The 285,585-nt window shown below is 45.0% G+C and overlaps 1 protein-coding gene and 1 non-coding gene across 2 annotated transcripts; one reads left to right on the top strand and one right to left on the bottom strand.

The window, feature by feature from the left end:
- The first annotated feature begins 44,994 nt into the window (after positions 1-44,994).
- Positions 44,995-253,624, top strand: LOC122932703 (complement decay-accelerating factor-like). Its single transcript, XM_044287278.1, has 11 exons — positions 44,995-45,062; positions 89,167-89,253; positions 103,396-103,581; positions 148,990-149,181; positions 166,561-166,660; positions 173,574-173,653; positions 178,024-178,203; positions 182,898-183,074; positions 214,918-215,014; positions 216,088-216,167; positions 253,205-253,624. The coding sequence occupies exons 2-11, from the start codon at positions 89,175-89,177 to the stop codon at positions 253,402-253,404; spliced, it is 1,371 nt and encodes a 456-aa protein (XP_044143213.1). The 5' UTR covers positions 44,995-45,062; positions 89,167-89,174; the 3' UTR covers positions 253,405-253,624.
- Positions 220,120-220,192, bottom strand: TRNAK-CUU. Its single transcript has one exon. It is a non-coding gene; the product is annotated as a tRNA-Lys (tRNA).
- Positions 253,625-285,585: the final 31,961 nt, after the last annotated feature.

The raw sequence follows: 285,585 nt of genomic DNA, 5'->3' as shown, positions 1-285,585 counted from the left end.
ACCATTTATTTCATAGGTTCCGCAAAAAAAGTTATGTACTTCCTTGTGCATTCCGTTTCCGTATTTCCGTATATCCGTTCCGCTAAAAGATAACTTGTCCTATTATTATCCGCATTCGGCCTCTTGCACATAACCGTATGTATTTTACGGTCTGCCAAAAATATGGATGACGTACGCGTGCATTCCATATTTAGCGGAACGGAACAGCTGGCCCCTAATAGAACAGTACTATCCTTGTCCGTAATGCGGACCATATTAGAACATGTTCTATTTTTTTGCAGAACGGAAATACAGAAATGGAATGCACACGGAGTACCTACTGTTTTTTTTTGCGGACCATATACGGAACCATTCATTTTAATGGGTCCGCAAAAAAAAACTGTAGGTACTCCGTGTGCATTCCGTTTCTGTATTCCTGTTTTTTTTTCATGATAATGCAAACGGATCCGCTTTGACTTACACTGAAAGTCAATGGCAGGCGGATCCGTTTTCAATTGCACCATATTGTGTCAGTGAAAACGGATCAGTCCCCATTGACTTACATTGTAAGTCAGGACGGATCTGTTTGGCTCCGCATAGTCAGACGGTCACCAAAACGCTGCAAACAGCGTTTTTGTGTCCGCCTTCAGAGCGGAATGGAGGCTGAACGGAGGCAAACTGATGCATTCTGAATGGATCCTTATCTATTCAGAATGCATTGGGGCTAAACTGATCCGTTTTGGGCCGCTTGTGAGAGCTCTGAAACGGATCTCACAAGCGGACCCAGAAACGCCAGTGTGAAAGTAGCCTAAGACCTGTCCTAGGTTGCTAATATAGCTTATATGTTTTTACAGCTAGACCTGCCAATAACCTTGATACAGTTTCTATGTTTATGTGTTAAAGACAAAAACAAAGTTATTTACTGTGACTTCATGTTTTGGATGTCATATAACAGTTATATATTGTGTTCACAGAAAATTCATTATATAAATGTGAGGTAAGCTCAATGACACAGCAGAAACAACAGAAAGCATAGAGTTAAACTTTTGTTGCTGGGCAGGAGGCTTGACCAATCACAGCCAGCCTCACACACAGAGCCTGTGAAGGAAATTACCCTAGCAGGAGCTGCTAGAATCATTACACCAGAGGAGAGGAGCTGAACAGACATTCACTCCACTAAGAGCTGTGTTTTATGGAAGCAGAGAGGCCTAAATAGGTATTTATAACAGTTATATAATGTTCCTATTATTAGTATTGTTATTAGAACTGTATACTGAACCAGTTATATGTATGTTTACTTACAGTTCCACCAAACCATACAAATTGCGACCAAATTCCATACAAATTGCATACAAACTGCAAACTGCTCATACCAGATCATAAGCAATTGTATAGAGCAAACTGCAAACCAAGTTGAGCAAGTAGAACTATTAGTTAGACCTCAGATATACCTCTCAAAGAGATCATAAAGTGCTTAAATAACTTAAAGTGAGAGTACAGATACTGAAGAGAGAAATATATCCCCCATTTTGTGTTGAATGACAAAATTGAACAGTTGAACCACAATCCTATGATACTTTATTCAACACGTGTTATGTACATGGACTATCTGCTGCGGAGGCGGCAGTGTTATATATGAAGAAAAGTTGAAGTTAATAAAGAAGTTATTTCAAGCATTTGGTGTGCTCTTTAAATCTACTGTTTCCATAGAACGGCGCTAGAGGAATTACAGAGTAATAGACAGTCTGGTTAGACTAAAAAGTCAGAGATATCAAAATTCTATTAATGCCACAGCACAAAAGGCACTTTATAGTGCTGCGCCTGCCACAGTGGAACTATTGCCCTCAGAGGGCGAAGTGATAGCGCTTCTCAACTTGCCCAGAGGGGATCGCATTGGAGCAGCGGAGCGCCAGCATATTCTGCAGCGCAGCAACTTTTCCCTGAGTGAGCAAGCAAAGACACCTGAGCAGAGCTACCATAGAGGCCATAGAACGTGTGCATTAGGCAAACTGCAGCTGACACTTAAAGGCAGAATGGCAAAGGCAAACTAGTCAGAGAAAGAGCGCCAACCCTCCTGCGATCCCTAGAGAGAGAAAGAGACGCATGGTGGAGGCCAAAGTCCAAAGCTAGAGTGTCCGCACCGCAATCCACGAAGAGGCCACGTACTGCAGCCAGCTAGTTTCCCGCCACTAGGCCTAAAGCCTGCAGCTGCGCATCTAAGCCAGAGCATTGCAAGTCTGCGCAGAGCATCGCAAGTCATCACAAAGAATTGCAAGTAATCGCAGAGCATCGCATCATAGCAAGAAAAGACACATCTCCTTTAAGACTGACATTTGTTCCTGCTCTTCAGAATATTGTCAGAGCTTTTCTTTTATTTCTTATCATTGCACATAGGTTTTGGTATAAAGAGACATTTTAGTGTTCAGGAATAAAAGACAAAGTAGTACACGGACTCTAAAGTATTTAAAGTAAAAGTCATTTATTGCTTGCATTTATCACTGTTACATTTAAAGTGAAAGTCATTTATTTCTGCATTTGTCAATATTGCATTTAAAGTGAAAGGCATCTTATTATTCGTAGAGTAGATAGAGTAGAAGTTGAAGAGCAAGGGAACCTGTCTGAGGTAGAAGAGTCTGATGTAGTATTAGTCTTGCCTCAAACAAATATAGCCCAAACAGAAATGTTTTATTTTTTTATTTTTTCTTACAAATTCTCATATTCCACTAACTTGTGACAAAAAATAAAATCTCACATGAACTCACCATACCCCTCACGGAATCCAAATGCGTAAACATTTTTAGACATTTATATTCCAGACTTCTTCTCACGCTTTAGGGCCCCTAAAATGCCAGGGCAGTATAAATACCCCATGAGTGACCCCATTTTGGAAAGAAGACACCCCAAGGTATTCCGTGAGGGGCATGGTGAGTTCCTAGAATATATTTTTTTTGGCACAAGTTAGCGGAAAATGTTTTTTTTTTCCTCTTACAAAATCATTTTCCCCTAACTTGTGCCCAAAAAAAAAAAACTTCTATGAACTCGCCATGCCCCTCACGGAATACCTTGGGGTGTTTTCTTTCCAAAATGGGGTCACATGTGGGGCATTTATACTGCCCTGGCATTTTAGTGGCCCTAAAGCGTGAGAATAAGTCTGGAATCCAAATGCCTAAAAATGCCCTCCTAAAAGGTACTCATTGGAGTTTGGGCCCTTTTGTGAACCTAGGCTGCAAAAAAGTGTCACACATGTGGTATCGCCGTACTCAGGAGAAGTAGGGCAATGTGTTTTGGGGTGTATTTTTACATATACCCATGCTGGGTGATATAAATATCTCTGTAAAAGACAACTTTTCCCATTTTTCTTGACAAAGTTGTCATTTTACAGAGATATTTCTCTCACCCAGCATGGGTATATGTAAAAATACACCCCAAAACACATTGCCCTACTTCTTCTGAGTATGGCGATACCACATGTGTGACACTTTTTTGCAGCCTAGGTGCGCAAAGGGGCCCAAATTCTAAAGAGCACCTTTAGGATTTCACAGGGCATTTTTTACGCATTTGGATTCCAAACTTCTCACGCTTTAGGTCCCCTAAAATGCCAGGGCAGTATAAATACCCCAAAAGTGACAACATTTGGAAAGAAGGGGTATGGTGAGTTCATGTAAAATTACATTTTTTTGTCACAAGTTAGTGGAATATGAGACTTTGTAAGAAAAAAAAATAAGTCTTAAAAATTCATTAACTTGTGACAAAAAAATAAAAACTTCCATGGACTCACTATGCCCATCAGCGAATACCCTAGGGTGTCCACTTTCCGAAATGGGGTCATTTGTGGGGTGTTTCTATTCTCTGGGCATTGTAGAACCTTAGGAAACATGACAGGTGCTCAGAAAGTCAAAGTGCGCAAATTCACATTTTTGCACCATAGTTTGTAAACGCTATAACTTTTACCCAAACCAATAAATATACACTTATTGCATTTTTTTTATCAAAGACATGTAGAACAATACATTTAGAGAAAATTTTATATAGAAATGTAGTTTTAATTGAAAAATTTTACAACAGAAAGTGAAAAATTTCGTTTTTTTGCAAAAATTTCGGTCAATTTTGATTAATATCAAAAAAAGTCAAAATGTCAGCAGCAATGAAATACCACCAAATGAAAGCTCTATTAGTGAGAAGAAAAGGAGGTAAAATTCATTTGGGTGATAAGTTGTATGACCGAGCAATAAATCGTGAAAGTAGTGTAGTGCAGAATTGTAAAAAGTGGTCTGGTGATTAAGGGGGTTTAAGATAGGGGAGCTGAGGTGGTTAAAGACATTCGTAGAAAGCTAAAGCAAGAAAGTATAAAAAGGATATTGAGTGATATGGTAGAGACGGTAGAAGAATCTGAATCAGAGCTTATTGCAGCATATGTTAACCTCCAGTCGTTAACTACACCTTCCCAGGATATTGTAAGGAACATGGACACATGTACTGCGGTCACTAAAGATTTGGTAAAGCTCATGAGAGAACTATCATCTGCGGAAAACTATGATGAAGTTAAAGCGGTTCTGCAGTTTGTTTTAACTGAGGATCTATCCTCTGGATAGATCATCAGCATCTGACCGGCAGGGGTCCGACACCTGGGACCCCCGCCGATCAGCTGTTTGAGAAGGCAGCGACGCTCCAGCAGCGCCGCGGCCTTCTCATTGTTTACCGCTGCCCCAGTGACATCACGACTAGTATCAACTGGCCTGGGCGGGACTAAACTTTGTTCACTTAAATGGAGGTTAGCCCCGCCCAGGCCAGTTGATACTAGTTGTGACGTCACTGGGCCAGCGGTAAACAGTGAGAAGGCCATGGCGCTGCTGGAGTGCTGCTGCCTTCTCAAACAGCTGATCGGTGGGGGTCCCGGGTGTCGGACCCCCGCCATTCAGATGCCGATGATCTATCCAGAGGATAGATCATCAGTTAAAACAAACTGCAGAACCCCTTTAAAGCAAGAAGTAGAATTAATTAGTTTTTTTATGAGAGACTATGCTAGGTCCTTAGGTGGTACCACAATCTCAAGTGTGACTTCCTTCGCTAGCAGAAATGCCACCCACATATTAGAGTCCTCAAATACTTCAGCCAAAAGAAAGGAATTAGCTGAACAACTTGCTGTCAAGAGAGCAGAAATTGAGATGGAAGCTGACATCGAGGCGCTGCGCCAACTGATGGCTGAAAAATATGCACAATGCCATCAGATGGAAGCTGAAAAGAAGGCACAGCGCCATAAAATGGAAGCACAGCGCCAACAGATGAAAAGTCTGGAAAGGCAGAAAAAAGTTAAGATCATAGAAGCCAGACTCAGAGTACACGAGGAAGATATGAGTCAGAGTAGTCATAGGTTCACATCTGTACTAAGAGAAGAAAAAGACTCCTATTTTCCTTCATACGCTCAAGAGAATTAAAGGAAATCTCGAGCACTTAGTGAGGAAATAAGTCATTATCTTTCCATCCCTGCAGAGAAAGATAAAGAGAGGCCTAATCCAGTGTTAGGAAAAAGGTGTTTGAATTTACCCTCTATCTCTACCAAAAAAGATAAAGAAAAGAACTCACCTAATTCAGAACTAAGTGAGAAAATAGACCCGGATGATTCTATTCCTAGATGTCACGGCAATGCTCAGGAGAGTGTTACAACCATTGTCCCAGCAAGAGAACAGAGAACAGTCCTAGCTAGACTTCCCGTTACAGACAAGTTCATAGAGTGGAAAGCAAGTTTTGAAATGAGCATTGAGTATCATTGCTTCAATCCAGTTGACAAGTTATTCTACCTTCAGAGATATGTTGGTGGAGAAGCCAAGGAAGTTCTTGAAGGTAACTTCTATAGAAAAGATGAACAAGCCTACAAGCAAGCTTGGGAAAAATTGAATGCAACATATGGTCGTCCTTTCTTAGTACAAAAAGCCTTTAGAGAGAAACTGAATAACTGGACTAAAATAGATCCTAAAGAACACTTCAGACTCCAAAAGTATGGTGACTTTTAGCAAGCATGCAGCAATGCCATCCCACATGTTCAAGGACTGGAAGTACTGAACGACTATCTAGAAAACCACAGGATGCTAACTAAGCTACCTGAAGAAGTGGCTTTCAGATGGAATCGCTATGTGACTGAACAGTTAGATCTAGGCAAGAACTTCCCACGTTTTAAAGAATTTTCTGTGTTCGTCAATAAGGAATCACGGATAGCATGTAATCCAGTAACATCATCTTACGTCTTAAAATCCTTAGAAAAAAGGCCTGCAAGAGAGATAAGACTTGCAACAGCAACTAGCTTTGCAATCAACACAGCAGCTAAAAGTCCAGATACCTACGAGAACAAGTTCAAAGTTACTACTGGGATCAGTAGAGAGACAGAACCGACAAATCTTCAGATTACCTTCAAATGTATGTTCTGTGGAGAAAACCACTCCATAGACAAGTGCCAACAATTGAAGGAGAAGTCCCCAGATAAAAAGAAAAAATTTGCACTTGATAACTGTGTTTTGGATGTCTAAGAAAAGGCCATGTTACTAAGGAGTTTAAGAAAAAGGTCACATGCAGTGTTTGCAAAGGACGCCTTCCTACACCACTACATGAAGAATGTCCAATAAAAGATAAATCCTCAATACCTAAAGATACAGAGGAAGAAAATAAAGTATCGGTATACTCTTGCAGAGTAAGGGAAGGAGAAAGCAATGGCACATCAATGGTTGTACCAGTGTGCATTTGAAATCCTAAAAGGAGGAACAAGAAGGTATACGCCTATGCGCTACTGGATGCCCAGAGTGACGTCACCTTTATTGATCAAGAAATCTGCAAGAAATTACAAGTGGCTACTGAACCAGTGAAGCTCAAACTTACCACAATGACGGGAAGAGACACATTAGTGAACAGTCAAAGGGTCAAAAGACTGAGAGTTAGAGGACTTCATTCAAACTTCACATTAGATCTACCTCCAGCTTATACAAAAGACGATATACCTCTAGATCAAGATCGCATACCTACCTGTGAAACAGTCAATAAATGGGAGCACCTATCTCTCATATCTCATGAAATGTCCCCGCTGAAGGAGTTTGGTGTTGGACTGTTGATAGGTTACAATTGTCCCGAAGCCTTGGTACCACAAAAGGTAATCACAGGAGGAAAGGGTGAACCCTACGCTGTTCAAACTGATCTAGGATGGGTTGTTGTTAGAGGAAAACAGCAGATTGCAAACTCAAGACAGGTGACAAGATTGTGTCATCGAATATCTGTCCAAGAGTTACCATCTGTAAGTCCAGCAAAAGTAATCAAGATCCTTGAATCCGACTTTGCAGACATAAGTTCTAAAGAAAAAAGAGTGTATCCCAAGAAGACATAAAATTTGTACACACTATAGAAGAAAGTATTACGCAGAATGAACAAGGTCATCTTGAAATGACCTTACCCTTTAGAGAACGACCTCATCTACCAAATAACTGAAATCTTGCCCTAGCAAGATTGAAATGTTTGAAGAAAAGGGTGGGAAGAGATCCCAAACTCAAGAATGATTATTTGAAATTCAGGGAAGAAATCCTCAAAGAAAGACATGCAGAGAAAGTTAATAATCAACCTAAAGAAGTGTGGTGCATCCCACATCAAGGTGTTTACCACTCAAAGAAACCAGATAAGATTAGAGTGGTGTTGTATTGCTCAGCAAAGTATAATGGTGTTGCATTGAACGATCATCTACTAAAAGGACCAGATCTTACAAACACTCTGCCTGGAGTACTCTGTAGATTCAGAAAGTATCCGTGCAGTCATGTGTGACCTTGAAAAGATGTTCCACCCGTTTAATGTGAAGAATGAAGATAGAGACTTCCTGAGGTTCCTATGGTGGGAGGACGGAGATACAGATTCAGAGCCAGCAGAATATAGAATGAAAGTACACTTGTTTGGAGAAGCATCATTTCCAGGTTGCGTCAATTATGGTATGAAGTACCTGGCCAATCAGAATGAAAGAATTGCCTATCTGCAGCAAATTTTCTGAAGAAAAACTTTTATGAAGATGATGGTCTTATAAGTCTAGAGTCCACAGAATCTGCTATCAAACTAGTGAAAGAAAGCCAAGAGTTATGCGCAAGAGGAAACTTGCGCCTTCAGGAAACTTGCGAAAATTTGAGGCCATGGTGGGAGAGTTGGATAAGAGACCTGCAAAACTTGAGAGAAGTTCGGATACCCAGATGTTTTGTACCTCATGATTTCGGAAAGTACAAGAAAATAGAACTTCATCATTTTTCAGATGCCAGTAGATATGATTATGGTCAGTGCTCCTACATCAAAGTAATAGGAGAAGAAAATATACACTGTGCCCTTGTTATGGGGAAGGCCAGAGTTGCACCTACCAGTATTCAGACAATACCAAGACTTGAACTGACAGCAGCCATAGTTTCAGCATCAGTAAGCAAGTTTCAGAAAAAAGAATTGGAATTAAAAATAGATGAAGAATATTTTTAGGACAGACTCACAAGTTGTCCTAGGATACATAAACAACAAAGCTCGAAGATTCCATATCTTTGCCGCCAACAGAGTTGAGAAAATTCGGAAAATAACAAATCCAGAATGTTGCCATCACATTGACACAAAGCATAACCCAGCAGATCATGCTTCAAGAGGCCTGAAAATAACAGAATTGAAAAATTCTAATTGGTTCACAGGCCCAGAGTTCCTTTGGGGAAAAGGAAATCATGCCCAGTAAAGGTTACACAGAATTGTCTATGGGTGATCCAGAAGTAAAAGTTGTACAAACATTGAGCACTGCTGCCAAGTGTCAAAATGAAAGATTAGCAAGATGTTGAAAATGGAATACGGTCATAAACGTAGTAGCTCGAATTCAACATTTGGCAAAAGGAATCAGAAAGAAGGAATCGTTGAATGCAGAAGAAAGAATGAAAGCTGAAGAAATCAGTCATAAGACTCATTCAACAGAGATTCTACAGTGAAGAGTTGAAGAGACTTAGTCAAGAACCTAAAAGGCTTCCAAACAACCACCCATTGTACAAGATTAATCTTGTTCTGCAGGATGGTATACTGAAGGTGGGAGGGAGACTGGAAAATGCATCATTACCTAGCAGAGTGAAGCATCCAGCAATTCTACCCAAAAACTGTACCTTTACAAGATTGATTATTGATCACTACGACAACAAATCCTTGCATCAAGGTAGAAGCTTTACCCAAAGCTGTTTGAGAGAAGGTGGTTACTGGATTGTGAAATGAAGCAAAGTTATAGCAACGTATATAAGTAAATGCGTAGTCTGCAGAATAGCACGTAGACTTACCGAAGAGCAAAGAATGGCAGATTTACCGGCAGATCGTGTAAACTCATCACCACCATTTCTTTATAGCGGAATGGATTGTTTTGGCCCATTCATCACCAAACAGAACCGCAAGGAGTACAAGAGATATTGACTAATATTTACATGTCTGAGCTCCAGAGCAATTCACCTGGAAATATTAGATATGTCAACTGACGCAATCATCAATGCCTTGAGATGTTTCATAGCCATTAGAGGTACTGTCAGAGAGCTTAGATCTGACCAAGGATCTAATTTTGTCGGAGCAAAGAATGAATTGAAGAAAGCTCTAAAAGAAATCGATAAAGAAAAAGTAACTGAGTATTTGTTAAAGAAACAGTGTGATTTTCGCATGAATGCTCCACATGCAAGCCATACAGGAGGAGTTTGGGAAAGACAAATCAGAACTGTAAGAAATGTTTTAAGTTCAGTGTTGAAAAAGAACGCCGGAAGAATGGATGATGCTTCACTTAGGACCCTACTCTATGAAGTAATGTCTATTGTTAACAGTCGTCCACTTACAGTTGATAACATCAATGACCCAACAAGTTTGGACCCTTTAACTCCCAACCATCTACTTCACCTTAAGATTGATTACATACAGCCACCACCTGGCAAGTTCACCAAAGAGGTTTTATATGCCAAAAGGAGATGGCGAAGAGTTCAATATCTATCAGAACAGTTTTGGAATAGATGGAGGAAAGAGTACTTAGCCAATCTGATGTTGCGAAGTAAATGGCAAACACCCAGAAGAAATGTCCAAGTTGGTGACATAGTGTTAGTGAAAGAAGAAGACTTACTTAGAAGTCAATGGAAATTGGCCTAAGTTCTAGAAGTTCAAAAGGATGAAGACAGACTAGTAAGAAGAGTGTTGTTACAAATAGGAGACTCAAAACTTGACAAAAAAGGAAAACGTCTCACTACTCCACTCAAGTTGGAATGTCCTATACAGAAGTTAGTTGTTCTACTTGAGATTGATAAAAGACACTTGGAAGTTGAGAACCTGATGGAAAATGCCTCAAATTCATGTTTAAGTCCTACCACTAAGAACATAGAATTATAGGTAATTTTGGTGGGAGTATAGCTGGCCAGCTAAGACGTGTCCGAGTTTGCTAACATAGCTTATATGTTTATACAGCTAAACCTGCCAATAACCTTAATACAGTCCCTATGTGTGTTAAAGACAAAAGCAGAGTTGTTTACAGTGACTTCATGTTTGGATGTCATAAAACTGTTATATATCATGTTCACAGAAGTAGAAAAGATAATATGCCTTTAAGATTCATTATATAATGTAAGGTAAGCTCAATGACACAGCAGACACAACAGAAAGTATAGAGTTAAACTGTTGTTGCTAATCATGAGTCTTTACCAATCCTAGCTAGCTTCACACACCCCAGGAGTTTTGACTAATTACAGCCAGCCTCACACACAGCTTGTGTGGGAAATTCCCCTAGCAGGAGCTGCTGGAATCATTATTCACCAGAGATAGGAGCTGAACAGACACACACTCCACTAAGAGCTATGTTGTATGGAAGCAAAAGGCCAAAATAGGTATTTAGGACAGTTATATAATGTCCCTACTGTTAATATAGTGATTAGAACTGTATAGTGAACTAGTTATATATGTGTTTACTTACAGTTCCATCAATTGCATACAAACGAACTACTGAGCCATTCAATCATACAATCCAAACAAAGTGCATGCAAATGCGAACTCACATGCGGACCGCCCCAGGAAAGGAAGACCAAGAGTCACCTCTGCTGCGGAGGATAAGTTCATCCGAGTCACCAGCCTCAGAAATCGCAGGTTAACAGCAGCTCAGATTAGAGACCAGGTCAATGCCACACAGAGTTCTAGCAGCAGACACATCTCTAGAACAACTGTTAAGAGGAGACTGTGTGAATCAGGCCTTCATGGTAGAATATCTGCTAGGAAACCACTGCTAAGAACAGGCAACAAGCAGAAGAGACTTGTTTGGGCTAAAGAACACAAGGAATGGACATTAGACCAGTGGAAATCTGTGCTTTGGTCTGATGAGTCCAAATTTGAGATCTTAGGTTCCAACCACCGTGTCTTTGTGCGACACAGAAAAGGTGAACGGATGGACTCTACATGCCTGATTCCCACCGTGAAGCATGGAGGAGGAGGTGTGATGGTGTGGGGGTGCTTTGCTGGTGACACTGTTGGGGATTTATTCAAAATTGAATGCATACCATCATTTGTGATACTTTATTCAACATGTGTTTTGTACATGGACTATCTGCAGCGGAGGTGGCAGTGTTATATATATAAAGAAAAGTTGAAGTTAATAAAGAAGTTATTTCAAGCATTTGGTGTGCTCTTTAAACCTACTGTTTCCTCAGAACGTTGCTAGAGGAATTACAGTATAACAGACAATCTGATTAGACTAAAAGTCAGAGATATCAGAATTTTTCTAATGCCACAGCGCAAAAGGCACTTCATTGTGCTGCGCCTACCACAAAAGACACCTCTCCACCCCACAGTCAGTCAGATACCAACTAGTACCATGGCAAGACCAAAGAGCTGTCAAAATACACCAGAGACAAAATTGTGGACCTCCACAAGGCTGGAAAGGGCTACGGGGCAATTGCCAAGCAGCTTGGTGAAAATAGATCAACTGTTGGAGCAATTGTTAAAAAATGGAAGAGGCTAAAGAGGACTGTCAGTCTCCCTCGGACTGGGCTCCATGCAAGATCTCACCTCGTGGGGTATCACCGATGATAAGAAAGGTGAGAAATCAGCCCAGAAATACAAGGGAGGAGCTGGTCAATGACATGAAGAGAGCTGGGACCACAGTTTCAAAGGTCACTGTCGGTAGTACACTACGCCGTCATGGTTTCAAATCATGCATTGCACGGGAGGTTCCCCTGCTCAAGTCATCACATGTCCAGGCCAGTTTGAAGTTTGCCAATGACCATCTGAATGATCCAGAGGAGGCATGGGAGAAAGTCATGTGGTCAGAAGAGACCAAAGTAGAACTTTTTGGTCTAAACTTCACTCATCGTGTTTGGAGGAAAAAGAAGGATGAGTTGCATCCCAAGAACACCATCCCTACTGTGAAGCATGGGGGTGGTAACATCATGCTTTGGGGGTGCTTTTCTGCAAAGGGGACAGGACGACTGCACTGTATTAAGGAGAGGATTAATGGGGCCATTTATTGTGACATTTTGAGCAACAACCTCCTTCCCTCAGTCAGAGCATTGAAGATGGGTCGTGGCTGGGTCTTCCAACATGACAACGACCCGAAGCATACAGCCAGGATAACCAAGGAGTTGCTCCGTAAGAAGCATATCAAGGTTCTGGAGTGGCCTAGCCAGTCTCCAGACCTAAATCCAATAGAACATCCTTGGAGGGAGCTGAAACTCCATGTTGCTCAGTGACAGCCCTGAAACCTGACAGATCTAGAGGAGTTGCAATGTGTGCAAACCTGGTCATGAGCTACAGGAAACGTTTGACCTCTGTAATTGCAAACAAAGGCTTCTGTAACAAATATTAACACAGATTTTCTCATGTGTTCATATACTTATGTTCAGCAGTGCAAGACAAATAAGGCTACTTTCACACTTGCGTTCGGGGTTCTGCTTGTGAGTTCCGTTTGAAGGCTCTCACAAGCGGCCCCGAACAGATCCGTACAGCCCAAATGCAATCCGAGTGGATGCGGATCCGCTCAGAATGCATCAGTATGGCTCAGTATCGCACCTGGGCGTGCGGACCCAAACGGATCAGTCCTGTCTTACAATGCAAGTCAATGGGGACGGATCAGTTTGACGTTGACACAATATGGTGCAATTGCAAACTGATCCGTCCCCCATTGACTTTCAATGTAAAGTCAGGAGATCTGAGTTTTCTCCAATCCGATGGTATATTTTAACTCACCATGGGAACGCCTCTATGTTAGAATATACCATCGGATTTGAGTTAGATCGTGAAAACTCAGATCCGACAGTATATTCTAACACAGAGGCGTTCCCATAGTGATGGGGACGCTTCAAGTTAGAATATACTAAGAACTGGGTACATGACTTCCCCCTGCTGCCTGGCACCACCCAATCTCTTACGGGGGGCTGTGATCAGCACAATTAACCCCTCAGGTGCCGCACCTGAGGGGTTAATTGTGCGTATCATGGCCCCCTGTGAGAGATCAGGTGCTGCCAGGCAGCAGGGCCCAGACCCCCCTCCCTCCCCAGTATTAAATTCATTGGTGGCCAGTGCGGCCCCCTTCCCTCCCTCCCCAGTATTAAATTCATTGGTAGCCAGTGCGGCCCCCCCTCCCTCCCCAGTATTAAATTCATTGGTGGCCAGTGTGGCCCCATAGCACCTGCTATGCGCCGCACAGACCTGTCACTTACCAGTAGGAGGAGCGCCCGGCCGGCCACAGACAGCGCAGGCAGGTAAGTATAATGCTTCTAAAATTGCTAAGTAACCATGGCAGCCAGAACTGCAGTAGTGTCCTGGCTGCCATGGTAACCGATCGGAGCCCCAGCGATTGACCTGCTCACGACCGCCGTACGCAGGATTGCGTCTTCTCGGCGGTCGTGCTCTTCTGGGTGGACGCGCCGGTGCGCCCTCTCGCGAGACGCAAGATTTCCGGGGAAGCCGGCCCGCGCATGCGCATCGCGGGCCGGCAAAATTCAAAGGACAAGTTCGTCATCAACCTGCCAGCCACGATCATTGGCTGGCATGTTGATGATTTTCAAAAAAACGAATCAGCAGCCAGATACCACATCATATTAGTAAATATGATGTGGTTATATGGCTGCTGTGCTCCTCTGCTCCTTCTTTTGGTCGGTTGGTTCCAGCAGAGGAGCAGAGGAGCACACATCACTGTGAGTACCCACCAACACCACACTTAGCCCCCAGATCACCTCCCAGCACCCAATTAACCCTTTGATCACCCCTTCTTGCCCCTGTCAATCACTAGTGAAAAGGAAAAAAGTGATCAGTGCAAACTGTCACTTTTTTTTTTTCACTGGTATTGACCGTTAGGTTTTAGGTATAGTTTAGGCCCCTTGGTTAGGTAGTTTAGCGATCAGTTAGCGCCCAGCCCACCGCACCGCAGTCCCTTATTCGCTGATTAGCGTATCGCTAATCAGCATTTGTACTTTTATAGTATCTGAAAGTGATCAAAACTGATCACGGTCAGATCTATAATTGTATTAGTGTCACTTTAGTTTGCCCTCCACCCAAAACGCAGTGTTTGCCCGATCAGGCCTGATCGGTCGCCCACACGTGCGTTCGCCCACGCCCGCCCCACCGCAGTGACAAAAAATATATTTTTTTGATCACTGCACATTCACTTTATACGCACTGCGGCGATAAAAAAAATCAGTTTTGATATTTTTTATCAACTGCAGCGGCCTCCGGTACTTCGCTAGCCTCCCCCTTGTAAGACAGGCTTGCTTTTTTTCCTTGGGTAGTCTCAGGAAATACCCCTAAATTTAGTTGCCCAAATGTCTAACAGGGGGTATTCTTCTGAAGAGGCCTACAGGCTTCAGACCCAGTCGGATGAGGAATGGGAACCCTCATCTGACGAATCTAGCGGGTCAGAATACGAACCTGTAGAAAGCAGTGGCTCTCTGACCCAAAGTTCGGACGAGGAGGCTGAGGTCCCTGATAGCACCAGGCGTACCCGGCCCCGTGTCGCTAGACCGCAGGTTGCGCAGGATCCACTTCAAGAGCAGCAGAGTGGGGCTGGTGCTGTCGGATTACGTGGTGAGGCATACACCAGCAGCCCAGCCCTTCCTGGACCTAGTACCAGCACTGCCGTACAACCTGGTGAAGTGGCGAGCACCAGAAGGGCAGTTGAAGCTGGTACGGTGGCACGAGCAGTAGTGACCCCGTCGCAGCCACCGCAAAGTCGTGCCCGTAGAGCCCCTAGAATCCCTGAGGTGCTGGCAAACCCTGATTGGCAGTCCCCAACTTCAGCTGCACCTGTAGTTTTCCCTTTCACTGCCCAGTCTGGAGTTCGGGTTGAGACAGCTCAGATCGGTTCGGCCCTGGGATTTTTTGAGCTGTTCTTGACTGCGGAGCTCTTGGACTTAGTCGTGGCCGAAACAAATCGGTATGCCACACAATTTATATCCACCAACCCGGGAAGCTCTTATGCCCAGTCTTTCCGGTGGAAACCAGTCCAAGTTTCCGAAATTAAAACTTTTCTGGGCCTCCTCCTCAACATGGATCTAACTAAAAAGCATGAATTGCGGTCATATTGGTCCACGAAACCAATTCATCACATGCCCATGTTCTCTGCTGCTATGTCCAGGACACGATTTGAGACCATCCTGCGTTTCCTGCACTTAAGTGATAACAGCACCTCCCGTCCCAGAGGCCACCCTGCTTTTGACCGGCTCCACAAAATTCGGCCTCTCATAGACCATTTCAACCTGAAATTTGCAGATTTGTATACCCCTGAGCAAAACATCTGCGTAGACTAGTCCCTGATACATTTTACCGGGCGCCTTGGCTTCAAACAATACATCCCAAGCAAGCGCGCCCGGTATGGGGTCAAATTGTATAAGCTCTGTGAAAGGGCCACAGGCTATACCCACAAATTTCGGATCTATGAGGGAAAAGATCAGACCCTGGAGCCGGTCGGTTGCCCTGACTACCTGGGGAGCAGTGGGAAGACAGTTTGGGACTTGGTGTCACCCTTATTCGGCAAGGGGTACCATCTTTATGTGGACAATTTTTACACAAGTGTGGCCCTCTTTAGGCATTTGTTTCTAGAACGGATTGGCGCCTGTGGCACCGCGCAAACTAGTCGCGCGGGCTTCCCCCAACGGCTCGTTACCACCCGTCTTGCAAGGGGGCAGAGGGCCGCACTGTGTAACGAAGAACTGCTCGCGGTGAAAAGGAGAGACAAGCGTGACGTTTACATGCTCTCCTCCATTCACGCAGACACGACAATCCAAATTGAGCGAGCAACCCGTGTCATTGAAAAGCCCCTCTCAGTCCACGACTATAACCTTCACATGGGAGGGGTGGACTTCAATGACCAGATGTTGGCTCCGTATTTAGTGTCCCGCAGAACCAGACGCTGGTATAAGAAGGTGTCTGTATATTTAATTTAATTGGCTCTGTATAATAGTTTTGTTCTCTACAGTAAGGCTGGGAGAACTGGATCCTTCCTCAAATTTCAGGAAGAGATCATCGCGAACCTCCTGTACCCAGGAGGTTCCGTGGCCCCATCCACCAGTGTAGTTAGCCGTCTACACAAGCGACATTTCCCCAGTGTCGTTCCTGGTACCTCAAACCGACCGCCACCCCGAAAAAAATGTTGTGTCTGTAGCAGGAGTGGAATAAGGCGTGACACCCGCTATTTCTGTCCTGACTGTCCTGACCACCCTGCCCTATGCTTTGGAGAGTGTTTCCGGAAGTACCACTCACAGGTACACTATTAGCATAGGGATCATCTCACCAGGACAGGCACACAGGGCTATTAGGGCCCATTCACTCACACAGCTGCTGCAAACGTCTCCTTTCACCTGGGACAAAGTCCATAACGCACTTCGCCACATCTTTGGGCGATTTGCGCTTTGCACATTGACCCATGGGGAAGGAGAGGTTTGTTCTATAAAGGTAAAAAAAAAACAACAAAAAAAAAAACCACCAGTAAGCAAAAAGGTTAATGTTTAGTTCCAAAAGTTAAAGTTTATGTATTCTGTTCCAAAGTTAATAAAATTATTGCGTTGTGGCCTGGTTTTTTCTTTTTTTTTTTTTTTACCTTCCAGGTGGACCAACCGATCTACTAGCTGCAGCACTGATGTGCATTCTGACAGAAGCATTGCGCTGCTGTCAGATTACACGCAAGTCGGTGTGTGCGGCGCTGCAAGACGAGATTTCTCCTCTGCAGTAACAGATACGTTTGAGGAGGCATACGAGCTGAGGAGGAGGCGGCGTTCCTATGCTTTGGCAAACACTTTGTATATAAAAAAATAAAATAAAAATCCCGGCAATGATTTATTCATCCACATCGATTGATGTGAATGGAGAAATCTGGTTTGCCAGGGCATACGAGCTAAGTGGGTATGGATGTTGGGCGGAGCTCCTATGTCCTGGCAGACGCCTTTCCCCTCCTTTTTTTTTTTTGGGCAGAGATTTTTTCATCCACATTGATCGATGCGAATGAAGAAATCTGTGCCATTCATTTTTTTTTTTTTCAGCCCAGGGGCTGAACGGAAAAAAAAATCTCATTACCTGTATGCTCAATATAAGGAGAATAGCAGAAACTCCTAATGCTGGCCATACATGTAATGATTGTGGAGACCCTCAAATGCCAGGGCAGTACAAACACCCCACAACTGACCCCATTTTGGAAAGAAGACACCCCAAGATATTCGCTGAGGGGCATATTGAGTCCATGAAAGATTTAAATTTTTGTCCTAAGTTAGCAGAAAGTGAGACTTTGTGAGAGAAAAAAAAAAAATAATCAATTTCCGCTAACTTATGCCAAAAAAATACATTTCTATGAACTCGCTATGCCCCTCATTGAATACCTTGGGGTGTCTTCTTTCCAAAGTGGGGTCACATGTGGGGTATTTATACTGCCCTGGCTTTTTAGGGGCCCTAAAGCGTGAGAAGAAGTCTGGGATCCAAATGTCTAAAAATGCCCTCCTAAAAGGAATTTGGGCACTTTTGCAGCCTAGATGCGCAAAAGTGTCACACATCTGGTATCGCCGTACTCAGGAGAAGCTGGGGAATGTGTTTTGGGGTGTCATTTTACATATACCCATGCTGGGTGAGATAAATATCTTGGTCAAATGCCAACTTTGTATAAAAAAAATGGAAAAGTTGTCTTTTGCCAAGATATTTCTCTCACCCAGCATGGTTATATGTGAAATGACACCCCAAAACACATTGCCCAACTTCTCCTGAGTACGGCGATACCAGATGTGTGACACTTTTTTGCAGCCTAGGTGGGCAAAGGGACCCACATTCCAAAGTGCACCTTTCGGATTTCGCTGGTCATTTTTTACACATTTTGATTGCAAAGTACTTCTCACACATATGGGCCCCTAAATTGCCAGGGCAGTATAACTACGCCACAAGTGACCCCATTTTGGAAAGAAGACACCCCAAGGTATTCCGTGAGGGGCATGGAGAGTTCCTAGAATTTTTAATTTGTTGTCGCAAGTTAGTGGAATATGAGACTTTGTAAGCAAAAAAAAATAAATCATCATTTTCCGCTAACTTGTGACAAAAAATTAAAAGTTCTATGAACTCACTATGCCCATCAGCGAATACCTTAGGGTTTCTACTTTCCGAAATGGGGTCATTTGTGGGGGTTTTCTACTGTTTGGGCATTGTAGAACCTCAGGAATCATGACAGGTGCTCGGAAAGTCTGTTTCAAAAAGCGGAAATTCACATTTTTGTACCATAGTGTGTAAACGCTATAACTTTTACCCAAACCATTTTTTTTTTTTGCCCAAACATTTTTTTTTTATCAAAGACATGTAGAACAATAAATTTGGTGAAAAATGTATATATGGATGTCGTTTTTTTTGCTAAATTTTACAGCTGAAAGTGAAAAATGTCATTTTTTTGCAAAGAAATCGTTACATTTTGATTAATAACAAAAAAAGTTTATATGTCAGCAGCAATAAAATACCACCAAATGAAAGCTCTATTAGTGAGAAGAAAAGGAGGTAAAATTCATTTGGGTGGTAAGTTGCATGACCGAGCGATAAACGGTGAAAGTAGTGTAGTGCAGAAGTGTAAAAAGTGGCCTGGTCATGAAGGGGGTTTCAGCTAGCGGGGTTGAAGTGGTTAACTGGGACTCCGATTGGAACTCTCCGCTGCCACCAATGATGGGGGAGGGGGGTGATTTTAATTAGGGGGGGAGAGGGGAGGCCGCACTGGCCACCAATGAATTTAATACTGAGGAGAGGGGGAGGGATGGAGGGGGGGGCCGCACTGGCCACCAATGAATTTAATACAGGGGAGGGAGGGAGGGGGGCCGTACTGGCCACCAATGAATTTAATACAGGGGAGGGAGGAGGGGCGCACTGGCCACCAATGAATTTAATACTGGGGAGGGAGGGAGGGGGGGCCGCACTGGCCACCAATGAATTTAATACAGGGGAGGGAGGGGGGCCGCACTGAGGGGTTAATTGTGCTGATCACAGCCCCCTGTAAGAGATCGGGTGCTGCCAGGCAGCAGGGGGCAGTCATGTACACAGTTCTTAGTATATTCTAACTTGAAATTTTTTAAATCTGTCTTTCAGAGTGGGAATGCACCTACAATGTGAGTTTCAGCCAAAATCGCAGGGTGTTCAAATACTTCTGTTCCTCACTGTATGTGTATATATATATCCAATGCGCATGTTCCAGCCTGTCAGCGTCATCGGTGGAGGCCGCATCCAAGCGCCACGTCGCCGCTCACTGATGACATCAGCCGCACCTTAATGACGCCCACCGATGTCAGCAGCAGGCCGCGCCTGCGCTCTGCTCACACCACCCTATGTCCACCATATTGGTTAAGGGAATCCTGTCCAGGAAGGATCTTGATTGCAAATCGTAGTGATAAAAAGCATTCTATAATATCAGTTGCTGTGGTCACTTGCCACAATACAGCAGGTGGTATGCGTCATCGTCTTTGTCCAAAACGATGAACGCACATCCTAAGATCCCACACCGGTCCCCGGCACGTCAGTGTCGTTGGCCCCATGGGATCAAACCCGGCTTCCTTAAGCAACTAAGAGGGTGCTCCTCATTATATCAGAGCGCTGTCCACATAAGGATAATCTATACAGAACTAGATCCATTCCCCTATTAATGCATATTACACCTGGATGGAACAAACGTTTGGACTGCACAAGAAAATATAAAATCGTATAAATCAAACTAGATTAGCAGATCAAAAAATAAATAATTTATTCTGGGGCTTGTCATCCACTGTCAGGTTCATCCATCTTCCACAGTACCTTCGGCATCACATTTGTCATAATAAATTTAAAAAAAAATAAAACCAATGTTTCTGTACTATACACAGGATTTTACACAAAGTTCATACAGGTTACATCAGGGCAAACTGCTATCCTTACGTAATCCCTCCATATCTGTAATCAATGTTTAAGCCTACAGGGTGAAGGCTTTTTAATGTTTGGATCCACTGCATTTCTTTTTTCTTTAGTAACGCTATACGGTCCCCACCTCTCCGTGGCATTGGAACATGGTCTATGACCCAACACTTAAGGTCTTTCTCCTTATGTTTAAATAGCCCAAAATGTCTTGGGACTGGTAGGTCCTTACGGCCTTTCCTGATTGAATGACGATGGTTATTTAGTCTAGTTTTCAAATCTGTGGATGTTTCTCCTACATATAGTATATCACATGGACAAGATAACACATAAATAACGAATGAGGTATCGCAGGTAAGATGGAATTTAATGGGAAATACTTGTCCTGTCTTAGGGTGTACAAATGCCCTAGATCTCTGGATCAACCCACAGTTGACACAATGGAGACACGGGTAACACCCCGTGCCCAATGGTGCCAATGTGGTCTGTATCGTCCTGGTTTTTTTACCCAAATCGGCCCTCACTAGTTGGTAAGCGCACATGGAAGAAGTTAGGAACTCGGGTATCTTTTGGAGACAACTTCCCAATATGGGCCAATGTCTCTTTATGATTTTACTGATGGAGTCACTATGCTCTGTGTACGTGGAGACAAACGTAATTCTCTCTGGTCTATCTTTGTTGGCCTTGCCTCGCATTACAGTGTCACGGTCCATAGCCAGCACTCTCTGTTTTTGCTCAATAAGTAATTTGTTGGGATAACCCCGTTGTTTGAATTTAGAGACCATGTTGTCTACCGTCTGCTCTAAAGTATCATTATTGTCTACAATGCGTTTAGCTCTTAAAAATTGTGAGTGGGGGAGATGTTTCACCATACTGCGTGGGTGGCAGCTTTTAATCTTAGTATCATGTTCCTATCAGTGGGTTTCGTATATAATGATGTGGTAAGCTTGCCTTTAGAAATCTCCACATTGGTGTCAAGGAACTGGACTGAGATGTTGGAATGTGTCAAAGTAAATTGTAGTTCACCATCAATCCCATTAAGGTAATGGTGAAAGTCAAACAATTGTTCCTCAGTACCGGTCCAGATGAGGAAGATGTCGTCTATGTATCGCCACCAGCCCAGAAGATACTGGGCATGGTGGGACCCATAGAAGACATCTCCCTCATAATGGCGCATGAATATGTTGGCGTACGTTGGGGCCACATTGGACCCCATCGCCACGCCGCGTTTTTGGATGTAAAATGTATCCTGAAAAAGAAAATAATTATACTCCAATACTATCCTCAAGAGTGATATGATAAATGAGCTCGCCTCAGGCGTCATGGATGACATATCCAACATGTTTTGTACCGCCATGATGCCCTTGTAATGGTTGATGGAGGTGTATAATGACACCACATCAAATGATGCCAGAATGATCTCATTAGTCATATCAAGTTTCACAGAGTTAAGCTTATTCAAAAAATCGGATGTGTCCCTAATATAGGATCGTCCCCCTGTAGAAAAGTTACGTAATACTCTGTCTAGAAAGATGGATATGGGACAGAATACTTAATCAGTGCCTGAAACAATGGGGCGCCCGGGTGGGTCCACCATTGTTTTATGCACTTTCGGCAGGACATAGATCACCGGAGTGATGGGGTGGGAGACCGTAAGGTATTCCCTCAGACCCTCATCTATAATGCCCGCTTGTGTTGCATCTGCCAAACATTCATCAATTAAACGCATGACATTAAACTTGGGATCACAAGATATCTCACAGTATACATTCGCATCACTGAGTTGTCTTAAAATCTCCTTGGTATATTTGGAGGTATCAAGTACTACAACGGCACCGCCTTTGTCGGCCGGTTTTATAGTGAGCTCAGTATCACTCTTCAATTCAGTCAATGCATGTATCTCAGCCGCAGTGAGATTGGGAAACCTGAAGCTCTCATTGGACAGAAGAGCTCTCAGGGCACCAACCTCATTTTTTACCGCCGAGATATATGCATCAACAGCTGGTTCATTTACAATTGGATTAAAAAAGCTTTTCTTTGACAGATTAAACATCCTGCATGTGAATTCACTGGACCTTGTTGTCTGCTCACCACCCTTCCCCTGAAACCATACTTTGAGCTTAATAGAGCGAAAGAAATTACATAGATCAGACTCAACATCTAACCAATTGATCTTTGCATTGGGACAAAAAGATAAACCTTTTGATAAAACAGAAACCTGTGCAGGTGTCAACAATTTAGAAGAGAGGTTAATTACCGCTATTTCTTCTTTTTCTGTATTTGTGTCCTGGTTTTCATATTGCGGCTTTTGTTGGTCTCCTCTGTGACGGCGACCGCCTCTTCTAATTCGCTTCCTCTTGTGGTAGTGGAATCCGTTCTGTTCCCTAAAAAAACTTCTGGCTCCCCTTTATGTGTCTGGATATTTTTTCTCACTTTTTTGTTGTCCCTCATGTTACCAAACGGAGGATTGACAGGTTGCCAGCTGTAGATATCACCCTTCTTGTAGTCTTCAATATTGCGTGCCCATTTACTCCTTTTTCCATCTTCAAGCTCAATCTGTAGTTGTTGAAGTTGTCCCTTTAGATTTTCTTTGAGTTCAACAACTGCATCATGTGTGCACAGAGTTGCTGTGTGCCATATCTATGGTCAATGCTGCGACTTCCTCTTGTAAAAATTCAATATTTAATAGTATAAAATCCATGGAATATTTATTGGACAGAGTTTCAAAGCGTTTGCAGTAAGGATCACTATGTGAGAATAGATTAGGACGGAGATGAGACCGCATACCTCTCGGAATGCGTTGTTCTTTATAATAGTGTCCAAGAGTCGTCATGTGCAGCTTTAACGATAGTATCCTTCTTGACTGATTTTCGTATTTTCTCTTGAGTTCCTTTAACGATGGGGTGGTGAGGAAAGCAGCATCTCCCTTGATGCCACCAATAATGCGCTCTGCGTCCTCCTGTGTATAGACATAGCCACTGGGTGCATCAGGTTGTGTCATGTTGGTAGATCAAATCCAACCAAAAAACAGTCTTTTCTCTTGGAAATAATTGTAAATGGTGTGCTCAGCCAGTAACACTTGAAAATGAAAAAAGAAAAAAACACAGGCGGCACCACCCTCCGTATATGGGTGCAAAATCCAAGCATGGCAGCAGATGCTTACTCCAAGTTGTAGATACAAAAATTGGACTGCACTCCCAGCAATTCGTGAAGAAAATCTTAGTTTATTCACCCATCTATGGCAAAGCGACGTTTCGGCTCCAACTGAGCCTTTCTCAAGCATTGGTGAACAGTACATAGCAAACATATATAGGTGTATCACATATACAATCAATATAATCACATAATTGGTACTTTACAAATAGTATCTATGCATGATACATGCAGGTACAAAAACACACTTCATTAATATGATATCAAGTGACATAGAATGACAGAAAATCAAAAATGTGCAGTAATTAAAAGAAATACCAAAGAATACATAATTATTTGCACCTGTAGCTAATTATCATATCATTAATACATCAGCTGAAACGGTAGCCAAGTGCAACAATATAGAGGATTGATGAATTTTAACCTGATAGACGGATGGAGCCCACATATACTGTAGCGCCGATCGGCGCGTCCTGTGCAGTCCAATGCGCATGTTCCAGCCTGTCAGCGTCATCGGTGGAGGCCGCATCCAAGCGCCACGTCGCCGCTCACTGATGACATCAGCCGCACCTTAATGACGCCCACCGATGTCAGCAGCAGGCCGCGCCTGCGCTCTGCTCACACCACCCTATGTCCACCATATTGGTTAAGGGAATCCTGTCCAGGAAGGATCTTGATTGCAAATCGTAGTGATAAAAAGCATTCTATAATATCAGTTGCTGTGGTCACTTGCCACAATACAGCAGGTGGTATGCGTCATCGTCTTTGTCCAAAACGATGAACGCACATCCTAAGATCCCACACCGGTCCCCGACACGTCAGTGTCGTTGGCCCCATGGGATCAAACCCGGCTTCCTTAAGCAACTAAGAGGGTGCTGGGAGTGCAGTCCAATTTTTGTATCTACAACTTGGGGTAAGCACCTGCTGCCGTGCTTGGATTTTGCACCCATATACGGAGGGTGGTGCCGCCTGTGTTTTTTTATTTTTTCATTTTCAAGTGTTACCGGCTGAGCACACCATTTACAATTATTTCCAAGAGAAAAGACTGTTTTTTGGTTGGATTTGATCTACCAACATGACACAACCTGATGCACCCAGTGGCTATGTCTATACACAGGAGGACGCAGAGCATATTATTGGTGGCATCGAGGGAGATGCTGCTTTCCTCACCACCCCATCGTTAAAGGAACTCAAGAGAAAATACGAAAATCAGTCAAGAAGGATACTATCGTTAAAGCTGCACATGACGACTCTTGGACACTATTATAAAGAACAACGCATTCCGAGAGGTATGCGGTCTCATCTCCGTCCTAATCTATTCTCACATAGTGATCCTTACTGCAAACGCTTTGAAACTCTGTCCAATAAATATTCCATGGATTTTATACTATTAAATATTGAATTTTTACAAGAGGAAGTCGCAGCATTGACCATAGATATGGCACACATTGAACAGCAACTCTGTGCACACATGACAGATGATGCAGTTGTTGAACTCAAAGAAAATCTAAAGGGACAACTTCAACAACTACAGATTGAGCTTGAAGATGGAAAAAGGAGTAAATGGGCACGCGATATTGAAGACTACAAAAAGGGTGATATCTACAGCTGGCAACCTGTCAATCCTCCGTTTGGTAACATGAGGGACAACAAAAAAGTGAGAAAAAATATCCAGACACATAAAGGGGAGCCAGAAGTTTTTTTAGGGAACAGAACGGATTCCACTACCACAAGAGGAAGCGAATTAGAAGAGGCGGTCGCCGTCACAGAGGAGACCAACAAAAGCCGCAATATGAAAACCAGGACACAAATACAGAAAAAGAAGAAATAGCGGTAATTAACCTCTCTTCTAAATTGTTGACACCTGCACAGGTTTCTGTTTTATCAAAAGGTTTATCTTTTTGTCCCAATGCAAAGATCAATTGGTTAGATGTTGAGTCTGATCTATGTAATTTCTTTCGCTCTATTAAGCTCAAAGTATGGTTTCAGGGGAAGGGTGGTGAGCAGACAACAAGGTCCAGTGAATTCACATGCAGGATGTTTAATCTGTCAAAGAAAAGCTTTTTTAATCCAATTGTAAATGAACCAGCTGTTGATGCATATATCTCGGCGGTAAAAAATGAGGTTGGTGCCCTGAGAGCTCTTCTGTCCAATGAGAGCTTCAGGTTTCCCAATCTCACTGCGGCTGAGATACATGCATTGACTGAATTGAAGAGTGATACTGAGCTCACTATAAAACCGGCCGACAAAGGCGGTGCCGTTGTAGTACTTGATACCTCCAAATATACCAAGGAGATTTTAAGACAACTCAGTGATGCGAATGTATACTGTGAGATATCTTGTGATCCCAAGTTTAATATCATGCGTTTAATTGATGAATGTTTGGCAGATGCAACACAAGCGGGCATTATAGATGAGGGTCTGAGGGAATACCTTACGGTCTCCCACCCCATCACTCCGGTGATCTATGTCCTGCCGAAAGTGCATAAAACAATGGTGGACCCACCCGGGCGCCCCATTGTTTCAGGCACTGATTCAGTATTCTGTCCCATATCCATCTTTCTAGACAGAGTATTACGTAACTTTTCTACAGGGGGACGATCCTATATTAGGGACACATCCGATTTTTTGAATAAGCTTAACTCTGTGAAACTTGATATGACTAATGAGATCATTCTGGCATCATTTGATGTGGTGTCATTATACACCTCCATCAACCATTACAAGGGCATCATGGCGGTACAAAACATGTTGGATATGTCATCCATGACGCCTGAGGCGAGCTCATTTATCATATCACTCTTGAGGATAGTATTGGAGTATAATTATTTTCTTTTTCAGGATACATTTTACATCCAAAAACGCGGCGTGGCGATGGGGTCCAATGTGGCCCCAACGTACGCCAACATATTCATGCGCCATTATGAGGGAGATGTCGTCTATGGGTCCCACCATGCCCAGTATCTTCTGGGCTGGTGGCGATACATAGACGACATCTTCCTCATCTGGACCGGTACTGAGGAACAATTGTTTGACTTTCACCATTACCTTAATGGGATTGATGGTGAACTACAATTTACTTTGACACATTCCAACATCTCAGTCCAGTTCCTTGACACCAATGTGGAGATTTCTAAAGGCAAGCTTACCACATCATTATATACGAAACCCACTGATAGGAACATGATACTAAGATATGAAAGCTGCCACCCACGCAGTATGGTGAAACATCTCCCCCACTCACAATTTTTAAGAGCTAAACGCATTGTAGACAATAATGATACTTTAGAGCAGACGGTAGACAACATGGTCTCTAAATTCAAACAACGGGGTTATCCCAACAAATTACTTATTGAGCAAAAACAGAGAGTGCTGGCTATGGACCGTGACACTGTAATGCGAGGCAAGGCCAACAAAGATAGACCAGAGAGAATTACGTTTGTCTCCACGTACACAGAGCATAGTGACTCCATCAGTAAAATCATAAAGAGACATTGGCCCATATTGGGAAGTTGTCTCCAAAAGATACCCGAGTTCCTAACTTCTCCCATGTGCGCTTACCGTCGACCTCGCAACATTAGAGACCAACTAGTGAGGGCCGATTTGGGTCCAAAAACTAGGACGATACAGACCACATTGGCACCATTGGGCACGGGGTGTTACCCGTGTCTCCATTGTGTCAACTGTGGGTTGATCCAGAGATCTAGGGCATTTGTACACCCTAAGACAGGACAAGTATTTCCCATTAAATTCCATCTTACCTGTGATACCTCATTCGTTATTTATGTGTTATCTTGTCCATGTGATATACTATATGTAGGAGAAACATCCACAGATTTGAAAACTAGACTAAATAACCATCGTCATTCAATCAGGAAAGGCCGTAAGGACCTACCAGTCCCAAGACATTTTGGGCTATTTAAACATAAGGAGAAAGACCTTAAGTGTTGGGTCATAGACCATGTTCCAATGCCACGGAGAGGTGGGGACCGTATAGCGTTACTAAAGAAAAAAGAAATGCAGTGGATCCAAACATTAAAAAGCCTTCACCCTGTAGGCTTAAACATTGATTACAGATATGGAGGGATTACGTAAGGATAGCAGTTTGCCCTGATGTAACCTGTATGAACTTTGTGTAAAATCCTGTGTATAGTACAGAAACATTGGTTTTATTTTTTAAAAAATGTATTAACACGATCCATTTCACATTGTCACTTACACATTTCTTATTGTCTTTCTAGACAAATGTGATGCCGAAGGTACTGTGGAAGATGGATGAACCTGACAGTGGATGACAAGCCCCAGAATAAATTATTTATTTTTTGATCTGCTAATCTAGTTTGATTTATTCGATTTTATATTTTCTTGTGCAGTCCAAACGTTTGTTCCATCCAGGTGTAATATGCATTAATAGGGGAATGGATCTAGTTCTGTATAGATTATCCTTATGTGGACAGCGCTCTGATATAATGAGGAGCACCCTCTTAGTTGCTTAAGGAAGCCGGGTTTGATCCCATGGGGCCAACGACACTGACGTGCCGGGGACCGGTGTGGGATCTTAGGATGTGCTTTCATCGTTTTGGACAAAGACGATGACGCAGACCACCTGCTGTATTGTGGCAAGTGACCACAGCAACTGATATTATAGAATGCTTTTTATCACTACGATTTGCAATCAAGATCCTTCCTGGACAGGTTTCCCTTAACCAATATGGTGGACATAGGGTGGTGTGAGCAGAGCGCAGGCGCGGCCTGCTGCTGGCATCGGTGGGCGTCATTAAGGTGCGGCTGATGTCATCAGTGAGCGGCGACGTGGCGCTTGGATGCGGCCTCCACCGATGACGCTGACAGGCTGGAACATGCGCATTGGACTGCACAGGACGCGCCGATCGGCGCTACAGTATATGTGGGCTCCATCCGTCTATCAGGTTAAAATTCATCAATCCTCTATATTGTTGCACTTGGCTACCGTTTCAGCTGATGTATTAATGATATGATAATTAGCTACAGGTGCAAATAATTATGTATTCTTTGGTATTTCTTTTAATTACTGCACATTTTTGATTTTCTGTCATTCTATTTAGCACATGTCACTTGATATCATATTAATGAAGTGTGTTTTTGTACCTGCATGTATCATGCATAGATACTATTTGTAAACTACCAATTATGTGATTATATTGATTGTATATGTGATACACCTATATATGTTTGCTATGTACTGTTCACCAATGCTTGAGAAAGGCTCAGTTGGAGCCGAAACGTCGCTTTGCCATAGATGGGTGAATAAACTAAGATTTTCTTCACGAATTGCTGGGAGTGCAGTCCAATTTTTGTATCTACAACTTGGGGTAAGCACCTGCTGCCGTGCTTGGATTTTGCACCCATATACGGAGGGTGGTGCCGCCTGTGTTTTTTTCTTTATATATATATATATATATATATATATATATATCCCTATACAATTATTATGAATGACATACGTATGCCATCCGTTTTTTTTTTTTTTTTGCGGATCCATTTTAACAATGCCTAAAACGGACAAGAATAGGACATGTTCTATTTTTTTGCGGAGCTACGGACATGCTAATGCGGACAGCACACGGTGAGCTGTCTGCATTTTTTGCAGACCGATTGAAATGAATGAATGGGTCCGTATCCTATCCGCAAAAAAAACGGAATAGACACGGAAACAAACAACGTTTGTGTGCATGTAGCCTAAATCAATTTCTGAAGTTATTATGAGAAGTCTCGCGAGACTTCGAAGTAATAACTTCGGCTCATTGGAGCCAATACATTCTAAGGCCTTCTGCACACGACCGTAGTTATGGTCCGCATCCGAGCCGCAGTATGGAAGCAAAGTTTTATGTGAATAGACTTCGGATGTTTCATCCGAAGTCGATTCGCTCGTCCCTAACTACAATTATCCTGTACTATGTGCACTACTTTACTTACCCTATATACACAATATATATAGATTAGTTAGCCTATACACACCTCACTAGACTACACTTACTTTATGCCCAAACTTAGACTACACTTACCCGATACATTTACTATCTAGACTACAAGTACCCTATACAAACACTATATATAGACTACACATACCCTATACAACCACTATATAGACTACGCTAACCACATACCAACATTATACAGACCACATACAGTATAATGTACATGTTGCTAATGCCCTTCTGTTGTGCACACGTCCCTCATCCCTTGATTGACAGGGCTAGACATCAGATATAGTGAGGGCGGAATCATGCCCACGAACGTAAGGACTCTGTGCCCATGATGTGGACCGCAAACTGCGGTCAGCGATCCATGGCCACAGGCCGCGGGGCATCCGCAGTGGATCACGAACCCATTCACTTGAATAAAATAATGTGCAAACAAAGCCAAAAAGTGCAACGTTTCGACTATCAAGTAGTCTTTATCATGCTTGATAAAGACTACTTGATAGTCTAAATGTTGCACCTTTTGGCTTTGTTTGCACATTTTTTTATAGACCCACTGTGAATAAAACCCAGTCCTCAAAATTGACCCCTTAGTCCACCAAACCCCAGACCAGACCCCCAAGGTAAAACTGTTGTGACATGAGAGTGGCAGACATGCATACACCAGGAGGACATGGGAATGAATACACACAGGCTGCAGCTGGTGGTAAACACAGGAAGATAGCTGATATGATCCCTGTCCACTCCACCAGGGGGCAGCCATTGCTTCATGGCTAGGACCCTCATGGTAATCTCTGGACGCTGACATCCAGCTCCACAGTGTCCTATGTTGTTCAGAGACAATATAACAGACCCCCAGCCCCTCATAGTATATAATGTAACTCCCCAACCAGGGGCATAAATATAAGTCATTGGGTCCCATAGCAATAATCTGAATTGGGCCAATGCCCCATTCATAACCTCTCCCATTACCTATTCCTGGCCTCTCCCTTTAATCACTTCCAGACCGGGCCATTTCCCCCTTCCTGACAGCCTAATTTTGCAAATCTGACATGTGTCACTTTATGTGGTAATAACTTTGGAACGCTTTAACTTATCCAAGCCATTCAGAGATTGTTTTTCATGTTAATAGTAAATTTGAGTCAATATGTTTTAACTTTATTTATAAAAAAATCCAAAAGTTAACAAAAATTTGAAACAATTCAAAATTTCACTTTTTTGGGCAGATTTTCCATTTTAATCCATTTTTTTTCTTTAACACATCGAGAGTTAACAGCCAAACAAAACTTATATTAGCCAAACAAAAATATATATAATATTTATTACCCTGATTCTGTGGTTGACATAAACACCCCACATGTGTTCGTAAACTGATGTAAGGGCACATGGCTGGGCGCAGAAGAAAAGGAGCGCCATATGGTTTTTGGAAGGCAGATTTTGCTGAACTGGTTTTTAGAGGGATGTCCCACTTGAAGCCCCCCTGATGCACCCTTCAATAGAAACTCCCTAAAAGTGACCACCGTTTGGAAACTAGGGGATAAGGTACCAGTTTTATTGGTACTATTTTGGGGTACATATGATTTTTAATTGCTCTATATAACTTTTTTGTGAGGTAAGGTAACCAAAAAATGGCACTGTTTTTGGCACTGTTTTTATTGTTTATAACATTCATCTGACTGGGTAGATCATGAGCTATTTTTATTGAGCAGGTTGTTACGGACGCAATGATATCAAATATGTCTACTTTGTTTGTTTGTTTCAGTTTTACATAATAAAGCATTTTTGAAAAAAAATTATGTTTTTGTGTCTCCATTTTCTGAACGCCATATTTTTTTTATTTTTCTGCCGATCGTCTTGTGCAGGGGCTCGGTTTTTGCAAGAAGAGTTGACGTTTTTATTGGTACCATTTTAGGGTACATTGTCACGAGGGTGTCAAGAGCCACGCCTGACTCCGTTGTACCCGGGGTCAGGAGGTCGCAGCGGTTGGCTGCACGCTCTATGTAAGATAGGGATGTTTCCTTATTGTAGCTTTCTGGGTTTGCTTTGATATAGAGCTTCCTGCCTGGACATCTATTCTGACCCACTGGAGCTGTGTTGCTGCGTTTTCTGATGGTTGCTTTAGAACGCTACCCTCCGGATCCCTGTTGGACCTTTGTGGACAGTTGTTGTCGTCCACCTGGGTGTTTGTGTTTGTCTGTGTTTGTCTGTCCTCTCCCTGGTGTTTCCCTCTTAGTGCAGTGGTGAGGACTAGCGATCCCACCGGCCCGTTCATTATCTAGGGTTCATTTCAGGGAAAGCCAGGGTTTAGGCACGTGATCGCCGCACGGGTGAGGAACCCGTCTAGGGACGTCAGGGCAGTCAGGTGCCAGCCGCAAGGAGAGTTAGGGGTCACCACCTTTCCCTCTCCCTTGGGCAGGACTTTCCCTTTGTCCTCCCTGTGCGTGTTGCCGGTCATTACATTTTTTGATCATTCATTATTACACTTTATGGGGCAAGTTGACCCAAAAATTGGTTGTTTTATTTATTTTTACAGTGTTCATCTGAGGAGTTAGGTCATGTGATATTTTTATAGTGCAGATCATTACAGATGTGGCAATACCTAATATGTATACTTTTTCTTATTTTTTTAAGTTTTACACAATAATAGCATTTTTTAAACCAAACAAATTATGTCTTAGTGTCTCCATTATCTGAGAGTCATAGTTTATTTATTTTTTTGACCGATTGTCTTAGGTAGGATCTCATTTTTTGCGTGATGAGGTGACGGCTTGATTGGTACTTTTTGATCACTTGGTGTTGCAATTTTTGTGATGTAGGTTGACAAAAAAAATAGCTTTTTTGCCACTGTTTTTATTTTTTTATTTTTTTAATGTTCACCTGAGGGGTTAGGTAATGTGATATTTTTATAGAGCTGGTTGTTACGGATGCGGCGATACCTAATATGTATACTTTATTTATTTCACTTTAACACAATAATAGCATTTTTGAAACAAAAAAATATATCTTTTAATGTCTTCATGTTCTGAGAGCTATAGTTTTTCGTTTTTTTTAGTGATTTTCTTATGTAGGGGCTCATTTTTTGCAGGATGAGTTGACAGTTTTATTGTTACCATTTTGTGGGACATACGCCTTTTTGATCACTTGGTGTTGCACTTTTTGTGATGTAAGGTGACAAAAATTGCTTTTTTTTTAAACCATTTTTATTTTTTATGGTGTTTATTGGACTATGTGATATGGACACAGCAATACCAAAAGGTATTACTATGGTGTTTATTGGATTATGTGATATGGACGCAGCAATACCAAATATGTCTATTTTATTTATTTTTTTCCACTTTTTACATATTTTAAAATTACTTTACACTTTGTGTCCCCCATAAGGTCATACAAAACCTCTGGAGGACATTTAACTTTTTTTTTCCCACTATTGATTTCTCCTGTAACTCCAGTTACAGGGGAAATACAGCCCCCAGAGATGCTGTACGGCATAATACAGCTCTGTACAGCATCAGTGCAGGGCTGATCGAGGTCTTTGGAAGACCCGACAGCTCCTGCACTCTCCCGGCCACGGCGGCAGTAGCGTGCCTATTGTGTTTGGCACCCGGGGCGGGTCATTTCTCTGGCACCCCCAATACTTAAAAAAAAGTACCCCCTCACAGTAGTATTGCCCTCATTGTACAACCTTCACAGTAGTTTTGTACAGATGTGTGCCCCCTTACAGTAGTTATGCCCACATTGTGCCCTCTCACAGTAGTTATGCTCTCCCTGTGCCCCTTTCACAGTTGTAATGCCCTATTTGTGCCCCCTTCACAGTAATAATCCCCACTGTGCCCCCTTCACAGTAATAATCCCCATTGTGTCCCCCTCATAGTAATAATCCCCATTGTGCCCCCTTTATAGTAATAATGCCCACTGTGCAACCTTCATAGCAATAATTCCCATTTTGCCCCTTCACAGTAATAATGCCCATTATGCCTTCTTAATAGTAGTAATGCCCACTGTGCTAGTAATGCTCTCTGTGCCCCCTCCATAGTAGAAGTCTCCATTGTGCCCCCTTCACAGTAATAATGCCCACTGTGCCCCCTTCACAGTAATAATACCCACTGTGCCCCATTCATTGTAGAAATTCCCTCTAGCTCTGTGCCCCCTCCATAGTAGAAATGCTTATTGTGCCCCTTCACATTAGTAATGCCCTCTGTGCCTCCTCCACAGTAGTAATGCCCTCCGTGCCCCCAGCTGTTTGAAGAGAGGGCAGTGCTCATATGAGAGCAGCTTTCTCTGTTCTGTTCACCTGCTCGCCTTAGCATTTGCAGTGATGAGCAGGTAAACAGAGCAAAAAGCGGACAACCCCTTTAACCCCTTAACCCCTTAAGGACTCAGCCCTATTTCACCTTAAGGACTTGGCCATTTTTTGCAAATCTGACCAGTGTCACTTTAAGTGCTGATAACTTTAAAACGCTTTGACTTATCCAGGCCGTTCTGAGATTGTTTTTTCGTCACATATTGTACTTCATGACACTGCAAAAATTGGGTCAAAAAAGTTAATTTTTTTGGATAAAAAATACCATATTTACCAAAAATTTTGAAAAATTAGCAAATTTCAAAGTTTCAGTTTCTCTACTTCTGTAATACATAGCAATACCCCCAAAAATGTTGATGACTTTACATTCCCCATATGTCTACTTCATGTTTGCAGCATTTTGGGAATGATATTTTATTTTTTGGGGATGTTACAAGGCTTAGAAGTTTAGAAGCAAATCTTGAAATTTTTCAGAAATTTACAAAAACCCAATTTTTAGGGACCACTACAGGTCTGAAGTCACTTTGCGAGGCTTACATAATAGAAACTGCCCAAAAATGACCCCATTCTATAAACTACACCCCTCAAGGTATTCAAAACTGATTTTACAAACTTCGTTAACCCTTTAGGTGTTGCACAAGAGTTATTGGCAAATGGGGATGAAATTTGAGAATTTCATTTTTTTGCCTAATTTTCCATTTTAACCCATTTTTTCTACTAACAAAGCAAGGGTTAACAGTCAAACAAGACTTTATCTTTATTGCCCTGACTCTGCCGTTTACAGAAACACCCCATATGTGGCCGTAAACTACTGTACGGGCACACAGTAGGGCGTAGAGGGAAAGGTGCGCCATATGGTTTTTGGAAGGCAGATTTTGCTGGACTGGTTTTTTGACACCATGTCCCATTTGAAGCCCCCCTGATGCACCTCTAGAGTAGAAACTCCATAAAAGTGACCCCATCTAAGAAACTACACCCCTCAAGGTATTCAAAACTGATTTTACAAACTTTGTTAACCCTTTAGGTGTTGCACAAGATTTAATGGAAAATAGAGATACAATTTCAAAATTTCACTTTTTGGGCAGATTTTCCATTTTAATATTTTTTTCCCAGTTACAAAGCAAGGGTTAACAGCCAAAAAAACTCATTATTTATGGCCCTGATTCTGTAGTTTACAGAAACACCCCATATGTGGTCGTAAACCGCTGTACGGGCACACGGCAGGGCGCAGAAGGAAAGGAAAGCCATACGGTTTTTGGAAGGCAGATTTTGCTGGACTGGTTTTTTGACACCATGTCCCATTTGAAGCCCCCCTGATGCACCCCTAGAGCAGAAACTACAAAAAAGTGACCCCATCTAAGAAACTACACCCCTCAAGGTATTCAAAACTGATTTTACAAACTTTGTTAACCCTTTAGGTGTTGCACAAGATTTAATGGAAAATAGAGATACAATTTCAAAATTTCACTTTTTTGGCAGATTTTCCATTTTAATATTTTTTTTCCAGTTACAAAGCAAGGGTTAACAGCCAAAAAAAACTCATTATTTATGGCCCTGATTCTGTAGTTTACAGAAACACCCCATATGTGGTCGTAAACCGCTGTACGGGCACACGGCAGGGCGCAGAAGGAAAGGAATGCCATACGGTTTTTGGAAGGCAGATTTTGCTGGACTGGTTTTTTGACACCATGTCCCATTTGAAGCCCCCCTGATGCACCCCTAGAGTAGAAACTCCATAAAAGTGACCCCATTTTAGAAACTACGGGATAGGGTGGCAGTTTTGTTGGTACTAGTTTAGGGTACATATGATTTTTGGTTGCTCTATATTACACTTTTTTGTGCGGCAAGGTAACAAGAAATAGATTTTTTGGCACCTTTTTATTTTTTGTTATTTACAAAATTCATCTGACAGGTTAGATCATGTGGTATTTTTATAGAGCAGGTTGTCACGGACGTGGCGATACCTAATATGTATACAATTTTTTTTATTTATGTAAGTTTTACACAATGATTTCATTTTTAAAACAAAAAAAATGTTTTAGTGTCTCCATAGTCTAAGAGCCATAGTTTTTTCAGTTTTTGGGCAATTATCTTAAATAGGGTCTCATTTTTTGCGGGATGAGATGACGGTTTGATTGACACTATTTTGGGGTGCATATGACTTTTTGATCGCTTGCTATTACACTTTTTGTGATGTAAGATGGCAAAAAATTGCTTTTTTTACACCGTTTTTATTTTTATTTTTTTACGGTGGTCATCTGAGGGGTTAGTTCATGTGATATTTTTATAGAGCTGGTCGATACGGACGCGTCGATACCTAATATGTATACTTTTTTTTTTTTATTTAAGTTTTACACAATGATTTCATTTTTGAAACAAAAAAAATCATGTTTTAGTGTTTCCATAGTCTAAGAGTCATAGTTTTTTCAGTTTTTGGGCGATTATCTTGGGTAGGGTATGATTTTTGCGGGATGAGATGACGGTTTGATTGGTACTATTTTGGCGTAAATGCGACTTTTTTGATCACTTTTATTACCTTTTTTGGGAAGTAAGGTGGGCAAAATTTCAATTTTCTCATAGTTTTTTTTTTTTTTTTTATGGCGTTCACCGTGCGGGGAAAGTAACATGACCGTTTTATAGATCAGGTCGTTACGGACGCGGCGATACCTAATATGTGTAGTGTATTTATTTATTTTTTTTTTTATTCAGTGATAAATGTTTTTTTTTTATCTTAACTTTTTTCACTTTTTTTTTACATTTTTTTTGACCCAGACCCACTTGGTTCTTGAAGATCCAGTGGGTCTGATGTCTGTATAATACAGTACTGTACAATATATATTGTACTGTACTGTATTTTACTTACCACTTTGTCTGAACAGATCTCTGCTTTCAGCACAGATCTGTTCAGCACCATGGACAGCAGGATGCCTGAGAAGGCGTCCTGTTGCCATGGGAACCTTCCCCGTCTGCTCAGTAGTGTTCAGAACTTCGCAGACGGGGAAGGGTAAGGACGGGTCTGTCGGGGGGCTGCCTGGGAGCTCTCTCCCTCTCCCATCGGGGGGCTGCAAAGGCACAGCAGCCCCCGATGGGAGAGGGAGGGAGCTCCCTGACCTGTTAACCTTTTCCATACAGCGGTCCGTACGGACCGCTGTATGGAAAGGGTTAAACGGCTGACATCGCATCACCGATGTCAGCCGTTTATACCAGGGTGCCAGCAATGTGCTGGCACCCTGGTATACCCACTAGAAGCCAACGATTATTCAAGGGGAGGCGGGGGATCGTGATCCCGCCTCCCGCACCGCCCGCCTCCCGCACCTCCCGCACCGCCTGCGACACCCCCCCTGCACCACCCGCCCACATAATATCATTCAGGGGTGCAGGGGGGGTTAATAAAAACTTAATTTCTGGCATTTTAACGTTTGATCCCCGCGGTCAGAGACCGCGGGGATCAGAATCGGCTAAAAGCGCAGCAAACCGCAGGTCTGAATTGACCTGCGGTTTGCTGCGATCGCCGATACGGGGGGGTCACATGACCCCCCTCGGCGTTGTGACAGGATGCCGGCTGAATGATTTCAGCCGAAATCCCGTTCGGATTAACCCCCGGGGCGCCGCAATCTTATTTTAAACTCATGACGTACCGGTACGTCATGGGTCCTTAAGGACTCGGGAACCATGCCGTACCGATATGTCCTAAGTCCTTAAGGGGTTAAGGACTCAGCCCTATTTCACCTTAAAGGGGTTCTGCACTTTCAATTAACTGATGATCTATCCTCTGGATAGATCATCAGCTTCTGATCGGCGGGGGTCCGACACCCGGGACCCCCGCCGATCAGCTGTTTGAGAAGGCAGCGGCGCTCCAGCAGCGCCGCGGCCTTCTCACTGTTTACCGCCGGGCCGCCCGCCCACTGACGTCGCGACTTGTATCAACTAGAGTGGGCGCGGCTAAGCTCCATTCAAGTGAACAGATCTTAGCCGCGCCCACTCTAGTTGATACAAGTCGTGACGTCAGTGGGCGGGCGGCCCGGCGGTAAACAGTGAGAAGGCCGCGGCGCTGCTGGAGCGCCGCTGCCTTCTCAAACAGCTGATCGGCGGGGGTCCCGGGTGTCGGACCCCCGCCGATCAGAAGCTGATGATCTATCCAGAGGATAGATCATCAGTTAATTGAAAGTGCAGAACCCCTTTAAGGACTTGGCCATTTTTTGCAAATCTGACCAGTGTCAATTTAAGTGCTGATAACTTTAAAACGCTTTGACTTACCCAGGCCATTCTGAGATAGTTTTTTCATCACATGTTGTACTTCATGACACTGCTAAAATTGGATCCAAAAAGTTAATTTTTTTGCATAAAAAAATACCATATTTACCAAAAATTTGGAAAAATTTGCAAATTTCAAAGTTTCAGTTTCTCTACTTCTGTAATACATAGTAATACCCCAAAAAATTGTGATGACTTTACATTCCCCATATGTCTACTTCATGTTTATAGCATTTTGGGAATTATATTTTATTTTTTGGGGGTGTTACAAGGCTTAGACGTTTAGAACAAATTTTGCAACTTTTCAGAAATCTTCAAAATCACACTTTTTATGGACCAGTTCAGGTTTGAAGTCACTTTGTGAGGCTTACATAATAGAAACCACCCAAAAATGACCCCATCTAGGAAACTACGGGATAAGGTGGTTGTTGTTTTCGGACTATTTTAGGGGTAAATATGATTTTTGGTTGCTCTATATTACTCTTTGAGGCAAGGTAACAAAAAAAAAATTACAATTCTAAAATTGTTTCTACATTTGTTATTTAGTTTTGTGGAACACCTAAAGGGTTAACATAGTTTGTAAAGTAACTTTTGAATACCTTCAGGGGTGTAGTTTCTTAGATGGGGTCACTTTTTTGGAGTTTCTAGTCTAGGCTACATCAGGGGGGGTTTCTAATGGGACATGGTGTAAAAAAAAAAAAAACAGTCCATCAAAATCTGCCTTCCAGAAACCGTTAGGAGTTCCCTTCGTTCTATGCCCTGCCGTGCGGCTATATAGCCATTTACGACCACATATGGGGTGTTTCTGCAAACTACAGAATCAGGGCAATAAATATTTAGTTTTGTTTGGCTGTTAACCCTTGCTTTATTACCGGAAAAAAAGGATTCAAATTTTGCCCAAAAATTGGTGTTTTGGCACCGAGGGGTTTGGTCGAATGTTATTTTTAATAGCGACGACTTTTACGCACGCGACGATGCCCAATATGTATGGCTCTCAGACTTTGGAGACACTAAGCAGGCATCCTAAAACTGCGGCCCTCCAGATGTTGTAAAACTCCAATTCCCACCATGCCCTGCTGATGGCTGTAGGTTGTCTGGGCATGCTGGGAGTTATAGTTTTACAACATCTGGAGGGCCGTAGTTTAAGGATGCCTGCACTAAAACTAATATTTATTTGGGGGGAAAAAATTGTTTCCATGTCTCCAAAGTCTGAGAGCCATAGTTTTTTATGTTCTCTAGTGGACTGTTGGGGATTATAAAAATGCAGTACTCCATGGAAGTGTGATACTCCCTGAAGCAATCGATAACGCAGAGGCCCGGATGATCGGGGCACGTGTCGCACTGAGTGGTGGTGTCCTTCCGTATCCCTCTCCTGCGACTCACTCTGCACTTTTTTGGGGTTCGTCCCTTCTTTCCAGTATGGGGGACCACACCTGGAAAGTGTTGGCCAGGGACGATCCGGGCGCCTCCAGTTCCCGAGGTACTCCGGCCTGCTCTTTCCCGGTCCAAAAATATCAGGGCCTTGAGGACTGCCTCATAGAACTGGAGGAATGTCCCTGTGCTGCCAGCGCTTCGGGATAGTACAAAAGAGTTGTACATGGCAACCTGTACCAAGTAGACCGCAACTTTTTTGTACCATGCCCGGGTTTTGCGCATGGCGTTATATGGCTTGAGGACTTGATCAGAGAGATCAACTCCTCCCATATACCGATTATAGTCGACGACACAATCGGGCTTGAGGACCGTTGCCGCGGTACCTCGCACAGAGACGGGGGTGGTGCTGTTACCGTGGATTGTGGACAGCATAAGGACATCCCTCTTGTCCTTATACCTGACCAGCAACAGGCTTCCACTGGTAAGTGCACGGGTCTCACCCCTGGGGATAGGTACCTGGAGGGGGTAGGCAGGAAGGCCGCGTTGATTTTTCCGCACGGTCCCACAAGCGAACGTGGATCTGACGGCAAGGGACCTGAACAAGGGAATGCTGGTATAAAAGTTATCCACGTACAAGTGGTAACCGCTATCCAGCGGTGGGTTCATAAGGTCCCACACGAGTTTCCCACTAACACCCAGAGTGGGGGGACATTCTGGGGGTTGAATACGGGAATCTCGCCCCTCGTACACACGAAATTTGTAAGTGTACCCTGAGGTACTCTCACAAATTTTGTATAGCTTCACACCATACCTCGCCTGCTTTGTGGGAATATATTGGCGGAAACTGAGTCTCCCCTTGAACGCAACGAGAGACTCATCAACCGCGACCTCCCTTCCAGGTACATAGGCTTCCATGAATTTGGCCCCAAAGTGATCGATGACCAGCCGTATCTTATACAGACGGTGATAGGCAGGATCACCTCGGGGGGGGACATGCTGCATTATCGGAATAATGCAGACATTTCCGGATGGCCTCAAACCGGGGACGTGTCATGACCATACTGTACAGTGGGGTCTGGTATAGGACGTCCCCACTCCAGTATTGCCTGACACTGGGTTTTTGGACTAGACCCATATGCAGCACGAGGCCCCAAAATGTCCTCATCTCGGCTGCACTGACCGGCGTCCAGCCACTGGGTCTAGCCAAAAATGAGCCCGGGTTTTGAGCGACGAACTGTTGGGCGTACAGATTCGTCTGCTCCACCATCAGATTCACCAGTGGGTTACTGAAAAAAAAACTAAAAGTGACCCCGTCTAGGGTCTGAAAGATGGAACACAGAAAGTTTTAGATAAAAGTTATTATTTTATGATTTCAGCCGGCATCCCGTTCTGATTAACCCCTGTGGCGCCGGAATCCCGATTTAAAGTTAGGACGTACCGGTACGCCCTGAGTCCTTAAGGACTCGGGAAATAGGGTGTACCGGTACGCCCTACGTCCTTAAGGGGTTAAAGACATACTTGGAAAACATTACATACAGCGCTACAGAACATACAGGATCATACAGTGCCACATATGTACCTCTTACATCCAGTGACTTCTCTTCTCTGATGTAGATATTCTCTTTCCTCTTCTTCTCCTGTCAGACCAAACCGCCATGGTGACTTCTTTCAGCCGCGCCTCGTCTCTGCAGAGTTTAGCAAACAGACATCCTACTTTCCTACTTTTCCATCATCCTCCCACCTTCTCAACACCCCATCCTGCCACCCCCAATACTGTGTCCACTGTGCTCCCCAATACTTTCCTGCAGAAACAGTCCCCCAGAAAATACTGGTACCACGCAGATAGTGCGTCAGTACAAAAACACCACTTTATATTGTTCGCTAGTCCCCAAAAATTCCCCTTCCTTTCAGATCAGACCCCAATATAAAACCCTAAATTAGATCCCCCATCTCAAACCAAACCCCCTTTTGACCTCTATGTCAGACCCCATATAAGACCCCAGTTTTAAACCTCAGATCAGACCCCCCATTAGACCTCCATGTAAGACCCCGACCCAATATCAGACCTCAGATAAGACCCCCATATAAGACCCCGATTAGACCTCCAGACCCCCATATCAGTCCTCCAGACCCACATATCAGACCTCAGACCAGACCCTATATCAGACCTCAGACCAGACCCCCATATCAGACCTTAGACCAGACCCCCATATCAGACCTTCAGACTCCCACTAGGCCTCCAGACCCCCATATCTGACCCCCCATAAGACCTCCAGACCGCCCAGTCAGACCTCCAGACCCCCGATCAGACCCTGATTAGACCTCCAGACCCCCAAGTCAGACCTCCAGACCCCCAATCAGAACCCTATTGGACCTCCAGACCCCCAATCAGACCCCTATTAGACCTCCAGACCACCATTAGACCTCCAGACCCCCAATCAGAATAATAAATTAACTTACCTCTCCTGTCACCACTCTCCCTGTCCTGGCTGTCTTCTCGTCTCAGGGCCCGCGCTGCAGTCACCTGACCTCCTGCAGCATCAGGTCAGAGAGCGGTCTGTACGTCTTGACGCTGCAGGCAGCCAGGACACAGCAACGTAGGACCTGAGAAGAACAAGCAGGAGCAGGGGTAAGTACTGTACAGCACTCACAGCACTTTTTTCCCCCCTTCTCCTGCAGAAGCGCTCACTAGTATTCCCTTTATAAGATGAACTGCAACTTTTAAAGGGAAAAGCAATGAGCGCTTCCATCTGTATTGATGGAAGCGCTCATTGCTTCTTTTCTGGCACCCTCCTGAGAGCCCGTGTTCTGCCAAATTCCTATACTTGGGCAGAACGCTATACCGGAAGTGACGCGGCAGCACCGGAAGTGACGCGGCCGCACAGGAATCAGCTGGAGGAGGGTGTGTGCAGCGCTGCACAAGCGCACATCCACTGGATTAGCAAAAAATCATTGCAGTGCCGCGGGAGAAGGACTTCATGCGCATGCGCGAAACCGTACACCGCGCGTGCGCACTTAGGGGTAGATAGATTTTCCAGCGCAAAATGTTCCATCAGATCTCCCTACCCCTGAGTGCGCACGTGCCCACAAATCATCAGGAGCAGTTCATCCTTACCGCAGAGCTGAGTGCAGAATATCAAGGTCACCACATAGCAGAGCTGAGTGTGGGATATTGGGGGACACCGCTTATTTGGTGACCCCAATATTGAGCGCACTCAGCTCTGCTATGTGGTGACCCCAATATCCAGCACTCAGTTCTGCTATGTGGTGACCCCCAATATCCAGCACTCAGCTCTGCGGTGTCCCCCAGCTCTGTGGTATAGCGTTCTGCCAAGGTATAGGAATCTGGCAGAACACCGGCACCCGGGGAGAACCGCCATCCCTTGGGCACACCACTGCCTCGCATAGCACTTCCTGATCTGTATACACAGATCTCGCTGAGCACTGTGTATACAGCGAACTAGAAGGCAGGGACACCTGGGCACTGTCCCTGCCTTCTCTCTGGGGTGCCCTGCTGTCACTGACAGCGGGCCCCCCGCTTGGCAGCTGCACGATTAGCGTGCAGCTGCCATCTCTGAATGGACATTCCAAAATGTCCATTCAGAGATAAACGACCGCGGTCATGAAGTGGTTAAACACCCCAGGCCCCTCCCCTTGCTCTATAAACTGTGCTTGCTGCAGCATGTCATATAGTGTGCCGGGGGGGGGGGGGGGCAGACTGGGATTACAGAACAGCCCACATATGATATTGCATAAAAATAATGATGTGCAAAGCACACTGTGGAGGTGCCATCAATACAAGAAAAGAAATAAAAGTGGAACACAAAATGTGTAATCAGGTGGTCAGGAACACACGTTACCATCCCCAACAGCAACACACACCATGATAAAGCTCAAAACACCTCCAGCAGCGTCTGATACCAGTGTGCAGCCCAAAATACCGCCCCTAGTTTTTCCATATAACTAAAACATTGCAGCTCAAAATATCTCCCCACCAGAGCCAAATAAATACAGTGTATTATAGTCAGAACTGGCACGATGCGCCAAAGTTATGGAGAGGACTGCAAATCAGTCACCAGCTATGGGGCTTTATTAAGACCGGCGTCTGAAACGCCAGTCTTATTACATGTGCCCCTTACTGTTTACTTCCTGTGAAGGGGGCAGATATCCTGGCCTAACTTCTGTGAGGGGGCACATATCTGGGGATAACTATTGTGAGGGGGCACATATCTAGGCATAACTATTGTGAGGGGTCACATATCTAGGCATAACTATTGTGAGGGGGCACATATCTAGGCATAACTATTATCAGGGGGCACAACTGGGCATAACTACTGTGAAGCGGGAACATATCTTGGCCTAACTTTTGTAAGGGGACACAAATATGGGCATAAGTATTGTGAGGGGGCACATATCTTGGCCTAACTTCTGTAAGGGGGCACATATCTGGGCATAACTATTGTGAAGGGGAACATATCTAGGCATATTTATTGTGAGGGGGCACAACTGGTAAAAACTTCTGTGAGATGAAACATCTGGGCATAACTACTGTGAAGGGGGCACATATCTTGGCCAATCTTCTGTGAGGGGGTATATATCTTGTCCTAACTTCTGTTAGGGGGCACGTATCTAGACATAACTATTGTGAGGGGGCACATATCTTGGCCTAACTTCTGAGAGGGGGCACATATCTGGGCATAACTTCTGAGAGGGGGCACATATCTGGGCATAACTATTGTGAGGGGGCATATATCTTGGCCTAACTTCTGTGAGGGGGCACATATCTGGGCATAACTATTGTGAGGGGGCACATATCCGGGCATAAGTATTGTGAGGGTGCACATATCCAGGCATAAGTATTGTGAAGGGGCACAACTACTATGAGGTGGTACAACTGGGCATAACTACTGTGAAGCGGGCACAAATCTTGGCCTAACTTCTGTGAGGGGCACATTTCTGGGCATAACTATTGTGAGGGGGGCACAACTGGGAAAAACTTCTGAGGTGACACATCTGAGCATAACTACTGTGAAGGGGGCAGATATCTTGGCCTAACTTCTGTGAGGGGGCACATATCTTGGCCTAACTTCTGTGAGGGGGCACATATCTGGGCATAACTACTGTGAAGGGTACACATATCTTGGCCTAACTTCTGTGAGGGGGCACATATCTGGGCATAACTACTGTGAAGGGTACACATATCTTGGCCCAACTTCTGTGAGGGGGCACATATCTGGGCATAACTAAAGTGAGGGGGCACATATCCAGGCATAACTATTGTGAGGGGGCGCATAAGTATTGTGAAGGGGCACAACTGGGCATAACTACTATGAGGTGGTACAACTGGGCATAACTACTGTGAAGGGGGCACATTGTGGGCATTACTATGTGTGCTGGCAAGAATGGGGAATAATTACTATGTAGGGGGGGGGGGGCATTAACCCCTTCACGCATTTGGAAGTAACTGTATGTATGTCCAAACGGCATGTAACTTAGTGCATTTGGACGTACAGTACTCACGTCCAATCTGCATACCTGGGCTGTGACACTATAAAGTGTTATATCCCCGAAGTCTCAGAAGTGGGCGGGGCCAGTGTTGTGTGAGTGAGGCGGTGACCGGTCTGCTCAGCACGGTCTCGGACACAGCGGACGCCAGGCACGGAGCAGCGGGTGTCATCCAGGTACAGGGCGCGGAGCTCTCCCGGAGACGGCGGGAATTACTGTCTGTAGAGAGGCTTTCGTAGCCGGTGGGGTAGGGCGCCATAAATGTTGCTGCGCCCTCGGGCACACCCTTGCATGTTCTGTATTGCCTCACTATACCCTTGGTAGATACGGCTTGACTGAAGGCTATGTCAGTGTGTATGGCAGTGGATTGTGCTCTGTCAGGGCGCTGCTTCTAATCTAGACACTTACCTGCTGTGGAAAGTAACGGGCACGATAACAGGATGCAGATGTGGATTAGACCTGAATTTAGTGTTTAGCAGCTGTCATCTGCTGGGTCCCCCCTCTGTAGCTCACAGGGGTGGTGCACCTGTTATGGGCTCTGATGGGAGTGGTGGTGCTGGGTTACCCCTCTGTAGCTCACAGGGGTGGTGCACCTGTTATGGGCTCTGATGGGAGTGGTGGTGCTGGGTTACCCCTCTATAGCTCACATGGGTGGTGCACCTGTTATGGGCTCTGATGGGAGTGGTGGTGCTGGGTTACCCCTCTGTAGCTCACAGGGGTGGTGTACCTTTTATGGGCTCTGATGGGAGTGGTGGTGCTGGGTTATGCCTCTGTAGCTCACAGGGGTGGTGCACCTGTTATGGGCTCTGATGGGAGTGGTGGTTCTGGGGCACCCTAGTTGTGAAAGGCTGTATCCTTGTTTCCATATTCTCTTTACGTCCTATCGCTCCCAGCGTCAGGACATCTGCAGTCATTTTGGGGAGCATATTTATTTAGTGGTTTGGTCTGAGGCTTGAATTACATTTGGACTTTGCAGGCCCCCCTGCCCCACCCTTCATCCTGTATTGCAGTCTGCAAACCACGGACCCTTTCCGCGTGCAGTCCGCATATTTCTCACTCCCATGACTAGAAATGACTATTCTTGTCCGCAATATGGTCAGGAATTATATAGTTTGTGAGATGAGCGCACAGTTGTCGTTTCTTTTTGGTGGACCCGTAGAAATGAATGGGTCCTCTTCAGGGCTGGGTCCCATGTCTTTCCTCCTGGCCGCTGAGATGGGAGGCAGTAGCAGGTGGGCATGCCAGTCAGCCCCCGCACAGTTCAGTTTATGTGCCATTCCTGAAGATATTTCTCAGAACTGGGGGAGGACGGCACAGGCTTGGTAGGTACATTCTTCTATTACGCAGGTTGCTTTTTTGTTGAGTCTGAGCCAAGTGATTTACCGATCACTGACAGATGAGCCATGTCCGATGTTGTCTACATTCTGCCTTTCATACTAAATGTTCAGTCTGAACTTACACCAAGTTCTGGCTTAAAAAGAAATTGCAAACTCACTACCGTAGTGCTGTCCGGAACCGCTCTTATGTTCTGGGTATTGCAGTCCTCTGTCAGTTCAGATGCCTCCCCAGTGGTATCCAGCCCCCCTCAGAAGTATGTGCACCCCACCCTCTGTTCCCTTTCATCATATACAAGATCAAGGCAACCCCTTTAAGGTTTCTCTGTTACCAGCGCTTACATTAAAGTGGCTATCCAACAGTCTATTACAGGGATCAGCACCCCAGCTGCTGTGAAATTACAACTCCCAGCATGTAACATCCTTGGCTGTTCTTCTTATTCCTATAGAAGTGAATGGGGCATTATAGGAGTTGTAGTTTCAGAACAGCTGGAGCGGTGGGGGTTGCTGTTTCCTGGTCTATAAAATTCTGAAGCGAGCAGACAGAAAAAAAAATCCTCAACGTATCCCAGGGCAGAAACTTCTGTAGTTTCTGACGTAAGTTTTTGTGCAGAACCGCTCTTGGTTCCATTGAATGAAACTAAATCGCAAGCGGGCTCCCACTACGGCTTTGCAAGGGGTCCACCTGGTATGCAGATTTATTTCAGTGGGGCCTCAAAAAACATGCAGACAGCACACCGCGCGCCGTCCGCATCCATATGTCCGCTCTGCAGCCCTGCAAAAAAGACGGAACATGTCCTATTCTTGTCCATTTTGCGGCCAAGAATAGGTGCGGTTACAATGTGACATCATCCGTATTTTTTGCTAAGGGGGCAGATATCTTGCCCTAACTTCTGTGAGGGGGCACATATCTGGGCATAACTATTGTGAGGGGGCACATATCCGGGCATAACTATTGTGAGGGGGCACATATCCGGGCATAACTATTGTGAGGGGGCACATATCCGGGCATAACTATTGTGAGGGGGCACATATCTTGGCATAACTATTGTGAGGGGGCACATATCTTGGCCTAACTTCTGAGAGGGGGCACATATCTTGGCCTAACTTCTGAGAGGGGGCACATATCTTGGCCTAACTTCTGAGAGGGGGCACATATGTTGGCCTAACTTCTGAGAGGGGGCACATATCTTGGCCTAACTTCTGAGAGGGGGCACATATCTTGGCCTAACTTCTGAGAGGGGGCACATATCTTGGCCTAACTTCTGAGAGGGGGCACATATCTTGGCCTAACTTCTGAGAGGGGGCACATATTCAGGCAAAAGTATTGTGAAGGGGCACAACTGGGCATAACTACTATGAGGTGGTACAACTGGGCATAACTACTGTGAAGGGGCACATTGTGGGCATTACTATGTGTGCTGGCACAAATGGGGAATAATTAGTATGTAGGGGGGGGCATTAACCTCTTCACGCATTTGGAAGTAACTGTATGTCCAAATCGCATGTAACTTAGTGCATTTGGACGTACAGTCACGTCCAATCTGCTTACCTGGTTTGTGACACTATAAAGTGTTATATCCCCGAAGTCTCAGAAGTGGGCGGGGCCAGTGTTGTGTGAGTGAGGCGGTGACCGGTCTGCTCAGCACGGTCTCGGACACAGCGGACGCCAGGGACGGAGCAGCGGGTGTCATCCAGGTACAGGGTGCGGAGCTGTCCCGGAGATGGCGGGAATTACTGTCTGTAGAGAGGCTTTCGTAGCCGGTGGGGTAGGGCGCCATAAATGTTGCTGCGCCCTCGGGCACACCCTTGCATGTTCTGTATTGCCTCACTATACCCTTGGTAGATACGGCTTGACTGAAGGCTATGTCAGTGTATGGCAGTGGATTGTGCTCTGTCAGGGCGCTGCTTCTAGACACTTACCTGCTGTGGTAAGTAACGGGAACGATAACAGGATGCAGATGTGGATTAGACCTGAATTTAGTGTTTAGCAGCTGTCATCTGCTGGGTCACCCCTCTGTAGCTCACAGGGGTGGTGCTGGGTCACCCCTCTGTAGCTCACAGGGGTGGTGCTGGGTCACCCCTCTGTAGCTCACAGGGGTGGTGCACCTGTTATGGGCTCTGATGAGAGTGGTGGTGCTGGGTCACCCCTCTGTAGCTCACAGGGGTGGTGCACCTGTTATGGGCTCTGATGAGAGTGGTGGTGCTGGGTTACCCCTCTGTAGCTCACAGGGGTGGTGCACCTGTTATGGGCTCTGATGGGAGTGGTGGTGTTGGGTTACCCCTCTGTAGCTCACAGGGGTGGTGCACCTGTTATGGGCTCTGATGAGAGTGGTGGTGCTGGGTTACCCCTCTGTAGCGCACAGGGGGTAGTGCTGGGTTACCCCCTCTGTAGCTCACAGGGGGGGGTGCTGGGTTACCCCCTCTGTAGCTCACGGGGGGGGGGGGGTGCTGGGTTACCCCCTCTGTAGCTCACAGGGGGGGGGTGCTGGGTTACCCCCTCTGTAGCTCACAGGGGGGGGGTGCGGGGTTACCCCCTCTGTAGCTCACAGGGGGGGGGTGCTGGGTTACCCCCTCTGTAGCTCACAGGGGGGGGTGCTGGTTTACCCCCTCTGTAGCTCACAGGGGGGGGTGCTGGGTTACCCCCTCTGTAGCTCACAGGGGGGGGTGCTGGGTTACCCCCTCTGTAGCTCACAGGGGGGGGTGCTGGGTTACCCCCTCTGTAGCTCACAGGGGGGGGTGCTGGGTTACCCCCTCTGTAGCTCACAGGGGGGGGTGCTGGGTTACCCCCTCTGTAGCTCACAGGGGGGGGTGCTGGGTTACCCCCTCTGTAGCTCACAGGGGGGGGTGCTGGGTTACCCCCTCTGTAGCTCACAGGGGGGGGTGCTGGGTTACCCCCTCTGTAGCTCACAGGGGGGGGTGCTGGGTTACCCCCTCTGTAGCTCACAGGGGTGGTGCACTTGTTATGGGCTCTGATGGGAGTGGTGGTGCTGGGGCACCCTAGTTGTGAAAGGCTGTATCCTTGTTTCGATATTCTCTTTATGTCCGATCGCTCCCAGCGTCAGGACATCTGTAGTCATTTTGGGGAGCATATTTATTTAGTGGTTTGGTCTGAGGCTTTAATTGCATTTGGACTTTGCAGGCCCCCCTGCCCCACCCTTCATCCTGTATTGCAGTCTGCAAACCACGGAACCTTTCCGCGTGCAGTCCGCATATTTCTCACTCCCATGACTAGAAATGACTATTCTTGTCCGCAATACGGTCAGGAATTATATAGTTTGTGGGATGAGCGCACAGTTGTCTTTTCTTTTTGGTGGACCCGTAGAATTGAATGGGTCCTCTTCAGGGCTGGGTCCCATGTCTTTCCTCCTGGCCGGTCAGCCCCCGCACAGTTCAGTTTATGTGTGCCATTCCTGAAGATATTTCTCAGAACTGGGGGAGGACGGCACAAGCTTGGTAGGTACATTCTTCTATTACGCAGGTTGCTTTTTTGTTGAGTCTGAGCCAAGTGATGACAGATGAGCCATGTCCGATGTTGGCTACATTCTGCCTTTCATACTAACTTTCTGAACTTACACCAAGTTCTGGCTTAAAAGAAATTGCAAACTCACTACCATAGTGCTGTCCGGAACCGCTCTTATATTCTGGGTATTGCAGTCCTCTGTCAGTTCAGATGCCTCGGCAGTGGTATCCAGCCCCCCTCAGAAGTATGTGCACCCCACCCTCTGTTCCCTTTCATCATATACAAGATCAAGGCAACCCCTTTAAGGTTTCTCTGTTACCAGCGCTTACATTAAAGTGGCTATCCAACAGTCTATTACAGGGATCAGCACCCCAGCTGCTGTGAAATTACAACTCCCAGCATGTAACATGCTTGGCTGTTCTTCTTATTCCTATAGAAGTGAATGGGGCAATTTTGGGAGTTGTAGTTTCAGAACAGCTGGAGCGGCGGAGGTTGCTGTTTCCTGGTCTATAAAATTCTGAAGTGAGCAGACAGAAAAAAAAAATCCTCAACGTATCCCAGGGCAGAAACTTCTGCATCCATATGTCCGTTCTGCATCCCTGCAAAAAAGACGGAACATGTCCTATTCTTGTCCATTTTGCGGACAAGAATAGGTGCGGTTACAATGTGACATCATCCGTATTTTTTGCGGATTTGCACCTTGCAGACCGCAGAATACATATGGTCGTGTGACCCTAAATTATGTCTTTCCCTTTCTTAGGGCTCATGCACACGGCCTTAAGTGTTTTGCAGTCCCCAAAACACGGATACCTGCTGAGTGCATGCTGCCATTTTTTTTTTTTTTTTACTCCTGCAGATACGTCCTGTCTTTGCACACAAAACGGACAAGATTAGGACATGTTCTATTCTTTATGGGGTCTCACAACGGGTTAGGGGGTGTGCCTTCCGCATAATTTACAGCACCATTGCGATAAATGGGCTTGCATCCGATCCACAAAATACGCGGATTGAATGTGGACCAAAACCTGGGCCGTGTGCACGAGCCCTTAGGCCTCTTTCACACGGGTGTCGAGTGTGAAGGCCGGATAGGATGCGGGTGTGTTGCGGGAAAATGCAAAGCGTTTTATTGCATTTTTTGCACGCGCGTGAGAAGAATCGGCATGTTTGGTACCCAGACCCGAACCCGGACTTCTTCACAGAAGTTTTGGTTAGTTGTTGTTTAGATTTTATTATTTTCCCTTATAACATGGTTAAAAAAAAATGTATTCACCTTATCCACTTGTTCGCGCAGCTCGGCTTTAAAGGTCCTTTTCCTCCCAGGTCCTCAAAGAAGAAGAAAGAAGACAAGCCGGGCTGCGCACATTTTTAATTTTTTAAAACTCGCCCGTGTGCACGAGCCCCTAGTGTTTGTGTTACTTCTGAGTGATTGAGTCCATGGGGCTGGTTTGTGTCTCAGAGCGTCTAGGGGGCTTTCCCACATGGTAGGTTTGCTGGAGGAAAAGCTGCACCATCCTTCAGTACCAGCCAAGTGTGAATTGACACGTGGGGTAGATTTTGAAGGGAGTGTGTCACCAGGAAATTCACGAGCACAAAGCCTAGCTCTACTGAATGTCATGAGCACTTTTCACTTGGCGATCTGTTGCTTCATTATGCAGTAATAGCACTTTAATCAACTGAGCAGTTAAGTGCACCGAGGGCGTGACCAAGTCACTCTCTGCACCCTTGCTCCTCCGCTTTTCTCTGTCAGGGCCAGGTTCTTGCCATGGTCATCTCGCCTGGCCCTGTCAATAAGGAGGCTGACAGAGAAGCAGTGGTGCACAGTGGTTTAGGCCCGCCCTCGGTGCACTTATCTGCTCATTTGCATATGGGTTAAAAGTAGTATTTTTGTAGAATGATGCAACAAATTGCTAAGTGAAAGGTATCATTCCGTTCAGCAGGGCTGCACAAGGCAATGGCCCGGATTCACTAATTCTATAGATCAGGGATCAGCAACCTTCGGCTCTCCAGGTGATCTGAAACTACAACTCCCAGAATCCTCCTTTCACTACTATGGGAGCCAAGTAAGTGTGCATGTTGGGAGTTGTAATTTCACAGCAGCTGGAGTGCTGAAGGTTGCTGATCCAGCTATAGATGGTATAAGCTTCGAGGGGCTGCCCAGACCTGCCCGTTATATCAGCGGCGCTCAGGCTGACTCTATACTAACTATTGCTTGGCCTACTTTGCGACAGATGTCTATGCCAGAATTACTTTAACACCTTAAGGACCCAGGATGAGAATGCTCGTCCTAAATTGCCGATACTTTGCACCCCAGGACGTCATGTGGTCCTTCCTCCCCCTCATGAGCGGTCCGGCAATTAGCAGCACGGATTCGGCTGTTACTGACACCCAGATCCCTGCTGCATCCACCAGCATCGGTGATAACTCCGATGCCAGTGGATTAACTCCTCCTAATGCCCCAGTCAGCGCTGACCAGGGTATATGGGAGGTTTGCGCTCCCTCTCCTTAGCCATCGGGTCTCCGCACTGCGGTGGCAGGGACCTGATGGTTGCCATGGCAGTCCCAATCTATTCCAAGGCCTTGGGGCCTGGCATGTACTGAGGCCTATGAGGCCCAGTCCCCAGGCTGGATCTCATAGGCAAACTATCAGTGTAAGGCCTCATGCGCACTGCTGTGCCGTGTTTTGCGGTCCGCAAACCGCAGATCCGTGAAAAACAGCAGCCGCTCGCGTTGCCCTCCGCAATTTGTGGAACGGGCGCCAGCAAAGCGTTGACAAGATTAGGACATGTTATATTTTTTTAGCGGAGCCACGGATTAAAAAAAAAATAAAAAAAATTTCATTTAAAAATAAAAAAAGCCCCTTTCCCATAAAAAGAGACATATAAAATTGTAAAAGATATAAAAAAAAGAAATTAAAAAAACTGACATATTACAGGTGCAGTGTCCCAGGGGGTCAGTAGTGTATGCTGGGCTTTGTAGTGCAGATTGACTCACTAACCTGGGATCCACTGTCGTCTTCAATTCTGGTCAGATACTGGAACAGGCAGGTGATTAAAAGTTTGTGACGCCAGTGTCAATTAAACGGTGACACGCCGTGTATGGTATTGTAGAAGAATGAAGCAAGCATAGGATAGCCAACAAAAACTGGAACTTTACTGAATATCAGTGAGTATAATACATGGACGCATTTGGAAGCGCAGTTCCATGAAAGACAGTTGGTTACTCTTGGCATACAGCTGGTTCTTGGAAGTACAGAATGGCCGGTCTTAGCAATGTATTATACAGAGTGTTGATTACAGGAGATGCAGTACAGGCGGCTTGCACACTATTCCTGACTGGTCCTGAAACATGTGACTTTCTCTCCAAGGTCTAATGCCCTTTATCTGGCGTACCCTTGAAGCTGTCCTTATCTAGTACCTCCTCTGTTATCTTGAGTACCTCTTGCTTTATCTGATCGGCCTCTGTGGTATTCTGTGTCTTGGCTGGTGGCTTGCTTATGCTGTTTCAGCTAAACGGATGATGACTCAGGAGGGGAACCTTTTCCTTGGATCCGGAACCCGGTTACAGGGCCTTTACTACCCTCTCCTAGTCGGCAGGCTTCAGGCCTGCTCTGCTCTCACAGGCCCATAGCCTGGCCTTCACTCAGACACAGGATCATTTCTGACCTCTGCTCCCACTGTCTGTACCCACTACTACTTCCTGACTGGGCCTTATATAACCTAGGGTTCCCTAGCTCCCTCTAGTGACTCAGAGCTGGAATGACACCCGGCCTGCACATGCACCTTTCACAGTAACAGGAAGTACATAGCATTACAGTTAACAAGATGTTTCATACCAACCTCCCCATAAATACAGGGGGAACGACAATACCCAAGTGACCCTTCTGTAGTGACGAGGTATTACTCTCCCGTACACTACATACCCCGCTGCTTTAAGCTGAGTACGACCTCGTACTCCATCAGGGCCCGCCCAACTGGAATCATGACCTGAAATAGAGAAAGACACATGCATGCATACATATGTCATTTACACTCTTATCAGACCCAATTGGCAAAGGTGAAGTGTGGTGACAAGGGGCGTCGTTCTCTTCTTCTCAGGATAGTGAGTGGAACGGGGGCGCTGACCTGGCACAGCGGATGTTTAACCACTTAAGGACCACAGGTTTATACCCCCCTAGTGACCAGGCCCTTTTTTACAAATCGGCACTCCACAACTTTAGCGGTTTATTGCTTGGTCATGCAACTTACCACCCAAATGAATTTTACCTCCTTTTCTTCTCACTAATAGAGCTTTCATTTGGTGGTATTTCATTGCCGCTGACATTTTTACTTTTTTTGTTATTAATCGAAATTTAACGATTTTTTTGCAAAAAAATGACATTTTTCACTTTCAGCTGTAAAATTTTGCAAAAAAAACGACATCCATATATACATTTTTCGCCAAATGTATTGTTCTACATGTCTTTGATAAAAAAAAAGTTTGGTCAAAAAAAAATGGTTTGGGTAAAAGTTATAGCATTTACAAACTATGGTACAAAAATGTGAATTTCCGCTTTTTGAAACAGCTCTGACTTTCTGAGCACCTGTCATGATTCCTGAGGTTCTACAATGCCCAAACAGTAGAAAAACCCCACAAATGACCCCATTTCGGAAAGTAGACACCCTAAGGTATTCACTGATGGGCATAGTGAGTTCATAGAACTTTTTATTTTTTGTCACAAGTTAGCGGAAAATGATGATGATTTTATTTTTTTTATTTTTTCTTACAAAGTCTCATATTCCACTAACTTGCGACAAAAAATAAAAAATTCTAAAAACTTGCCATGCCCCTCACGGAATACCTTGGGGTGTCTTCTTTCCAAAATGGGGTCACTTGTGGGGTAGTTATACTGCCCTGGCAATTTAGGGGCCCAAATGTGTGAGAAGAACTTTGCAATCAAAATGTGTAAAAAATGACCGGTGAAATCCAAAAGGTGCACTTTGGAATATGTGCCCCTTTGCCCACCTTGGCTGCAAAAAAGTGTCACACATCTGGTATCGCCGTACTCAGGAGAAGTTGGGCAATGTGTTTTGGGGTGTCATTTTACATATACCCATGCTGGGTGAGAGAAATATCTTGGCAAAAGACAACTTTTCCAATTTTTTTTATACAAAGTTGGCATTTGACCAAGATATTTTTCTCACCCAGCATGGGTATATGTAAAATGACACCCCAAAACACATTCCCCAACTTCTCCTGAGTACGGCGATACCACATGTGTGACACTTTTTTGCAGCCTAGATGCGCAAAGGGGCCCAAATTCCTTTTAGGAGGGCATTTTTAGACATTTGGATCCCAGACTTCTTCTCACACTTTCGGGCCCCTAAAAAGCCAGGGCAGTATAAATACCCCACATGTGACCCCACTTTGGAAAGAAGACACCCCAAGGTATTCAATGAGGGGCATGGCGAGTTCCTAGAATTTTTTATTTTTTTGCATAAGTTAGCGGATATTGATTTTTTTTTTAGTTTTTTCTCACAAAGTCTCACTTTCCGCTAACTTAGGACAAAAATTTCAATCTTTCATGGACTCAATATGCCCCTCACGGAATACCTTGGGGTGTCTTCTTTCCGAAATGGGGTCACATGTGGGGTATTTATACTGCCCTAGCTTTTTAGGGGCCCTAAAGCGTGAGAAGAAGTCTGGAATATAAATGTCTAAAAATGTTTACGCATTTGGATTCCGTGAGGGGTATGGTGCGTCCATGTGAGATTTTATTTTTTGACACAAGTTAGTGGAATATGAGACTTAGTAAGAAAAAACAAAAACAAAAGCAAACAAAAAATTTCCGCTAACTTGTGCCAAAAAAAATGTCTGAATGGAGCCTTACCAGGGGGGGGGGGTGATCAATGACAGGGGGGTGATCAATGACAGGGGGGTGATCACCCATATAGACTCCCTGATCACCCCCCTGTCATTGATCACCCCCCCTGTAAGGCTCCATTCAGACATCCGCATGATTTTTTACGGATCCATGGATACATGTATCGGATCCACAGAACGCATGTGGACGTCTGAATGGAGCCTTACAGGGGGGTTAGCAATGACAGGGGGTGATCAGGGTAATCAGGGTGATCACCCCCCTGTCACTGATCACCCCCCCTGTAAGGCTCCATTCAGACATCCGCATGATTTTTTACGGATCCATGGATACATGTATCGGATCCACAAAACGCATGCGGACGTCTGAATGGAGCCTTACAGGGGGGTTATCAATGACAGGGGGTGATCAGGGTGATCACCCCCCTGTCACTGATCACCCCCCCCTGTAAGGCTCCATTCAGACATCCGCATGATTTTTTACGGATCCATGGATACATGGATTGGATCCACAAAACGCATGCGGACGTCTGAATGGAGCCTTACAGGGGGGTTATCAATGACAGGGGGTGATCAGGGTAATCAGGGTGATCACCCCCCTGTCACTGATCACCCCCCCCTGTAAGGCTCCATTCAGACATCCACATGATTTTTTACGGATCCATGGATCGGATCCACAAAACGCATGCGGACGTCTGAATGGAGCCTTACAGGGGGGTTATCAATGACAGGGGGTAATCAGGGTGATCACCCCCCTGTCACTGATCACCCCCCCTGTAAGGCTCCATTCAGACATCCGCATGATTTTTTACGGATCCATGGATACATGGATCGGATCCACAAAACGCATGCGGACGTCTGAATGGAGCCTTACAGGGGGGGTTATCAATGACAGGGGTGATCAGGGTAATCAGGGTGATCACCCCCCTGTCACTGATCACCCCCCCTGTAAGGCTCCATTCAGACATCCGCATGATTTTTTACGGATCCATGGATACATGGATCGGATCCACAAAACGCATGCGGACGTCTGAATGGAGCCTTACAGGGGGGTTATCAATGACAGGGGGTGATCAGGGTAATCACCCCCCTGTCACTGATCACCCCCCCTGTAAGGCTCCATTCAGACATCCGCATGATTTTTTACGGATCCATGGATCGGATCCACAAAACGCATGCTGACGTCTGAATGGAGCCTTACAGGGGGGTTATCAATGACAGGGGGTGATCAGGGTAATCAGGGTGATCACCCCCCTGTCACTGATCACCCCCCCTGTAAGGCTCCATTCAGACATCCGCATGATTTTTTACGGATCCATGGATACATGGATCGGATCCACAAAACGCATGCGGACGTCTGAATGGAGCCTTACAGGGGGGTTATCAATGACAGGGGGGTGATCAGGGAGTGTATATGGGTGATCACCCGCCTGTCATTGATCACCCCCTGTAAGGCTCCATTCAGACGTCCGCATGTGTTTTGCGGATCCGATCCATGTATCCATGGATCCGTAAAAATCATGCGGACGTCTGAATGGAGCCTTACAGGGGAGTGATCAATGACAGGGGGGTGATCAATGACAGGGGGTGATCAGGGAGTGTATATGGGTGATCACCCGCCTGTCATTGATCACCCCCCTGTAAAGCTCCATTCAGACGTCCGTATGCTTTTTGCGGATCCGATCCATGTATCCGTGGATCCGTAAAAATCTTACGGACGTCTGAACGGAGCCGGACCGGGGTGTGATCACTGACAGGGGGGTGATCAATGACAGGGCGGTGATCAATGACAGGGGGGTGATCAGGGAGTTTATATGGGGTGATCATGGGTGATCAGGGGTTTATAAGGGGTTAATAAGTGACGGGGGGGGGGGGTGTAGTGTAGTGTAGTGTTTGGTGCGACTGTACTGACCTACCTGAGTCCTCTGGTGGTCGATCCTAACAAAAGGGACCACCAGAGGACCAGGTAGGAGGTATATTAGACGCTGTTATGAAAACAGCGTCTAATATACCTGTTAGGGGTTAAAAAATTCGGATCTCCAGCCTGCCATCGAGCGATCGCCGCTGGCATGCTGGAGATCCACTCGCTTACCTTCTGTTCCTGTGAGCGCGCGCGCCTGTGTGCGCGCGTTCACAGGAAATCTCGCGTCTCGCGAGATGACGCCTATTGGCGTTAGTGTGACCTTGGAGAGCCGCCGCGATGACGCCTTTCGGCGTTAGCGTGGCGGCAAGCGGTTAAAGAACCAGGATAGTCCATGACAATAAATAAGTCCATAATAAAATTAACCTCTCAGAGGCTTGCACATAGGAAGTCCATCTCTGGGCACATAGACGTGAATAAAAAACCGGTTACTAAATACTGTCAGCAGCACATATATAAAATGACAATACAGGACTCTGACAATACCAGGGCCATGTTATCCTGGCAAGTCCTGCTTACCCTTTAAAATAGTGCGGACATAAAAATGTCTTTTCAACCTGAAATGGGGGTAAAAAGGGAAAAACAGTGCAAACTAAGGCACAACTGGGATAATAGCAGCAAACCGGATGTCCCAAACACAACAAGGGCAGCTGGAAGCAGTGGTCTACAGTGGCACCATTATTCAGTTAGAATGCCACCGGCCGTGTGTAACTGGCAGCGAGCTTCACCAGCTCTGCCAACTGGAGGGACAAAACGGCCATTAGGGAGATGGACATGAGGAAAGGCGTACTCACAGCCGAGTGTCATATTCTTCCTCTGATGAAGAGTCGATGAACGGAACTTGCAGCAACTGTTCTGGCAAGGCCGGCCACATCTGGAAACCATCTCCTCTGACAATCTTTAGAGGGGGAGGCTTGTCCTTCATTGCCTCCATTTCGGCATCCGTCCTAGGAAACGGGAACCACCGCACGCCTCCTGCGCACCCGAGGTCCGCCACCCAATACACTCTCTTGCGTAGGGCCTCTAGGTCATCCTTGGTGCAGGTCGTCGGGGCTACCGGAGGTCCGGTGACAGTGGCCTCTGGGGTAACGGTGGCAGCTGCTGCTTGACGTCGGGCCTCTGCACATTCTTCCGCCCGCTGGCAGCTGTCCAGCCGCTCTTTCTCCTCTTCTCGCCTCACCGCATCAGGAGGGGGGTATCGTTCCTCTGGCGCCTGCAAGACGATGGGCTCCCAAATCTCTTCTCTCACTGGGTGCAGCGTCGACACTGGCTCCTCCCACACACTGGGCCGGTCTACCTCCATCTCAAGTCCGCCTCCTGGGCGTAACTCTCCAGGGAAATCAGCCACAACATGCCTCACCAAGGTGGGTGGCGCTCCAGGGCAATCTCCTCCTCCTTCTTGGATGGTTTTGGCGCCAAATATTCGCGCCTCTGTGCATCGTGATGGCGCAGTAAAAAGCCTCATGGCGTCGGCGGCCATTTTAGATGTCCTGATGCTGCAATTCAATGACAGCAAGCAGGATGATGAAAAGTCCAATAAAACACAGTCCACAAATGCGATTTTCTCTCTGGGGGTAGCGCAACACAGTACAGCGTCTCTGATTCCTCCCAGGCACAATTGTAATCCACAGGTTTAGAAATAAAGGTTACAGTCTTTGCAATACGGTGGTGGAATAGTTAAAGCACACAGTTCACACTTCTCTGCACTTCAGAAGTATGCGGATCCTGTTCGTGACGCCAAAAAGAGCGATGCAGTGTCCCAGGGGGTCAGTAGTGTATGCTGGGCTTTGTAGTGCAGATTGACTCACTAACCTGGGATCCACTGTCGTCTTCAATTCTGGTCAGATACTGGAACAGGCAGGTGATTAAAAGTTTGTGACGCCAGTGTCAATTAAACGGTGACACGCCGTGTATGGTATTGTAGAAGAATGAAGCAAGCATAGGATAGCCAACAAAAACTGGAACTTTACTGAATATCAGTGAGTATAATACATGGACGCAGTTGGAAGCGCAGTTCCATGAAAGACAGTTGGTTACTATTGGAATACAGCTGGTTCTTGGAAGTACAGAATGGCCGGTCTTAGCAATGTATTATACAGAGTGTTGATTACAGGAGATGCAGTACAGGCGGCTTGCACACTATTCCTGACTGGTCCTGAAACATGTGACTTTCTCTCCAAGGTCTAATGCCCTTTATCTGGCGTACCCTTGAAGCTGTCCTTATCTAGTACCTCCTCTGTTATCTTGAGTACCTCTTGCTTTATCTGATCGGCCTCTGTGGTATTCTGTGTCTTGGCTGGTGGCTTGCTTATGCTGTTTCAGCTAAACGGATGATGACTCAGGAGGGGAACCTTTTCCTTGGATCCGGAACCCGGTTACAGGGCCTTTACTACCCTCTCCTAGTCGGCAGGCTTCAGGCCTGCTCTGCTCTCACAGGCCCATAGCCTGGCCTTCACTCAGACACAGGATCATTTCTGACCTCTGCTCCCACTGTCTGTACCCACTACTACTTCCTGACTGGGCCTTATATAACCTAGGGTTCCCTAGCTCCCTCTAGTGACTCAGAGCTGGAATGACACCCTAGCCGGCCTGCACATGCAACTTTCACAGTAACAGGAAGTACATAGCATTACAGTTAACAAGATGTTTCATACCAACCTCCCCATAAATACAGGGGGAACGACAATACCCAAGTGACCCTTCTGTAGTGACGGGGTATTACTCTCCCGTACACTACACAGGGCTCAAGATGGCGACCAAAATGGTCGCCAATGCGACTTAGAATTTACAAATGGCGATAAGACTTTTTAGTCTTGTCGCCATTTGCGACTGGACCCGCCGCTGCAGCTCTGCAGTTGAATACAGCGGCGGGGCACAGGAGATGATAGTTCTCTTCCCTGCCGCCGATGTTCTTCTCAGCAGCGCAGTGGAGGAGTCTCTCCCTCCCCCCTGTATTCTATATTAACCCCTTAAAGACTCAGCCCTATTTCACCTTAAAGAGGACCTTTCACTAGTTTAAAAACTAACTATATCAGTGGGCAGAGCGGCGCCCAGGGGTCCCCCTGCACTTACTAGTATGTCTGGGCGCCGCTCCGTTCGCCCGGTATAGGCTCCGGTGTCTGAAGCTCCCTCTGTTGTACTTGGCGGAGTTTTTGTATTAGGCGTGTCCCTTGCTGCCGCACTGGCCAATCGCAGCGCACAGCTCATAGCCTAGTGGAAGGGGTGGATTTGTCCCTCTCGGCCCTTCATATCAGAGGTGTGGACAATTGGAAGGCCGATTTTCTAAGCCGTCGATCTCTGGATCAGAGGGAATGGTCTCTGAACCCTTCTGTTTTCAGCAAGATTGTCAAGTTATGGGGGATGCCTCAAATAGATCTTTTTGCCACCAGGAAGAACAGGAAAGTAAAAAGATTCTACTCCCTGTCTCCTAGGGATCGACCAGATGCGATAGACGCTCTGGTTCAGCCTTGTAGCCAGGGTCTATTAAATGCCTTCCCTCCACTTCAGTTGATACCGAGGGTTCTCAAGAAGGTCAGGGAAGACAAAGCCAGAATTATCATGATTGCTCCCTTCTGGCCACGTCGAGCGTGGTTCTACTGGCTGAGAGTGATGTCAGTAGCAGATCCTTGGGTCCTTCTGGAGATCCCAGATTATCTTTTTCAGGGTCCTATTGTCCACTTCCCTGTGAAAAGGCTTTATTTGACGGCGTGGCTTTTGAACGGCGCCTTTTACAAGATAGAGGTCTTTCTGAATCGGTGGTTGCTACCATGCTGTTAAGTAGGAAGCCGGTGACTACTAATATCTATGCTAGAACTTGGATTACCTTTTTAAAGTTTCTAGGAGTCCCTCCTTACACATCCTACCCTCTTCAGTTAAGTAAAATCTTGGATTTTCTTCAGAGAGGTGTGGAGAAAGACCTAGTACTATAAAGGTCCAGGTGGCCGCTCTCAGTGTTTAAGGGCCCTTTAACACCTGCGTTATAGTCTTCCGGCATAGAGTTCCGTCGTCGGGGCTCTATGCCGGAAGAATACTGATCAGGATTTTCCTAATGCATTCTGAATGGACAGTCCGTCCTTCAGGATGCATCAGGATGTCTTCAGTACCGGAACGGAACGTTTTTTGGCCGCAGCAAATAGCGCAGCATGCCGCGCTTTTTGCTCCGGCCAAAAATCCGGAACACTTGCCGCAAGGCCGGATCCGGAATGAATGCCCATTGAAAGGCATTGATCCGGATCCGGCCTTAAGCTAAACGTCGTTTCGGCGCATTGCCGGATGCGACGTTTAGCTTTTTCTCAATGGTTACCATGGCTGCCGGGACGCTAAAGTCCTGGCAGCCATGGTAAACTGTAGTGGGGAGCGGGGAGCAGCATACTTACCATCCGTGCGGCTCCCGGGGCGCTCCAGAGTGACGTCAGGGCGCCCCAGGCGCATGGATGACGTGATCGCATGGATCGGCAAGTGGAGTACACGCCGGATCCGGACAACGCAAGTGTGAAAGAGGCCTTATTTGATTACACCATGGCGTGTCATCCTTGGATTATAAGGTTTTGTAAATCAATATCTAGGAGTCTCCCTGCCAGGAATTTCAAAGCTCCACCTTGGGATCTTAATCTGGTGTTAAGGGCCTTGGTTAAGGCTACCTTTAGTCCTGTAGACTCTCTGCCAATTAAGTTCCTGACCTTGAAATGTATTTTTTTTGGTAGCTATTACATCAGCCAGGAGAATTAGTGAGGTTCAGGCTCTTTCCATTAGTCCTCCATATATACGATTTTCTAAGATGATTGTGTCCGTCTTAGGCCAGACCCAGCATTTTTACCCAAAGTACTTTCGGAATTCCATAGAAGTCAGGAAGTGATTCTTCCTTCCTTCCTTCCTACCTTCAATGAGGAACGAGGAAGAGGCAGATTTCCATTCTTTGGATGTTAGAGAATGTGTCCTACGATAACTAGAGGCTACAAAAGGTTGGAGGAAGTCCTCTTCATTGTTTGTCTTATTTTCAGGCCTGAATAAGGGAAAATCAAGGGTTAACAACCAGACAAAAGTTTATATTTATTGCCCTGATACTGCAGTTTACAGAAATGCCACATTTGTGGTCGTAAACTGCTGTATCACTAAAAGGGAGGCCGCAAAAGGAAAGGACCGACATGGTTTCTGGAAGGCCGATTTTGATGGCCTTTTTTATTGACACCATGTTCCTTTTGAAGCCCCCCTAGAGTAAAAACTCCCTAAAAGTGACCCCATCTAAGAAACTACACCCCTCAAGGTATTCAAAACTGATTATACAAACTTTATTAACCCTTTAGGTGTTCCTCAACAGTTAATGGCAAATGGAGATGAAATTTCAGAATTTCAATTTTTGGTAACCTTGCCTCACAAAAATGTAATATGGAGCAACCAAAAATCATATTTACCCTAAAAATAGTCCCCAAAAAAATGCCACCTTATCCCGTAGTTTCCAAAATGGGGTCACTTTTAGGGAGTTTCTACTCCAGGGGTGCATCAGGGGGGTTGAAACAGGACACGGTGTAAATAAACCGGTCCATAAAAAAAATCAGCCCTCCAAAAACCAAACGGCGCACCTTTCACTCTACGCCCCGCTGTGTGGCCGTACAGTAGTGTACGGCCACATATTGGGTGTTTCTGTAAATGGCAGAGTCAGGGCAATAAAGATACAGTCTTGTTTAGCTGTTAACCCTTGCTTTGTTAGTGGAAAAAATGGGTTAAAATGGAAAATTAGACAAAAAAATTAAATTCTAAAATTTCATCCCCATTTGCAAATAACTCTTGTGCAACACCTAAAGGGTTAACAACGTATGTAAAATCAGTTTTGAATACCTTGAGGGGTGTAGTTTGTTAGATGGGGTCATTTTTGGGTGGTTTCTATTATGTAAGCCTCGCAAAGTGACTTCAGACCTGAACTGGTCCCTAAAAATGATTTTTTTGTAAAATTCTGAAAAATGGCAAGATTTGCTTCTAAACTTCTAAGCCTTGTAACATCCCCAAAAAATAAAATATCATTCCCAAAATAATTCAAACATGAAGTAGACATATGGGGAATGTAAAGTAATAACTATTTTTGGGGGTGTATTACAGAAGTATTGAAACTGAAACTTTGAAATTTGCTAATTTTTCAAATTTTTGGGTAAATTAGGTATTATTTTGTGCAAAAAATAAATAATTTTTTTTTACTTCATTTTACCAGTGTCATGAAGTACAATATGTGACGAAAAAACAATCTCAGAACGGCCTGGATAAGTCAAAGCGTTTTAAAGTTATCAGCACTTAAAGTGACAGTGGTCAGATTTGCAAAAAATGGCCTGGTCCTTAACCACCTCCGGACCGCCTAACGCAGATGTGCGGTCCGGAGGTGGCAGCCCTGCGCTCAACGACGCATATACACGTCATCTCGCGAGGGCCGGGATTTCCTGTGAACACGCGCACACAGGCGCGCGCACTCACAGGAACGGAAGGTAAGCGAGTGGATCTCCAGCCTGCCAGCGGTGATCGCTCGCTGGCAGGCTGGAGATCCGAATTTTTTAACCCCTAACAGGTATATTAGATGCTGTTTTCATAACAGCGTCTAATATACCTCCTACCTGGTCCTCTGGTGGTCCCTTTTGTTAGGATCGACCACCAGAGGACTCAGGTAGGTCAGTACAGTCGCACCAAACACCACACTACACTACACTACACTACACTACACCCCCCCCCCCCCCGTCACTTATTAACCCCTTATAAACCCCTGATCACCCATGATCACCCCATATAAACTCCCTGATCACCCCCCTGTCATTGATCACCGCCCTGTCATTGATCACCCCCCTGTCAGGCTCCGTTCAGACATCCGTATGATTTTTACGGATCCACGGATACATGGATCGGATCCGCAAAAAGCATACGGACGTCTGAATGGAGCCTTACAGGGGGGTGATCAATGACAGGGGGGTGATCAATGACAGGGGGGTGATCAATGACAGGCGGGTGATCACCCATATACCCCCCTGTCATTGATCACCCCCCTGTCATTGATCACCCCCCTGTCATTGATCACTCCCCTGTAAGGCTCCATTCAGACGTCCGCATGATTTTTACGGATCCATGGATACATGGATCGGATCCGCAAAACACATGCGGACGTCTGAATGGAGCCTTACAGGGGGTGATCAATGACAGGCGGGTGATCACCCATATACACTGCCTGATCACCCCCCTGTCATTGATAACCCCCCTGTAAGGCTCCATTCAGACGTCCGCATGCGTTCTGTGGATCCGATCCATGTATCCATGGATCCGTAAAAAATCATGCGGATGTCTGAATGGAGCCTTACAGGGGGGGTGATCAGTGACAGGGGGGTGATCACCCTGATTACCCTGATCACCCCCTGTCATTGATAACCCCCCTGTAAGGCTCCATTCAGACGTCCGCATGCGTTTTGTGGATCCGATCCATGGATCCGTAAAAAATCATGCAGATGTCTGAATGGAGCCTTACAGGGGGGGTGATCAGTGACAGGGGGGTGATCACCCTGATTACCCTGATCACCCCCTGTCATTGATAACCCCCCTGTAAGGCTCCATTCAGACGTCCGCATGCGTTCTGTGGATCCGATCCATGTATCCATGGATCCGTAAAAAAATCATGCGGATGTCTGAATGGAGCCTTACAGGGGGGGTGATCAGTGACAGGGGGGTGATTACCCTGATCACCCCCTGTCATTTATAACCCCCCTGTAAGGCTCCATTCAGACGTCCGCATGCGTTCTGTGGATCCGATCCATGTATCCATGGATCCGTAAAAAATCATGCGGATGTCTGAATGGAGCCTTACAGGGGGGGTGATCAATGACAGGGGGGTGATCAGGGAGTCTATATGGGTGATCACCCCCCTGTCATTGATCACCCCCCTGTCATTGATCACCCCCCCCCCCCCCCCTGTAAGGCTCCATTCAGACATTTTTTTTGGCACAAGTTAGCGGAAATTTTTTGTTTGTTTTTGTTTTTTCTTACTAAGTCTCATATTCCACTAACTTGTGTCAAAAAATAAAATCTCCCATGAACTCACCATACCCCTCACGGAATCCAAATGCGTAAACATTTTTAGACATTTATATTCCAGACTTCTTCTCACGCTTTAGGGCCCCTAAAAAGCCAGGGCAGTATAAATACCCCACATGTGACCCCATTTCGGAAAGAAGACACCCCAAGGTATTCCGTGAGGGGCATATTGAGTCCATGAAAGATTGAAATTTTTGTCCTAAGTTAGCGGAAAGTGAGACTTTGTGAGAAAAAAACTAAAAAAAAATCAATATCCGCTAACTTATGCAAAAAAAAAAAAATTCTATGAACTCGCCATGCCCCTCATTGAATACCTTGGGGTGTCTTCTTTCCAAAGTGGGGTCACATGTGGGGTATTTATACTGCCCTGGCTTTTTAGGGGCCCGAAAGTGTGAGAAGAAGTCTGGGATCCAAATGTCTAAAAATGCCCTCCTAAAAGGAATTTGGGCCCCTTTGCGCATCTAGGCTGCAAAAAAGTGTCACACATGTGGTATCGCCGTACTCAGGAGAAGTTGGGGAATGTGTTTTGGGGTGTCATTTTACATATACCCATGCTGGGTGAGAAAAATATCTTGGTCAAATGCCAACTTTGTATAAAAAATGGGAAAAGTTGTCTTTTGCCAAGATATTTCTCTCACCCAGCATGGGTATATGTAAAATGGCACCCCAAAACACATTGCCCAACTTCTCCTGAGTACGGCGATACCACATGTGTGACACTTTTTTGCAGCCAAGGTGGGCAAAGGGGCACATATTCCAAAGAGCACCTTTCGGATTTCACAGGCCATTTTTTACACATTTTGATTGCAAGGTACTTCTTACACATTTGGCCCCCTAAATTGCCAGGGCAGTATAACTACGCCACAAGTGACCCCGTTTTGGAAAGAAGACACCCCAAGGTATTCCGTGAGGGGCACGGCGAGTTCCTAGAATTTTTTATTTTTTGTCACAAGTTAGCGGAAAATGATTATTTTTCTTTTTTTTTTCTTTTTTCCTTACAAAGTCTCATATTCCACTAACTTGCGACAAAAAATAAAAAATTCTAGGAACTCGCCATGCCCCTCACGGAATACCTTGGGGTGTCTTCTTTCCAAAATGGGGTCACTTGTGGCGTAGTTATACTGCCCTGGCAATTTAGGGGCCCAAATGTGTGAGAAGAACTTTGCAATCAAAATGTGTAAAAAATGCCCTGCAAAATCCGAAAGGTGCACTTTGGAATATGTGCCCCTTTGCCCACCTTGGCAGCAAAAAAGTGTGACACATCTGGTATCGCCGTACTCAGGAGAAGTTGGGCAATGTGTTTTGGGGTGTCATTTTACATATACCCATGCTGGGTGAGAAAAATATCTTGGTCAAATGCCAACTTTGTATAAAAAAAATGGGAAAAGTTGTCTTTTGCCAAGATATTTCTCTCACCCAGCATGGGTATATGTAAAATGACACCCCAAAACACATTCCCCAACTTCTCCTGAGTACGGCGATACCAGATGTGTCACACTTTTTTGCTGCCAAGGTGGGCAAAGGGGCACATATTCCAAAGTGCACCTTTTGGATTTCACCGGTCATTTTTTACACATTTTGATTGCAAAGTTCTTCTCACACATTTGGGCCCCTAAATTGCCAGGGCAGTATAACTACCCCACAAGTGACCCCATTTTGGAAAGAAGACACCCCAAGGTATTCCGTGAGGGGCATGGCAAGTTTTTAGAATTTTTTTATTTTTTGTCGCAAGTTAGTGGAATATGAGACTTTGTAAGAAAAAATAAAAAAAATAAAATCATCATCATTTTCCGCTAACTTGTGACAAAAAATAAAAAGTTCTATGAACTCACTATGCCCATCAGTGAATACCTTAGGGTGTCTACTTTCCGAAATGGGGTCATTTGTGGGGTTTTTCTACTGTTTGGGCATTGTAGAACCTCAGGAATCATGACAGGTGCTCAGAAAGTCAGAGCTGTTTCAAAAAGCGGAAATTCACATTTTTGTACCATAGTTTGTAAATGCTATAACTTTTACCCAAACCATTTTTTTTTTTTTGCCCAAACATTTTTTTTTTATCAAAGACATGTAGAACAATAAATTTGGTGAAAAATGTATATCTGGATGTCGTTTTTTTTGCAAAATTTTACAGCTGAAAGTGAAAAATGTCATTTTTTTGCAAAGAAATCGTTACATTTTGATTAATAACAAAAAAAGTTTATATGTCAGCAGCAATAAAATACCACCAAATGAAAGCTCTATTAGTGAGAAGAAAAGGAGGTAAAATTCATTTGGATGGTAAGTTGCATGACCGAGCGATAAACCGTGAAAGTAGTGTAGTGCAGAAGTGTAAAAAGTGGCCTGGTCATGAAGGGGGTTTCAGCTAGCGGGGTTGAAGTGGTTAACTGGGACTCCGATTGGAACTCTCCGCTGCCACCAATGATGGGGGAGGGGGGTGATTTTAATTAGGGGGGGAGAGGGGAGGCCGCACTGGCCACCAATTAATTTAATACTGAGGAGAGGGGGAGGGATGGAGGGGGGGGCCGCACTGGCCACCAATGAATTTAATACAGGGGAGGGAGGGAGGGGGGCCGTACTGGCCACCAATGAATTTAATACAGGGGAGGGAGGAGGGGCGCACTGGCCACCAATGAATTTAATACTGGGGAGGGAGGGAGGGGGGGCCGCACTGGCCACCAATGAATTTAATACAGGGGAGGGAGGGGGGCCGCACTGAGGGGTTAATTGTGCTGATCACAGCCCCCTGTAAGAGATCGGGTGCTGCCAGGCAGCAGGGGGCAGTCATGTACACAGTTCTTAGTATATTCTAACTTGAAATCATGTTTTAGTGTCTTTATAGTCTGAGAGGCATATATATATATATATATATATATATATATATATAATTTTTTTTTTTATATTATTTTTTTGGGGCGATTGTTTTAGGTAGGGGCTCATTTTTTGCAGGATGAGGTGACTGTTAGATTGGTACTATTTTGGTGGTGTAGGAAGGCGCAAGGGTCCGTCATTGAAGGTATGTGTCACCGATATTCCTGGCCTCGGTGAGATAAGAGCCGGTAATTTTATGTGTCAGCGGCAGCTAGTGCTGGCTGACATGGTTTTGCTATTTAGTATGGCTGTAAAGCCGATCCGGGCCGGCTGTTACTGGGAGCAGCCAAAGTGCAGGGTGGGTGGTTTTCCCCACGTTCCAGGCCGGGTCTTGGTTTGGGCTATAAAACACAGGCAGCACTGTCAGATGGTAGGAATTTTACTCCTCTCTGACACTGAAGCTCTGTCAGTCTCTGTGTTGGGACCTGGGAGTTTGGGCCTGGGTAAAGACCTGCTATCTTGTTGCCGTGAGATCAGGTGGTTTCTGCTATGTCCAAGGACTTCTGCATTGCTGCATGGTTTGAACAAACGCCAGACTCAATGTTTTCCTTGAAACTGACTCTTTGTTTTGCTTATCCTTATGTGTGAATAAACACTGAACTGTTTAAGTTAAAGACGTTGTCGTTGCCTGTCTACCAGAGCAAATCCCCACAATTGGTGTCGGATGCTGGCAAATGCAGTGAGGCAGGCCTGAAGGCCGAAAATTTTTAGTTTTTCCCTGGCACAAGTGCATGTTGTACATTAAGCCGGCAAGGTTACGAACCGTGTTCCCTGACAAAATGGAGGCGGTCGTGAAGGCCCTCGAGGAGGCTAAGGGTACTTTCAAAAAAGTATGGTAGGCATAGCTCACTCCTGTGCAAAAAAGGAAGCCAGGTGCTCTAGACCAGAAAAACTGTATCACCCATACAGATAAAGATAAAATAGTGTAAATGAATTGGACTGGCACTCTGTATGTGTAGGAAAATAGGACTAAAATACCATAAAAGTGATCACACAATTTAATTAATAAAATACACATAAATAAATATAGTAAAACACAAAAAATTATTAATGGCAACACTCATATAAGTTATTCCATTTGATATTCATATATAAAAAAGAATGTCCTCAAATATCAGTACCCCAATGATGTTAGATTCTGATACATTCAAAAATATTTTGGAGTGTTTCTGCGTAGAATTCCGTGAATATAAAACCAAAATGCAGAATATTATCCTTTCTTTCAGAAGTGTCTGTATAATAGGGGTAAAAAACACTTGGTTCTATGACTGTATATTCTATCTCCGGTTTCAAAGAGTTTCAGTCACAGTTTCTTTCAAATAAAGTGCTGTGTGCTTCGAGGTAAGAAAAAATATGTCTTACCTTAGCTCAAATGGTAGTTTGGAATAAAAATAACTCACATATGTTTAGCTCCGATTGTAAACGCGGTCTCGCGTGTGGTGAAGTTGGACGCCAAGGTAGTGCGGTCTATGGCGTGCTGCTGACTTGGTGTGTATCAGATTGCCTGCTTACAGAAAGCGTCGCGTCTCACGTGGTATACGGCGTAGCTCTAGTCCGAGATTGCCGTGGAGTATCGCAGGAGCTGGCAAGCTTCTAATCAGTAGTAGATGACAAACAGTCGCGAGATCTGTATTCAGACGATACTTTCACTGGAGCGCTCCAGATTTTTAGGACAGATTGTTTACAAGATATGTATCATCTGTGTCGTCTGTAATAAGCCTTGATCAAGATGAGAGTATATCAGCTGGTTACGCCAGACGCGTTTCGGGGACCTCTTACCCCTTCCTCAGTGGCAGCCTTTCACACTAGCGTTTTTCTTTTCCGGCATAGAGTTTCGTCCTAGGGGCTCTATACCGGAAAAGAACTAAGCAGCCATATCCCCATGCATTCTGAATGGAGAGTAATCCGTTCAGGATGTCTTCAGTTCAATCATTTTGACTGATCAGGCAAAAGATAAAACCGCAGCATGCTACGGTTTTATCTCCGGCGAAAAAAAAACTGAAGACCGGATCCGGCATTTTTCCCCATAGTAATGTATTAGTGCCAGATCCGGCATTCAAAATACCGGAATGCCGGATCCGTCCTTCCTGTCTGCGCATGCGCAGACTGGTAAAAATGTAATATAAGATGCAAGACGGATCCGTCTGTCCGCATGACAAGCGGAGAGACGGATCCGTTCTTGCAATGCATTTGTGAGATGGAGCCACATCCGGATGCGTCTCACAAATGCTTTCAGTCACATCCAGATCGGCGGATCCGGCGGGCAATTCCGACTATGGAACTGCTTGCCGGATGACACTGCTGCAAGTGTGAAAGTAGCCTAATTTGCATCAGCGGGAGGCTAACAAGCAGCAGCAGGAAACTAACCAGCTGCTATTGCAACAAGTGATGGCATTGCAAGCGACAGGAGCATCCCTGAACGTCTATGATGCCCGGAAAGCTGTCCGTGCAGCAATCCCTAAGATGACCCCCCTCGGATGACGTCGAGACCTATCTAGCGGTGTTCGAAAAGGTGGCCGTGAGTGAAGTATCTGGCGGTGTTCGAAAAGGTGGCCGTGAGTGAAAAGTTACCCTGAGACCAGTGGGCTGAGGTCGTCGCTCTGTTCCTGGCGTCTGGACCCCAGCACGTTTTTTTCGATCTCCCTGATGATCAAACGGCCGACTATCTGACCGTAAAAGGTGAGATCCTGGCGAAACTGGGGGTGAATGTGTTGGTTCGGGCCCATTAAGTGCATCAGTGGGAATTTAACCCGGTTGAACCCGCCAGACTGCAGTTTTATGACCTGTTACACCTTTTGCAAAAATGGCTGCAGCCTAACGTACTGACCCCCACTGTTATGCTGGACCGTCTCTTGGCGGATGTGTTCTGGAGGGCTTTGCCGTACCCCCTCCAGTATTGGATCGGCCAGGTGTCTCCGGGTAATGCATTGGAGATGGTCGACCTGGTGGAGCGCCACAAGGCCACCAGAAATCTACACGGAGGTTCTTTTAGGAGGGGGGCCAGTCAAACCCAAGAAATCTCCACACCAGACTGAGCGGCCTGTGCCAGACAAACCCGCCCCTGTAGACCCAGCGCCGGTGGTCAGCTGGTGATGTCAGGAGCCTGGACACATAAGGGCCGACTGAACCCATGGACACCAACTATGGCTACCGCCACTCATTAATGCCAGGAAGTTGTGTGCCACAGGAACCTTGGAGACTATAGACAATAGCCACCTGTGCCAGGTGGAAGTGGGGGACACTGGCGGTGGCTCTGCTGGATTCATGGAGCCTGGTGTCCCTGGTAAGAGCTGCTCTGGTACGGCCTGCCGAGTATATTGGCCGAAAGGTCGGCGTAGTGTGTATTCATGGAGACTTAAAGGACTATCCCACCGCCCTGGTCTCTCTATCAACGTTGGCCGGCAGGTGGACTCATGAGGTGGCTGTCGCCACAAAATTACATTATGAACTCATAATTGGGAGAGACTTCCCCCGGTTTCAACTATGGCCGGATACGAAAGTTACAGATACCCGGGAGACAGACGTAATCCTAGCAGAGTGGCCTGGCTCAGGGGGGAGACAAGAACCCTGGGAACCTAAATCCGAAGGGCCAGCGGTAGGGGTGACCCCCTACTTCGGTGGAAGAATGGGAGACAACCCCACTAAGTGTGATGGGAGACGTGGAGGACTTGCCGCTGGGTCCGGAGTTGGCAAACCTCAACGTCTCCGGAGATAATTTTGATAGAGCACAGCACCAGGACCCGAGTCTATCCCGACATGTTCTTGGGGGACACCTGGGCCAGCAGAAAATGAAGGACCGGATTAGAGTTGTTGCGATACCAAATTTTGGATTCGGTTTCGATACCACGCGGAAAAATAAACCAAAAAAGCCACAAGCATTCCGCATTTTAAAAAATGGCGAATCGCTTTATTTTTTTATTTTTTTTTTCCTGTTTCGGCGTTCACCGCATAGATTTTTTTAAATATTTTAATAGTTTGGACTTTTCTGACGCCGCTATATGTGATATGTTTATTGTTTTATACATTTTATATGTGAAATTGGGAAAGGGGGTGATTCATACTTAATATTTTGCTGTTTTTTTTTTTTTTTTTACTTTTTATTAACTATTTCCCCCCTTAGGGGCTAGAACCTGGGATCTTTCATCCCTTGTCCTATTCACCCTAATAGGTTCCGCACCTGAGGGGTTAACTGCCGCTGATCGCAGCTCCCTGTCAGGGGCAGGGTGCCGGCAATGCAATTCTGCTGCCAGCACCCACCTCCTGTATTATGTGTTAAAGTCTGGACCCATATAAAGTAGTCTTTACGTATGAGGCTACTAGGGCTGCAACGATTAATCGATGTAATCGATTATATTCGATAACTGGATTCGTTGTCGACGAATCCAGTTATCGAATAATCGCCGATTCGTTGCTATGCGGGCGGGCGGTCGCTGCATCTTTATTTTACCTTTTTACAATGACGCTCCTGTAACAGCCAGGCAGAGCGGACGGCGGCGTAACGTCACTCACTCACGTGACACGCCTGCTCCGCCTCCTTCATTCATGAAGTGGGCGGAGCAGGTGCGTCACGTGAGTGATGTTACGCCGCCGTCCGCTCTGCCTGGCTGTTACAGGAGCGTCATTGTAAAAAGGTAAAATAAAGATGCAGTGATTAGTCAGACTTATAAGCATTGGGGCCGGGGCTGTTATGGGGAGGGGGGAGGATCTGTCTATGGCACTGCTATGGGGAGGGGGGTCTGTGTATAGCACTGCTATGGGGAGGGGGGAGGATCTGTGTATGGCACTGCTATGGGGAGGGGGGTCTGTGTATAGCACTGCTATGGGAAGGGGGATCTGTGCACGGTTATGAGGAAAGGGATCTGTGCACTGTTATGCCCATAACAGTGCACATATCCCCCTCTCCATAACAGCGCCACCCACAGTTCCCCCTCTCCATAACAGCGCCACCCACAGATCTCCCTCTCCATAACTGCGCCGCCCACAGATCCCCCCTCTCCATAACTGCGCCACCCACAGATCCCCCCTCTCCATAACTGCGCCACCCACAGATCCCCCTCTCCATAACTGCGCCGTCCACAGATCCCCCTCTCCATAACTGCGCCGTCCACAGATCCCCCTCTCCATAACTGCGCCGTCCACAGATCCCACTCTCCATAACTGCGCCGTCCACAGATCCCACTCTTCATAACTGCGCCGTCCACAGATCCCCCTCTCCATAACTACGCCGTCCACAGATCCCCCTCTCCATAACTACGCCGTCCACAGATCCCCCCTCTCCATAACTACGCCGTCCACAGATCCCCCTCTCCATAACTACGCCGTCCACAGATCCCCCTCTTCATAACTACGCCGTCCACAGATCCCCCTCTCCATAACTACACCGTCCACAGATCCCCCTCTCCATAACTACGCCGTCCACAGATCCCCCTCTCCATAACTACGCCGTCCACAGATCCCCCCTCTCCATAACTACGCCGTCCACAGATCCCCCATAATAGTGTCGTCCACAGATCCCCCATAATAGTGTCGTCCACAGATCCCCCATAATAGTGTCGTCCACAATTTGTTTTAATATGGCCTTTGAACATCATTTTTCAAGTAAGATAATATAAACCTCTCTGTTTTGTAATTTTGTCGTTTTTCCCGATTAATCGATTAATCGTAGAAATTAATCGGCAACTAATCGATTATTCAAATAATCGTTAGCTGCAGCCCTAGAGGCTACACAGAGCGGTGCCCAGAGCTTACTATTATTCCTGGGCACTGCTCCGTTCGCCCGCTGTGCCCCAGTTACCGTCTCCTGCTCCATATGCTAATTACTATCGGGGCAATGGGTAGGAGACATCAGCTTCTCTAGTGAGCGTTCCTTCTCCCTAGCTGTAGCGCTGGCCAATCGCAGCGCAGGGAGAAGGAACGCCCACTAGAGAAGCTGATGTCCCCTCCCCATTGCTCCGATAGTAATTGGCATATGGAGCAGGAGAGGAGACGGTAATGGGGCACAGCGGGCGAACGGAGCGGCGCACAGGAATAATAGTAAGTGCTGGGACACCTCTGGGCGCCGCTCTGTGTAGGAAAAGTCCTATCATTGGTGGCGCAGTGCGCCCGCCGCTCTCTCCGTCAATTGCTGGCAGCGGCAGCAGCACAGGGGTAAGGGAGAGACTGCTTCCTTCTCCCCTGTGCTGCTGAGGGAACATGAGCAAGCTGACAGCAGCACTCTCATGTTCAGAGATACTAGACAGCGCAGCCCAGTATTGAAAAAATGGAAATCCCGGTATCGTATTGATACAGGGACAAAAGTATTGATTGGGTATCGAAATTTCGATACCTGCAACAACCCTAGACCGGATTCTACAGCGGTTCTACTGGCCCAGTGTGTTCAGAGAGGTGGGAGAGTATTGCAAGTCTTGCCCAACTTGCCAGATAACCAGCCCCCAGCCACATTTCCGTAGTCCTCTAGTCCCTCCCCAGATTATTGAGGTTCCATTCGAGCGGATTGCTATGGATCTCATAGGCCCAGTACCAAAGTCTGCTACAGGGCACCAACACATCTTGCTCATCTTCGACTACGCCACTCGGAACCCAGAGGCGGTGCCACTGCGTCATACATCAGCCAAACTCATAGCTAAGGAATTAAAGGGGTTCTGCACTTTGTTTAAACTGATGATCTATCCTCTGGATAGATCATCAGCCTCTGATCGGCGGGGGTCCGGCACCCGGGACCCCCGCCGATCAGCTGTTTGAGAAGGCAGCGGCGTTCCAGCAGCACCGCGGCCTTCTCACTGTTTACCGCAGGCTCAGTGACGTCATGACTAGTATCAACTTGCCTGGGCGAAGCTAAGCTCTGTTCACTTGAATGGAGCTTAGCCCCGCCCAGGCAAGTTGATACTAGTCGTGACCTCACTGGGCCGGCGGTAAACAGTGAGAAGGCCGCACCGCTGCTGGAGCGCCGCTGCCTCCTCAAACAGCTGGTCGGCGGGGGTCCCGGGTGTCGGACCCCCGCCGATCAGATGCTGATGATCTATCCAGAGGATAGATCATCAGTTTAAACAAAGTGCAGAACCCCTTTAATGTAAATGTTTTCTCGAGTGGGTCTGCCTAAGGAGGTTCTGACTGACCAAGGGACCTCGTTTATGTCCAAGGTCATAAGGGAACTATGTAAGTTGTTCCACATAAAACAGTTACGGACGTCCGTGTATCATCTGCAAATGGATGGCCTGGTAGAGAGGTTTAATCAAACATAAAAAAATATGTTAAAAAGAGCGGTGTGTAAGGATGGGAGGGACTGGGACCTTCTTCTGCCCTATTTCATGTTCACAGTACGAAAAGTGCCCCAGGGCTCTACTGGGTTGTCGACCTCCGAACTGCTATATGGCAGACACCCTCGCGGTCTGTTGGGCGTCGCCAAAGAGGCGTGGGAACACCAACCCACACCGCACAAAAGTGTTGTTGAGTACATCACCCAGATGCAAGGACGGATGGAAACAGTGTTACCTTTGGTTAGGGAGCATATTGAGGCAGCACAGCGAGCCCAGAGTAGGGTCTATAATCGGCAGGCTCGGGTCCGGAACTTTAACTCGGGTGTTAGTTCTGGTACCTGTAGACAGAAGACTGTAGACAGTAAGTTCCTAGCTAGGTGCCAGGGGCCCTACGAGGTACTTAAAACATTTGGAGGGGTAGATTACAAGGTACACCAGCCAGGGAGGCGAAAGCCAGAGCAGGTGTACCATGTGAATCTGCTCAAACCATGGAAAGATAGGGAAACCTGAATGGAAGACAGCCCACAACCAGGGTTCTTAGGGGAAGTGGTTTCGGCCCCTCTGTCTGTAGCAAGGGAAGCTGGTGAAGTGAAAATTGCTGACAGCCTCTCCTCTAAACAGACTCAGGAAGCCAGGGAGTTCATTAGTCGGAACACGGATGTGTTCTCGGACCTCCCTGGATGCACATCCATAATCCGGCATGACATTATCACTGAGCCTCAGGCAAAAGTCCGGTTAAAACCGTACCGGGTACCCGAGGCTTGGCGACAAGCCATTGTGGAGGAAGTGCAGCTAATGCTCCAGCTAGGTGTCATCGAGGAGTCAAAAAGTGAATGGGCCAGTCTGATAGTCTTAATACCAAAGCCGGATGGGACATTGCGGTTCTGTAACGACTTCTGCAAACTGAATGAGGTGTCTAAGTTTGACGCATATCCCATGCCCCGAGTATGAGCTTATTGAGAAGTAAGGCCAAGCCCGGTATTTTTCTGTGTTGGACCTCACAAAAGAGTACTGGCAGGTACCCTGGGCCTTGACGGAGGCTGCCAAGGAAAAAACATATTTCTCATTACACCAGAGGGGCTGTATCAGTACAAGGTATTAACCTTTGGTCTACATGGCGCTCCTGCCACGTTTCAAAGGCTGATGGACGTTGTACTACGTCCACATCGTCAGTATGCTTCGGCGTACCTGGACGATATCGTTATCCATAGCACCGACTGGGAAAGTCACCTATCTAAAGTACAGGCTGTAGTGGACTCCCTTAGGAAGGCTGGCTTAACCGCTAACCCAAAAAAAGTGCACAATAGGGTTAGACGAGGCCAAGTACCTGGAGTATGTAATTGGGTGCGGAATGATCAAACCTCAGGTGAACAAAATTGAGGCAATTAGGAATTGGCCCCGACCTGTCATTACTCGGCAAGTAAAGTTGTTCCTGGGTATGGTAGGGTACTTTGAGGTTTTCCCCAATATTGCTACAGTCGCCGCACCATTGACATGCCTTTTGAAGGGACACAAGTCAGTGACGGTTCAGTGGAATGAACAGGTGGAAAAGGCTTTCTCCGCTTTGAAGTCTGCCCTGTGTGGGTCCCCGGTATTGGTGACACCTGACTCCAAGAGCGAATTTGTGGTACAGACCGATGCCTCTGAAGTAGGCCTCGGAGCTGTACTCTCTCAGGACATCAATGGGGAGGAACATCCTGTTGTTTTCCTGAGCTGAAAGCTTACCCCAGCCAAGACTAGATACAGTATAGTGGAGAGAGAGTGCCTGGCCATTAAATGGGCACTTGAGTCTCTACGCTATTATCTGTTGGGGAGAAAGTTCAGTCTGGTGACCGACCACTCCCCTCTCAAGCGGATGAGCCAAGCCAAAGAGAGGAATGTTCGGGTCACCAGATGGTTCTTGTCATTACAGAACTTCTAGTCCTCAGTGGAACACAGGGCAGGCCGCTTACAGGGAAAAGTGGATGCCCTGTCCCGGGTACACTGTTGTCAGGGCTGGAGTAGTGGGCCAGGTGTGGAATCCCTTGGCAGGGACGAAATAAGTCTAGAAATAGCTTAGTACAAAAGGATAATCCAATCGGGTAGTCGGGTCCAGTTCCTGGTCATGGGGGGTAGCAGGAATCGTAGTCGAAGGGTCAAGCAAAGGGTCGGTAGCCGGGAAGTCAGATTAAACAACAGGTTCACAGGAGGGAGCAATGAGTCAAGGCTCTGACCAGCTTTAAATACACAGGGAACCCAGGACCGCCCCCTGGCTGCCAGGGCAACCAGGAAGCTTCCCTAGTCAGAGGCCAGTCATAAGGCTGAGGGCAAGTGGTGAAGGCTGAAGTCCTCCCCCAGTCTGAGTAGCACCTGTGGCTTGGAATGGCGCCATGGGATGCCCAGGATAACTGGAAACAGGGGAGAAGGTACGATGTCCCATACGATCTCTTCGCAGTGGTGGCGACCAATGGAAAGGGCAAGGGGGTGTGATTCCATGGAGACAGGTCCGGTTTTTAATGTACTGCCGCCCCCTGCTGTGGTGGAGAAGGTCCACCCAGTCGTCCTGCAGGTATGACGAATAGCAGCGGAGGAACTGCTCCAAAGTCTGGTTCGTCCTCTCAGTCTGGCCATTGGACTGGGGATGATAAGCAGAGGACAGGTTGCGGGTGATGTGGAAGCAGCGGCAAAATTGGCTCCAAAAACGGGAGGTGAACTGCGAACCTCGATCAGACATAATAGAGGAGGGGAGCCCATGTAGGCGGAACACATGCTGGAAGAATAACTTTGAGGTGCGTTGGGCCGTTGGAAGGCCGGTAGTCGGGATAAAGTGGGCCATCTTGGTGCATCTATCTACTACGACCAAGATCGTAGTGTGGCCCTGTAAAGGAGGTAAGTCCACCACGAAGTCCATGGCGAGGTCCCTCCAGGGCACCGTTGCCACGGGTAGAGGTTGTAGCAGGTCGACTGGCCGGGTGTGGGGTCTTTTGTGCATGGCGCAGACAGTACACGAGCCCACAAAGGACCGTACGTCCGCCGCTAGGGAAGGCCACCAGAACTGCCTATGCACGCACTCCAAAGTGTTGCATACCCCCCGGTGACCTGCTGTTGGGTGGTCGTGATGATGCTGCTGCAGGACCAGTACCCGATGGGAGGTAGGCACGTAGATCTTTCCCTGATGGTAACTTAAGCCCTGCCTTTGTGGCAGGTGTGCTGCTTCCGACGGTACGGTCATGCTGGCTTGTCGGATCTCTTCGAGTAACGAGTGTTGTGTAGCCAGAAAATAGGTACTTGGAAGGATGGTTTCTGGAGGCGTAAGGACTGCATCGGAGTCGTGAAGATGGGAAAGGGCAACGGCCTTCCCGTTGTTTGATCCAGGACGATACGTTATCTGGAGGGTGAAACTGGAAAAGAAGAGGGCCCACCTGGCTTGCTAGGACCGTAACCTCTTAGCAGTACAAAGGTATTCCAGGTTACGGTGATCAGTATACACGGTTACCGGGTGCTTGGCTCCTTCCAGCAGATGCCGCCATTCCTCCAGCGCGTTCCTAATGGCTAGTAGTTCCCTTTCGCCCACATCGTAGTTGCGTTCTGCCTTGGTTAACTTGCGGGAGTAAAACGCCACTGGGTGTAGGAGTTGCTTCTCCCCTTGTCTTTGGGAGAGAACTGCCCTGGCGGCTTTTTCTGATGCATCCGTCTCCAGGTAGAAAGGGAGAGCAGCCTCAGGTTGTGCCAGCACCAGAGCTTGTGTGAAGAGTCTTTGGAGGTTTTGGAAGGCCTTGTGAGCGGCAGGGGTCCATGCAAATGTAACTTTTTGTTTCCGGTTACGACCGTAATAGGGGCGCATATGGACGAGAAATTCCGGATGAAGCGACGGTAGAAATTCGCAAAACCGATGAACTGTTGGACCATTCGTCGATTTCGTGGGATAGGCCATTCCAGGATGGCCTGAACCTTCTTGGGGTCATCTCCACCTTTCTAGGGGACAGTATGTACCCGAAGAATTCGATAGAGGGGACCTCAAAGATGCTCTTCTCCAGCTTCCCATACAGCCGATGCGTCCGAAGGCGCTGAAAGACTACTTTCACATGTCATCCAGATACACCACCACGTATGTGTCCAGAAGATCGCGGAAGACATCATTGATAAAGCTTTGGAATGCAGCTGGGGCGTTGCAAAGCCCGAAGGGCATCACAGATACTCATAATGGCCAAATCTGGAACGAAAAGCCGTCTTCCATTCGTCGCCCTCACCGATCCGCACAAGATTGTAGGTCCCCCAGAGGTCGATCTTGGAGAACACTCTGGCATCCTTCACTCGGTCCAGGAGATCAGGGATGAGAGGGAGAGGGTATTTATTCTTCCTGGTGATGTTGTTAAGGCCTCGGTAGTCCACACAGGGCCGAAGACCCCCGTCTTTCTTCCCCACAAAAAAGATACCTGCACCGACTGGGGAGGTGGACGGGCGGATGAAGCCCTTCGCCAGACTCTCCTCTATATAATCCCTCAGCGCCCGGGTCTCAGGCTCAGACAAGTTGCCGTCCGTGCGGCAGCGGGGCCCCGGGGAGTAGATCAATGGGGCAGTCATAGGGTCTGTGGGGAGGTAAGGTGTCTGCCCCCGCCTTCTCAAAGACATCCGTATATTCCTCATACTTGGCAGGCAATGCCCGAGAAGATGAGGCCAGGGCCAGGAGCAGAGGAGATGCAGTGGGAGACACAGTAGGAGGACTGAAATATGACACGTCCCGTGGCCCAGTCTATTTGGGGGTTGTGCTTTCGAAGCCATGGGATGCCCAGGATAACTGGAAACAGGGGAGAAGGTACGATGTCCCATACGATCTCTTCGCAGTGGTGGCGACCAATGGAAAGGGCAAGGGGGTGTGATTCCATGGAGACAGGTCCGGTTTTTAATGTACTGCCGTCCACCATGTGGAGTCGGGACGGGTGTTCCTTGGGGCGCAGGGGTAGTCCCAGCTGCGTGGCAAGTTCCCGGAAACGGCGGTCCAGTCGCTGGCAGGCTGGTGATTTTTCAAAAAATCTAATCACAAGCCAGTTAACACATATTTATAAATATAATGTGTCTTGTGTACTTACAGTGATCTGTGCTCCTCTGATGGGACCAACAGACGAAAAGAACCAGCAGAGGAGCACAGAAGCCATTTAACGCAACACATCTAGCCCCAGATCAACCCAATTAACCCCTTGATCACCCCTGTCAATCACTAGTGAAAGGGAAAAAAGTGATCAGTGTAAACTGTCACTTTATTTTTTTTCACCAGTATTGACTGTTAGGTTTTAGGTTAGTTTAGGCCCCTTTGGTAGGTAGTTAGCGTCAGTTAGCGCCCAGCCCACTGCACTGCAGTCACTGATTCGCTGATTAGCGTATCGCTAATCAGCATTGGTACTTTTATAGTATCTGTAAGTGATCAGAACTGATCACAGTCAGATCTTTAATAGTATTAGTGTCACCCACGCCCGCCCCGCCGCAGTGACAAAATTTTATTTATTTTTTTAATCACTGCACAATCACTTCACAAGCGCTGCGGCGTTAAAAAAAAAAAAATCAGTTTTGATATTTTTTATCAATCGCAATGGCTTCCTGTACTTTGCTAGCCTCCCATTTGTAAGACAGGCTTGCTTTTTTTCTTGGGTAGTCTCGGGGAATACCCCCTAAATTTTGTTGACCAAATGGCAAGTAAGGGGTATTCTTCTGAAGAGGCCTGCAGGCTTCTGACCCAGTCGGATGAGGAATGGGAACCCTCATCTGACGAATCCAGCGGGTCAAAATACGAACCTGTAGAAAGCAGTGGCAGTCTGACTCAAAGTTCGGACGATGAGGTTGAGGTCCCTGATACCACCAGGCGTACCCGGCCCTGTGTTGCTAGACCACAGGTTGCGCAAGATCCGCTTCAAGGGCAGCAGAGTGGGGCTGGCGCTGTCGGATTACGTGGTGAGGCATACACTAGCAGCGCAGCCCATCCTGGACCTAGTACCAGCACTGCCGTAGAACATGGTGAAGTGGCGAGCACCAGAAGGGCAGTTGAAGCTGGTACGGTGGCACGTGCATTAGTTCCCCCGTCGCACAGACAGGCCCGTAGAGCCCCTAGAGTCCCTGAGGTGCTGGCAAACCCTGATTGGCAGCCCCCGACTTCAACCGCACCAGTATTTCCCCCTTTCACCGCCCAGTCTGGCGTTCGGGTTGAGACAGCTCAGATCGGATCTGCACTGTTTTTTTTTTTGACGAGTCCCTGATACATTTTACCGGGCGCCTTGGCTTCAAACAATACATTCCAAGCAAGCCCGCCCGGTATGGGGTCAAATTGTATAAGCTCTGTGAAAGGGCCACAGGCTATACGCACAAATTTCGAGTCTGAGGGTAAAGATCAGACCCTGGAGTCAGTCGGTTGCCCCGACTACCTGGGGAGCAGTGGGAAGACAGTCTGGGACTTGGTGTCACCCTTATTTGGCAATGGGTACCATCTTTATGTGGTCAATTTCTACACAAGTGTGCCCCTCTTCAGGCATTTGTTTATAGAACAGATTGGCTGCTGTGGCACCGCGCGACCTAGTCGCCGGGGCTTCCCCAATGGCTCGTTACCACCCGTCTTGCAAGGGGGGAGAGGGCTGCCTTATGTAATGAAGAACTGCTTGAGGTGAAATGGAGAGACAAGCGTGACGTTTACATGCTCTCCTTCATTCACGCAGACACGACAATCCAAATAGAACGAGCAACCAGTGTCATTGAAAAGCCCCTCTCGGTCCACGACTATAATTTGCTCATGGGAGGGGTGGACTTCAATGACCAGATGTTGGCTCCTTATTTAGTGTTCCGCCGCACCAGATGCTGGTTTAAGAAGGTGTCTATATTTAATTCAATTGGCTATGTACAATAGTTTTGTTCTCTACAGTAAGACTGGGAGAACAGGATCCTTCCTTAAATTTCAGGAAGAGATCATCGAGAGCCTCCTGTATCCAGGAGGTTCCGTGGCCCCCAACCACCAGTGTAGTGAGCCGTCTACACGACCGACATTTCCCCAATGTCGTTGCTGGTACCTCAACCCAAGCGCCACCCCGAAAAAGATGTCTGTAGCAGGAGTGGACTAAGGCGTGACACCTGCTATTTCTGTCCTGACTGCCCTAACCACCCTGCCCTATGCTTAGGGGAGTGTTTCCGGAAGTACCACACACAGGTACACTATTGGCATAGGGATTGCGTGACACAGGACAGGCACACAGGGCTCTTAGGGCCATTTCACTCACAGCTGCTGCAAACCTCTCCTTTCACCTGGGACAAAGTGCATAATGTACTTCAAAAAATAGTAGTGGGTTGTAGTGGCTCACTCCTTAGTAGTTACACGGTGGTGCTGCAAGCTCATATAGAGGGAATCACCCCACCCTCTGTTAAAAAGTGAATGTAACAATGGAAAAATGAGCGGGCACTCATACACTTGGCAACCAAATTGACATATTCTGAAAATATTTATTATTAAATCCCCATAAAATTCAAGTAATAAAACAGTGTATTATAGCAATGACATACAAAAACTACAATCACATAAACTATGGTAGATATTGATAATATATTCGATATTGTGTTGAATGATAAAATAATCGATAATAAAATGTTCAATACTATTCAATAATTTATAGTCGATAAATTCACTGATATAAATCACACACCAAAAACTTAAAGTATTGTCCAGGTGACGTATTTCCTCTGTGACTCTATCTCAGATTGGAAAAATGAGTGTCACTTTAAATATTCTTTAAATATTCGCAAAGGGGCCCAAATTCTAAAGAACACCTTTAGGATTTCACAGGGCATTTTTTACACATGTGGATTTCAAACTACTTCTCACGCATTAGGGCCCCTATAAATACCCCACAAGTGACCCCATTTTGGAAAGAAGACACCCCAAGGTATTTTGTGAAGGGCATGGCGAGTTCATGTAAAATTTTATTTTTTGTCACAAGTTAGTGGAATGTGAGACTTTGTAAGAAGGAAAAAAAAAAAACATTTTCTGCTAACTTGTGCCAAAAAAAAAAATTCTAGGAACTCGCCATGCCCCTCACGGAATACCTTGGTGTGTCTTCTTTCCAAAATGGGGTCACTTGTGGAGTATTTATACTACCCTGGCATTTTAGGGGCCCTAATGCGTGAGAAGTAGTTTGAAATCCAAATGTGTAAAAAATGCCCTGTGAAATCCTAAAGGTGCTCTTTAGAATTTGGGCCCCTTTGCCAACCTAGGCTGCAAAAAAGTGTCACACATGTGGTATCGCCGTACTCAGGAGAAGTTGGGCAATGTGTTTTGGGGTGTCTTTTTACATATACCCATGCTGGGTGAGAGAAATATCTCTGTCAAATGACAACTTTGTATAAAAAATTGGGAAAAGTTGTCTTTTCGATTAATAACAAAAAATGTCAGCAGCAATGAAATACCACCAAATGAAAGCTCTATTAGTGAGAAGAAAAGGAGGTAAAATTAATTTGTGTGGTAAGTTGTATGACCAAGCAATAAACCGTGAAAGTAGTGTAGTGCAGAATTGTAAAAAGTGGTCTGGTCATTAAGGGGGTTTAAGCTAGGGGAGCTGAGGTGGTTAAAACTTTTAATTTTTTTTGTTAAACTGTCGCAGCAGTGCGGGGACTCGATGGCCACCCCACACATGTCTGAATCCCACACGTGCCGTGCATGGGTTAATACGCCGGCATCAGTGATTTCACCGATGCCGGCGCATACAGCAGGAGTTCGGCTATCAGTGACTGCTGGACCCCTGCCGCGGATCGGGAGGGCGCATCTCCTGCACCCTCCCGATTGCTGGGCGCTAAGTCACATCTGGTTTCACCGTACATGTATGGTGCAGGTCGTTAAGGGGTTAAACAATATGAAAACATTTTATATAAACAAAGAAATACCAAGGAAAATTTTTCTAGGTGTAGGAAGGCGCAAGGGTCAGTCATTGACGGAAGGTACGTGTCACCGAGGTTCCTGAACCCGGTGAGATAAGAACTGGTTATTTTATGTGTCAGCCGCAGCTAGTGCTCGCTGACACTGTTTTACTTAGTGTGGCTGTAAAGCCGATCCGAGTCGGTTCTTATTGGGAGCAGCCAAAGAGCAGGGTGGGTGGCTGTTCCCCACGTCCAGGCCAGGTTTTTGGCTGGGTTTAAAAACCCAGCCAGCAGCTCAGCTGGGTGTGGAATGATCCTCCAAGTGATAGTGGAGGCGCTGTGGTTTTGGGAGCTGAGGAGATCCGCCATACTGCAAGGCTGAGAGCTGCCTGCTGTGAGTCAGGCGCCCTAAAGCCTGCTGTGATCTGCCAGGTGATTTATGTTATTTTTAGCACTCTTGCTGTGTGAACTAACACTAGGACCCTGTAAAGCATTGGTTTTATTTTCTGCCTTCTCTGTGTGAATAAACACTGGACTGTTGTTTTTTCAACCGTGGTCTTGCCTCTGTATTGCGTCCGCTTACTCTGCCTACCAGAGCAAATCCCTACATAGGATATGGGGAGATTGGAAGTTCTAAGTTTTCCTGCCTCTACCTCCTCATTATCTCCTTTTCATCTTGGTGATGGAGGGGTTGGGAGATGTACTGCAAGGGGAGGGTGGTAGGGGGTTATTAGCGGGGTAAGGGTTAAAAGGGAAAAATATAAATAATATTGTCGATGTTTTATTTTGTTTGGTAAATTAATGTTCTGTTTTCTAATAAAATATTTTGGGGGGAAAAAAGGAAAAAACTTGCGAACGGTGCCTCAGATCATCAAAATAAAAAATGCGTTTTAATCAGGTGAACCGCAGCTATGTGTACATGCAAAACAGTTGGATAGGGAGGTCACTGGTGACAGATTCCCTTTAAGACGCGCCCTATGACTGGACAATATGGGCTAAAAACTATTTTAACCTTGTGAACGAGTCTTGATTTTAATCTTTTATTTATTTATTTTTGCTTAAGTCTGGCGTCCACTTGTCCAGTGTGTTCTTTAATTGCTCCTATTAGCCAAATGGCAGAATCTTTTTTGGCCCATTTTAGCTAACAGGAGAGCAGACATATCTCTATGTAATGCTGCTCTTACATAGGGCAGCATAGTCTTTAAATCATGAAATGGGCTTCCAGCAGCACTTCAAGTCCCAGCATGCACTGGAATTGACAAAGACTCAGGGAGCGATTTATCAAAACTGGTGCAAACAGAAACAGGTGTAGGTGCCCAAAGCAACCAATCAGATTCCACCTTTTATTTTTTAGCCCTCCTTTGTAAAATGAAAGGATCAATCTGATTGGTTGCTAGGGGCAATTAAAGTTGTTGTGCAGCGATTTATATTGATGACCTATCCTCAGTTTTAGTGATGTTTGGTGTTCAGGTTTTCTGGCAATACCGTTATGGATTCCATTACAACAGGCCATAACGGAATTCTATGATGGAATACACCACAGAAGCCTTCAAGAGGCATTCCGTCATAATATAAGTCAATAGGCCGCAATAACGGATCTTTTCCTCTCCTGCAAAATGGAAACCAGATGGTCCTTGAAACAAATAATTTGTCACATAGGTTAATATTGGACCAACTGCATATTTATTTAAGTTATCGTATCCTGAATGAGGGATTAGAAGATGGGAAGTTTGGGCAGCCGCCTATTGCCCAAGACTCTTGGGGGACCTATGGCTGCCAAAAATCACTCGCCCTAAAATCACTTTCCCTAAAAACAGAAAAATTGTAATGTTGCCCCAGCAGCATGTAATACAAACGCACACAGAAACTAAAGTCCCAATACATATCTGTAACACCCCAGAGATGTGTTACTACACGCCTCTACCCCGCAACTATCTTCTAAGAGCCTTTATACTGTCATCTGATATAATTTACATTATGTCCTCCAGAAATTTGCATAAAACTATGTTAAATGTAATGGTTCATGTAATTAGCCTGGTATACCAGCAGGTGGTAGCAACTCATTGGCAGTTAGTTTAGTGTATCTGAGCTGGAATGGTTTATTCCAGCTTAGCTCCCCCTCTGTGGAGGGGTGGGCTGGACCCACATCCTGCAGTATGGGTGGAGAAGAAAGTTAGAGTCAGTGTGCCAGCCACCCCTTGCTAGGGGAAGGCTGTGTGATAGTGTTCAGGAGAACCACTTCTTAGGGAAGATAGCAAGGACATAGTCTCGGCTGACACATGGCCATATACCCAGTCTGAGCACCTTCAGCTCTGCTGGATAAAGAGAGCAGAAACTACAGTCAAACTCCAGAGTTCCAGGAATAAAGCATGTGTGAGAGAAGTCCAGTTCCTAGGAGAAGCCAATTCCTCCTCAGCTAGTCTAAGCGCAGAAGCTAATCCTGCCACAGTTACAGAGCTATCAAGCAGACGTTTATCCTGCAAGTTCCACATTTAAAGCAGAAGTACTCATTCCTGAAGTATTCAAAACCTGCTGGGACCAAGAGACCAAAGCTGTATGCTGTTTGGATGCAAGTTATTTAAAGTAAAGCAACATTTGAACTTCATCTAAAGGTCTGGACATCATTCATTCTGCAAAGTTCCTCTATTACTTCTACTATTAACACACTCAAACTTATTGCAAGTGAGTCAGGAGCCCGACGTCCGACCGTACCCTGGTAGGAGACACCGTGACACAACTACCACAACACTACAGAGATATTATAGGCCATTACCTCACTATTGCATCCCCAATCTGGGACTTGCGTTAGAACACCTTGGAAGGGTCCTGGGATAGTACCCTGAGCACACTGCAATTGGCGTAAAGACAAATACAGAATATTATCCACCCATACCTGGCCACTGCATTTCCACTATACAAAGAAGCAAACAAAAATGATTTACAATGGTAAATATATATATTATTATAATTCTAATACCCCAGCAACACTACATCAACAACTGCCCTCATATATACCTCCTCTAAAGATACCTCTCACATCTGCGGCAAGGAACTGACTGTTCCGTTAAAGGGCAGTCTGCTAGAGTTCTCTGCCTCCTGCATTGCTGGACTATAATGGTTTCTCGCAGAGATCCGACTGATTCCCGGCACTGTCTGCCGGACAGAATCCCCGGCTTCAGCTGTGAAAGTGGCTTAAACCTGGTCTATTGAGATTCCAGGAGTGAGTATAAAGGGTGATATTGATTCAAAAACTTTCTCAATCTTTGGCAGCAGACTACCCACAATATTAGAATGAAAGGATTTGGGAGCCTGTACAATCAAAGAAGGCTCTTGTTCCTTGTTGGGCCACCTCTGGCCTGGAGAAAAGGTGAGATACGTTTGGGCAGGGAGGCATGCAGGTTCCATATGGTATCCTGTGGGACATTTACTCACTGATGTTGCAGCTCGGCCTGTAGATCCTGCACACTGGTAGGTTGCCGAAGCTGGCGTCCAAGCTGGTTGCATAAATGCTCCGCTGCGCGATAAATCTGGGTACCATGCAGGCCAAGGAAGTGTTACAATCTGGCTGACATATGCCTGGGAAACCCTTCTGTTTGTGGACGAGCATTATCCTGCTGAAAAAATGCTATAGGCAGCCCTGCCATGAGAGGCTACACATGTGGCCGCAGGATGTCCTGTACATATATCTGAGCTGTTAGTGTCCCTCACATCACTACTAGAGGAGACTGAGTGTCATATGTGATGGCTCCTCAGATCGTCACACCAGTAGTTGGGACCTTTGTGTGTCGATCTACAGCAAAAGCAGGATTGAAGCACTCGTCTCCAGGCCTCCATACTCAAAACTGACCATTGTGGGATCCCAAACAGAACCTGGATTAGTCGCTAAAGACCGTACAGTTCCAGGCAATAGCAATCCAGGTTTCTTATTCAAATCACTGTTTTGTTTTTTGTCTGATTGTATATTTTAGTCCCAGACCCAGTAGACTTGACTACGTGGTCACTGCAGTCCTTCCTCTTACAGTTTTAGTCAAGCGTTGTCCTATTGTAATTGAATGTGTACTACAAGCTTTCAGTGTTTTTATGTTCAATCAAATGAAGACTATCAGTCTTGGAGATTGTTAGGAAATGCTGATCGACTGCCAATTTGTGGTATTTTTATTTTGTGTATGGTGCATTCTGAATGGCTTGATAAAACAGAAAAGAAATATAGAGCTAGTTGAAGTCTAATCAGTGGTGGTCCAATCGCTCTGACCACCAACTCTATGGGACTGCTGGAGATAGCTGAGTGCAGCACCATGAAGGTGCGTAGTTGGCACATATTTAGGTCTACTTCACACATCAGTCGTTGTAGGTCAATGTTTGGTCAGTGATTTCCATCAGTGATTGTTAGCCAAAACCAGATGCATTTCAAAAATACAAACCGGATCAAATCTTTACGTTATATCTTCTCTCTGTGTCGTCTTCACTCTTGGGTTTGGCTAATCATTACTAATGCAGCACTAACCAAAACAGGGATGTTTGAATTAGGCCTTAATTTCCAGTGCTGTCCATTCACCGGTTATTGGCGCTGAAAGAGCTGATTTGCAGCCTGTGAACAGGAAGTAAAATGCATTGAGCCTGAAAAAACATGCAATCTATTTTAGCTTGTGTTTTTTTTCCTTCCAGGTCTCAATATGTTACCTGTGCCGTATATATTTAGAAGAACCTGGGCAATTTTCCTGATTTTCCATTCACAACTGATCTGTATTAGGGGTAAGTTATGTGTTCTTAAAGGGGTAGTCCCAAATAAAAGTTCTACAGTTTTCAAACCAGCACCTCGATCTGAATACTTTTGTAATTGCATGTAATTAAAAATTTTGTATAGCCACTGAGTTATTCAATGAAACATATCTGTATAGTGCCACTTATAGTCTTTGACCGACTTATTAAGAAGGTTGCACATGCTGAGTTTCATCTTGTTGCAGGCGGTGCGGGAGGCGGGCGGTGCGGCAGGCAGGATTGCGATCCCCCACCCGCCTCCCCTTGAATAATCGATGGTGGCCAGTGGGTATACCAGGGTGTCAGCACATTGCTGACACCCTGGTATAAACGGCTGACATCTGTGATGCAATGTCAGCCGTTTAACCCTTTCCATACCGCGGTCCATACAGACCGCTGTATGGAAAAGGTTAACAGCTCAGGGAGCTCCCTCCCTCTCCCATCGGAGGGCTGCTGTGCCTTTGCAGCCCCCCGATGGGGAGGGAGAGAGCCCCCAGACAGCCCCCCTCCTTACCCTTCCCCGTCTGCGAAGTTGTGGCCACAACTGAGCAGACGGAGAAGGTTCCCATGGCAACAGGACGCCTTCTCAGGCATCCTGCTGTCCATGGTGCTGAACAGATCTGTGCTAAAGGCATAGATCTGTTCAGTCAAAGTGTAAGTAAAATACAGTACAGTACCCTATATAGTGTACTGTACTGTATTATACAGAGATCAGACCAACTGGATCTTCAAGAACCAAGTGGGTCTGGGTCAAAAAAAATGTAAAAAAAGTGAAAAAAGTTAAGATAAAAAAACACTTATCACTGAATAAAAATTAAAAAAATACACTACACATATTAGGTATCGCCGCGTCCGTAATGACCTGATCTATAAAAGGGTCATGTTACTTTCCCAGCACGGTGAACGCCATAAAAATAAAAAAATAAAAACTATGAGGAAATTTAAATTTTGCCCACCTTACTTCCCAAAAAAGGTAATAAAAGTGATAAAAAAAGTCGCATGTACGCCAAAATAGTACCAATCAAACCGTCATCTTATTCCACCAAAATCATACCCTACCCAAGATAATCGCCCAAAAACTGGAAAAACTATGGCTCTTAGACTATGGAAACACTTAAACATGATTTTTTGGTTTTGTTCAAAAATGAAATCATTGTGTAAAACTTAAATAAAAAAAAAGTATACATATCAGGTATCGCCGTGTCCATATCAACCGGCTCTATAAAAACATTACATGACCTAACCCCTCAGATGACCACCGTAAAAAAAAAAAAGTGTAAAAAAAGCCATTTTTTGTCACAAAAAGTGTAATAGCAAGCGATCAAAAAGTCATATCCACCCCAAAATAGTGCCAATCAAACCGTCATCTCATCCCGCAAAAAAATGAGACCCTACTTAAGAGAATTGCCCCAAAACTGAAAAAAACTAGACTATGGAGACACAAACATTTTTTTTGTTTTAAAAATGAAATCATTGTGTAAAACTTGCATAAATAAAAGAAATTGTATACATATTAGGTATCGCCGCATCCGTGACAACCTGCTCTATAAAATTACCACATGATCTAACCTGTCAGATGAATGTTGTAAATAACAAAAAAAAAAAGTGCCAAAAAAGCTATTTGTTACTTTGCCTCACAAAAAGTGTAATATAGAGCAACCAAAAATTATATGTACCCTAAACTAGTACCAACAAATCTGCCACCCTATCCCGTAGTTTCTAAAATGGGGTCACTTTTTTGGAGTTTCTACTTTAGAGGTGCATCAGGGGGTCTTCAAATGGGACATGGTGTCAAAAAAACCAGTCCAGCAAAATCTGCCTTCCAAAAACCGTATGGCATTCCTTTCCTTCTGCGCCCTGCCGTGTGCCCGTACAGCAGTTACGACCACATATGGGGTAATTCTGTAAACTACAGAATCAGGGCCATAAATAATGAGTTTTGTTTGGCTGTTAACCCTTGCTTTGTAACTGGAAAAAAAATATTAAAATGGAAAATCTGCCAAAAAAGTGAAATTTTGAAATTGTATCTCTATTTTCCATTAAATCTTGGCCAACACCTAAAGGGTTAACAAAGTTTGTAAAATCTGTTTTGAATACCTTGAGGGGTTTAGTTTCTTAGATGGGGACACTTTTTTGGAGTTTCTACTCTAGGGGTGCATCAGGGGGCTTCAAATGGGACATGGTGCAAATAAACCAGTCCAGCAAAATCTGCCTTCCAAAAACCAAACGGCGCACCTTTCACTCTACGCCCCGCTGTGTGGCCGTACAGTTTACGGCCACATATGGGGTGTTTCTGTAAACGGCAGAGTCAGGGCAATAAAGATACAGTCTTGTTTGGCTGTTAACCTTTGCTTTGTTAGTGGAAAAAATGGGTTAAAATGGAAAATTAGGCAAAAAAATTAAATTCTTAAACTTCATCCCCATTTGCCAATAACTCTTGTGCAACACCTAAAGGGTTAACAAAGTTTGTAAAATCAGTTTTGAATACCTTGAGGGGTGTAGTTTATAGAATGGGGTCATTTATGGGCGGTTTCTATTATGTAAGCCTCGCAAAGTGACTTCAGACCTGTAGTGGTCCCTAAAAATTGGGTTTCAGATATTGTTCTTGGTTGGATTCAAACCTAGGACTCCAGAGCTGCAAGACACCAGTGGTAACCCCTGACATTTTCATTGCCGTGCCTGGCCCCTAAATGCCTGTGCTATTAAAATATAGACATATTTATCAAAAAAAAAATCTAAATGGCCGATTTGCCATTTTTTTTCGGTAACTTCACCTCCCAAAAAGTAATTCACACCCCAAATTAGTTTCAATAAAAACTTCTTATTGTCTTGCAAAAAATGAGCCCTCAAACAGCTCTGTAGATAAAAAAATTGCAGGGGGCAGAATATGGCGATGCAAAGAAAATTTTCGCCAAAAGTTTTTATTTATTATTTTAGTATTAACCCCTTCCTGAACTCCCCACGTAAATTTACGACGGCAGTCAGGCATTTAAAAATGGCACTAGCTCGCAAGCAGACGCCAGGTGCCTCCTGTAACTGTAAGCACCTAGAACTAATGTATCCATCGCCTGCATTTAATCCCTCAGATGCCGTGGTCAAATGTCCACGGCATCTGGGAGGTTAAAGACCGGAAGCGTGCGCTCCCGGCTTGTACCGGCTCCCCCCCCCGGCGAGGATCGGGGGAGCCGGATGTACAGATTCAGCCGAGCTAAACTTGTTAACGCATTGAGTAAAGAATGGCGAGAAAAAGATAACTAACTTTTCAATGGAATTCACAGGTTTTTTTCACAAGATAATCAAGATAAGGTCATAGTCTCACAACTGCTAATGCATTGGAGTCTATGAGAAAAGCATGATTGCCTAAAGTGTAAAAATAAATAATAATTTAAAAATATAAAAAATATATAAAAATTCAAATCATTCCCCTTTTCCCAAAATCAAAACAAAAATACATAAATAATAAAAAAAATAACATCATGGCCATTGCTGCGTGCAAAAACGACTCTACTATTAAAACATAAAATTATTTATCCTAAATGACGAAACAGAAAAAAAGTCAAAATGGCTGATTCACTATCTTTTGGTTGCTTTCACCAGGTTGCTATCAATGAAAAGTACAGATCGACCTGCAAAAAGTGAGCCCGTACACATAAAAATAAAAGTTATGGGATTAAGAATATGGCAATGCAAAGAATTTTTTTTTGCTTTTTCCAAAGTTTACAGTTTCACTATTCAAAATGCTATTTAAACTATACATACAGTATGTGGTATTATCATAATCGTACTGACCTGCAGAATAAAAGTAATGGGTCAGTTTTAAGACTGGCAAAATGTTTTGTTTTTTTTTATCCACCCCATTTGGATTTTTTTTTTCTGCTTCCTACCACATTGTATATAACTGTAAATGGTTCAGTTAGAAAGTGCATCTTGTCCCTCAAAAAACCAATGTGGATGAAAAAATAGAAAAGTTATGGCGTTTGGGGGGCTGGGAGTAAAAAATGAAAACCCCAAAAATGGGGAATCACCCGGTCCTGAAAAACTATATAAATGTAGTATCGCTGTAATCATACTGACCTGGAGAATAAAGTTAACGTGTCAGTTTTACTGCATTGGGAATTCTGTAAAAATGAAACTCATAAAACTATGGCGCAATTGTGTTTTTTTCCAATTCCACCCCATTTTTTTATTTTTTTTTTTTCAGCTTCTCACTGCATCATATACAATGCTAAATGGTGGCATTAGAAAGTGCAACTTGTCCCACAAATAAAACAAGCCCTCATACGTCTGTGTGAACGGAAAATTAAAAAAAGCTATGGGTCTGGGAAAGCAGGAATTAAAAAAAATAAAAAATAAATCGCCATGTTCTCAAGTAAACCAGTCCATTACAAAATGTAACCTAGTCTGTAGGCAGCATGCCAGCGTAGTGCAGGAGTAGTTGAGCAGATGCCTATATAATTGCACACTATATGGATATAAGTATTGGGGCACACCTCTTAATCACTGAATGCAGGTGTTTCATCCAGCCCCTTCGCCACAGGAGTATAAAATCCAGCTTCTAGCCATGAAGTCTGCCTTTACAGACATTTGTGAAAGAATGGGTTGTTCTAAAGAGATCACTGACTTCTAGTGTAGCGCTGTAATAAGATGCCTCCATTGCAACAAGTCAGTTTGTGAAATTTCTTCCTTATAGATATTCTATGCTGAAATTTAAAGGGAACCTGTCACCAGGATTTTGAGCATAGAGCTGAGGACATGGGCTGCTAGATGGCCACTAGCACATCTGCAATACCCAGTCCCCATAGCTCTCTGCTCTTTTATTGTGTTAAAAACCAGTTTTGATCCATATGCAAAAAACCTGATATGAGTCCTGTATCCGGAGAAGAGTCAAGCAAAAAGGAGCCCAGCACCGCCCCGCGTCCTCAGAATCTCCTCCTTGCTGGCTGACGTCACAGAGCTGGAGCGCCGAAATCTGGCGATGCAAGAGCTAGCGCATGCGTAGTTCGTTCCCTGTGCTGATGCCAGTACAGGGAGTGAACATGATGCCGACACTGCGCATGCGCTAGCTCGCGCATTGCGAGATTTCGGCGCTCCAGCTCTGTGACGTCAGCCAGCAAGGAGGAGATTCGGAGGACGCGGGGCGGTGCTGGGCTCCTTTCCGCTTGACTCTTCTCCGGATACAGGACATTTGCATATGGATCAAAACAGTTTTTTAACACAATAAAAGAGCAGAGAGCTATGGAGACTGGGTATTGCAGATGTGCTAGTGGCTATCTAGCAGCCCATGTCCCCAGCTCTATGCGCAAAATCCTGGTGACAGGTTTCCTTTAAGTGGTATTATTGTCAAGTGGAGACATTTAGGAACCTCAGCAACTGAGCCACAAAGTGACAGACCACATAAAGTTACAGAGCCAGGTCACAAAGTGCATAAGTCGACTCAATAGCTGCTGCGTTCTATACCTCCCATGGCATTAATACTACGTGTCGGGAGCTTCGTGGCATGGCAAGACTCAGCAGCAGCCAGGCTCCCTGAAGTATCACTGGCACTGCCAGTTCTTCTTTTAATAGGAGTACCATCAGTCCCAAGAGAAGACTATTCAGTCGGTGTACAGGGAGTGCTACCTATCAGTGGGGGGGCAGTATAGATACATGTGTTGTACCCTTTAGGAAATAGCAGGTGGATATGGTAGGGGTACCTCTACCAGCTTATAGTGTAACCGCCATTCATTTTATTTATTTTTTCTTAAAGGGCTTCTGTCACCCCACTAAACTGATTTTTTCTTTTCTTTTGTCTACTTATAATCCCTGCGATATTGCTATACCTTATTAATAATTTTTGTTCAGTAGATTTTGCAAAAAAAGTACTTTTATGATGCGCTACTTGCTGGTAGAAAGGTAATTAGCATGTCTACTTGCTGGTAGCAGCCGCAGAAAACCGCCCCCTCCTCCTGTTGATTGACAGGGCCAGCAGCGATCTCCTCCTCCCGGCTGGCCCTGTCAGCATTTCAAAAATCATGCGCCTGTGTTGATTCGGCGCAGGCGCTCTGAGATAAGGAGGCTCGCCTCCTCAGCACTCCCTCAGTGCGCCTGCGCCGATGACGTCACCGAAAGAGAAGACGTCATCGGCGCAGGCGCACTGAGGGAGTGCTGAGGAGGCGAGCCTCCTTATCCCAGAGCGCCTGCGCCGAATCAACACAGGCGCGCGATTTTTGAAATGCTGACAGGGCAGGCCGGAGGAGGAGATCGCGGCTGGCCCTGTCAATCAACAGGAGGAGGGGGCGGTTTTCTGCGGCTGCTACCAGCAAGTACTTGCTGGTAGAAAGGTAATTAGCATATCATAAAAGTAAGTTTTTTGCAAAATCTACTGAATGAAAATTATTAATAACATAAGGTATAGCAATATCGCAGGATAGGGATTATAAGTAGACCAAAAAAAATAATCTGTTTAGTGGGGTGATAGAAGCCCTTTCTTGCGGATCCGCAAAAAAAACAAAAAAAAAACCCCACTGATGACGTTCCGTATGGCATCCGTTTTTTTGGCGGATCCATTGTAATAATGCCTATCCTTGTCTGCAAACTAGAAAAAAATAGGACATGCACTATTTTTTTTACGGAGCAATGGAACGGACATACTGATGCGGACAGCACACTGAAATTAATGGGTCCGCATCCTATCCGCAAAAAAACGGAACGGACACGGAAACAAACAACGTTCGTGTGCATATAGCCTAATACAATAGATCTTAAGACTATTACACTGACAGCATTATGTCAATGTAATTTAATAGATTCCAGGACTCAGGGTCACACTGCATTATAAATCAGAAAACAGAAGAAAAGAGCTTAGAGTACCAATAATTAGAAAAATATATACGCTTTTATTAAATTCATGATAAAAAACACACATATAGTGAATGCCAAGGACAGGGTAAGGGAGCAGGGGAAGAGAAAACTAGCGCCACCCTGGACGGACACTGGTCACAACGTATAATAGTCTATCAATAGAGTTACTGCAGATATGGGAAAAGAACTGATAATGTATGGTACAATGACCGACCCATGGGTGCAGACCTGATGAATAATTTACTGTAGAGGGTGAGTGGAGATCAAAAAGTGGTCAAGCCGCCATGGCTGTAGTGCATAATATATGGTACAAAAGACTGGGTCATACGAGGTGTAGACAGTGTACCAATAAATAAACAATGATGGACCAAGTGAAATAGCTCAACATTGGCAGCACATAGCCATGGCTGGGAACCTGTGATCAGACACTCACCAATATGGGACCAGATGTGAACGGAAAACCAGGATGGCGCTACCCCAACGCGCGTTTCGGCATGCCTTCATCAGGGGGTAGCGCCATCACTGCGGACCAGGTATTTATGTCTCCTTCAACCAATGAAAAAAGCAGCACTTACTCATCTCCTGGTGTGTTGGTGGAGTGGCGCGCGCAATCCGCACACAGTCACTTCCGGCAATCCCACGGCCGGCGTCCCGTCGACACGCCCACACCACATGACACAGTCACATGATCGGGCAGCGTGACGTCCGGACGCTCGGGCGTCAGATGCCGCAGGCGGTGACGAACGACGCGCGCACGCAACACAGAAGGGGAGGAGGGACGGGACGTCTGTGCCTCAAAAGAAATGTAACATACAGGATTTAAGGACAACATATATGCTGGCATATCGAATTTTGCAATTTTATGGACAGCCCAGCATTCGCTCATCATAGGCATGCACATACTGTATAAAAGTGACAACATATGTTTTTACAAGTAAATAGCATAATGTAGATCTCATAATGACGTATAAATAGATATATAATATAAACAATGGATATATTATATACATAATAAGCACATATATATACAATTTCATCATGATGTAACATAACATAGACATATAAATATGTAAATGTACACTTCATTAACATGATAAACATAATTGAGGTGTGAACAACAAAGGACATGCCTCAATTAGAATGATACCAACAATGATTAAATAGAAGGTAATCCAAAATACATAAATGAAGTATAGAGTGGATTCCGGCAAATACTATGTGTAATGGATCAACCATGATTAGAAATAAGCAATAGAATTAAAAATGATAACCATATTAGTACCCAACCAGTGATAAATAAGATGCATGATGATGAGAATGAGTAGATATACAAATATGAATATTAAATATGCAATGAAAATCTATATACATGATAAAACAGGGTGCATGACCCAATGGACCAATCAAAGGATTCAATAAACGGGGGTAATGAGGTGACAAAAAAGTTTACATGCCATTTAAAAATTCATAAATGGCCTTAAATATAACAGTGCATTTAAAGTGCTGGTGCATAAATGTGGGGAGGTAAGGATGGTGAAAAAAGTGCTAGAAAAAATAATAAATGGTGTGAAAGAAAAAAGTAAAAAGTAATAAGGTACTAGAAGAAAATGATTATCAAATAGATAGTCAATCCGAGATCCATAAACACGTGGTAATGCTCAATTAACATCCATAATCAAAATATCATGTCAAATAGGTTAGTCGACAATGGCGTAGCTAGGCTTCTGAAAGAATGGGCAGCCACAACAGCGAAATCCAATATTACTTCGAACAGAAGAATGATAGAGCAGACGTCCCTACAAAGCGATGTAGAAGTGCTGTGAAGGAAGACAAAAGAATAGACAAAGGGATGAGAAAATCAATAAAATTTGTAAGTGAATAACACACATGTTGTTAAGAGAAATGATCGGGTCCACAGTCGTGGGCCCAGCGGTTACAGAAAAGCAGAGAATCCCAGATTTTCATTTAGGCCCTCGGGACGTAGTGTCCCCAGGGTCCAAATCCAGCGGCTTTCACACTGAGCCAGCCTTTTAGATACACATCCCGCACGGAGGTCCACCTGAATACAGTCAATCCCCTTTATTTTAAGGAGTTTCGAGTTACAAGAGTGGAATTCCCTGAAATGCCTTGCAATCGGTTTAAGAACCTCACCATCCTTTTGTTCTTGTGCATTCAGGATATCCCTCACATGCTCCCTCACACGGACGCGAAGTTCTCGTGTCGTGAGGCCTACATAGATCTTGGGACAGGGACAATAGGCGTAATACACTACTCGTGTGCTGGAGCATGTAAGAGTATGGTTAATCCTGAATGTTTTGGTGCCCGAGGAGTCTGTGAAGTCAAAAGACCGCTCCATATTGGGGCACGCAGAACATTTGCCACACGGTCTGAAGCCAGTCTTGGGACTGCCCTGTCCGAAGAAAGTTGGTTGAAGGTAACCTCTGACCAAATTATCACGCAAGGTGTTAGCCCTGCGAGCTGTGACCAAGGGTCGTGGAGGTAGAAGTCTTTCCAAGACCGGGTCAGTCAATAGGATCGGCCAATGTGAGGCTAAGCAATTCCTCATTTCGTCCCAGTGGGAGTGGTATTTGCTTATAAAACGGATCCTATTGTCAGGTATCTTATCTCCCTTTGTTTGGAGAAGTTGGGCCTGTCCCTGCAGCTTAGCCCGCCGATATGCCTTTTTAATAGAGCGATGACTATAGCCTCTCCTGAGGAAACGATCCTTCAGCTCACAGGCTCGCCTCTCAAAAGTTGCATCGTCGGAGCATATCCGGCGGATGCGTAAAAATTGGCCGATGGGAATGGCGGAGATGGTATTCCTAGGGTGTAGAGAGGTTGCGTGCAGGTAGGAATTAACGGCTGTCTCCTTACGGAAGACATCAGTTCCGATCTGTCCATCATGGTCTCTAAAGACGGACACATCCAGAAAATCCACCCTATATTTGTGGTGTGTATATGTTAATTTGATATTCCTGGAGTTCGTATTAAGGAGCCTGAAAAAGTCGTGGAGTTGTTCTTCCGTACCCTGCCAGATCATGAAGACGTCGTTGTGTTGCGTGCGCGCGTCGTTCGTCACCGCCGGATCTGACGCCCGAGCGTCCGGACGTCACGCCGCCCGATCATGTGACTGTGTCATGTGGTGTGGGCGTGTCGACGGGACGCCGGCCGTGGGATTGCCGGAAGTGACTGTGTGCGGATTGCGCGCGCCACTCCACCAACACACCAGGAGATGAGTAAGTGCTGCTTTTTTCATTGGTTGAAGGAGACATAAATACCTGGTCCGCAGTGATGGCGCTACCCCCTGACGGAGGCACGCCGAAACGCGCGTTGGGGTAGCGCCATCCTGGTTTTCCGTTCACATCTGGTCCCATATTGGTGAGTGTCTGATCACAGGTTCCCAGCCATGGCTATGTGCTGCCAATGTTGAATGTTTTGATCTCCACTCACCCTCTACAGTAAATTATTCATCAGGTCTGCACCCATGGGTCGGTCATTGTACCATACATTATCAGTTCTTTTCCCATATCTGCAGTAACTCTATTGATAGACTATTATACGTTGTGACCAGTGTGTCCGTCCAGGGTGGCGCTCGTTTTCTCTTCCCCTGCTCCCTTACCCTGTCCTTGGCATTCACTATATGTGTGTTTTTTATCATGAATTTAATAAAAGCGTATATATTTTTCTAATTATTGGTACTCTAAGCTCTTTTCTTCTGTTTTCTGCCGTTATGCTCGGAGCTTGTACCGAGTTATTTTCTTTCGGGGGTCCCCCTATATTTATTTATTATACGGGCATTGCCCTTGCTATATATGCTGGGGGACTTCTGGGGTCGTTTTCTTCTCTTTCTGCATTATAAATCAGTATAGTGCTGTGCAACCAGTGGATATAATGCATAGCAACTAGTGTTAGTACACCCCTTATTTTTGATAATGCTCTTGAAAAATGAAAGCAGCACTGATGGTTGCTATAGGCATCAAAGTCTCTCTTTTTTTTTTTCATAAATCTTCCCTATGCTGCTTATTGAAAAAAAACTCATAAGTCAAAATAACAGAAATGGGGGAAAACAGCGATTCCATGTGTATAAGGCTACATGCACACGACTGTTCCGGAAGCCTTCCGCAATTTACGGAACGGGCGGCCCATTGTAGAAATGCCTATTCTTGTCCGCAAAACGGACCATGTGATGAGCGCAGTGACGTCATCAATGGTTCTTTACCCAGGTCCTGAAGAAAGAAGAGGAAATCCGCTACGAGACCAAGTGGATGAGGGGAGTTAAATTTGTTTATTATTTTTAACCCCTCAATGGACATTTTACTTAGCATTCTGTATTAAGAATGCTATTACCGTATTTTTCGCCGTATAAGACGCACTTTTTCTCCCCCCAAAATGGGGGGAAAATGCCCCTGCGTCTTATACAGCGAATGCAGTCAGTTTTTACATCGCAAGCTGCGATGTAAAGCGAGCGGGGACTCGGGGAGGTGCAGTCACTGTACTATAGCCCCGCCGCTCCGGTATACTAATATAATATGTCTTATTTAATTAATAGTTATTAAATATGCCCCTTTATTCCTAATACTACCTTAAATCCTAAGCGCTTCAGTAGAATGCCGGCAGGCCGGGCGGGCGGCAGCGTAACTCCCTGATGTCACGTGCCTGCGCCGCCTACTTTATGAATGAAGCAGGCGGCGCAGGCAAGTGACGTCAGTGAGTGACGCGCCGGCCGCCCGGCCTGCCTGCCTCCATTGTACTGAAGAGGTTAGGATGTAAGGTACTATTAGGAGTTGGGGGGCATGTTTAATAACTATTAATTGAATAAGACATCTTTTATTTGTATACTGGAGCGGCGGGGGATCTGTGGATGGCACAGTTATGGGCTGGGAGGGTCTGTGGATGACACATATATAACAGTGCCATCCACAGATCCCTCCTGTAACAGTGCCATCCACAGATCCCCCCTGTAACAGTGCCAGCCACAGATCCCCCCCCCATAACAGTGTCCATCACAGATCCCCCCCCATAACAGTGTCCATCACAGATCCCCCCCCATAACAGTGTCCGTCATCCACAGATCCCCCCCATAAGTGTCCGTCATCCACAGATCCCCCCCATAACAGTGTCCGTCATCCACAGATCCCCCCCATAACAGTGTCCGTCATCCACAGATCCCCCCCCCATAACAGTGTCCGTCATCCACAGATCCCCCCATAACAGTGTCCATCATCCACAGATCCCCCCCATAACAGTGTCAGTCATCCACAGATCCCCCCCATAACAGTGTCAGTCATCCACAGATCCCCCCCCATAACAGTGTCAGTCATCCACAGATCCCCCCCATAACAGTGTCAGTCATCCACAGATCCCCCCCCATAACAGTGTCAGTCATCCACAGATCCCCCCATAACAGTGTCAGTCATCCACAGATCCCCCCCATAACAGTGTCAGTCATCCACAGATCCCCCCCATAACAGTGTCCGTCATCCACAGATCCCCAGTAATAGTGCCATCCACAGACCACCATTAGTACCAAACACACAGCACACCTTTTGGTTAAATATATTTTTTTTTCTTATTTTCCTCCCCAAAAACCTTATACGGCGAAAAATACGGTATTTTCCCTTATAACCATTGTGGGGGTTTAGCTCTATCTCTAGGGTCTCAGTCACAGAATTCTCGCTGACAACCATGTTGATTGTCCAAAAAGTGCATTTATTTTTGACACGAGCACCAACAAACACTGTACAGAATGAAAACCTGCCCGTCTGGGGTCAATTTTAATTGACCAGTAACAAGAACTTAAGAAAAACTGAACGAGAAAAAGGAACTTAAAACACGGGTATATACTGTGTGTGAAAGCTGCCTAAAAGGACTCAATCCATCCTGTGCTTGGCACAAAAAACTAAAAAGGGAGAATGACTGACACAATATTCCATGTGACTGAGCCATCAGTAGCTGATTAGGGTCTGGTGACAGTAGGCATACTGGATGTGTGTGCTAGTTGGTTCTGTCCTGTATGACATGTCCTCAGCATGTCCTTCACCTTACTGCCGGGGCTGACACTTCAGAGCACTGCTTCTGTGTCTGCTCTCCCCTCCACTTCTCTTAATATTAGAGATGGGGGGTGCCTGGAAATCTGGGTGAAAAATCCACAGCAATGCTATTAGGGTTATCCCTCTAATAACAGGGTATGCACTACATCACTGATCTCTAGTGCAGCAGTCCCCATGTTCCCCTTTCTCCCCACCAGCAAGTCTTATGGAGCACATGTGCCTCCAATCTATACAACTCTACTAGAATTACAGAAATAATAGAGTGAGAGGTATCTAACAGGTAGTACCAATGCTGGGGGTAGGTGATGAGTGTTATTTGGAAATCCCCTCCCTCTGTCAACATTGACCTTGTCATCACAGCCATGCCAGCCAGAGCTTTCTCAGATACTATTACCTTGGGAACGTAACTAAGTCACAGCGACATTACTTGTAAAAAACTACAGGCATCGGGTGCAGCAGTGCCTGCTGGCATGTTTCATCATACAGGTACGTCCATGTGTGCCAAGTTGATTAACTCTAGACTGTCTGCAGGTTGAATATATAGACTCGCATTATGAGGTCTACCTGGTGGCAGTACATCTGGTGTAATAGGGTTGATCATGCTGACAGAGCCTCTTTAAGTAGCGGAGATCAGATACTGCTCTGATCTCTGCCCATCAAAGTTGCCCTCCTGTTTCTATTTGTTCCTGTGCCCACTCTGTCTTAGGCCTCATGCACACAACAGTTGTGTGTTTTGCGGTCCGCAAATCACAGATCCACAAAACACGGATGGCGTCCGTGTGCGTTCCACAATTTGAGGAGCGGCACGGACAGCCTTTAATATAACTGCCTATTCTTGTCTGCAAAGCGTGGACAAGAATAGGACAGGTTATATTTTTTTTGCGGGGCCACAGATGGGAGCAATGGATGTGGAGAGCACACGGAGTGCAGTCCGCATCTTTTGCAGCAGCATTGAAGTGAATAGGTCCGCATCCGAGCCGCCAAAACTGCGGCTCGGATGCGGACCAAAACAACGGCCGTGTGCATGAGGCCTTAGTCACTGCATAGGGCTAAACTTCCGCTGATTTCTCTCTTTTACATGGCAGTGAGTTTAGCATCGCTCCCAATTTTAATTGACCAGTAACAAGAACTAAGCTTAGTTTTCAGTTACCTTACTGATTGCTGGAATGTATCCAGCCCTGTTCTTTGACATAGTTGTATCATGCCCGAGCTGTAAAAATGTTTATATATGTGGTATTTTTTGCAGGAGATTGTGGGCCGCCTCCAGTTATTGAGCACACACAGCCAGTTGCAGAGACATCCGGAGTCCCAGGTGCCACTGTTGCTTATAAGTGTGACCGTAGCACTGGGTATTACGAGATTCCTAATGAGACTAGAACCATTACCTGTCAAGATGATGGCACGTGGTCATTAGTGTCTACGTTCTGTACAAGTGAGTGTCATTTTGCTTATTTATGTTTATTATGAAGCTATTTCCCCTGAAATTTATGTGGAGATCTGGATTTATTACTGGGCGTTGCACTACCAAGGCCTGAACGACTCTTTGGCGCAGCATTCGGGGGAACCATTCATTCATCATAGTAGCCTTGTTCCCTCTGAAGGATCCAAGGCTGTCACAGCTATAGTTTCTATGGAGCCCTTCTTTGTAGTCTATGGGACAAGTAATCTAAGGCCCCTTTCACATGAGCGTTGCGGATTGGGGCCGGATGCGTTCAGGGTGCGTTCAGTGAAACTCGCACCATTTTGCAAGTAAGTTCAGTCAGTTTTGTCGGCGATTGCGTTCAGTTGTTCCGTTTTTTTCTGCGCGGGTGCAATCCGTTTTGATGCGTTTTTCACGCATGTGATAAAAAACTGAAGGTTTACATACAACATCTCTTGGCAACCATCAGTGAAAAACGCATGGCATCCGCACTTGCTTGCGGATGCAATGCATTTTTCACGCAGCCCCATTCACTTCTATGGGGCCAGGGCTGCGTAAAGAATATAGAACATGCTGCGATTTTTACACAACGCAGAACTGATGCGTGAAAAACAATGCTCATGTACACAGACCCATTGAAATTAATGGGTCAGGATTCAGTGCGGGTGCTATGTGTTCATGTCACGCATTGCACGCGCGCGGAAATCACGCTCGTGTGAAAGGGACCTAAGACTGCAAGTTCAAGTCTCCTTCAAAAGTAAATTTAAAAAAGGGTATTTACAAAAAAATAAAAATGAAAAGAGAACGTGATCAAAAAGCCATACTTATTTTGTCGTCCCCCCCCCCTTCTGTTTAGGGTCTGTTTATGACGTATGTACCATTGTGTATTTCGGGGGGGGGGGGGGGGGATGCTGTCAATTACACATCGGACAGGAATTATTTATTTAGGATCCATTCACACGTCCGCAATTTCCGTCCGCATTTTGCGGAACGGAATTGCGGACCCATTCACTTCCGGGTCCGCACTTTCATTCCGCAAAAAAATAGAACATGTCCTATTTTTGTCCGCAATTGCACAAGAACAGGCATATTCTATTAGTGTCGGCAATGTACGGTCCGCAAAATGCGGAACACACATTGCCGCTGTCCTTGTTTTGCGGATCCGCAAAAAAACTGAAGATTTGCCTAATTGCCGGATCCAGCATTTTTTCCCATAGGACAATGTTAGTGCCAGATCTGGCATTCAAAATACCGGAATGCACCCGCACTAAATCCGGACCCATTCACTTCTATGGGGCTGTGCACATGAGTGGTGATTTTCACACATCACTTGTGCTTTGCGTGAAAATCGCAGCATGGTCTATGTTGTGCGTTTTTCACTCAAAGCGGGCCCCATAGAAGTGAATGGGGCTGCGTGAAAATCGCAAGCATCCGCAAGCAAGTGCGGATGCGGTGCGATTTTCACGCATGGTTGCTAGGTGACAGTCTATTCACTGTATTATTTTCCCTTATAACATGGTTATAAGAAAAAATAATAGCATTCTTTAATACAGAATGCTTAGTAGAAGGTCAATATAATAAACATTGGGGGCGCAGTGCGCCCCCCCAACACCCCAGTATAATAAACATTGGTGGCGCAGTGTGCCCCCCCAATATAATAAACATTGGTGGCGCAGTGTGCCCCCCCCCCCAATATAATAAACATTGGTGGCGCAGCGCGCCCCCCCTCAATATAATAAACATTGGTGGCGCAGTGCGCCCCCCCAATATAAAAAATTGGTGGCGCAGTGCCCCCCCCAACACCCCAGTATAATAAACATTGGTGGCGCAGTGGGCAGTGCCAATGAGGGTTAAAAAATAATTAACTCACCTCCTCCAATTGATCGTCTCCTGTTCTTTCTTCAGGACCTGTCAAAGGACCTATGGTGACATCACTGTGCTCATCACATGATACATCACCATGGTAATGGACCATGTGATGAGCTCAGTGACGTCACCACAGGTCCTGAAGAAAGCACAGGAGACCGGCAGCTACGTGATCAACTGGAGGAGGCATGTTCATTTTTTTTATTATTTTTTAACCCTTATTGGCACTTCCCACTGAGCCACCAATGTTTCTTATACTGGGGTGTTGGGGGGGCGCACTGTCCCACCAATGTTTCTTATACAAATACAGGAGGCGGGTGCCGGAATCAAATAGCCGGCACCTGACCTTTGTAACAGGGAGCTGCGATCAGCGGCAGTTAACCCCTCAGGGACCACACCTGAAGGGTTAACTCAACTGCAGCTGATCGCAGCTCCCTGTTACAAAGGCTGGGTGCCGGCTATTTGATTCTGGCACCCGCCTCCTGTATTTGTATTACAGGTCAGTTTTCTTCATTGGTGGCGCAGTGGCCACAGCCCCTCCCCTCCTCCTCCTGTCTCTTCTTAGCACAACGGGGGGGGAGGAAGACTCCTCCACTGCGCTGCTGAGAAGAACATCGGCGGCGGGGCAGAGAACTATCATCTCCGGTGCCCCGCCGATGTATTCAATGGCAGAGCTGCGGCGGCGGGTCTAGTCGCAAATGGCAACAAGACTAAAAAGTCTTGTCGCCATTTGTAAATTCTAAGTCGCATTGGCGACCATTTTGGTCGCCATCTGGAGCCCTGCTTGTATTTAAATTTCTATACATTATTAATGCCATTTGCTGAAGTGAGACAACCCTTTAACCCCTTCAGGACCCTGCCATTTTTCAACTTAAGGACTAGTCCTTTTTTTTTTGCAAATCTGACATGTGTCACTTTATGTGGTGATAACTTTAAAACGCTTTTACTTATCCAGGCAATTCTGAGATTGTTTTCTTGTCACACATTGTACGTCATGACACTGGTAAATTTGAGTCAAAATATTTAGTTTTTATTATAAAAAAAATACCAAATTTACCAAAGATTTGGAAAAATTAGCAATTTTCTAAATTTCTATTTCTCTGCTTTTAAAACAGACTGTGATAACTCCTAAAATAGTTATTTCTTTACATTTCCCATATCTCTACTTTATGTTTGGATCATTTTGTAAATGACACTTTTTAGGGACATTAGAAGGCTTAGAAGTTTCCAAAAACCCATTTTTAACCTCTTAGGCCTCGTTCACACTTCAGTGTTTAGTCAGTGATTTCCATCAGTGATTTGTGAGCCAAAACCAGGTGCGGCTCTAAACACAGAACAGGAGCAGATCTTTCCCTTCTACCTCATGTCTGTGGAGGCTCCACTTCTGGTTTTGGCTCACAAATCACTGATGGAAATCACTGACCAAACACTGAAGTGTGAACGAGGCCTTACAGACACAGGGCCTGATGTCCTGGTACTTAAGGACACAGGGCATACAGGTACGCCCTGTGTAGTTCCGATCACCGCCGTGCCTGCTCAAATCATTGAAAAGGCACATTGGTACAATTCCCAGGGGGTGCCTGTGACCCCCCCGTGTCAGCGATCGCAGCAAACTGCAGGTCAATTCAGACCTGCAGTTTGCTGCGTTTCTGGGTTATTCTGGTCTCTGGTGACCCGATAACCCGGAATAGGACGGTGATCGGTGGTGTGATAATACACCACCAATCACCGTCCTGCAATCCCTCTCAGGATCGCTTCTCATTGGCTGGCTCATACACGTCCGTGGAGCGGGGAGAGAGAGGAGCTCCGGCTTTAGTGTAAGCCATCAGGCACAAATTGGCATATTTGGGTGAGGTAGGGAGAGGTAGATTAGGCAGGAATAGTGAGGGAGAGTTAGGGAAAAAGTGTTTTTTTATTGTGATGTAGCACCCGGACTGGGTGTCTGGGGTCCACAGCACTCAGCTGTGTGACCCTAGACCCCCCCATCCGGCCACTGTTAGTGCATCGCCCCCCCCCCCCCAGCTTCGTACCGCTGATCAATGCGTTTGAATCTTTTTATTTGTAAAAAATTTTTACACGTTTTGTGAATTTTCCATTTTTTTTGTTATTTTTTTATTTTATTTTTTCTCTTAGGTGTAGGGCAAACTACGCAAACACCCGTTCCCCACACACATGCACACTGAATAAAGTTTTCCACGCACACACACACGCACACTCCCCTATGGCCCGCCGGACGTTCTCAGCCGAGGAGGCATACGCCCTGCTTGCCTCCAAATCCGAGAGCCGCAGTGAGGATGACCCCACTTTCCTCTTGTCCTCCTCATCATCTTCCAATGATGATGAGCCCCCAGGCGGAGCAAGGGAGCCGCCATGCCAGGGACCCTGTGGCCCACACTAGTACGAGCAGCTCTGGGGCTCGTACTAGTTTTCCGGCCCACCAGATAAGTCCACCTGAGCACCCTACTGGTGAACTTGCATGGTGTACCCCAGAGGATTTTGAGCTTGTGATTCCTGATTTTGTTGGCCAAGCAGGAATCCAAATACCCTCAGTGGGCTTCACTGAATATGACTATATTAGTCCTTTTTTCAGTGACCACTTTGTGAATCTGATGGTGGAGCAAACAAACTTGTACACCCAACAGTTCATTGCTCAACACCTGGGCTCCTTTTTGGCTAGGTCTGATGGCTGGACTCCAGTCAGTGCAGCCGAGATGACTATGTTTGGGTCTTGTGCTGCACACGGGCCTAATAAAAAAAAAACATTGTCAGGCATTACTGGAGTGGGGAATTCCTCTACCAGACCCCACTTTACAGTACGGCCATGACACGTACCCGATTTGAGGCCAAGATCAGACCGGTCATCGATCACTTCGGGGCCAAATTTTTGGAGGCCTATGTACCTGGAAGGGAGGTCGCGATTGAGTCTCTCATTGCTTTCAAGGGGAGACTCCTTTTCCACCAGTATGTTCCCTCTAAGCGGGCGAGGTATGGCGTGAAGCTGTACAAACTTTGTGAGAGTACCTCAGGGTACACTTACAAGTTTCGTGTGTACGAGGGGTGAGATTCCCGTATTCAACCCCCAGAATGTCCCCCCACTCTGGGTGTTAGCGGGAAACTTGTTTGGGACCTTATGCATCCACTGCTAGATAAAGGTTACCACCTGTACATGGAAAACTTTTATACTAGTATCCCCTTGTTCCAGTCCCTCGCCGCCAGATCCACGTCCGCTTGTGGGAACGTGCAGAAAAATCAACGCAGCCTCCCTACCCACCCCCTCCAGGTACCTATCCCCACGGGTGAGACCCGTGCCCTTACCAGTGGAAACCAGTTGCTGGTCAGATATAAGGACAAGAGGGATGTCCTTGTACTGTCCACAATTCACGGTAACTGCATCACCGCTGTCCCTGTGCAAGGCACAGCGGTAACGGTCCTCAAGCCCGATTGTATCGTCGACTATAATCGGTATATGGGAGGAGTTGATCTCTCTGGTCAAGTTCTCAAGCCATATAACGCCATGCGCAAAACCCGGGCATGGTACAAAAAAGTTGCAGTCTACTTGGTACAGGTTGCCTTGTACAACTCTTTTGTGCTGCCCCGGAGCGCTGGCAACACAGGGAAATTCCTCCAGTTCTATGAGGCAATCCTCAAGGCCCTGATCTTTTCTGACCGGGAAAAAGCAGGCCGGAGTACCTCGGGAACTGGAGTCGCCCAGATCGTCCCTGGCCAACACTTTCCAGGTGTGGTCCCCCATACTGGAAAGAAGGGACGGTCTCAAAAAAGAGTGTGTCACAGGAGGGGTATACGGAAGGACACCACTACTCAGTGTGACACGTGCCCCGATCATCCGGGCCACTGCATTGACGGTTGCTTCAGGGAGTACCACACTTCCATGGAGTACAAAATTTATAATCTCCTTCCCCAATTTAAATTCCATTTAGCCACTGACAATCGAAACAAAAAAACTATGTTTCTCAGACTTGAGACACTAAAACTAAAATATTATTTTATTAAAAACTAAAATAAAAAAAAGTTGGCATATTAGGTATCGCCACGTCTAAGAATCTTCTCTATAAAAATACCCCATGAACTAACTTCTCAAATGAACACAGCCAAAAATAAAAACGGTGCACAAAAAGGTATTTTTTTTGTCACCTTACATCACAAAAAGTGTAATAGCTTGCGATCAAAAAGTCATATGCCCCCCAAAATAGTGCCAATAAAACCGTACTCTCATCCCGCAAAAAATGAGCCCCTACCTAAGATAATCGTCTAAAAACAAAAAAAACTGACTCTTAGACTATTGAGATACTAAAATGTTTTTTTCTTGTTTAACCACTTCAACCTCCCTAGCTAAAACCCCCTTAATGACCAGGCCACTTTTTACACTTCTGCACTACACTACTTTCACCGTTTATTGCTCGGTCATGCAACTTACCACCCAAATGAATTTTACCTCCTTTTCTTCTCACTAATAGAGCTTTCATTTGGTGGTATTTCATTGCTGCTGACATTTTTACTTTTTTTGTTATTAATCGAAATTTAACGATTTTTCTGCAAAAAAAATGACATTTTTCACTTTCAGTTGTAAAATTTTGCCCAAAAAACGACATCCATATATAAATTTTTCACCAAATTTATTGTTCTACATGTCTTTGATTAAAAAAAATGTTTGGGCAAAAAAAAATAAAAAATGGTTTGGGTAAAAGTTATAGCGTTTACAAACTATGGTACAAAAATAGGAATTTCTGCTTTTTGAAGCAGCTCTGACTTTCTGAGCACCTGTCATGTTTACTGAGGTTCTACAATGCCCAGACAGTAGAAAACCCCCACAAATGACCCAATTTCGGAAAGTAGACACCCTAAGGTATTCGCTGATGGGCATAGTGAGTTCATAGAACTTTTTATTTTTTGTCACAAGTTAGCGGAAAATGATGATTTATTTTTTCTTACAAAGTTTCATATTCCACTAACTTGTGACAAAAAAATAAAAACTTCCATGAACTCACTATGCCCATCAAAAAATACCTTGGGGTGTCTTCTTTCCAAAATGGGGTCACTTGTGGGGTAGTTATACTGCCCTGGCATTTTAGGGGCCCATATGCGTGAGAAGTAGTTTGCAATCAAAATCTGTAAAAAAAAATGACCGGTGAAATCCGAAAGGTGCTCTTTGGAATGTGTGCCCCTTTGCCCACCTAGGCTGCAATAAAGTGTCACACATCTGGTATCGCCGTACTCAGGAGAAGTTGGGGAATGTGGTTTGGGGTGTCATTTTACATGTACCCATGCTGGCTGAGAGAAATATCTTGGCAAAAGACAACTTTTCCCATTTTTTTTTATACAAAGTTGGCATTTGACCAAGATATTTATCTCACCCAGCATGGGTATATGTAAAATGACACCCCAAAACACATTCCCCAACTTCTCCTGGGTACGGCGATACCACATGTGTGACACTTTTTTGCAGCCAAGGTGGGCAAAGGGGCACATATTCCGAAGAGCACCTTTCGGATTTCACAGGCCATTTTTTACACATTTTGATTGCAAACTACTTCTCACGCATATGGGCCCCTAAAATGCCAGGGCAGTATAAGTACCCCACAAGTGACCCCATTTTAGAAAGAAGACACCCCAAGGTATTCCGTGAGGGGCATGGCGAGTTCCTAGAATTTTTTATTTTTTGTCGCAAGTTAGTGGAATATGAGACTTTGTAAGGAAAAAAAAAATATACAAAAATCATAATTTTCCGCTAACTTGTGACAAAAAATAAAAAATTCTAGGAACTTGGCATGCCCCTCACGGAATACCTTGGGGTGGTCTTCTTTCCAAAATGGGGTCACTTGTGGCGTAGTTATACTGCCCTGGCATTTTAGGGGCCCATATGCGTGAGAAGTAGTTTGCAATCAAAATCTGTAAAAAAAAATGACCGGTGAAATCCGAAAGGTGCTCTTTGGAATGTGTGCCCCTTTGCCCACCTAGGCTGCAATAAAGTGTCACACATCTGGTATCGCCGTACTCAGGAGAAGTTGGGGAATGTGTTTTGGGGTGTCATTTTACATATACCCATGCTGGGTGAGAGAAATATCTTGGCAAAAGACAACTTTTCCCATTTTTATATACAAAGTTGTCATTTGACCAAGATATTTCTCTCACCCAGCATGGGTATATGTAAAATGACACCCCAAAACACATTCCCCAACTTCTCCTGAGTACGGCGATACCACATGTGTGACACTTTTTTGCAGCCTAGATGCGCAAAGATGCCCAAATTCCTTTTAGGAGGGCATTTTTAGACATTTGGATCCCAGACTTCTTCATACGCTTTAGGGCCCCTAAAAAGCCAGGGCAGTATAAATACCCCACATGTGACCCCACTTTGGAAAGAAGACACCCCAAGGTATTCAATGAGGGGCCTGGCGAGTTCATCGAATTTTTATTTTTTTGCATAAGTCAGCGGAAATAATTTTTATTTTTTTTCTCACAAAGTCTCACTTTCCGCTAACTTGGGACAAAAATTATAATCTTTCATGGACTCAATATGCCCCTAAGCGAATACCTTGGGGTGTCTTCTTTCCAAAATGGGGTCATTTGTGGGGTGTTTGTACTGCCCTGGCATTTGAGGGTCTCCGCAATCATTACATGTTTGGCCAGCATTAGGAGTTTCTGCTATTCTCCTTATATTGAGCATACAGGTAATGAGATTTTTTTTTTTCCGTTCAGCAGCGCAATGCTTCTGTCAGAATGCACATCAGTGCTGCAGCTAGTCGATCGGTTGGTCCACCTGGAAGGTAAAAAAAAAAAAAAACAGGCCGCAACGCAATAATTTTATTAACTTTTGAACAGAACATATAAACTTTTACTTTTTGAACTGAACATTAACTTTTTTGCTTACTGGTGATTTTTTATTTTTTTACCTTTTTATAGGACAAACCTCTCCTTCTCCATGGGACAATGTGCAAAGCGCAAATCGCCCACAGATGTGGCAAAGTGCGTTATGCACTTTGTCCCAGGTGAAAGGAGAGGTTTGCAGCAGCTCTGTGTGAATGGGCCCTAATAGCCCTGTGTGCCTGTCCTGGTGAGATGTGATCCCTATGCTAGGTGTACCTGTGTGTTGTACTTCCGGAAACACTCCCCTAAGCATAGGGCAGGGTGGTCAGGGCAGTCAGGACAGAAATAGCGGGTGTCACGCCTTATTCCACTCCTGCTACAGACACGACATCTTTTTCGGGGTGACGGTTGGGTTGAGGTACCGGCAACGACATTGGGGAAATGTCGCTCGTGTAGACGGCTAACTACACTGGTGGATGGGGCCACGGAACCTCCTGGATACGGGGGGTTCTCGATGATCTCGTACTGAAATTTGAGGAAGGATCCTGTTCTCCCAGCCTTACTGTAGAGAACAAAACTTTTATACAGAGCCAATTGAATTAAATATACAGACACCTTCTTATACCAGCGTCTGGTTCTGCGGGAAACTAAATACGGAGACAACATCTGGTCATTGAAGTCCACCCCTCCCATGTGAAGGTTATAGTCGTGGACTGAGAGGGGCTTTTCAATGACAAGGGTTGCTCGCTCAATTTGGATTGTCGTGTCTGCGTGAATGGAGGAGAGCATGTAAACGTCATGCTTGTCTCTCCATTTCACCGCGAGCAGTTCTTCGTTACACAAGGCAGCCCTCTCCCCCCTTGCAAGACGGGTGGTAGCGAGCCGTTGGGGGAAGCCCGCGCGACTAGTTCGCGCGGTGCCACAGCAGCCAATCTGTTCTAGGAACAAATGCCTGAAGAGGGCCACACTTGTGTAGAAATTGTCCACATAAAGATGGTACCCCTTGCCAAATAAGGGTGACACCAAGTCCCAGACTGTCTTCCCACTGCTCCCCAGGTAGTCAGGGCAACCGACCGGCTCCAGGGTCTGATCTTTTCCCTCATAGATCTGAAATTTGTGGGTATAGCCTGTGGCCCTTTCACAGAGCTTATACAATTTGACCCCATACCGGGCACGCTTGCTTGGGATGTATTGTTTGAAGCCAAGGCGCCCGGTAAAATGTATTAGGGACTTGTCTACGCAGATGTTTTGCTCTGGGGTATACAAATCTGCAAATTTCAGGTTGAAGTGGTCTATGAGAGGCCGAATTTTGTGGAGCCGGTCAAAAGCAGGGTGGCCTCTGGGACGGGAGGTGGTGTTGTCGCTAAAGTGCAGGAAACGCAGGATGGCCTCAAATTGTGCCCTGGACATGGCAGCAGAGAACATGGGCATATGATGAATTGGGTTTGTGGACCAATGTGACCGCAATTCATGCTTTTTGGTTAGACCCATGTTGAGGAGAAGGCCCAGAAAAGTTTTAATTTCGGAAACTTAGACTGGTTTCCACCGGAAAGGCTGGGCATAATAGCTTCCCGGGTTGGCGGTTATAAATTGTGTGGCATACCGGTTTGTTTCTGCCACGACTATGTCCAAGAGCTCCGCAGTCAAGAACAGCTCAAAAAATCCCAGGGCCGAACCAATCTGAGCTGTCTTAACCCGAACTCCAGACTGGGCGGTGAAAGGGGGAACTACAGGTGCGGCTGAAGCTGGGGACTGCCAATCAGGATTTGCCAGCACCTCAGGGATTCTAGGGGGTCTACTGGCCTGTCTGTGCGGTGGCTGTGACGGAGTAACTACTGCACGTGCCACCGTACCAGCTTCAGCTGCCCTTCTGGTGCTCGCCACTTAACCATGTTGCACCGCAGTGCTGGTACTAGGTCCAGGGAGGGCTGCGCTGCTGGTGTATGCCTCACCATGTAATCCGACAGCGCCAGCCCCACTCTGCTGCCCTTGAAGCGGATCCTGCGCAACCTGTGGTCTAGCGACACGGGGCCGGGTACGCCTGGTGCTATCAGGGACCTCAACCTCCTCGTCTGAACTTTGAGTCAGACTGCCACTGCTTTCTACAGGTTCATATTCTGACCCGCTGGATTCGTCAGATGAGGGTTCCCATTCCTCATCCGACTGGGTCAGAAGCCTGTAGGCCTCTTCAGAAGAATACCCCTTGTTTGACATTTGTGCAACTAAATTTAGGGGTATTCCCTCCCTGTCTTACAAATGACTTTTTTTATCGCCGCAGCGAGTGTAAAGTCAATGTGCAGTGATAAAAAAAATATATATTTTTTGTCACTGCGGCGGGGCGGGCGTGGGTGAACGCACGTGTGGGTGACCGATCAGGCCTGATCGGGCAAACACTGCGTTTTGGGTGGAGGGCGAACTAAGGTGACACTTATACTATTATAGATCTGACTGATCAGTTTTGATCACTTACAGATACTATAAAATATACGCTAATCAGCGACTGCGGTGCGGTGGGCTGGGTGCTAACCGATCGCTAAACTACCTAACCAAGGGGCCTAAACTATCCTAAAACCTAACGGTCAATACCAGTGAAAAAAAAAATGTGACAGTTTACACTGATCACTTTTTTCCTTTCACTAGGTCATTGACAGGCGCGATCAAGGGGTGATCAAAGGGTTAATTGGGGTGCAGGGGGGTGATCTGGGGCTAAAGTGTGTGGTGTTTGGTGTACTCACTGTGAAGCCTGCTCCTCTGCTGGAACCAACCGACCAAAAGGACCAGCAGAGGAGCAGGGAAGCCATTTAACACATCATATTTACTAATATGATGTGTTAACTGGCTTTTGATTGGATTTTTTAAAAATCATCAGCTTGCCAGCCACGATCATTGGCTGGCAAGCTGATGACGTGACCCCCCTGGAAGAAATGCCGGCCCGCGATGCGCATGTGCGGGCCAGCTAAGATGACGCGATAATGCGTCACTCTGCCTGCAGCTGCCGCCTCCGGACCGCGATCCTGCGTTAGGCGGTCCGGAGGCGGTTAAAAAAGGATAATATAGTGTAAAACCTAAATAAATTTTAAAACGTAGACATATAAGGTATCGCCACGTCCATAAGAATCTGCTCTATAAAAATACCCCATGACCTAACCCCTCAGGTTAACACGTTAAAAAAAAAAATTCCATTTCAAATTTTCCATTTCAATCAGTTTTTTTCCGGTAACAAAGCAAGGGTTAACAGCCAAACAAAACTTAATATTTATTACCCTGATTCTGCAGTTTACAGAAACACCCCATGTGGTCGTAAACTGCTGTATGACCAAACGGCAGGGCGGAGAAGGAAAGGAACGCCATATGATTTCTGGAAGGCAGATTTTGATGGGCTTTTTTTTTTTTTTTTTTTTTTGGCACCATGTCCCATTAGAATAACCCCTGATGCACCCCTAGATAGAAACTCCATAAAAGTGACCCCATCTAAAAAAAACACACTACAAGGTATTCAAAACTGATTTACAAACTTTATTAACCCTTTAGGTGTTCCTCAACAGTTTATGGCAAATGGAGATGAAATTTCAGAATTTCTATTTTTTGGTAACCTTGCCTCACAAAAATTTAATATAGAGCAACCAAAAATCATATGTACCCTAAAGATAGTCCCAACAAAACTGCCCCGTAGTTTCCAAAATGGAGTAACTTTTATGGAGTTTCTACTCTAGGGGTGAATCAGGGGGGCTTCAAACAGGACATGGTGTAAATAAACCAGTCCAGCTAAATCTGCCTTCCAAAAACCACACGGCGCTCCTTTCCCTCCATTTTACCAGTGTCATGAAGTACAATTTCAGAATGGCTTGGATAAGTAAAAGCATTTTAAAGTTATTCACACATAAAATGACACTGGTCAAATTTGCAAAAAATGGCAGGTCTGAAGTCACTTTGTGGGGCTCACATAATAGAAACCACCCATAAATGGCCTCATTTTGGAAACTAAACCCCTCAAGGTTTTTAAAGCAAATTCTTCAAACTTAGTTAACCCTTTAGGTGTTTCACAAGAACTAAAAGAAAATGGAGATGAAATTTCTGAATTTCACTTTTTGGCAGATTTTCCATTTTAACCCCTTCCCGACTGGCATACGGCTATACACATCCTATCTTACGTCCTATCTGCACATACCCTGTGCAGCTAGCACGTGTATAGACGTCCTGGCAGCTCTTTCACCGAATATGACCATTACAGACCACTCAGATCAGGTTCTCCATTACTTTCCCCAGATTACAATGGTACCTTTCATATTGCAGTCCATCGCCGATTTGCTCCAAAAAATACTTTTATACCATATGGTAAATAGGTTCTGAAGGTGCCCAGGGGCGGCGTTCATGCGGCCGGTGCCCAGGCCCCTCGGCGCTTTGCTTACCAAACCCCTCTTCTTTCACCCCTCTGGCCCGCCCTTGTTTCATCTGATTACCTCCTCCTCTCTGTCTGAAATCCCGCGTCCTAGCCGCTCCACACATTTCCGGCACGTGCGCACTGCATTGCCCATTATGGGCAGAGGAACAGGGACTTTCAATGCGCATGCACCAGCCTGCGCAACCCGATCCAGCCGGCGGAGGCACTGGATTTCAGACTGAGAGGAGGAGGTAATCAGAATAAACAAGGGCAGGCCAGAGGGGTGAAAGAGGAGGAGTTTGGTAAGCAAAGCGCCGAGGGGCCTGGGCACCGGCCGCATGAAGGCCGCCCCTGGGCACCTTCAGAACCTAATTACCATATAGTATAAAAGTGTTTTTTGGAACAGATCGGCGATGGATTGCAATATGAAAGGTACCATAGTAATCTGGGGAAAGTAATGGAGAACCTGATCTGAGTGGTCTGTAATGGTCATATTCGGTGAATATTTTTTGGTTTAAAAATGCTATTATTGTGTAAAACTTAAATAAATAAGAAAAAGTATACGTATTAGGTATTGCCATGTCTGTAACGATCTGCTCTATAAAACTGTCACATGAACTAACCCCTCAGATGAACGCTGTAAAAATAAATAAAAACTGTTTCAAAACAACCAATTTTTTGTGGTCACCATGCCCCATAAAGTGTAATAATGATCCATAAATCCTATGTAACCAAAAATAGTACCAATAAAAATCTCAACTCTGTCTGCAAAAAACGAGCCCCTGCACAAGACGATAGGCAGAAAAATAAAAAATAAAATGGCGTTCAGAAAGTAGACACACAAAAACACGATTTCTTTTAAAAAAAATGCTTTGCGGTATGTAAAACTGAAACAAACAAGCAAACAAAGTAGACATATTTAATATCATTGCATCCGTAACAACCTGCTCTATAAAAATAGCACATGATCTACCCTGTCATATGAACCTTGTAAAAATAAATAAATTTAAAAACTGTGTCAAAACAGCCATTTTTGGGTTAACCTTGCCTCATAAAAAAAGTAATATAGAGCAATTAAAAATCATATGTATCCCAAAATATTACCAATAAAACTGCTACCTTATCCCCTAGTTTCCAAAATGGGTTCACTTTTTGGGAGTGTCTACTGTAAGGATGCTTCAGGGGGGCTTCAATTGGGACATGGCATCTAAAAACCAGTCCAGCAAAATCTGCCTTCCAAAAACCATATGGCGCTCCTTTCCTTCTGCTCCCTACCGTTTACCTTTACATCAGTTTACGACCTTATGTGGGGTGTTTATGTAAACCGCAGAATGAGGGTAATAAATAGAGTTTTGTTTGGCTGTTAACCCTCAATGTGTTAAACAAAAAAATGTATTATAATGGAATGGTTGTTTGTTTTAGTTTTACATAATAAAGTATTTAAAAAAAACATTTTTTTTGTGTCTCCATATTCAGAAAGCCATCGTTTTATTTTTTGGGCGACTTTCTTATGTAGGGGCTCATTTTTTTCGATATGATGTAAAATGACAAAAAATTGCTTTTTTTTTTTACACACTTTTTATTTTTTTACAGTGTTTACCTGAGAGGTTAGGTCATGTGATATTTTTATACAGCAGGTTTTTACGGACGTGGCAATATCTAATATGTCAACTTATTTTAATTTAGTTAAGTTTTACACAATATCGTTTTTGAAACAACAACAAAAATAATCATGTTTTAGTGTCTCCATAGTCTGAGAGCCATATTTATTTTTAATTTTTTGGGCAATTGTCTTAGATAGGGTATAATTTTTTGCGTGATGAGATGACTGTTTGGCACTTTTTTGGGGTTACTTTTTGTGAAGTTAGGGGTTAGGTCATGTGGTATTTTTATAGAGCAGGTTTTTATGGACACGGTGATACCTACCTAATATGTCTACTTTTTTTAAAATCTTTTTACATTTAACACAATAATAGCATTTTTGAAAAAAAAATCATGTTTTAGTGTCTCCATAATCTGAGAGCCATAGTTTTTTATTTTTTGGGTGATTGTCTTAGGTAGGGGCTCATTTTTTACGGGATGAGGTAACTGTTAGATTGGTATTATTTTGGAGAGAATACACCTTTTTGATCGCTTGGTGTTGCTCTTTTAGTGATGTAATGCGACCCCAAAAATTTTTTTGCACAGTTATTTTTTTTTTTTTTGTGTGTGTTCACCTGAGGGATTAGATCATGTGATATTTTTATAGAGCCAGTCTATACAGACGCAGCGATACCTAATGTTTTCTCTTCTTTTTCCTATTTAAAAAAATATATATTTTACTTTAATTTTGAAAAAGGACCCTTTTTTTACATTAATTTTTTGTCACACTCTGGGACTTCAACTTTTGGGGGTTTGAGCCACTTTACAATGCATTACAATACTTCTGTATTGTAATGTATTGGCTGTAAGTGTATTACACAGTGTAATACACTTACAGCTTCCTGCCTGGGAGATCCAGGGGGCTGGATCTCACAGACTCTCCCGGGAAGGCAGCCTTCCCTGCCATCGGGTCCCTGTCACAGCAGTGCGGGGACCCGATGGCCACCCCGCAACCGGCAGGATACCGCATGTGCCGCCGTCAGTGCAAGGGTTAATGCGCCGGCATCGCTGTTTTCACCAATGCCGGCGCATACAGCAGGGGTCCGGCTATCGGTGACTGCCGGACCCCTGCAGCTGATTGGGCAGACGCAGCTCCTCCACCCGCCCAATTAGCATGCGGTACATGTACGTCATTGGTCCTTAAAGGGGTTCCACAGTTTGTTTTTACTGATGATCTATCCTCTGGATAGATTATCAGCATCTGACTGGCGGAGGTCTGACACCCGGGACCCCCGCTGATCAGCTGTTGGAGAAGGCAGCGGCGCTCCAGCAGCACCGCGGCCTTCTCACTGTTTACCGCTGGCCCAGTGACGTCAGGACTAGTATCAACTGGCCTGGGCGGGGCTAAACTCTGTTCACATGAATGGAGCTTAGCCCCGAACACAGTAAGGCCCCTTGCAGACGAGTGTGTCCGGATTAGGTCCAGACACGTTGTGTCTGCGATCAGGAAAAGTTGTGCAAGTAAGTACGCAATTGCAGTCAGTTTTGACTGTGATTACGTTCCAATGTTCTGTTTTTATCGCAGTCAGTCTTGACTGCGATTGCATTCCGATGTTCAGTTTTTATCACGCGGGTGCAATGTGTTTTGCACACGCATAGGGCTGCACGATATGGGAATTTTGTGCGATTGCGATTAGGGCCCTAAAAATTGCGATAACAGTATGCGATGTGATATTTTATGGGAATTGTGCCAGAGGTCTATTTGCTTGGATTTTCAAGGCAAAGGCACACACAAATTACTGATAATGCTGAAATGTAGTTATGCTTAACTCAAGAACTGAAATGCAGTGTTTTTCAAAAGAAAACATCTTTTACTAAATGAAAGGTGTTATCCCATCTTAGACAATGGGGGCATATCGCTAGGATATGCCCCCATTGTCTGATAGGTGCGGGTCCCAGCGGTGGACCAAGGAGAACGGAGCAGAGAAAGTGGAGGAGGGCGCACTGCGCATGCGCAGCCGCCCTCCTATCATTTCTATGGAGCCGCCGAAAATAGCCGAGTGCTGGCTCGGCTATTTCCGTCGGCCCCATAGAAATGAATGGGAGCGTTAGCCGTGCATGTGCGGTGCGCTCCCATTCACTTCAATGGGAGAGGCGGGGAGCTGTGCCTGGTGGTGGATGGACCCAGGGAAACCTGGGTCCTCCAGCCACAACTCTCCCCGGCTCCGTTCTCGTTGTAAGTGCGGGTCCCAGAGGTGGGACCCGCACCTATCAGACAATGGGGGCATATCCTAGCGATATGCCCCCATTGTCTAAGATGGTATAACCCCTTTAAATAACATATTTGCATTACTGCAAAAGTACAAAATACAAAACTTGCCATTTTCTTAATAGCACTGCACAGAACAGATAAATAAAATAGAATAAATAAAAGAACATTTGTTCATTAAAATAACGACTTGCCTCCAGCCCCTCCTCCCTCCCCATACTGTAACCGATGTATCGCCGGCCGCGCTGTGCAGCATAGCGGCCGGCGATACATCCGTGTCAACCACTTAAAAAGTCAACCATCGCTTTATAAGGCGCACTGCCATTTCCCCCCCACTTTTGGGGGGGAAAAAGTTTGTCTTATAAAGCGAAAAATATAGTAATATAATTTCAGCATTTTTGGGTCGGCCAATTGGCGATTGCGATATGGCGATTAATTGCGATTGCTTTGGCAATATATTGTGCAGGCCTACACGCGCATAATAAAACTGACTGTTGCACCCAGACTCGAACCCGGACTTCTTCGGCAATGCGTTTTGCACATGCGTGATAAAAAACTGACTGGTACCCGGACTTCTTCATGAAGATAGAAGGTTCTTCTATCTTCATTCAGCAGAACCTGCGCTGTCGTCACCGCGCTCACCACGTAGTGAGCGCAATGACGTCACCAAAGGTCATTTTCCAGCCAGGTCCTGCAAGAAGAAGAAGAAGAAGAAAAAAGATGAGCCCGGCTATGCGATCAAGTGGATGAGATGAGTTACATTTATTTTTATTTTTAACCCCACAATGGACCTTTTACTTAGCATTCTGAATTAAAGGATGCTATTATTTTCCATTATAACCATGTTATAATGGAAAATAATAAAATATACAGAATACCGATCCCAAACCCGAACTTTAGTGAAGAAGTCTGGGTTCGAGTCTGGGTGCAACAGTCAGTTTTTTATTACGTGCGTACAAAACACATTGCACCCGCGTGATAAAAACTGAACATCAGAATGCAATCGCAGTCAAGACTGACTGCAATTGCGTACTTACTCGCACAATTTTCCCTAATCGCAGACGCAACACATCCGGACCTAATTCGGACACGCTCATCTGCAAGGGGCCTAAGGGTAACAAGAGCTGACCAAAACTATTCCCGACTTACGCTACACCCTAAAGTTACTGACCTTGAACCCTCCACTTCTGTAAACCACATTCCCTTCAAAGAGAACCCAGAAAAGTCTGGTGCGTCTTATAAATTGAAAAAAAATATATTTATTTAGTTTAAATAGTTTTTTTAGACCGTATAACTCCGATTCAGTTATTGATAAAAAACGCAATAATTATGAAATGGTAATATAGGTATAATTTTCATCTACAATTTTCACTTGTATGCCATTTCTTTTTATGATTTATATAACTTGTTCTACAAATTTGATTTTATGCAGAGTGTTTCATAAAAATTATCTGCGATCACAAACTATGGATCCGTTTTTGACTGTTACCTGATTTCTTATCGACACCTCCCCTTAATGGAGGAATGCCCTATATAACGGGCTAATAGATCAGTTACTGCTAGCCACTGAAGAAGGAGCAATTGGCTCCGAAACACGTTTGATAAAAAACAATCAGCAATGATACATTAGTGACTCTATATGATAATGAACATTTGCCTTTCCCCGTACCGCTGTATGCACAGGAGCTGTACAGTCCTCATCTTTACCTCCTGCGTTGAACATTGTCCCTATGCCTGAATAGTACTCGGCACAAGTCTCCGCACTTCTCATCGGCACAAGTCTCAGCGCTGCTCACCGGCATATGTGTTACGGCCTGGGACCACGTGGGACGCCACGTGACTAACCGACTCAGAGAAGCTACAAACACGCAGTGAGTTTGGCAACATAGTTGCCAATACAGACTAGTGTTGAGCGCGAATATTCGAATATCAATTTTTTTTCGCGAATATCGGCACTTCGCTAATTCGCGAATATTTCGAATATAGTGATATAAATTCGATATTTTGAATATTCGTTTTTCTTTTTTTTTTTTGTTATATTTTTTTTCTTTCCCACTTCCCTAAAGTTGTTCTTACCTGTCCTTTAAATTCCTGGCTTCCTGGCTGCTCCAGTCAGTGCCCGTTGCCGCTTCTGCCGACTTCCGTGCTCATGGAGCATCCCCATCACCATGGGAACGTCTCCATATACTAGAATGTACTGTTGGATTTGAGAATTACGTTGAAATCGCAATTCGATTTTTTTCAAGTTATAATAATCGAATTTCGATTTTAACTTAAAGGCTACTCTCCTATTGAAATAGCAATGCGATTAATTCAAGTTATAATAATCGAATTTCGATTTTAACTTAGCACTGCTATATTCCATATTCGTTAATTCTAGCCTAATATGGAATATAGCAGTGCTAAGTTAAAATCGAAATTCGATTATTATAACTTGAATTAATCGAATTGCGATTTCAACTTGGACCCGGTTTACTATGGTTGGCCTGGTAGAATTAGCGAATATGACAAATGTATTCGTCATATTCCACAAAACGAATATAACGAATGTATTCGTCATATTCCACAAAACGAAGATAACAAAGTATTCTGCATCTTCGTTTATATTCATCAACTTCGCTAATTCTAGCAATCATATAGGAAAGTTTACTATAGAGACAGCTAAGTTTAATTTGCTATGCGATTATATTACTTTTTTTTTTATAAATAGAATAATTATAATAATTATCAGGTATTATAATTATTCTCTTTTTTTTTTTTTTTTTAAAGCAGTCATATAATCGCATAGCGAATTAAACTTAGCTGTCTCTATAGTAAACTTTCCTATATGATTGCTAGAATTAGCGAAGTTGACGAATAGGTAGCTAAAACGAAGATGCAGAATACTTCGTTATCTTCGTTTTGTGGAATATAACGAATATATTTGTAATATTCGCTAATTCTGCCAAGCCAACCATAGTAAACTAGGTCCAAGTTGAAATCGCAATTCGATTATTTCATATTAGAATAATCGAATTTCGATTTTAACTTAAAGGCTACTCTCCTATTGAAATAGCAATGCGATTAATTCAAGTTATAATAATCGAATTTCGATTTTAACTTAGCACTGCTATATTCCATATTAGGCTAGAATTAACGAATATGGAATATAGCAGTGCTAAGTTAAAATAGAAATTCGATTATTATAACTTGAATTAATCGCATTGCTAATTCAATAGGAGAGTAGCCTTTAAGTTAAAATTGAAATTCGATTATTTAAATCGCATATTAATCGCGATAACAAGAATAATGACGAATATTCGATTTCGACGAATATTCTATTGAATATTCGCGAATTTCGTCGAAATCGAATATGGCACCTGCCGCTCATCACTAATACAGACATAATCAGCCATCTACAGGATCGGAAGAATTTATGACAGGTAATTATTACCATACAATTAAAGTAATATGAATCATCCTATGTAGGCATTATATTGAGGATTTGTTACATGATATCTTATCTATGCACAAGATAAAAAGGAACACTGACTAAGGTACATTACTACATGGATTTTGCTTTTCTTACTGCCTATCATTTTTATACTGCAAATCTTGCTGGACATATAACTAATGATTGCAGCAAGTGTTACTACAGCGATCCAAGAACCACAACGCTTGGGGCGTGGCCTGACTGAGGATGTGAGCGGATGTGTGGCTCTGAGCTCCCGGCTGAATATCCTGCAAATACCCCTTCTGTCCGCTTGCCGGAGGTCTATAAACCTTGCCTTGGTGTCCCTTTTGAGCTCTGATCCATAGCGGCTGCATTATGGTGAGACAGAAACTGAAGGAGAGGGAAGGAAAGGACGGTGATAGCGCCACTCAGCTGAAACAAGATGGCGCTGCACATGTGGTGAGGCGGGCTGATGTAGCGGTGCGCTTGGAGAAATTTGCGCACATACCAGCATCTGTGCCACCTGATCCTGTTTCAGGGTCCTCTCCTCACGACTGGCTGTCGGATCAAGCTGTGGAGGAGCCCTCTGATGCCCCAGCTGCTGCCTCCCAGGTCAGTGGTAGCACAGCAAAGATGACGGAGATGATGCCAGAACCCACTATAAGTGATGTCTTTGTGGCAGTGGCACAATGTAACTCTGAATTGACTGCATTAACCACATCAGTAGGCAGTCTGAAGGAGGACATAGGCCTCATTGGTCAAGACATGCGACAGGTTAAAGAGCGGATGGGGGAGATGGAGAGTCGCATCAGTGTGTTGGAAGATCAAATGCCGCCAGTCCAGAGAGATGTGCAAAGAGTGATTCACAATGTCACCATGCTTATTGCAAAAACTGATGATATGGAAAATCGGTTACGCCGAAACAACATCCGCATGATTGGGGTGCCAGAACGAGCTGAAGGCGCTGACCCTGTTGCGTTTGTTGAAAAATGGCTGCTGGATAAGGTTGGCAGAGACAAACTGTCACCATTATTTGCCGTGGAGAGGGCACACCGGGTGCCGTTCCGCCCGCCACCACCTGTGGCGCCACCGCGTCCATTGCTACTGAGAGTGCTTCATTTCCGTGATCAGGATACCATCCTGAGGAGTGCCAGAGACTGCACCAATTTAACCATCAATGGGAGTAGTGTTTCTCTATATCCAGACTTCTCGGCCGAAGTTCAGAAGAAGGGAACAAAGTTTTTTTATGTCAAGAGACGATTGCGACAATTACAGCTACCTTATTCAATGATCTACCCTGCAAGGTTGCGGGTAGTAGACAAGGACAAGTCACATATGTTAGAAGATCCTGCGGCAGCGTGTCAATGGCTAGACACTATAGAGCAGAACATCCGCAATACCTCCTGAATCGCCGTATGTTTTTGCTAGTATGAGTGGTATTTGTCACACTGTATCACCCCTGTGTGATTTTCCCCCCACTATTTTGACATCTATTGCTATGGGGTACATGTGTAAAATGTAGCTAGCTGTTTGATGCCATGTGCAGTGTACATTACCTCTGATATTAGGACCATTTCTCCTGTTAACTTACTTCCGGTTACAGGGTCATCTTGGGTAGCTTTAATATCTGCTAGGCAGCCGGGATTGCAAGAGCGGAGCTACACCACAAGGTTATTGTGTTCTTGACGCAAAGCGTCTGCTTGCTCAGGAATTTATTTTTCCCTAGTTGTTCGCTAGTGTGTGAGATGGTTCCATTTGTTCTTCCATGGGTGGGACGGGAGTGTCAGGTTTATTGGGATGATGAGCTTATGGATATTGGAGACCTTAGGAGACATACTGATGTGCAATTTGGAGGCAGTGGCAGACCCTGTAATTTATGGATCAAATGTATTTATCGGTACTCTTAGAATTATTGCTTGGAATGTGAGAGGTTTGGGCCAGGCTGCCAAGCGTTATGCCTTCTTCTACGCACTGCAATCGCATCTTCCGGCCATATTATGTCTGTCCGAAACTCACCTTATCTCAGAGGAAAAAAAAAGTCTCTATAAGGCTTGGGTTTCACATCATTTCCACTCCACTTACTCTGCACAGTTGAGAGGGGTGAGTGTATTGGTACACAGGAGCCTCTCTTTCCAGTCTAGGGAGGTGTCAGTGGATGGTGAGGGCCGTTTTGTGTGCATTGACTGTACCATATTCCATTTCCGCCTGTTGTTAATTGCAATATACATACCTCCTCCTTACTCCTGTGAGATTCTTCAATCTGTACTGACTTTTATTTCCAGGTTTCCTGGGGTGCCGGCCCTCCTGGTGGGTGACTTTAATATGTATCAGGAGATGTTGTCTCCTCCAATTTGACAGAATTTTTCAACATCAATGATGGCTCAGCCAGCCCCACTACCGTTTGGGAAACCATGAAGGCTTACATTAGGGGTATTTACATTAAGTTGATTAGCGCCCACAAAACTAATAGCAGGTAATTTTATATTGAGCTCTCTAATAGAGTCCAAGCTACAGAGGCCGTATATATAGCTAATCCAACGGAGGCCAATGCTGCGAGTTGGTTAGAAGCGCAGGAATTATTAAAAGTACACCAAACTAATAGGGCGGGAGAGAAATGGTTCTTTACGCAGCAGAAGTATTACGCGGAGGGAGAAAGGGTTGGTCACTAGAGTTGAGCGAACACCTGGATGTTCGGGTTCGAGAAGTTCGGCCGAACATCCCGGAAATGTTCGGGTTCGGGATCCGAACCCGATCCGAACTTCGTCCCGAACCCGAACCCCATTGAAGTCAATGGGGACCCGAACTTTTCGGCACTAAAAAGGCTGTAAAACCGCCCAGGAAAGAGCTAGAGGGCTGCAAAAGGCAGCAACATGTAGGTAAATCCCCTGCAAACAAATGTGGATAGGGAAATGAATTAAAATAAAAATTAAATAAATAAAAATTAACCAAAATCAATTGGAGAGAGGTTCCATAGCAGAGAATCTGGCTTCCCGTCACCCACCACTGGAACAGTCCATTCTCAGATATTTAGGCCCCGGCACCCAGGCAGAGGAGAGAGGTCCCGTAACAGAGAATCTGTCTTCATGTCAGCAGAGAATTAGTCTGCATGTCATAGCAGAGAATGAGGCTTCACGTCACCCACCACTGCAACAGTCCATTGGCATATATTTAGGCCCAGCACCCAGGCAGAGGAGGGAGGTCCCGTAACAGAGAATCTGTCTTCATGTCAGCAGAGAATTAGTCTGCATGTCATAGCAGAGAATGAGGCTTCACGTCAGCCACCACTGCAACAGTCCATTGGCATATATTTAGGCCCAGCACCCAGGCAGAGGAGGGAGGTCCCGTAACAGAGAATCTGTCTTCATGTCAGCAGAGAATTAGTCTGCATGTCATAGCAGAGAATGAGGCTTCACGTCAGCCACCACTGCAACAGTCCATTGGCATATATTTAGGCCCAGCACACACACAGGCAGAGGAGAGAGGTCCCGTAACAGACAATCTGGCTTCATGTCAGCAGAGAATTAGTCTGCATGTCATAGCAGAGAATGAGGCTTCACGTCAGCCACCACTGCAACAGTCCATTGGCATATATTTAGGCCCAGCACACACACAGGCAGAGGAGAGAGGTCCCGTAACAGAGAATCTGTCTTCATGTCAGCAGAGAATTAGTCTGCATGTCATAGCAGAGAATGAGGCTTCACGTCAGCCACCACTGCAACAGTCCATTGGCATATATTTAGGCCCAGCACACACACAGGCAGAGGAGAGAGGTCCCGTAACAGACAATCTGGCTTCATGTCAGCAGAGAATTAGTCTGCATGTCATAGCAGAGAATGAGGCTTCACGTCAGCCACCACTGCAACAGTCCATTGGCATATATTTAGGCCCAGCACACACACAGGCAGAGGAGAGAGGTCCCGTAACAGAGAATCTGTCTTCATGTCAGCAGAGAATTAGTCTGCATGTCATAGCAGAGAATCAGGCTTCACGTCACCCACCACTGCAACAGTCCATTGGCATATATTTAGGCCCAGCACCCAGGCAGAGGAGGGAGGTCCCGTAACAGAGAATCTGTCTTCATGTCAGCAGAGAATTAGTCTGCATGTCATAGCAGAGAATGAGGCTTCACGTCACCCACCACTGCAACAGTCCATTGGCATATATTTAGGCCTAGCACACAGGCAGAGGAGAGGTTCATTCAACTTTGGGTAGCCTCGCAATATAATGGTAAAATGAAAATAAAAATAGGATTGAATGAGGAAGTGCCCTGGAGTCCAATAATATATGGTTATGGGGAGGTAGTTAATGTCTAATCTGGACAAGGGACGGACAGGTCCTGTGGGATCCATGCCTGGTTCATTTTTATGAACGTCAGCTTGTCCACATTGGCTGTAGACAGGCGGCTGCGTTTGTCTGTAATGACGCCCCCTGCCGTGCTGAATACACGTTCAGACAAAACGCTGGCTGCCGGGCAGGCCAGCACCTCCAAGGCATAAAAGGCTAGCTCTGGCCACGTGGACAATTTAGAGACCCAGAAGTTGAATGGGGCCGAACCATCAGTCAGTACGTGGAGGGGTGTGCACACGTACTGTTCCACCATGTTAGTGAAATGTTGCCTCCTGCTAACACGTTGCGTATCAGGTGGTGGTGCAGTTAGCTGTGGCGTGTTGACAAAAGTTTTCCACATCTCTGCCATGCTAACCCTGCCCTCAGAGGAGCTGGCCGTGACACAGCTGCCTTGGCGACCTCTTGCTCCTCCTCTGCCTTGGCCTTGGGCTTCCACTTGTTCCCCTGTGACATTTGGGAATGCTCTCAGTAGCGCGTCTACCAACGTGCGCTTGTACTCGCGCATCTTCCTATCACGCTCCAGTGCAGGAAGTAAGGTGGGCACATTGTCTTTGTAGCGTGGATCCAGCAGGGTGGCAACCCAGTAGTCCGCACAGGTTAAAATGTGGGCAACTCTGCTGTCGTTGCGCAGGCACTGCAGCATGTAGTCGCTCATGTGTGCCAGGCTGCCCAGGGGTAAGGACAAGCTGTCCTCTGTGGGAGGCGTATCGTCATCGTCCTGCCTTTCCCCCCAGCCACGCACCAGTGATGGACCCGAGCTGCGTTGGGTGCCACCCCGCTGTGACCATGCTTCATCCTCATCCTCCTCCACCTCCTCCTCATCCTCCTCGTCCTCCAGTAGTGGGCCCTGGCTGGCCACATTTGTACCTGGCCTCTGCTGTTGCCAAAAACCTCCCTCTGAGTCACTTCGAAGAGACTGGCCTGAAAGTGCTAAAAATGACCCCTCTTCCTCCTCCTCCTCCTCCTCCTGGGCCTCCTCCTCTTCCATCATCGCCCTAAGTGTTTTCTCAAGGAGACATAGAAGTGGTATTGTATAACGCTGATAACGGTGTCATCGCCACTGGCCATGTTGGTGGAGTACTCGAAACAGCGCAACAGGGCACACAGGTCTCGCATGGAGGCCCAGTCATTGGTGGTGAAGTGGTGCTGTTCTGTAGTGCGACTGACCCGTGCGTGCTGCAGCTGAAACTCCACTATGGCCTGCTGCTGCTCGCACAGTCTGTCCAGCATGTGCAAGGTGGAGTTCCACCTGGTGGGCACGTCGCATATGAGGCGGTGAGCGGGAAGGCCGAAGTTACGCTGTAGCGCAGACAGGCGAGCAGCAGCAGGATGTGAACGCCGGAAGCGCGAACAGACGGCCCGCACTTTATGCAGCAGCTCTGACATGTCGGGGTAGTTGTGAATGAACTTCTGCACCACCAAATTCAGCACATGCGCCAAGCAAGGGATGTGCGTCAAATTGGCTAGTCCCAGAGCTGCAACGAGATTTCGCCCATTATCACACACCACCAGGCCGGGCTTGAGGCTCACCGGCAGCAACCACTCGTCGGTCTGTTGTTCTATACCCCGCCACAACTCCTGTGCGGTGTGGGGCCTGTCCCCCAAACATATGAGTTTCAGAATGGCCTGCTGACGTTTACCCCGGGCTGTGCTGAAGTTGGTGGTGAAGGTGTGTGGCTGACTGGATGAGCAGGTGGAAGAAGAGGAGGAGGAAGCCGAGAAGGAGGAGGTGGCAACAGGAGGCAAAGAATGTTGCCCTGCGATCCTTGGCGGCGGAAGGACGTGCGCCAAACAGCTCTCCGCCTGGGGCCCAGCTGCCACTACATTTACCCAGTGTGCAGTTAGGGAGATATAGCGTCCCTGGCCGTGCTTACTGGTCCACGTATCTGTGGTTAGGTGGACCTTGCCACAGATGGCGTTGCGCAGTGCACACTTGATTTTATCGGATACTTGGTTGTGCAGGGAAGGCACGGCTCTCTTGGAGAAGTAGTGCCGGCTGGGAACAACATACTGTGGGACAGCAAGCGACATGAGCTGTTTGAAGCTGTCTGTGTCCACCAGCCTAAATGACAGCATTTCATAGGCCAGTAGTTTAGAAATGCTGGCATTCAGGGCCAGGGATCGAGGGTGGCTAGGTGGGAATTTACGCTTTCTATCAAATGTTTGTGAGATGGAGAGCTGAACGCTGGCGTGTGACATGGTTGAGACGCTTGGTGACGGAGGTGGTGGTGGTGGTGTTGGTGGTACATCCCCTGTTTGCTGGGCGGCAGGTGCCAACGTTCCTCCAGAGGCGGAGGAAGAGGCCGAGGCGGCAGCAGCAGAATAGGCCGAGGCGGCAGCAGCAGAAGAGGTAGCAGGGGGAGCCTGAGTGACTTCCTTGGTTTTAAGGTGTTTACTCCACTGCAGTTCATGCTTTGCATGCAGGTGCCTGGTCATGCAGGTTGTGCTCAGGTTCAGAACGTTAATGCCTCGCTTCAGGCTCTGATGGCACAGCGTGCAAACCACTCGGGTCTTGTCGTCAGCACATTGTTTGAAGAAGTGCCATGCCAGGGAACTCCTTGAAGCTGCCTTTGGGGTGCTCGGTCCCAGATGGCGGCGGTCAGTAGCAGGCGGAGTCTCTTGGCGGCGGGTGTTCTGCTTTTGCCCACTGCTCCCTCTTTTGCTACGCTGTTGGCTCGGTCTCACCACTGCCTCTTCCTCCGAACTGTGAAAGTCAGTGGCACGACCTTCATTCCATGTGGGGTCTAGGACCTCATCGTCCCCTGCATCGTCTTCCACCCAGTCTTGATCCCTGACCTCCTGTTCAGTCTGCACACTGCAGAAAGACGCAGCAGTTGGCACCTGTGTTTCGTCATCATCAGAGACATGCTGAGGTGGTATTCCCATGTCCTCATCATCAGGAAACATAAGTGGTTGTGCGTCAGTGCATTCTATGTCTTTCACCGCTGGGGAAGGGCTAGGTGGATGCCCTTGGGAAACCCTGCCAGCGGAGTCTTCAAACAGCATAAGAGACTGCTGCATAACTTGAGGCTGAGACAGTTTCCCTGGTATGCATGGGGGTGATGTGACAGACTGATGGGGTTGGTTTTCAGGCGCCATCTGTGCGCTTTCTGCAGAAGACTGGGTGGGAGATAATGTGAACGTGCTGGATCCACTGTCGGCCACCCAATTGACTAATGCCTGTACCTGCTCAGGCCTTACCATCCTTAGAACGGCATTGGGCCCCACCATATATCGCTGTAAATTCTGGCGGCTACTGGGACCTGAGGTAGTTGGTACACTAGGACGTGTGGATGTGGCAGAACGGCCACGTCCTCTCCCAGCACCAGAGGGTCCACTAACACCACCACGACCATGTCCACGTCCGCGTCCCTTACTAGATGTTTTTCTCATTGTTATGGTTCACCACAACAACAAATATATTATTTGGCCCAATGTATTGTATTCAAATTCAGCGGGATATAAATTTGAGGCCTAGTATTTAGGCGCTGGGTGACCGGTATGGATTTAGTGACAGAATTAGACTTGGAAATGCACAGAAGCGTGTGTGTGAAGTTATTCTGAATGACCCTATGTGCACCTTCAATATGATCTACCCTTTTAGGGATAGATTTCAAATAGCTCTGATATAGCAGAAACGACTAAATTATGAAATTGCTAAATTGGGAATTGTATTTCAACCCAGAACAAAAAATGTGCTTTGACGGACACTAAATAACTTTCCCAGCCACAACAGGACAGCGGTAACGAGAGATTTAGCGGGATATAAATTTGAGGCCTAGTATTTAGGCGCTGGGTGACAGGTATGGGTTTAGTGCCAGAATTAGACTTGGAAATACACAGTAGCGGGTGTGTGTGAAGTTATTCTGAATGACCCAATGTGCACCTTGAATATTATATACCCTTTTAGGGATAGATTTCAAATAGCTCTGATATAGCAGAAACCACTAAATTATGAAATTGCTAAATTGGGAATTGTATTTCAACCCAGAACAAGAAATGTGCTTGAACGGACACTAAATAACTCGCCCAGCTACAGCACTAGGGACAGATTTAGCGGGATATAAATTTGAGGCCTAGTATTTAGGCGCTGGGTGACAGGTATGGGTTTAGTGCCAGAATTAGACTTGGAAATACACAGTAGCGGGTGTGTGTGAAGTTATTCTGAATGACCCAATGTGCACCTTGAATATTATATACCCTTTTAGGGATAGATTTCAAATAGCTCTGATATAGCAGAAACCACTAAATTATGAAATTGCTAAATTGGGAATTGTATTTCAACCCAGAACAAGAAATGTGCTTGAACGGACACTAAATAACTCGCCCAGCTACAGCACTAGGGACAGATTTAGCGGGATATAAATTTGAGGCCTAGTATTTAGGCGCTGGGTGACAGGTATGGGTTTAGTGCCAGAATTAGACTTGGAAATACACAGTAGCGGGTGTGTGTGAAGTTATTCTGAATGACCCAATGTGCACCTTGAATATTATATACCCTTTTAGGGATAGATTTCAAATAGCTCTGATATAGCAGAAACCACTAAATTATGAAATTGCTAAATTGGGAATTGTATTTCAACCCAGAACAAGAAATGTGCTTGAACGGACACTAAATAACTCGCCCAGCTACAGCACTAAGGACAGATTTAGCGGGATATAAATTTGAGGCCTAGTATTTAGGCGCTGGGTGACAGGTATGGGTTTAGTGCCAGAATTAGACTTGGAAATACACAGTAGCGGGTGTGTGTGAAGTTATTCTGAATGACCCAATGTGCACCTTGAATATTATATACCCTTTTAGGGATAGATTTCAAATAGCTCTGATATAGCAGAAACCACTAAATTATGAAATTGCTAAATTGGGAATTGTATTTCAACCCAGAACAAGAAATGTGCTTGAACGGACACTAAATAACTCGCCCAGCTACAGCACTAGGGACAGATTTAGCGGGATATAAATTTGAGGCCTAGTATTTAGGCGCTGGGTGACAGGTATGGGTTTAGTGCCAGAATTAGACTTGGAAATACACAGTAGCGGGTGTGTGTGAAGTTATTCTGAATGACCCAATGTGCACCTTGAATATTATATACCCTTTTAGGGATAGATTTCAAATAGCTCTGATATAGCAGAAACCACTAAATTATGAAATTGCTAAATTGGGAATTGTATTTCAACCCAGAACAAGAAATGTGCTTGAACGGACACTAAATAACTCGCCCAGCTACAGCACTAGGGACAGATTTAGCGGGATATAAATTTGAGGCCTAGTATTTAGGCGCTGGGTGACAGGTATGGGTTTAGTGCCAGAATTAGACTTGGAAATACACAGTAGCGGGTGTGTGTGAAGTTATTCTGAATGACCCAATGTGCACCTTGAATATTATATACCCTTTTAGGGATAGATTTCAAATAGCTCTGATATAGCAGAAACCACTAAATTATGAAATTGCTAAATTGGGAATTGTATTTCAACCCAGAACAAGAAATGTGCTTGAACGGACACTAAATAACTCGCCCAGCTACAGCACTAAGGACAGATTTAGCGGGATATAAATTTGAGGCCTAGTATTTAAGCGCTGGGTGACCGGTATGGATTTAGTGACAGAATTAGACTGGGATATGGCCAAAAAATAAACAGACTATTGCTGGTTAAATGCACTTGGTGTGACAGCTTCACCCTGATGTAGGCTTTAGCCAAAAAACAACCACACCATTGAGGGTTAAATGCACTTGGTGACAGGCGCAGCTTGCCCCTGATTTAGTATATGGCCAAAAAATGAACAGACTATTGCTGGTTAAATGCACTTGGTGTGACAGCTTCACCCTGATGTAGGCTTTAGCCAAAAAACAACCACACCATTGAGGGTTAAATGCACTTGGTGACAGGCGCAGCTTGCCCCTGATTTTGTATATGGCCAAAAAATGAACAGACTATTGCTGGTTAAATGCACTTGGTGTGACAGCTTCACCCTGATGTAGGCTTTAGCCAAAAAACAACCACACCATTGAGGGTTAAATGCACTTGGTCGCAGCTTGTGCTGGCGCACCACAAGACACAAAATGGCCGCCGATCACCCCAGAAAAATGTGACTGACAAACGGTCTGGGCAGCCTAAAAACAGTGAGCAATTGAGGATCAGCAGCTCAATGATCCACAGCTGCAGATCGATCAGTTAATCAAGTCCTTTGGAGGAGTTAATCTGCCTAATCTCGCCCTACTGTCGCAGCCGCAACCTCTCCCTACGCTAATCAGAGCAGAGTGACGGGCGGCGCTATGCGACTCCAGCTTAAATAGAGGCTGGGTCACATGGTGCTCTGGCCAATCACAGCCATGCCAATAGTAGGCATGGCTGTGATGGCCTCTTGGGGCAAGTAGTATGACGCTTGTTGATTGGCTGCTTTGCAGCCTTTCAAAAAGCGCCAAGAAAGCGTCACAAAAGCGCGAAGAAAGCGACGAACACCGAACCCGAACCCGGACTTTTACGAAAATGTCCGGGTTCGGGTCCGTGTCACGGACACCCCAAAATTCGGTACGAACCCGAACTATACAGTTCGAGTTCGCTCATCCCTATTGGTCACCCCTTGGCCACAGTTATTAAGGCACAGGAGGGCCCCTCATGTAGTCCTACTATCATGGATACTCAGGGGACTATGGTGGGAGGTGATGAGAGGGTGCTGGGAGTGTTTCATGCCCACTTTGCTGAGGTATATAGGTCTAGGCTCCAGGTTGTGGCGGGGGGGAGGGATCGCTATTTACAGGCCATTCAAATGCCGTATCTGACAGATGATCACAGAGGAATGTTAGATGGTGACCTTCAGCTTGAGGAACTGGAGCTGGCGGTGAGATCCATTCCTAATGATAAGTCTCCAGGGTAGATGGGTTGCCAGGGGAGTTTTATAAGAAACATCAGGAGGTCCTTCTCCCTCACCTTCTATCTGTGTTTAAAGACTCTTATGAATGGAGTGTTGCCGAGCTCCATGAGAGAGGCAGTAGTTGTGATTCTTCCAAAGCCCGGTAAAGATCCTACCAAGGTAGATTCGTACAGGCCCATTTCGCTTCTAACAGTGGATGTCAAAATATTGGCCAAGGTACTGGCCAATAGATTGTTAACAGTCACATAATCCATGATGACCAGTGTGGCTTTATGCCAGGAAAGGATACTTCCTTTAATTTGCACCGGCTGTTCCTCAATCTACAACTGCAGACATTGTAAATGGGGGAGTGTCCGGCGGTTATTTTGCTTGACGCTGCCAAAGCTTTTGACAGCGTAGAGTTGGATTACCTGTGGATGGTCATGTCAAAATCGGGGTTTGGTCCGGTGTATATAAAATGGGTAAAATTGCTGTATGGTCAGCCAAGGGCCTGTCTCAGGGTTAATGGCCGGCTATCACAGTTGATGGCATTGGAGAGGGGCACTAGGCAGAGTTGTCCTCTGTTGTCCCTCCTTTTCGCCATTGCGATCGAGCCATTGGCTTGTATAATGCGTTCCACTCCCTTGATTAGAGGGGGGGAGGTGGAGGAAAGAATTTCGCTATACGCGGATGACATGCTTCTGTATGTTGGAGATCTAGTTTCATCAATAGATCCAATTGTTTCCTTAATATCGGACTTTGGCAGACAGTCGGGTCTATATATTAATTGGAATAAATCTGTCATCCTTCCGCTATCCCCTCTACCTCGGTCCCTATGTTTGGATCACATCAACCTTAAAGTGGTTTCGTCTTTTAAATACCTAGGTGTTGGAGTCTCTACCAGCCCCCAGGCATATTGTGGATAACCTGATACCGTTATTGGCTAAATTTAAAATGAAAACAGCTGTTTGGAATAAGCTTTCTCTCTCGGTGATAGGTTGGGGAAATCTTATCAAAATGATTTTTATGCAACAATTGCTGTACAGTCGTGGCCAAAAGTTTTGAGAATTACATAAATATTGGAAATTGGAAAAGTTGCTGCTTAAGTTTTTATAATAGCAATTTGCATATACGCCAGAATGTTATGAAGAGTGATCAGATGAATTGCAAAGTCCTTCTTTGCCATGAAAATTAACTTAATCCCCAAAAAACCTTTCCACTGCATTTCATTGCTGTCATTAAAGGACCTCATTTCAGTAATCGTCTTGTTAACTCAGGTGAGAATGTTGACGAGCACAAGGCTGGAGATCATTATGTCAGGCTGATTGGGTTAAAATGGCAGACTTGACCTGTTAAAAGGAGGGTGATGCTTGAAATCATTGTTCTTCCATTGTTAACCATGGTGACCTGCAAAGAAACGCGTGCATCCATCAATCTGTTGCATAAAAATGGCTTCACAGGCAAGGATATTGTGGCTACTAAGATTACACCTCGATCAACAATTTATAGGATCATCAAGAACTTCAAGGAAAGAGGTTCAATTCTTGTTAAGAAGGCTTCAGGGCGTCCAAGAAAGTCCAGCAAGCACCAGGATCGTCTCCTAAAGAGGATTTAGCTGCGGGATCGGAGTGCTACCAGTGCAGAGCTTGCTCAGGAATGGCAGCAGGCAGGTGTGAGTGCATCTGCACGCACAGTGAGGCGAAGACTTTTGGAAGATGGCCTGGTGTCAAGAAGGGCAGCAAAGAAGCCACTTCTCTCCAAAAAAAACCATCAGGGACAGATTGATCTTCTGCAGAAAATATGGTGAATGGACTACTGAGGACTGGGGCAAAGTCATATTCACCGATGAAGCCTCTTTCTGATTGTTTGGGGCATCTGGAAAAAGGCTTGTCCAGAGAAGAAAAGGCGAGCGCTACCATCAGTCCTGTGTCATGCCAACAGTAAAGCATCCTGAGACCATTCATGTATGGGGTTGCTTCTCATCCAAGGAAGTGGGCTCACTCACAAGTTTGCCCAAAAACACAGCCATGAATAAAGAATGGTACCAAAACACCCTCCAACAGCAACTTCTTCCAACAATCCAACAACATTTTGGGGAAGAACAATGCATTTCGCAGCACGATGGAGCACCATGCCATAAGGCAAAAGTGATAACTAAGTGGCTCGGGGACCAAAATGTTGACATTTTGGGTCCATGGCCTGGAAACTCCCCTGATCTTAATCCCATTGAGAACTTGTGGTCAATCCTCAAGAGGCGGGTGGACAAACAAAAATCCACTAATTCTGACAAACTCCAAGAAGTGATTATGAAAGAATGGGTTGCTATCAGTCAGGAATTGGCCCAGAAGTTGATTGAGAGCACGCCCAGTCGAATTGCAGAGGTCCTGAAAAAAAAGGACCAACACAGCAAATACTAACCCTTTGCATAAATGTCATGTAATTGTCGATAAAAGCCTTTGAAACGTATGAAGTGCATGTAATTATATTTCACTACATCACAGAAACAACTGAAACAAAGATCTAAAAGCAGTTTAGCAGCAAACTTTGTGAAAACTAATATTTGTGTAATTCTCAAAACTTTTGTCCAGTACTGTATATCCTTCATAATTCACCAGTTTGGGTGGCCCAGCACCACTTTTTCAAGATACAGCAGATTTTTCGCTCTCTGGTGTGGAAGGCCAATTATAATAGGATCCATTACAAAACCTTGCAGAGAGGAAAGGGCTGGCTCTGCCAAACCCCTTTCTAAACTTTCTGGCAGCTCAATTACAGCATTTTAAAGGTTGGGGTGGGATAGGAAGGGCCTGGAAAAGCGGGGAATTGGTTACGTGGGCCACTGGTTGTAACCCCCTTATAGCGGTTTTGGAAAAAAACGTGGTGGAGCCATTGAAGTCTCTTCCAATTTTAAAATGAATGCGTACAGTGTGGGCTAAATCTAGGGAGGTTTTAAACGTGGTGGGTTTGCTCAACCTGTCACCGATATGGAACAATCCCAAACTAGAGGAGCTCTCTCGGTTGTCAGGCTTCCAAGGCTGGGAGCGCAAAGGGCTGTGGAACGTGGGTCAATTATATTCTCAGGGAGTCATAAAACAATTATGTACAGAATTCGGGTTGGAATCCAGGCAATTCTACAAATATGTACTTAGGCATGCCATAAGCTCACAAATAAAAGTAGGGCTGATAGTTTTCGCCTCCTATCAGGTGCTATCCATGCTAATGGAGGCGGGATCCTCCAGAGGGGCGATCTCTAGGGCATATTGGGCGTTGCAGAAGGAGAATTAGGAAAAATATCCATTACTAGTTAGGGCCCACATCATTTTCCCGTTTTCTCCTATCTCGGACGCTCAATGGGAGGAGATATTGGCATTGACCCCAGCTCTGTCACTAAGTGAGGCGGCTAGATTATCCCAGATTTTTCTTCTGCATAGAGTATACAGGTCGCCACTTTTTCTGCAGATGATAGGGTGTCGCCCAGATTCCTCATGTCCAAAATGTAGGACATATGACGCTGGGTTGTTTCACATGATTTGGAAATGCAACACTCTACATAGATATCGGTCGAAGATAATGACCCTGATTAATAAAATATATAGTGCTACATATAGACTTGATGCGAAAATGTGCATACTTGGGTGGTTTGACTCTGATTCATTGCAGCCTCCTATTAAAATAGTGTGGGGATTCACTCTGGTAGGCAGTAGTAGCGAGTTCAGTATAGAGGCAACACAGACCGGACCTGGTGTAAAACACGATGCTTTGTTTATTCACACGGTGCATACAAGTGAAACACGGTGCAGTTCATAGGGAGGGTGGTCACACAACAGAAAAATACTTGAGGCCTGTTTCCATCACACAAAGCAAAGTCTATTTAAAGCCAGGAGTAATGTCACCTTTTTCTCCTTGGTGAAGTAAGTCCCTGGGTCCGGCTTCCAGCCACGAAACACGGATCCCTTCTGGCTTCAGCTGCGGGTTCCCACACACTCCTTTACAGGCGTCACCAGACAGCCCAGCTCACCTCCACTTCTCACTTTCACAGCCAGAGAACACAGAAGCTCCACATTGAGCACCACACCCTTGTTGCTGGTCGGGTTTTAACCCTTCCCTGCAAAACCTGGCCTGGACCGTGGGGAGACAGGCACCGGCCCACATATCTGCCTGCTCCCAATAAGAGCCGGCCCGGATCCGCTGTGTTAACAGCCTAACCGCTACAAAATACACTTTTCCGGCTCTTACTCCACCGGGGCCAGGACCCCCGGTGGCACGTACCTCCCATCTACCACCAGCCCAGGTACTCTCCTGCAATAGGCATCAACAGAATCTTGTATCGGGCTCAAAAAACCATTGCTGCTAAATGCATTCAGCCATCTCCTCCGAGTTTCGATGAATTTGTGGCCAGGATGAACGTGGTTATACGGCTGGAGAGGGGAACGTACTTGAAGCGAAACTGCTTATCGAAATTTGATTCCATATGGGGACCTTGGATAGATGGATCTGGGGTGTGTAGTCAGTGGCTGTCCTTGCACTCTTGTAGCTGGATTATTGCAGGTCGGCCTTAGTACAGTTGTGGCGCGTGTGCGCTCACAACTAAAATATGTGATTATTAGCCAATGGAGTATGTATTGGGGGTATGCCACAGTCTCCTTCTCCTTCGCTGCTGGGGTTATATTTACCTTTTTTTGCTTGTCAACCAATGGAGTTTGTATTGCGGGTCTGCCGCTGTCTCCTATATCTCCACTGCTGAGATCACTATTGTAATCTTTGTATTGCACATATTCTAATGTATCTGGATGATATGTCATATTTGCTGCTCATCTCAATTAATGTTATGGGGGATTTTGTTATTGTATCTAATGAAAAAATGTGTTTTTATTTTTCAATAAAAATTATCTGATAAAAAAAAAAAGAACCACAACGTTATTTGGAATACCACTTTTACAGTGTTATTTTTGTCTGCATATTTTTTTTACTATTTCGTCATTTTTATCCTTTATTATTATTTTAGGTATGTTTTAGTTGGCCACCTATATTGTGTTTGCTTGATATTATCTATATGTATGGTAAATGTTTGGTCTATATTGACCAGAATTACATTTACGTATTGTGCTTGTCCTAAGTGTGTGGTGGATGTTTAGTTGGTCCTAGTCCATCATAGGATGGCCAGTTCAACATCTACGGATCACATTTTTGTACAATTACATACAGGTCATTCTCAAAAAATTAGCATATTGTGATAAAGTTCATTATTTTCTGTAATGTACTGATAAACATTAGACTTTCATATATTTTAGATTCATTACACACCAACTGAAGTAGTTCAAGTCTTTTATTGTTTTAATATTGATGATTTTGGCATGCAGCTCATGAAAACCCAAAATTCCTATCTCAAAAAATTAGCATATCATGAAAAGGTTCTCTAAACGAGCTATTAACCTAATCATCTGAATCAACTAATTAACTCTAAACACCTGCAAAAGATTCCTGAGGCTTTTAAAAACTCCCAGCCTGGTTCATTACTCAAAACCGCAATCATGGGTAAGACTGCCGACCTGACTGCTGTCCAGAAGGCCATCATTGACACCCTCAAGCAAGAGGGTAAGACACAGAAAGAAATTTCTGAACGAACAGGCTGTTCCCAGAGTGCTGTATCAAGGCACCTCAGTGGGAAGTCTGTGGGAAGGAAAAAGTGGCAGAAAACGCTGCACAACGAGAAGAGGTGACCGGACCCTGAGGAAGATTGTGGAGAAGGACCGATTCCAGACCTCGGGGGACCTGCGGAAGCAGTGGACTGAGTCTGGAGTAGAAACATCCAGAGCCACCGTGTACAGGAAATGGGCTACAGGTGCCGCATTCCCCAGGTCAAGCCACTTTTGAACAAGAAACAGCGGCAGAAGCGCCTGACCTGGGCTACAGAGAAGCAGCACTGGACTGTTGCATGTCATTAGGAAATCAAGGTGCCAGAGTCTGGAGGAAAACTGGGGAGAGGGAAATGCCCAAATGCCTGAAGTCCAGTGTCAAGTACCCACAGTCAGTGATGGTCTGGGGTGCCATGTCAGCTGCTGGTGTTGGTCCACTGTGTTTTATCAAGGGCAGGGTCTATGCAGCTAGCTATCAGGAGATTTTGGAGCACTTCATGCTTCCATCTGCTGAAAAGCTTTATGGAGATGAAGATTTCATTTTTCAGCACGACCTGGCACCTGCTCACAGTGCCAAAACCACTGGTAAATGGTTTACTGACCATGGTATTACTGTGCTCAATTGGCCTGCCAACTCTCCTGACCTGAACCCCATGGAGAATCTGTGGGATATTGGGAAGAGAAAGTTGAGACGCAAGACCCAACACTCTGGATGAGCTTAAGGCCGCTATCGAAGCATCCTGGGCCTCCATAACACCTCAGCAGTGCCACAGGCTGATTGCCTCCATGCCACGCCGCATTGAAGCAGTCATTTCTGCAAAAGGATTCCCGACCAAGTATTGAGTGCATAACTGAACATAATTATTTGAAGGTTGACTTTTTTTGTATTAAAAACACTTTTCTTTTATTGGTCGGATGAAATATGCTAATTTTTTTAGATAGGAAATTTGGGTTTTCATGAGCTGTATGCCAAAATCATTAATATTAAAACAATAAAAGGCTTGAACTACTTCAGTTGGTGTGTAATGAATCTAAAATATATGAAAGTCTAATGTTTATCAGTACATTACAGAAAATAATGAACTTTATCACAATATGCAATTTTTTTTAGAAGGACCTGTATTACAATTAAATAATCTTATTTTTATATCCACTGACTGATGTAATTCCATACAGCGCTAAATAGCTGAGTTCCTCCCAAAATACATATATACAAGTTCCTAATCTCACATCGACATTGGGTGGGTTGAGGGTAGTGCACCGTACGATTAACTCCCAGAGAGCCTGGTGGCGTCGCCAGCACTGATGGTCGGGCTTTAGCATTGTAAAATTGCTAGGGCAGTGCTAAAGCCGGCCCATCAGATCCGGTGACCTCACTGAACACACTGGGCAGTGCACCTCCGCCTAGCAGTGCGCCTAGGTCAGTGGTCGGCAAAGTGCGGCTCGCGAGCCACAAGCGGCTCTTTAGATACTTCTATGCGGCTCTTTGGTGCACAATAATCGAATTGCGAATAATCGAATCGCGAATAATCGATGAATGCGATTTTGCGGAGCCAGAAATTATATATGAAGGGGCACATAACTGGCTTTGTGTGTGAAGTTTTTTTACTACTGTCTGAACTCTGAAACAAGCTCTCTCCTATTGATAATATGGCAGCCTCTGTACTCACTGTCACTATGAATGCACTGCAGTGAGCGGCTTCCTGTGCAGCTACATAATTTCTGGGTATAGACTTTTGTCCGGGTATGGAAAAGTGGCAGAACACCGGCCCGCTCGCTGCAGTGCATTCATAGTGAAAGTGAGTACAGAGGCTGGTCATTTTATCAATAGGAGAGAGCTTGTTTCAGAGTTCAGACAGTAGTAAAAAACTTTACACACAAAGCCAGTTATGTGCGCAGTTTAGGACACATAGGGCCATGAGGGGGACCAGCATAAGATGCTATATGTGTGTCTTATGCTGGCCCCCCTCATAGCCCTATGTGTCATAGCACACATCCCCTGCCTATAACAGTGCCATCCACAGATCCACCCCATAACAGCATCATCCACAGATCCCCCATAACAGCGTCCTCCACAGATCCCCCATAACAGCGTCCTCCACAGATCCCCCATAACAGCGTCCTCCACAGATCCCCCATAACAGCGTCCTCCACAGATCCCCCATAACAGCGTCCTCCACAGATCCCCCATAACAGCGTCCTCCACAGATCCCTCACATAACAGCGTCCTCCACAGATCCTTCACATAACAGCGTCCTCCACAGATCCCTCACATAACAGCGTCCTCCACAGATCCCTCACATAACAGCGTCCTCCACAGATCCTTCACATAACAGCGTCCTCCACAGATCCTTCACATAACAGCGTCCTCCACAGATCCTTCACATAACAGCGTCCTCCACAGATCCTTCACATAACAGCGTCCTCCACAGATCCTTCACATAACAGCGTCCTCCACAGATCCTTCACATAACAGCGTCCTCCACAGATGCTTAACATAACAGCGTCCTCCACAGATGCTTAACAGTGGGTCATCCACAGATGCTTAACAGTGGGTCATCCACAGATGCTTAACAGTGCGTCATCCACAGATGCTTAACAGTGCGTCATCCACAGATGCTTAACAGTGCGTCATCCACAGATGCTTAACAGTGCGTCATCCACAGATGCTTAACAGTGCGTCATCCACAGATGCTTAACAGTGCGTCATCCACAGATGCTTAACAGTGCGTCATCCACAGATGCTTAACAGTGGGTCATCCACAGATGCTTAACAGTGGGTCATCCACAGATGCTTAACAGTGGGTCATCCACAGATGCTTAACAGTGGGTCATCCACAGATGCTTAACAGTGGGTCATCCACAGATGCTTAACAGTGGGTCATCCACAGATGCTTAACAGTGGGTCATCCACAGATGCTTAACAGCGCATGCACTACTTTTTTGCGTTGCGGAGGCACAGCCAGAAGCACCACAGAAGCACTCTGTAGCACTCATATGCAGTGTCCCAGGGGGTCAGTAGTGTATGCTGGGCTTTGTAGTGCAGATTGACTCACTAACCTGGGATCCACTGTCTTCAATTGGGGCGAATACTGGAACAGGCAGGTATTTAAAAGTTCGTGACGCCAGTGTCAATTAAACGGTGACACGCCGTGTATGGTATTGTAGAAGGATGAAGCAAGCATAGGATAGCCAACAAAAACTGGAACTTTTACTGAATATCAGTGAGTATAATACATGGACGCAGTTGGAAGCGCAGTTCCATGAAAGACAGTTGGTTCCTCTTGGAATACAGCTGGTTCTTGGAAGTACAGAATGGCCGGTCTTAGCAATGTTTTATACAGAGTGTTGATTACAGGAGATGCAGTACAGGCGGCTTGCACACTATTCCTGACTGGTCCTGAAACATGTGACTTTCTCTCCAAGGTCTAATGCCCTTTATCTGGCGTACCCTTGAAACTGTCCTTATCTAGTACCTCCTCTGTTATCTTGAGTACCTCTTGCTTTATCTGATCGGCCTCTGTGGTATTCTGTGTCTTGGCTGGTGGCTTGCTTATGCTGTTTCAGCTAAACGGATGATGACTCAGGAGGGGAACCTTTTCCTTGGATCCGGAACCCGGTTACAGGGCCTTTACTACCCTCTCCTAGTCGGCAGGCTTCAGGCCTGCTCTGCTCTCACAGGCCCATAGCCTGGCCTTCACCCAGACACAGGATCATTTCTGACCTCTGCTCCCACTGTCTGACTCCTGCTACTACTTCCTGACTGGGCCTTATATAAACTAGGGTTCCCTAGCTCCCTCTAGTGACTCAGAGCTGGAATGACACCCTAGCCGGCCTGCACATGCACCTTTCACAGTAACAGGAAGTACATAGCATTACATTTAACAAGATATTCTATACCAACCTCCCCATAAACACAGGGGGAACGACAATACCCAAGTGACCCTTCTGTAGTGACGGGGTATTACTCTCCCGTACACTACATACCCCGCTGCTTTAAGCTGAGTACGACCTCGTACTCCATCAGGGCCCGCCCAACTGGAATCATTACCTGAAATAGAGAAAGACACATGCATACGTACATATACAGTATGTCAATTACACTCATATCAGACCCAATTGGCAAAGGTGAAGTCTGGTGACAAGGGGCGTCGTTCTCCTCTTCACAGGATAGTGAGTGGAACGGGGGCGCTGACCTGGCACAGCGGATGTTTAAAGAACCAGGATAGTCCATGACAATAAATAAGTCCATAATAAAATTAACCTCTCAGAGGCTTGCACATAGGAAGTCCATCTCTGGGCACATAGACGTGAATAAAAAACCGGTTACTAAATACTGTCAGCAGCACATATATAAAATGACAATACAGGACTCTGACAATACCAGGGCCACGTTATCCTGGCAAGTCCTGCTTACCCTTTAAAATAGTGCTGACATAAAAATGTCTTTTCAACCTGAAATGGGGGTAAAAAGGGAAAATTTGTGCAAAAACTTTAAAGCACAACTGGGATAATAGCAGCAAACCGGATGTCCCAAACATAACGAGGGCAGCTGGAAGCAGTGGTATACAATGGCACTATTATTTGGTTAGAATGCCACCGGCCGTGTGTAACTGGCAGCAAGCTTGACCAGCTCTGCCAACCGGAGGGACAAAACGGCCATTAGGGAGACGGACATGAGGAAAGGCTTACTCACAGGCGAGTGTCATATTCTTCCTCTGATGAAGAGTCAATGTACGGAACTTGCAGCAACTGTTCTGGCAAGGCCGGCCACATCTGGAAACCATCTCCTCTGACAATCTTTAGAGGGGGAGGCTTGTCCTTCATTGCCTCCATTTCGGCATCCGTCCTAGGAAACGGGAACCACCGCACGCCTCCTGCGCACCCGAGGTCCGCCACCCAATACACTCTCTTGCGTAGGGCCTCTAGGTCAGCCTTGGTGCAGGTCGTCGGAACTACCGGAGGTCCGGTGACAGTGGCCTCTGGGGTAACGGTGGCAGCTGCTGCTTGACGTCGGGCCTCTGCACATTCTTCCGCCCGCCGGCAGCTGTCCTGTCGCTCTTTCTCCTCTTCTCGCCTCACCGCATCAGGAGGGGGATATCGTTCCTCCAGCCCCTGCAGCACGATGGGCTCCCAGAAGACATCGGGACTTAAGTACACCTGGCTATGCCGGTGGGTGGTTCGGGCCGATTCACCTTTCACTCCCTCTGTCTCACCCGGATCTGTCCCCTCTTTCTCTGGGTCCCAGGTCTCAGCCGGCGCCTTCGGGCGAGTGACTGCGGTAGCGTAGGGGCCCCGTAAACTCTCGGCGGGGGTATACTCCACGATCTCTCCCATGGTCAAATTATGGAGATGCTCCGGGAGGTAGTGCCGCTTCACCGACCGCCGGTTCACATAAAAGTCCCGGCCAGTTCCCAGCTCCTGCATGAACCCGTATCCTTTTTCTTTGTCAAAGGACACCACGATCCCGCGGCGCCTTTCTAGCTGGGGCTTACCCGGAAAGGAGTCTCCTTGGATGGACTTGGCCATTTCTTCGAACCGCTTTTTCCGGCTGGTGTTCTTCTTAGCCACCGCGGCTCTCAATTCGGCCATGATAGTCGGCCATTCCGCGTGCCGGCGACGGATCGGTGGGGACTGAGGACGGGTGATACTCAAGTCCATGGCCTGGGCCCAGGGGGTGGCCGTCCAGGCTAGAGGGTCCCATGGCCCCAACTCGGGAAAGTCCGGTGGAGTGGCGCCCCACTCACACGTGGTCTCGACTTCCAGCTCCTCAGCACACGCCATCTCACTTCTCACTGGGTGCAGAGTCGACACTGACTCCTCCCACACACTGGGCCGGTCTACCGCCATCTGAGGCCCGCCTCCCAGGCGTAACTCACCAAGGAACTCAGCCACGTCATCACTCCTCAAGGTGGGTGGCGCTCCAGGGCAATCCTCTTTCTTCTCGGAAGGTTTGAGCGCCAAATATTCGCGCCTCTGCACATCCTGATGGCGCAGTAAAAAGCCTCATGGCGTCGGCGGCCATTTTAGATGTCCTGATGCTGCAATTCACTGACAGCAAGCAGGATGATGAAAAGTCCAATAAAACACAGTCCACAAATGCGATTTTCACTCTGGGGGTAGCGCAACACAGTACAGCGTCTCTGATTCCTCCCAGGCACAATTGTAATCCACAGATTTAGAAATAAAGGTTACAGTCTTTGCAATACGGTGGTGGAATAGTTAAAGCACACAGTTCACACTTCTCTGCACTGTAGAAGTATGCGGATCCTGTTCGTGACGCCAAAAAGAGCGATGCAGTGTCCCAGGGGGTCAGTAGTGTATGCTGGGCTTTGTAGTGCAGATTGACTCACTAACCTGGGATCCACTGTCGTCTTCAATTGGGGCGAATACTGGAACAGGCAGGTATTTAAAAGTTCGTGACGCCAGTGTCAATTAAACGGTGACACGCCGTGTATGGTATTGTAGAAGAATGAAGCAAGCATAGGATAGCCAACAAAAACTGGAACTTTACTGAATATCAGTGAGTATAATACATGGACGCAGTTGGAAGCGCAGTTCCATGAAAGACAGTTGGTTACTATTGGAATACAGCTGGTTCTTGGAAGTACAGAATGGCCGGTCTTAGCAATGTATTATACAGAGTGTTGATTACAGGAGATGCAGTACAGGCGGCTTGCACACTATTCCTGACTGGTCCTGAAACATGTGACTTTCTCTCCAAGGTCTAATGCCCTTTATCTGGCGTACCCTTGAAGCTGTCCTTATCTAGTACCTCCTCTGTTATCTTGAGTACCTCTTGCTTTATCTGATCGGCCTCTGTGGTATTCTGTGTCTTGGCTGGTGGCTTGCTTATGCTGTTTCAGCTAAACGGATGATGACTCAGGAGGGGAACCTTTTCCTTGGATCCGGAACCCGGTTACAGGGCCTTTACTACCCTCTCCTAGTCGGCAGGCTTCAGGCCTGCTCTGCTCTCACAGGCCCATAGCCTGGCCTTCACTCAGACACAGGATCATTTCTGACCTCTGCTCCCACTGTCTGAACCCTACTACTACTTCCTGACTGGGCCTTATATAACCTAGGGTTCCCTAGCTCCCTCTAGTGACTCAGAGCTGGAATGACACCCTAGCCGGCCTGCACATGCACCTTTCACAGTAACAGGAAGTACATAGCATTACATTTAACAAGATATTCTATACCAACCTCCCCATAAACACAGGGGGAACGACAATACCCAAGTGACCCTTCTGTAGTGACGGGGTATTACTCTCCCGTACACTACACATATCCCGGACCCATTGAAGTGAATGGGTCCATGTGCAGCCCGCATCATGGACCCATTCACTTCAGCATGCGCAACTTTTTTGCGGTGCGGAGGCTCAGCCAGAAGCACCACGGAAGCACTCTGTAGCAGTCATATCACGGATCCTGGACCCATTGAAGTGAATGGGTCCATGACGCAGGCTGTACACGGCCGTGTGCAGCCCGCATCATGGACCCATTCACTTCAGCATGCGCTTCCTTCCTATATATTTTAGGACTTGTCACTTAAAAAATGTGGCTCTCAAAAGAAATTTCAATCGTGGTTTTGGCGATATTTGGCTCAGTTGACAAAAAAAGTTTCCCCACCGCTGGCCTAGGTAAACAGACGAGCCCTGCACTGGATCGCGCAGGGCAAGGGAGAGCATGGGAGCATGAAATGCTCATCTTAGTGGGGCTGTCTTGGTGAAAAGATGGGTATGTCCGGACAACCCCTTTAAGGGGTTAATAACTTTCATGCTTTCTAGTGCAGTCACATTCCAAGAATAGGTTCATAAATAATACCATAATACCAGTGGCTAGTATAGCATAGTTTAAAGGGATTGTCCAGAATAATTAGAAAAACATGGTTGTCAGCTGATTCCCCCCCCCCCCCTCCTCTTTCGTACCTGCAAAGAGCTGATGACACTTCAGCTTAACATTTTATTAACCTCTAATTGAACTCTGGTTCAGATAGATATAGGATATACAAGATGGATTTCTATCTTTCACAGCTGCTTTCTTCAAATAAAAAAAAAGTGCTGCATCTGTCCAGGAATTGTATCTGGTATGGCAACTTAGCTCCAGTGAAGTGAATTTCAGTTTTTGGAGGAAGGCAGCCATGTTTTTCCAGTGTTTACAACTCCTTTTTAGTATTTTTTTTGTTTATGTTTGACTTACTGTATTAATTTGTACTTTCTCTTTTTACTAGGAGCCTGTGGTGTTCCTAACAGACTCCAGTATGCAGTGCCAAGGGACAGCGATCTTGAAAAAGATATCTTTTCTCCTGGTACAATCGTGAGATATGATTGTAGAGATGGTTATAGGCGTGTTTCTCAGACAATCAATTCTGTTACCTGCCTTGCTAACTATACATGGTCTGAGCCAAGTGTATTCTGCGAGCGTAAGTAAATGATCTTTTTATTTCTTGGTCTTATTACATTGCAGAAATTTAGAAGTGAAACACTTGTCACTGAATTCCTTGGTTCTTGCGGAACCTAGATATTGGGAATAAATCGTAGTTAGAATATGTATTGCACATGCCCGCCAACATATTACTGCTTTGGCCAGACCACCAGTATATAGGCCAAACACTGAATGGGGAAGAACTTCTGAGAAAATGTGGAATGATTTTTTGCTCCAGATATGGAGGTCTAAGTAAGCTTATCTCTTGGGATTTTAAGCAAAAGTAATAATAAATTAGTAAAAATAATTTATAGATGACAGTAGTCAGCTTAATGCAGTATTTTGCTGCAGAGTCAGTCGAGCAGAGCAGCGGCGTGTGTTTGACTTCGTCTCCCCAACAGACCTGGGCGCTGTTGTCCAGCAGAAGATTTGTTCCTATGAAACTAGCTGATCTGTTGCATGTGCGCTTGGCAGCTGAAGGCATCTGTGTTGGTCTTGTGTTCATATGATGTTTAAAAGGGGTTTTCTGGAATTTTAATATTGATGAACTCAATATTCATATTGATGATCCTCAGGGTAGGTCATTAATATCAGATCGACGGTGGTCCTACACCTGGCACCCCCGCCGCTTAGCTATTTGAAGCGCAGACTTCCCTTCAATGTTTAACCTGCCCGCCGTCAAGATTCGTATACAAGTGTATAGCACGTAGCCTTCTCTTCAAACAGCTGGTCAGCAGGGGTGTCGGACCCCCATCAATCTGATATTGATGGCCTATCCTGAGTACATTAGCATGGTCATGTTCAAACCTAGGACCCCAGCGCTGGAAGACACCAGTGCTAACCACTGAGCCACCATGCTGACCACTTCTGTATTGCAAGCCTTTCCATTACTGTACCTGAGCCTCTGTTGTGCAGTTAAAGTGAATGTGTCATCAGAAAATAACGTAAAGTTTAAATCATATTTTATGTTAAATATATATATTTTTTAGATTTTTTTTTTTTTCCATGTCACTATCTATAATGAAAAAATTTAGAGTTTATAGTCCTGCAATTTTTGCACTGGCCACTAGGCCTAAAATATGTTAAAGAGTAATCCCATTGCAATGGGGGCATATCGCTAGGAGGTGGGACCCACAGCTACAATGAGAACTGAGCAGGGAAATAAACTGAGGGTGCACTGCGCATGCGCAGCTACCCTCCTTTCATTTCTATGGTGCCGCCGAAAATAGCCGAGTGCTGGCTCAGCTATTTCCGTGTGCCCCATAGAAATGAATGGGAGAAGGGGCCGCGCGTGCGCTCCCATTTACTTCTATAGGAGCAGCGAGAGCAGTGCTCGGTGGTGAACGGACCCCGGGAAATCCGGGGTCCTACAGCCACAGTTCTCCCCGTTCTGATCTCTGGACCCGCATCTATCAGTATATAGGGGCATGTCGTAGCGATATGCCCCCATTGTCTGTGATGGGAATACCCCTTTAAGACTTCTTGTCCTTTGAGAGCAGCTACATGGGCTGTAGTCACAATGGACAGGAGATGACCCTAGTTTTCATGTAAATTGTACAACACTATGAACAATTCGCAATAACAAATATGCCGCTACACATGGCATTTGAGAGAATCAGTCAAAACATTACACATTTACAGAATGAAGTTACAATGCCGTGTCAAAAATCAGTTTCTCACATTTGTGAAATACCAAGGAGCAAGGCATAGCTGCATTTCAGTAGACTAGGAACCTTCATAACCGGGGAAAGGGGTGGGGGGGGAAGGAATAGGGGGAGGGGGGAAAGAAGGGGATAAGGAAGGAAAGTGGATTATAAAATTAATTGGAACCCCTAAGGTATCATGAATTATCTTGCTGGAATGTGAAGATATTGCTTAAATGTAGCCCTGCACTTAAAAGGATTATGTGGTATAATGAAGGCGAAGGAGGCACCAGGGCTCCACCCAAGACCCCATCTTTATATTGGGAGCTAATCTCCCTTTCGCTATTCCTATTAATTAATTTAGGTATCTGAGAAGTTTCTATACTTTTTCCAGGGCCCCCAAACCTTCTCAAATTGATGAGATGCACGGGAGTCCCAGTAGGCTATTTGCTCAAGGCGGTACAGTTGATCGCATTTCTGAGTCCAATGTGGCAATCCTGGAGAGTCTGTAGACTTCCAACACACTGCAATCAGTAATCTAGCTGCAGCTAACAAGACATTGCAAAGCGTACGGGTAGATTTAGAGCAATTAAGATCACCATATATCCCAAAAAGGCATAGTTTAGGTGATATCGAGATAGGAACCCTGCATACTTCTGAGATAGTTTTACACACTTTATTTTAGGGCAAGTCCACCAAATATGACTGTGAGTACCCAACTCCCCATTGAATCTCCAACATTTGGGGTCGCATTCTGGAAACATGCGATCGAGGCGGTGCGGAGTATAGTACCATTGTGTTAATATCTTATAGCGATTTTCCTCAAGCTTGGCACACCTGGACACCCTGGATGGGTTCAATAAAGCACATTTTAAGTAATTTGGGGAGAAGTTAATGTTCAAATCTCTTTCCCATCGTGAAATATATATGGGTGGGTATCAGAGTATGTTAGAGACAATAGTAGGTTGCATAATTTAGATATTTTGCCCTTTGGCTCTCTGGTCTGAAGAGCTAACTTTTTTGAAAAGGAGTGATCTTGGGGGTTGGAAGGTAAAATAATTTGTTATATTTTGTTAATAAAGTGTGCCAAGTGGAAGTTGGATAAACTGACCATTGAGGGGTGGACCCGCAAGGCCGCCAATGTTGGGGCATCGTTTTCCGGGCATAAGTGTAGGGCCAGGGAAGATATAGATTTCGCTCTCTGGTAAAGAGTCCTGAAAATATATAGAAGAATTGAAAAGCACATCTCTTACTTGTAGCGGTACAAGGTAATTCGGAGCTAGTTGACTTAACCAGTTAGAGTCAATCCATAAACGTAGCGTATATCCGGTAATGGAATTGAGAGATCGTATTACTTTATTCGAGTGGGAGCGACCTATGAAGAGCAGAGAACGGATTGGGAGAGGTGATATACTATTTTCAACCTCTACGGTTCCCAAACAGTCTCGACCAATCCAGGCATCTGGAGCACACTATATCGCCTTGTATGTATAGAGATCTGGGACTCCAAGGCCCCCTGTTGCGGGTCGTTGTATTATTTGTGTATAAGGTAACCTAGCTTTCCTACCTCCCCATAAGAATCTAAAGATAATTTTTTGTAATCTTGCAAAATAATATTTGGGAATTGATATCGGTAGAGCTTGGAGATAATAAAGGATAGTGGGCATAAGGATGGACTTAATTAGCGTTCTCCGTCCGAACCATGTAATGAAAGGTATATCCCATGAGCCTAATAAGTTTTCTAACCTTTCAGGTAGCGGGAGGAAATTCTCTCTGAACAGATGTGAAAAATCAGGTGTGAGACCCTAGTTTTCTAGGCATGCTCGGTGACCTGTGCAGAGGTCAGGAGGGAGCTGATAAGCTGTGATATCACCTATTGTGAATGGTGGATCCTGTGTTGCCTATATAAAGGTGTTACTTGCCTTTGTAATTCTTCCTGTGCTGATAATGAGAACAGTTATTGAAAAGATTACCGTACAGAACAGGAAATCATGGCCTATTATTAGACCTAGTGGCCAGTGCGAAAATTTCAGAATCTATATAAAAAGGACGTATATATGTATTCCACGATCACTCAAAAACGCAACCATCGATTTCAATAAAACTTGGTATACACATCCCTTGCTACCTGGAAAGACATCTTGTGGGGCTCACAGCTCTCTAGCACGTACCGTTCCTAAGATATTCCCCAAAAATGCAAATATAGCACATCACATGACCTACATTAGCCAATAGAAGCCTGCAGGTCTTTCTCATCATATCCCAACTGCTATACACACGGTCACATGTCCTTTATCAGCCAATAGAAGCCTGCAGGTTCCCAGTCTCCACATACACACAGTTTTACACCAGGTTTCTATAACAACCCAGCCATTTTTCTTCACTGCAGGTCAGCTTTAAAGGGGCAGTGCACTGTGGATGACACTGTTAATGGAGCAGTGTGCTGTGGACACTCAAAAGACAGACTTAAAAACCCCACCCCCAGGTCCCACTAAGCCACAGACAGGGATTGAAAAAATAAAGTTAAAAATCAACTTCTGTCAGATGTAGGGGATTGAGGGAGGGTGACTTTCTCTCTGCAGCTCATGGTCAGACAGCACAGTGCTGCTGTCTGAGAGTGAGCTATTCAAAAGAACATCCAGGCCCTGTGCTGGACGGAGGACAAGTAGTCTGAAAGCCGGACTGTCTGGTCTAAAACCGGACCTCTGGCCACCTTAGGGGCAGGCTGCTGTGGAGGTCACAGTTAAGGGTACGGGGTGTTGTGCATATCACTGTTAAGGAGATGCGGTACTGTGGATGTCACTAATGAATGGACGGCCGCTGTGGAGGTCACTGTTAAGGGGGCGGGATGCTGTCCAGGTCACTGTTAAAGGGGCAGAATGCTGTGGAGGTTACTGTCAAATGGGCGGGCACTGTGGAGGTCTCTGTTAAGGGGACGGAACTGTGGAGGTCACAGTTAAGGAGACGGTCTGCTATGGAGGTCAGTGTTAAGGGGCAGGGTGCTGTAGAGGTCACTGTTAAGGGGGATACTGTCGATATCGTTTAATGACATACACAAACATTAAAAGTTCGCAATGTTGAAACCATGCTGCTCTCCAACAACTCCACTCAGACCACCTTAGCATGTGCTGATATTCATCAATACGCCAATCACTTTTTTCATGCCACACATCTGTTCGCCTCTCCTATATTTGTAACCCAGATAGGCAAAGATAGTGAAGCACCGCATTAGGTTTTATTCAAAAACCAGCTTTTTATTATACTCACATACTTGAGGGGAATACAGGCATATCAAGCAATTTGGTTGGTTTCTCGTTTGTCACCCAAAACCAGCCAAATTGCTTTATATGCCTGTATTTCTCTCAAGTGTGTATAATAAAAGTATAATAAAAGCTGGTTTTAGAATAAAACCTATTGCGGTGCTTCACTATCTTTGCCTATCTGGTTTTGACAAATATAGGAGAGGCGAATAGTTTGGCATGAAAACAGTGATTGGCGTATTGATGAATATCAGCACATGCTAAGGTGGTCTGAGAGGAGTTGGAGAGCAGCGCGGTTTCAATATTGTGAAGAGTGGAACTAGCTGTGAACAGGACCCACCACACCCGTAACCTGCAGCGCACAAAGTAGGATTGACAATTCGGAATTGACGTTTTGTTTTTACCAACATTTAATGAAATAGATGAAATATACCCATGCAAAGCCGGGTCCTTCTGCTAGTCTATATATATAAATAAAGAAGGACGTGTGTGTATATATACTGTATATATATTTAAAATATAGTGACCTGCATAATAAAAAAATAAAATATGTTTAACCTAATGTGATTTAAACAAGAGGTCTTTTTCTGATGACACATTACCTTTAAAAAGGGTGGTCCAGGATTAGGCCTCATGCACACGACCGTTGTGTGCATCGGTGGCCGTTGTGCCGTTTTCCGTTTTTTTTCGAGGACCCATTGACTTTCAATGGGTCCGTGGAAAAATCGGAAAATGCACCGTTTTGCAGCCGAGACTGTGATCCGTGTATCCTGTCCGTCAAAAAAAATAGGACCTGTCCTATTTTTTTGGACGGACAACGGTTCACGGACCCATTCAAGTCAATGGGTCTGTGAAAGAACACGGATGCACACAAGATTGGCGTCCGTGATCCGTGGCCGTAGGTTACTTTCATACAGACGGATCCGAAGATCCGTCTGCATAAAAGCTTTTTCAGAGCTGAGTTTTCACTTCGGCTTTTTCAGAGCTGAGTTTTCACTTCGTGAAAACTGAGATCCGACAGTATATTCTAACACAGAGGCGTTCCCATGATGATGGGGACGCTTCTAGTTAGAATATACAATGAACTGTGTACATGACTGCCCCCTGCTGCCTGGCAGCACCCGATCTCTTACAGGGGGCTGTGATCCGTACAATTAACCCTTCAGGTGCTGCACCTGAAGGGGTTAATTGTGCGTATCATAGCCCCCTGTAAGAGATCCGGGGCTGCCAGGCAGCAGGGGGCAGACCCCCCTCCCCCCAGTTTAAATTTCATTGGTGGCCAGTGCGGCCCCCCCCCCCCCCCGATCATTGGTGGCAGCAGAGTTCCGATCGGAGTCCCAGTTTAATCGCTGGGGCTCCAACCGGTAACCATGGCAACCAGGGCGCTACTGCAGTCCTGGTTGCCATTGGCTACTCATACTTACCTGCTGGCTGCTGCGATGTCTGTGTCCGGCCGGGAGCTCCTCCTACTGGTAAGTGACAGCAATGCGCCGCACAGACCTGTCACTTACCAGTAGGAGGAGCTCCCGGCCGGACACAGACATCGCAACAGCCAGCAGGTAAGTATGAGGCTTCTACTGTTGCTAAGTAACCATGGCAACCAGGACTGCAGTAGCGTCCTGGTTGCCATGGTTACCGATCGGAGCCCAAGCGATTAAACTGGGACTCCGATCGGAACTCCGCTGCCACCAATGATCGGGGGGGGGGGGGGGGGGGAAGGCCGCACACTGCCACCAATGTTATTAATGCAATAGAGGGAGGGAGGGGGGGCCGGGGGAGGCCGCACACTGCCACCAATGTTATTAATGCAATAGAGGGAGGGAGGGGGGCTGAGGGAGGCCGCACACTGGCCACCAATGATTTTCAAACTGGGGAGGGGGGGTCTGCCCCCTGCTGCCTGGCAGCCCCTGATCTCTTACAGGGGGCTATGATACGCACAATTAACTCCTTCAGGTGCGGCACCTGAGGGGATAATTGTGCTGATCACGGCCCCCTGTAAGAGATCGGGTGCTGCCAGGCAGCAGGGGGCAGTCATGTACACAGTTTGTAGTATATTCTAACTAGAAGCGTCCCCATCACCATGGGAACGCCTCTGTGTTAGAATATACTGTCGGATATGAGTTTTCACGATGTAACTCCTATCCGACAGTATATTCTAACATAGAGGCGTTCCCATGGTGATGGGGACACTTCAAGGTAAAATATACCATCGGATTGGAGAAAACTCTGATTCGATGGTATAAAAGAGACTCCAGACTTTACATTGAATGTCAATGGGGACGGATCCGTTTGCAATTGCATCATATTGTGTCAACATCAAACGGATCCGTCCCCATTGACTTGCATTGTAATTCAGGACGGATCCGTTTGGCTCCGCACGGCCAGGCGGACACCAAAACGACTTTTTTTTTTCATGTCCGTGGATCCTCCGAAAATCAAGGAAGACCCACGGACTAAAAAATGATCACGGACCTACGGACCCCGTTTTTGAGGACCGTAAAAAAAAACGGTTGTGTGCATGAGGCCTTAGAAAAATGAAGGCCCCTTACCTCCCCTAACATCACCAGCCCTGTTCCCTGGTTGTGTGCACTGTTGAAGCTCAACTACATTTACTTCACTGGAGCTGAAGTGTAATACCAGGGCCATCCCATGGACAGATGTGGTGCTGCTTCTGGTTTTAAAGGGATTGTTCCATCATGGCATTTCACGGTCAAACTGGGAATAACCCACTGTATGTGCCAGCCCAGGAAGGCAGGGTTACAAAAACAGCCAATAGCTGATGCTTTGCTGTTTCCATAACTCCTATAGTAGTGTAATGAATCTCTGCAAACAGTTCCCAAATTACAGAAACACTGCTATGAAAGTTATGGAAACAGCAGAGTGCCAGCCCCTCAAATGTTTCCGTAATTCTGATCCACAGATGGTCGATATTGGACATCCGCTTTAACCTCTTCCGGACACATGGCGTACAGGTACGCCCTTATGTCCTGTACAAATCATTGAGCAGGCACCTGGGGCAAATGTGCCGGGGGGTTCTGTGACCCCCCCCCCCCCCCCCCCCATGTAGGCGATCGCAGCAAACCGCAGGTCAATTCAGACCTGCGGTTTGCTGCGTTTCCGGGTTATTTGGGTCTCTGAGGACCCGATAATCCGGAACAGGATGGTTAACGGTGGTGTGATGTTTACCCCACCAATCACCATCCTGCGATCCTGAGTCACCATCACCTCTCAGAATCGCCTCTGATTGGTAGGAGGGCGGGCCAGCGGGAGATTCAAATGATAGCAGCGCTCCTCTCCTCCTCCTTTTGTGTCCGGAGCCCAAGGAGAGAGGAGCGCTGCCTGCACGTGTCGGATCTGAGCCAGCATCTGTGCCCCAGCACCCATCCTTGCCCCAGGACCCGATCTGTGCCCCAGCACTCCCCATCTTATCTGCAGGTAATTAGGGAAAGTCTAGGGAAAGGTTGGGCTAGGCAGGGAAAATAAAGGGAAAGTTAGTGGTAAAAAAAAGTTTTCTTGCATCACCCTAAGTAGGGTGTCTGGGGTCCACTGGACAGCTGTGTGATCCTAGACCCCCCCAGGGGTGCTGCTGCTTGCCCCCCTGCCCCCCCCTTTTTTTGTGCATACGCTGACTGTGGCCGACACTCTTAGCGTCCGGCCACTGTTAGCGCATTGCACACCCCACCGCTGATCAACTTCGGACGGTTGATCAGCAGTTTTGAATTTTGTAACTTTTTTTTTAGTTTGTCTTTTTTTTAGGGATAAAGTACGCAAACACCCATGCCCCCACACACACGCACACCAAATAAAGATTTACACACACGCACATACACACGCAGACACACACTCACCTATGGCCCGCCAGACATTCTCGGCCGAGGAGGCATACGCCCAGCTTGCCTCCGACTCCGAGAATCCCAGTGAGGACAAGGATGACCCCACTTTCCTGTTGTCATCCACGTCCTCCTCCTCATCTAGCAATGATGATGAGCCCCCAAGGCGGCGGAGACGCCGCCAGGCGGAGCAAGGGGACCGCCATGCTAGGGACCCTGTGGCCCACCCTAGTACGAGCAGCTCTGGGGCTCGTACTAGTTTTCCGGCCCACCAGTTAAATCCACCGGGGCACCCTGCCGTTGAACTTGTCTGGTGTACCCCAGAGCGATATGAGCCCGTAAATTTATATCCCAATTTAGCCACTGACTATCGGATAAAAAAACTGGTTCTCAGACTTGAGACACCCCAAAAAAATTGTAAAAATTAAAATAATTTACAATAAGTATACAAATGAGGTATCGCTGCGTCTGTAATAATCTCCTCTATAAAAATACCCCATGACCTAACCCCCCAGATTAAGGGTACTTTCACACTTGCGGCAGGACGGATACGACAGGCTGTTCACCCTGTCGGATCCGTCCTTCCACTGTTTCGCCGTACCGGCGCAGTACGGTAGTGCATGGTGAAAGGCCGCCGGACTAAAACTCCTGCATGTCCGGCCTCTGACCGCGAACTGCCGTACTTGGACGGAGCGGCGGTCCGGCAAAACAGTGGAAGGACGGATCCGACAGGGTGAACAGCCTGTCGGATCCGTCCTGCCGCAAGTGTGAAAGTACCCTAACATGGTCCCAAAAAAAAAAAAGTTGCAAAAAAAAAGAACTTTTAATAGCAAGCGATCAAAAAGTCATATAGCCCCCAAAATAGGGCCAATAAAACCGTACTCTCATCCCGCAAAAAATGAGCCCCTACATAAGATAATCGGCTAAAAATTACTCTTAGACTTAAGAGATGCCCCAAAAATGTTGGGGTATCAAAAAGGATAATATAGTCTAAAACCTATAAAATTGTAAAAAAGTAGACTTATTAGGTATCGCCGGGTCCATAAGAAAAATACCCCATAACCTAACCCTCCAGATGAACATGGTCAAGAAAAAAAAAAACGGTGCCAAAACAGCTATTTTTGGCACTTTTTCCATTTCAATCCGTTTTTTCCGGTAACAAAGCAAGGGTTAACCAAACAAAACTTATTTATTAGGCCTCATGCACACGACAGTTTTTTTTCACGGTCCGCAAAAACGGGGTCCGTGGGTCCGTGATCCGTGACCGTTTTTTCGTCCGTGGGTCTTCCTTGATTTTTGGAGGATCCACGGACATGAAAAAAATGTCGTTTTGGTGTCCGCCTGGCCGTGCGGAGCCAAACGGATCCGTCCTGAATTACAATGCAAGTCAATGGGGACGGATCCGTTTGTTGACACAATATGGTGCCATTTCAAACGGATCCGTCCCCATTGACTTTCAATGTAAAGTGTGGAGTTCTTTTATACCATCGGATTGGAGTTTTCTCCAATCCGATGGTATATTTTAACTTGAAGCGTCCCCATCACCATGGGAACGCCTCTATGTTAGAATATACTGTCGGATATGAGCTACTTCGTGAACCTCAGATCCGACAGTATATTCTAACACAGAGGCGTTCCCATGGTGATGGGGACGCTTCAGGTTAGAATACACTACAAACTTTGTACAAGACTGCCCCCTGCTGCCTGGCAGCACTCGATCTCTTACAGGGGGATATGATAGCACAATTAACCCCTTCAGGTGCGGCATCTAAAGGGGTTAATTGTACTATCATATTCCCCTGTAAGAGATCAGGGCTGCCAGGCAGCAGGGGGCAGCCCCCCCCCCCTCCCCAGTTTGAATATCGTTGGTGGCACAGTGTGCGCCCACCATCGCCCCCCCTCCCTCCCTCTATTGTAATAAATTGTTGGTGGCACAGTGTCCGCCCACCATCGCCCCCCCTCCCTCCCTCTATTGTATTAAATCGTTGGTGGCACAGTGTGCCAATCACCATCGCCCCCCCCACCTCTATAGCAGCAACATTGGTGGCAGTGTGCGGTCTCCCATTTCCCCCCCCCCCCCCCCATCATTGGTGGCAGCGGAGTTCCGATCGGAGTCCCAGTTTAATCGCTGGGGCTCCGATCGGTAACCATGGCAACCAGGACGCTACTGCAGCCCTGGTTGCCATGGTTACTTAGCAATAGTACAATTGTAGAAGATTCATAGTTACCTGCTTGCTGCTGCGATGTCTGTGAACGGCCGGGAGCTCCTCCTACTGGTAAGTGAAAGGTCTGTGCGGCGCATTGCTAAAGAACTGTCACTTACCAGTAGGAGGAGCTCCCGGCCGTTCACAGACATCGCAGCAGCAAGCAGGTAAGTATGAATCTTCTACTGTTGTACTATTGCTAAGTAACCATGGCAACCAGGGCTGCAGTAGCTTCCTGGTTGCCATGGTTACCGATCGGAGCCCAAGCGATTAAACTAGGACTCGGATCGGAACTCCGCTGCCACCAATGATGGGGGGGGGAAATGGGAGACCGCACACTGCCACCAATGTTACTGCTATAGAGGGAAGGGGGCGATGGTGGTTGGCACACTGTGCCACCAACGATTTATTACAATAGAGGGAGGGAGGGGGGGGGGCGATGGTGGGCGCACACTGTGCCACCAACGATATTCAAACTGGGGAGGGGAGGGGGGGGGGCTGCCCCCTGCTGCCTGGCAGCCCTGATCTCTTACAGGGGAATATGATAGTACAATTAACCCCTTTAGGTGCCGCACCTGAAGGGGTTAATTGTGCTATCATATCCCCCTGTAAGAGATCGGGTGCTGCCAGGCAGCAGGGGGCAGTCTTGTACAAAGTTTGCAGTGTATTCTAACTAGAAGCGTCCCCATCACCATGGGAACGCTTCTGTGTTAGAATATACTGTCGGAAATGAGTTTTCACGACGGATCTTCGGATCCGTCTGTATGAAAGCAACCTACGGCCACAGATCACGGACACGGATGCCAATCTTGTGTGCATCCGTGTTCTTTCACGGACCCATTGACTTGAATGGGTCCGTGAACCGTTGTCCGTCAAAAAATAGGACAGGTCATATTTTTTTGACGGACAGGATACACGGATCACGGCCTCGGCTGCAAAACGGTGCATTTTCCGATTTTTCCACGGACCCATTGAAAGTCAATGGGTCCGCGAAAAAAAAAGGAAAACGGCACAACGGCCACGGATGCATACGGTCGTGTGCATGAGGCCTTACCCTGATACTGCAGTTTACAGAAACGCCACATTTCTGGTCGTAAACTGCTGTATCACTAAAAGGCAGGGCGCAAAAGGAAAGGACCGACATGGTTTCTGGAAGGCCGTTTTTGATGGCCTTTTTTATTGACACCATGTCCCTTTTGAAGCCCCCCTGATGCCCCCTAGAGTAGAAACTCCCTAAAAGTGACCCCCATCTAAGAAACTACACCCCTCAAGGTATTCAAAACAGATTTTACAAACGTTATTAACCCTTTAGGTGTTCCTCAACAGTTAATGGCAAATGGATATAATATTTCAGAATTTCAATTTTTGGTAACCTTACCTCACAAAAATCTAATATAGAGCAACCAAAAATCATATGTACCCTAAAAATAGTTCCAACAAAACCGCCACCTTATCCTGTAGTTTCCAAAATGGGGTCACTTTTAGGGACTTTCTACTCTAGGAGTGCATCAGGGGGGCTTCAAATGGGACATGGTGTAAATAAACCAGTCCAGCAAAATCTGCCTTCCAAAAACCAAATGGCGCACCTTTCCCTCTACGCCCTACTGTGTGCCCGTACAGTAGTTTACGGCCACATCTGGGGCGTTTCTGTAAACAGCAGAGTTAGGGCAATAAAGATACAGTCTTGTTTGGCTGTTAACCTTTGCTTTGTTAGTAGAAAAAATGGGTTATAATGGAAAATGTGGCAAAAAAATGCAATTTTCAAATTTCATCCCCATTTGCCAATAACTCTTGTGCAACACCTAAAGGGTTAACAAAGTTTGTAAAAATCAGTTTTGAATACCTTGAGGGGTGCAGTTTCTAGATTGGGGTAATTTTGGGGTGGTTTCTATTATATAAGCTTTACAAAGTGACTTCAGACCTGAACTGGTCCCTAAAAATTGGGTTTTTGAAAATTTCAGAAAAATTTCAAGATTTGCTTCCAAACTTCTAAGCCTTGTAACATCCCCAAAATATAAAATATCATTCCCAAAATGATCCAAACATGAAGTAGACATATGGGGAATGTAAAGTAATAACTATTTTTGTAGGTATAAGGCCTCATGCACGGTCCGCAAAACGGGGTTCCGTTGGTCCGTGATCCGTGACCGTTTTTCCGTCCGTGGGTCTTCCTTGATTTTTGGAGGATCCACGGACATGAAAAAAAAGTCATTTTGGTGTCCGCCTGGCCCTGCGGAGCCAAACGGATCCGTCCTGAATTACAATGCAAGTCAATGGGGACAGATCCGTTTGATGTTGACACAATATGGTGCCATTTCAAACGGATCCGTCCCCATTGACTTTCAATGTAAAGTCTGGAGTTCTGTTATACCATCGGATTGGAGTTTTCTCCAATCCGATGGTATATTTTAACTTGTAGCGTCCCCATCACCATGGGAACGCCTCTATGTTAGAATATACTGTCGGATATGAGCTACATCGTGAAACTCATTTCCGACAGTATATTCTAACACAGAGGCGTTCCCATGGTGATGGAGACGCTTCAGGTTAGAATATACAAAAAAACTGTGTACATGACTGCCCCCTGCTGCCTGGCAGGTGCTGCCAGGCAGCAGGGGGCAGACCCCCCCCCCCTGTTTTTAACTCATTGGTGGCCAGTGGGCCCCCCCTCCCCTGTTGTTAACTCGTTGGTGGCCAGTGTGCGCACCCCCCTCCCTCCCTCCCTCTATTGTTTTAATACATTGGGGCCAGTGTGCGCGCGCCCCCCAACCCCCCCCCCTCCCTCCCTCTCTTGTTTTAATACATTGGGGCCAGTGTGCGCGCGCCCCCCCAACCCCCCCTCCCTCCCTCTATTGTTTTAATACATTGGGGCCAGTGTGCGCGCGCCCCCCCAACCCCCCCTCCCTCCCTCTATTGTTTTAATACATTGGGGCCAGTGTGCGCGCGCCCCCCCCCACCCCCCTCCCTCCCCCCATTGTAATCATCATCGGTGGCAGCGGAGTAGAAGATTTTCATACTTACCTGGCTGCTGGCTGCTGCGATGTCTGCGTCCGGCCGGGAGCTCCTCCTACTGGTAAGTGACAGCAATGCGCCGCACAGACCTGTCACTTACCAGTAGGAGGAGCTCCCGGCCGGACGCAGACATCGCAGCAGCAGCCAGGTAAGTATGAAAATCTTCTACTCCGCTGCCACCGATGATGATTACAATAGAGGGAGGGAGGGGGGGGGGGGGGGGGGGTTCGGGGGGGTGCGCACACTGGCCCCAATGTATTAAAACAATAGAGGGAGGGAGGGGGGGTTGGGGGGGCGCGCGCACACTGGCCCCAATGTATTAAAACAATAGAGGGAGGGAGGGGGGGTTGGGGGGCGCGCGCACACTGGCCCCAATGTATTAAAACAATAGAGGGAGGGAGGGAGGGGGGTGCGCACACTGTGCCACCAACAGTTAACAACAGGGGAGGGGGGGGCCGCACAATGATATTCAAACTGGGGAGGGGGGGGGGTCTGCCCCCTGCTGCCTGGCAGCCCTGATCTCTTACAGGGGGATATGATGGGGTTAATTGTACTATCATATCCCCCTGTAAGAGATCGGGTGCTGCCAGGCAGCAGGGGGCAGTCTTGTACACAGTTTGTAGTGTATTCTAACTAGAAGCGTCCCATCACCATGGGAACGCCTCTGTGTTAGAATATACTGTCGGATCTGAGTTTTCACGAAGTGAAAACTCAGCTCTGAAAAAGCTTTTATGCAGACGGATCTTCGGATCCGTCTGTATGAAACTAACCTACGGCCACGGATCACGGACACGGATGCCAATCTTGTGTGCATCCGTGTTCTTTCACGGACCCATTGACTTGAATGGGTCCGTGAACCGTTGGCCGTGAAAAAAATAGGACAGGTCATATTTTTTTCACGGCCAGGAAACACGGCTCACGGATGCGGCTGCCAAACGGTGCATTTTCCGATTTTTCCACGGACCCATTGAAAGTCAATGGGTCCGTGAAAAAAAACGGAAAACGGCACAACGGCCACGGATGCACACAACGGTCGTGTGCATGAGGCCTTACTATGTATTATAGAAGTAGAGAAATTAAAACTTGGAAATTAGCACATTTTTTTCACATTTTTTGTAAATTTGGTATTTTTTTATAAATAAAAATTTATTTTTGGGACTTCATTTTACCAGTGTCATGAAGTACAATATGTGCCGAAAAAACTATCTCAGAATGGCCTGGATAAGTCAAAGCCTTTTAAAGTTATCAGCACTTAAAGTGACACTGGTCAGATTTGCAAAAAATGGCCTGGTCCTTAAGGTGAAATAAGGCTGTGTCCTTAAGGAGTTAAGCAGCCATGTATACCCTCTTTAAGGAATCTTTCCATCAGGGCTTATGCACACGCCCATTGTTTGGGTCTGCATCCGAGCAGAATTTTTTGCGGTTCGGATACGGACCCATTCACTTCAATGGGGCTGCAAAAGATGTGGACGGCAAAAAGAATTCAGGCAAACACATGAACACTGTGTAGTCAGCATGTAAACTGCTGTGGATGTGGATGTGGTCCGTTGTGACCACTGTAGTGGAAGGCTGCTGTGATCACTGGGAGATCTGCTGTCATCTCAGGGATCCCCCCAACCAGATTATAGGACTTATCACTACATGTATCATTGCTGCCTCCTGAGTCTGTTAGACTCGCTTTAGATTTGTCCGGTCCTGGAAATAATACTTTTGAAAAGGGCTAGAAAGGCCGAATTTTCTGAAAATCTTATTTGACAAATAGGATTTTTGCATCCATCCCTGACAGCCCTTTTTGTATCATTACATTTACTGGAGAATGCTTTATTAGTGCTGTAACTGTCAGGAGCTATCAGTCGTTCCTGTCTGGCTGTAAGATTACCCAATGCCATGGTTTTAACTTAAAGGGGTCTGTGATCAGCGACCTCCCTATCCCTAGACACAGACCTGCAGTCCACTAGATTGAAGCGCTCTTTTTCTTTTGCTGATCCGGATCTCCATCCCTGAGTTATGATACTTTTTCCTACTATGCAAATTAGGAGTTTGGTGCAAATAGGGCATCACCGTTGCGCTCATTGCACCCAAGCTCCCATGATTTCTGTGGCCAGCCCCTCCCTTGCTGCTTTGATTTACAGGGCTGGTCAATGGTAAAGCGGCAAGGGAAGGGCCTGGACACAGAAAGGGGCAGTGTTTGAGTGAAATGAGGGCAATAGAAATGCCCTCATTGCACCAAACGTCTAACTTGTATATTAGGAAAAGGTATCAAACCTTTCATAACTTGGTAACAGAGCCTCGGACCAATGAAAGAAAAACTGTGTTTTAATCAAGTGAACTACAGATTTGGTCTATGCAAATGGTTGGATAAGGGAGGTCATTGGTGATAGACTCCCTATAATAGGATTTTCTAATAATAAACATTGATGGCATAGAATCTTTTTATTGAGGTTCATAAAACATTTAAAGGGAGTCTGTCAGCAGTTTTGTCAATGCTAAACTGCTGACGACCGACACAAGGTTGAAGCTGTGCAGAGCAATGCAAACCTACCTTTTGTAGCTCTTTTCTAATCAGAAGTAGTAGAATTATGAACTTTTATTCAGCCAGATTCTTGTCTTGTAAGTGTTTAGAAAGAGGTATCACAGTGAAGTGCTCTCTGCATTCAACTACTTCACAGCACCGCCCCGCTCTAAGGGAACGGCTGAAGCTTCCAGTCAGGAAACCGCTACAGCTGTTAGGCTCCATTCACACGTCCATAGTATTGGTCCGCATCCGTTCTGCTATTATCCGAAACGGGTGCGGACCCATTCATTCTCTATGGGTATGGAAGAGATGTGGAGAGCACACTATGTGATCTACTTCAGCTCTGATCTTCTGGACCGGAGCTCCGCAAGAAAATAGTGCATGTCCTATTCTTGTCCGCAATTGCGGACAATAATGTGCATTTCTATGGGGGTGCCGCCCAGGTGTATTGCGGATCCGCAATACACTACGGACATCTGAATGGAGCCTTACTCAAACCAGAGGGGGAGGAGGTCGTGAAGCATCTCAATGCAGAATGCACTTCACAGTGAAGCCCTGCCCTGAGCACTTGAAAGATGAATCTAGTTTAATAAAAAGATCATATGTACTCCCGATCAGAAAAGTTCTACAAAAGGTTAGTTTCTGCTGCTCTCCTTAGCCCTACCTAGTGCTGTCAGCAGTTTAGCATGGTCAAAACTGCTGATAGACTCACTTTAAATGACACCTGTCACCAAAATGTTTGGATCACTCATTATACAGTTGAATTCTGCACTATATATTTTTCTTTGGCTAACCTAGACTGTATATGTCTTTTTTTTTTTTTTTCCATGCTCTTGCTTTTGTGCTTTCTTACCTGCCTATCTGCCTGCCCTTTCTTTCTCCTTTTCCTTTTCTTTCTTGTTTGTCCTGGCAGGCAGATCATGTGGGAATCCTGGAGATATAGAAAATGGAAACTTCGAGGCAACAGATGGGTTTTTGTTCGCTTCCAGAGTGATATACAAATGTCATACAGGGTAAGTTTGAGAATAAGCTGTCATGTGTACATGACGATTAACGCTAACTGGCCACTGCATGACTTCTGGCATTTTTTAACAGTTTTTTTCCTCTGCTGAATAGCTGATTGATGTCTACCTCAGTGTACATATGGTGAACACAGGCTATTCTTCTTCTTTTACACAGACTGATAATATCAGGCAATTATCAGGAAGGAGCCAAACATTACCAATAATTGCTTGAGCGTTAGGCTAGTATCACACTAGCGCATAATATCCGTCTATGTCCGGGCCCATAAACTAAAATTGGGACCGGTGGAGATCTGGCCACAACCCGGCAAAAATTGAGAGAATCGGCTAGATGAAAAACTGTTTTTGTTTGGCCGGTTCTCAGCATACTTGCCAGGTTGCATCCGGATCTTCCACGGTCCCCATTATAGTTAATGTTCCAAACAGTGATGCTTTAGCTTCCAACAATTCCTGAATGTGATCGATACAGTGGTTGCTTGTGCCCCATAGAGAATCATTGTTCCTGGGCAGTAGATTGATATTTAGACAGAATTCTTGGCATGTTTGACAGGTTGCAGCCGGATGTCTGCCGGTCGTCATCATAGTTAAGGGGGCTGAAAGGCGATGCTTTAGCCTCTGGCAATGCCGGAATGCAGAGAGATCTGGCAAGCTGTTCCCTGCCTGATATTACGCGCTAGTTTGAAACTAACCTTAGCGAAGATGAAAACCACTTGAGATGAGATAGGATTTTAAATTGATTGCATCATCCCTTTCTGTATGGCTCTCTGCTTGTTTCTCACTCTGCAGCTCTCTTCTCCTCCCATTCCCTCTCCATAGACTTTTATGGTAACTTGTTATTATTCCTTAAGTGAGCTAGGAAATTGCTTGCTGTCGGTCTTCCGGGACCTTTACCTTCTCCCTGTTGATATCGACCAACTTTGCCCATTTTTCAGACGATTAGTAAGGTATTCTCGGCTATATGAGTGTGTGTGGCGGGAGAGCTCCGTCTCACACAGCCATTCCAGTCTGTGGCCAGGCCCCGTGTGCATATTACATTTTGATTGCTTGGTATTACACTTTTTGTGATGTAAGGTGACAAAAAATGGCTCTTATTCACACAGTTTATATATATATTTTTTTTTTACGGTGTTCACCTGAGGGGTTAGATCATGTGATATTTTTATACAGCAGGTTTGGTGATGCCTAATTTGTATACGTTTTTAAAATTTATTTATGTTTAACACAATCAAAACATTTTTTAAACAAAATAAATCCTGTTTTAGTGTCTCCAAATTCTGAGAGCCATCGTTTTTCTATTTTTTGGCCGGTTGTTTTATGTAGGGGCTCATTTTTTGCAGTTTTGAGGTGACTGTTTAATTGGTACTATTTTGTGGGGCATATATCTTTTTGATCGCTTGGTGTTGCACTTTTTGTGATGTAAGGTGCCCAAAAAATGATTGCTCTAGCTCAGTTTTTTTTTATTTTTTCTACGGCATTCAGTTGAGGGGGTGAATCATGTGATATTTTTATAGAGCCGATCATTATGGATGCGGTAATACTCGGTTATGGACGTAATATGTCACTTTTTTTTTTTTTTATATATATATACATTTTTATGTTTTTTATTTTGGGAAAGGTGCTTTTTTAACTTACATTTTTTTTATTATGAAAAACCAAATTTCTTTACTTTATTTTTTATTTTTGTCCCAATCTGGAACTTCAACTTCTGGGGTCTGATCCCCTCTGCAATGTATTACACTGCAACCAGCATAAAAGCTGACGGCCTGCCTGTGAGACCCAGCCTAAGGGCTGGATCTCACAGGCTTCTGTAGAAGGCAAGCCACGATGCCTATGGAAGGCCTTCTCTGCCATCGGGTCCCTGCCACTGCAGTGCGGGGACCCAATGGAGATGCAGAGGACATGTGTATGCTCCGCATGCTGCGGTCAGCTTTGACCGCGGCATGCCATGCAAGGGGTTAATAAGCCAGCATCGGTGTCTTCAGCAGGGGCCCAGCTGTCAGTGACTGCCGGGTCCGTGCCGCTGATCGGCCGGGTGCATCTCCTGCATCCACCGCCGTACGGCGCTGGTCCTTAAGACACGTCCACCAGCACCGTACACGTAGGGTTTATTGCTATATGGAAACAGGTCTCCGTACAGCTTTTAAAGAGGACCTTTCACCACTCCTGACATGCCTGACATTTAAATAGCTACATCTATTCCTAACGTACTAACAATTCTGGAGCATCTATTCTTGTGTCTCTATGTTGTATCATTCCTTTATTATTTGCACTAGAAGTCATGAATGAATTGCTATTAGCCTTCAGTAAGGGTACAGATGGGTGGTAACCAGTTGGGGGGTGTACCTGCACAGACTTAAAATGGCAGCACTGACTGGATAGAGTGAGACTGTGCAGGTACACAGACCCAACTGGTTACATCCCTCTGTACCCTTACTGAAGGCTAATAGCAATTCATTCATAACTTCTAGTAGAAATAATAGAGGAAGGACACAACATAGTCATAAGAATAACAGGATTGTTATTACATGGGGAATGTATGAAGCTATTAAAACAGGCATGTCAGGAGTGGTGAAAGGTCTTCTTTAAAACAAAGTTTTAGAACAAATCGACTTTCGGATCTATGATCCAGGGGCATAGCTAGAAATGACTGGGCCCCATAGCAACATTTTTTTATGGGCCCCCCTCTCCCGGATTTGCCACCCCCACATACCTCTCAGACCCCCACCCACCTGTCAGACCCCCACCCCTTCCACAGCGCCCACCCAAACACCCTTCCAGGACCTCCCACCCCAACATCCCCACACCCCTCCTAGACCTCCCACTCTAAATCTTCCACTGCCAGTCCCCAGATATAATGGTCCAGACATCAAGTGTCCTGCTCCCCCCTCCTGCCTATATAATGGTCCAGACCTCCAGGTTCATGCTTCCCCCTACTCCCCATATAATGGTCCAGACCTCCAGGATCCTGCTTCCCCCTACTCCCTATATATAATGGTCTAGACCCCCAGGATCCTGCTTCCCCCTACTCCAAATATATAATGGTCCAGACCTCCAGGGTCCTGCTCCTCCCTATATAATGGTCCAGACCTCCAGGGTCCTGCTTCAACCTCCTCCCTAAATATAATGGTCCAGACCTCCAGGGTCCTGCTCCCCCCTATATAATGGTCCAGACCTCCAGGGTCCTGCTCCCCCCCTTCTTAAATATAATGGTCCAGACCTCCAGGGTCCTGATCCCCCCTTCTCCTTAAATATAATGGTCCAGACCTCCAGGATCCTGCTTCCCCCTACTCCCAATATATAATGGTCCAGACCTCCAGGGTCCTGCTCCCACCTCCTCCCTAAATATAATGGTCCAGACCTCCAGGGTCCTGCTCCCCCCTAAATAGAATGGTCCAGACCTCCAGTGTCCTGTTCCCCCCTATATAATGGTCCAGACCTCCAGGATCCTGCTCCCCTCTTCTCCTTAAATATAATGGTCCAGACCTCCAGGGTCCTGCTCCCCCCTCCACCCCAGATATAATGGTCCAGACCTTGGGGATCCCACTCCCCCCTCCTCCCCAGATATAATGGTCCAGACCTCTAGTGTCCTTTCCCCCCCTATATAATGGTCCAGACCAGACCTCCAGGGTCCTGCTCCCCCTTCTCCTTAAATGTACTGGTCCAGACCACCAGGCTGCTGCTCCCCCCTCCTCCCCAGATATAATGGTCCAGGACTCCAGAGTAAGTTTTACCAGTCCCAGAGTCAGCCAGCCCTCACCTCACAGCCACTTGAACGTCTGCGCACCCGCACGCCAGCAGCGCTGCCAGGCCCAGCAGCACGCAGCTTCGCTGTACGCTCTGCCTCCTCCACTTCCGGCCAGTTGGACTGCCGCCCAGACTGGGAGCGGGACCACTCCATCTCCTCATTGCAGGTATGCCTCTCTGCCTGCGGCTGCTCCCTATCGCACCGCCCACAGCCTGCAGGCCCTGCAGATAGCGCTTTCTCTGTCTCTTCTGGAGGGGCCTGCGACCCCTGTAGCTACGCCACATTAATTAAAAAAAAAAAAAATAATCCTTAGCCATGGCCCGGGCCCCCAGTGGCGTTGGGCCCCATAGCCATTGCTATGGCTGCTATGGTGATCCCTACGCCCATGCTATGATCTATGATTTGCTTAATACTAAATATATTTAAAAAAATGAAAAGTCATAGATAATCCATATCATAGGAATAAAAACTACAGGTCACTCACAAAGAGAACACATACACAGCCATGTATATTAAATATTCAGAAGCGGTGTCAGAATCTTGTGATATAAAGAAAATATTTACTTTTTGAAAGTATATATGTTAAATATTAAAGGGGTTGTACAGGCAATACATAGTGATGACCTATCATCAGGATGGGTCATCAATATCTGATAGGATCCAACACCCGGCACCCCCACTTATAAGCTGTCTGAAGAGGAGGCAGCACTGCTTCCTCTTCATTATACTGTCTCTGAGGTGCAATGTAATGACAAGTACTCGCTCCATTCACTTGAACGCTATGCCACCGCTCCACAAAAGACGATGGGTAGTGTAGTGAAGAGGAAGCAGCACTCGCATGGAGCGTCACTTCCTCTTCAAACAGCTGATCGCTGAGGGTGCCGTGTGTCGGATCCCCGCCGATCAGATGTTGATAACCCATCCTGGCGATAGGTCATGAATATGTATGGCCTGCACAACCCCTTTAAAGCATAAGAAAAATGTCATAAATTTGGCATCGTACTGAACCACAGAATAAAGACTTGATGTCATTTTTTTTACCAACCAGTGAATGGTGTAAAAATGTAACCCATAAAGCAGTGGCAGAATTGTGGGCTTGTTTTCTGTTCCTCCCGCTTCCCAATATCATAAGGAATATTAAAAAGTGTCATTAGAAAGTACAACTTCTCCCACAACAAACAAACCCTCATACGGTTGTGTGCACAAAAAATGAAAAGTTTCATGCAGGGAGTAAAGAATTTACAAAACTTATAACTGTTTGGAAAGTGGGGACTTTTCATGTACAGTAGATAGAAGGCGACCATGAGAACAAAATGTAATACATGTTTTTTTCATCCTGTTCTAACTGTTCTTTATTTTGTAGTTAGCCTGTGGGAACTGTGACATAAATCCCAGTGCCGTTCAGCTACAGCCCGCCCGATCAGCGGCAGGGGTCTGGCAGTCACTGATAGCCGGGCCCCTGTTTAATGTATCGGCATTGGTGAAAACAATGATGCTGGCGCATTAACCCTCACTATGCCGCGGTCAGCGCTGACCGGAGCAGGTGCGATATTCTTGTCGGGTTCCGGCGCTGCGGTGACCGGAGCCCGATGCCTGGGAAGGCAGCCTGATTCCTTCCATAGGTATCATGCTGCCTTCCATGTAAGCCTGTGAGACCCAACCCCCTGGGTCTCACAGGCAAGCAGGCTGTAAGTTTTAAGGGCTCATGCACACGACAGTATTTTGCAGTTCCGTATACGAACCGTACACGGAACATTCATTTCAATGGGTCAGCAAAAGATGCGGACAGCTATCTGTGTGCTCTCCGCATCCGTTGCTCGGTTACGTGACCCCGCAAAAATTATGAGACCTGTCCTATTGTCCGTTTTGCGGACAAGAATAGGCATCTCTATAATGGGCCTCCTGTTCCGTTCCGCAAATTGCGGAAGGCACACGGGCGGCATCCGTTTTTTTTGCGGATCGCAAAAAAACGGCACGGTCGTGTGCATGAGCCCTTAGGCTACTTTCACTATGGTGTTTCTGGGTCCGCTTGTGAGATCCGTTTCAGGGTTCTCACAAGCGGCCCAAAATGGATCAGTTCAGCTCCAATGCATTCTGAATGGATAAGGATCCGCTCAGAATGCATCAATTTGGCTCAGTTACGCCTCCATTCCGCTCTGGAGGCGAACACCAAAACGCAGCTTGCAGCGTTTTGGTGTCCACCTCACGGTGCAGAGCCAAACGGATCCGTCCTGACTTACAATGTAAGTCAATGGGGACGGATCCGTTTTCACTGACACAATATGGTGCAATTGAAAACTGATCCGTCCCCCATTGACTTTCAATGTAAGTCAGGACGGATCCGTTTTGACTTAAACTTTTTTTAAAAAGAATAATGCAAACGGATCCGTTCTGAACGGATACAAGCGTTTGCATTATCGGTGCAGATCCGTCTGTGCAGATACAAGACGGATCCGCACCGCATGCAGGTGTGAAAGTAGCCTTAATTATCACTAACATGAAGTACAAAGTGTCACGAGAAAACTGTCTCAGAATGCCTTGGATAAGAAAAAGCTTTCCAGTTACCACAAAATGCGACACTTGTCAGATTTGCAGAAACCGGCCTTGGATTTAAGGTGAAAGTGGCTGGTTCCTGAAGGGGTTTAAATACATGAGCAGATTTGGTTTAGTTCCATCTATTTGCTTCTTTACTTGATAAAAGATCTTTTGGCCACCTGCACGCATTGTGGAATCCGATGCAGAAAAACCGCAGTGCATTTCAGTACCAGCAAAGTGTATGAGATTACACAAACCTCATGTACACTTCGCAGATTGTTTCCATGCGGAAATTGACCCGCATTGCGTATTTCCCAATCTGCAGCATGTCGTTTATGTTAATGTTTTTAGCTGTAGATTTCGCCCTTTTCAATGGAAGGGTGAGATATGCGGCAAAACCACATATAACCCTCGCCAATATCCACAAAAAAGAAATTGTGTATTTTGGTGCGGACATGCTGCAGAAATTCACAGAAATCCCCCCTGAAATTTGTGTGGATCTTATGTGCGTTCATCCGCACTCGTCTGCGGCCTTCCTGTAGTTAATGTTCGTTTTATGAAAGAAAATGTCTGAACTTTCTTCCCCTGACAAATCTTACTTGCTGTTTGTTCTTGTATCTTTAGTTATCAAATGTTAAGCAGAAGGAATTATCGAGATTGCCAAGCAGATGGAACATGGAGCAATGTTCCCCCTCAATGTGAAGGTAATCTAAGCAGTGAAATTAATTTTATTGTAAGGAAATCTGATGATCAAGCTTAACATTAAAACCACTGACGCTGAAGGCGATCACATTGATTGCCTGACAGTGGCAGCTATGAAGGGAGGTGTAGTGTAAGGATCTGAAGGACTGGTCAGAGCATCTCCAAAACTGCAGGTCTTGTGGGAAGTTCAAGGTATGCATTTTTTAAGATCTACCAAAAGTGGTCAAAGGAAGGACTAAAGATGAACTTCTGACAGGGTCGTGGGTGTCCAAAGCTTCATTGGGATCAAAGGTTTAAACAGTTCTCTCTGATCTCACAAAAGAACTGCTGTAGAGCAAATTGCTGAAAAAGTCAGTGCTGGCTATGAGAGGCATGCATCCAGCTCACTGCATAGGCGCAGACCGGTCCAAATGCCCACGCGGACTCCTGTCCACTACCGAAAGTGCATGTAATGGACACTTGAGTATCAGAATTGGACTGTGGAGCAATGAAAAATGTGGGCGTCTCTTAAGAATCAGTTTTTCTTTTGCATCGCATGGATGGCCAGGTGTGTGTGTCGCTCACTTAGGGAAGTGATGGCACCAGGATGCACTGGGAAGAAGGCAAGAGGCATTGTGTTGCTGTGGGAAAGCTTGGCTCCTTGTATCAATGTGGATTTTAATTGACTGGTAACCCCCTACCTAAACATTGTTGGTTGCAGGACAGGTACACCTCTTCATGGTACCAGGATTTTCCTAATTGCATTGAACTTTCAGCAGGATAATATGCCCTGTCAGATTGCATAGGTTGTTCAGGAATTGCTAGGAACATGACGGGAAGAGTTCAGTGTGCTGATTTGGAGTATCCTACATCCGATGCATGGAGGTCCCACCCCACAACTTACAGGATTTAAAGGATTTGCTGCTAGTATCTTGGTACCAGTCCAGATGTACTAGGACACCTTAAGATGTCTTGTGGGAAGTCCATACCGGGTCATGTGTTTTATGACCGTAGAAGGTTGAGCTGCACAGTATCAAGCAGCCAGTTATAATGTTATGACTGATTGGTCTATGTGTCATCTAGAAATTGGCAGTCTGCCTAAATATATGTGTGTTAAAGGGTTAACTGATGTATAAAAAACACATCCAACTCAAATTGTCTGAGAGGTTTCTGTAGCATGTTATGACTTCTCTCTAAACTGCCTCATCAGCCACGGGGGATCACTTCACCAGTCTCCCACACTACACGTGCTCTTAATGACCCAGCTTGTACTGCACATATCTTAGTTTATCGTTGATTTCAATGGGCGCTGTGTAATCATGCATTGTCCCTACAGGGTTAAAGGGGCCCTGCCAAGTTTTTACATTGTCCCCTGTCCACAAGATAATGAATATTTAGCTGATTGCTGGTGGTCTGGCTGCTAGGACTCTCACTAATCACGAGAAGGGGGGTCCCGTTCCCTCGTTCTGACGGAGAGGCAGGTTGTGTATACGCAATGCCACTTCATTTTTTCTCTATGTGAGGGCCAGAGATAGCTGAGCACAGCGCTTCCGTAGAGAATGATTAGAGCGCCACTGACGCTCCATCAGAATGGGGGGATTGGACCCCTGTTCTTGTGAACGGTGGGGAATTCAGCACTCAGATCTTCAGCGTTAAGCTAGATATCCTGTGCCTAGGGGATAATTTATAAACTTGGCACAAACCCTTTAATATGTCAGAGGGCAAACGTTTAAATTGTTAACTGAGAATACTGTAACCGTAATTTATAAATCTTAACTATTCTCTTTAAGAATAGCTCAAGAGACCCAACTGAAAACAGTTCTTATGACTTTTGATATGACAGGTTAAAGGGGTTGTCCGGGTTCAGAGCTGAACCCAGACATACCCTTATTTTCACCCAGACAGCCCCCCCCCCCCCCCTTGAGGCTAGCATCTGAGCATCACATGCTCCGATGCGCTCCCGTGCCCTGTGCTAAATCGCGCAGGGCAAAGGAGAGCATCTGAGCATAATGATGCTCATGTCAGGGGGGCTGCCAGGGTGAAAATGGAGGGATGTCCGGGTTCAGCTCTGAACCTGGATAACCCCTTAACCTATGTAAACATGTATTTGGTATTATTTTTCACAGGATACATTAGATTTTTTCTATGTGGCATTAAATGGGAGAGAGAATATCACTTTTGGTTTTGCTCTCATTTTGCATGAGCTGAACTCAAAGATCTGAAATATTTTCTACATACACAAAAGACCTATTACTTTACTATATTACTATTACTAAATATTGTTCACAAATCTGTCTAAATCTGTTAGTGAGCACTTCTCCTTTGCCGAGATAATCCATCCCACCTCACAGGTGTGGCATATCAAGGTGCTGATTAGACAACATGAATATTGCACAGGTGTGCCTTAGATTGCCCACAATAAAAGGACACTCTGAAATGTGCACAGTTTTGCCTTACTAGGGGGGGGGGGGGTTCAGAAAACCAGTCAGTATCTGGTGTGGCCACCATTTTCCTCACGCAGTGCAACACATCTCCGTCGCGCAGATTTGATTAGGTTGTTGATTTTGGCCTGTGGAATGTTGGTCCACTCCTCTTCAATAGCTGTTTGAAGTTGCAGAATATTGGCAGGAACTGGAACACGCTGTCGTATACGCCGATCCAGAGCATCCCAAACATGCTCAATGGGTGACATGTCCGGTGAGTATGCTGGCCATGCAAGAACTGGGATGTTTTCAGCTTCCAGGAATTGTGTACAGATCCTTGCAATATGGGGCCATGCATTATCATGCTGCATTATGAGGTGATGGTCGTAGATGAATGGCACAACAATGGGCCTCAGGATCTCATCTCTGTGCATTCAAAATGCAATCAATAAAATGCACCTGTGTTCGTTGTCCATAACATACGCCTGCCCATACCATAACCCCACTGCCACCATGGGCCACTCGATCCATCTGAACAGTGAAAACTGGGACTCATCCATGAACAGAACGCCTCTCCAACATGCCAGATGCCATTGAATGTGAGCATTTGCCCACTCAAGTTTGTTACGACAACCTGCAGTCAGGTTCAGACCCCGATGAGGCCGACTAGCATGCAGATGAGCTTCCCTGAGACGGTTTCTGACAGTTTGTGCAGAACTTCATATGTTATGCAAACCGATTGTTGCTACAGCTGTCCAGGTTGCTTGTCTCAGATGTTCATGGAGGTGAACATCCTGGATGTGGAGGTCCTGGGCTGGTGTGGTTACACGTGGTCTGCGATTGTGAGGCCGGTTGGATGTAATGCCAAATTCTCTGAAACGCCTTTGGAGACGGCTTATGGTAGATAAATGAACATTCATTGCATGGGCAACAGCTCTGGTAGACATTCCTGCAGTCATCATGCCAATTGCACGCTCCCTCAAACGTTGTGCCATCTGTGGCATTGTGCTGTGTGATCAAACAGCAAATTTCAGAGTGGCCTTTTATTGTGGGCAGTCTAAGGCACACCTGTGCAATATTCCTGCTATCTAATCAGCTCCTTGATATGTCACACCTGTGAGGTGGGATGGATTATCTTGGCAAAGGAGAAGTGCTCACTAACACAGACAGATTTGTGAACAATATTTGAGAGTATTGGGTCTTTTGTGTATGTAGAAAATGTTTCAAAACGTTGCGTTCAGCTCATGCAAAATGGGAGCAAAACCAAAAGTGTTGCGTTTTATATTTTTGTTCAGTGTGTGTATATATATATATATATATATGCAAATTAGCTATCAAAAATGCCCAGGGGCAGCGAGTGTGCTGCAAGTGCCCAGTGCTCCCTACCTTACTTACGTCTGACTCCTCCCCTCTGAATCATCCGGCCAGCCCTGTATCTTTGTGGTGTCATTTTTGTCTTCATTCATAATCAAGCTCCTGTGCGCTTCACCACCGGGCCTGGGCATGCGCAGTAAATTGCCCACTGTGGGCAGAGGCATACTGATATGCAGTGCACAGGTGCCGGTTAAGTAACCAGTAACTGCTGCAAACTTGTAGCAGCAGTTTTAAGTACTTGATCCCATGGTGGGTTGTGTGCGTACTTTTTCGAGGTGAAAACCACATGGAATGTGCCTCCAATTGTTCTCGGTGGGAATGCGCTCTTCTGTTGCAATTATTTCCTTTGGATTTCCAAAACCCTGCCCTTCTTGGTGCTGTTTCCATTTGGAACCATGGCGGGCGCGTGTCTGCATGTGGAGTATACTCATTGATTAGGGCTAAAGCTACCGGTGGACCCACGGCATTCTGAATACAAAACCATGCCAGAAACCCATTTTTCCAGTGGATATAATTTGCCTTGTGAAAATGTTGTTGCATTTTTATTAAATACCAACTGAAGATAGTGATTAGACATAGTTTTCTTTTGTTTACAGCTGTTATCTGCGCACCACCAGAGAGCCCAGCTGATGGAACGTTTTACCCCACGAAGGACGAATACACTTTCTTAGATACGGTGACCTTTACATGCAATAAAGGTTTACATATCGATGGTGAAGCTACTGCATCATGCACTAGTGATGGAACATGGAGTACCACCCCACCAAATTGCAAAGGTGAGAATTCTGTGTCCCCCCCCCCCCCTCCTATTTTTAAAATCTGTTTTAGGCATACTCCTTCTTTTATAGAGTTAAGCCTCATTCACATGTCCGTATCCGTGCTCAAATCCACGAGCAGGTGGTCAGTGATGCATCCGTGTTGGGTCCGTGTGTCTGTTTTGCTGTCCATGTTGCATCTGTGTTTCACTGACAGCTGAAACATAATTTTCTAAGAATCTCTTCTTAATGATCTGTGAAACACTGATGGCATAGACTATAATGGGCGTGATGGATCCGTGAACACGGACAAAATAGAGCATGCATCCGTGCTAAACACACAAATCCATGGACTGTGCTAAAACAGTGATGTGTGAATACACCGTGTGCTGTCTGTGGAGAACACATACAGGACACGTCCGTGAAACTCTCACGTGGGAATGAGGCTGTGAATTTTTGTTAATTTTTTAATTCATTTGCTGCGCTTAGTGAAATGTTGATCTATAAAACAAAGCAGAGGCTTCTATGTCCCACAAGATGTAATGAATATTTGTGGAGCATCCAGTGACATGAGGTGGGATACGTCCTCAGATTCCTGTTCTAAAAAACAATGTGAGACTGCATTACCCCATACCGTACAAAAGACTGGGGGCACGGTTGCTTATGGACACGTCATGGGGAATCTTAGGGTGGGTTCACATCACTTTTTGCCATCCGTTTTACACCACGCTTTTCCATCCTGCAGAGTCCAGTAAAAAAAAAACTATACGTTTTTTCACAGTAAAACTCTATGATGAACAGAGGTCCCTGTGTGACGTCTGTCGGAGACATCCGTTAACATATACACATTTTAGATTGATGGCAGAAACGTGATGTGAATCCAGCCTTATGTGTGCAAAAATGAAACCTGTACAGAGCCACGATTCTTCACCTTGTGCTAAATTGTTCTCCTGGAATCTTCAATGGAGAGCCATTATTTCACACTCCAAGATCTCCATAATGTAAAGACATATAAAAACATGTATTTGCCATTTATATTTGGGGATAGGGGTGGTGGGATTTGCCTGGCTTACTTATGGCAAGTCTTTGTGAAAATGTGGGAGACATTCTTTGGTGACTTTTAGGCCTTTTAGTTTTTAGGCCTTATGCACAGAACTGTATTTTGTATCCATATCCGATCCGCATTTTTTGTAGATTGCACATAGACCCATTCTTTTCTATGGGTTTTCCCCTCCCCCTAAAAAAACAACAGCACACGGATGCCGTCTGTGTGCTGTCCGCATCCATGTGTCTTTTTCTGCAGATCACATGGAAGGTGTCCATATTTTTCAGATCCATAATTACGAACCACAATATGGACACGGTCATGCGCAAAAGGCCTTATTGTGAGTCTTCTGTGGCAGCATGCCAACAATGCCACCAGTCAAGAGAAATTGGGGTTTACGGCTAAAATCTTTTGTCTTTTGTCAAATTAGTTAACAAAGAAATGTCAGTTTATAGCAGCAAAATAAAAAATATCAAGTGAAAATTTGACTCTGAAGGGAATCTGTAACTAGATACATGATTATAAAATCCATCTTATATGTGAGAGACGCGCTTGTCAGTACGATGTAAAGGGCTTGGTCCTATTCCACTTTTATAGGGCCAGGTGTGAGTAAATCTTCACTCCCTGTCCCTGAAGTCTCATGGCAGCGCCTTCCGCCCACAGCCTGCCAAACGCGCTGCCCAAAGACTAGGTCCGGGTGTGAATACATCTTTACTGACTGTCCATGTCGCTCAAAATGGTGGCGCCGCTGTCGGGAATCAAAAGGAGCGACAGCACTCCCTTGTTGTACCCAGGGTCTAATTAGCATAAAATAAAGCCGATTTCTCAACATAGAGGCCACCTATTAAAATTAGACCAGCAAGCATGTCAAGCGAGCGTCTTACATGTAAGATGGATTTATAATGATGCATCTGGTGACAGATTCCCTTTAAAGGGAATGTCACAGCCCTGAAACTAGAGTAATCGGTGTATGGTGTGTGTGATGCGGAGTCCGGTTATGTCATTTCTGTCTTCCTACACGCGTTCATTCTGACACTGTGCTCCCACAAACCAGAAGTAAAATGCATTGAGAGGACTCTTCTTTAACGCCTCTTCAATCACTTGCAATATCAACAGTCAGTGGGAACCTCGAATCCCAAAATGCCTGAGTGAGGGGTCCTCCAGCCACAGCTCTCCCTGCTCCATTCTCATTGTAGGTGCAGGTCCCAGAGGTGGGACCCGCATCTATCAGACAATGGGGGTATATCCTTGCAATATGCCCCCATTGATACCTGATGGGAATACCCCTTTAAAGGAAATGTCACAATTTTGTTTTAATTGCTGATTTAAAGTATTTATTAAATTATGTTTTACTTTTATTAACTTTTTGTGTTGTATATTTATTTATCTTTTATTTACTTTATTGGGGCAGCCATATTCTATACAGCTGCGGTCTCAACCTGGGAACCAACAGCTCTATAGATCGCCTTGCAGCAGTTCACTGTACGTAAGAGTATAGGGTCGGGAACCGACAATATCTCTAATACAGCAGTGTCTACTGAGCATGCTCCCCTCCCCTGCATGTACAGAGTGGGGGGAGATTGCAGAGCAGAGGGAGGCAGCATGTCACTCCTGGCACAGGGATGCTGTACATCGTTCTCGCTGCAATACACAGTTATGTGTCACCGTCACAGAGATATGTATTAGTGTGGCGTGGATGTATATTTGGGGGGCTGTGGCTTGCTAATATGAGAGGGGCTCTGGCTGGCTAATGTAGGGGGAGACTGCGGCTGGCTAGTATGAGGGGGCTGCGGCTGGCCATTGTGAGGGAAGCGGGCTGCGGCTGGCCATTGTGAGGGAAGCGGGCTGCGGCTGGCCATTGTGAGGGAAGCGGGCTGCGGCTGGCCATTGTGAGGGAAGCGGGCTGCGGCTGGCCATTGTGAGGGAAGCGGGCTGCGGCTGGCCATTGTGAGGGAAGCGGGCTGCGGCTGGCCATTGTGAGGGAAGCGGGCTGCGGCTGGCCATTGTGAGGCAGGCGGGCTGCGGCTGGCCATTGTGAGGCAGGCGGGCTGCGGCTGGCCATTGTGAGGCAGGCGGGCTGCGGCTGGCCATTGTGAGGCAGGCGGGCTGCCTCTGGCCATTGTGAGGCAGGCGGGCTGCCTCTGGCCATTGTGAGGCAGGCGGGCTGCCTCTGGCCATTGTGAGGCAGGCGGGCTGCCTCTGGCCATTGTGAGGCAGGCGGGCTGCCTCTGGCCATTGTGAGGCAGGCGGGCTGCCTCTGGCCATTGTGAGGCAGGCGGGCTGCCTCTGGCCATTGTGAGGCAGGCGGGCTGCCTCTGGCCATTGTGAGGCAGGCGGGCTGCCTCTGGCCATTGTGAGGCAGGCGGGCTGCCTCTGGCCATTGTGAGGCAGGCGGGCTGCCTCTGGCCATTGTGAGGCAGGCGGGCTGCCTCTGGCCATTGTGAGGCAGGCGGACTGAGTACAATCCCCTTAACTAGTGACCAGAGGATAGCATTAACAGTTGGGATGTCTATTACAGAGCACGTAGTTGGTGCATCTGCAACTTGTTTTTTTTTATATGGAGATTACACATCTTCCATGGAACTGAGTGTCTGAACCCTCTGAGGCACTCTCAAATACATCTTCTGGTTGCACAGACTCTTTCAGGTGACCAGAGGTTAAAAGGAACTTGGCATGTTGAAAATGGAGTCTAAACTGCAGGCCGCATGTTTTACAGCAGGTAGAGCCGAGCTGGTTGATATTTTTGAAGAAAACCAGTCATTAACGTTCATGTTATAATTTATTAATTTCAATTCTTGCTCATTCTGCGCTTAGAACTCCAGTGAGCCTACCTACTCATGATTGACAGCTATCCGAACATGATCTCTGCACACAGGGATATCTGTCAGTCACTGAGTAGCAAGGGCGGATTGGGATCTTAAAGTAGCTCTGTAAAAAAAAAAAAAGGTTGTAGGCTCGTCTGAATTGACAGAAGGAGGGGCTACACAAGCAGGCAGGACAACAGAAGTTGGTTGGGGCCAGCCATACCACTGGACAGCACAAAATACAGTCCCAGCAAAACCAAATACCAAGGAGCAGCATAAAATACTGCTCTATGACCATCAGGATGGTGATGCAGTTGAATTGTGGACCTGTGGCTGCTGGCCAAGTGCACATGGACCTGGTGTTCCTAGCATTAAAGGGGTTGTCTCGCTTGGAAGCGAGCAGTGTATAATGTGATGGAAAAATAAATCCAGCCAGCAAAGGAGGCAATATGGAGAATCACAATACATTAGTAAGTGCCTTGTATAAACTTTCTCTAGATGATAAATGCCACTTGCTAAAATAGAGACACCCCTTTAATTAATGCTGTAAGCATCAGACCGTTATGTACCTGGCTAGTGCTATGAGGAGGGTTCCGGTGGCTAGGATTACCCACTGGACAAAATGAGCAGGAATTTAAAGAAAAAAATTTAGGTAGTTAACAGTTCCAAACCATTAAGAGGTTTAGTCTTTTATACTATAAATCCGTAATTCTCCTCCTCTGAAGAATGTTTTCCTGGTTTTTCCCCGTTTACCTGATTTAATCTACTTCGTATGTAAAGTGTTAATTTTCGGCCACTGTTTTTAAAAACCTCTTTGGAGTTGTAGGTTTCTAATATTTATAGGAGATGTTTCTTTTTTCTTATAGTTCCTTGCAAAGTTCCAAGTGTTGCAAATTCCCGGCCTATTGTGGGCTTGAAAAGAGTGTATGTAGAGGGTGATGCTGTGAGGTTCGAGTGTGAGGCAGGCTTTGTTTTGAATGGTTCACCTTTAATCACCTGCAGCAGTCGAGGTCAGTGGGAGCCTTCTCCACCGAAATGCAACGGTAAGTTCATGTTTGTTGGATGAATAGTTGGCTACAAATCAATTAATTAAACCCCTTAGGTGCCGCAATCGGTGAAATTGCAGGGCTTCGATCGGTTAGCAAGGCCTGGACTCTCAGGAAGCCTGCACAAAGCACAGCAGAGAGCATGTGAAAATCCTATTTACCCTAAGGGTATTTTCACACTCGCGGCAGGACGGTTCCGACAGGCTGTTCACCCTGTCGGATCCGTCCTGCCGCTATTTTGCCATGCCGCCGGACTGCCGCTCTGTCCCCATTGACTATAATGGGGACGGGGCAGAGCTCCGGCGCAGCACGGCAGTGCACAGCGAAAGGCCGCCGGACTAAAAGTACTGCATGTTTGACTTTTTAGTCCGGAGGCCTCTCACCGCGCTGCGCCGTAGCTCCGCCCACGTCTCCATTATAGTCAATGGGGACAGAGCGGCAGTCTGGCGGCACGGCGAAATAGCGGCAGGACGGATCCAACATGTTGAACAGCCTGTCGGATCTGTCCTGCTGCTAGTGTGAAAGTAGCCTAACAGATCCCTATTACAGTGAATAGGACAAGGGATCACAAGATTCAAGGTTCTAGCCCCCTAAGGGGGCTAATACTTATTACATAAAAAAATGAAAAAAATGACAATATAAAAAATTACAATATAAAAAATGCTTTAGGGCCCCTAAAATGCCAGGGCAGTATAACTACGACACATGTGACCCCATTTTGGAAAGAAGACACCCCAAGGTATTTCATGATGGGCATAGTGAGTTCATGGAATTTTTTATTTTTTGTCACAAGTTAGTGGAATATGAGACATTGTAAGAAAAAAAAAAATCATAATTTTCCGCTAACTTGTGGCAAAAAATAAAAACTTCTATGAACTCACTATGCCCATCAGCGAATACCTTAGGGTGTCTTCTTTCCAAAATGGGGTCATTTGTGTGGTGTTTGTACTGCCCTGGCATTTGAGGGTCTCCGCAATCATTACATGTATGGCCAGCATTAGGAGTTTCTGCTATTCTCCTTATATTGAGCATACGGGTAATGAGATTCTTTTTTCCGTTCAGCCTCCGGGCTGAAAGAAAAAATGAACGCCACAGATTTCTTCATTCGCATCGATCAATGTGGATGAAAAAATCTCTGCCAAAAAAAAGGAGGGGAAAGGCGTCTGCCAGGACATAGGAGCTCTGCCCAACATCCATACCCACTCAGCTCGTATGCCCTGGCAAACCCGATTTCTCCATTCACATAAAAAAAAATATTATTTTTTTTTATATACAAAGTGTTTGCCAAAGCATATGAACACCACCGCCTCCTCAGCTCATAAGCCTCGGCAAACATATCTTTTTTGCTGCAGAGGAGAAATCTCGTCTTGCAGCGCCGCTTACACCGACTTTTGTGTAATCTGACAGCAGCGCAATGCTTCTGTCAGAATGCACATCAGTGCTGCAGCTGGTTCATCGGTTGGTCCACCTAGAAGGTAAAAAAAATAAAAACAGGCCGCAACGCAATAAATTTATTAACATGAACTTTATAATAACATTTGAACAGAACATTAACTTTTATGAACTTTTTGAACAGAACATTAACTTTTTTGCTTACCGGTGATTTTTTATTTTTTGCTTTTTTTACCTTTTATAGGACAAACCTCTCCTTCCCCATGGGACAATGTGCAAAGCGCAAATCTCCCAGAGATGTGGCGAAGTACATTATGCACTTTGTCCCAGGTGAAAGGAGAGGTTTGCAGCAGCTGTGAGTGAAATGGCCCTACGAGCCCTGTGTGCCTGTCCTGTGAGATGCAATCCCTATGCTAAGTGTACCTGTGTGTGGTACTTCCGGAAACACTCCCCTAAGCATAGGGCAGGGTGGTCAGGACAGAAATAGTGGGTGTCATGCCTTATTCCACTCCTGCTAGAGACACAACACCTTTTTTTTCGGGGTGGCGGTTGGTTTGAGGTACCAGCAACAACACTGGGGAAATGTCGCCCGTGTAGACGGCTCACTACACTGGTGGTTGGGGCCACGGAACCTCATGGATACAGGAGGTTCTCGATGATCTCTTCCTGAAATTTGAGGAAGGATCTTGTTCTCCCAGCCTTACTGTAGAGAAGAAAACTATTATACAGAGCCAATTGAATTAAATATACAGACACCTTCTTATACCAGTGTCTGGTTCTGCGGGAAAGTAAATAGGGAGCCAACATCTGGTCATTGAAGTCCACCCCTCCCATGAGCAAATTATAGTCGTGGACCAAGAGGGGCTTTTCAATGACTCCGGTTGCTCGTTCAATTTGGATTGTCGTGTCTGCGTGAATGGAGGCGAGCATGTAAACGTCACGCTTGTCTCTCCATTACACCGCAAGCAGTTCTTCATTACACATTACATTGTGTAAAAATTGTCCACATAAAGATGGTACCCCTTGCCAAATAAGGGTGACACCAAGTCCCAGACTGTCTTCCCACTGCTCCCCAGGTAGTCAGGGCAACCAGGGTCTGATCTTTACCCTCATAGACTCGAAATTTGTGCATATAGCCTGTGGCCCTTTCACAGAGCTTTTACAATTTGACCCCATACCGGGCGCGCTTGCTTAGGATGTATTGTTTGAAGCCAAGGCGCCCAGTAAAATGTATAAGAGACTCGTCTATGCAGATGTTTTGCTCAGGGGTATACAAATCTGCAAATTTAGTGTTAAGGTGGTCTATGAGGGGCCGAATTTTGTGGAGCCGGTCAAAAGCTGGGTGGCCTCTGGGACAAGAGGTGCTGTTGTCACTAAAGTGCAGGAAACGCAGGATGGTCTCAAATCGTTTTCTGGACATGGCAGCAGAGGACATGGGCATGTGATGAATTGGGTTCGTGGACCAATATGACCTCAATTCATGCTTTTTTGTTAGGCCCATGTTGAGGAGAAGGCCCAGAAAAGTTTTAATTTCGGAAACTTGGACGGGTTTCCACAGCAAAGACTGGGCATAAAAGCTTCCCGGGTTGGCGGCTATAAATTGAGTGGCATAATGATTTGTTTCTGCCACGACTAAGTCTAACAGCTCCGTAGTCAAGAACAGCTAAAAAAAAAACAGTGCCGATCCGATCTGAGCTGTCTCAACCCGAACTCCAGACTGGGCAGTGAAAGGTGGAACTACTGGTGCGGCTGAAGTTGGGGGCTGCCAATTAGGGTTTGCCAGCACCTCAGGGATTCTAGGGGCTCTACGGGCCTGTCTGTGCGGTGGCTGCAATGGGGGAACTAATGCACGTGCCACCGTACCAGCTTCAACTGCCCTTCTGGTGCTCGCCACTTCACCATGTTGTACGGCAGTGCTGGTAGTAGGTCCAGGATGGGCTGCGCTGCTGGTGTATGCCTCACTACGTAATCTGACAGCGCCAGCCCCACTCTGCTGCCCTTGAAGCGGATCCTGCGCAACCTGTGGTCCAGCAACATGGGGCCGGGTACGCCTGGTGGTATCAGGGGCCTCAACCTCCTCGTCCGAACTTTGGGTCAGACTGCCACTGCTTTCTACAGGTTCGTATTCAAACCCGCTGGTAAAGTGAATGAGGGTTCCCATTCCTCATCCGACTGGGTCAGAAGCCTGTAGGCCTCTTCAGAAGAATACCCCTTACTTGCCATTTGGTCAACTAAATTTAGGGGGTATTCTCTGAGACTATCAAAGTGAAAAAGCAAGCCTGTCTTACAAATGGGAGGCTAGTGAAGTACCGGAAGCCGCTGCGATTGATAAAAAATATCAAAAATGAATTTTTTTATCGCCATAGCGCTTGTAAAGTGAATGTGCAGTGATCAAAAAATATATATTTTTTGTCACTGCGCCGGGGCGGGCGTGGGTGACCGCACGTGTGGGCGACCGATCAGGCCTGATTGGGCAAACGCTGCGTTTTGGGTGGAGGGCGAACTAAGTTGACACTAATACTATTATAGATCTGACTGTGATCAGTTCTGATCACTTACAGATACTATAAAAGTACCAATGCTGATTAGCGATACGCTAATCAGCGAATCAGTGACTGCGCTGCGGTGGGCTGGGCGCTAACCAACGCTAACTACCTAACAAAGGGGCCTAAACTATCCTAAAACCTAACAGTCAATACTAGTGAAAAAAAAAGTGACAGTTTACACTGATCACTTTTTTCCCTCTCACTAGTGATTGACAGGGGTGATCAAGGGGTTAATTGGGGTGATGGGGGTTGATCTGGGGCTGAATGTGTGGTGTTTGTGTACTCACTGTGATGTGTGCTCCTCTGCTGGGACCAACCGACAAAAAGGACCAGCAGAGGAGCACACAAGCCATTTAACACCTTATATTTATAAATATAAGGTGTTAAATGGCTTCTGGTTCGATTCTTTTTTTTTTTTTTTTTTTTAAAGTCACCAGCCTGCCAGCGATGATCATTGGCTGGCAGGCTGGTGACAAAGTGCTCCTTTAACGATTCCCGGCCCGTACTGCGCATGTGCGGGCCGGCGTGTCCAGGAGGAATTACAGGGCCACCGCCAGGACGCGATCCTGCATGTGGCGGTCCTGTACTAGTTAATTATACGCTGTGTAGTTACGTATTTGGTATATACTGGGTTCGGCATTCATTCAGTTGTTCTATTATACGCGATCACTGTTGTCCGTAGTGACCAACTAGATCATGTAGGACTTAGTTGCGCCCACAAACTATGTCATGTGAGGTTTGGCTATGCCCACAGATCATGTGATGTGAGGCTTAGTTGGGCATACAAACCATTATATGCGAGTCTTGGCTATGCCCGTAAACCATGTCATGTGAGACTTAGCCATGCCCATAAATCATGTCATGTGAGGCTTGGTCACGCCCACAAAAATATGCGTCATAAGGTCCTACCACTATGAAACTACAAGCCTCCTCACATGATCTGTGTAATGTGAGGTTTGGCCACACCCACAACCTTATGTCAGAAGGTCCTTTTACTCTGAACCTATATGCTGTTCTTGCATAATTTTTGCAGTGTTCTTGCAGTGTGCCTCCTTTTTATACCATAGACTATCAACTATTGAGTCTTATTCAATTTTTACCTAGATTGTACACCTGACTGAACAGTTTATTTTAACTATTTATGAGTGTCTATCTGGTAACATGGTCTATCGGTCCGCCCATTGTGGGTGTTCCTTTAGCACACCAATCTGTTATCCTCTTATTAAGATCACTATAAAAAGACCATAGTACCACCTACACACAATCCCCGGAAGAAGCCAGCGTGTCTGGCGAAACGGCGTTGGGAGGCGGTGGCTGAGGAGCCAGAACACGGCGGGTATTTACTACATTTATGTTTCTCCACATGTCACTTTTGCTCTTTCCTTTTTCCTTGGTTTTGTCCAGGAGTTCCATGCACCTTATAGACAGGTGAATGTGGATGCCATTTTTCATGCTGTTCGCAGTGTCCCGTATGTGCTGACCCCTCAGCCCCCTCCTTGGTTTTGTGTCCTCCATTTTGTTATGGCTGCTGTCTTAAATAATTATTTATGTACTGTATTGTAATATTTTACCTTTAATAAAGTTTGTATTTACAACTTTCCTACCGAAGTGTGGCGTTGCAATTTGTTTGTGGCTCAGTTTACATGTTTTTGCCTTCTTTGTAGTATTAAAACTATTGATCCGGTTATCATATTGGTGGCATCGTCTCACGAATGGCAAAACGGAGGCAAACATACCCCATCCAAACGGATCTATCTGTAAAGTGGATCAGTTCGTCACGTTTGTTTCCGTTTTGGCTTCTGTTTAGCGGATCCATTTTTAAGGAGGAGGAGTCTCTCAAAGTGTCCACCCACTTTTACAGTGTATTTAAGCTGGGAAACCTCTTTGTGTTTTGGAACCATATTGCCTGCACACTTACGTCTGCGATTGAGGTTACTAATCCTGAAAGCGAGATGGAAAAGACGTGCCCAGGAAAGAAGAAGACTCCAGTATTGGATCCACCCGATAACTTCCAAACGGATGACCAGAGGCGTTTTTTCTGTCTTGTATTTGGAGCTTCGTGCTCATCCCAAATTTTTTTTCAATTATATGCACATGACTGTCGAGAGTTATGACCAGCTACTGCAGCGCATTTCACCACCCATCGAAAGACAGGATACCCACTACAGAAGGACAATTTCTCCTGCAGAGCGGATAATGGTGACAATAAGGTAAGCATTGTCCTCATGGTATTTTTGGATAGTTGTATATATGATTTTTTTTTTATTTATATATTTTTTTCCTTTTTTCACAGGTTTCTTGCTACGGGAGAAAGTCTGTCATCGCTGCATTACCAGTATTGGATGGGAACTTCGATGATCTCCGGTATAGTCCGTGATACTTGTCGTGCCTTGTGTGAGGTATTACACGAGGATTATATCCCACATCCAAATACAGAACAGTGGCTTCAAATTGCAGACAAGTTCCTGGAAACCTGCCAATTCCCTAATTGTGTTCAAGCTGTGGATGGGAAACATATACGGATTGTCAAACCTTCCAGAAGTGGCTCAGAATTCTTCAACTACAAAAAATATTCTCAGTTATCTTGATGGCCATTGCGGATGCTGATTACTGATTTGTCGCTGTTGATATTGGAGCTTATGGGCGGACAAATGACTCTATGGCTTTCAAAAACTTGGCAATGGGACGTCTCCTGTATTCAAAGGACTTTGGATTGCCACCTCCTTGACCTTTGCCAGGTACTGATTGACCTCCATTGTCATTTGTGGTAGTAGGGGACAAGGCGTTCCAAATATGTGAGAACCTCATCAGGCCGTACTCTAGCCGTGACTTGAACACTACAAAGGGTGTGTTTAACTACAGACTGACACGAGCTAGACGACTGGTGGAGAGCGCCTTTGGCATTTTAGTTGCTAAATGGCATGTTCTCACCAAAGCCATAAATCTTAAGGTTGAAACCATAGATGATGTAGTCAAGGCTTGTGTAGTTCTACATAACTATCTTTCATCAGAGGAACCACTGCGCCTGGACCCGCAAGAGGTTGATTGCACACTCACCAGGCTGCAACATTTGTCATATCGGTCAACCCTTGACGTCACCCGAATAAGGGACAGTTTCGCCGATTACTTTTGTTTCTGAAAGGGGGCGGGGTGAGTTGGCAGGATAATGTTGTTTAAACAGTTTTATCTTCAATTAAATCAAAGTTCTTTTTTGTATACACCTTGTGTCTTCTTTTTTCCTCATCCCCAAGAATGCTTCTGCTACATTGGTGATATATAACTTTTTTCATGCAAGCTAATGCCACCCATGACGTTTGGATTTTGTGCATGGCATAGTTCACATTGCAGCATCACTCTTTTGAACATGTACATGGTCAAGACCCTCATGGGTAGCATTAGCTTTTGTGAAATAAATGTGAAGGGTAGTAGCCACACATATTAAAGTGGGGGGGGGGGGGTCTCCTCTTAGACATTGGGTGCATATTGCTAGGATATGCTGGTTGCTTGGACCCACACCTATATCGGTGACATAGCCACACCAAGCGCTTTAGAAGTGAATGTGAGTGCACCACACATGACCGGTCACTGCTCCCATTCACTTCTATGGGCCCAACGGAAACGGCCTATCCAGCGCTCGGCTATTTTTTGATGATGTGCCTGCGCACTGTGCTCACCAGCACTTTCATATTCTCAATATAGGTGTGTACTTGTGCTGGGATACGCACCTATAAGTCAAAGGTGGAATATCCTAGCCATATGCCCCAATTGTCTTTGTTGAGACAACCACTTTAAGCTATTGGCTCTTCCCCAATATTGCAAGGCACTATTGTGTTTTTGTTGTTTGAAAACATCACACAGTCTGCCTTGTCATGAGAAATAATGCTTGTTAAAGGGGTTATCAGTGTTCAGAGCTGAACCCGGACATACCCATATTTTCACCCAGACTACCCCACTAAGCTGAGCTGAATCGCGCAGGGCAGAGGCAGTTTATGGAGATTTGGTTACGTACTGGGGTCTCCATAGCGCTGCCAGGCAGAGGCTTGCCCCCATCAGTGAGCCCCGTGGTGTCACCAGCACTGTTAGGCCGGCTTTAGCGCTGCCCTAGCCTGTAAAACGGCTAGGGCAGCGATTAAAGCCTGCCCATTAGAGACGGTGACGTCACCGAACACATTGTTTGGCGGAATCCTACACCCCTTGTTCTGCCCGATTCTGCGCAGGGCAAGGGAGAGCATTGGAGCTTGAACTCCTCTGTTGCTAACATCTGTGCGGTTGCCTGGGTGCAAATTCTGTGTAGGTCCGGCTTCAGCTCTGAACCCGGACAACACCTTTAACAGCAGCATGTCACTTGTGGTAATCATGCTAGTTTATGTGAGAGTGTCATCTGTAAATCATAAAATAAAGTGTGAAATTTAAATTTTGTGCTCTGTAATTCTTGATGAGGCTGATTCACATGGACCGTGACTCCCACAAGGGCTCATGTGAAAAGGCACATGATTGACTGATGAACAAGCATTTGCTTGTTCATGTGCCAATCAGAGGGAATATGATCAATAAGAAGCTATAAGAAAGCCTGTTATTGATCGTGCAACATCAGAGGTTCAGCCACCTTTGGCACTACAGCCATTCAGAAAATAAAACTCCCAAAAACCTATTTTCAATTCTGTGGGCATTTTAATAAACTCAAAGTGTGCAGCTGGGAGTTCTAGTTTCACAACAGCTGTAGTGGCCAAGGTTGCTGATAGCCTATACCAGAAAATAAAAACACACACACACTGAAGTACATTACAATTTATTTAACAAAAATATATAATATATATAAAATATATAATATATAATATAACATTGTTTAATAGAATACATAAATATTAACAAAACAAAAAAATTATAATTGTTCAAACTGTGGAAGGGAGGTGGACCGTTGCGGGATGGACTCTCTTTGGCCGGCTAGCCCCACTGTATTCAGTAGCTGGATCAAAACGACGGGCTGCAGGAAAAGATGCAGGGTGGATTTGTGGGTGTGGAGAGGGGACGGGTCAGAACTGGAATGTTCCCGAGCATGTGTCAAAGAGGGAGTTTGGAAAGAAGTGGGAGCAACATAGTGAGGAGGAGAAGGAGTTGATGAAAAAGAAGGAAGAGTGAACACATGCTCGGGGGGTGGGAATAGGATAGTGATTGGGAAAGGGACGGATGCCGGGAATGGGATGGTTTCCGGAGAGAGGATGGGTGAAAGGAGTGGGATGAGGAGTATGTGTGGGATGGGGGATAGGTTTGGGATGGGGGATAGGTTTGGGACGGGGGTGTGCAAAATTTCCCACGACCCGTTCTCAACCAAATTTATAAACTCGTGTACCTGCTCGGGCGTCATTTGATCCATCCTGGGGATTAAGGTTAGCACAAAATGATGGTATGGGCTGAGTTTACGTGCCGCCTCCTCCCCTTCCAGGCGACGTACTAAGTCATCCCACTTTCGCCTCATTTCATCTGCAAAACCTTCTAGAGCATCGGAAACTATCTTTAAAAGGTTCCCAAAATCCTCATGACGGCTCCTACATGATCTCCCACTACTCAACAGTGCTCTCGCATTTTGTCTCAAATTAGAGAATGTCTGTTGAAGAGAGGGACCCGGTAGGGGACCAGGATTAGTCCTGGACAGGGGCATAATGGACAAGAGGGCTGGGGGTGGCGGTCAGTTCTGGGTCCTCTTCAAGAGATGGGTCAGGCGCCCGAGTGCTGCTGGCAGTTCTGTTAAAAAAAAAAAAAAAAAAAGATTTGCCTTCAATTACTGCGTCCAGGTTCTATTCTATGCCTACCTCCTACTGTAGGGGGCTGCACGAAAAAGAGGGGCCAAACGCTCCCCTGTGTCAGACAGCCCCTTGCATTTAGAGGGAGAGAACAGTTGTCCCTCAGACCGTAGGGGGCTGCCCGAAACAGAGGGGCCAAATGCTCCTCTGTCTCAGACAGCCCCTTGCACTCAGAGGGAGAGGAAAGCAAACGCATTTTCCATTCCTTAAAAAAATAAAATAATTACCAGCGTCTTCGTAGGAACCCAAAGGCCACACTATACATATACAGTGGCCTTGAGGTTGCTGCGGATCCACTCAGGGCCTGAACCTCCTGGTTGTAATCTTTCTTGAAGCGGTCCCAGATTGACTGACTGCCACCGAATGAGAACCTTTTGAACTGTGAACAAAAAAAATTATTAGCATGCTGTTAGGTTAACAATATGCATGTGGTAAAAATACATATTGCCGTACTTACCACATTGTCTCTGAGCCGCCGCGGTGAGATCCCCCCCAGGTAGTGAATAACGAGTCACTGATCTCCCTCCAGAACCGCTGGGTGAGCTGATAGTCGGCATGGTGGCGGTGGGTGTGGTCCCATTTATTGAAAGTACAAAAACCAAATGCAAATTAGAACTACGTATTTGATAATTACACGTCCCCGACCGTCACAGGCTCTCCCACAAACTCTGGAGGAGACTGGGGTATCCTGCCTGGCTGCTCTAGGTGCAGTACCTAAAACAAAAACAACTAAAATGTTAAACCATAATTATATTTTTTTAAAGAGAATATATATAAATATACTTCTTGGCATCCCTGGTCCGTGCTTGGTCCACCTCCCCTTGGTGACGCAGAGGCCCCAGCAGGTGAGCTGGATGAAGACTAGAAAAAAGCATATACTGATTAATGCAATTAATCTAATTGTATTACAAACTCCAATTGTCACTTGTTATACTTATCGCTTGCAGCATTCTACGGCGCCCTCTGGGTGGGCTTCTCTGCTCTCATTCAGATGGTGCAGACATCTGTACGAGACATAATATAAGACCAAATGTAGATTAAAAATGGTATATGGACATGTTTAGACCACCTTTGACAGATATATCACATTTATAAAATATTCATTTCCAGAACTTACTTTTGAGTAGATGAGCTTGGGCTTGCCCACCGCAGGAATTATTTTCCAATTTTTGTTTTGTTTTGGAAGAAGCTAAAAAAATTAAATAAAAATACATTATTCCCAAGATCATGTTTTTGAAGACCCCATTCAGTGCCATTTGCCCCCATTCAGTGCCATTTGCCCCCATTCAGTGCCATTTGCCCCCATTCAGTGCCATTTGCCCCATTCAGTGCCATTTGCCCCATTCAGTGCCATTTGCCCCCATTCAGTGCCATTTGCCCCCATTCAGTGCCATTTGCCCCATTCAGTGCCATCTGCCCCCATTCAGTGCCATCTACCCCCCCCCTCAGTGCCATAATCTGCCCCCATGTCATCAGCACCCCCCCAGTGCCATAATCTGCTCCAATTCTATAAGCCCCCCCCCCCCAGTCCCATCTGCAATCAATGCCATCACCAAATCTCCCCTCACCACAGGTCCATCAGCACCCCCAGTGAAAGATAGATGATAGATAGACATATAGATAGAAATAAAGATAGATAGATAGAACTTTCTTTACTTACCTGTTTGTTTGGCAACTTGATCCAAGATGGCCGATTATGGTTGCTGGGGGAGGGGACATTTATAGAGCATGCTCAGTTGATCAAAACGTTTTGAAACGGATCCGTCCCCATTGACTTACATTGTATGTCAGGACTGATCCGTTTAGCCCCGCTTCATCAAGCGGACATAAAAACTCTGCAGGCAGCGTTTTGGTGTCCGCCTCCAGAGCAGAATGGTGACTGAACGGAAGCAAACTGATGCATTCTTAGCAGATCCTTTTTAATTCAGAATGCATTAGGGCAAAACTGATCCGTTTTGGACCGCTTGTGAGAGCCCATGATAGATCTCACAAACGAAAAGCCAAAACGCGAGTGTGAAAGTAGCCTTAGACATTACCCCCTTTTATATCTGATTTTGCCGACGTGTTTTCTGAGAGTGCAATTCAAAAGACAGGGGCACATCCAGATGAAGTAAGAGTGCCGGCTCACGGTATGCAATACACAATATAAAAAAGAGGGAGAAAAAGAATACCGAAACAGGAGCCGCACATCTAAAATATATCAAATTTATTTAAAGCAACAGACGCGACAAAAAATGGATTAAAATCGTTGTATACAACAAATCAGGGCCATGTGAACCATGTATATGCACATGCCACCCTGGCTCACCACAAGGCCATGAACAAGCCCCCACATCAATGAATATGTAACATTATAAAGTGCATGAAATCCATCAACAATGAATATGAAGCTGAAATACTTATCATAGATATAGCATGGTGGGGGTATGTGTGGCGGTCAGGAAAAGAGCCCAACGCATATCGCCAGGCTTGCTGGCTTCCTCAGGAGTGCCTGATCCTAGATTACTAGCTACATATATATTTGACTATGTGCAACCTAGGATCAGGCACTCCTGTGGAAGCCAGCAGGCCTGGTGATACGCGTTGGGCTCTTTTCCTGACCGCCACACATACCCCCACCATGCTACAGTCATGTGAAAAAATTAGGACACCCTTTGAAAGCATGTGGTTTTTTGTAACATTTTTAATAAAAGGTTATTTCATCTCCGTTTCAACAATACAGAGAGATTAAAGTAATCCAACTAAACAAAGAAAACTGAAGAAAAGTCTTTTCAAGATCTTCTGTAAATGTCATTCTACAAAAATGCCTATTCTAACTGAGGAAAAAGATAGGACACCCTCACATGTATTCCCTCTTAAATTGGCTCAGATCTCACACAGGTATATCACACCAGGTGCACATAATTAGTAGATCGTTACTCTGCATGTTGAATGAGGCTTGCCCTATTTAAACCTCAGACATTTAGTTTGGTGTGCTCCTGACTGTTGAAGTGAGAGTGAGCACCATGGTGAGAGCAAAAGAGCTGTCAGAGGACTTCAGAAAAAAGATTGTAGCAGCCTATGAGTCTGGGAAGGGATTTAAAAAGATCTCAAAAGATTTTGAAATCAGCCATTCCACTGTCCGGAAGATAGTCTACAAGTGGAGGGCTTTCAAAACAACTGCCAACATGCCCAGGACTGGTCGCCCCAGCAAGTTCACCCCAAGAGCAGACCGCAAGATGCTAAAAGAGGTCTCCAAAAACCCTAAAGTGTCATCTCGAGAACTACAGCAGGCTCTGGCTACTGTTGATGTAGAAGTACATGCCTCTACAATCAGAAAGAGACTGTACAAGTTTAACTTGCATGGGAGGTGTGCAAGGAGGAAACCTTTGCTTTCCAAGAGAAACATCGAGGCCAGACTGACATTTGCCAGAGATAAAGTTGACAAAGACCAGGACTTCTGGAATAATGTTCTTTGGACAGATGAGTCCAAAATTGAATTATTTGGACACAACAGCAGAGGACATGTTTGGCGTAAACCAAACACAGCATTCCAAGAAAAGAACCTCATACCAACTGTGAAGCATGGAGGTGGAAGTGTCATGGTTTGGGGCTGCTTTGCTGCAGCAGGACCTGGTCAGCTCACCATCATAGAATCCACGATGAATTCTACTGTGTATCAGAAGGTGCTTGAAGAACATGTGAGACCATCAGTTAGAAAATTAAAGCTGAAGCGGAACTGGACCATGCAACATGACAATGACCCAAAACATACTAGTAAATCAACCAAAGATTGGCTGAAAAAGAAGAAATGGAGAGTCCTGGAATGGCCAAGTCAAAGTCCAGATTTGAATCCCATTGAGATGCTGTGGGGTGACTTGAAAAGGGCTGTACGTGCAAGAAACCCCTCAAACATCTCACAGCTGAAAAAGTTCTGCATTGAGGAGTGGGGTAAAATTTCCTCAGACCGATGTCGAAGACTGGTAGATGGCTACAAGAACCGTCTCACTGCAGTTATTTCAGCCAAAGGAGGTAACACTCGCTATTAGGGGCAAGGGTGTCCTATCTTTTTCCTCAGTTAGAATAGGCATTTTTGTAGCATGACATTTACAGAAGATCTTGAAAAGACTTTTCTTCAGTTTTCTTTGTTTAGTTGGATTACTTTAATCTCTCTGTATTGTTGAAACGGAGATGAAATAACCTTTTATTAAAAATGTTACAAAAAACCACATGCTTTCAAAGGGTGTCCTAATTTTTTCACATGACTGTATATCTATGATAAGTATTTCAGCTTCATATTCATTGTTGATGGATTTCATGCACTTTATAATGTTACATATTCATTGATGTTGTGGGGGCTTGTTCATGGCCTTGTGGTGAGCCAGGGTGGCATGTGCATATACATGGTTCACATGGCCCTGATTTGTTGTATACAGTTGTGTTCAAAATGATTCAACCCCCACTAAAATTGGGTGTTTTGGCCAGTTTGAAATTGATTTTGATCATTTCAGTCATCTTGTTTACAATTAAATCAAAGAGGCACTTGTAAGTCAGACAAATATAACATAACATTTATAATGAAATAACCACAAATGTATTTTCTGTGCTAACATCATTATCAGTTTTATTCAACCCCCAAGTGACATTCAATCTTAGTACTTAGTACAACATCCTTTTCCAGTTATAACAGCTTTCAAATGTGAAGCATAGCTTGACACAAGTGTCTTGCAGCGATCTACAGGTATCTTTGCCCATTCTTCATGGGCAAAAGCCTCCAGTTCAGTCACATCCTTAGGCTTGCGCGCTGCAACTGCTTTCTTTAAGTCCCACCAGAGGTTCTCAATCGGATTTAAGTCTGGTGACTGTGATGGCCACTTCAAAATGTTCCAGCCTTTATTCTGCAACCATGCTCTAGTGGACTTGGAGGTATGCTTGGGATCATTGTCCTGTTGAAAGGTCCAACGTCTCCCAAGCCTCAGGTTTGTGACTGACTGCATCACATTTTCATCCAATATCTCCTGGTACTGAAGAGAATTCATTGTACCTTGCACACGCTGAAGCTTCCCTGTACCTGTAAAAGCAAAACAGCCCCAAAGCATGATTGACCCCCCGCCATGCTTCACAGTAGACAAGGTGTTCTTTTCTTCATAGGCCTTGTTCTTCCTCCTCCAAAGATGGCGTTGATCCATGGGACCAAACAGTTCTAATTTTGTTTCATCAGTCCACAAAACACTATCCCAAAACTTTTGTGGTTTGTCCACATGACTTTTGGCATACTGCAGTTGACTCTTCTTATTCTTTGGAGACAGCAAGGGTGTGCGCCTGGGAGGTCTGGCATGGAGGCCTTCATTACGCAGTGTGCGACTTATTGTCTGACCTGAAACTTCAGTACCCACATCTGACAAATCTTTTTTCAGTTCCTCAGCAGTCACATGGGGACTTTTCTCCACTTTGCACTTCAGGTAGCGCACAGCAGTCGAAGTCAGCATCTTCTTTCTGCCACGACCAGGTAGCGTTTCAACAGTGCCCTTTGCCTTGAATTTGCGAATGATGCTTCCTATGGTGTCTCTTGGTATGTTTAACATCTTTGCAATCTTCTTATAGCCATTGCCCTTCCTGTGAAGAGAAATCACCTCTTCTCTTGTCTTCCTGGACCATTCTCTTGACTTCACCATGTTTGTAAACACACCAGTAAATGTCTAGAAGGAGCATTCAAGAAGAAAAATCACAGTCCTTTTAAATCTGCCTAATTGGTGCTTATTATGCTTGATCGCTGCTCCTTGACATCCACAGGTGTTTTCAATACCTGATCGAAAACACTTGAATGAACCTCTGTTCTTAAGAGTGGTAGTCTTTAAGGGGTTGAATAATTGTGTCAATGAAGAAATCACAAAAAAAAACATTTAATACTGTATTACAAAAACAATTGATGTCATTTTAGTTGCATTTGGTTCTTTAAAAAGTCCTTGTAAGATTTCATTCTGAACACAATTACAAATGTACACTAAATTCCCTAAAACCCTTTACAGCATTGGGGGTTGAATAATTTTAAACACAACTGTACAACAATTTAAATTCTTTTATTGTCGTGTCTGTTGCTTTAAATAAATTTGATATATTTTAGATGTGCGGCTCCTGTTTCGGTATTCTTTTTCTCCCTCTTTTTTTGTGTTTTCTGAGAGTGGATGCCAGGATTTACCTACGCATCGGGAATATGATTGTCCTATCAATCTTGGGCCTCATGCACACAGTCGTTGTGCAGCCATTCTGTGCATTAGGGACCACAATTTTCTGTCCCCAATGCACGGGCAACGTCCGTGCGGCGTCCAGGACTGATGGCAACCCATTCAACTTTAAGACCTCCGCCCTTTTTTTTTTTTTTAAAAGAACCCTGCTGCCACTGGAAACTTGGTAGGTCTTATGTGTCCTTTAGCCAAAGTCTCGGTAATATACACCAGGAATGGTCAACCTGCGGCTCTCCAGCTGTTGCAAAACTACAACTCCCAGCATGCCTAGAGCTATCAGCCTACAGCAGGGCATGGTGGGAATTGTAGTTTTACAGCAGCTGGAGAGCCGCAGGTTGGCCAGCCCTGATATACTCTCTCATGGCCAGTCTTTCAGGTTCCGAAAGGTTATACAACCTAGATTTTGGCAATTTAGCTCCGGGAATAAGGCCTCATGTTCTTTTTTTTTGCGGTGCGGAGGCACGGACAGAAACACCATGGAAGCATTCCGTAGTGCTTCTGTGGGCTTCAGTGCCTCCGTTCCGCACCGCAGCTCCAGACTGCGACCCATTCACGGCCGGGCAACGACCGTGTGCATGATGTATTATTCCCGGCGCTAAATTGCCAAAATCTAGGTTGTATAACCTTTCTGAAGGCTCTTATGCGGTTTTTGGGGTTCACCAACTATTACCGAAAATGTATTCTGAATTATTCGACAATGGTAAAACCTTTAACTGACATCACTAAGAAAGTGACAGATGTCTCAGTGTGGTCTGATTTGACGTTGTGAGCCTTTTCTGCGATTAAGGAATGCTTCTCTTCTGCCCCTATATTGGTGCAGCCGGATATATCACAACCTTTCATTGTGGAAGTGGATGCATCCGAGGTGGGGGTAGGAGCAGTTGTATCGCAGGGCCCGTCATCTGGTAAATGGCATCCTTCTTCTCTAAAAAACTGTCTCCCGCAGAGAGAAATTATGATGTGAGTAACAGAGTTACTGGTCATTAAGTTGGCTTTTGAGGAATGGCGTCATTGGTTGGAAGGGGCGATTCATCCGATCACGGTGTTCACAGATCACAAAAACCTGGCTTACCTGGAGTCGGCTAAATGACTGAACCCGAGACAAGCCAGATGGTCTTTGTTTTTTACCAGATTCAATTTCATTGTCACCTATTGTTCTTAACATCGTTAAGAATGTCAAGGCAGATGCCTTGTCATGTAGTTTTCCTGGAGGTGGTGATTTAGAAAAATCCGAGTCCTATACTGTCGGAAGGGGTGGTGATATCCGCTCTTTACCCTGACCTAGAGGTGAAGGTGTTAGAGGCCCAGGGAGACGCACCAGATTCTTGTCCCTCCGGGAAACTGTTTGTGCCATCAGAATTGCGTCACAAAGTGTTTGAGGAACATCACTGTATGGTTCTTATGGGACACCCTGGGAGTAGATCCACTGCCGACCTTATCTCTCGTAGATTCTGGTGGCCGGGGTTGCGTAAGTGTGTTGAGGACTATGTGTCAGCCTGTAGTACCTGTACAGTACACATGCTAAAGTGACACATACTTGGCCTTCCGAATCTCTACTTCCGTTGCCCATCCCGTCAAGATCATGGACTCGCTTATCCATGGATTTTATCACTGATCTACCTAATTGTTCAGGAAAGACAGTTATTCTGGTGGTAGTTGATCACTTTAGTAAAATGGTGCACTTTATAGCGTTGCCGGGCCTACCTAATGCTAAAACACTTGCACAAGTGTTTGTTGACAACATTGTGAGACTCCATGGTATTCCCTCTGACGTGGTCTTGGATCGTGCGGACTTCTGTACTCGACTGGGGGTACAACTGTCCTTTTCTTCGGCTTTTCATCCTCAGTCGAATGGACAGACAGAACGCACTAATCAGAGTCTGGAGACTCACTTGAGATGTTTTGTCTCTGAGAAATAGGAGAAGTGGTCAATCGTAGACAGGAGTCCACTGGTAAGTTGCCGTTTTTTGGGGCAATGGGTTTCACCTGCAGTTTGGCACATTTTCTGGTTCTGATACTTCTGGTATCCGTGAGGAGGAACTGTTTTCGTCATCAATGCCATCCGTATATGGCGTAAAATTCAAAATAACTTGATGAATATTGGCAACAAGTATAATGGCTGACAAATATATGTCTGACAGTAAACGTATGAATGGTCCGGACCTAAGAGTGGGTGATTCTGTGTGGCTGTCCACAAGAAACATTAAGTTGAAGGCACCTTCTTGGAAGTTGGGTCCAAGATTTACTGGTCCATATAAGATGACTGCCATTATTAATCTTGTAGCTTTTCGTCTTGAACTTCCTCAGGCCCTGAAAATTCATAATGTGTTTCATAAATCTTTGTTGAAGAGATATGTTGAACCTTTGGAGCGTCTTCCTTGCCACCCGGTCCTGTCATGGTGGACGGTAGGCTGGAATTTCAGATCGCCAAGATAACTGACTCTCGAGTTCTCCGTAGATCTCTTCAGTATCTTGTTTACTGGAAGGGTTATGGACCAGAGGAGAGGATGTGGGTACCGGCATCTGACGTGAATGCCAGTCGTTTGGTGAAAGTTTTTCACAGGTCTCACCCGGATAAGGTCGGTCCTGGGTGCCCGGAGGTCACCTGTAGAAGGGGGGGTACTGTCACGGACGTTCCCGTGACAGGTGGCAGGAGATCGGTGAGACTGGCAACACGTGGTTTGATCAGACAGGTTTCCCTGTGGATCAATAGGCGTCTGTGTTGTTTCTGGTATGGCCACACCCCTTGCCTTAAAAGTTGCTTATGTGGTCATTTAACATTCCTTATTTATAGTTGCTTCTCCTACAATGCTGTGCGGTTTATAATTTCACTTTCAGTTTTGGATTGCTGGTGTGTAAATCTCGGCGGAGTTCCTAGTGCTTCCATTGCTTCTTTGAAGTTAAGTCTTTGCTTCCCTTTTGTATTTTGTTTGTGTTCTGTTAGTTGCATTTCCCTTTTGTTTGTATTAGGCCTGAAGGAGACTCCTGTTCGTCCTTCCTTTTGGAGGAACAGGTAGTCTTGTCCCTGCCATTAGTACCAGGGTCCTATAGGGCTAGATAGGACTCTAGGTATTCCTGTGTATGAACACACCTACCTCAGGGGTCTGTTCAAACGGATAACTAATAAAAGCATGGCTGCACAACATTTCACATGCAAACAATAGAACTGAGAAATGGGGATCATTCTAAATTAAAGTGGTATTATACCTACTATAAATGAAAAAATGGAAGCTCTTTGCGCACATTTTTGATCAAACGTGTGTCGGGCCCATCTACCAGGCAACTAACAGAACTGTCTCTCTTGGACAAACCTAAGCCTAATATTGCAGAGTATAAATGCAGCTGGTTAATTGTACAGCAGACTATTCTGCTGTACAAAATCCTACATCTATTTATATAAGGTGTCCCTGAAATAATAAAAAAAAAATTGGATCTAAGGGCGGGTTCTCGCCAGCGTTAGGAATTGTGTTATAGTGTTCCGTTATAACAGAGTTATAATGGAATCTAACAGAATTTTAGGATATAATGCAAAACGGAACCCTTTAAGAGGCATTCCATTTTGCTCAGTCCTAATATATTTCTATTGGCACATGTAACGGTTCTGTCTTTTTCCATTATGCATGACGGCAAAAAAAATCCTGTTAACAGGACTTTTTGTTCCATCATACATAATGGAAAAAAACGGAACCATTATATGTGCCGAAATATATTTGGATGTAACAAAACTGAATGCTTCTTAAAGAGTTTCATTTTGCATTCCATCCTAAAATTCCATTATATTCTGTTATAACTTTAGCTATACTATACTACTATATTACTATAATGGAATTCCTAACTGTGGTGAGAACCCACACTTGCCCTTAATATGGGCATTGTAAAAAAGCCATCCGTCTGATCCTACTGGGCTGCGAGTACTGTCCAGTCAACCCTTGTGTTTGCAGCAGATATGTACGAAACCGCTATGAAGCCCTAATGCATTTTTTGACAATTCCTAAATCCCCCCAGAACTGACTCTGCTAAATAAATTGAGACCCCTTATTTCCCTCCTTAGGGATTCATCCTCAAACTTCTATAGCCCCGATGTAAAGCTATCGGTTGAAGAATCCCTTTTTAGTTTTAAAGGCTGCCTTTCCTTCCATCAATTTATTCCCTCCAAGTGTGCCAGATATGGGGTAAAAATATATAAGATATGCGACACCAGGCTATACCTACAGTCTGTTTCTTTATGAAGGCAGACTGCCATCCTAACCCCCAAGGCTGCCCCCAAATTATTGGAACATCAAGCAAAATGATGTGACCTATTGGCACCATTCCTACACAATGGCTACCATGTGCACACTGCTTATTTTTACACCAGTATACCCCTTTTTAAATCCCCCCATGCTGCAAACACAGGGGCTTGTTGGACAGTCCATAAAAATACAGTGGGAGACCCACAACCGGTGGTGTCCAAGTGTTTGGAGGAAGGAACATCCTTCGCCCTTGCAAGTGACCAGCTGCATGCAGTAAAGTGGAAGGACAGGAAGGATGTCTACATGCTGACCACTGTGCACGCAGACACCACAGTGGCAGTTAGGGAGAAAGGGGTTGCTGCTGAAAAACACAAACCTATCTGTGTGACAGACTACAAAAAATTTATGGGAGGTGTAGACCTCTTGGACCAGGCTCTTCAACCTTACCTGGTGAAGCGAAAAAACAGAGCCTGGTATAAAAAAAGTAGCAATATACCTTCTTCAAATTGCTTCTTATAATGTTTTTTTTTTTCCTTTTAAACAAAAAGACCCAATGAACCCCCAGTTTCCTCGAGTTCCAGGAGAAGGTGGTTGAGAATATCCTGTTTGAGTCCCCGCACCTGGACAAGTCTTCGAATCTGAGGACATTCAAAGGCTTTCAGAACACCACTTCCTTCACCCCATCCCTGCCACTGCCACCCAGAAATATCCTCAGAAATGATGCTGGGTGTGTAGCTAATATGGAAGGATGGGGAATACCTGATGTTTTTTGAGACATTGGAACAAAATGTACCTTTCCTGATTTATTTTCATCATTTCATTTTTTTATGACTATGTCCTGCCACATAAAGCTGTTAATTCCATTCACATTACTGTATCATGATATTGGCATGATATTTTTTTATTCGGAGGATCTCTAATGATTGAGATGTTTCTTACCAGTACACTAAGGGCTTTATTAAGAATTTGTTTTTAGTAGCACTCTTATACCCCACAACACATCTAGAAATGCTGACAGCATTTTGGGGATTAGTGACCCATTACTGTTCTACAGATGGTTCTGGACACTGTTCTTTTACATATTCTGTAGGTGATTGGTTATTTGTGTACATAGCGGTTTGTACCTTGCCAGGCAGGGACCTGCTCTAGTGCACTGCATCACTTGGCACATTCGTCTCTCATATAGGGATTGATGGGGCTAAAGAGATGTTGTACGACCGGTCTCTTTCATTGTATGTCAGCTTGTCATTATAACCCTACCGGTGTTCTTGCATCAAACTGGAATTTGCAACATAGATACATTTTCATCCATTTTCTTGGATATGTTGCCTTTCACTACAGTACCGTTTTTTTCCCTGCAATGATCTATTATATGTCACACCAAAACGCTGCTCACAACAGCATCAGAATGACAGAAATGTGGGACAACTGCTGTGTTAAGCGAGACATAAACATATGTACAGGCAAATGCCTTTTTAGAAATCTGCCTCCCTTATAAATGCACAGCTTCACTTCTCATCTGTATGCACAACAAAGATAAAAATATGGCGGATTTCTAAGACCGTAACAGAGTTACCTATCTAAAAATGTGAAAATATATTACCAATTTGAAGAAAACCATACATACCCATTATTTCATCCTATAATAATTTTGCAATCGGCATGCTCACTACACCACTAGATGCATGTTTTATCTGTTTATCTCCTTAGGGAGAGAGCATCTTAATTAGTGTGAGGAGACTTATAGGCCATACATGCGCCTCTAGAATTCTGGGAAGGAAGGGATGTAAATGAGCTCTTAACAAGCTCTGCCTCTAATGCCACCAGATGTAAGGCAGTTATCCTATAAGTCAATGTTCATCTCTTAAAATAAGCCTTGAGACATGACTTGGGTATTAAATATCCCCACTGTGGCCCTGATCTTATGTTTTGACATACGACAGGGCCCAAATGTAAAGGAGCAGCCAGTAGCTTTCAGAAATTAAATTGAAAATGTTTTAGGCCTCATTGCACACTTGTAATGGTGTTTAGCTTCTAAAAGGATAGAAAAACCTCAGAAATGACCCCATTTTTATCTGGTTTTTAAAATGGGGTCATTTCTGGGGGTTTCTATCCTTTTAGAAGCTAAACACCATTAGGCTACTTTCACACTTGCGGCAGTGTGATCCGGCGGGCAGTTCCGTCGTCGGAACTGGCCGCCGGATCCGCCGATCTGCCGCTGACTGAAAGCATTTGTGAGACGGATCCGGATGCGGATCCGTCTCACAAATGCATTGCAAGGACGGATCAGTCTCTCCGCTTGTCATGCGGACAGACGGATCCGTCTTGTACATTTTTTCATATTTTTGCTGATCTGCGCATGCCGGAACGACGGATCCGGTATTCTGAATGCCGGATCCGGCGCTAATACATTCCTATGGGAAAAAATGCCGGATCCGGCGTTCAGGCATGTATTCAGTTTTTTTGGCCGGAGAGAAAACCGTAGCATGCTGCGGTTTTCTCTTTTGCCTGATCAGTCAAAACGACTGAACTGAAGACATCCTGATGCAAACTGAACGGATTACTCTCCATTCAGAATGCATAGGGATAAGGCCTCTTTCACACTTGCGTTGTCCGGATCCGGCGTGTACTCCACTTGCCGGAATTACACGCCGGATCCGGAAAAACGCAAGTGTACTGAAAGCATTTGAAGACGGATCCGTCTTCAAAATGCTTTCAGTGTTACTATGGCAGCCAGGACGCTATTAAAGCGGGGGAGCGGTATACTTACAGTCCGTGCGGCTCCCGGGGCGCTCCAGAGTGACATCAGAGCGCCCCATGCGCATGGATCATGTGATCCATGCGATCACGTCATCCATGCGCCTGGGGCGCCCTGACGTCACTCTGGAGCGCCCCGGGAGCCGCACGGATGGTAAGTATACTGCTCCCCGCTCCCCACTACACTTTACCATGGCTGCCAGGACTTTAGCGTCCCGGCAGCCATGGTAACCATTGAGAAAAAGCTAAACGTCGCATCCGGCAATGCGCCGAAACGACGTTTAGCTTAAGGCCGGATTCGGATTAATGCCTTTCAATGGGCATTCATTCCACATCCGGCCTTGCGGCAAGTGTTCCGGATTTTTGGCCAGAGCAAAAAGCGCAGCATGCTGCGCTATTTGCTGCGGCCAAAAAACGTTCCGTTCCGGATGCATCCTGAAGGACGGACTGTCCATTCAGAATGCATTAGGATAATCCTGATCAGTATTCTTCCGGCATAGAGCCCCGACGACGGAACTCTATGCCCGAAGAAAAGAACGCAGGTGTGAAAGAGCCCTAAAACTGATCGGTTTTTTTCCGGTATAGAGCCCCTGTAACGGAACTCTATGCCGGAAAAGAAAACCGCAAGTGTGAAAGTACCCTTACAAGTGTGCAATGAGGCCTAAAACATTTTCAATTTAATTTCTGAAACCTACTGGCTGCTATATTACATTTGGGCCCTGCTGTATGTCAAAACATAAGATCAGGGCCACAGTGGGGATATTTCTGAAGGCAGGAGAAATAGGGTGATACATTTTGAGGTGTACTCCTTCATATTCATATTTCAATTGACAGTTTTGTCGGGGGGGGGGGGACACACAATTACATTTTTTTTTTCATCAGCTTAGCATTGATTTTATCAAAAACAGAATGGTCAACAAACTTACAATCCCCCTAGATGAATAATATAAGTGATAGATAGATAGATAGATATATACACACACACACACACACACAGTACAGACCAAAAGTTTGGACACACCTTCTTATTCAAAGAGTTTTCTTTATTTTCATGGCTATGAAAATTGGAAATTCACACTGAAGGCATCAAAACTATGAATTAACACATGTGGAATTATATACATAACAACAAAGTGTGAAGCAACTGAAAATATGTCATATTCTAGGTTCTTCAAAGTAGCCACCTTTTGCTTTGATTACTGCTTTGCACATTCTTGGCATTCTCTTGATGAGCTTCAAGAGGTAGTCACCTGAAATGATCTTCCAACAGTCTTGAAGGAGTTCCCAGAGATGCTTAGCACTTGTTGGCCCTTTTGCCTTCACTCTGTGGTCCAGCTCACCCCAAACCATCTCGATTGGGTTCAGGTCCGGTGACTGTGAAGGCCAGGTCATCTGGCGCAGCACCCCATCACTCTCCTTCATGGTCAAATAGCCCTTACACAGCCTTGAGGTGTGTTTGGGGTCATTGTCCTGTTGAAAAATAAATGATGGTCCAACTAAACGCAAACCGGATGGAATAGCATGCCGCTCGCTGCAAGATGCTGTGGTAGCCATGCTGGATCAGTATGCCTTCAATTTTGAATAAATCCCCAACAGTGTCACCAGCAAAGCACCCCCACACCATCACACCACCTCCATGCTTCACGGTGGGAACCAGGCATATATAGTCCATCCGTTCACCTTTTCTGTGTCGCACAAAGACACGGTGGTTGGAATCAAAGATCTCAAATTTGGACTCCTCAGACCAAAACACAGATTTCCACTGGTCTAATGTCCATTCCTTGTGTTCTTTAGCCCAAACAAGTCTCTTCTGCTTGTTGCCTGTCCTTAGCAGTGGTTTCCTAGCAGATATTCTACCATGAAGGCCTGATTCACACAGTCTCCTCTTAACAGTTGTTTTAGAGATGTGTCTGCTGCTAGAACTCTGGGTGGCATTGACCTGGTCTCTAATCTGAGCTGCTGTTAACCTGCAATTTCTGAGGCTGGTGACTTGGATGAACTTATCCTCCGCAGCAGAGGTGACTCTTGGTCTTCCTTTCCTGGGGCGGTCCGCATGTGAGCCAGTTTCTTTGTAGCGCTTGGTGGTTTTTGTGACTGCACTTGGGGACACTTTCAAAGTTTTCCCAATTTTTTGGACTGACTGACCATCATTTCTTAAAGTAATGATGGCCACTAGTTTTTCTTTACTTAGCTGCTTTTTTCTTGCCATAATACAAATTCTAACAGTCTATTCAGTAGGACTATCAGCTGTGTATCCACCTGACTTCTCCACAAGGCAACTGATAGTCCCAACCCCATTTATAAGGCAAGAAATCCCACTTATTAAACCTGACAGGGCACACCTGTGAAGTGAAAACCATTTCAGGTGACTACCTCTTGAAGCTCATCAAGAGAATGCCAAGAGTGTGCAAAGCAGTAATCAAAGCAAAAGGTGGCTACTTTGAAGAACCTAGAATATGACATATTTTCAGTTGTTTCACACTTTTTTGTTATGTATATAATTCCACATGTGTTAATTCATAGTTTTGATGCCTTCAGTGTGAATCTACAATTTTCATAGTCTTGAAAATAAAGAAAACTCTTTGAATGAGAAGGTGTGTCCAAACTTTTGGTCTGTACTGTGTATATATATATATATATATATATATATATATATATATATATATATCTCAAAATGGGGTCATTTTCTATCATTTTGGTAGCTCAATGCTTTTACAAGTGTGCAATGAGACCTGAAACATTTGCAATTTATTTTCTAAAAACCACTGGGTGCTCCTTTATGTTTGGTGCCTGCCGTATGTCAAGACATAAGATTAGGGCTACAATGGGGAGATTTCTAAACCCAGGAGATATGGGGTGATATATTTTGTAAAAGAAAACTGTCTTTAAATTGCAACTTGGCTTGGTGCAGGAAAAAAGTATGTACTTCAAAAATTCTAAAATTAATGTTAAAATTCTAAGACTCCTAAATGTAAAAAAAAATATTGAATAGTATTTATGTAGATTTGTGAAATATTATTATTATTATTATTTTTTAAAATAAATATACCCAAATTTATCGGTTAAATTCTACCACCTAAGTAAAGTACAATATGTGACGAAAAAAACAATGTCAGAATTACTTGGATGTGCAAAACCTTTACATGGTTATTCTCTGCTATAGTGACACATGCCAGATTTCACTTGGTCACTCAGCTTTGGTTTCAACTTGTACCTCGGAACCGAAGCAGAGTTCGGGTCCAAGTTTTAAAATGTTTTTTAGTTTAAAAATAAAAAATACCAAAGTTATTCACCAAAGTCTCGCTAGACTTTGGGAATAACTGACTTCGCCTCGTCGTACATTTTAATGCTCTATGGAGACGGATCTCCGTACAGCATTTTAGAGTGATGAGACTTTGGATCTAGGAGCCGAAGCTTGCTTCGCTCATCACTATTTCCAATGTGAGGTCATCTCTCATAGGTTTCAAATTTACTGGAAGCTCACAGCCTCTGCAAATCTGACCTAGTTTTAGTAGGCCCAAGGCACTTTTTCCCATTTGAGTCGCACTATATGCCCAAATAGCAGTTGATGACCTAACAATACTGTACTTGGAGAAACTGCATTACAAATGGCACTTTGAACTGGATAGCCCGCCCAGTCTGCCTGTATAAAAACTGATTTGACACAACTTGTGCAAACTCACAGAAAAACTGCTGTGAATTTGAAACAATTTTATAACACAGTTCTAGGTAAATTGTTACAAAATCACTGCACAGATTGTGGCAAAACAACATAAATGGGTGCAGAACCTTTGGTGGAGAATTTTCCATACACTATATAAAAAGACAAACATGCATGTTTTTCTCAATATCTGACATGAAATCAGAATAAATATTTCCTGGTTTTGGTCAATTAGCATTACCATAATTATTATTATTTGCCAAATGTCAGAATAATGAGAGAGAATGTTTTTAAGACTTTTTTTATTACTTTCTGCAATGTCAAAAGTTTACATACACTAAGATTACTATGCCTTTAAACAATTCTGAACAAGCCCATATGATGATCATGTGTTTGGAAGCTTCTGCCGATTTGTTGGCAACATCTGAGTTAATTAGAGACACACCCGTGGATGTATTTAAATGCACACCTGAAACACACTGCTTTTTTGTGTAGTATCATGGAAAAGTCTAAAGAAATCATCCAAGATATCAGGAAGAGAATTATGGACTTGAACAAGTCTGGCTCAACTTTGGGTGCAATTTCAAGATTAACTAATCACACAACCATAGGAATTAATGGTCAATTGTGGTTATATACAAATTGGGTACCCAATATAAAGCAATACTGTAGAACAAAAATGGTGGGTGACCTTAATTAATACTTAACTTTTAATAGACAATTAAAATAGTGGTACAATATGACAATAGACAAACAAACGCACACACACATAAAACACAACGGTGCAACCTAAAAATTGCTGAACCACACCACAGGAGTATTAATTGAGATAAGTAACCCTTAGTTAGGGAGTGGGTAGGGAAAGGAGAGGATCCAGTGCTGGGTCTCTTCCCCTATAAATCCCTACTATATGATCACTATCTATTGCAGCACAGGGGGTACAGTAACGCTCACCCTCAAAATGGCGACCCCCCTGTGTCATTCCTGACTCCTAAGGCGTCCCTATGCCGCGCCAGTTGACTGCCCAGCTTTGTCAAAGGGAAGAAAACAACCACAAAGGCCTTGGTATGGATGGAGATAGTTTCCCAAACACATGTATGTATGTAAACTTTTGACTTTGCAGAAAGTAATAAAAATGCCTTAAAATATTCTCTCGCTCTCTCTCTCTCTCTCTCATTATTCTGGCATTTGGCAAATAATAATAATTATGGTAAGCCTAATTGACTAAAACAGGAAAGGTTTGTTCTGATTTCATGTCAGATATTGAGAAAAACATGCATATGTGTCTTTTTATATAGTGTATGTAAACTGGTTTCAACTGTATATGGAGGAGAACGGAGGGTGAAGATGGAAGCTGTAGGTCACTAGGAGAAGGACCACTCTGTGTAAGAGAGGGAATCATCATGGGGATCGATATGAGAGAAAGGGCAGGGGTGGGATTTATCCATTTTGGTCCAGTTCTCTCAATTAAATTACAACTGGATTGCAGAAATGTTTGCTGGCTGAATCTTCTGCCAGTGCTTTATGATGCTGTCAGTTGCTGATAGCAGTTTAGAGCACCTTTGATCTGTGACTGGGACCGCTTCTTTCGCCTGTCACAACTCCCCTGAAATGACTGGAGCATCCGATCGCACATGCGTGAGCCGCTCCATTAATTTCTACAGGAGTTCCAGAGATATTCAGGCAGAGCACTCGGCTATCTCCAGAACTCCCAGATAGGGGATATAGTGGATAGGGAATAACTTTTACCAACCAGAATTCCCCTTTAAAGGGGTTCTCCGGCCTTTTAATATTGATGACCTATCCTCAGGATAGGTCATCAATATCAAATCAGCAGCTGTCAAACACCCGGGACCCCCGCTGATCAGCTGTATGAAGGGACAGCGCACACAGGGTGTACGTGTCGTCTCTCATCCTGCTCGATGCTGCTATGCCTACAGTTTTGTATGATCCCTGTCTCTCGATCCCTGTGGGTCAGCAGCCAAAGAACAGAGACTTCTCCAATAGGTGGCAGCCTGGTTCAGATCCCTGTATACAGGTTAAAGGTGAAGACCAGGGGGACAATTAGATAAAATCTTTAGGAGTATCCGTAAGCCAAATTTATTCAGTGGCACAGCAAATCTATATTCACTTCTTGAATTGTTCACTTAGGCCATGGACAAGCTGGGTTTTGGACATGTTTAGATAGCTGACTAATCAATGCAGTCGCTAGAAGCAACTTCTCCAGTATCTCAATATGATTTCAGCTCATTTGGACTCCTTGGTGGTAAGAGCTTTCGCTATACCTACTCAAGTGTCTTTACTGTTCCCTCAGTCAGCTTCCGCCTCCTCCTACCACTGCCACCATGCTATGACTGAGATCCTAAGACCTGTTGTGGATTCATGAACCAGTGCACCATCCACTTTAAATTACAGGCTCATCAGTTCCCTGCTGACCAGGCCAAGATCACCTTCCTTGTGTCCCTCCTGTCTGAAAAAGGTTTCACCTAGGCAACAACCCTATGGAAACTCAGTGACTTTCTGTATAATCTATGGGATTTTTTATTTTATTTGTCTACATTCAGTAAGGTTGTTGAGGAGCCTGGCCAGATGGCCCTTGCAGCATCTCACTCAGTCCATCTCCGTCAGAGCAAGTTTACGATCAAATAGAATGCCATCCAGTTCTATCATCTCTCCTTGGAGTTGTCCTGGAACAAGGCCTTAGTGGTACTTTTTGAGATGATCTGACAGGTCACATTAAAGATGAATTAGCCTGTTGCAATATTTGTCATAACTGTTTCTTTTTCCTTCTACAGAGCTATGTTGAGACATTTTTGGACACAGCAATACCAGTGTTGTTTATTTTGTATTGTTTATTTTATTTTTTTGTAAAATTGAGAAAGGGGGTGATTTGAAATTTTAATATGTTTGTGTTTTAATTTAAATTTTTTTCACTTTTTTTACTTAACTTTCAAAAGAATATGATTGCAGTCTATGGGATTTTCACTGTAGAATAATTCACGGCACCCATTAATGTGAATGAAGAAAATAATTTTATTTGGAAATGCCACCAATGAATATCAGTTGCATAGGCCAAAGTTTCGGTCCTCCCGGACCTTGTTCACGGCCTGTTAAATACAATAGCATACAATCAGTGTATTAAAAAAAGGAGATTTTAACAAAGAAAGATTATAATCATATAGGGGCAGATCATGTATATATATACACAATATCCCATACTATAATATTTTAAGCTGCAAGTATAGACCACTACATAAATAAATAATCTGATCGTGGGATGATGATCACAGTAATGTATCTATACATTATTTCCAACAAAGACATTAAAGAATATCAAAAATGCCAGATAGTACATGAAAGCACAAAAATACAAAAAAGATAAAAAAAAACTGTAGGAAGAGGGCTGCAGTCAGTGGAACCATTCAGAATTAATAGGTCTATGTAGGTGTCATATTTCAGGTAATGTAGCGATTATCTAGCTCAGTGTTTCCCAACCAGTGTGCCTCCAGCTGTTACAAAACTACAACTCCCAGCATGCCCGCACAGCCAAAGGCTGTCCAGGCATGCTGGGAGTTGTAGTTTTGCAACAGCTGGAGGCACACTGGTTGGGAAACACTGATCTAGCTTACTAGATGAATGTAGATTAACCTAATAGTTTCAAGCAGTGAGATAATGGACACATACATAGACCAATACATGAAATAAAAATACATGAAATGATCGATATCACCTAAATACCTCCAAGTAATCCTGACTTGAGAAAAGTGGCGTTGCGCTAGGTGGCCTGCGCATGTCCGGTATTTATGCTGAGCGTGGTCTTGAGATATTGTAGGAACGTCATATAACCGGATGGCCTCATCAGTAATTCGAATTGCGGAAGTCCGGTTATTCGTAATATATGATTATATTTTCGTAAAAAGATCACAAATGTAAGAAAATCGGGAGATCCGAAAATTTGAAAACATTCGGATCGAGAAATAAAAATATTCGATCCATGGGATTTTCACTGACTGCCTGTGAAGTCATGCTTTTGGCTTGGCTTCACAGGAAGCTCACTATGACAGACCTGGGAACCTTCACAAAGCTTTCATAGCAACTAATCAGATTTGCATGATTTAGATGCAGGGGCTCAGATTGGGAGGAAAAAGGAAGCCCCCCTTATGAACTCAACAGATGCCGCATGGAAGTGGCATCTTATGGGTTGAATGGCCGGGATTGGAGTCAGCTCTATTACCAGTCACTGCCAACGTGTGTCAGCTGTTTTATACAATTGGAACCTGCCATGTACGGAGCAAGCTCACTATGTGAGCCCGCTGCATACTTTCCCTTAATGCTTATGCCATACAGTTACATCATATAGCGTTAAGGGTTTACGGTTACTCTACATTTTTTGGGTGGTTCCTTATGAGGTTCTAGAGTAGATCAATCCAGTATAAGTTCTGCCTGCCACCATGCCTTCGGAAACCCAACTCTTTCCATGTGCCTTACCTCAAACTGTTAGGGTCCATTCACACGTCCGCACTCTGTGTGCTGTCCGCATCCGTTGCTCCATTCCGTTGGCCCCGCTAAAATTTTGAGTCCTGTCCTATTCTTGTCCGTTTTGAGTCCTGTGCCTATTCTAGGCATTTCTATTATAGGTCTCCTGTTCCGTTCCACAATTTGTGGAAGGCACATGGGCGCCATCCGTGATTTGCGGACAGCAAAAAATGGCACGGTCGTGTGAACGAGCCCTTAAATACTTGTTTGAGGTAAAGAGTATCTTGGATGTTAACAGGGTTGGAAAAAGACCCTGGGCACTTGCCGAGAACATCAAGGCACAAGTCCTGTTTAGAAGATTCCTTTGGACCAAAAAAGAGGAGGCATGAGGAGAGGAGTACTGTGAAGCTGGTGGTCCATGGCCACGGCCATTCTCCTATTCTCAGTAGGCGTGGCCAGAAGAGTACCCAAGTGGTGAATCAGATAAGGTCCTTGCCTTGCTGCTCTGTCCTCTATGCGCTGGTCTGTGACTTGCTCTTCACCTGCAGTACCACTGTCTGTCCATACGGCATGTGGACTTACTCCGGCTTCTAATCTGCAAACAGCAGGTTTGCCTCTGCCGTTCTGCCCTTCTGAATGCAGTTGTGTTTCTCCACGCCTGGTGTCAGTTCAAGCAGGAAATAAATATTTTCCATGTTGAAATTCTGAAAATATGAAGTCATAACATAAATCTAACTTTTTATATTTGTAGCCATATCATGTGGTAACCCAGGAGCTATAGATCACGGACAGATGCAATCTGAAAACTTCCTGTTTGGTTCAATAGTCACCTACATTTGTAATCCAGGGTAAGTTTATATTTCAGGCGATTTTGGCCATTTTTTTTCTTCATAATTTTTCATTGGTTTTATAATAAAATGTCTTTAATATATGTTCATGCCAGCAGACAAATAGCGAGAGATTTATTAATTAAGATGTGGCAGAATGCTGGTGCAGTTTGCGCGAAACAGCAATGCACAACATTTATTGAGGGTTTTGAACACTTCCTTTTGAAGAACGAGTGTCATAACCTGCAACGGTGTGCTCCAATATTGTGGTACAAACTTATGGGTGTAACTACAATTCATAGGGCCCCACAGCAAAATAAGCTAGGTTTTATGCCCTTGTACAGAGTAATAGGTGGTGTAAACTTAGACTAGACAAAATGCATTAAATGTATCGTCCTGCATCAGCCACTGTCAAAAGATGACTTTTTGGGTGGATTTCTTTTTTAATGGAGGGAGCGTGCATACACGTTCACCTGTTTATTCCCAGACAGTTGTGACAGAGACCCATTTTGGAAATCAGAGCGGGTCCCATTTGACACTATCCTGAGGAGATTTTTTATTTATTTATTTATTTATTTATATATTTTTTTTTTAAAATTCATCCTGATTAAAAATTTTCTATTTAGTTTTTTTTTCCTCTACAGTTTTGACTTTTAGTTTATCTGCAAACTGGTGTTTTCCCATCTTAGTGAATTTGTCAGAGAGCAGTTCTGTAGCCCTTATCTGTATTTTCCTAACAGATAATAAAGACTCATTATAGCAGAAGTGTTATCATTTTTGCAAGGATTTAGCTTAAATAAGTGTTTATGACCGGCTAGGAGTTGAGAGATAAGGGTTACAGATTGAGCCTTTGGAGCTGCCCTGTCTCAGACTCACTGAGAAGAGGGGAGCAACAGTCCTGAAACTGAAAATAAAAAACTTGACATTTTTAGCCAGAAATGAGTAGAATGCAATAATAAACAATTGCCCCTAAGGTGTCCGTAGCATTTAAACCTGGACATTCTTCATCATCTACATATGAAAATAGTTTTTAATACTGTAATTCAAATACATGATAACTATCATTTTTTTTCTTGTTGTTATTTCTGTTCAAGATATTTCATGGTGTCAAAAGGAAATTACAGAAAATGTCAAGCAGATGGTAATTGGAGTGGCAAACCCCCTGTATGCAAAGGTAAAGTATGAACAAATACATTTACTGAGAAGACATACTATGTAAAGTGTAATTTTCTCTTACCGTAAATTCTCTTTCCTTTAGTCCAAAGCAGCAGCACCCACGGGGATTTCTAATCCTCCTGAAAATGTAGGACAGGAGATGTCAATTAATCAATTTAATACTGCTCCTATAAAACTGCCTAACTTAGTCCCTCCTATTGTGTAGTTCCAAACGAACTTCTAGTCCTACCAAAGAAAAACTCAAGGTAAGTTTCAACAATCACTTTATTGGGTGGGTAAGTATGTGCTGCTGCTTTGGACTAAAGAAAAGAGAATTTACAGTAAGAAAAAATTACACTTTCCTTGTCGTCCTACAGCAGCAGCACCCATGGGGATTTAGCAAGTAATCCTACAGGGAGGGCTCTCCATATACCGCGGACTGTATTACAGCTCTGCCAAAAGCCATCTCTCCTGTTTGTCTCATATAGAGTCTGTAGTGCTTCACAAACGTGTTGGACGAGCTCCAGGACGCTGTTATACAGATCTGGTCTATGGGGACAGATCTTATCTCTATAGCGCGAGTGGAATGAGCCCTTATGGGTTTTGGCGCTTCTGATCCATTAAGTTCATAGCAGATAGTGATAGCTTCTCGTATCCATCTGGATATTGAGGCTTTTGTTAGTTTTTCCCTCTTGTTCTTCCCTGAATATGATATAAACAGGTGGTCTGTCTTCCTAAACTGTCCTGTTCTCTGGACATATATTTTTGATGCTCTGCCCACATCCAGGGAGTGAAGTCTACACCTCCTCCTCTGAAGCCGGATCTGGGAACAAAACAGGCAACTCAATCTGCTGATTTAGATTCGTAAAAGAAGGAACTTTTGGTTGATAGGAAGGTAAAGTCCTCAGGAATACTTTATTTTGAAGAAAAATTGGGTAAGGCTCAGCACATGCCAGGGCCTGAATTTCACTCACCCGCTTGGCTGAAGTAATTGCCACAAAAAAACAGACCTTGATGGACAAAAACGTTATCTCTGACTCTTGAAGCGGTTCGAAGGGAGCATTGCAAAGCTGATCTAGAACCACGCAGAGGTCCCACTTTGGGATCAGGTCGATGACCTGTGGCTTAAGCCTCCTTACCGCCTTGACAAACCTCTGTATTAGAGGCTCCTGTGATAATCTCCTTCCCAATGCAGCTGATAGGGCTGATATCTGGACTTTAATCGTGCCAGGCTTCAAGCCTTTCTCGAACCCCTGCTGCAGAAAATTCTGAATATCTTGAATAGTAGGAGACTGATATGGTACTCCATTCTTCCCGACCAAAGATTAAAGGTTTTCTTGATTCTTAGGTAGCCTCTGTTTGTAGAGTCTGCTCTGGATTGTAGCAGGGTTCTTATCACTGCCTCGGACAAGCCCTCTTGCATTAAAAGGAGGCAGTCAACATCCATTCTGTCAACTGCAGGTGGTGTAAATGCGGACAACATCTGTTGCCCTGCGTCACCAGGTGCGGAATCTGTGGGAGCTTTCAAAGGGTGTTCTTGCTCATCACCACCAATGAGGCAAACCATGCCCTCTTGGGCCAGTACGGACAGATTAGGATTGTTGAGACCTGGTCCCGTCTGATCTTCTGCAAGACCTTTGGGATCATAGGTATGGGTGGATATATGTAGGCCAGTGTGAAGTCCCACGGGACTGAAGAACGTGTTGTGAAGGAACTTTCAGTAACCCTTGTGAATAGGGATGTGTAAATACGCATCCTTTTAAATCTATTGTAGCAAGGTAATCTCCTGGGTCCAGTAGACTTAGTGCGGACTGAACTGTCTCCATACGGAATTTCTTCTTGCGTATGAATCTGTTGAGAGACCTTAGGTCTACAATAGTTCTCCACTTCATCTGAGGCTCTGGAACTAGAAAAACCTTTGAATACACTCCTTGGAAGATTTCTTCTTCCGGAACAGGTTCCAGAACATTCATCTGGATGAACTCTTTTAGAGCCTGTTCTATTAGGCATTGCTTCTGACCTTTTAACCTTTGTGTTGTGACATACCTGTCTGGGGGCCTGGCCTGTAGCTCTATAAGCCATTTCTTAAGGCATCTACAACCCATCAATCGTCTACTACCTTCTCTCATTCTATATAAAAGTATGTTAATCTGCCCCCTACAGGCATACCTTTGGCGTCAGAATTCCAGCTTGCGTTTGGGGGGGTGGAGCTCCTCTTCCACAGCCTCTTCTGCGCAGTGTAGAGGCTCCTCTGGAGCTACCTCCTCGTGACACGGATGTTTCTCCTCCATCTTATCTTCTGCGTCCGGTGCCTCTGTTGGCTGTGCGAAAGGTAGAAAACCACTTTCTCCTGGAAACATAAGGAAGGGATTTACCTTTCTTGTCTGACAAGCTCTCCATGAGTGTGTCTAGCTCAGGCCCAAAGAGTCTATTTGGATGGTTTTCCATGGCACACAGTGTACTTTTAGAGTGGGCATCTGCCCCCCAAGGCTTTATCCATAGTGATCTTCTGCCTGTAGTAGACAATGCCATGGATCTTGCAGCATATCTTGCTTGTTGTACCGACACATCACAAACAAAGTCAGAGGCCAGAGCTATCTTCTTAAAGAATAATAAGATGTCATCTCTAGGTACCCCCTTATTTATGTCCTCCTCCATCTGGAGAAGCCATGATCTAAGGTTCTTGGCCACCGCATAAGAAGCTAGTGCTGCTTTAGACTGCCCTGAGGCCGTGAGATAACTGCGGCGTAGGGCATTCTCTATCCTCTTATCCATTGGGTCTGTAAAATTAGATCCGTCATCTAATTAGATCAGTCATGAAATAGCAACGTCAACCTTGGGGGGCTCTCCCCACTCTCTCTCCTCTTCTTGGTCAATCACACACATGGACTTGAACCTTTTATTAAATATTGTCCCCTTATCTGGTGTCTTCCACTCGTTGACCATAAGTTTCTTCACCAAGGGGTCAACTGCGAATGCTCTAGATTTTTTAGGGATACCGTCCTCGCCGACTATTTCAGTCTTCATTACACACTCAGGCTCAATAGATTTGAACAATCTTGACATTTTTTGCAACGGAAATAAATTTATTTCCTGATCACTCTCCCCTGATTCTGAGGAGTTAACTTTGTCTATAACTCTATATTCCTCAAACATGTCGGACTCTCTGGGAGAAGAATCCATTCTAGTAGTAGCCGCCGGTCTTAACTCTGTCTGAGAAGCTCCAGTTTCATTGTCTTTGTACATGATGCGTTTAAGCAGTTCAAAGTCCTTCATCCATAATAACATGTCTTTATTAGATAAGGGCTGATCCTCTACAGGAAAGTTATTAGCTCTGCAATTTAGGCAGAAATAAAATTCACTGCCGTCTGGCAAGAGGGTGTTACATGATCTGCAAGACATATGTTTTCGCTTCCCAGCGGTGGAGCCTCTATCCTCAGAACCGTGAGACATTTCTCCATAATAGAGCAGAGAAGCATTTGTTTAATATGCTCTATAGTGACCATAACTTAATAGGTGAATCCCTTTATTATGCAGAAAGTTTAAGAACAGAGAAACCACCACTGAGTAAAGATACTAACACAACTGTATTGCGAGTGAGTGAAATTTTGAGCAACCATCCACTAGATGGCAGCAAACTCCCTGCAGCCCGGCCAGCCTGAATCTCACTCACTCGTTCTAGCAAGAGAAGATTGCTTCCGCAACACAGCAGAGAGCTCCGAAGGTAAAAACAACATTCTCAAGGATTACTTACCTCGTGGGAGCATGATAAAAGCGCAGCAGAGCGGCGCTGAATGATGGACGCTAGCAACTTTTATCACTCCCTCCTCCCTGCTAGGTGGCGCACGCACACACGCAGCACCAGCGGGGGAAGGTGGAACCACCTGAGGAATGCGCCGCCCGGTAAGTAACCTATACAGTTGATGCAGCGCCAGAACTAGCGTCTACTAAATGATATAACTGTCAACAAGCGCCCAACGTGGGTCTCGAACCCACGACCCTGAGATTAAGAGTCTCATGTTCTACCGACTGAGCTAGCTGTCCTGCTGATATAACAGGACACCAGTCCTGAGAGAAATAGCGGCAGGAAAGCAAGATTCATAAATAAATAAAAAATACTTCCTAACATCTCCCCTTCTCCAGAAGAATGTCCTTTCCCAGGAAGGACAGAAAAAAACACAATAGGAGGGATTAAGTTAGGCAGTTTTATAGGAGCTGTATTAAATTGATTAATTGACCTCTCCTGTCCTACATTTTCAGGAGGATTAGAAATCCCTGTGCTGCTGCTGTAGGACGGCAAGGGAATTCGTTTTTGAATTATTTCTGAATTCATGAGAAAGTGACACATATAGCTTAAAAACTGGTTGCAATGAAATGCTATTCACTGGATTTACATACAATGTTTAGGTCAGGTTTTCATGACATTTTTTGGTTGCTGAACAGACAGGAGCCAGCTGTTAATTGGCAGTAGGAGAATATACAGTTCTTTACTGACAACCCATTTCTGTATAGGAGTGTGTTTTGCAATTTTTGGCCATAGAACATTTTTTTTTTTCCTCAAAACCCAGCATGCATCTAGATGTGGAGTGCAAGCCCTAGGTGGCGAGTCCGCAACTGGTCAATGTTCCCTATGCCAAGGTGCAAGACAGACCACACGGAGACAAAAACAACACAAACGCAGAGTTGTACAGAAATGGATTGGAACTAGGTGGACAATGCAGTACCAACGAGAGACAGAGGGTAGTCACATAGCCAAGCTGAGATCAGAACCAGACGAGAAACACAGTACCAAATTACAAAGCAGAGAGTAGTCAAAAGCAAGTCGAGGTGAAATAAATGAACAATCCAACAGCACACAAAGAACCGGAATTGGGAACACTGCTAGGGAGTTGAGGACCATCACTGGCAAAGTTGTATGGCCAGGAGGGGATTTAAATAGAGCACTGAGACCCTAGATCAGATCCTGATAGGTCCAAGTACTCAGCCCTCCATAGGACTGTTTTGCCATCTTTAAAGTAACTGGGCGGCTCGACCGCCGCCAATCTCCCCCAGCTCTTGCACACTGCAGGGAGAAACAGAACATTGCGCTCTGTTACTCATTTTTGGCTAAAAATAATTTTTTCAGTTGGCCTTTATTAAAAATATTGAGCTGTTCTGTCATAAAGGGTTAACAGTTTTTTCTTGACGCCTCCACAACGGCAGAGGATTACCCCGCCTTCTCCAGGGACAGGAAACAGCTTTCGAGCCCAGCCAATAAAGGGCCCCCTCCCTCTTACCTTGCCAGTTGTTTCCTGTCCCTCAGAAGGATCGGGATCTCGAGCACCAGCATTATCCGCGTGGCCTTTGGTTTGTTGTCCCGGCGCTGCCGGAGGGCCGTCGCAGGGGAGAGGGTCGCGGGGGTATCTTGGTCCTTCCTCCCCTGGTCACCCCGGGCTGTTTTTTCCGCGTTCTGTGAGAACTGGCGTCTCTGTGCGGCTTTCCGGGGCACGCCCCCATATTCCTCCCATAGCGCTGGCCTCTATGACGAGAAGGATCGCGTCATCAGAAGGGGCCGGCGTGACGCATAGGAGAGGGCGGAGCTTCAGGCATAAGGCGGAAGTAGAAGCAGTCGGCGACGTTCTAACCACCTGGTCCTGCAGTTAAAGTGCTTCACTGCCTACCTGAAGAACGAACCGACGATGCATAGCCCAGACCCTCTACCTCTAACGCCTCCATTGTGGAGCAAGTTTCCGACTTGGATGAAGGAGAAATTTCATCGGGTCCAGACTCTGACATTTCGGTAGACACCTATGGTCGACCCATGTGTTCGGTAAAAGAGACAGAAGTCTTGCTGAAAAATATCAGAGCTACAATTAACCTGGAAGAAGCGAAAGCCACTATCTGTACAAGATCAGATGTTCGCAGCTCTAGGTGACAAGAAAAAACGTGTTTTTCCTGTCCACGCTAATATTAAATCCTTAATCCAAAACGAATGGAAAGACCCTGAAAAGAGGCAATCCGCTTCTAAAATTTTCAGAAGGAAATATCCATTTGGAGAAGAGGACTCGGCCATCTGGGCTAAAACACCTAAGGTGGATGCCCCCGTGGCAAGGATTTCTAAAAAAATCTGCCCTACCCTTTGAAGACCTGGGACTTCTCAAAGATCCCATGGATAAAAAATGTGAAAGTCTCCTAAAAAAGACATGGGAATCCTCCACCGCTGTATTGAGACCAGGTATTGCTGCCACCTACACCGCCAGAACCCTGTCTCTGTGGTTGGGACAGTTAGAGGAGCATATTGGATCCGGCACGCCCAGGGAAGACTTCCTGGCTTCAATCCCAATACTGAAGCAAGCTGCAAAATTTTATCGCCGATGCCTCAGCCGATATAGTAAAATTGTCGGCCAGAACAGCCGCCCTATCCAATGCTTCATTAAGAGCTATTTGGTTGCGTACCTGGTCAGGTGATATGGCGTCAAAGAATAAGCTTTGTTCTCTACCATGTGAAGGTGACAGAGTTTTTGGCACAGCTCTAGATGACATCCTGGAAAAAGCCTCAGATACAAAAAAGGGCTTTCCCACTGAATCAGTTTTTTTTACAAAAGACGTTCCTTTCGTCCCCAAAAACGTGGGGGATTTGACCAAAAAAAAGAAAGATTCAGGGCAGTCTTGGCAGTCTACCCGAGGGAAGGGAAGGGGGTTCTTGTTTGACCCCGACAAGTCCGCCCGCACATCCTCCCAATGACGCCAGAGGGGCCGTAGGGGGAAGACTCAGGTTTTTCCACTCTGCCTGGGAGAACATTCAAGCTTTCCTCTGGGTACTAGAGGGTATAAAAAATGGATTCAGTCTGGAATTCAATCATTATCCCCCAAACCGATATATGGAGAACATAAAACTAAAAAGTGGAAAATCAAGAGGCTATTGACCTACAGATATCACTCCTACTGGAAAAAAGAGCCATCGTTCCTGTACCAGTGGAAGAACAAAAGGAAGGGTTTTATTCACCGATTTTCCTAATAAAGAAACCGAATGGCTCCTTCAGAGCAATTATAAACTTGAAAGCCCTGAACAAGTACATAGTGTACAAAAGGTTCAAGATGGAGTCAATAAAGTCTGTGACCAACCTCCTTCAGAAAGACTGTTTCATGGTAAAATTAGACCTGGCGGACGCCTATTACCATGTTCCAATCCGAAAGAAAGACCAAAAGTTTTTGAGGACAGCAGTATGGTTCAAAGGATCCCTATGTCACTACCAGTTCCAGGTTCTTCCATTTGGCCTCAGTTCAGCTCCAAGACTGTTCACAAAGGTCATGACGGAAGTGGCAAAACATTTTCATCTGGCAGGGATCCTATTGATCCCATACCATTGGAAAACCTCTTGTTTTCTCATCTGCAGATTATACAGAACACCCTGACCAATCTAGGATGGATAATCAACAGAGAAAAATCATGTCTACTTCCCTCAAAAAGAATGACATTTTTGGGAGTTCTTCTGGACTCAATACTAATGTATTCCTTTCTTCCAGACCAAAAACAAGACACCTTGATTTCCAGCATCAAGAATTTCCGGAGACAGGAACGTCCCTCCCTCCGGAAAATAATGACAATCCTTGGTCTTTATGACTTCAACGATTTCATCGGTACAGTGGGCCCAGCACCATACAAGAGAACTCCAGTCCTTTCTGTTGGAGAGCTGGGACAAAAAACAAACTTCCTTAAACAAAAGAGTGAAAATTCCATCTCGTGTAAAGATATCCTTGTCTTGGTGGATGAAGCGATCAAATCTTTCCCGAGGAGTGGCCTGGAAGCCGACAAATCAAGTAGTCATCACTATGGATGCCAGCCAACACGGGTGGGGAGCCCACATGGGAAAACAGTTGCAGCAGGGCCTATGGGATTCTCACCTTCAACAAGCCTCGTCCAATTTGAGAGAGTTGACCGCAGTATGGGAAGCCCTAAAAGCCTTTGCCCCTTTCGTCCTCCTGAAGAATGTAAAGATTCTATCCGACAATTCGACAACTGTAGCCTACCTGAACAAGCAGGGGGGAACAAGGAGTCGCTCCCTTTCCTTAGTGACAGCGAAAATCCTAAGATGGGCAGAGAAAAACCTACGGTCTCTATCCGCAACCCATGTGAGGGGAAAAGAAAATCAGGTGGCGGACTTCCTCAGCAGAAACCGGCTAAAGGCAGGAGAGTGGACACTGAACAGACAAGTCTTCAAGCAAATCTGTTCCAGATGGGGCACTCCAAGTGTCGACCTGTTTGCCACAAGAAAAAACACACAGGTCAGGGACTTTTTCTCCCTCTCAGTCCTAGATTGCCCCTTGAGTGTGGACGCCTTGTCAACTCCTTGGCCCCAACAACTTCTCTATGCCTTTCCCCCCTTTCCCCTGATACAAAGGGTACTGGGCAAGATCATGGAGGAAAATGCCCAGATCATACTGATAACGCCGTTCTGGCCCAGAAGATCGTGGTTCCCAGTCCTGAAGAACCTGGCAGGGAAAGACTTTTGGATCCTCCCTCCCAAGCCGGATCTATTGTCTCAGGGCCCAGTTGTTCATCCCAAAGTCACCCAGTTTCACTTAACAGCCTGGAGGCTGAAAGGAGTATACTGAGAGGAAAAGGATTTTCAGAGGCAGTAATATCCACCCTTTTGCAAAGTAGGAAAAATGTTACATCAAGGATATATCTGAGAGCTTGGGAAGCCTTTCTGAGGTTTAGTGGCGATAAATATGACCCTTCCGGAGAACTTCAGGTGGCGCTAATCTTGGACTTCCTTCAAGCGGGACTAGATAAGGGACTATCTGTAAGTACCCTAAAAGTCCAGGTAGCAGCTTTAAGTGCATTCTTAAATACCAAGCTATCAGACATAAATGTCATCAAAAGGTTCCTTAGGGGGCAATTAGAATCCGCCCAAGATTAAGATCTTCAGTTCCGCCCTGGGATTTAAATCTGGTACTATCCAGATTAATGTATCCACCCTTTGAGCCTATAGCTGAAATCCCCTTGAGAACATTGACCCCCAAGACAGCTTTTTTGTTGGCCATCACCACAGCAAGAAGAGTAGGGGAGATTCAGGCCTTTTCCATCCTACCTCCTTATCTCAGGATTCTAGAGGATAGAATCATATTGAAACATGCTCCTGAATTTCTACCTAAAGTTGTAACAAAGTTCCACTGTCAACAGGAAGTTACTCTTCCCTCCTTCTGTTCCCAGGCGTTAGGAGATGCATCCTGCAATATATGGAGGCCACAAAAGATCTAAGGAATTCGAACCAGCTACTTGTGCAATATCTGGGTCTACATCGTGGACAGGCAGCTAGCAAGACGTCCATCTCAAGATGGATTAAGGCCTGCATTGTCCTAGCCTATGAAACAGAAGGGCTAGCCCCTCCACCCCTCCACCCTTGTTGAGAGCCCACTCCACCAGGGCATTGGCCACATCCTGGGTGAAGGGGCCTCGGCCTCGATAGAAGAAATATGTCGGGCAGCCACATGGTCCAATCCTGATACCTTTTTTAAACATTACAAATTGGACGTCTCTGCAAATAGAGATTTGTCTTTTGGACGCAAAGTCCTGTCGGCAGTTGTCCCACCCTAATCATGTTTTCTATATTATTCCTCCACGTAGTGCCGTTGTGGAGGCGTCAGGAAAATAAATAATTACTCTTACCGGTAATTGGATTTTCCTTTAGCCTCCACAACGGCACGAGGAATTCCCCCCCCCCCCCCCACAAAAAATAAATAAAAGAGGGGATAATTTGGAATATTTAACATTTTCATTTCTATTACGCTCAGGAGAATTAATCCTGACCTTGTATATGAACGATATTGTTATTTGATATTATTTACTAAATTAAATTTGAATTGTTGCATCTATCTTTGTCATGGAACCATGAACCAGACGTACAACAAGAGATAAGTGGAAATAAGAAGGCTTTATTGAAAATCAAGCTGTAAGGCAAAAGTCCAAACGGATGGCTAAACCGAAGCAGGGTCTTGCGAAGCCAGAGGTCAGGAACCAGAAGGGTAGTCAGACGAAGCCTGGATCAGGAACCAGCAGGGTAGTCAGACGAAGCCTGGATCAGGAACCAGCAGGGTAGTCAGACGAAGCCAGGATCAGGAACCAGAAGCAGCAGCAGTCTTAGAAGCATGTGAACACAGGAGGACCAAGCAAGGAACTGAAGCCACAGACCTCCTATATATATGAGCTAGGCATCCAGCTCCTCCCAGTGGGAAGGAGAAGCCGCAGGGTGGGAGGCTACAAGAAACCCAGAAACCAAGATGGCCGCCAGCACATGTCAAACGAAGGAGAACAGCAAGAAGGTAAGACCATGACAATCTTTGAGTACTAGGTTACTAACTGGCAAGGTAAGAGGGAGGGGGCCCTTTATTGGCTGGGCTCGAAAGCTGTTTCCTGTCCCTGGAGAAGGCGGGGTAATCCTCCACGTAGTGCCGTTGTGAAGGCTAAAGGAAAATCCAATTACCGGTAAGAGTAATTATTTCTTTCTAGCTGTGTGACTGGTTCTTTCACTTTCACTTTGTGCTGGTCATCTCTAAACTACTGAGAGGTCATCAATACTTATTTAAGCCACATTCTTATCAGTAAGATAAGAACTGAGCTATAATGAGTGTTTATAAGGACAGATAGCAGAGATAAGGAGTCCATCTGCTCCTGGTGTGACAGAAAATCCAAAGGGTGCTTCTATAGCATGTCAGCTCTGTACAGAAAAAAAGAACATATTTTTAATAAAGACAATAAAAAAATATTAACTCTAAATGAGTACAATCCAGTAATCAAAAAATGACCCCAAAGATGTACCTAGTCTTTAACCCCTTAAGGACTCAGCCCTATTTCACCTTAAGGACTTGGCCATTTTTTGCAAATCTGACCAGTGTCCCTTTAAGTGCTCATAACTTTAAAACGCTTTGACTTACCCAGGCCGTTCTGAGATTGTTTTTTCGTCACATATTGTACTTCATGACACTGCTAAAATTGGGTCAAAAAAGTTAATTTTTTTGCACAAAAAAATACAATTTTTACCAATTTTTTTGAAAAATTAGCAAATTTCAAAGTTTCAGTTTCTCTACTTCTGTAATACATAGTAATACCCCCAAAAATTGTGATGGCTTTACATTCCCCATATGTCTACTTCATGTGTGTAGCATTTTGGGAATTATATTTTATTTTTTGGGGATGTTACAAGGCTTAGAAGTTTAGAAGCAAATTTTGAAATTTTTCAGAAATCTTCAAAATCCCACTTTTTATGGACCAGTTCAGGTTTGCAGTCATATTGTGAGGCTTAGATAATAGAAACCTCCCAAAAATGACCCCATTCTAGAAACTACACCCCTCAAGGTATTCAAAACTGTTTTTTCAAACTTTATTAACCCTTTAGGTCTTCCACAAGAGTTAATGGCAGATGGAGAAACAATTTAGAAATGTCTATTTTTTGGAAAATTTTCCAATATAATCAATTTTTTCCAGGAGTAAAACAAGGGTTAACTGTCAAAGGTTGCCCTGATTCTGTAGTTTGCAGAAACACCCCATATGTGGTCGTAAACTACTGTTTGGCCAAACGGCAGGACATAGAAGGAGGGGAACACCATATGGGTTTTGGAAGGCAGATTTTGCAGGACTGGTTTTGTTTATACCATGTCCCATTTGAAGCCCCCTGTTGCACCCCTAGAATAGAAATTTCAAAAAAGTGACTCCATCTAAGAAAGTACACCCCTCAAGGTATTCAAAACTGGGTTTACAAACTTTGTTAACCCTTTAGGTCTTCCACAAGAGTTAATGGCAGATGGAGAAACAATTTAGAAATTTCTATTTTTTGGAAAATTTTCCAATATAATAAATTTTTTCCAGGAGTAAAACAAGGGTTAACTGCCAAACAAAACTCAAAATGGGTTGCCCTGATTCTGTAGTTTGCAGAAACACCCCATATGTGGTCGTAAACTACTGTTTGGCCAAACGGCAGGACATAGAAGGAGGGGAACACCATATGGGTTTTGGAAGGCAGATTTTGCAGGACTGGTTTTGTTTATACCATGTCCCATTTGAAGCCCCCTGTTGCACCCCTAGAATAGAAATTTCAAAAAAGTGACTCCATCTAAGAAAGTACACCCCTCAAGGTATTCAAAACTGGGTTTACAAACTTTGTTAACCCTTTAGGTGTTCCACAAGAGTTAATGGCAGATGGAGAAACAATTTAGAAATTTCTATTTTTTGGAAAATTTTCCAATATAATCATTTTTTTCCAGGAGTAAAACAAGGGTTAACTGCCAAACAAAACTCAAAATGGGTTGCCCTGATTCTGTAGTTTGCAGAAACACCCCATATGTGGTCGTAAACTACTGTTTGGCCAAACGGCAGGACATAGAAGGAGGGGAATGTCATATGGTTTTTGGAAGGCAGATTTTGCTGGACTGGTTTATTTACACCATGTACCCTTTCAAGCCCCCTGATGCACCCCTAGAGTAGAAACTCCATAAAAGTGACCCCATCTAGGAAACTACAGGATAAGGTGGTTGTTGTTTTGGGACTATTTTAGGGGTAAATATGATTTTTGGTTGCTCTATATTACTCTTTTTTGAGGCAATGTAACAAAAAAATTTAATTCTAAAAATGTTTCTACATTCGCTATTTAGTTTTGTGGAACACCTAAAGGGTTAACATAGTTTGTAAAGTAACTTTTGAATACCTTGAGGGGTGTTCTTAGATGGGGTCACTTTTTTGGAGTTTCTAGTCTAGGCTACATCAGGGGGGCTTCTAATGGGACATGGTGTCAAAAAAAAAAAACTGTCCATCAAAATCTGCCTTCCAGAAACCGTATGGAGTTCCCTTCGTTCTATGCCCTGCCGTGCGGCTATATAGCCATTTATGACCACATATGGGGTGTTTCTGCAAACTACAGAATCAGGGCCATAAATATTGAGTTTTGTTTGGCTGTTAACCCTTTCTTTATTACTGGCAAAAGGGATTCAAATTGAAATTTTGCCCAAAAATTGGTGTTTTGGCACCGTTTTTGTTTTATATTTTTCACACCGTTCATTCGAGGCATTTGGTCAAATGTTATTTTTATAGCGACGACTTTTACGCACGCGACGATGCCCAATATGTATGGCTCTCAGACTTTGGAGACACTAAGCAGGCATCCTAAAAAACTGCGGCCTTCCAGATGTTGTAAAACTACAATTCCCACCATGCCCTGCTGATGGCTGTAGGTTGTCTGGGCATGCTGGGAGTTATAGTTTTACAACATCTGGAGGGCCGCAGTTTAAGGATGCCTGCTCTAAAACGAATATTTTTTTGGGGAAAAAAAATTGTTTCTGTGTCTCTAAAGTCTAAGAGCCATAGTGTTTTATGTTCTCTAGTGGACTGTTGGGGATTATAAAAATTTAGTACTCCATGGAAGTGTGATACTCCCTGAAGCAATCGATAACGCAGAGGCCCGGATGATCGGGGCACGTGTCACATTGCGTGGTGGTGTCCTTCCGTATCCCCCTCTTGTGACACACTCTGCATCTTTTTTGGGTTCGTCCCTTCTTTCCAGTATGGGGGACCACACCTGGAAAGTGTTGTCCAGGGACGATCCGGGCGCCTCCAGTTCCCGAGGTACTCCGGCCTGCTCTTTCCCGGTCCGAAAAGATCAGGTCTTTGAGGACTGCCTCATAGAATTGGAGGAATGTCCCTGTGCTGCCAGCGCTTCGGGATAGTACAAAAGAGTTGTACATGGCAACCTGCACCATGTAGACCGCAACTTTTTTGTACCATGCCCGGGTTTTGCGCATGGTATTATATGGCGTGAGGACTTGATCAGAGAGATCAACTCCTCCCATATACCGATTGTAGTCGACGATACAATTGGGCTTGAGGACCGTTGCCGTGGTACCTCGCACAGGGACTGGGGTGGTGCTGTTACCGTGGATTGTGGACAGCATAAGGACATCCCTCTTGTCCTTATACCTGACCAGCAACAGGTTTCCACTGGTAAGTGCACGGGTCTCACCCCTGGGGATAGGTACCTGGAGGGGGTGGGCAGGGAGGCCGCGCGAACGTGGATCTGGCGGCAAGGGACCTGAACAAGGGAATGCTGGTATAAAAGTTATCCACGTACAAGTGGTAACCCTTATCCAGCAGTGGGTGCATAAGGTCCCACACGAGTTTCCCGCTAACACCCAGAGTGGGGGGACATTCTGGGGGTTGAATACGGGAATCTCGCCCCTCGTACACACGAAATTTGTAAGTGTACCCTGAGGTACTCGCACAAATTTTGTATAGCTTCACGCCATACCTCGCCCGCTTTGTGGGAATGTATTGGCGGAAACTGAGTCTCCCCTTGAACGCAACGAGAGACTCATCAACCGCGACCTCCCTTCCAGGTACGTAGGCCTGCTGAAATGTGGCCCCAAAGTGATCGATGATCGGCCGTATCTTATACAGCCGGTCATAGGCAGGATCACCTCGGGGTGGACATGCTGCATTATCGGAATAATGCAGACATTTCCGGATGGCCTCAAACCGGGGACGTGTCATGGCCATACTGTACAGTGGGGTCTGGTATAGGACGTCCCCACTCCAGTATTGCCTGACACTGGGTTTTTGGACTAGACCCATATGCAGCACAAGGCCCCAAAATGTCCTCATTTCGGCTGCACTGACCGGCGTCCAGCCACCGGGTCTAGCCAAAAATGAGCCTGGGTTTTGAGCGACGAACTGTTGGGCGTACAGATTCGTCTGCTCCACCATCAAATTCACCAGTGGGTTACTGAAAAAAAAACTAAAAAAGTCTATTTCAGTAAACCCCACTGTGGGAATCTGGATTCCAGGATTGCCAGCGAAATCCGGAATCTCAGGCTCAAAGTCCACTGGGGGACACCAGCTAAGTTCATCGGCAGGGGGCTCCGGTGAACTTATTTGGTGGGCCGGGAAACCAGTACGAACCCCAGGGCGGCTCGTACTAGGGTGGGCCACAGGATCCCTAGCATGTGTGGCCCCTGGCTCCGCCTGGCGGCGTCTCCGCCGCCTTGGTGGCTCATCGTCATCCGATGATGATGAGGAGGATGCAGATGACAAAAGGAACGTGGGGTCATCCTCATCCTTACTGGGGCTCTCGGAGTCGGAGGCAATCTGGGCGTATGCCTCCTCGGCCGAGAACACCCGGCGGGCCATGGGTGTGTGTGCGTGTAGGTGTGCGTGTGTGGAAACCTTTATTATATGTGCGTGTGTGTGGGGGCAACGGGTGTTCGCGTACTAAAAAAAGGAAAATAAAGGGGCAAGTGTTAGGAAAAAAAAAAAAAAAAGTTCAAAGTTGCTGATCAGCGGTACAACGCTGATCAGCGGTGGGGCGGGCGGGCGATGCGCTAACAGTGGACGGACGCTAAAGTGCCGACCAGTCAGCGAACGCAGAAAAATAAAATAAAAAGTGGTGGTAAGGGGGCTAGTGGTGAGGGGGGGGGGGGCTGGTGGGGGGATGGGTGGGGGGGGGCTGGTGGTGGTGGGGGGCTGGTAGGGGGGGCAAGTGGCAGGAGGGGCTCTGGGGTCTGATAGATGGATCAAAAAAGTTTTGTGTAAAAGTTCTTTTTTTTTTATTTATTTTTTCCTAACTAACTTTTCCCTTCTTTCCCTTCCTAATGGTGCCTCTCCCTCACTGACCCTAACCTACCTGGGTGGCGATGGGTGCAGGAGGGCGATGGATGCGGATTAGGGGGACACAGGAGCTGGTGCTGGACGATGCTGCACGGTCAGGGTGCTGGACAGGAAGAGGAGGGGAGAGAGGAGCGCAGGAAGTTTGAATCTCGCGCCTCTCTCCCCTGCACCAATCAGCACCCTGGACAGCAGTGTTCAGCACCAGGGCCAGCACCGCCTCCTCAAATCCTCGGACTGCGATTGGTGGTGTAAAATTACGCCACCGATCGCAGTCTTTTTCCGGTTCATCGGGTCACAGGACACCCGAATGGACCGGAAACGCAGAAAACCGCAGGTCTGAATGGACCTGCGGTTTTCTGCGATCGTCTATACGGGGGGGTCAAATCCCTGCATTGTTACGGGATGCCGGCTGAATGATTTCAGCCAGCATCCCGTTCCGATTAACCCCCGCGGCGCCGGAATCGCGAATTAAAGCCATGACGTACCGGTACGTCATGGGTCCTTAAGGATTCGGGAAACATGCCGTACCGATACGTCATGGGTCCCTAAGGGGTTAAACCTGTCTGATGGATATCAGGTGAAACTGGTCAACGCAGACAACATAGCCATATTGTTATTCTGAGGAAAGTTCTAAATGTATATATGTACTATTTATATGAGTGAGAGCCTCATTTTCTCTCTCAGAAGTAACCATGGCATGATAGCACTCAGTATTCAACTCATTTTTAGGACGCATGAATTAGCAAATTTATCAAAATCAAGTGCATATGCCATGATAAATTTGGTAAACTTGCTAGGCATGTTAGACACATTTCTGTTCCATATGCCACCTCAAGGTTGTTGTATACGGTATATAATTTTTACTAAACATTCTGCACCTAATTAATAAATTCAGCACATTATGATTCTTTTTATCCACAACCCTTTATCTCAACAATTCAAATCTGCCAAAGTGGGTACAAAAAGTGAAGTGTGAAAAACTTTTTTTTTTTCTGTAATCTCTTTCTGCTTCAACAAATATATACATTGATAGTAATGGATACTCGGGCTTGTTCCCACGTGATCTTCCATGTGAAACTTGTTGTCGTTGACAACCAAATGCACTCTAATGGTAGTAGTATCAATCAACTGCCAACACAGAAGTAACGTTTTTGATGAAAGAACCGGAAACCCAGTAATGTGGATGGTCAGTAAAGTTTTCCTATATATTTAATTATCAGGGTTATAGTTAGAGTTCGTGCTGCCCTGGGCACTATAACTGTTCATGCCCTATTGCACGGGCTAAGTTCACATATAGTGCTGTGGCTTCCCCCCCATCAAATCCAAATCTCCTCACTGAGCTGCTTTCTACCATCTCTGTCATATCCTGGGCTCCTGTAGGCCATATTCAGTTGTGTTTTAAAGTCCATATTATGGTCACAAGTCTCAACCTTACAAATTCCTGGTGAACTAAACTTATATTACCATAGAACCCTATGGTGGCCTAGGTTGGGATCACATAAAAAGCAGGACAACTTGTGGCCATCATATGGAAGTACAAATTAGATTGAACTATTATTGCCTAAACTAAGCTATAGACTTTACCCTGGATATAAGCAAACAACATGCATATACCGATACATATGGACACACATGATGTATCAGTTCCCTTAGAGCACATAGATAATGCCAGTGACCTGCACATCTAAATGATATTGCTATTCAGTACTAAAGAATAATGCCAGCATACAATACTAGTTAATAAAAACCATTCTGTATATAGTATACCACCACATATAGTATTGATAAATAATGTTACAAAACATAGTTATACATAGTTATGACCTCCTAATAGCCCCAACTACTGAGGTGCCTGTTGGTAATATACAGCTAGGGAGGGTCTGCAGAGAAGGAAGGAGAGGAGTGGAGGATATCTAGTTTGGATGGTGCACAGTAAGGATACCATCCACTTATTGAGAACCTCAAGACAGATGCCCCTATAAAATTATAGTATATTTGGATATTGTGAAGGGAAGCAGCAAATTGTGGTCAGTAATGTAGTAAATCCTATTAATGGCACCAAAACGTAAAGACCAATCACTAACTAAAGTACCATTAAAACATACCTTTTAATAAATCCAATTAAAAAACTCCAAACTGTAAGAGGTGCTACTATCGTATTGTGGAGAGCAGCTGGTGAACCTGCCGTGCTGCTGTTCCTCTTCCTCCATAGCAAGTAGTGTGATTGGTGCAGCAGCATTTAGCTGAAACTGAAGCTGCATGTCCCATAAAGAAATATGAACAAAATGCTGCTCACATTAGAATGTGTTTAATGAAATCTGTCAGGAAGCAACAGCCTTCAGTCATCAGGACATGATGGGAGTTGTGGTTTTGCAACAGCTGGAGAGCCACAAATTGGTAACTATTAGGTGCATTGTGAGGGGTGATTATAAGTACTGGGCCATTATAGGAGACATTATAAGGGGGCACAATGGCAGCATTGTAACAATTTGGAGCACTATGAAGGGGGGAATATAAGCACTGGGCTACTACAGGGGGCATTATAACAAGAAACCATGCATGTAGTAAAATAAAAGCTGTGCTTTGACTGGTTGCTATGTGATGAGAGGCAGAGTGAAAAGCAGTGCCTTTGCAGTTACATTAGTGTATTCATTTTAATGCATGCTGCATCAAAAACACATGTTTTAGAACCTTCCAGAACTCGGTCTGCTGGACTTGACACCTACCCAGTATTTTAAGTTGGATCATGAAGAATATACATACCAAGTTTGGTTGAGATCCATCAAGGAATGTAGAAGCCTATGAAGAACAAGCAAACAACAAACAAACAAACTTTCACTACAGTATGTATGTATATATATATATATATATATATATATATATATATTTGATGAGTAAATCGCTTCTACCAATTTGGTTTTCATTCCCATGAGCGAATCGCTTTGATTTGATTTTCATTCAGAATTTCTCAAAAATGTCAGATTCATGAGAGCGAGAGATTGAGAAAGAGAGACAACAGTATATATGCATTCTCTAGAACAGGGGTGCACAACCTGCAGCCCGCTGGCCGCATGCTGTCCTCGTCCTGCTGGACAAAAACACAGCTGATTGTGCGATCAGCTGTGTTTCTTCCTGGGGCGCCGCACAGCGAAGGATGGCTGCTCCTGCCCCTGCATTTAAAAAAAATAATAATAAAGAATTTTAACAAAAAATGTAAAATTAAAATATAAAAAAGAAAACGTGCAAAATAAAATTATTCACTGTCCCCCAACGGCCTTTTTATGACCCCTTGGTGGATATATGTGGCAAAAATATATTTTAAAAAACAGTAGTAAAGTGATTATAAAAAAAATACAAATAAAATGCAAATAAAAGGAAAAAAAAGGAAAATGTGCAAATTAAAAAAAGTCAGTGTCCCCAAAGGTCTTCTTGTAGCAGAATTCTATTTAAAAATAAGTAAAAAAAATAATAATAAAATACATAAAAGAAAAAAATTGTTTTTTCGTCATATATTGTACTTCATGACACTGGTAAAATGAAGTCAAAAAAATACATTTTTTTGCATAATAAAATACCTAATTTACCAAAATGTTTGAAAAATTAGCAAATTTCAAAGTTTCAGTTTCTCTACTTCTGTAATACATTGTAATACCCCCAAAAATTGTGATGACTTAACATTCCCCATATGTCTACTTCATGTTTGAATTATTTTGGGAATGATATTTTATTTTTTAGGGATGTTACAAGGCTTAGAAGTTTAGAAGCAAATCTTGAAATTTTTCATACATTTACAAAAACCCAATTTTTGGGACCACTATAGGTCTGAAGTCACTTTGCGAGGCTTACATAATAGGAACCGCCCAAAAATGACCCCATTCTATAAACTACACCCCTCAAGGTATTCAAAACTGATTTTACTAACTTCGTTAACCCTTTAGGTATTGCACAAGAGTTATTGGCAAATGGGGATGAAATTTGAGAATTTCATTTTTTTGCCTAATTTTCCATTTTAACCCATTTTTTCCACTAACAAAGCAAGGGTTAACAGCCAAACAAGACTGTATCTTTATTGCCCTGACTCTGCCGTTCACAGAAACACCCCATATGTGGCCGTAAAGTACTGTACGGCCACACAGCGGGGCGTAGAGTGAAAGGTTTGCCGTATGGTTTTTGGAAGCCAGATTTTGCTGGACTGTTTTTTTGTCACCATGTCCCATTTGAAGCCCCCTGAGGCACCCCTAGAGTAGAAACTCTATAAAAGTGACCCCATCTAAGAAACTACACCCCTCAAGGTATTCAACACTGATTTTACAAACTTTGTTAACCCTTTAGGTGTTGCACAAGATTTAATGGAAAATAGAGATACAATTTCAAAATTTTATAGAGCAGGTTGTCATGGACGCGGCGATACCTAATATGTATACAATTGTTTTATTTATGTAAGTTTTACACAATAACTTCATTTTAAAAACCTAAAAAATGTTTTAGTGTCTCCATAGTCTAAGAGCCATAGTTTTATCAGTTTTTGGGCGATTATCTTGAGTAGGGTCTCATTTTTTGCAAGATGAGATGACGGTTTGATTGGCACTATTTTGGGGTGCATATGACTTTTTGATCGCTTGCTATTACACTTTTTGTGACGCAAGATGACAAAAAATTGCTTTTTTTTTACACTTATTTTTTTTTTTTTTTTACGGTAGTCACCTGAGGGGTTAGGTCATGTGATATTTTTATAGAGCTGGTCGATACGGACACGGCGATACCTAATATGTATACTTTATTTTTATTTATGTAAGTTTTACATAATGATTTCATTTTTTAAACAAAAAAAATCATGTTTTAGTGTTTCCATAGTCTAAGAGCCATAGTTTTTTCAGTTTTTGGGCGATTATCTTGAGTAGGGTCTCATTTTTGGCGGGATGAGATAGCGGTTTGATTGGTACTATTTTGGCGTACATGCGACTTTTTTGATCACTTTTATTACCTTTTTTGGGAAGTAAGGTGGGCAAAATTTCAATTTTCTCATAGTATTTTATTTTTTATTTTTATGCCGTTCAGTGTGCGGGGAAAGTAACATGACAGTTTTATAGATCAGGTCGTTACGGACGCGGCGATACCTAACATGTGTAGTGTATTTTATTTTTTTAATTTTTATTCAGTGATAAATGTTTTTTTAAAATCTTTTTTCACTTTTTTTTACATTTTTTTGACCCAGACCCACTTGGTTCTTGAAGATCCAGTGGGTCTGATGTCTGTATAATACAGTTCAGTACAATATATATTGTACTGTACTGTATTTTACTTACACTTTGTCTGAACAGATCTATGCCTTTAGCATAGATCTGTTCAGCACCATGGACAGCAGGACGCCTGAGAAGGTTGCCACAACTTCGCAGACGGGGAAGGGGAAGCACAGGGCTGCGGGGGGCTGTCGGGGGGCTCTCTCCATCGGGGGGCTGCAAAGGCACAGCAGCCCCCCAATGGGAGAGGGAGGGAGCCCTTTGACCCTGACAGTTAACCTTTTCCATACCGCGGTCTGTACGGACCGTGGTATGGAAAGGGTTAAACGGCTGACATCTACATAGATGTCAGCTGTAGAAGCCCCCCGCACCACCCGCCGGCATAAAATCGTGCAGGGGTGGGTGAAAAATCTTTATTTTAGGCACTCAAAAGTTTCTGATCCCTGCGGTCAGGGACCGCAGGGATCAGAAACTGCAAAAAGCGCAGCAAACTGCAGGTCTAAATTGACCTGCGGTTTGCTGCGATCGCCGACACAGGACCCCCTCTGGCGTTAGGACGTACCGGTTCGCCCTGAGTCCTTAAGGGGTTAAGGCCTTTTGCGGCCTGGTCATTAAAGGATTAACCAATAAGTGCTTTCCCCACTAGTAAGGCATTCAGCACATGATCATACTGTGTTTTTTGGTCCGCAAAACATGCGTGTTCTGCATTTTGAGGAACAGAACCACGGATGCAGACAGCACACGGAGTGCTGTCTACATCTATTGCGGCCCCATTGATGTGAATAGGTCCGCATCCGAGACCAAAACAATGGCCATGTGCGTGAGCCCTCAGGGAAAGTACTTACTGGATCATTCCTCCCCATTCAATTTGCATTGGCCTGTGTAATAGGCTGATGCAAACAAGCGCTGATTAACTTTTTTTTTTTTTTTTCCGGCCCCTTGAAATAGAGCAATGTGACAATGCGGCCCCAGACCAAAAACTTTTGTGCACCCCCTGGTCTAGAAGGTACAATTTCTAATTATGGAGAACCCTTAGTATGCACAGTACATGTACGTAGTAGTATTGGCCAGGCGATGCCCCTATGGGTTTCTGGAAAAGATATTAAAATTAGCTTTCTTAAGCCTATCTGATGCCAGCATATGTTAGACATGATAATTTGCATATACTTTCCCCAAAAATCAATAGAAGCATTGTCTAGCCTACAATAGTAATCACTTATATCAACTGGTCTCCATAATAGAAATAGTACCCACCCATAGGTCGTCCCCCCCCCCACACACACACACACATGGCCTTGCAGCTAGAAAAGCATTTTTTATCTGCTTTGCTCTGATACAGGGCTTTTCTCCTGAAAGAGCTAGTTACAAATGTGAGGCTGGTTTAGCTATTTTTCTAGTTTTGCTACATATGTATGTTTAAAGGGAACCTGTCACCTCCCCAAACCATCCCAAGCCACCAGCAGTACCAGCGTATAGCCAGCAGTGTGTTTCTGATGATGCCTTTCTTCCTGAAGACCGATGCAGCAAAAGTACCGAAAACCTTGTTTTAGCCCCTGCCTGGCGCTCCTCCACACATGCTTGAAGTCAAGGAAGCAGCGGCCAGAGGCCATAGGCCTAACTAACTGGAACAAAGTCCTCAAAAATAAAAAATATAGCCGCAAAATGGGATATCTTTAAAAGCATCCTAAAACTCATTTTGAGAGGTACATACCGTATAGGAATAAAAGGTTAAGGAACAAAAATAAACCAATGTGGATAAATAGAACTGTAAAGAAAGCAATAAATGACAAAAAGAAAGCATATAAATCACTAAAACAGGAGGGTAGCACGGAAGCACTGAAAAGAAAAAAAATAGAACATGTAAAAAACAAATAAAAGCGGCCAAACTAGAGACCAAGAGATTAATTGCCAAAGAGAGTAAAACTAACCCTAAAATGTTCTTCAAGTATGTAAATGTTAAAAAGTATAAATCTGAAGGTGTCGGCCCTTTAAAGAGTAATGAGGGGGGAGTCGCAGAGAGCGACGAGGAGAAAGCAAAGCTGTTAAATAATCTTTTCTCCAATGTATTCACTGAGGAAAATGAAATGCTAAATGTAAAAATAAATTCCCCATTAAAAGTGTCCTGTCTGACCTGGGAAGAAGCACAACAGCGATTTAAAAAGGTTAAAATAGACAAATCGCCAGGACCGGATGGCATACACCCCCGTATCCTAAGGGAATTAAGTAATGTCATAGCTAGACCCTTATTTCTGATATTTGCAGACTCTATACTGACAGGGAATGTCCCTCAGGATTGGCGCATGGCAAATGTGGTGCCAATTTTCAAAAAGGGAGCCTGGAAACTATAGGCCGGTAAGTTTAACATCTGTTGTGGGTAAACTGAAGGTTTTCTAAGAGATGCTATCTTAGAGCAATGAAAATAAGCAAATAATGCCATATCAGCATGGCTTCATGAGGGATCGGTCATGCCAAACTAATTTAATCAGTTTCTATGAGGAGGTAAGTTCTAAACTTGACAGCGGCGAATCAATGGATGTCGTATATCTGGACTTCTCCAAAGCATTTGACACTGTACCACATAAAAGGTTAGTATATAAAATTAGAATGCTCGGACTGGGAGAAAATGTCTATATGTGGGGAAGTAACTGGCTGAGTGATAGAAAACTGAGGGTGTGTTTTAACGGTACACATTTAGATTGGGTCACTGTCACTAGTGGGGTACCTCAGGGTTCAGTATTGGGCCCTATTCTCTTCAATATATTTATTAATGATCTTGTAGAAGGCTTGCATAGTAAAATATAAATTTTTGCAGATGACACTAATCTGTGTACAGTAATTAACACTAAAGGACAGTATACTACTACAGAGTGATCTGGATAGATTGGAGGCTTGGGCAGATAAGTGGCAGATGAGGTTTAACACTGACAAATGTAAAGTGGAAGGAATAATGCAAGTCACCCGTACATATTAAATGGTAAAACACTCGGTAATACTGACATGGAAAATTTTAATAAACAGCAAACTAAGCTGCAAAAACCAGTGTCAGGCAGCTGCTGCCAAGGCCAATAAGATAATGGGTTGCATCAAAAGCGGCATAGATGCCTGTGATAAGAACATTGTCCTACCACTTTACAAATCGCTAGTCAGACCACACATTGAGTACTGTGTACAGTTCTGGGCTCCTGTGAACAAGGCAGACATAGCAGAGCTGGAGAGGGTTCAGAGGAGGGCAACTAAAGTAATAACTGGAATGGGGCAACTACAGTACCCTGAAAGATTATCAAAATTAGGGTTATTCACTTTAGAAAAAAGACGACTGAGGGGAGATCTTATTACTATGTATAAATATATCAGGGGTCAGTACAGAGATCTATCCCATCATCTATTTATCTCCAGGACTGTGATGAGGGGACATCCTCTGCGTCTGGAGGAAAGAAGGTTTGTACACAAACATAGAAGAGGAATCTTTACGGTAAGAGCAGTGAGACTATGGAACTCTCTGCCTGAGGAGGTGGTGATGGTGAGTACAATAAAGGAATTCAAGAGGGGCCTGGATGTATTTCTGGAGCGTAATAATATTACAGGATATAGCTACTAGAGAGGGGTCGTTGATCCAGGGAGTTATTCTGATTGCCTGATTGGAGTCAGGAAGGAATTTTTTATTCCCCTAAAGTGGGGAAAATTGGCTTCTACCTCACATTTTTTATTTATTTTTTGCCTTCCTCTGAACTTGCAGGATAACAGGCCGAACTGGATGGACAAATGTATTTTTTCAGTCTTATGTACTATGTTACTATGTCTGTCATTGTTAAAATAAAATGCTAAAAACTCATGTGTGAATCTGTGTTAGGAACAATACATTCCCAACCTTCTTCAGTGCTGCCCCCTTATGCCATGCAGAAGAAGCCCAGCTTACCCTTGTTTGCCATACTGGCTTGTTTTGTGAAACTATTTAAACATTTTCACTTATTGCGACAGTCAGTGAGACAGAATGCCCGAAATTTACTAATGTGTCTGCCAAAAATCTGTCTAAAAAAAAATGGTGCAATTTGGCGCACATAGGGTTTCTACTCTTTTTTTTTTTTTTGGCACGCTCAAAAAAGGGGTGGGGTTTCGAGGAAAGTGAGCTGAGCTTCACAGGAAAGGGTGATTTAAAGTAAGAAAACTAACAGTTGGTGTAGATTTAGGGAAAAGTGTCTATCCCTGTGTCTATGACAGATTCATTATCCAGCCTGAGCCACTGTGATGAATCTGGTGCAGGTCTAGAGAGCCTGTCTAAGCTTATGCCACCTGTAGGGTTAGATTATGTAGGCCAATGTCTTTTCTGACCGTCAAATCTTTTACCTAGACATAAAAATATATATGAAAAAATAACTATATTTGATTTCTATTTAGTGGTAATTATTATTGCTATAAGGGCTCACGCACATGAATATATATTTTTTCCATGTCCATTCCATATTTTTTTTTTTTTGCAGTCCATATGCGTAACAATCCTCTTTAATAGGCCCGTAAAAAAAACACGAAAATGACTGTGTGCATTCCGTATCTGTATGTCCACATGGCAAAATAGATAGAACATGTCCTATTCTTGTCCGTTTTGCAGACAAGGATAGGCATTGTTACAAAGGAAACAAAAAAAAAAAACGGCATGGTGTTAAACAGGCAGGAAGTGATCAAACCCATATGCAGTTGCGCATGTATATACAGGGGAGCAAATCCTGCACTTGCGGCCCGTTGCTAATGGCGATCCCCAGTAAAAATGCCCGCAGCGGACCACAAGTACCACAATAAACATCCTACACAAGATAGCAATTATGTGGATGCGATAACCAATATAGCAATATAATAATATTTGCAAAGACAGGTGCACTCTGCGGTCTTACTAACCCTCATACTGATGTTAAAATTGAGAGATTAGCCAACATATCCTACTAGGAGGACATGTCTGAGCCCGAGCATCGCGCCAAGGTTTCTCAAGTAGCTCGGGTCCTAACACTCAAATTGTTACAATGGATCTGTAAAAAAAAAATTGATGCAATATGGATGTCACACGGACATCCGTATTTTTTGTAGACCGCAAAATACATACGGTTGTGTGCATGAGCCTTAACAGTGTACAACAGGTATTGCTAGAGAAGTGGTCTACTTATTTTACACTAAAGATCGGGTATGGGCATTTTAAAATAGAAACTTTATTGATGTTTGTGGGTGCAAGTGTTTGATGCAACTTATTTGACGCCATGACCGGGACACTGGTAGATGCCTCAATAAATAGCCTAATTAGATGTAGACAGGTGGTTAGACGAGCAAGTGCTAATGTTCGTTAATTTAGTTCCATTTAGTCCCTTAACTATAGAAGTTCTTTATACACTTCTAATACCTGCCCGATCCCCTGAAGATTTACCGGCGAAACATGTCGAGAGGCAGAGAATTTGTTTGTGTGTTTTAGAGCAGTAGGAGACATAGCCCTGCCCGTTTCCCAATATACAGAGAAAGCTTAACCCCTTCACGACCGCAATCTGTATATATACGTGATAGCTGCACATACCCCGTGCAGCTACCACGTATATAAACGTTCTGGCAGCTCTTTAATCCAAGCGCTGCAAAGCGCTTGGATTAAAGCTTCTGCCCCTGCCCTGCTGCTGTCACGGACAGCATACAGTGCAGTAATGCCGGCAAGGGACCAATCAGAGTGGCCCCTTGCCGGCAATCGATCCGATTGGTTAGTCTGTGCAGACTAACCAATCGGATCGCGGCAGTGAAAAAATGCCGGTTTCAGGCTCTGATCTGCACTCTGCAGATCAGAGCCTGAAATCAGTGTCCTCGTGCCCCCCCCCCCGATCTGTGCAGGCGCCACCTGATCTTTGCCGCATCTCCATGTCCACAGTGCCCCATCGTGTGTCCTCCAGTGCCCCCTCCTGCTGGCCGTGACAATTTCAAGGCCCCCCCCCCCCTTCCAGCGCTGCCAGACCCCCCCCCCCCTCGGTCTGCCCCCATGCTGTGCTTGATGGCGGCGGCTCCATTCCTGAACCGCCGTAATCATCAGAGTGTCAGCTCTATGCTGACACTCTGCTGTAACCCCAGAGATGCCGCGGCAGCGGCATCTATGGGGTTAATGGAGGGAGGGGGCTCCCTCTCTCCACCATCGGGGCTGCTGCGCTGCGATGGCAGCCCCGATGGTTGCCCTGGCAACCGGACGCTTTGCAAAAGCGTCCGCTGTTGCCACCTACAGGGCATCTGAATGTATTACACTTTGCAATGCAAGAGCATTGCAAAGTATAGTACAGCCATCAGCCCCACTGGATCTTCATGATCCAAGAGGGACTTGATAAAAAAAATTAAATGTGAAAAAAAATAAAAGTAAAAAATAAATAAATAAAAATGTAAAATTAAAAAAATGCCTTTTTTTCCTAAAAAAAATGAAAAATAAAAAAACGACACATATTAGGTATCACCGCGTCCGTAACGACCGCCTCTATAGAGATATCACATGATAGACCCCGTCCGATAAACACCATAAAAAAATAAAATAAAAACTGTGTAAAAAAAAGCCATTTTTGTCACCTTACATCACAAAAAGTGCAACAGCAAGCGATCAAAAAGGCGTATGACCCCCAAAATAGTACCAATCAAACCGCCACCTCGTCCCGCAAAAAATTATACCCTATTTAAGACAATCGCCCAAAAAATAAAAAAGCTATGGTTCTCAGACTATAGAGACACTAAAACATCATTTTTTTGGTTTCAGAAATGAGTATTATTGTGTAAAACTAAAATAAATAAGAAAAAGTATACATATTAGGTATTGCCACGACCGTAACGATCTTCTCTATAAAACTATCACATGACCTAACTCCTCAGATGAACGCTGTAAAAATAAATAAATGAAAACTGTTCCAAAACAGCCAATTTTTGCGTCACCTTGCCCTATAAAGTGTAATAATGAATGATCAAAAAATCCTATGTACCCAAAAATGGTACCAATATAAACCTCAACACTTTCTGCAAAAAACGAGCCCCTGCACAAGACGATCGGCAGAAAAATAAAAAACATATGGCGTTCAGAAAACCAATCCAGCACAATCTGCCTTCCAAAAACCGTATGGCATTCCTTTCCTTTTGCGCCCTGCCGTGTGCCTGTACAGCAGTTTGCGACCACATGTGGGGTGTTTCTGTAAACCGCGGAATCAGGGTAATAAATATTGAGTTTTGTTTGGCTGTTAACCCTCAATGTGTTAAAGACATTTTTTTTATAAAATGGAAAATCGGCCAAAAATGTGAAATTTAGAAATTTCATCTCCATTTTCCTTTAATTCTTGCGGAACGCCTAAAGGGTTAACAAAGTTTGTAAAATCAGTTTTGAGTAACTTGAGGGGTGTAGTTTCTACAATGGGGTCATTTATGGGGGTTTCCACTATGTAAGCCCCACAAAGTGACTTCAGACCTGAACTGGTCCTTAAAAAGTGGGTTTTGGAAATTTTCGTAAAAATTGTAAGAATTGCTTCTAAACTTCTAAGCCTTCTAACGTCCTAAAAAATAAAATGACCTTTCCAAAATGATGCCAACATAAAGTAGACATATGGGGAATGTTAAGTAATAAATATTTTATTAGGTATGACTTTCTGTTTTAGAAGCAGAGAAATTGAAATTTGGAAAATTGTGAATTTTTCCACATTTTTGGTAAATTTGGGATTTTTTCATAAATAAAGGTGAAATATATTGACTCAAATATATGACTATCATGAAGTACAATGTGTCACGAGAAAACAATCTCAGAATGGCTTGGATAAGTAAAAGTGTTCCAAAGATATTACCACATAAAGTGACGCATGTCAGATTTGTAAATTTTGACCTGGACATTGGGGCATCAATGACCCTTGGTCATGAAAGGGTTAACCACTTCAACCCCCCTAGCTGAAACACCCTTAATGACCAGGCCACTTTTTACTTTTCTGCACTACACTACTTTCACCGTTTATTGCTCGGCCATGCAACTTACCACCCAAATGAATTTTACCTCCTTTTCTTCTCACTAATAGAGCTTTCATTTGGTGGTATTTCATTGCTGCTGACATTTTTTTGTTATTAATCGAAATGTAACAATTTTTTTGCAAAAAAATGACATTTTTCACTTTGTTGTAAAATTTTGCAAAAAAAAAAACTACATCCATATATAAATTTTTCGCTAAATTTATTGTTCTACATGTCTTTGATAAAAAAAAATATTTGGGTAAAAAAAAAATGGTTTGGGTAAAAGTTATAGCGTTTACAAACTATGGTACAAAAATGTGAATTTCCGCTTTTTGAAGCAGCGCGTTCACAGGAAGTCTCGGCTCTCGCGAAATGACGCGCCGATGCGTCACTCTGTGCAGAGCTGCTGCCTCCGGACCGCGGATCTGCGTTAGGCGGTCCAGAGGCGGTTAAAGGGCTTCTGTCACCCCCCAAAAGTCTTTTTTTTTTTTGGGCTAATTAAAATGCTTATTCTGCGATTTTTCAATATATAGGACTCTTACCCTTTTCTGTTCGCTAGTTTCTTTAAAAATGGCACTTTTATAATTAGGCTAATTAAAATCCTTATACTGCGATTTTTCAATATATAGGGCTCTTACCCTTTTCTGTTCGCTAGTTTCTTTAAAAACGGCACTTTTATAATATGTAAATTACCTTTCTACCAGCAAGTAGGGCGTCTACTTGCTGGTAGCCGCCGCATCCTCCTTTCAAAAAACCGATGATTGACAGGGCCAGCGAGTGCTCTCCTCCTCCGGCTGGCCCTGTCTGCAATTCAAATCCCGCGCCTGCGCCGATGTCACCCGAAAGAGAAGACGTCATCGGCGCAGGCATGCTGAGGAAGCGAGCATCCTTCTCTCAGAGCGCCTGCGCCGAATGAGGTGCAGCGCAGGATTTGAATTGCAGACAGGGCCAGTCAGAGGAGGAGAGCACTCGCTGGCCTTGTCAATCAGCAGGAGGAGGGGGCATTTTTTTTAAAGGAGGATGCGGCGGCTACCAGCAAGTTGACGCCCTACTTGCTGGTAGAGAGGTAATTTACATATTATAAAAGTGCCATTTTTTAAGAAACTAGCGAACAGAAAAGGGTGAGGCCCCTTTCACACGGGCATTGCGGGAAAATGTGCGGGTGCGTTGCGGGAACATCCGCAAATTTTCCGCGCGAGTGCAAAACATTGTAATGCGTTTTGCACGCGTTCGAGAAAAATCGCGCGTGTTTGGTACCCAAACCCGAACTTCTTCACAGAAGTTCAGGCTTAGGATCGATGTTCTGTAGATTGTATTATTTTCCCTTATAACATGGTTATAAGGGAAAATAATAGCATTCTGAATACAGAATGCATAGTAAAATTGCGCTGGAAGGGTTAAAAAATAAATACAAAATAATTTAACTCACCTTAGTCCACTTGTTCGCGTAGCCCGGCATCTCCTTCTGGCTCCTTTGCTGAACAGGACCTGGGGTGAGCATTAAATACATGAACAGGACCTGTGATGACGTCACTCTGATCATCACATGATCTTTTACCATGGTGATGGATCATGTGATGACTGTCACGTCACCAAAGGTCCTTGTTACTGTACAAACCTCAGAAGGAGATGCCGGCTACGCGAGCAAGTGGATTAAGGTGAGTTAAATTATTTTCACGCAACCCCATTCACTTCTATGGGGCCTGCATTGCGTGGATTATCGCACCGCAACGCACGAAGAGGAGCATGCTGCGATTTTCACGCAACGCATAAGTGATACGTGAAAATCACCGCTCGTGTGAACAGCCCCATAGAAATGAATGGGTCGGTATTCAGTGCAGGTGCAATGCGTTCAACTCACGCATCGCATCCGCACGGAATACTCGCCCGTGTGAAAGGGGCCTAAGAGCTCTATATATTGAAAAATCGCAGTATAAGGATTTTAATTAGCCTAAAAAAAAAATGACTTTTGGGGGGTGACAGAAGCCCTTTAAGAAACGAGATAGGAATGTAAATAGCGATAGTGTGCAAAAAGCTGGCCACTTTGTTACTTTATCAGTAGTGTTGCTGGTGAAAACCAAACAGCAACTATTCTGACATTATAAGTATCCGAAAGGCAAAAAAATGTGGCATGTGTAGTGCGCTGTGCCAATTCTTTTGACTGCCCATTTTTCAAAGCCCCCTTTATATTTAAAAATGCAGGGGGAAGCAGTGTGTTGCGCTGATTCTTTTACTTGGCGATTCTAAAAGCTCTGTAGGAATAGAACAATGCAGCGCGCCGCATTTTTCTTTTTGCCTCACCCATTATTAAAAGCCCCTCCTACATATAATAGGCCACTCCCAACAAACACTGTACAGCTGAAATTCTATTGTTGAGGCCTGTTTCTACACATCATACGGAGAGGGGAGGGTCTGTCCTGGCTGCACTGCCTGCTTATACAACAAGCTACAGCCAGGAAGCTCCTCCGCTCTCCTCCCTCCCCAGATCCTGCTCAAGGCCTGTGGTTCCCCTCTACCATCTGCCACCCGCCCGTGGCCTGCTGCCCCATTTGGCCTTCTTCACCCAGCTCTGAATCCTCCTTCTGCAAATGGCAAGGGGGAGGAGCCGGAGCATCTCCTCTCCTACATAGCGCCCCATACCACGTACATCCAGTGATGTCACCTCTGTTGTAGACGTTCTCTTTCTTTATCTTCTCCATTCAGACCAGATCGCCATGATGATTTTTCTGCCATCTCCCATTTCGGCAGAGATTAACAAACATTGTTAACAGACATTAGTTTCCAACATTTACATCATCTTCACATTTCTGAACACCCTTTCCTGCCACCCCCAATACTATACTGCAGAAACAGTCCCCCTGGAAATACTACTACCACACAGATAGTGCCCCCTTAAACAATTATTGGCACACAGTGCTCTAAAAAATAACTGCCCAGACACTAATAGTATAAAGATAATGTCCGCCCAAAAAATTATTGTGCTAAGCTAATACTGTGGCAGGGTGCCCCCCCAAAGTAACAGTGCTCCCCAAAATCCCACCAATAGAAATAATTCTCTGCCAGAGCACACTTAGTAATAATGCCCCTATAGTGCCCATACTAGTAATCATGTTCTTCATAGCCCCCCAGTAGTAGTAAAGCTCCGCATAATACCTCCTAGTACTAATAATTCTCCCTACAATATGACAGTACATGAAATACCCCCTCTTAATGCCCGCTGTTGAGCTAATGTCTCCATAATATATGCCAGTATAAAATACCCCTATATAGTGCCCCAGTAAATGCCCTCATAGTGCTCCTCTCCCCCTTCCCCATAGTGTCCCCCATAATATGCCAGTAAAAAATGCCCCTTCTAAGTGCCACCATATGCCCCAATAGTGGCCCCAAATAATGTCTCATAATGCCGCTCTCCCCTATAGTGCCTCCCATAATGTGCCAGTAAAAAATGCCCCCTTAGTGCCACCAGATGCCATAATGCCCCCCATATTGTGCCAATAAGAATAAAGGCCCCTTTAGAACCCCCACTTCCCCATAGTGCCCCCAAATAATGCCCCTATAGTGCCACTAGATGTCCCATAGTGCCGTTCTCCCCTATAGTGACCCCCATAATGTGTCAGAAAAAGCCCCTTTAGAGCCCCCATAGTGCCCCCCCATAATGTGCCAGTAAGAAGTGCCACCCCCAAAAGAATTGGGCTGTAAGAATTGTCAGATGCCCCCATAGTGCCAGCTCCCCCCCTCCAAAAAGAAAGAAGAAAACACTGATACTTACCTCCATCAGCAGCGATGTGGAGCAGGCCTCTTCCGGCCTGTGTCCCTGCTGTGTGCTGCCCGGCTCAGGCGGCGCGATGATGGCGTCATCGCGCCGCCTGAGCCGGCCTCTGATAGGCCGCAGGCATTAGTGCCTGCGGCCTATCAGAAGAACAGGGGAGGGACACGCCACTCCCTCCCCTGCCGCAGCACAGGCATCTGTATCGCTGTCCTAGTACTAATAATTCTCCCTACAATATGACAGTACATGAAATACCCCCTCTTAGTGCCCGCTGTTGAGCTAATGTCTCCATAATATATGCCAGTATAAAATACCCCTATATAGTGCCCCAGTAAATGCCCTCATAGTGCTCCTCTCCCCATTCCCCATAGTGTCCCCCATAATATGCCAGTAAAAAATGCCCCTTCTAAGTGCCACCATATGCCCCAATAGTGGCCCCAAATAATGTCTCATAATGCCGCTCTCCCCTATAGTGCCTCCCATAATGTGCCAGTAAAAAATGCCCCCTTAGTGCCACCAGATGCCATAATGCCCCCCCATATTGTGCCAATAAGAATAAAGGCCCCTTTAGAACCCCCACTTCCCCATAGTGCCCCCAAATAATGCCCCTATAGTGCCACTAGATGTCCCATAGTGCCGTTCTCCCCTATAGTGACCCCCATAATGTGTCAGAAAAAGCCCCTTTAGAGCCCCAATAGTGCCCCCCCATAATGTGCCAGTAAGAAGTGCCATGCCTGCGGCCTATCAGAAGAACAGGGGAGGGACACGCCACTCCCTCCCCGGCCGCAGCACAGGCATCTGTATCGCTGTCCTGAGGACGGCGATACAGATGGATATGGAGAGGAGCGCCCCCCCCCCCCCCCCCCCCCCCACCGCCGCCGCAATTACATCCAGGGCCGCACCGCCTGTGGTGATCAGCGGTGCGGCCCTAAAAGATAAAAAAAAATATATTGGCTGGTTGTTCTAGGGGGGGTCCAGACCCCCCTGTAGGTGCGCTACTGACAGTCAGGGGCAGACTGACCGGTCGGGCACTTCGGACATGGTCCGAGGGCCCGGCCGGGATGGGGGCCCGCCGCAGAATAACATAATGTGTTAATGTTATGCCCAGCACCCCGATTCCGAATGTTATGCTGGCGTGGTAATGTGGTAATGGCAGTGGGGCCCGGTGCAGTCACTGTTTTCTATTACACCGGGCCCCGCTCACTGTCATACTAATATTCATATGTGAACAACTTGAAATCCTCTGCGATCCTCTCCCTCTGAGCTCTCTGTACTCACAAACTCAGTAGCAGGCCGGGCAGAAGCGCAACTCACTGACGTCACCCGCCTACTCCTCCCACTTCATGAATGAAGTAGGAGGAGCAGGCCTGTGACAGTGAGTTGCGCTGCCGCCAGGCCTGCTACTGAGTTTGTGAGTGAGAGGATCGCAGAGGATTTCAAGTTGTTTACATATGAATATTAGTATTACAGTGAGCGGGGCCCGGTGTAATAGAATACAGTGACTGCACCGGGCCCCCTGCCATTACAACACCAGATGCCGGCCCCCAGACCCTGTATTGGGGATCATTCACTCACAGGGACACTTATGGCGGGATCTGTGGATGACACATATATAGCATAAGGTGCTATATTTGTGTCACCCACAGCTCCCACCCCCCACAACAGTGTCATCCACAGATCCCCACAACAGTGCCATCCACAGAGCCCCCCCCATAACAGTGCCATCCACAGAGCCCCCCCATAACAGTGCCATCCACAGAGCCCCCCCATAACAGTGCCATCCACAGAGCCCCCCCATAACAGTGCCATCCACAGAGCCCCCCCATAACAGTGCCATCCACAGAGCCCCCCCATAACAGTGCCATCCACAGAGCCCCCCCATAACAGTGCCATCCACAGAGCCCCCCCACAACAGTGCCATCCACAGATCCCCCCCACAACAGTGCCATCCACAGATCCCCCCCACAACAGTGCCATCCACAAATCCCCCCCCCCCCACAACAGTGCCATCCACAGATCCCCCCCCCCACAACAGTGCCATCCACAGATCCCCCCCACAACAGTGCCATCCACAGATCCCCCCCACAACAGTGCCATCCACAGATCCCCCCCCACAACAGTGCCATCCACAGATCCCCCCCCACAACAGTGCCATCCACAGATCCCCCCCACAACAGTGCCATCCACAGAGCCCCCCCCACAACAGTGCCATCCACAGAGCCCCCACAACAGTGCCATCCACAGAGCCCCCATAACACCTTTTGGTTCAAAATATTTTTTCATTTGGCTATTCCCCACCCCTCTTGTAATTGTTCCGCTACTTGTGGGCTGCGTGGGAATGAGTTCATTCACTTCGGTGGTCAATCCCATCCTGCAGCGCGTGATCCCGCAAGACCCGCCGCTGTAGGTCACGGGTCTCGTGGGATCACGCGCCGCAGGATGGGATTGCGCACGAAGTGACTGAACTCATGCCTATGTAGCCCGCAAGTAGCGGATCAGTGGAACAAGTACAAGGTGGGTGGGGGGATGATCTGTGGGGTTGCCCAGACAGCTAGGCCCTTCACAGTAGTTATTAACCCCTTTCAGCAGTCCCCCATTCACTGAAGGGGGGACTGCTGAAAGGGATTAATAACTACTGTGAAGGCCCCCCCCTTTCACAGTAGTTATGCCCAGATATGTGCCCCCTTCACAGTAGTTATGCCCATGGACACTGAGATTAGATCACCCCATATGAAAGCATTGAATCAATTTGACCCTGGAGGTCATCATGCAGGGTGTGAGGACGTCCAGTGGTCTGGATGCCTTTTGTGTCACTTTAACTTTGAAATCTTATTAAAGGTTGTGTAGGGTGTGGCTGGAGGCGGGGCATGGAGGCGGGACAAGGGTGGGGCTTGCAGCAGAACATGGGTGGGGCCTGTAAGGGGGCCCTTGATTTATTTTGCCCGGGGGCCCTGAGGGTTCTCAGTCCGCCCCTGCTGACAGTTACACAGGTAAAGAAGATTTATATTTATTTTATCTGCAGCCTGTCAACATGTCCTCCACTCCTGCCCTCCCCCACAAGAATGTGTGCTGTGTGCTTGCTGCAGCAAATATTTTAAGTATAGTAATGCAGTTCCATGGAACTACAGGTCCCAGCCAGTACTTCATATAAGTGCATAATTGATCTGTGCTATTTGCATTTATCTCAAGTGAGAATAAGTGACTTTCTCAACAGTTATTAAAGTGACTTGTTCTAAACCATGTGAAATGTGTTATTTGTTGGACTGTTTGTTGCTTTTTTATTTGCACACTAGTGTTGAGCAGTGACATTTAACGAAGTTGCACAGTATAATGATATGATCCTACTTTGCACCATCTTTTGTCATAGTCTTAGATGTTGTTGCTTCTTGCAGTCTTCCATACAGAATGTTAGGGGAAAAAAAGACATATGTTCACAATCTTGGGTGCATTTAACAGCATAAACATCTTTTTACCTTTCATTCACAATTTACACACATTCAACAAATAAGAACACACTATTCAGAAATATAGCACAAAATAAAAATGGTAATGGTAAAATACAACAGTATTAATAAATATCACCCTCTGTGTCATTATCGAGTTCAATGTAGAAACAGGATGCATTAGGCTCCTTAGCGCTAGAAAATGACAACTGCAGGCATCCAATATGTTAGCTTTTAAAACTATGTCTATGTATCTATGTGACAGAAACCCAGAACTCTGATCAGCCATGAGGATATATTAAAAAATAAAACATCTTCATTCTGTTTAACAAAATGGTATTTAAATGGCTTGAAGGTATTTTATTTTTTCATTTTTTTACAAAAGATTGGAAAAAAAACAAACAAAAACATTACCTTGCCTGTTCCTTACCACCTCTGTTGTGTCACATTCTGGGTCCCCAACAGTCTCTCCTATCTGGTTCCTCTCGATACACAACAAATAACCGCTCAGCCAATTACTGCTGTGACCAGCGTGAACATTTCACTTCAGCTGAGAATTTATTGGTTATAGGTCTCCTTTTAAGGCCTCTTTCACACGACCGTATGGCTTTTTCGGTATTTTGCAATCTGTTTTTCACGGATCCATTGTTCCGTTTTTCCGTATGGCATATACAGTAATTACATAGAAAAAATTGGGCTGGGCATTACATTTTCAATGGATGGTTCAGCAAAAACGGAATGGATACGGAAGACATACGGAGTACATTGTATATGTGTTCCGTTTTTTTTTGCGGACCCATTGACTTGAATAGAGCCACGGAACGTGATTTGTGGGCAAAAATAGGACATGTTCTATCTTTCTTTCAACGGAACGGATATATCGTAGCAACATCCATCATGTCTGAGATGAGACAACCCCTTTATGAGGATTATTTTTTTGTTATGAAAACTATTCTGAAAGTATATTGAAGGGTGACAATAGATATTCTTATTTCATAGAATCTGTGTGTGAACAAATCTGGGAATTAAAAGAAGAAGCTCGGAAATGCACTTCAACTCCAGATGAATGGATTAAGTACCTACAAGTACAGTACATCTACTTTCAAATAGAGAACATGAAGCTGGAAATTGAAATAAAGAAGAGGCAGCTGGGTGCTTTGTCTGAAACTAGTCCCATTTTAGATGAGATAACCCAATAAAACAAAAAAGGCTAAGAAATTAATTTATGCTACCATTGTTTTAATGCCTAAATGCTATAAGAGAACAGTAAACCTAATTAGCTTTGCAGTACTATGTAAACCTACTTTCTAAAAAAAAAAAATATATATATATATATATATATACTAGCAGAAGGACCCAGCTTTGCACGAGTATATCCATTTCATTTAATGTTTGTGTATGTCGTAAAAAAAAATCAACAATATCAACTATAACGGTGAAATCTACAGTACCCCGCCCCTTTATCAGTGATCTCCACAGCGGCCTGCCCCCTTAACAGTAACATCCACAGCGCCCTCCTCTTTAACAGTGACCTCCACAGCGGCCGCCCCTTTATTAGTGACCTCCACAGTACCCCATCTCATTAACAGTGATTTCCACAATAACCCGCCCCTTAACAATGACCTCTACAGAGCTCTGTTCCCTTAAAATGTGACCTCCACAACACCCTGCCCCCTTAACAGTGACCTCCATCGCAGACCGTCCTCTTAACTGTGACCTCCACAGTTCCCTGTCCCCATAACAGTGACCTCCACAGCATCCCACCCCTTCTTATCAGTGACCTCCACAGCACCCTGCCCCTTTAACAGTGACCTTGACAGCATCCCACCCCTTTAACAATGACCTCCACAGTACCCAATCTCCTTAACAGTGATTTCCACAACACCCGTCCCCTTAACTGTGACCTCCACAGCAGCCTGTCCCTAGGGTAGCCAGAGGTCTGGTTTTAGGCTGGACAGTCCGGCTTTCAGACTCACTGTCCAGCGCAGGGCCTGGACGGACACAGGAATGTTCTTTGTAACAGCTTACTCTCAGACAGCAGCACTGTGCTGTCTCAGTGTGAGCTCCAGGGAGAAAGTCACCCACCCTCCCTCCCACCCCTGCAGCTGACAGAAGTTGATTCTTATCTTCAACCCCCATCGGCTGCAGAGAGGGAGGGGGCATGGCTTAGCAGGACCTGGTGGTGGGGTTTTTAAGTCTGTCTTTTGAGAGTGGCCTGAATGGCAGCCCTACCTAGGGTGGCCACTGGCTTCCCCCTAGAAAGCCGGACCGGCCCAAACCACACCCACAACGCCCCAAACCACTCCCACAATGACCCAAACAATAAAGCCATGCCCCAATGCCAGTGAAGCCACGCCCCTGCCATCGGCTGGAAAAACACGGGGGAGGAGAGGGAAGAACTTTGTGAATGGAAGGTGAGCGGGGGCAGCCGGGGAGTTTCTCTTCCCCCCAGTCATCCACAGGGAGCCATATCTGGGGCTCTAGTGATTGACTGGGGGTGAGAGAAGCTTCGGTCAGTTGCTGCAGCTTATGCTCAGGCAGTACAATGCTGCTGTCTGAGACGTAAGCTACTGAAAAGGAGGACATCCCTGTGTCCGTCCAGGCACTGCGCCGGACGGAGGACAGGGAACCGGAAAATCGGACTGTCTGGCCTAAAACCGGACGTTTGGCCACCCTAGCCCTACCTGCCCCCTGAACTGTGACCTCCACAGCACTCCGCTCCCTTAACAGTGTCGTCCACAGCATCCTGCCCCTTTAAAGCTTACCTGAAGCAGTGAAGAAAAGTGTCTGGGTTGTTATGGAAACCTGGTGTAAAACTGTGTGTATGTGGAGACTAAGGACCTGCGAGCTTCTATTGGCTGATAAGGGACATGTGATCGTGTGTATTGCAGTTGGGATATGAAGAGAAAGACATGTAGGCTTCTATTGGCTAATGTAGGTCATGTGATGTGCCATATTTGCATTTTTTTGTGAATATCTCATGAACGGTACGTGCTAGAGAGCTGAGACCCTGTCTAAAACCTTCCCGGACACCTGATGTACCTGTGTGCTAAATTTTGTGATTGTAAATGAGACGGTGCAGATTCCTTTAGTGGACATACACACATACATACACTCAGCTTTATGTATTAGATGTATATCATAATAAACTTGCATTTACTCAAATTACTCTGTCTATCTGACCACTGGCTGTTTATGTTAATAAAGTCATTGTTAGGGCTCGTTCACACGACCGTGGTTTTGCTCCGCATCCAAGCCACAGTTTTTGCGGCTCGTTTGCGGACCAATTCACCTCAATGGGGCCGCAAAAGATGCGGACAGCACTCCATGTGCTGTCTGCATCCGTTGCTCCATTTCGTGGCCCCACAAAAATTATGAGGCATGTCCTATTGTCCGTTTTGCGGACAAGAAAAGGAATTTCTATAATGGGCCACATGTTCCATTCCTCAAATTGCAGAAGGCACACGGGCGGCATCCGTGTTTTGCGGATCCACAATTTGCGGACCGCAAAACACGGCACAGTTGTGTGAACAAGCCCTTAGGGTAAGCCACATTGAGCAGCACTAAGGGCACCTGCACATGGGTGTGGCTTTCAAAACATTGATTTCCTGCAGTTTCAACAACAAATCAAGTGTTACTTGCAGATTTTGATGCAGTTTTGACCTGATCTCCCCATGCCTGAAATTCACATTATAAATCTGTGCAAACAATTAACATGTTGCAGATTTCTAACTTAATTTTGCAAATCAATTTTCAAATAGGAAAAAAAGTCAAGTGTACAAGAGATTTGTCAAATCTCATTCACTTTGCTAGTACTGTAATACGCTGCAGTTTTTTCACACAAAAATTAATGCAGAAAAAACTGGCTAATCTGCAAAATGTGCAGGTAGTCTTATGAGGCTGTGTCACAGCCACTGAGGTATTTAAGATGATTGTTATGCCTCATTCACATGTCATTGATTCACGGATGTGTGATGACCGTGTTCTCTATGGACAGCACATATACCCATTCATTTTAATGTGTGTATTCACACATCAGTGTTTTATCATGGTCCGTGGGTACATGGTTTTAGCACAGAAGCATGCTTTCTTTTGTCCATGGTTACAGATCCATCACACCTATTATAGCCTATGGGGCCTTGAAAAACACGGACGCGACCTGGATGCCATCTATGTTTTACAGACCATTAGGAGAAGATGCTCTGAATTTTTTTTGTCTGTGGAACACAGAGCAGTGTCTGTGGAACACGGAGAGCAAAAAATAGACACACGGACCAAACACAGATGCTTCACAGAAAATCTCCACGGATTAATCACTGACCAGAGACGTAGCTATAGGGGGTGCAAAGGTAGCAGTCGCTACCGGGCCCAGGAGCCTGAGGGGGCCCAAAGACCCTTGTGCTGCATAGGAAGACACCGGTATTATAGAAAGTGCATGCTGGTCAAGTTACACCTCTGGCTGGAAGGAAGGGGTTAGGTCAAAATGGAGGGGAGGGGGGATGCTGTTTTAAATTTTTGCCTCAGGCAATATGAAGGCTATATGCTTCCCTGCCCTTGGTCACAAAACACTGAGGGAATGGGGGCCCAAGCTGAGCTCTTGCACCAGGACCCATGAGCCTTTAGCTACGCCCCTGTCACTGACCATCTTATCACAGATTTTATCACAGACGTGTGAATGAGGCCTTAGGTGGATGCATGACTTTTCTCTTTTACATCTGTTTTATCTTTAACCCCTTCAACCCTGGGCCTGTTTTCATCTTCCTGCCCAGGCCATTTTTTGCAAATCTGACATGTGTTACTTTATGTGGTAATAGCTTTGGAATAGGGTTGAGCGAACCCGAACTTTAGGATTTTTGGACCCCGAACATTTCAGTTAAAGGTCGGGTTCGGCGCTTTCTTGGCGCTTTTTGAAAGTCTGCAGAGCAGCCAATCAACAAGCGGTTAACTGTGTGCCCTTAGAAGCCATCACAGCCATGCCTACTAATGGCATGGCTGTGATTGGCCAGAGCAGCATGTGACCCAGTGTCACGGCTGAGGATGGGGGAAACCCTCAGCCGTGCGATGACTGAAGATATTGGTCGCTGCTAGGCCAGGACAGGAATCAGGAAGTAGGTCAGCTCCTATCACATCCCTAATTCTGACCCTGACTCCTAGCTGTATGAGCCAACCCTGATGGTAGGAAGGCTCATACTCCGGAATCTAGGATCCCTACTAGCCCTCAGGGTAGCCCTGGACTAGGAGCAGGGTAAGACGACCTGTTCCTCTTAGATACAGACGAACAGGAGTCTCACTGGCCAAGCTGCATGGAAAGGGGAACATATACAGCATATGGCAATGGCAGGTAAGTGAAACTAGTACCACACCTACCTGCCACAGACACACAGCCTGGAACCCATGTACAAGTGCTGCTGTCCACAACAACACAAACGGACACAGCCCTCACCACACATCACACAGGAACCCAGGAAACCATAGCTGCAATAAACAAAGAGACCAAAGAAACATCTTCATAATCATCATACAAACTTATGACCACAAGGATGGCCCTCACTGGCAGATGGTATAGGAGACCAGGAGGATGACTCCAGCTTACAAACAAGGCTGGAGTACCCCTCAGCTTCAGGTCTCAGCAGAAGCTATATAGGCCCAAGTAGCCACACCCACACACAGACACACCCAGTGTTCACACACTAAGAAGGGAGTTAACTCTTCCTACACCAGGCAAGGGAAGACGGCCACTTAAAGAGGAAGTGTACAAACAACTATCACACTGCAGCTGTTACCACCGGCAACGACATGAGTGGCAACCATGTCCTGGGAGCCAGCCAAAAGGCCGAGACACTGCCACCACATGTACACAAACAACACGTTGCCGCAGACAACCGCAAGTGACATGACAATGTCGCAGTGCACACACACACATATAAACCCCATGCACACCCAACAAATAAAAGGCACACCTACAAAAGACAGGTTGCCAGGTGCAACCGCATGCACTTGACAGCAAGCTGCCTAGCAACAGCTCAGGCTGCATTACTGCCAATACAACATGTTGCCAGTGGCAACCACACGTGAGGCAACATATTTTATCCCTCACCTGTGATTGACAAACAGACCAGACTGCATGCGGTTCCAGGAGTCACGGCCATGACCATGGTCGTGACACCCAGCCTCTATATAAGCTTGAGTCACGTAGCGCTGCATGTCACTCTACTGTTACAAGTGTAGGGAGAGGATGCTGCTGGACTGGTGATTTCAGGGAGAGAATCTAACTCAGCGATCTGCAGACAAATAGTTGTGTGGGTGCAGGGCATAATCGTTTTACCCTGCCCTGAGCTCATTGACCAAGAAAAAAACTTTTATAATTCTGTTAGGTGGGCGGTGGTGGCGGCCATTTTATGCAAGCACCAGCACTGCATCTAAGCTTTTGGGACATTGCAAATCACCATTTTTTTGGCAATCTACAACATCTGGATTAGTCAGTGTGCAATTTAAGCTATAAATACATCCATCATTTTCTGGGGTTTGAAAACACACTTCTTTGTCAAAAAAACAGTATTTTTCCTGATCTGCAAGTGTTAAATTCAAGTTTAATATATATACAGCTTTCATATTCTGTTACCAAAAAAACTTTTTTTTTTGGCAATCTACAACATCTCGATTAGTCAGTGTACAATTTAATCTAGAAATACACCCATCATTTTTGGGGGTTTTAAAAACACACTTCTTTGACAAAAAAACACTATTTTCAGGCCTTGCAGCATCAGCACGTGTGAAATTACAGGCTTATACAGGTCCTTCTAAAAAAATTAGCATATTGTGATAAAGTTCATTATTTTCTGTAATGTACTGATAAACATTAGACTTTCATATATTTTAGATTCATTACACACAACTGAAGTAGTTCAAGCCTTTTATTGTTTTAATATTGATGATTTTGGCATACAGCTCATGAAAACCCAAAATTCCTATCTAAAAAAATTAGCATATCATGAAAAGGTTCTCTAAACAAGCTATTAACCTAATCATCTGAATCAACTAATTAACTCTAAACACCTGCAAAAGATTCCTGAGGCTTTTAAAAACTCCCAGCCTGGTTAATTACTCAAAACCGCAATCATGGGTAAGACTGCCGACCTGAATGCTGTCCAGAAGGCCATCATTGACACCCTCAAGCAAGAGGGTAAGACAAAGAAAGAAATTTCTGAACTAATAGGCTGTTCCCAGAGTGCTGTATCAAGGCACCTCAGTGGGAAGTCTGTGGGAAGGAAAAAGTGTGGCAGAAAACGCTGCACAACGAGAAGAGGTGACCGGACCCTGAGGAAGATTGTGGAGAAGGACCGATTCCAGACTTCGGGGGACCTGCGGAAGCAGTGGACTGAGTCTGGAGTAGAAACATCCAGAGCCACCGTGTACAGGAATTGTGCAGGAAATGGGCTACAGGTGCCGCATTCCCCAGGTCAAGCCACTTTTGAACCAGAAACAGCGGCAGAAGCGCCTGACCTGGGCTACAGAGAAGCAGCACTGGACTGTTGCACGTCATTCGGAAATCAAGGTGCCAGAGTCTGGAGGAAGACTGGGGAGAGGGAAATGCCAAAATGCCTGAAGTCCAGTGTCAAGTACCCACAGTCAGTGATGGTCTGGGGTGCCATGTCAGCTGCTGGTGTTGGTCCACTGTGTTTTATCAAGGGCAGGGTCAATGCAGCTAGCTATCAGGAGATTTTGGAGCACTTCATGCTTCCATCTGATGAAAAGCTTTATGGAGATGAAGATTTCATTTTTCAGCACGACCTGGCACCTGCTCACAGTGCCAAAACCACTGGTAAATGGTTTACTGACCATGGTATTACTGTGCTCAATTGGCCTGCCAACTCTCCTGACCTGAACCCCATAGAGAATCTGTGGGATATTGGGAAGAGAAAGTTGAGAGACGCAAGACCCAACACTCTGGATGAGCTTAAGGCCGCTATCGAAGCATCCTGGGCCTCCATAACACCACAGCAGTGCCACAGGCTGATTGCCTCCATGCCACGCCGCATTGAAGCAGTCATTTCTGCAAAAGGATTCCCGACCAAGTATTGAGTGCATAACTGAACATAATTATTTGAAGGTTGACTTTTTTTGTATTAAAAACACGTTTCTTTTATTGGTCGGATGAAATATGCTAATTTTTTTAGATAGGAAATTTGGGTTTTCATGAGCTGTATGCCAAAATCATCAATATTAAAACAATAAAAGTCTTGAACTACTTCAGTTGGTGTGTAATGAATCTAAAATATATGAAAGTCTAATGTTTATCAGTACATTACAGAAAATAATGAACTTTATCACAATATGCTAATTTTTTGAGAAGGACCTGTATACTGCTGTGAAATTCAGTTGTTAACCCCTTAAAGACACAGCCTTATTTCACCTTAAGGGCCAGGTCATTTTTTGCAAATCTGACCAATGTCACTTTAAGTGATGATAACTTTAAAACGCTTTGACTTATCCAGGCCGTTCTGAGATTGTTTTTTCGTCACATATTGTACCTAATGACACTGGAAAAATTAAATCCCCAAATTATTTTTTTTTGCATAAAAAATACCTAATTTACCAAAAATTTTGAAAAATTTGCAAATTTCAAAGTTTCAGTTTCTCTACTTCTGTAATACATAGTAATGCCCCCAAAAATTGTGATGACTTTACATCCCCCATATGTGTACTTCATGTTTGAATTATTTTGGGAATCATATTTTATTTTTTGGGGATGTTACAAGGCTTAGAAGTTTAGAAGCAAATCTTGAAATTTTTCAGAAATCCAATTTTTAGGGACCACTACAGGTCTGAAGTCACTTTGCCAGGCTTACATAATATAAACCACCCAAAAATGACCCCATTCTATAAACTACACCCCTCAAGGTATTCAAAACTGATTTTACAAACTTTGTTAACCCTTTAGGTGTGACAAGAGTTATTGGCAAATGGGGATGAAATTTGAGAATTCAATTTTTTTGCCTAATTTTCCATTTTAACCAATTTTTTCCACTAACAAAGCAAGGGTTAACAGCCAAACAAGACTGTATCTTTATTGCCCTGACTCTGCCGTTTACAGAAACACACCATATGTGGCCGTAAACTACTGTACGGCCACACAGCGGTGCGTAGAGTGAAAGGTGCGCCGTATGGTTTTTGGAAGGCAGATTTTGCTGGACTGGTTTTTTGACACCATGTCCCATTTGAAGCCCCCCTGATGCACCCCTAGAGCAGAAACTCCCTAAAAGTGACCCCATTTAACAAAGTACACCCCTCAAGGTATTCAAAACTGATTTTACAAACTTTTTTAACCCTTTAGGTGTTGCACAAAATTTAATGGAAAATAGAGATACAATTTCAAAATTTCACTTTTTGGGCAGATTTTCCATTTTAATATTTTTTTTTCCAGTTACAATGCAAGGGTTAACAGCCAAACAAAACTCATTATTTATGGCCCTGATTCTGTAGTTTACAGAAACACCCCATATGTGGTCGTAAACTGCTGTACGGGCACACGGCAGGGCGCAGAATGAAAGGAATGCCATATGGTTTTTGGAAGGCAGATTTTGCTGGACTGTTTTTTTTTACACCATGTCCCATTTGAAGCCCCCCTGATGCACCCCTAGAGTAGAAACTCCAAAAAAGCGACCCCATTTTAGAAACTACGGGATAGGGTGGCAGTTTTGTTGGTACTAGTTTAGGGTACATATGATTTTTGGTTGCTCTATATTACACTTTTTGTGCGGCAAGGTAACAAGAAATAGCTTTTTTGGCATCGTTTTTTTTTATTGTTATTTGCAACATTCATCTGACAGGTTAGATCATGTGGTATTTTTATAGAGCAGGTTGTCACGGACGCGGCGATACCTAATATGTATACAATTTTTTTTATTTATGTAAGTTTTACACAATGATTTCATTTTTAAAACAAAAAAAAGTTTTAGTTTCTCCATAGTCTAAGAGCCATAGTTTTTACAGTTTTGGGGCGATTATCTTAAGTAGGGTCTCATTTTTTGCGAGATGAGATGACGGTTTGATTGGCACTATGTTGGGGTGCATATGACTTTTTGATCACTTGCTATTACACTTTTTGTGATGTAAGATGACAAAAAATAGCTTTTTTTACACAGTTTTTATTTTAATTTTTTACGGTGGTCACCTGAGGGGTTCGGTCATGTGCTATTTTTATAGAGCCGGTCAATACGGACGCGGCAATACCCAATATGTATATTTTTTTTAATTTATATAAGTTTTACACAATGATTTCATTTTTGAAACAAAAAAAATGACGTTTTAGTGTTTCCATAGTCTAAGAGCCATAGTTTTTTCAGTTTTTGGGCGATTATCTTAACCCCTTAAGGACATAGGACGTACCGGTACGCCCTATTTACCGTGTCCTTAAGGACCAAGGACGTACCGGTACGTCCTGACTTTAAAATCGGCATTCCGGCGCCGCAGGGGTTAATTTGAACAGGATGCCGGCTGAAATCATTCAGCCGGCATCCTGTTAAAACGCCAGGGGGGGTCATGTGACCCCCCCGTGTCGGCGATCGCAGCAAACCGCAGGTCAATTCAGACCTGCGGTTTGCTGCGCTTTTTGCAGTTTCTGATCCCCGCGGTCCCTGACCGCGGGGATCAGAAACTTTAGAGTGTCTAAAATCAATATAGTACACCCCCCCTGCACCCCTGCATGATTTGATGGCAGCGGGTGGTGCAGGGGGGGTGTCGCAGGCGGTGGGGGCGTTGCGGGAGGCGGGCGGTGCGGCAGGCGGGATCGCGATCCCCCGCCCGCCTCCCATTGAATAATCGTTGGTGTACAGTGGGTATACCAGGGTGCCAGCACATTGCTGGCACCCTGGTATAAACGGCTGACATCGTTGATGCGATGTCAGCCGTTTAACCCTTTCCATACAGCGGTCCGTACGGACCGCTGTATGGAAAAGGTTAACAGTAAAAGGGAGCTCCCTCCCTCTCCGATCGGGGGGCTGCTGTGCCTTTGCAGTCCCCCGATGGGAGAGGGAGAGAGCCCCCAGACAGCCCCCCCAGAGCCCCGTCCTTACCCTTCCCCGTCTGCGCAGTTCTGACCATAACTGAGCAGACGGGGAAGGTTCCCATGACAACAGGACGCCTGCTCAGGCGTCCTGCTGTCCATGGTGCTGAACAGATCTATGCTGAAAGCATAGATCTGTTCAGTGTAAGTAAAATACAGTACAGATACCTATATAGGTTCTGTACTGTATTTTACAGACATCAGACCCACTGGATCTTCAAGAACCAAGTGGGTCTGGGTCAAAAAAAAAAAATAATAAGTGAAAAAAGTTAAGATAAAAAAAAAAAACATTTATCACTGAATAAAAATTAAAAAAAATAAAATAAACTACACATATTAGGTATCACCGCGTCCGTAACGACCTGATCTATAAAACGGTCATGTTACTTTCCCCGCACAGTGAACGCCATAAAAATAAAAAAATAAAAACTATGAGAAAATTGAAATTTTGCCCACCCTTCTTCCCAAAAAAGGTAATAAAAGTGATCAAAAAAGTCGCATGTACGCCAAAATAGTACCAATCAAACCGTCATCTCATCCCGCAAAAAATTAGACCCTACTCAAGATAATCGCCCAAAAACTGAAAAAACTATGGCTCTTAGACTATGGAAACACTAAAACATCATTTTTTTTGTTTCAAAAATAAAATCATTGTGTAAAACCTACATAAATAAAAATAAAGTATACATATTAGGTATTGCCGCGTCCGTATCGACCGGCTCTATATAAATATCACATGACCTAACCCCTCAGGTGACCACCATAAAAAATAAAAATAATAAATTGTGCAAAAAAAGCAATTTTTTGCCATCTTATGTCACAAAAAGTGTAATAGCAAGCGATCAAAAAGTCATATGCACCCCAAAATAGTGCCAATCAAACTGTCATCTCATCCCGCAAAAAATTAGACCCTACTCAAGATAATCGCCCAAAAACTGAAAAAACTATGGCTCTCAGACTATGGAGACACTAAACAATTTTTTGGTTTTAAAAATGAAGTTATTGTATAAAACTTACATAAATAAAAAAAATTGTATACATATTAGGTATCGCTGCGTCCGTGACAACCTGCTCTATAAAATTACCACGTGATCTAACCTGTCAGATGAATGTTGTAAATAACAAAAAAAAAAACGTGCCAAAAAAGCTATTTCTTGTTACCTTGCCGCACAAAAAGTGTAATATAGAGCAACCAAAAATCATATCTACCCTGAACTAGTACCAACAATACTGCCACCCTATTCCGTACTTTCTAAAATGGGGTCACTTTTTTGGAGTTTCTACTCTAGGGGTGCATCAGGGGGGCTTCAAATGGGACATGGTGTCAAAAAAACCAGTCCAGCAAAATCTGCCTTCCAAAAACCGTATGGCATTCCTTTCCTTCTGCTCCCTGCCGTGTGCCCGTACAGCGGTCTACAACCACATATGAGGTGTTTCTGTAAACTACAGAATCAGGGCCATAAATAATGAGTTTTGTTTGGCTGTTAACCCTTGCTTTGTAACTGGAAAAAAAAAAATATTAAAATGGAAAATCTGCCAAAAAAGTGAAATTTTGAAATTGTATCTCTATTTTCCATTAAATCTTGTGCAACACCTAAAGGGTTAACAAAGTTTGTAAAATCAGTTTTGAATACCTTGAGGGGTGTAGTTTCTTAGATGGGGTCACTTTTATGGAGTTTCTACTCTAGGGGTGCATCAGGGGGCTTCAAATGGGACATGGTGTCAAAAAAACTGTCCAGCAAAATCTGGCTTCCAAAAACCATCCGGCGCACCTTTCACTCTACGCCCCGCTTTGTGGCCGTACAGTAGTTTACGGCCACATATGGTGTGTTTCTGTAAACGGCAGAGTCAGGGCAATAAAGATACAGTCTTGTTTGGCTGTTAACCCTTGCTTTGTTAGTGGAAAAAATGGGTTAAAATTGAAAATTAGGCAAAAAAATGAAATTCTCAAATTTCATCCCCATTTGCCAATAACTCTTGTGCAACACCTAAAGGGTTAACAGAGTTTGTAAAATCAGTTTTGAATACCTTAAGGGGTGTAGTTTATAGAATGGGGTCATTTTTGGGCGGTTTCTATTATGTAAGCCTTGCAAAGTGACTTCAGAGCTGTAGTGGTCCCTAAAAATTGGGTTTTTGTAAATTTCTGAAAAATTTCAAGATTTGCTTCTAAACTTCTAAGCCTTGTAACATCCCCAAAAAATAAAATATCATTCCCAAAATAATTCAAACATGAAGTAGACATATGGGGAATGTTAAGTCATCACAATTTTTGGGGGTATTACTATGTATTACAGAAGTAGAGAAACTGAAACTTTGAAATTTGCTAATTTTTCCAAATTTTTGGTAAATTAGGTATTTTATTATGCAAAAAAAAATATTTTTTTGACTTCATTTTACCAGTGTCATGAAGTACAATATGTGACGAAAAAACAATCTCAGAATGGCCTGTATAAGTAAAAGCGTTTTAAAGTTATCAGCACTTAAAGTGACACTGGTCAGATTTGCAAAAAATGGCCTGGTCCTTAAGGTGAAAATGAGCCTGGTCCTTAAGGGGTTAAGTAGGGTCTCATTTTTTGCGGGATGAGATGACGGTTTGATTGTTACAAATTTGGCGTACATGCGACTTTTTTTAATCACTTTTATTACTTTTTTTTGGGAAGTAAGGTGGGCAAAATTTCAATTTCATCATTTTTTTTATGGCGTTCACCGTTCGGGAAAAGTAACATTGCCGTTTTATAGATCAGGTCGTTACGGACGCGGCGATACCAAACATGTGTAGGGAATTTTATTTTTCTCATGTTTAATCAGTAATAAATGTGTTTTTTGATTTTTACTTTTTTTTCACTTTTTTCACTTTTTTTGACCCAGACCCACTTGGTTCTTGAAGATCCAGTGGGTCTGATGTCTGTATAATACAGTACAGTACAATATATATTGCACTGTACTATATTTTACTTACACTGAATAGATCTATGCTTTTAGCCTGAGAAGGCGTCTTGTTGCCATGGGAACCTACCCCGTCTGCTCAGTTATGGTCAGAACTGCGCAGACGGGGAAGGGTAAGGACGGGGCTCTCGGGGGGCTGTCTGGGGGCTCTCTCCCTCTCCATCGGGGGGCTGCAAAGGTACAGCAGCCCTCCGATGGGAGAGGGAGGGAGCTCCCTGAACTGTTAACCTTTTCCATACCGCGGTCCGTACGGACCGCGGTATGGAAAGGGTTAAACGGCTGACATCGCATCACCGATGTCAGCCGTTTATACCAGGGTGTCAGCAATGTGCTGACACCCTGGTATACCACTGTACACCAACGATTATTATAATGGGAGGCGGGCGGGGGATAGCGATCCCGCCCGCCTCCGGCAACTGCCGCGCCGCCCCGCACCGCCCACAAACCGCCCCACATTCCCCCACGTACATGTACGTGATGTAGCATGAAGGTGTTAAACAAACTTGTTTGGGCACAAAAAAAATTGTTGGCAGCCTTTGATGCAGATGTCATTGTGAGATACACCCTTAATACATTTGGGTTAGATTCAGAGATTTTAAATGCCGCCATTTGGTGCACCAATATTGAATTCAGGCCTAAACTGGTTAAGGCCGTGTAAGATACACCCTCTACATACAGGGGTTTGATTTAGGCATTTGACATACAGCCATTTGAAATACAGACGCCATTTTGGGCAAATAAATATTTAATTTAGCCCTACACTGGTTCAGGCCCTGTGAGATACACCCTATACATACAGGGGTTTGATTCAGGCATTTGAAATACAGCCATTTTGGGCAAAGAAATATTTATTTCAGGCATACACTGGTGCAGGCCCTGTGAGATACACCCTATACATACAGGGGTTTGATTCAGGCATTTGAAATACAGCCATTTTGGGCAAAGAAATATTTATTTCAGGCCTACACTGGTGCAGGCCCTGTGAGATACACCCTATACATACAGGGGTTTGATTCAGGCATTTGAAATACAGCCATTTTGGGCAAAGAAATATTTAATTTAGGCCTACACTGGTGCAGGCCCTGTGAGATACACCCTCTACATACAGGGGTTTGATTCAGGCATTTGAAATACAGCCATTTGAAATACAACCATTTTGTGCAAAGAAATCTTTAATTCAGGCCTACACTGGTTCAGGCCATGTGAGATACACCCTCTACATACAGGGGTTTGATTCAGGCATTTGAAATACCGCCATTTGGGCCACCAATATTGAATTCAGGCCTACACTGGTTCAGGCCGTGTTAGATACACCCTCAACATACAGGGGTTTGATTCAGGCATTTGAAATACAGCCATCTTGGGCAAATAAATATTTAATTTAGGCCTACACTGGTTCAGGCCGTGTGAGATACACCCTCTACATACAGGGGTTTGATTCAGGCATTTGAAATACAGCCATTTTGGGCAAAAAAATCTTTAAGTGAGGCCTAGTCTGGTTCAGGCCATGTGAGATACACCCTTTACATACTGTTGTTCTATTCTACTATTAAACACCCATTTAGGGCAAGATCCAAAATTCGAAAAAATATGAGGAGAGCGTCGAATAAGGGACGTGCCCCAGGTCGTTGTGCTGCTGGTGGAGCTCCTGTTGCAGGGAAAGGATGTGGTCGATCTGTTCCAGCTACACGCACAAGTGAAACCCCTTCCTCAGGTGCGATTAGGCGACAAAACCTGCAGCGGTATTTGGTTGGGCCTAATGCTGCTCTACGAATGGTGAGGCCTGAACAAGTACAGACGATAGTAGATTGGGTTGCTGACAGTGGATCCAGTTCCTTCACATTGTCTCCCACAGTTGGAAAGACCACAGTTGGCACCTGCAGCCGATGTCTATCAGTCTTTCACCTCACCCCCTTGCAAATCAGCCGAGCAGTCTGAGCCCCAAGTCATGCAGCAGTCTCTTCTGCTTTTTAATGACTCTGTTAGCAGGGTTTCCCAGGGCCATCCACCTAGCCCTGCCCCAGAAGTGGAAGAGATTGAGTGCACCGATCCCCAACCACTTATCTTTCAAGCTGAGTACATGGGAGGATCATCGCAGCACGTCTCGGATAATGAAGAAACACAGGTGCCAACTGCTGGGGCTTTTGAAAGTGTGCAGACCGACAAGGAAGGCAGGGGTGAAGACTGGGTGGAAGATGATGTGAAGGACGATGAAGTCCTTGACCCCACATGGAATCAAGGTCATGCGAGTGACCTATGTAGTTCGGAGGAAGAGGCGGTGGTCGTATAGAGCCACCAGCACAGCAGAAGAGGGAGCAGTGTGCAAAAGCGGAGCGGCCATCCTCTAGACAGTACGCCTGCTACTGCCCACCGCAGCAAGGGACCGAGCACACCAAAGCCAGCTCCAAAGAGTTCCCTGGAGTGGCAGTTCTTCAGACAATGTGCTGACGACAAGACACGAGTGGTTTGCACGCTGTGCAATCAGAGCCTGAAGCGAGGCATACATTTTCTCAACCTGAGCACAACCTGCATGACCAGGCATTTAAGTGCAAAGCACGAGCTGCAGTGGAGTAGACACCTCAAAAACCAAGAGAGGTCTCTGGCTACTCCTGCTTCCTCTTCTGCTGCAGTCTCGGCCTCTTCATCCACCTCTGGAGTGACAGTGCCACCTGCCACCCCGCATACAGAGGATCTGCCAGCAACACCAACACCTGGGTCACCAAGCATCTCCACAATGTCCCATGGAAGCGTTCAGCTCTACATCTCCCAAACGCTGGAGAGGAAGAGGAAGTACCCCCCTACCCACCCGCGATCCCTAGCCCTGAATGCCAGCATTTCTAAATTACTGGCCTTTGAAATGCTGTCATTCCGTCTGGTGGAGACGGATAGTTTTAAAGGCCTTATGGCGGTGGCTGTCCCACAGTGCCGCCACTACTTTTCAAGGCGAGCCATCCCTTCCCTGCACAACCAAGTAGGGGACAAAATCAGGTGTGCACTGCGCAACGCCATCTGTGGCAAGGTGCACCTGACTACGGATGCGTGGACCAGTAAGCATGGTCAGGGCCGTTATATCTCCATTACAGCACACTGGGTAAATGCAGTGGCGGCTGGGCCTGAGGCAGATAGCAGTTTGGCGCATGTCCTTCCACCACCAAGTATTGTAGGGCTCTTCAGCTTGCCTCCTCTTGCTTCTTCCTCCTACTCTGCTTCCTCATCCTCTACCAGCTCCTCATCCGATCAGCGTAACACCTTCACCACCAACTTCAGCACAGCCAGGGGTAAATGACAGCAGGCAGTTTTAAAACTTATCTATTTGGTGACAAACCCCACACCGCGCAGGAGCTGTGGAAGGGCCTTGTACAACAGACCAATGAGTGGTTTGTGCCAGTCAGCGTCAAGCCCGGCCTTGTGGTGTGCGATAATGGGCAAAATCTCGTAGCAGCTCTGGTACTAGCCGGTTTGATGCACATCCCTTGCATGTGCTGAATTTGGTGGTGCAGAGATTCCTTAAAAATTACCCCGATATGTCAGAGCTGCAGCATAAAGTGCGGGCTGTCCGTGTGCGCTTTCTGCGTTCTTAGCCTGCTGCTGCTCGCCTGTCAGCGCTGCAGCGTAACTTCGGCCTTCCCGCTCAACGCCTCATATGCGGTGTGCCCACAAGTTGGAACTCCACCTTGCACATGCTGGCCAGACTGCAGCAGCAGGCGATAGTGGAGTTTCAGCTGCAGCACGTACGGGTAAGTCGCTCGGCGGAACAGCACCACTTCACCACCAATTACTGGGCCTCCATGCGAGACCTGTGTTCCTTGTTGCGCTGTTTCGAGTACTCAACCAACATTGCCAGTGCCGATAACGCCGTTCTCAGCGTTACTATTCCACTTCTATGCCTCCTTGAAAAAACGCTCCTGGCGATGATTTAAGAGGATGTGGCACAGGAGGAAGAAGGATAATTTCATAGGGTTTCCGGCCAGTCATTCCCAAGTGGCTCCGAGGGTGGGTTCCTACACCACCAAACCCAAGGTACAAAATTGTCCAGCCAGGGCACAGTTCTGGAGGATGAGGAGGAAATGGAGGAGGAGGAACCATGTTCACAGCAGAGTGGCACCCAGACCAGCCATCACTGGTGCGTGGATGGGGGGATACAGAGGACACAGACGATACACCTCCCACAGAGGACAGCTTTTTGTTGCCTCTGGGCAGCCTGGTACACATGAGCGATTATATGCTGCAGTGTCTCCGCAACAACCGCCGAGTTGCCCACATTCTAACTTGTGCTGATTATTGGGTGGCCACGCTGCTGGATCCCCGTTACAAGGACAACATACCGTTCTTAATTCCGTCACTGGATCGTGATCATAAGATGCGTGAGTACAAGCGCGCGCTAGTAGACGTGCTGCTGGTGGCATTCCCACCTGACAGCGGGGGCACAGTGGAAGCACAAGGCAAAGGCAGTGGAAGAGGTTGCCAACGCAGCTGGGGCACAGCCAGCACCTCAGAAGGCAGGGTTAGCATGGCCGAAATATGGAAAACCACCACAACAACTAGCACCAGCAGCTGATATGGAACATCTTAGCAGGAGGCAGCATTTCACCAACATGGTGGAGCAGTATGTGCGCACACACCTACATGTACTGAATGACGGGTCTGCCCCCTTCAACTTCTGGGTCTCCAAATTGGGCACATGGCCTGAGCTTGCCCTTTACGCCTTGGAGGTGCTGGCCTGCCATGCAGCCAGTGTATTATCTGAACGTGTGTTTAGCACGGCAGGGGGCTTCATCACAGACAAGCGCAGCTGCCTGTCCACAGCCAATGTGGACAAGCTCACGTTCATTAAAATGAACCAGGCATGGATCCCTCAGGACTTGTCCGGAATAGACATGTATACCAGCACTAACCAGCGATTATTATACTGCAGCGCAATTGCTCATAATAATAATTGTCATTTACATTTTCGGGTGAATTTAACCAATTTTTGGGTGTATAGTACAGTAAGGCCAGATATGTCGACCAGGCCCACTTAATCCCAAAATGAGATAGCGTAAATACTAATCCCGTAGGACAGAGGGATAAAACTTAACAATTATTATTAGTACAATCTAAAAATGAATAGACACCAGAGGAGGAGCCTCTACACCAAACGAAAATAACAAGACAGCCCGGCGGGCAAAAATGTACATGTATAAACAGTGTGACCAGAATGATGTAAATAACAGGAACGTTCTCACCCGATTGTAGATCAGGATGTCTCATGAAGAGGACTGGAGGTGGAAACGGTCCTTTGGTACTTGTTGTTCACACTGGAAGGATAGGTGAATATGCCCCTTCAAATTAGGTGGGTGACGGGGTGGTTGACCCTAGACAGCCCTGAATGGGGGGGCAGGGGCTAGTATGCCCTACCTATCTATACGGGGAACTTGCCCCGCAAGGAGCGTCCCCGTCCGGATACCTGACCCTGTGGGGACAGATTCCCTAGTAGTCCCTAAAAAATGCTCCCTACGTGTCACGTTTCAGTTCGTCACAGAAAATCATCAGGGGAGATCAATGGTGGACCAAGGAGAAAAGATGGTACAAAAAAAGGGGGGGTTGATATAGGTCAAAAGCCTAAGGATGTGTGTGGCCAGTCAGGCTAAGACACACAAGGCATGACCGCATCAAAAATTATATTAAATATAGATGCACCAGTGGGTGCCAGCTATGATACAACAATGACCCCCTTGGGATTAAACGAACAGCTTAATTTTAGCTGTTTTAGTTAATTGTCCCATTGTCTGTATCTTCTCTCCTCCCCCACTGGGCCGGTTATACCCCTCCTATGGCCGGTTTGCATCTGAACCTGCCTCTAATAGCCTAGTTTATCTATTTCATTTATTTGAAATGTTACCATGGATCCTCATAACCTTGGGTCCCCCTGGCGATTAATTGTGCTACATTTAACCAATGTGTTCAATTTCTATTGCCTATACACCAATCCGCCCCCTGCACATATACCGTCTTGCTTCCTCCTCGGCGCCAGCGCGGTAGGCGTGGTTTCCCCCGGCCCGGCGCGCCCCGAGACCACCCTTTGATCATGTGATCCTTCACATGTTGTGCGGCGTCATTCCCTGGCGCCGCGCTCCACGGGTCACGTCTGGCTGGAACGCACGCTCACCTCCTGCGTTCCACCGGACATGTGACATCCTGTTCACTGAGTCACGTGCTCGGAAGCAGGAAGCAGCAGGGGAACTGGCGGTTTTGGAGTATATTTAAAGACACAGAGTGGCGAGTACACTCTGCCGACAGCCTGCCCTCGGATTAACTATCCTGTGGCCTCATTGTTGTATCATAGCTGGCACCCACTGGTGCATCTATATTTAATGATACAATTTTTGATGCGGTCATGCCTTGTGTGTCTTAGCCTGACTGGCCACACACATCCTTAGGCTTTTGACCTATATCAACCCCCCCTTTTTTTGTACCATCCTTTCTCCTTGGTCGCACAGGCCCCATCCATAGTCCTGTGTCCACCATTGATCTCCCCTGATGATTTTCTGTGACGAACTGAAACGTGACATGTAGGGAGCATTTTTTAGGGACTACTAGGGAATCTGTCCCCACAGGGTCAGGTATCCGGACGGGGACACTCCTTGCGGGGCAAGTTCCCCGTATAGATAGGTAGGGCATACTAGCCCCTGCCCCCCCCCCCCATTCAGGGCTGTCTAGTGTCAACCACCCCGTCACCCACCTAATTTGAAGGGGCATATTCACCTATCCTTCCAGTGTGAACAACGAGTACCAAAGGACCGTTTCCACCTCCAGTCCTCTTCATGAGACATCCTGATCTACAATAGGGTGAGAACGTTCCTGTTATTTACATCATTCTGGTCACACTGTTTATACATGTACATTTTTGCCCCACCGGGCTGTCTTGTTATTTTCGTTCCGTATAGTACCACTGCTATACCTAGTAGGCCGGTTAAAAAAATAAAAAATGTAATTTACATTTTAGGGTGAAATTCACCAATTGTGGTGTGTATAGTACCACTGCTATACAGTAGCCATTGGTATACTGCAGCGCAATTGCTCATGTTTGTATTTAGGATATTTCACACTCTTTTAGAGTGTACGCTAATTTAAAAAAATTAAATTAAAACCAAAAACCTGTGTTGGCTACCTCGTTCTCATCCACTGCCGCTTCCACCTACACCGCTACGTCCACAGCCTCCTCAAACTCCTACTCCATATGGAACTCCACATCATAAATCAAATTATAATTTTTTTTGTACGTATTTTATTTTATATCATTTCACTACTTTGTCGTTAACATTTTCGGGTGAAATTCACCAATTTTTGGGTGTATAGTACCACTGCTATACCTAGTAGGCCAGTTAAAAAAAAAATTGTCATTTACATTTTAGGGTGAAATTCACCTATTTTTGGGTGTAATATACCCCTCCTCTACCTAGTTGACAGCTTAATAAATTTCAATAATTTTCTTGTTAAATACTTGGGTTGACATTATACAATTTTAGACGTGAATAAACACCTGCTATGCATAGGTGACAGGGAATAAAATGTAATATATTATTCAGTAATTAATGTGCGCCACATCCTTTCATTCAATGCTTAAACTTTGAAAAGTTTCACACTTTTACGCTTTAATAATTTCTCCCATATTTCAACTTTATAATTTGAAATGTGAAAAAAAATAATCCTCCCTTGGATGTGGTCTCTCTTTCTCACGCTCTCTCTCTGGCCTGGAACCCTGATTCCCCGCCACCCGTGATCATCATGTTAGGCGCATAAAAGAACCTCGAAAGTTGATAGAGCACATATCAAATTTGATCGTAAACATCATAGGGACATGCGACATGGTGGGGCAGTAAGTGTGCACACGCCTACATAAACTGACAGGGGTCAGCGCCTGCAACTTCTGGGTCTCCAAATTGGGCACATGGCCTGAGCTTGCCCTTTACCCCTTGGAGGTGCTGGCCTGCCCTGCAGCCAGTGTATTGTCTGAACGTGTGTTTAGCATGACTGGAGAGGGTTATCACAGGTTATATTTCCCAATGTTTTGGGGTGTACCCTAATTTTAGAAAAATATTAATACATTTAAAACCAAAAAGAAGTGTAAGCTACCTCCTCCGCCACTTCCACCTACACCGCCACATCCACCGCCTCCTCAACCTCCTATTCCTTATGGAGCTGGTCCTCCTAGATCAAGATTTTATAAATTTTTATTTTTACGTATTGTATGTTATTTTAAGTCATTTCATATCCACATTTGTTTTCAGAGCACTTGCCATGCTCTTATCCACATTTTGACAACATTTACAGCCCTCTAGCCCTTTCCATGACATTTTTACAGCCATTTTAGTGCTCCGAAGTTCGGCCGAACCCGAACATCCAGGTGTCCGCTCAACTCTACTTTGGAACACTTTTACTTATTCAAGCCATTCTGAGACTGTTTTCTCGTGACACATTGTACTTCATGTTAGTCATAAACTTGAGTCAATATACAGTACAGACCAAAAGTTTGGACACACCTTCTCATTCAAAGAGTTTTCTTTATTTTCATGACTATGAAAATTGTAGATTCACACTGAAGGCATCAAAACTATGAATTAACACATGTGGAATTATATACATAACAAAAAAGTGTGAAACAACTGAAAATATGTCATATTCTAGGTTCTTCAAAGTAGCCACCTTTTGCTTTGATTACTGCTTTGCACACTCATGGCATTCTCTTGATGAGCTTCAAGAGGTAGTCACCTGAAATGGTCTTCCAACAGTCTTGAAGGAGTTCCCAGAGATGTTTAGCACTTGTTGGCCCTTTTGTCTTCACTTTGCAGTCCAGCTCATCCTAAACCATCTCGATTGGGTTCAGGTCCGGTGACTGTGGAGGCTAGGTCATCTGGCGCAGCACCCCATCACTCTGTCCAAACTTTTGGTCTGTACTGTATTTCACCTTCATTTGTGAAAAAATCCCAAATTTACCCAAAACTTTTAAAAATTCACAAATTTTAAAATTTCAATTTCTCTACTTTTATAATAGATAGTGACACCTTATATAATAGTTATTACTTTACATTTGTAATGAACAATTGGAGAAAAAAAGAGAAATGGATCGCACCTCCACTGCAAATGCTATGATCTCATCCCTGCATATCTGCAGGAGACAGCACTAAATAGCGCATGTGTACCACCTCCATGCTACACGCTAAATGAGGCATTAGTATACATTTTGATCAAAGGCATAAGCCCACTTACCACGCCAAGGTCGCCTCAATGAGTGGGTCCTAACCTAACATTCGCGCAGCGCTGCACGGCGACCACCAGCGCTGTGGCGCCATCCCGGCCGGCGGCGGGACCCAGTGGCCAAACAGCACCCCTGCTGTCTGACCATGCCAAACTTAGCTCTGGGCCCCAGATTTTAATTAGCCCAGTATTCTGTAGTAGGGGTTAAATTAGCCTATCATGCTCTCAGTTGGAGTTCCTGTTAGCTTCAGAGCAGGTGAGCTTTGACAACTGTTCACATGGTGCGGTGCTGCACGGGGGCCACTGTGCTGTTTTTCTGGCTGGTTGGTGGGGCCCAGAGCTAGATATGGCATGGTCAGGCAGCAGGGGTGCTGTTTGGCCACTGGGTCCCGCCGCCGTCAGGGATGGTGCCACAGCGTTGGTGGTCGCCGTGCAGCGCCCCCCCAATTTTAGATTAGGACCCACTCATAGAGGCAACCTTGGAGTGGTGAGTGGGCTTATTGCCTTTTGATCAAAATGTACACAAATGCCTCATTTAGCATGTAGCATGGAGGTAGTACACATGCGCTATTCAGTGCTGTCTCCTGCAGGGATGAGATCATAGCATTAGCAGTGGATGTGCGATTCATTTCTTCTTTTCTCCCATTATTTATTACTTTACATTTCCCATATGTCTACTTCATGTTTGGATCATTTTGAAAATTACACTTTATTTTTTCAGAAAATTTCCAAAACCCACTTTTTAACTGCCTCCAGACCGCCTAACTCAGGATTGCGGTTCGGAGGCGGTCGATTCATTCCTCCTGGACGCAGAGATGCGAGATGACGTGCATAGCCGGCCCGCGCATGCGCATTGCGGGCCTGCAAAAGTCGCAGCAGAAGTTCGTCACCAGCCTGCCAGCCAATGATCATCGCTGGCAGGCTGGTGATTTTCAAAAAAACTAATCAGAAGCCTTTTAACACATTATATTTATAAATATAATGTGTTAAATGGCTTCTGTGCTCCTCTGCTGGTCCTTCTCGTCGGTTGGTCCCAGCAGAGGAGCACAGATCACTGTAAGTGCACAAACACCACACACTTAGCCCCAGATAACCCCCATCACCCCAATTAACCCCTTGATCACCCCTGTAAATCACTAGTGAAAGGGAAAAAAGTGATCAGTGTAAACTGTCACATTTTTTTCACTAGTATTGACGGTTAGGTTTTAAGTTAGTTTAGGCCCCTTTGTTAGGTAGTTAGCGTCGGTTAGCGCCCAGCCCACTGCACCGCAGTCACTGATTCGCTGATTAGCGTATCGCTAATCAGCATTGGTACTTTTATAGTATCTGTAAGTGATCAGAACTGATCACAGTCAGATCTATAATAGTATGTGTCACCTTAGCTCGCCCTTCACCCAAAACGCAGTGTTTGCCCGATCAGGCCTGATCGGTCGCCCACACGTGCGCCCCGCCGCAGTGACAACATTTTTAAACTTTTTTTATCACTGCACAATTACTTTACAAGAGCTGTGGTGATATAAAAAAAATCAGTTTTGATATTTTTTATCTATCGCAGGGCAGTATAAATACCCCACAAGTGACCCCATTTTGGAAAGAAGACACCCCAAGGTATTTCGTGATGGGCATAGTGAGTTCATGGAAGTTTTTATTTTTTGTCACAAATTAGTGGAATATGAGACTTTGTAAGAAATAAAAAATTATCATTTTCCACTAACTTGGGACAAAAAATAAAAACTTCTATGAACTCACTATGCCCATCAGCGAATACCTTGGGGTGTCTACTTTCTGAAATTGGGTAATTTGTGGAGTGTTTCTACTGTCTGGGCATTGTAGAACCTCAGATAACATGACAGGTGCTCAGAAAGTCAGAGCTGCTTAAAAATGCAGAAATTCACATTTTTGTACCATAGTTTGTAAAATCTATAACTTTTGCGCAAACCAATAAATATACACTTATTGAATTTTTTTATCAAAGACATGTAGAACAATAAATTTAGAGAAAAAATTATATAGAAATGTAGTTTTATTTGAAAAATTTTACAACTGAAAGTGAAAAATTTCATTTTTTTGCAAAAAAGTCGGTAAATTTTGAATAATAGCAAAAAAAGTCAAAATGTCAGCAGCAATGAAATTCCACCAAATTAAAGCTCTATTAGTGAGAAGAAAAAGGAGGTAAAATTCATTTGGTTGGTAAGTTGTATGACCGAGCAATAAACCGTGAAAGTAGTGTAGTGCAGAATTGTAAAAAGTGGTCTGGTCATTAAGGGGGTTTAAGCTAGGGGAGCTGAGGTGGTTAAGGACCAGTTCAGGTCTGAAGTAACATAATAGAAACCACCCAAAAATGACCCCATTTTAGAAACTACACCCTCAAGGCATACAAAACTGATTTTACAAACTTTGTTAACCCTTTAGGTGTTCCACAAGAGTTAATGGAAAATGGAGATGAAATTTCAGAATTTCACTTTTTGGGCAGATTTTACATTTTAATCCATTTTTTTCCAGTATCAAATCAAGGGTTAACAGCCAAATAAAGCGTAATAATTATTACCCTGAATCTGTGGTTTACAGAAACACTCCACATGTGATCATAAAACTGCTGTACAGGCACACGGCAGGGCGCCGTAGGAAAGGAACGCCATATGGTTTTTGTAAAGCAGATTTAGCTGAACTGGTTTTTATATGCCATGTCCCATTTGAAGCCCCCATGATGCACCCCTACAGTAGAAACTCAAAAAAGTGACCACATTTTGGAAACTACAGGATAAGGTACCAGTTTTATTGGTACAATTTTGGGGTACATATGATTTTTTAATTGCTCTATATTAAGTTTTTTGTGAGGAAAGGTAACCAAAAAATTGATGTTTTGGCACTTTTTTCTTTTTTTTTAACAACAATCATCTGACAGGTTAGATCATGCGCTATTTTTATAGAGCAGGTTGTTACGGAGGCACTTATATCAAATATGTCTACTTTCTATGATGTTTGTTTCAGTTCTACATAATAAAGCATTTTTGAAAACAAAAATTAGGTTTTTGTATCTCCATGTTTTGAAAACCCTATTTATTTAATTTTCTGACGATCGTCTTGTGCAGGAGCTTGTTTTTTTGCAACTAGAGTTGACGTTTTTATTGGTACCATTTTTGGATACATATGATTTTTTGATCATTTATTATTATACTTTATGGGGCAAGGTGACCAAAAGATTGGTTGTTTTGGCGCAGTTATTTATTTATTTTTACCGCATTTACCTAATATGTCTACTTTTACTTATTTATTTAAGTTTTACACAATAATAGCATTTTTGAAACCAAAATTATATTTTACAGTATTGTCAGAACTATTGGGTATACATGAAGTCCATAAGTATTAAGGCCTATATAATATGTACGCACATGAGCCTAAAAGACAACCATTTTGTCTTATTTTAAAAGTGCAGGGTGAGTTCAGGGTTTTAACTCTGAACTAATAACATAAGGTTTACAATATGTACCAAAGTGTTTACCCAAGTCTGTTTTTGTGAGAAGGAGATGTCCAAAGGTCTAATGAAAAGTAATTGCATAGATAAGACAATGTATTAGAAATGTGCTGAGTTTTGATGATTGTCAGTGAATAGAAAGACTCTAGTCTTTCTTTGTGGTTTTTATATTAATCAATGTGTGAGTAGATTGATTTTATATCATCAATTTTAATATGTGTGCTGAATATATAGTATATATAAGAGTATGGTCCTTATAGCTATATTCAGTTTTAAGATTAGAAACGAGGTACAAATTCCTCTGTCATTTTTAGAATCTCTCTCAGTGTAACACACAAGTTAATTATTTCTTTCCTTGAGGTTTTCTTGAATGGAGAAATGTGGACACAGGTGATCATGAACAAACCCTGTCTTTTCCCAGAACAATGACTTAAGATAGTCATGTGATCTTGATTTAATTAGGTCTGGTCAAAAGATTTAAGGATAAACAAGGTGGTTGACTAAGTATAAAAGTCATTGTCTATTCAAGATCTTCGAGGTTTTGTCTGAAACCTTAGATAAAATTTATTGCTAGTATATAAATAAGAGAAATAAGTGAGTGCTTCGATTTTTGTATGGAGTACTAGTGCCATCTAGTGTTAGGGTAACAAAGATCTAGGGTATATTTTCCCCTAGAGGGAAAATACTAGAGGGAGGTTCTATTCATTATAAAGTGAAGTCACTAGTTAGGCTACTTTCACACCTGCATTCGATCGGATCCGTTCTGAACGGATCCGCTCATATTAATGCAGACGGTGGCTCCGTTCAGAACGGATCCATCTGCATTATAACTCTGAACATTTTTCTAAGTGTGAAAGTAGCCTGAGCGGATCCGTTCAGACTTTACATTGAAAGTCAATGGGGGACGGATCCGCTTGAAGATTGAGCCATATGGTGTCATCTTCAAGCGGATCCGTCCCCATTGACTTACATTGTAAGTCTGAACTGATCCGCTCGCCTCTGCACGGCCAGGCGGACACCCGAACGCTGCTTGCAGCGTTCAGGTGTCCGCTCACTGAGCGGAGCGGAGGCTGAGCGCTGGCAGGCGGATGCATTCTGAGCGGATCCGCCTCCACTGAGAATGCATTAGGGCCAGACGGCTGCGTTCAGGGCCGCTTGTGAGCCCCTTCAAACGGAGTTCACCAGCGGACACCTGAACGCAGGTGTGAAAGTAGCCTAAATGATAAAACTTGGCCAAGCCCTTTCTAAGATAGGATAAAAAGATGGTATGGGCTGACAGAAGGGATCGATCTCTAGAGCTCTCTAGCTCTCTCTCTCTGACCATCTTCAAAAGACCAGATCCAGCCCTGACCACCTTTTCAGTCATTGGAGGCAGCCATCTTAGAACCATTGAAACTGATTTCTGCTAGCTGACATTTTGGTATAGTATAACCTTACCTATATTTTATATTATAATTAATTAATATAATACATATCTATATATATTCAATTAACCATACTTTGTGTATAGTATCTGTTTTGGAATAAGATTGGGGTGTAACTGCAGCATCATCCTGAAAATTAATCCAATACAGGGAGATTGAAAATATACTGGTGAAAACACGGTATTATCTCCAAGGAATTGAATTCAGTTCTAGACCAGTATGGTTGATTATATATATATATATATATATATATATATATATATATATATATATATATATATATATATTTGAATAGATAAAGGATAAACCAGATTTGGGTTAATCGGACATTTGTCGGCTGAGAGAAATCAAGTATTTAATTGATTTAAAATATAATTGAGGGGTATCATTATAAGAAAGCATAATTGTGTGTGTGTACATATATATATATATATATATATATATATTCTCAATTATTTTTGACTTTATCACTATTTTTCATATCATTGATTGAATTTTATTATCACCAATTTTTATATATATTATTTTGCACTATAAATTGTATTAATAAATTACATATATATTTTGTCTGTAACTGGGTTTTGTCTTCAATTCAACGCAGATCACGAGCTTGTTTTAGCTTGATATTTATGATAATAAATTAGAATCTCCTTTATTACAGATTTTAATTTATTCACATAAATAATATAGACTGTCAATCGGAGACAGCATAAATATTCCGACAGTATCCATAGTCTGAGAGACATAGCTTTTTTCTTTTTTGACCAATTGTCTTAGGTAAGGACTCATTTTTGGCGTGATGATCTGACTGTTTTATTGGTACTATTTTGGGGGGCCTTTTTGATCACTTGCTGTTGTAATTTTTGTGAAAATTGCATTTTTTTACAGTTTTTTTTTTTTTTTTTTTTTACAATGTTCACCTGAGGGGTTAGTTCATGTGATATTTTTATAGAGCTGGTTGTTACAGACCTGGCGATACCTAATATGTAGATTTTTTTTAAATGTATTTTAATTTAGCACAATAATAGCATTTTTGAAACAAAAAATGATGTTTTAGTGTCTTCATGTTCTGAGAGCTTTTTTATTTTTTGGGGCAATTATCTTAGGTTGGGGCTCATTATTTTGCGGAAACCCATAATGCTGTGCAGCCAGCCATTCCACAGATTCCATCCCCTGTAATGTTGCAGCCCTATAAAACCCTTATCCTGAGAGCTCTGGGGTTGGAGAAATAGGTATGCCAGAGCTAATTAATATTCTGTGTGTACTGTCAAAAAACCTACAGGAGATTGCAGGCAATAATATGCATATTGTGTCACAACCTAACCAGCCAAACTCTATAACTACAACAGCCCCTGTTTAAAGGTGCATTAAAGGTGCAGCGCCGCCATTAACAATGAAGAAGGACTATACATGTCACGCCCTGGATTGGGTCCTCCCTCCCCCCTTTTTTTTTTTTGGGTTGGGAGGAGGTAGGACCTATTTAAGTCCATGATGAGGCAAACATACCTTGTTATGACTAAGAATATGACTGTTTGAAACGCGCTTAATGTGTGTAAGTGGGAGAAGGTGCCACTGGATGTTTTATATTTGTGGAAATAAAGACCAGACCTAAAGATCCTTACAAGTGCTGGATTTCTGTTTTTTCGTGTGCTACATTAGTACTACTGCAGAGGATTGCGCTACTTTAATTAGGATTACATGACTACACTTAACATATGAAGATTGCAGGGACACTTATGGGGGGGATCTGTGGATGACACATATATTGTTACGGACGGTGTACAGGAAACAAGACAATGCAACATGCATATATGACTCACTGGATCCAAAGCTAAGGAACCAAAAGGGGACCCCTGCACAAATCCCAAAGGTGGATGGTTGCATATCCACGTACTTCGACTATATAACACCTGAACACCCTACAATAGTGAGAGGACACGACCACCGGCTCCCTACACCAGACACGGAGGGAGTCAGGGTCACCTGGGATCCAGCAAACAGAAAATAACAGATAAATGTACAGCACTTAACTTAGTAGCAGACTGGGAAATAGGATCAGCATGCACACACACTCCAGGAAGAAGTATAAGCCGCCCAGTAATGCATTATGGGGAGGAATTTAAAGGGAAGCAATCAGTCCAACTACATGACAGCTGAGAGAGGCTAACGAGATGAGGAACTGAACACCACAACAAAGAAACTCAAGGAGGAGGTTCTGAAAGGCTTCTGTCAGAGCTTCTCAGCTGTCTGGTTGTGACAGTACCCCTCCCTCTACGAGTGGACTCTGGACACTCAGAGCCCACCTTCTCAGGATGGGACCTATGGAAAGCCCTGATGAGACGAGAGGCCTTAATGTCCATCACTGGGACCCACATCCTCTCCTCAGGACCATAACCCTCCCAATGAACAAGGTACTGAAGAGAACCGCGGACAAGACGAGAATCCACAATCCTAGAGACCTGAAATTCAAGATTCCCATCAACCATAATCGGAGGAGGAGGCAAAGGCGAGGGTACAATGGGTTGAATAAAAGGTTTCAATAAGGACTTATGAAAAACATTATGGATCTTCCAAGTCTGAGGAAGATCAAGACGGTAGGCAACAGGATTGATGACAGACAGGATTTTGTAAGGCCCAATAAACCTAGGACCCAACTTCCAGGAGGGAACCTTCAATTTGATATTCTTGGTAGACAACCACACCAGATCACCAACATTCAGGTCCGGACCAAGCACACGTCTCTTATCTGCCACACGCTTATATCTCTCACTCATGCTCTTTAGATTATCCTGAATCTTTTGCCAAATAGATGACAAAGACGAGGAGAATCTGTCCTCATCAGGTAAACCAGAAGACCCCTCTCCCGCGAAATTCCCAAACTGCGGATGAAACCCATATGCACCAAAAAATGGTGACTTATCAGAGGACTCCTGACGACGGTTATTTAAAGCAAACTCAGCAAGGGACAAAAAAGAACACCAATCCTCTTGATTCTCCGCCACAAAACAGCGCAGATATGTCTCCAGATTCTGATTGACGCGCTCTGTCTGGCCATTCGACTGCGGGTGGAAAGCAGAAGAGAATGACAACGAACCCCCAAGCGAGAACAGAAAGCCTTCCAGAATCTGGAAACAAACTGCGTGCCCCTATCAGAGACTACAGGGAGTGCAGAATTATTAGGCAAATGAGTATTTTGACCACATCATCCTCTTTATGCATGTTGTCTTACTCCAAGCTGTATAGGCTCGAAAGCCTACTACTAATTAAGCATATTAGGTGATGTGCATCTCTGTAATGAGAAGGGGTGTGGTCTAATGACATCAACACCCTATATCAGGTGTGCATAATTATTAGGCAACTTCCTTTCCTTTGGCAAAATGGGTCAAAAGAAGGACTTGACAGGCTCAGAAAAGTCAAAAATAGTGGGATATCTTGCAGAGGGATGCAGCACTCTTAAAATTGCAAAGCTTCTGAAGCGTGATCATCGAAACAATCAAGCGTTTCATTCAAAATAGTCAACAGGGTCGCAAGAAGCGTGTGGAAAAACCAAGGCGCAAAATAACTGCCCATGAACTGAGAAAAGTCAAGCGTGCAGCTGCAAAGATGCCACTTGCCACCAGTTTGGCCATATTTCAGAGCTGCAACATCACTGGAGTGCCCAAAAGCACAAGGTGTGCAATACTCAGAGACATGGCCAAGGTAAGAAAGGCTGAAAGACGACCACCACTGAACAAGACACACAAGCTGAAACGTCAAGACTGGGCCAAGAAATATCTCAAGACTGATTTTTCTAAGGTTTTATGGACTGATGAAATGAGAGTGAGTCTTGATGGGCCAGATGGATGGGCCCGTGGTTGGATTGGTAAAGGGCAGAGAGCTCCAGTACGACTCAGACGCCAGCAAGGTGGAGGTGGAGTACTGGTTTGGGCTGGTATCATCAAAGATGAGCTTGTGGGGCCTTTTCGGGTTGAGGATGGAGTCAAGCTCAACTCCCAGTCCTACTGCCAGTTTCTGGAAGACACCTTCTTCAAGCAGTGGTACAGGAAGAAGTCTGCATCCTTCAAGAAAAACATGATTTTCATGCAGGACAATGCTCCATCACACGCGTCCAAGTACTCCACAGCGTGGCTGGCAAGAAAGGGTATAAAAAGAAAATCTAATGACATGGCCTCCTTGTTCACCGGATCTGAACCCCATTGAGAACCTGTGGCCCATCATCAAATGTGAGATTTACAAGGAGGGAAAACAGTACACCTCTCTGAACAGTGTCTGGGAGGCTGTGGTTGCTGCTGCACGCAATGTTGATGGTGAACAGATCAAAACACTGACAGAATCCATGGATGGCAGGCTTTTGAGTGTCCTTGCAAAGAAAGGTGGCTATATTGGTCACTGATTTGTTTTTGTTTTGTTTTTGAATGTCAGAAATGTATATTTGTGAATGTTGAGAGGTTATATTGGTTTCACTGGTAAAAATAAATAATTGAAATGGGTATATATTTGTTTTTTGTTAAGTTGCCTAATAATTATGCACAGTAATAGTCACCTGCACACACAGATATCCCCCTTAAATAGCTAAAACTAAAAACAAACTAAAAACTACTTCCAAAAATATTCAGCTTTGATATTAATGAGTTTTTTGGGTTCATTGAGAACATGGTTGTTGTTCAATAATAAAATTAATCCTCAAAAATACAACTTGCCTAATAATTCTGCACTCCCTGTATGTCTGAAGGAATACCGTGCAATTTGACAATGTCCGTTATGAAGTCCATGGACAGATGTGTCCAAGGACGGGAAGGAATGGGTAAGGGAAGGAGAGGACCTGATGGCCGTGAATGAGGGACTTTGGCACGAGCACACGTCTCGCAGGCTGCCACAAAACCCTCAACCGACTTACGAAGCGCAGGCCACCAGAATCTCCGAGCGATGAGATCAAGTGTGGCTCTTGCCCCTGGGTGCCCAGCAAGGACCGTATCGTGGTGTTCCTTAAAAATCTGGTGTCTTAAAGCGAGAGGCACAAACAACCTCCCAGGAGGACAAAGATCAGGAGCCTCTGACTGGGCTGCCTGCACCTCTGCCTCCAATTCAGAAAAAAGAGCACCACACCTTCAGCCAAAATGGGACCCGGGTCTTCAAAATTCCCGCCTCCCGGAAAACAACGTGACAGGGCATCTGCCTTCACATTCTTAACTCCAGGGCAGAACGTGACAACAAAATTAAACCTAGAAAAAAA

Source organism: Bufo gargarizans, chromosome 3 (genome assembly GCF_014858855.1).
Source record: "Bufo gargarizans isolate SCDJY-AF-19 chromosome 3, ASM1485885v1, whole genome shotgun sequence".
Lineage (NCBI taxonomy): Eukaryota > Metazoa > Chordata > Amphibia > Anura > Bufonidae > Bufo > Bufo gargarizans.
This window is presented reverse-complemented; position numbering and strand designations above follow the sequence as displayed.

Bases quoted from the DNA above. Each gene is read 5' to 3' on its own strand.
- LOC122932703 (XM_044287278.1), top strand. From the start codon at position 89,175: ATGTTACCTGTGCCGTATATATTTAGAAGAACCTGGGCAATTTTCCTG. The intron at 166,661-173,573 runs GTAAGTTTGAGA...TTGTATCTTTAG, and splicing joins ATATACAAATGTCATACAGG to TTATCAAATGTTAAGCAGAA. The intron at 183,075-214,917 runs GTAAGTTCATGT...TTATATTTGTAG, and splicing joins TTCTCCACCGAAATGCAACG to CCATATCATGTGGTAACCCA.